Below are 254,593 nucleotides of genomic sequence, written 5' to 3'. Positions count from 1 at the left end.
TTAAATTTGTTAATTTATTTATTTGGTGTGTGTGTGTGTATGTTTAGAGGACAACTTTTTAGAGTCTGTTCTTTCCTTCTACCATGTAGGTTCCAGGGATTGATTTCAGGTTATTAGGCCAGCATAAAGTATCTCTATGGGCTGAGCCAGCTTGCTGTCCCTACTGTACTCTTTTCTTCCTCCTCCTCCTCCTCCTCCTCCTCCTCCTCCTCCTCCTCCTCTTCCTCCTCCTCCTCCTTCTCTTCCTCCCTTCCTCCTCCTCCTCTTCTTCTTCTTCTTCTTCTTCTTCTTCTTCTTCTTCCTCTTTTTCCTCCTCCTCCTCCTCCTCCTCCTCCTCTTCTTCTTCTTCTTCTTCTTCTTCTTCTTCTTCTTCTTCTTCTTCTTCTCTTCCTCCTCCTCCTCTTCTTCTTCTTCTTCCTCCTCCTCCTCCTCCTCCTCCTCCTCTTCTTCTTCTTCTTCTCTTCTTCCTCCTCCTCCTCCTCCTCCTCCTCTTCTTCTTCTCTTCTTCCTCCTCCTCCTCCTCTTCTTCTTCTCTTCTTCCTCCTCCTCCTCCTCTTCTTCTTCTCCTCTTCCTCCTCTTCCTTCTTCTTCTTATTGAAAATAGATTTTTATACAATATATTCTGATTATAGTTCCCCACTCCAACTCTTCCCAGATACTCAACCCACTAAAATATGGAAATTTTCTCTCTCTTATTAGAAAACAAGCATCTAAAAACTAATAAGATAAAGTAAAAACAAACCAGAGTATGAGAAAAACAAACAGGAAAAAAAAAAAAAAGAGCCAAAGAAAAATCTTAAGAAACACATACATTAGAAAAAGATCTTTTTGAGATAGAATCTCACTATGTAGCCCAGGCTGACCCTGAACTTGCTATGTAGCCTAGTCTGTCCTCAAACACATGGTCCCCCTGCCTTAACTTCCCAAGTGGTGGGATTACAGGTGTGTGCCACCCAGGTCTAACTCTACTATAGCCTATTACCACTGATGTGTGCTGACCTGGAGCCTTAACCCACAGTACACAGTATGCATTTCTCAAACACTAATAAAGGTGATTTTGAGCTTGGTGTGGTGTGTCTGTAAACCCAGCACTCAGGAGGCTACGGTTTGAGACCGTCTCAAAAACAAACACAAAACAGCACAAAAGAAAACTAAACCAACAAAAACCACAAAACAAACAAAAACCCAAACAAAAGATTATTTTGGTACGAGTATGAAAATATCTGTTATATTTCCATTAATTCTAGTGCTAAAGACTTTCTCAGTATGATTTCAAAAGATTTGGAACTTTTCAGATTTGCAAGGTATCATTTTTGACCTTGGGAAATAACTATGCAGTGGAGATTCAAGGCACAGGAGGAGGAGCAGTGATCAGGGAAGACCCCAGGAGTAAGGTGACATTTTCCGAATCATATTATCATCAGGACAAGAGACTTTCCTGCCCACTTGTTTTGAGACTCAGTCTTGCTATGTGGCCAGGCCGCTCTGGAACGCCTGGATTAAAGTCGTTTTCCTGCCTCAGTTCTCAAGTGTTTCTCCCTTTTCTCATTTGTAAAGGAAGAACCAATGACTTGAAATCATTAAATTTTTCTTTGAACAGTAATGTATTACCTTTGTTGAAAAGGGTATTTCCATGGAGTCAGGACTCTTCACTAGAATACCAGAAAAGGAGATCAGGCTTAGGGAGGGGGCCCAACTTCAGCTAATCGTTGGTGGCTGGACAGGATCCTGGGGAAGGTGAGGGTTTATACTCACAGGAAGGTGAACGCTTGTGTGGCGGAGATAATGAAAAGGACAGATCAATCAAGCAGAGGAAACTGGGCTTTAAATGAAAAAGTCCTGGGAGTCTAGGCCACTTAAAGTTCCTGGGCAGAGAACAGCATGAAGAAACAGAAGATCCAGCAGGAATTTCCTGCCTGCCCCTGAGCCTGCTGGGTGGGACGCATTGGAGTCTCTGTCTTCCCTTAATTCTGTCCCATTCCTAAGAGCTAAGGACCTGGGGGAGCAGCTCAGTCCATCAGCCTGTTTATAAGCTCCGGTTGGACCTTGCATCCATGTAGGCACTAAGGAAGTCCAATCCACGCCCCGTCTCTGGTTCCCTGTGACATTTTGGGATATCCCACTTCATGAAGCCAGTTAACAGGTGGCAGGGTTTGCGAAGGCAAGCATGCCATGTTATGATGTGTTTGTTCCTGCCCCTGTGGCCCTGTGAGGACACAGGACTGCTCCTGGTCCTCCACCTCCCAATTCTCCACGGCCACAGGTGAAGGGATGTACTTCTGGAACGCATGGGTTGCAGCTGGCATCCTCTCTGTGGCCAAATCTGATTCCTCTAAGACTACCAGAAACTGGTTGTATCTGGCCTTTGGCCGTCTTCCCCAGTTTGCCTTCTGATCTTAATGAGGAAAATGAGGCCTGTTCTGAACCCAGGTCCTGAAGGTGGGGGAAGTAGGGCTTCTCACTGAACGTGGTCAGTCTCTCAAGCCAGGCTTCCTTCACTCAAATATGTCTTCCTGAGTTGTGTGTGTGTGGGAAGGGGTCTGGTCACCACCTAAGGTGCAGTCACTTGGCCCGGGCTCTACAGGAAACAACCACAGTGCAAGCTGGGTCTCAAGCACAGGCAACCAGACTTCCCAAGGCAGCAGTCTTGGTGCGCATGCGCACGGCCGCACTGCTCCGTCGCGCTTCCTAGCGGCCTTCTCTGGATGCTGGCCGTGCTGGCACAGCGCATGCGCAGACGTGGACCGGCCCTTCCTGAGGCTCCACCGAGTCTGGAGTGGGCGGTGACTGGGCACCCGGGCGCAAGATCTTTTCGAGACTCAAAGTCCCTTCAACTCCTTCGTGTCCGAGCTCGAGCTTTGTTTTGTATCCGAGATCTAGTGGGGCGTGAGGCAGTTGCTCGCCAGCCGGCCCCGCAGCTCCCGGACCTACTCGGGAAGCTTCCAGGCGGTCACCCTCACTCTCCAGCCCGAGGACACCTAAGGGCCCGAAGCTGGCCGCGTTACCCAGGGGACAAGGCTGTGTCCCGAAGGCCGGTGTTGCTGAGGCTCAGCCCTTCTTAAGCTGTGGTACTGATGACTTTGAAGCCCTGAGAGGATGTGCAAAGTTCTGATTTAGGACCCACAGAGGCCTTGAACTTGCTCAGAGTTCCGTGCTGTGGAAAGTACATCATACAGAATTTGGTGCTTGCTGTTTTTAGGGGGCTATTTTCTCCTGGGCCAGCCCCCCAGCTAAAACAGGAAGTGAAGATTTTAAGAGATGATCCTAGGACCTTGAAATTTAAGCTGACCTCCTCTGTCATTAGTCTCGAAGCTCTAGCCTTAAGTGATGGTGCATGTCTTTAATCCCAGCACTTGAGAGGCAGGTGGATCTTTGTGAGTTCGGGCCAGCCTGGTCTACAAAGCGGGGTTTCAGGACAGAGAAACCCTATCTCAAAAAAACAAACAAAACCAAAAAAAACCAACGAAGCTCTGCCCTAATCCTGCCAATTTTCCTCCACTTCAGTATGAGGGGATACTACCCCCACCCCCGGCCCCAGTGAGACAGATGAAAATGGATTGGAATTCTTTGGGCTGTTCCCCAAACCATCAATTTTGGGAGCTGAAAGGACGAAAGAGATTCTGTAGTTGTTTCCTCAAGAAGCAAGCGCTGGCTGTGGTAGCCCATCCCTTTAGTTGTAGAATTAAAGAGAAGGCAGAATCAGGCCGAGATTTGTGAGTTTGAGGCCAGCCTAGTATACATAGTGAGTTCCAACACAGCTGGATTACATAGAGACCCTGTTTCAAAATAAGTAGGTAAACAAACCAAAGACAAACCAGTCATGGCCTTTTACCATGTGTGAGGCACCCTCTCCTACAAACGTCCTCATCAGAAAATAAAATTATTAGACTCTGGAACAAGCCCTGTGACAGGGATCTGAATTCAGAGCACTTGTGTCTTCCATCAGGGTTCAGGGTTAGCTCATTCAGCTCTAGAAGGCTGGGATTTCCCCAGCGCAGAGACAAGTGTGGCTTCCCTGTGCAGGTCTGTGGAGAACAAAGCAGACACATTACATGGCAGGGCTTACCAAAGGACTTTTGCTTTTCTTTTTCTTTACTCATGGGACTTGTCTAGGGGCAGCTACAGGACGTCTGCATGAAGTCCTGTGTGTGTTGGCATCTCCCTACTGGGCTTGAATGGGCCATCTTTAGGTTAAAAGAGCAAGTTTGGAAACCTGAAAAAATTATCTTGGATTTGTGTTTGGTTTTTCTAGTGTAAGAGAGCTTTTGGAATTAAAAATGTGTCTGTCTGGAGCCATCTTTACCCACCTTCTGATTCCTGAGATCCTCCACAATCTGGGCCGGGGCCCAGGGTGCTGCCTCTCCTCTCAGCTCCTACTCCCCTGTTCCACCCACAAGCTCAGTTCTGCTAATTGCATTTCTGGTGCTGCTGGAGGGACACTGCGTTCGTTCCTCGGGGATAAGCAACAACCAGTTTGGTGGGTGGCTTTACCAGCACCCCTAGGATGGTGTGTTGTAGAGTCAAGAACTTTAAAATCATTGCGCTCTTTCTCCCAGGCTTCTTCAGAATCTTTATTGACCTCTTCTTTCCTAGAGGGTTCATTAACCTTCCCGCCACCCTGTCTAAGCCCCTCACCAAAGGAAGTCACAGAGTTTGTGTACTACAAGTCTCACACTGTACTAGATGCTTTATATCTATTATCTATTTAATTCCATAGCAGTCCATTATGCAGAAAGTAGGGACTTTGCCTAGAAAACTTACAAATATTATTTATATTTAAAAATTTTTATTTATGTGTGTGCCCTTTGTATATGTCTGGGTGAGTATATGTGCGTATGCATGTGTGGGTGCTCAGAGAGGTCAGAGGAGGGTGTGGGATCCTTCAGCTGTGGAATTACAAGGGGCTGGGAGCTGCCCAACAGGAGCAGTCATTGCTCTTAACTGCTAAGCCATCTATCTTGCCAGCCCCTGCCTATAGAACTTTTTTTTTTTAATTTAAGACTCTTAAATTTTTTAAAAATAATTTTGAGAATTTCATTCATGAGCACACTGTACTTGCATCACCCCCCCCCCCAACTCCTCCTGTTTCCTGCTCTCGGAATTCCTTCCAGGATACCTGACAACTACTACCTCCTCCTCCTTCCTCCTCTCCTTGTCCTGCTCCTCCTCCCTCCTCCTACTCTCCCCACTTTTTCTACACACACACACACACACACACACACACACACACACACACAGAGAGAGAGAGAGAGAGAGAGAGAGAGAGAGAAACATTTGAAAGCCACAGATGTTAAGAACACAGCCAGCATTGACCTCGTTCTACTTCAGGGCTCATCCTGACACTCTTCTCATTCAGAGCAAACCCCGTTGCTAGAGTTTGGTTTCATTTTGTACTTTGGCTGCTCAGAACCTCTTCCTTGTGCCATTGCCTGTGTCCCTAAGTCTTGGACATAGTGTACATGCTGTTGAACCTTATTTGTGGGTTTGCCTAATGTTTGACTCCGTCCGTGGTCATATATATCATATATCCTACTATGCGCTATTCTTGGCAGTCTTCTTTGTTTACAGGCCATTTCATCTATTTATAATGCTGATGTCCAAACAGTTCTCCAAAACTCAGCACAGCTGACACCTTCCCACAGATGTGTCCAAGGGCTCAGCTCTGTGGGCCTTCCCTGCATTTACATTCCCTTCTGTTACAGCAATTTGGATATGCAGCTTTCTTTCTTTGTAGGTTGTGCTAAAGTAGGGAATGTAGTTAGTGGATCTCTCCAGTTCCTAGTGGAAGGATCTTACACTTTGTAAGCACTGAAGAATAAATGCATTCAGCTTTTTATAGTGATAGTGTTAAATTTCAAAACCGGGACAAAGCGCTGAGGTGCTTACTTAACATATCAAAGTGGACCTGGCCATCAGGTTCCCCCAGCATCCCTCAATCCCTATCTGTAACAGGGCATGGCTGGCATACTCCACCCCCTACCCTGAACTCTCCAGCCTGTGGGGCTGGGATGCTCTCCCCTAAGTAATCCAGCCATGTTGGTTGCTTGCCCCTTTTTGTACCTTTGCCTTCCTGGCTAATGTCCCCTGTCTCCCCCTTCCATCCTTCCCGCTTTCCCCACATGGCCCAGCTCAGTCTGGCCATGTTCACTCTGGACTCTCTCAGATATCTCCACCTCTGGCTATGCTTTCCCACATGTCTATAATAAACTGTCTCCTCCACCATACCCAAGAGTTATATCTTTGCCTTGCCTTGCCTTGCCTTGCCTCTCTCTCTCTTTCTAGATCTGAATCTTTTAAAAATATTTATTTATTTACTTATTTGTATGTATATGAGTACTCTGTCTTCATGCACGCCAGAAGAGGGCATCAGATCCCATCACGAATGGTTGTGAGCCATCATGTGGTTGCTGAAATTGAACTCGGGACCTCTGGAACAGTAACCCACCCTCTTCTCCTCCTCATCCTCTTCCTCCTCATCCTCTTCCTCCTCCTCCTCCTCTTCCTCTTCCACCTCCTCTTCTTCCTCCTCCTCCTCTTCTTCCTCTACCTCCTCTTCCTCCTCTTCTTCTTCCTCCTCTTCCTCTTCCTCTTTTTCCTCCTCTTCCTCGTCTTCCTCCTCCTTCCCCTCTTTTTTTTTTTTTTTTTTTTTTTTTTTAATTCAGGAGAATTTACCAAGTGAAGATGTTTCTCCTAATGTGGTAACTTTGTAAAAAACAACATTCAACTGTAAAATGAGTGCCTTGGTATTGACTAGGGTGAAAGAAGGGAAGAAGTCCCTTGTACTTTTATTGAGAGCTTTGGATCTGGAGGGATGATGAGACACCAGTGAGCCAGCCGGGGAGGATAAGCTGCTTGTTCCTCTCCAGGTGGGGCCACCAGCTCCATAGTTGTAGCCTTTCATCCTAAAGTGTACACTAGCTTTTCTGAGGCTATCTCCTTTATGTTTATCCAGATAGCAAAAGCATCACTCAACTGATTGTATCACTGGGTATGAGGTAGGCCTTGCCCGTAACTGCACCTTTCCTTTTCTGGGGACTGAGTCGATTCAGAATATCCAATTCCCAAGACAGACAGATGCTGGGCCCCTTCGGCAGAGAACATGGTGTGGGCTGGGTGAGTCACCTGCTTTGTCATCGCCTACAGCACGGCTCAAAGCCCTTGGGAATCAAAACAGTTCTCTAGAGAGGCAAAGAAGGCTCTCCTTAAAGGTAACAGCTTGGGCTCCTGCAAGACCACAAATGTCCCTGTCCCGGTGGGTCATAGTCCAGGTCAGGGAGGGCCATGTGGTTAGACAGCTACCCTAGAGAGGAATTCCCTTTCTGGACAGCAGAGGACTTAGAGGCTTACTTGGGCTCTGCCAGGAGCTCACTCCTGAAGGAAGTTTCCATGAAGGAAGGACATAAACTCTCTCTCTCTCTTTTTTAATCTTTCTTAAAATCACCTTCAGTCCCATTGCGTTAAGGGAGGAGGGGTTACAGGAAGTAAAAATCTCTCCTCCTCCCAGCCACAATAGTGTCCCCAGTCTCTAAGTATAAGGTATATAATAAATGAAATGCCAAGGCACTTTTTGTAGCACAGGAGAGACTAAGTCTGCCTTCCAAGCGTGGAAATGAGCAAGCGAGATTGAATTTAACTAGAGAGGGCACTTGAGTTAGGCCTTAAGATCAGAACTCTTTGCCTCTGGCGGTGTTAGGTACTACAGTGCCAATGGAGTGTGGAGGAGGTAGGGGTGAACAGAGGTCATAGGTGATGCAGATTTGGGACCTTGTCCTGAGGGCACAGGAAGTACACTGAGCTGCTTTATTAGTATTAGTATTAATTAGTATTATTAGTATTGATACTTTCAGTGCTGGACATTTACATACTATGCAAGGACTCTGCTAACTGAAATACATCACCAGGCCTCTCTCCCTTTTTCAGAAGAAATTGAGACAAGATCTTACTGAATTGTCTATGTTGGCCTTGAATGCTTTCTCCCTTGGCCTCCTGACCTGGGACTGCAGGTACACACCATCCTGCCTAATTTTCATGTTTAAGGAAAAGACGTGGTCATGTCTGTGTTGTAGAAAGAGCCCTATGACAGAAATGTGGGGAATGAATTGGAAGAGTCAACAATGATAGGTAGATAGATAGATAGATAGATAGATAAAATATAATTGAAAAGAAAATTTGAGGACCTTAACTACAGGGCTAGAAGAGTGGAGTACACATAAGATTATCTAAAACCAATATTCTGTGCCCCTGAACTCAGGGCCTCTGGTGGGTTTTTTGTATATGTGCCCCTTCTTAAAGCAGCCTTGACTGACTATCATGACTTCAAGAACAGTCATAGGGGTCTGTGACCTATCTGGATTTTGAACCTATTCCATTTCCCTGTTCTATTTACCAACACTTCAGAGAATCTCATATTATATCTTGAGTGATGGCTCAGTTGCCTGGCATTGCAATCAGGACTCTGGGTCCGTCATGAGATTTCTGCTGTCCTTTTTATTTCCAAAAGGAAGGACAAGACACTGGTCTCACTGTAAGATGCTGACAAGCAAGAACTTGAAAACACTGGGTTAATAGCCAAGTTTGGGATCTCAGTCTTAAGAGAGATCGGAAGGTGAAATTCAAGACAGCTTTATGCGGGGACCAGGCATGTCTGAGCACCTTGGTTTAAATTTAGATCAGTTATATAAAATGTAATCGGAAAAATCAAAGGTCCACAGCTTAACGATAGCTCACTGGTATCTTGGCTGGGGTTACACATGCTGTCCTTCTTTGTTCTATTTGTTCCTGAAGCTGACATCTGATGATGCTTGGGCCAACAGACTTTAGCAGTCAATCAACAAATAGGTCCTTGCTACCTATGATGTCCTACTTAGCCTTAATTGTCAATTTGACACAGCCTAGAGTCATCTGAGAGGAAAGCCTTGATTGGGAAACTGCTTAGATTAGATTGGCCTGTGGGCATGTGTAGGGGATTATCTTGATCATTTGTTGATGTGGAAGGTCAAACCCACTGTGGGTGGTACCGTCTCTCCATAGGTGGTCTAAGGCTACATAAGAAGGCAGGAGCCAGGATGCAGCATTTCTTCAGGAGTTCTCCCTCAAGTTCCTATCCTGACTTCCCTTGTAGATATACCATGACCCGGAAACATAAGATGAAATAAATATTTTTCTCCCTTAAATTGCTTTTGGTTAGAATACTTCATCATAGTAACAGAGAGGAAAATAGAACACATGATTAATTTAATGAGTGATACTATAGTGCATAGCTGGGGTAGGATCTAGACACTCCCTTGGCTATGCTCTCAAAGAAACAGGAGACACTATTATTATTTTATTTGAATTGGGAACATTAACACCATGAAAAACAATTAAAGCACAGAAAAGTAGACAGGTTGGCATGAGTGGGACAGACTACAAATACCGCAGACTCTGAGAAAAAAGAAGAAAGGAGTTCAGTCCTTCCGTCTTCTCAAGTTGCAAGTTGCATCTACTGAAATCGACCTTCGAGGTCTAAGCCAGATCCAACTAGATAGAGCAGCACTCTACCTGGTCTCTATGAGGCTATGGCCCTGCTACGAAAATGTTCACACCCCCGCCCCCTGTGTCATTAGTCTGCATTCCCCAGAAACCAAGATTTTCCATCCATCCTTCGAGATTCAGACCAAACACCTCTGTTGTTTGTTTTCCATGACGATTCTTCTCTTTCCTTCTGGGATGGGTGCTGTCTTTTCTGCTTCTCTCCAGCCCTTTTGCTGATCTGTGAGTTTGTGTTTTCACCATTTCCATTAGATGGTGAGGTGATTGTTAGCAGGGCACATGAGTGATTCTTTCCTCTAACTGAGGAGTCTAGCCGAGTGGATGCTCACTCAGAAACTGTTTGCTTAAGATATTAAACAGATTTTGTTCTCCCTGCCATGTCAGCTATATAAAATTGGTTCTATAAGATTAATACTAAAATCAGAATGGAATGTTACTATTTTCTGAGTCCAGTTCTGGCAGGAGACATAAAGAGTGTTTGGGGACTCAGTTTGGTGGCAGGTCACTTGGCTATAGAATTTAAGGCAATAGGTTTGATTTCTAGTCTCCCAAACAACAGCAAACCCTAAGATACAGAGAGATGAAATTAAAATGATTTAAATTAGGGTTTGTATACACATACAAGATGAGTGTTCTGTCCAGTCTCCTCTTGGTCTTGCCCTCTTAGGACTAAAGGGACAATAAAGAGCCAAACAGCATGGACAGACTAGTTATGACAGATCTGATGACTAAGAGTTTAGATGCCTTAAAGGCAAGTTATGAAGTGACTGTCGTCTTTGGTTTCCTGGTTGGGAGTATTGATGAGGTATTGGTGTACAGGTGATTGGTGCTTGTTTTCTTGGTGGCTAGCCATGAGGGACTTGGATGTCTTGGTGAATTGGTCCTTTAACCTTATTGACGTATATAGTTCATGCTGTGCTTGTTTGGTGTATGATCTTGTTTTGGTAATGGAGTACAATGTCATAATTTGCCTTTTTAGTGTACTTGTATATTATTGTGCTCTTGCTTTTTCGGCTCACTGTGTATTGATGTTGTATGCCTTTAAAGAACTACTACTTTACCTGCTTGAAATAATTGAATCTCTGTTTATACCCAAAGGGCAGATCCAAAATAGTCAGAGAAGAACATGTTTGTTTTTATTTTTTAAACTTACTTTTTTTTGTTTTGTTTTGTTTTGTTTTGTTGAGACAGGATTTCTCTATGTTGCTGGAACTACTGACTGTCCTTTAACTCACCATGTAGATCAGGCTGGCATTGAACGTACAGAGATTCTCTTGCCTGTGCCTCCCAAGTGCTAGGATTAAAGGTATGTACCATGTCTGGCACATTCTTTAAAGTTGATGTTTAATTTTGTGCACATTTGTACAGTCCAAGCATAAGGACCACAGCAGCTTAATTTTTTTTTATCTATCTCTAGGGTACAGCTTGGTGCAGGTGCCCTCAGATGCCAGGGCTGGTGAGTTCTCTCTGGAGCTAGAGTTACAGGTGATTGTGAGGTACCTGATGTGGGTGCTGGGAATTGAACTCAGGTCCTCTGGAAGAGCAGTGTGTGTTCTGAATGACTGAGTCATTATTCCAGCATCTAGATTGTGTGTGTGTGTGTGTGTGTGTGTGTGTGTGTGTGAGGGGTATCCACACATGCATGCATGTACATACTGTAGAATACTTGACAAGGAATGTTTGTGGACCTTAGAGGACAACTTTTGGGAGTCAGGGACTCAGGTCAACAGGCTTGGTGGTAAATGCCTTTATCCGCTGAGCCATCTTGCTGGTCCAAAGAATACGTATTGTTATGGTTTGCTTTGTTGGCCTTCTACTCTGAGCCTCGTTTCCTTACCTGTAACAAGGAGATAATGGTATCTGTCCTACCCACCTGTAGGGCTACTGGGAGGATCAAGTGAGACAGAGAATGCGGCAGCCTACATACTGCCGGAGTCTGTACAAATGCTATAGGTTTAGTTTTGAATCTCTGCTCGAGGGCTTTGCCAAGACTGTTGCACATCTAGACAGTGACATCATGTGCATGTTATTGGAGCCCAGGGTGGGGCACAGAAGACAGACCTAGAGTCATGGGGGCAGGCTAGAATGTAAAAGGAGCTCCACCCATTGCCTGCCTGCAGAAGACCTGAGTCTGTTGTCACTCCTTTCTCTGGCCCCTGAACAGTCAAAGATTTGCCTACCTTCTGTGCTGGAGAATGATCGGATGGTGGGTCAAGTGATGGGTATTCAAGATAAGAATTCTGTTCATCAAAACATAGGCATTCCATCTTGTGAGACCTCCTCGTTACCTCCTTTCTCATTTCCTCTGTGTTTGCAAATTCTACTTGTAAATTAACATGAAAAACTAGGACACGATTCAGAGAAATGCCTGACTTGTGCATAAGGACGGCTGGCCAGCTTCAGAACCTGAGTGTTCTTAGGTTTGTGGATTCCAGGTGGCTGTGAAGCAAGGGTCCGTGTGCCCATAACCAGACAGTTTTTGAACACCTTCGTCGGTTCTGCTGGTCACTGGAGCAGAAAGAAAATGGCTTTGTTAACAAAGACTTGTATTTATTGTGTGTTTGGCTCTATTCTGGGCGTTTTGGAGAACAAGATAAAGGAAGTTATGACTTCTGAGTTAGCAATTTTTAACAGAATGGTTAAGATAGTGCCTGGAGGCTCGGGGGGAATCCCAGTTTTGGGCAGCTTTTGCAGAGGGCCCAGGGCGTGGTAGAGAATCACGGACTTGGAGGACAAGCAGAGGTGGGATGACCCTCAGGAGCTGTAGGGTGGGGACACTGTCTAGTGCGGGTGGAAGTGTGAGGAAACACAGGCGACTGTGGACACTTGCTTTCCTCAAGCTGTCTCCTCTCTGACCCAGTCAGTTTTCTGGCCCAGTTGTTGCATTACAGTTGTTGCCATAAGCTCATCGACTTAAAAGAAGGCATTCACCCCCCCGCCCCCCCCCCCAAGAAGACATTCATTTGTGACGTCGGAGTTCTGGAGGTCCCAGGCGTGGGGCTAGGGATGTAGCTCAGTTAGCCCAGCATGCAAAGACCCCTGGGTTTAATCCTCAGTTCTGAATAAATTGAATGCAGTAGCAGATGCCTGTAATCCAGGATGCCAAGGCAAGAGGGTTATAAATTGAAAGTCATCCTCAGCTAATCAGACAGTTCAAGACTGGCCTGGGCTACACAAACCACCAACACACCATCTCCACCAAGAGCAAAAAGAGAAGCCTTCAGGCACAGCTTACTTTTGCTCGAGTTCCCTGCTTTGGACATCACAAAACCGAATCAGCTTGTGTGCAGTTTGGGTAGTTGTCTGGACGCTCTGGAAAATGGTCTCAGGCCTGCTTCTGAGCTCACTGAAGCTGTGGTGGAGTTCATGTCCTTGCAGTTGAGGACCTGCGCTCCCTGTTTTCCTGGTAACTGTCATCTGGAGTTGTTCTAGGCTCCCAGAGGCCACTCACACACCTTCTCTTTGTGGTCTCCTCCATCAGCAATCTAGCAATCTCACATTAAACCTCTCTCATGTCTTGAGTCTCTCACTTCCTTTTATATATTCTGGAAGAAATGGTCTGCTTTGGAGGGTTCACGTGATTAGATGACCTGTCTGGATGGCCTCCTTTGGGTCAGCTCAAAGTGAACTGATTAGTAACTTGAATTATACCTGCAGATATCCCCTTTGCTGGGCATCTTAGCGTAATCACAGTCTTGGGAAGGGAGTAAGAAATCTTGCAGGCAGGAAATTTGAGTTTCTGCCTGTCACAGATAAATGAGAAAGAAAGGCTCACGGGACTAGCCTTAGGGCTGTACCAAAAGGTAGAAGGGAAGATGGAAGCTACAGATGACAAGCAGTGAATCAGGCAGTTTTGTCAGAAGCATGGTCACCCTCACCATGCATAAAAGCAAAACTAAAAGCATGAATCTTTTACTTGCCTCATTCTTTGTTACAACACTGAAGACAAAGACAAGAAGGTAGCTACTCAATGACAACTCCAAGCAACGCCAGAGCTTCTGCCTTCGATACTGGGAATGAACCATTCTGTAGAGCAAAGCTGAGGAACCATACCTGGGTCTAGAAGAGGTGCAGACAGTAGACGTCATTAGTAGAAGTATTCCCAGTTCAGCTGTTTATAGAACGGACAGCCCATTTCCATGTGGAAAACACTCAGCATCCTTGGGCTACACAAGTCCTGCCTTTTACCTACAGAAAATCTGGTTGTCCCAGTGAGGAGAGGTCAGAGTCATCCCTGCTTCATCCATTAAAGAACATGGGAAGAGCTGAGGACCCATTTAGATCCAAACAGGGCAAGGGAGGAGAGATCTGACTCCAGCCAGTAGCAGCCTCCAGAGTGGGGTATGGAAATCTTTGCACCAAGTGTTATGGGCAGCTCTCAGTGTTCAGGTTGGTTTTGTATCTCTAAAAAGGCTCTGACTTTGAGAAAAATCAGTTCAACTTAAAATTATTCTTGGAAGACAGTTTGATAAAGAAGGCTGAGGAAAAGTTTTTTGTTTGTTTGTTTTTGAGTATATTTGTTTAAAGGGTCCCCAATTGATGGGAAAACAATGCTTCTGTGCTTTTGTCTCTAAGTTTATTTGTTTTTATTTATGCCTATGTCTATGTGCTTGCCCATCTGTGTATGCACTATATGTATGCAGGTGCACTGGGGGGCCAGAGAGGGCATTGGATCCCCTGGAACTGGCATTACAGGTGGTTATGAGCCACCATGTGGGTGTCAAGCATTGAGCCCAGGTCCTTTGCAAGAGCAGCAAGTGCTCTTAACACCTGAGCCATCTCTCCAGCCTCATTTTTTTTTTTTTTTTTTTTTTTTGAGAACTATTGTTCTTCAATAAAAACAGCCCTGGTTATGGAATCTGAAGACTGGGTAAGCATCAATCCCAACATGAGTTTTGTGTCTGTGGGCATTTTTCTTAGACCTTTTTTATTGGTTCTTTGTGAGTTTCATAATCGTGTACCCCAATCATACTCATCTCCCCATCCCCTCATACCCACCCTCCACCCTTGCAACCTCCGTACAAGAGAGAAAAACAAATCTCATTGTGGAAGCTGTAGTATGTCACAGTGTGTCCCATGGTATATCCTCTTGTCCACACCTCTTTGCTGCTCTTCTGACCCCAGGACCAGCTCTCCCACCTACTGTAGGTGGCAAGGGACAAAGGTGGTGGAGGGCATCTCTCTCTCTTGCCCTTCCTGCTGCGCAGCAAACAAGTTGGGGCCAGCTCTCCCATGCTTACACCCTTGGGGCTCGATCACCCAAACTTTCACTGCCAGGGTCAGCTCTATTGTGCTGTCCAGTCAAGGTTTAGGACCTGTTCTTCTGAGAGCTGCAGTAGGTGAGGGGCAGGGACAGCTCTTGGATCTCTCCCTCGATGACACCACCACACAGCAGACAAGAGTCTCACCTGCAACTCCCACACCCAGGGCCAGCTCTACTGTACTGCCCAAGGCAAGGTACAGAGACTGCACTTCCCAGTGCTGCAGCTGGTGAGGGGTAGGGGCAGCTCTCCTCATAACTCCAGGGCCAGGTCTCCTACCTGCTGCACTTGTCGATGGGGGGAGAAGGGAATCTTTCCCTCCTCTATGCCACCTCACAGAAGACGAGTGTCAGGGCCAACTGTCCCATCCTCATACTGCAACCAGAGACAACTCTACAGTGTTTCCTGGGTGATGTGAGGGGCCTGCTCTCCCTGCAGCTGGCTGGGGCGGGGTCAGTGCTCCTGCTCCTGTGCCCCCAGGGCTCCCAAGATGTTGGATAAGTTTTAAAACACCTTTGAGCCTTGGTTCTACTTCTGAATAACTATATAAGTATCAAGATCTACCCCATGTTGTCAGAAGGAGTGTGCGAAGGGTCTGAGAGATAGCACTCACATTCAAATAGCATGTGAATCAGTGTGTACATATTATGTGCTTGGCATTCTTTAAAAAAAAAACACATTAATTCTGTGTGCACATGCACACCCTTGTTAGCCATGGTGTGTGTGTAGGTGGAGGTCAGAGGACAACGTAGGGAGTGGATTCTCTCCTCACACCGTGTGGAATCTGTAGCTGGAATGTGGGTTGTCAATCTTGGCAGCAAGCAGCCTACCTGCCAAGGCAACTCTCTAGTCCTGTGTTTGTTCTTTTTTTGCATTTAAGCGTTCAATAAATTGATCTGGCAGAAGTTATTGATCAAGCCTGTTTGGTGGTAGATATGAGCTACTGAGCAGAAAAAAAATTGCGCCTAAGCATTTATTTTTAGTAAACTCTGTGTGTAATGTTTAGTATACTCTGTGTGTAATGTTTAGTAAACTCTGTGTGTAATGTTTAGTAAACTCTGTGTGTAATTTTTAGCATACTCTGTGTGTAATGTTTAGTACACTCTGTGTGTAATGTTTAGTAAACTCTGTGTGTAATGTTTAGTACACTCTGTGTGTAATGTTTAGTACACTCTGTGTGTAATGTTTAGTACACTCTGTGTGTAATGTTTAGTACACTCTGTGTGTAATGTTTAGTACACTCTGTGTGTAATGTTTAGTACACTCTGTGTGTAATGTTTAGTACACTCTGTGTGTAATGTTTAGTATACTCTGTGTAATGTTTAGTACACTCTGTGTGTAATGTTTAGTATACTCTGTGTGTAATGTTTAGTAAACTCTGTGTAATGTTTAGTACACTCTGTGTGTAATGTTTAGTAAACTCTGTGTAATGTTTAGTACACTCTGTGTGTAATGTTTAGTAAACTCTGTGTAATGTTTAGTACACTCTGTGTGTAATGTTTAGTACACTCTGTGTGTAATGTTTAGTATACTCTGTGTGTAATGTTTAGTACACTCTGTGTGTAATGTTTAGTACACTCTGTGTGTAATGTTTAGTATACTCTGTGTGTAATGTTTAGTAAACTCTGTGTAATGTTTAGTACACTCTGTGTGTAATGTTTAGTATACTCTGTGTGTAATGTTTAGTACACTCTGTGTGTAATGTTTAGTACACTCTGTGTGTAATGTTTAGTACACTCTGTGTAATGTTTAGTACACTCTGTGTGTAATGTTTAGTACACTCTGTGTGTAATGTTTAGTAAACTCTGTGTAATGTTTAGTATACTCTGTGTGTAATGTTTAGTATACTCTGTGTGTAATGTTTAGTACACTCTGTGTAATGTTTAGTACACTCTGTGTGTAATGTTTAGTACACTCTGTGTGTAATGTTTAGTACACTCTGTGTGTAATGTTTAGTAAACTCTGTGTGTAATGTTTAGTACACTCTGTGTGTAATGTTTAGTAAACTCTGTGTAATGTTTAGTACACTCTGTGTGTAATGTTTAGTAAACTCTGTGTGTAATGTTTAGTATACTCTGTGTGTAATGTTTAGTACACTCTGTGTGTAATGTTTAGTACACTCTGTGTGTAATGTTTAATATACTCTGTGTGTAATGTTTAGTAAACTCTGTGTGTAATGTTTAGTACACTCTGTGTGTAATGTTTAGTACACTCTGTGTGTAATGTTTAGTATACTCTGTGTAATGTTTAGTACACTCTGTGTGTAATGTTTAGTAAACTCTGTGTGTAATGTTTAGTATACTCTGTGTGTAATGTTTAGTAAACTCTGTGTAATGTTTAGTACACTCTGTGTGTAATGTTTAGTAAACTCTGTGTAATGTTTAGTACACTCTGTGTGTAATGTTTAGTAAACTCTGTGTAATGTTTAGTACACTCTGTGTGTAATGTTTAGTACACTCTGTGTGTAATGTTTAGTACACTCTGTGTGTAATGTTTAGTACACTCTGTGTGTAATGTTTAGTATACTCTGTGTGTAATGTTTAGTACACTCTGTGTGTAATGTTTAGTACACTCTGTGTGTAATGTTTAGTATACTCTGTGTGTAATGTTTAGTAAACTCTGTGTAATGTTTAGTATACTCTGTGTGTAATGTTTAGTATACTCTGTGTGTAATGTTTAGTACACTCTGTGTAATGTTTAGTACACTCTGTGTGTAATGTTTAGTACACTCTGTGTGTAATGTTTAGTACACTCTGTGTGTAATGTTTAGTATACTCTGTGTGTAATGTTTAGTACACTCTGTGTGTAATGTTTAGTAAACTCTGTGTAATGTTTAGTATACTCTGTGTGTAATGTTTAGTATACTCTGTGTGTAATGTTTAGTACACTCTGTGTGTAATGTTTAGTACACTCTGTGTGTAATGTTTAGTACACTCTGTGTAATGTTTAGTACACTCTGTGTGTAATGTTTAGTACACTCTGTGTGTAATGTTTAGTACACTCTGTGTGTAATGTTTAGTATACTCTGTGTGTAATGTTTAGTATACTCTGTGTGTAATGTTTAGTAAACTCTGTGTAATGTTTAGTATACTCTGTGTGTAATGTTTAGTATACTCTGTGTGTAATGTTTAGTACACTCTGTGTGTAATGTTTAGTACACTCTTGTGTAATGGTTAGTACACTCTGTGTATGTTTAGTACACTCTTGTGTAATGTTTAGTACACTCTGTGTGTAATGTTTAGTACACTCTGTGTGTAATGTTTAGTACACTCTGTGTAATGTTTAGTACACTCTGTGTGTAATGTTTAGTACACTCTGTGTGTAATGTTTAGTACACTCTGTGTGTAATGTTTAGTACACTCTGTGTGTAATGTTTAGTACACTCTGTGTGTAATGTTTAGTATACTCTGTGTGTAATGTTTAGTAAACTCTGTGTGTAATGTTTAGTACACTCTGTGTGTAATGTTTAGTATACTCTGTGTGTAATGTTTAGTACACTCTGTGTGTAATGTTTAGTACACTCTGTGTGTAATGTTTAGTATACTCTGTGTGTAATGTTTAGTACACTCTGTGTAATGTTTAGTACACTCTGTGTGTAATGTTTAGTATAACTCTGTGTAATGTTTAGTACTACTCTGTGTGTAATGTTTAGTATACTCTGTGTAATGTTTAGTACACTCTGTGTGTAATGTTTAGTACTACTCTGTGTGTAATGTTTAGTACTACTCTGTGTGTAATGTTTAGTACACTCTGTGTGTAATGTTTAGTACACTCTGTGTGTAATGTTTAGTAAACTCTGTGTAATGTTTAGTATACTCTGTGTGTAATGTTTTTTAGTATACTCTGTGTGGTAATGTTTGTACACTCTGTGTGTAATGTTTAGTATACTCTGTGTGTAATGTTTATTATACTCTGTGTGTAATGTTTAGTACACTCTGTGTGTAATGTTTAGTACACTCTGTGTGTATGTTTAGTACACTCTGTGTGTAATGTTAGTACACTCTGTGTGTAATGTTTAGTATAATCTGTGTGTAATGTTTAGTATACTCTGTGGTAATGTTTAGTACACCTCTGTGTGTAATGTTTAGTACACTCTGTGTGTAATAGTTTAGTACAACTCTGTGTGTAATGTTTAGTACACTCTGTGTAATGTTTAGTATACTCTGTGTGTAATGTTTAGTATACCTCTGTGTGTAATGTTTAGTACACTCTGTGTGTAATGTTTAGTATACTCCTGTGTAGTAAATTGTAATGTTTGTACACTCTGTGTGTAATGTTTAGATACACTCTGTGTTGTAATGTTAGTAACTCTGTGTGTAATGTTTAGGTTACTACTCTGTGTGTGTAATGTTTAGTACTACTCTGTGTGTCATGTTTAGTACACTCTGTGTCGTAATGTTAGTACACTCTGTGTGTAATGTTTAGTTAACCTCTGTGTGTAATGTTTAGTGATTACTTCTGTGTAATGCTAGTTACACTCTGTGTTGTAATGTTAGTATACTCTGTGTGTAATGTTTAGTATACTCTGTGTGTAATCGTTTTAGTATACTCTGTGTGTAATGGTTTAGTACACTCTGTGTGTAATGTTTATTACACTCTGTGTGTAATGTTAAGTACTACTCTGTGTGTAATTGTTTAGTATACTCTGTGGTAATGTTTAGTACACTCTGTGTGTAATGTTTAGTAACTCTGTGTGTAATGTTTAGTATACTCTGTGTGTAATGTTTAGTATCACTCTGTGTGTAATGTTTAGTAACCTCTGTGTGTAATGTTTAGTACACTCTGTGTGTAATGTTTAGTACACTCTGTGTGTAATGTTGTTAGTATACTCTGTGTGTAATGTTTAGTACTACTCTGTTGTAATGTTTAGTATACCTCTGTGTGTAATGTTTAGTACACTCTGTGTGTAATGTTTAGTATACTCCTGTGTGTAATGTTTAGTACACTCTGTGTGTAATGTTTAGTACATCTCTGTGTGTAATGTTTAGTATACTCTGTGTGTAATGTTTAGTATACTCCTGTGTAATGTTTTAGTACACTCTTGTGTAATGTTTAGTACACTCTGTGTGTAATGTTTAGTACTACTCTGTGTGTAATGTTTAGTAACTCTGTGTGTAATGTTTAGTACACTCTGTGTGTAATGTTTAGTACACTCTGTGTGTAATGTTTAGTACACTCTGTGTGTAATGTTAGTACACTCTGTGTGTAATGTTTAGTACACTCTGTGTGTAATGTTTAGTATACTCTGTGTGTAATGTTTAGTATACTCTGTGTGTAATGTTTAGTACACTCTGTGTGTAATGTTTAGTACTACTCTGTGTGTAATGTTTTAGTACACTCTGTGTGTAATGTTTAGTACCACTCCTGTGTGTAATGTTTTAGTACACTCTGTGTGTATGTTTAGTACAACTCGGGTGTAATGTTTAGTACACGAGCTGTGTGTAATGTTTAGTACTACTCTGTGTGTAAATGTTTAGTATACCATCTGTGTGTAAATGTTTAGTATAACTCTGTGTGTGAATGGTTGTAGTACTATCTCTGTGTGGTAATGGTAGTATACTCTGAGGTACAGGTAGATACACTCTGTGTGTAATTGTTTAGTACACTCTGTGTGTAATGTTTAGTACACTCTGTGTGTAATGTTTAGTACCAATCATGTGTGTACTGTTAGTACACTCTGTTGTGTAATGTTTAGTATACTCCTGTGTGTAATGTTTAGTACACTCTGTGTGTAATGTTTTAGTACACTCTGTGTGTAATGTTTAAGTACACTCTGGTGTAAGTTTTAGTACACTCGTGTGTGTATGTTAGTACACTCTGTGTGTAGATGTTTAGTACACTCTGTGTGTAATGTTTAGTAAACTCTGTGTGTAATGTTTTAGTATACTCCTGTGTGTAGATGTTTAGTACATCTCTGTGTGTAATGTTTAGTAAACTCTGTGTGTAATTTTTAAGTATACTCTTGTAGTAGTACACACTCTGTGTGTATGTTAGTAACTCTGTGTGTAATGTTTAGTACACTCTGTGGTGTAATGTTTTAGTACACTCTGTGTGTAATTTTTAGTATACTCTGTGTGTAAGGTTTAGTACAACTCCTGTGTGTAAATGTTTAGTATCAACTCTGTGTGTGAATGTTTAGTACACTTCTGTTAGTGTAATGTTTAGTACACTCTGTGTGTAATGTTTAGTAACTACTGTGTTGTAATGTTTAGTATACACTGCTGTGTAATGTTTACGTATACTCTGTGTGTAATGTTTTAGTAAACTCTGTGTGTAATGTTTAGTACACTCTGTGTGTAATGTTTATTAGTAACTCTGGGTGTAATGTTTAGTACACTCTGTTGTGTAATGTTTAGTACACTCTGTGTGTAATGTTCAAGTATGACTCTGTGTTGTAATGTTAGTACACCTCTGTGTGTAATGTTTAGTAACTCTGTGTGTAATGTATTAAGTAAAATCTCTGGAGTGTGTAATGTTTAGGTAGCACTCTGTGTGTGTACTGTTTACTGTTCATCACTCCTGTGATGTAATGTTTAATGTATAATCTGTAGTGTACATGTTTAGTACACTCTGTGTGTAATGTTTCGTAACTCTGTGTGTAATGTTTAAGTACAGCCTGTGTGTAATGTTTAGGTACATTCGTGTAGAGTGTAGAATGATTAGTATGCCGTGGTAGGATGTTGTGATACCATCTGTGTGTGTAATGTCTATTATACCTCTGTGTGTAATCGTTCTAAAGTACACTCTGTGTTTTGTGACTGTTTTAGTATAGCATCTGTGTGTGTAAGTCTAGTTTTAGTACACTCTGTGTGTAATGTTTAGTACAACTCATGTGTTTAATGTATTATATACTCCTGTTGTTTAATGTTTAGTATACTCTGTGTGTAAATGTTTAGTAAACTCTGTGTGTAATGTTAGTACCCTTCTGTGTGTAATGTTTTAGTATACCTCTGTGTGTAATGTTTAGTACACTCTGTTGTGTGAATTGTTAGTACACTCTTGTCGCTGTAATGTTTAGTATCACTCTGTGTGTGAATGCTTTAGTACCTACTCTGTGTGTAATGTTAGTACACTCTGTGTGTAATGTTTAGTATACTCTGTGTGTAATGTTTAGTACACTCTGTGTGTAATGTTTAGTACACTCTGTGTGTAATGTTTAGTACACTCTGTGTGTAATGTTTAGTACACTCTGTGTGTAATGTTTAGTATACTCTGTGTAATGTTTAGTATACTCTGTGTGTAATGTTTAGTATACTCTGTGTGTAATGTTTAGTACACTCTGTGTGTAATGTTTAGTACACTCTGTGTGTAATGTTTAGTACACTCTGTGTGTAATGTTTAGTACACTCTGTGTGTAATGTTTAGTATACTCTGTGTGTAATGTTTAGTACACTCTGTGTGTAATGTTTAGTATACTCTGTGTGTAATGTTTAGTATACTCTGTGTGTAATGTTTAGTATACTCTGTGTGTAATGTTTAGTACACTCTGTGTGTAATGTTTAGTACACTCTGTGTGTAATGTTTAGTACACTCTGTGTGTAATGTTTAGTATACTCTGTGTAATGTTTAGTATACTCTGTGTGTAATGTTTAGTATACTCTGTGTGTAATGTTTAGTACACTCTGTGTGTAATGTTTAGTATACTCTGTGTGTAATGTTTAGTACACTCTGTGTGTAATGTTTAGTACACTCTGTGTGTAATGTTTAATATACTCTGTGTGTAATGTTTAGTATACTCTGTGTGTAATGTTTAGTATACTCTGTGTAATGTTTAGTACACTCTGTGTGTAATGTTTAGTACACTCTGTGTGTAATGTTTAGTATACTCTGTGTGTAATGTTTAGTACACTCTGTGTGTAATGTTTAGTACACTCTGTGTGTAATGTTTAGTATACTCTGTGTGTAATGTTTAGTACACTCTGTGTGTAATGTTTAGTACACTCTGTGTGTAATGTTTAGTACACTCTGTGTGTAATGTTTAGTACACTCTGTGTGTAATGTTTAGTATACTCTGTGTGTAATGTTTAGTACACTCTGTGTGTAATGTTTAGTACACTCTGTGTGTAATGTTTAGTAAACTCTGTGTGTAATGTTTAGTACACTCTGTGTGTAATGTTTAGTATACTCTGTGTAATGTTTAGTATACTCTGTGTGTAATGTTTAGTATACTCTGTGTGTAATGTTTAGTACACTCTGTGTGTAATGTTTAGTACACTCTGTGTGTAATGTTTAATATACTCTGTGTGTAATGTTTAGTAAACTCTGTGTGTAATGTTTAGTACACTCTGTGTGTAATGTTTAGTACACTCTGTGTGTAATGTTTAGTATACTCTGTGTGTAATGTTTAGTACACTCTGTGTGTAATGTTTAGTATACTCTGTGTGTAATGTTTAGTACACTCTGTGTGTAATGTTTAGTACACTCTGTGTGTAATGTTTAGTATACTCTGTGTGTAATGTTTAGTATACTCTGTGTAATGTTTAGTATACTCTGTGTGTAATGTTTAGTATACTCTGTGTGTAATGTTTAGTATACTCTGTGTGTAATGTTTAGTACACTCTGTGTGTAATGTTTAGTATACTCTGTGTGTAATGTTTAGTACACTCTGTGTGTAATGTTTAGTATACTCTGTGTGTAATGTTTAGTACACTCTGTGTGTAATGTTTAGTACACTCTGTGTGTAATGTTTAATATACTCTGTGTGTAATGTTTAGTAAACTCTGTGTGTAATGTTTAGTACACTCTGTGTGTAATGTTTAATATACTCTGTGTGTAATGTTTAGTATACTCTGTGTGTAATGTTTAGTATACTCTGTGTAATGTTTAGTACACTCTGTGTGTAATGTTTAGTACACTCTGTGTGTAATGTTTAGTATACTCTGTGTGTAATGTTTAGTACACTCTGTGTGTAATGTTTAGTACACTCTGTGTGTAATGTTTAGTATACTCTGTGTGTAATGTTTAGTACACTCTGTGTGTAATGTTTAGTACACTCTGTGTGTAATGTTTAGTACACTCTGTGTGTAATGTTTAGTACACTCTGTGTGTAATGTTTAGTATACTCTGTGTGTAATGTTTAGTACACTCTGTGTGTAATGTTTAGTACACTCTGTGTGTAATGTTTAGTAAACTCTGTGTGTAATGTTTAGTACACTCTGTGTGTAATGTTTAGTACACTCTGTGTGTAATGTTTAGTACACTCTGTGTGTAATGTTTAATATACTCTGTGTGTAATGTTTAGTAAACTCTGTGTGTAATGTTTAGTACACTCTGTGTGTAATGTTTAGTACACTCTGTGTGTAATTTTTAGTACACTCTGTGTGTAATGTTTAGTACACTCTGTGTGTAATGTTTAGTACACTCTGTGTGTAATGTTTAGTACACTCTGTGTGTAATGTTTAGTACACTCTGTGTGTAATGTTTAGTACACTCTGTGTGTAATGTTTAGTACACTCTGTGTGTAATGTTTAGTACACTCTGTGTGTAATGTTTAGTACACTCTGTGTGTAATGTTTAGTACACTCTGTGTGTAATGTTTAGTACACTCTGTGTGTAATGTTTAGTACACTCTGTGTGTAATGTTTAGTACACTCTGTGTGTAATGTTTAATATACTCTGTGTGTAATGTTTAGTAAACTCTGTGTGTAATGTTTAGTACACTCTGTGTGTAATGTTTAGTACACTCTGTGTGTAATGTTTAGTACACTCTGTGTGTAATGTTTAGTACACTCTGTGTGTAATGTTTAGTACACTCTGTGTGTAATGTTTAGTACACTCTGTGTGTAATGTTTAGTACACTCTGTGTGTAATGTTTAGTATACTCTGTGTGTAATGTTTAGTATACTCTGTGTAATGTTTAGTATACTCTGTGTAATGTTTAGTATACTCTGTGTGTAATGTTTAGTACACTCTGTGTGTAATGTTTAGTATACTCTGTGTGTAATGTTTAGTATACTCTGTGTGTAATGTTTAGTATACTCTGTGTGTAATTTTTTGATAATGTTGCCTAAGTTTATCTGTTTACTATTTTCAATGCCATTACTATTTTTATTTTCAAAAGGAAGAATAGCAGGTTTATTTTTTTCCTTTAGACACAGAGTGTTATGTAGCCCAGGCTGGCCTGAAACTCCCTGCATAGCTGAGGATAGTCTTGAACTCCCAACCCTCTGGGATTACAGGAGTGTGCCAACATGCCTATCTTTTTTTTCTGTTTTAGCGCCGTGTGTCGAGCCGACTGTCTCATGCTAAGCAGGTCCTCTACTACTGAGCTGCATCTTCAGCTCACTGTTAACTTTTCATTTTGACCCAGAATCATACTAAATTGACCAGGCTGACCTTGAATTTATAATCCTCGTATGTCAGGCAAGTGGCAATCTTTGAGTATAGTGATGTTTACAGTACACACTATTGGGACCTAAGTTTGAGAAGAGCTGTTCCTCAGAGTCAGAGGACACTAAAACTACCAAGTAAATGTTCTGGTAGTGGCCTGGGAGATGGCACAGGCAGTAGGGCTCTTGCTTTGCAGGCCGGAGTTCAGTCTCTAAAACCCACTTAAAAATGCTAGACATAGCCGGGTGAGGTGGCGCACACCTTTGATCCCAGCACTCAGGAGGCAGAGGTGGGCAGGTCTCTGTGACTTTGAGGCCAGCCTGGTCTACAGAGTGAGTTCCAGGACAGCCAGAGCTGCACAGAGGAACCCTGTCTCAGAAAACCAACCCCCCCAAAAGAACAATAAAAAAGTAGATGTAGGGTTAGAGAGGTGCCATGGTAATTAAAGCACGTACTGCTCCTGCAGACAGCTCCCGTGTGGCTCCACGCACCAGCATCAGGTGGGCCTACAACCACCTATAACTCCAGCCTCCATTCTCTAATGGCATCTGAGACCCTCTTCTGGCCTTCAAGCATGCACACGGTGTTTACACATACATGTAGGCAAAACACTCAGGTACATAAAACAAAACAAAACTCAACAACAACAAAAAATCAAGGCTTGGTACCTCATAACTTTAATTCCAGCAACTGGGAGGCAGAGACAGGAGGATCTCTGTGAGTTCTAGGCCAGCCTGGTCTACAGAGTGAGTTCCTGGTCAGCCAGGGCTACAAACAAACAAACAAAGAATCAGAAATAATAAAAAAGAATGAGAGAAAGAAGGAAGGAAAGATTAAAGACAGACAGACAAGAAGACAGATTGTTTTCCAAAGGACACATGTTTACACATTGTTCCTGACGATGGTACCTAAAGTTGTCCTCTGACACACACATGTATGCGTTTGTACCTGCATTTGTCCATGTGTGCACACACAGGTTAGAAATAAAAGCATGTTTGGTAAATATCTGGTGTAGAAGCAAGACTCGGATGATTCAGCCCTCAACAGCTTCTCACTTTCCATTCTTCAGAACTGAGCAACTGTGACAAGAAAGATAGACTTTCCAACATATAGTCACCAAGGCAAAGTCCGTGCAGGAGGCTATTGTTCTTCATTAAATCCCTTCACTAAGCCCTAAAAGTCCAGATGAAAACTATTTATAGTGATGCTGGAGATGGAAACTAGGCAAACTCTACAGCACACAAGAGGTTTGGACTGTGGTAAATCACAGTAGTATAAAATGTACTACACTAGACATTGTTAAGTGTATGGTTTCGTGGTATTAAGTTCCTTCACGCTGTTGGAAACCATTGCTGTCCATCTGCCAGACTCTGCTGCACAGCTGAAAGTCTGCTCCCACTAAGAAGCAACTCCTGTCCCCCTCTCCTAGGCCCCAGCTCCACCATTCTTTCCATCTGTGTGAATTTGGCAGCCACAGAGGTACCTCACATAGGCGGAATCATACCATATCTGCCGTCTTGTGAGATGAACGTGATAACCATGACACTACGGAAACTGCATAATACTTATCATTTTGTGAGCTGAAATTTTACTTAATGTCCTCAGGATTAATTACTATTGTGGATTATGTCAGCATGTTTTCCTTTTTGTGGTTAAGTGATATCCGTTTGCACCCTGCCCCAATCTCATTTATCCATCCATCCTTGAGTGTGTATGCTTGACTTGCCTTCACCTTTGACAGTTGAGAAGAATCCCACTCAGTCGTGAACAGCTGTGCAATAAAAGCAGCAACGGTGCGTCCAGCCCCCGCTTTCGATGCCTGTGGGTGTGTAGCCCACAGTGAAATGACAGAAACCACCATACTGCTCTTCACAGCAGTCCTCCGTTCACGTCCCACCAACAGTGAACAAAGAGTCACACCTCTCCACACCCTAGCCTACACTTGTTGTTTTGTGGTTTTATTAGAAGCAGCCATTTCCCAGCATTTTAGGTGGTAGGTATTTCATTGTGGCTTTGATTGGTTTTCCCTGTTGGCTAGGGATCTTCAAGTGCTGCTGGTCCTCCATGTATGGGTCCTGAGATCGTGATTAAAACCCAAGGCTTACATGACGATGGAACATTCTAGTCGTATAAAAATGACCTAAAGGGGAAAATGTTATTTCTTAAATACACAGAGATAGAAAGGTAACCCTTAGAGGTAGCCCAGGGTAGGAGGAGATTAGGAAGTGACTGTTGGTGGGTAGAGGTTTTTTCAGGGGATAACGAAATGTCATAGGATACATTTATGTATAGTTACATAACTGTGACCATACTTGAAGCTAATGTGTTGTACCCTTTCAATGAGTGATTTTTAAATGACTTGCTAGCCAGGCACGGTTCACACACCTTTCATTCCAACAGTCAGGAGAAGAGGCAGGTGGATCTCTGTGAGCTTGAGGCCAGCCTGGTCTACATGACGAGTTCCAGGACAGCCAAAGCTATGTAGTGAGACATGTCTCACAAACTAAAAAAAAATACAATAAAATCACTTGCTATATGTCTCCAGAGAACTTTTTACAGAGGCTATCTTTGGAAGACAAGCTATAACAGCACGTGTTGCTGTTCACTGAGCTGGCTGCACCCAGTTAGAGCGACGGCTGTACAATCTGGGTGAATTCACATTTGTTCCCAGAGTTTCAGTTCCCTCCTTTCCCCACTTCTCCCCATAAATCCTGATCCTTTTCACCCGCTTCTGTCATAGAAAATGTTCAGTTTCCTCTAATCTAGGAAACACCTTTGTCTCATCTAAGTGGCAAACAAGCCTCTCAGTGTGCTAAAATGTGGAAAGGTGGGCCAGAAGAGTAAGCTAGTGTGTAGAGTCTGAGCTTTGCAGAGGGAGAACATCCTAGACAGTGGTGCATCCAGGGGCAGAGTGACCCCGCTGCCTAAGCTGTGCTCCACAGGCTCTCATGAGTTGCCTTTGCGATGAGCACACCTAAGTTGTTCCCAGCCCATTGTCAGCGGCACCTCCTGTGGAAGAGGGATACACTGCTGCTAGCCCAGGGACTCCGTTGTGATAGGAGCCTAGTTATAGGGAGGCTTTGAAGTTCTTTGAGTCAAATAAGTTTGGTGAATGGTGGGACAGCCCTGGACATGACACCATGGGGGAAGATGGGTTCATAGTGAATTTTCATTGGCTAGAAAAAACCACCACTGTCATGAACTCAGGCTTCAGCAATAGACTTGTATGCGTACATGCTCTCTCGAGGCTTTATTCTGCATGTCTCCTACTTAGTGGGCTCCTTGGAAAGCCTGGACCGGTGGCTCCTTGGGAGCTTTCTCCCTGACACAGTAAGAAAGCTGGATAGAGAGTTTCAGGGATTAAGAATATATTTTGGTAGAATTTGGAGTAGAGAGCTGTCAAATTCTTACACTCCAACAATTTCTCTGTAGGTGTTAGATCTTTACCAAAGACGGTATGGACCCTTTACCCACTCTTCCGGGTGAGATGGCTCCAGAGAGAGGAAATAACCAGCCCAAGACTGTACAAACTGAAGTAGCTGAGCCAGATCTCCTGAAGTCTCTTCACGTGCACATACTTAGCAGACTGAGGCCAGCAGCTGTTTCTGCAGCACCCCTGGCTGAAGAGCAGCAAGGTCCCGGACTCTGCTGTGTCTCCATCTCACGTCCAGCTTTCCCCACATGTTGCTCCCTTGGCTTTCCTCGGATCAGTTTTCCCTCCTGGTTGGCAGACTGCCCTCTCTGCTGCAGCCTCCATCTCCGTGCCTGCGCCATCTGGGACTCGGTTTTGATCACTCTGCCTACCCCCCTCCACCATGTTCTGCTGAGTGTGGGCCCACACCAACGCAGACTTGCTAAGCACAGAGAGTTCTCCTTATTCAACTCTGATTGCTTAGGGAAAAGAACTTGCTTCTCAGACTTCGGAGTCCCAGTACTGGAACAGTGGAAAGTTAAAAAATGATTTCTAAAATCTGCCCCCTTGGCATTTACTGGAGCTCCTCCTGTGTCCTCTCTCTTGTCATGCTCGTCCTTGGCCTGGATTTGCACTGCAGGCAAGATCAGTGGTTTGTTATTTGTTGACTTGTTTTGAGACAGGGTCTCACCTATAGTTCTGGTTCCTCAGAGTCACGGCAATCCTCCTGGCTCAGCCTGAGTGTGAGGATTACAGGTTTGAGTCACAAAGTCTGGCTTAGAATCAGCGGTTGAAAGAGGTTTGTTCCTGGTCACCGCCACCCACATCCTGATCTTCTCTAAGGTCAGGAGTCCTAGGAAGCCCTCCAGTGTTGGTGATGCCAGCCCAGACAGACCCGTTAGCACAGAGGACCTGCATTCACCCTTTCAAGCGCAGCTTCTTCTCTCTGCTTCTCCTTGACTCTTGTTCCATCCATCTTCTCGCTCCATCTTCTCTTTACAGCAGATGTACTCATCCGGTGGTCAGGCTGATTATCATCCACTTGCTACCCATGCGTGATGCTTTATCAAAGACATGGCTGTTTTCTGCATGCAGATATGACGTCGGACTGTGGCTCACCGAGACCCTTTGGGACACCAACTCCCTAGGAATGTCGGAAACCAAAAACCAGCTAGAGAAGTTGGCCACCCCAGTATGGAACTCTTGTTTCTGGAGGGAAACCTGTTGCTATTTGTGAGGCCAGGGAAGTGAGAGGCATCCAGGCATAAGTGGGTCAGATCTTCAACCCATGGCACCAGCCTGGGCTTTTTTTTTTTTTTTTTTTTTTTTTAAATCTGTGATGAAGATTTTTATTGTTTCTGTCAGGGAAGGCTTCCTTCCCTTAGGCCTCTCCGTATCTGTGGTGAGCTTTCCTGCAGCAGTTGGAAAGAACTGAAAAGAGACCTAGAGAACAGTCGTGAAACAGTGGTAGATACACAGTCAGGAACTGCCTGTCTCGGCTTGGTCTCTGGTGTGTCCGTATCCAGTTAATCTGTGGTTTCCCGTACATTCTCCTGCTTGGTAAATGTGGTTCCATTTGCTTGGGTTCCCCTTCCTCTGACTGCTTCGTCAAGCTAAGATCTGTACTGGGACTTCTGTCCCATGAGAAGCTGAATCTTGGGTCTCCTCTCTCTTCTCCTCTGCCCCACCTTCATCCAAGCATTCGTGTATGGTGACAGCTGTGTGTCGTATGTCTGTTTCTCACACCAGACTATGGGCTTTCAAAGGACAGAGGTGCTGCAGTGCCCGCTGAAGCTCTACTGTGGTTGCCTTCTGAGTGAATGAAGCAGCATCTATGTGTCCACATTTGCAAAGAGTGTGTGGATTCCAGCTCTTTTTGTTGGAATAAAATTTTCAGAGGGAAAAGCACAAAGAGAGGCTTTATATAAGAGGTCATATGCAAGCTGTGTATTCTGTGTATTCTGGTTTACCAATGTACCAGCTTTCGGTTGTCACCACAATGAACACCCATAGATTTTATGTTTAAGGCACACATTTAGTACCTTGAAGTTCTGAAGGTCAGAGGTTTGCAGTCGCTATCGTGGAGTTAAACCGCAGTGACTCTATGCTGTCTGAAGGAGAGAGTCCTTTGCTATTTAAACATCTGGAAGCTGCTGACATCCCTTGGTTTGCAGATGCTTCTTTACGTGGCTCCAGCTTCCTGCTGCCAGCTTCACTGCTAAAACAGTGCTCTCCTGCATCTCTCTCTTAAGAGCTCTCACGACTTTCCAGGGCCCACACGAATGCATAGTAAGGACAATCTCTTGCTTTCATAATTACAACTGCAGCATCCCCTTTGTCATGTAAGGTGACATGTTCACAGGTTCTGAGGAGTAGAGCCCGACTGTCTTAGAGGAGCCCTTGTCCAGTCTGTCATGGGCACAATGATTCTTAAGTGTCTTCTCATTGGTTTGTGTTAGCTCTTCCTGCTGTGGAAGACAAGTGTTGCCTCCTTCTAAAAATCTTCTGAGTACCTCCCCCAGCTGGATACTCCTCCCCCCACTACAGCTGGATGCTTTCCACCCACCCCACACCCCACCAGCTGGAGTGCTCCTCAGCCTTGGTTCCTGCTGCCGTCCCTGACCCTGAGCACCTCTCTGGTTAGACGGAGCATCCCTCTGGGTATGTGTGTTTCTCTGTCTTTTACTCCAAGGGCCACGGTTCTTTCAGGAAAGTCCCAGCCTGACCTCACCTTATCTTCTCTCTTCCACAAAGCACTCCTTCTCCACACCCTTACTCTCAGGCAGAGGGTCTAGTTTAGTAGGCTTGGGACATTTCTACATTTTAACGACCACTACAGTGCATTGCAGTTCTTTGCAGTCACGCCTACAGGGCTGGCCTGTGAGTGAGCCTCTGAACACCGGCTGCCTTTAGGCAAACCATCTTACCCCAGGTGTCAGTATGGAGTACAGCCCACAGCACACGTGGACGAGGTAGTGTGAAGCTCTGTCTACCGTTTGAGCTTCTGGGGCATGTATGACCTATACGTCTCCTGGGTACAGCAGTTGGTGTCTGCTGACGTGTCAGCTGTTACTTTCTGCTTATGTACTGCTCTTAGTCCCTACCCTGAATCCCATCAGGACCAAGGTCTCCAGTGCAGCACACAATGTTCTTCTGGGTCAAGTCAAATGAACATGCCATTGAACTCGATGATATGACCGTTTGTACCCTACATGCTAATATGTGTCTTTAGGCAAGGAAATGGTGTCTGTTGCTCATCATTTTCTGACCACATCTTCCCTTCCAGTTCTGGAGCACTTTGCTATTCCTCATCCACATTTCCCACCACTCCCCACTGTGGCTTTCCTCTGGCAATTTGCTTTTTAAACGTGTAGTCATCTATCAACGTATTGATTTATATCAAGAACCAGAACTGCCAGGCTGACTAAATTCCATCTCTCACACAGCAGGAAAATCTACCCTGAAGGACAACTTGGCCTGTCAGAGTTGCCTAGGAAGCAAAGGGCACAGATGATCTCCAAGAGTGGATGGAGGTAGCTCAGCTCCGGGGTCCAAAAGGGGATGGCCTTGGTCTAAGCAGACAGGCCACAGTCCTGTAGGACCTCTTCTTCAGCAAGGAGGGCCTCAGGTAGTGTTGTATCCTGCTCAGCCTGGTTCTGGAAAACTGTGTGTGAATGAAGAGACAACAGAGACATACACAGAAAAACTAGGATCAGGTGCGCTGTGCCAGCTTTGATGGAGGCCCCTCACTAAACCCAGAAAATCTATTATGGACAGCACAAGAGGCGGTATAAGCTCCTCTGGCTAGGAAGGCCCTTTCTGTAGTCTCAAGTTGTAGGTATTCTGGAGGAGGAAGCTGTGCTTGCTGGCCTTTGCACACATTGTTAACATTCACAAGCCATCAACACAAGGCTTTGCTGTTTCCATAAGCCTGACCAGAAGAAGGCTTGCCTTCTCTTCGGATCTGAGACGCTGGGATCCTTGACACAGCCCTGGCACACGACTGAGGTCGCATAAACAGTACACATTCACTCAGGACTCCTCCTATCCTCACACATTTGCTTAAGACTTCTTCCTCTGCATCTAAAGATAGCTTGCTGCCTCTGTAGGACAGAGGGAACCGAGGCAGGTGAGCAGAGTTGATCAGGGAGCACACCCTCATAACCCGGGCATCACGGAAATGATCCTGCACGTGGCTCAGTCTCCACCAGTGTACCATCTGTGCTTGCTTGACTTTGATAATCTACAACAACCACGACAAAGGAAGGAGGAGAGGATGCAGCTCTTACAATGTACCCTTCCCTTCCTCCCTTCTTCCTTCTGCCTGTCCTTTCTTCCTTTCTTCTGGGGATTATTTTACATGGCTGGATAAGTTTTGATGAAGGTAGACAGACACCCATGTTGACCAAGAAAGCCCCTCCCTCCCCACATGTATAGCAACTGAAATGATAAATGAACAAAGAAAACATGGTTAAACCATGCAATAGAATATTACTCAACCTTAAAGAGGGATGTGCTAGCACATTGATGTAACTAGAGGACATCCTAGGTGGAGAAAGGCAGTCACAATAGGGTGGTGTATTGTATGGAATTCTAGACACGGCAAACAGACAGAAAGTACATTAGTGGTTTCCCTCTAATTAGAAAAAGTTCTTGAGCAACATGAAGTGAGTGCTAAGGGTACTAACTTTTCTGGAATTAAATAATGGTGATAGTTGGATAACTGAATATTCTGAAAAAACTGCTAGAGAGATGGCTCAACGGTTAAAAGCATATACGTGAGTTTGACTCTCAGCACCCATATGGAAGATCACAACCATCTGTGACTCCAGTTCCAGGGGATAAGACACCTTTTTCTGACTCCTAAGGGGACCAGATATGTGCATGGCATACATACATATATGCAAGCAAAATACTCATATACATAAAGTAAACAAATACAATTGAAAAACTTGCATTGTTAACTTTATTATTATTATCAATTAGATTGTTACCATTATCTTTTTTGTCTTATTTTTTGAGACAGGGTTTCTCTGTGTAATTATGACTGTCCTGGAACTCACTCTGTAGACCACACTATTCTCAAACTCAGCGATCTACCTACCTCTGCCCCCGAAGTGCTGGGATTAAAGACACATACCACCACCGTCCAGCCTCATTGTGCATTGAACTTCATGGTTTGTAAAATATACATCAGTAGGACTGAGACTTAAACAAATATAGAACATTATCATTACACAGAAAGTGCTTTCAAGGCTGCAATTCCTGTCAATCCCTACTCCCTGGAGACCACCCCCCCCCCCCAGTATCAATTGTATCTGTTCTAGGGGGTTAGGTACAGTCCTGTGTGACAGAACAAAGTGAATGTCTTAAGAAACACAGCGCTGTGCGAGCGAGCACATTGCTGTTGGGCCTCATAGGGCCCACGTACACGGGCCAGCTGTGACTATCCTATGTATTGTGGTTCATGCGTGACTGAATACCATTGTAATGTGTCTGACTATAATCAGATCATGAATGATTTACTCACTTTCATAAGACTTAAAAAAAAAACCTGTACTCTGAATAATGTTTTTGACATTTGTTTATAATGTCGCCACAGTAGTTTATGGATTTCCCCTTCTAAGTTTATGATTTACTAGTTTTTAAAAATTATACTTATTGGATGTGTAGTACATCCCATGTGTCGGGACAACTTGCGGGAGTCAGGTCTCTCCTTCCATCATGTCGATACTGGGGATTTAACCCAGGTCCTCAGGTTTGGCAGCAAGTACCTCTACCCACTGAACATCTCCCAGGCTGCGATTTACAACTAAAAAACAATTCTCCTTACAGATGGACACTTATTCTAGTTGTGTGTGTGTGTGTTTGTTTTTAACTGTTTCAACTAGAATTGCTATGATACTCTTATGCAAAGTTTTTCATGAACCTCTGAAGTAAACCTGCTGGGTCATGGGGTTTTATTTCTTAGTTTAGCAATGAAACCGGTAGACCTTTCTTCTGAGCGATTTACCATTTATATCTCCATGAGCAAAGACTGAGAGTTCTGGATGCTCCACATCCTCACCAACTTCGGTATAGCCAGTCTCTTTAACTGTAGTTATGCTGGTGGATGTGTCAAATTTAAATTTGTGGTTTTGGGGTGTGGGCATGGTGGTGCATGCCTTCAATCTGAGCACTTGGGAGGCAGAGTCTATTGTCTATATATGGAGTTCCTGTCCAGCCAATGCTTCATAGTGAGACCCTGTCTCAGACAAACAAACAAGCAAGCAAAACAGCAAAAAGAGGCATGTGTGAGGTTTTGGAGGCAGAGCCTTGCTATACAGCCTTGCTGCCCTGGGACTCACTATTAAGCCGAGGTTGGTCTCCAACTCACTGCAACTCTCTTGTCTCACCTTCCAAAGTGCTAGGATTACAGGTATGCACCGCCACACTCTGCTGAAATTTAGATTTAATACATTCTTTCTGCTGTCTGGATGGTTAAACGTTAATTGTTTATCTGGGAGATGGGCCTCTACACCTGCCTGTGGAGAATATGTTGATTGTGCTAATTAAGGTGGGAAGTCCCTCCCACTGTGGGCGGCACCATTCCCTGGCTGGGATCCTGCACTAGATAAATGGAGGAAGAGAACTCCACGTGCTCACTGGGCTCAGCTTCCTGCCTGTGGATGCAGTGTGACCAATTACTTCAGGATGCCATGACTTTTCTGTCATGATGGGCTGCATCTCGAACTATGAGCTTTCCTCTATTAAGTTGCTTTTGTCAGTTTTTTTTTTTTTTAAACACTTATTTTTTGTCTGTGTGTTTTGGTACATGTATGTGTAGGTCAGTTCCCCTGTTCCATTATGCAGGTTCCAGGGATTAAATTCAGGTCATCAAGCTTGATGTCAAGTGTTTTTACCACTGAGACAGCTCATTGTCCCAACCCACGGGGATTTTTATTTTTTAATCACAGCAGCCAGAAAAAACTAAGCACTATGATTATTTAAAATTATTACTATTATTATTTTAGATAGGGTTTCATAATGCAGCCTTGGAACTTTCTATGTAGACCAGGCTGGCCTTGAACTCACAGAAATCTTCTGCCTCCCAAGTGCCAGGATCAAAGGTGTGTACCATCACACCTGGCAAAGACACTATTTTTCATGTCTAATGTTTTTTGTGCATGCCCACAGTTCCATGAAGATATTGTCCTATGTTTTTGTCTTAGATGTGATATGAATCTAACTTTCTCTTTAGGTTTAGAATGTATTTCAACTTAATTAAAATTTCTTCTTTGTATACCCATGCCATTGGGTCCCAGAAGCTGAACTCAGTTTGTTGTCTGGGAGAACAGGCGGTCTTCTTAACCACTGAGTCATCTGACCAGTCCTGTTTACTAAGACGCTTTATTTTATATTTTTATTTATGTGCACGTGTGTCTGTATGAGGTATGCCACATGTGTACATGTGCCTGCAGAGACTAGAAGAGGGCAATGGCTCCTTTATAGTTGCAGATGTCATGAGCATCCAGATGTGGGTGCTGGCACTTGAACCTGGGTCCTCCTGAAGAGCCCAAAGTGCTCTTAGCCACTGAGCCATCTCTCCAGGTCCCTAGTTGAGTCTCAGTTTGTGGAATGATAGAATGAGTTGAAGTTCATTCTTGCCCCTTAGAGGTACACAGTTTGCTGAAAAGACTCACTTAAAAAATTTTTATTGGTGTCTTTGTTGAGAAATTAAACTTTCACTAATTATGCAGGTCTACATGGGGACTTGGAGATCCTGTCGTATGACTTCTTGCCTTACCCAGCATCTCAAAAGCTGATGCTTGTAGTACATTGTAAATCATTTCGTGTAACTGCTCTGACTTTGTCCCATGTTAGCTACATTTTAACATTCTATGTCTTTTTTTTAAATTCCACTTAAATTTGGTCGGTTTGCTGATTTCTAGAGAAAATAGCCCTGGATCTTGATTTTTTTTTTTTTTTTTTTTTTTTTTTGTTTTTGTTTTTGTTTTTGTTTTTCTTTGTTTTTTCGAGACAGGGTTTCTCTGTGTAGCCCTGGCTGTCCTGGAACTCACTTTGTAGACCAGGCTGGCCTCGAACTCAGAGATCCACCTGCCTCTGCCTCCCAAGTGCTGGGATTAAAGGCGTGCGCCACCACCGCCTGGCTGGATCTTGATTTTGGATTATGCTGAACCTGCAGATAGATTTCAGGACTGACATCCCTAATAATACTGAGTTTTCCAACCTATTAGCAGGTATGTATCTAGACCTTCTTTAATTTCTCTCAACAATGTTTTGTAGTCTTTACACAGAAGACTGCAATACACATCTCTTACTAAATTCATTGCCAAAGTAGCACTTTAATCTTATTAGAAGAGACTAGAATTACCGGGGGGGGGGGGGGGGGGGGGATGAAGCCACAGCAAAACAGACAGCGAGGTGATGTTTGGCTTTGGGGCCTGCTGGGCCTGTGAATGACCCCTTCCTCCATTTGGATGTCAGAGTCAAGCTGATTCTGTGTGGGAATATGTGACAGCAAGAAGTCTGCATCCTCTCATTCCCTGTCCACTGAAGTGAGCACCTTCTCAGTGCTCCTCGCTGATCCTGGCTGTTCTTCACAGGCCAGTCACAGGCTAGAGGGGCTTGTGTGCCTTCCCCAGCTGACTGATCTCGGGTGTGTCTAGCAAATGGCAAGCCTCTGTGACTTAGTGCCAGGACAGCAGCAACTAAATGGCCTCTGTGAGGCCTGGCTCCATTGCTCTGCTGTCACAGACTAAAAAATGTGGTGGAATCACCCACATGGTTGACCAGCAGGCGAAGCAAAGCGGTGGACAGGAAGAGGCAGAGCCAGAGAGGCGGCTGGGGGACTTTAAAATGGTGGAGTTCTAGGGTATGAGTCCTGAAGGCTTCAGGGTCTGCCAGACTTTTTCAAGGTTCCTGTGAAGGTTGGCCAAACTCAGATTCATTTGTTCCTTATTTCCACAAGTGGCCTAGCAGCCTTGCCCACCCCTTTGCATGAGCAAACTTGAGGGAATGGTTTCTTCTTGATTCTGGATGCGCAGAGCTAATGTGTCTGCTGCCTCCCCTAGGGTCTCCTCTGTCTCCAGTTTGGAGTCTGTCTCCCCCCACCCCCATAGGTCAGTAGGTTCCACGAGTATAAACAAAAACCAACCAACCAACCAACCAACCAACCAACCAACCATCCCTGGGTTTCTTCTCTCATTTTGTGACACACAGGCAGAGGAGTTCTAGGAACTTTGGACTGAACCTGTTGGAGCCATTCTAAGACAAACAGAGTGTGTCAAGAGTGTCCTTAAGAACACTTCAGACAGCTGGGGTTCTCAGGAGAGGAGCTGGCGGTGAACTTGCAAGACTGCTCCCAACCTGAGCACATTTGTCCTAGTGCCACATGGGGAACAGCATGAAGCCGCAGGAAAAAGATGTGGCTCAGTGTAAAAAATGTCTCCGGAGCTGTACAACCTCGGAACAGGCCTCCCACCCGCAGAACTCTGCACACAAGGAGTGTACCAGTAAATACCTTCAGAGCTTCCTTCCCCGGGCACAGGAGTTCAAGGTCCGTTTGATCCTGCTCTAACACTTCACCACAGGCCAGTTGATTATGTCTCCCTCTCCCCCCTCCAAAGGAAGACATTTTCCTAAAGTGAAATTTTAAGACTGTCCATATTAATGTAGGGAGCTTTATCTGGCCAAGGGTAAGGGGTTGCCACCCCTAGACTGAATTGGAGCTGGCTTACAAGATCAGCCATCACCAATTGTACCCCATTTCCATCCTCACTGATCACTGAGCTCCCCCAGATTGTTTGAGCTAGGCCTCCTGCCTCTGTGCAGCTCTATCCCTGAGAAAGTACCAAGAAGGGATGGCATCCGGGCTGGAGGAGAGAGTGGGAGCTACGGGCTGTGGGTGCCTACTCAGGCGCTCAAAGGAGGCACCCTTCTCTCAGCAGAAGCTTGGAGCCAACTTTTCTGTTTCTTATGACTCAGCTATAGTTAATTAGCAAAACTGCCTGAGCATTCAATTCGATCCAAAGCTCTGCGCATGCGCAACCTGTCGGTGCGCTGGCATTCGCGGCCCCCCTCTGCCCCTTCCTGGCACTTAAGGTCCCAGAGAGGGCTTGTCCTCTCCACAGGCCTTCTTCACAATTCCCTGTGGTGGAGGGCAGCACACTTTGTGCCTTGTGCTTTTTACCAGGCCCTCTGTGTGCCTCTCTAGGATACTTGCCTGAGGTCCAAGTGGGGAGCAGTGCAGGGGACGAGGGGTGAGGGTGAGTCACTTCCATCATGGGATATGAGGCATCATGGGTAAAGAAAAAAGCCTTGAGGTTGTTGAGCCTGAATCTGTTTGCCAGTCTCAACATGAATTAGCAGTGTGACGCTGGGCAGCTGCTTAGCTCACCGGGGCCTCAGTTTCTGTACGACAAATAGGAGGTCATGACGTCTCTTGTGCTAGATTGCTGAGATTGTTGGGTGAGATACTGGAGGTGGAGGCAAACCGTGTCAGACTGGCAGCATGCCGTCCTGGCTCTGCCCCACCCCCACCCTTTCTGGAAATTCTGACTTTCATTTTGCTCAAGGTCTCTTTGGTGGCTTCCTAAGCGGGAGGTGATGGGTGTGGAAGGTCCCGATTTCTGGGGTGAAAAGTCTTGCTTCCTTTTGGGACTCCCACGGGTCCAGAGACCCAGTATGTGGACACATTCTGCTACCCCAGAGGATAGCCTGGGAAGGGACCACACACACCATCTGTCACTTGTTTGCTTACCCTGATGTGTTTGCAGTTCCTCCCATTAGTCATTGCCGTTTTCTATTGTCTTCTAGAACCCTTAGGTACACCTGGACAAAGAGTCTGTAGCGTCTGACCCTAAAAAGCCCTTTTCAAGGGTGGAGACCAGTACTGGGTAGGCCTGTGCGTTGACTCCCTCGGCTCCAGTACTTCACTGGGCCCTTTGAGAAGGAAATGAGCTGACTGACACGCAGAGCTGACAGCCATTCACCTTTCCCTTCACAGGGTCAGTGGGTACAAGGCCCTGCCTGTAGCATGGCTTCACTGATACTTTATCTCTAATTTGTATTACATCTTATTTATTTGTTTTGTATGCATGTTATGTATGTGTATATGTGGTGTATTTGTGTATGCTGTATATATGCGTATATGATGCATATATGTGTGTTTATATGGTGTATATGCATGGTATATATATATTGTATGTGTCTATGTAATATATATGTATATATATATACATACATATATATATATGTATGTATGTGTCTATGTGTTTGTGGTATATGTGTATACTCATGGGTGCATGTGATATATGCATGTGTATATGTCATATTGTGAACAATATGTATGTATATGTTCACAAGTGCACACGTGAATAAAGTAGAGATCACTGTTGGGGATTTTCCTCAGTTGCTCTCCACCTTATTTTATGAGACAGGATCTCTCTGAACCTGGAGCTCATTGACTGACTAGACTGGGAGCTCCAGAGATCCCCCTGCCTCTGTCTCCCTCCTCTTGGAGCTGCAGGCATGGCCTCCACATCTGGCTTTCCATGGCAGTGCTGGGGATTGAACCCAGGTTGTCATGCTTGCATAGCAAGCTCTTACCCATTGATTCATCTAGAGTCCCCTCAGCGAATGTGTTTGTAGAATAATGTGACCTTCGACATGATGCAACTCCAACAGTGCTGGTTCTCCAGGACATACGCTGTGTTAAACCAGATACAAAGGGAAGTGTGACACAACCCTGCTCAGATGGGCGCTTAGAGCAGTCAGGATCCCAGAGATGGGCTGGGGGCACAGCAGGGCAGGGCAGGAGCTAAGGTTAGTGGTGCAAATGCACTTAATGTTATCAAATTACAGGATTATACACTGCAAACAGGAAGTGTCACAATATGTGCATCTCGTTACAGTTAGAGAGGTATGTGTCTAGGTACTCTAATGAGCACTCTGAATTTTTTAAAATATGAGATTCTATTATTTCTGAAAAGTAATCATGTGAACCAAGATGTGTGATGTGAGGACACTTACGAGCTTACTCATTTTCAGCCAGTGCTCTGTGGCTGCCGGCTCCACCAGACTTGTCAGCTAAGCTTGGGGATGGATGGAGAAGCAGTCACGTGTCAGCTCCCAGATCTAGGTTCAAATCGTAAGAGCAATGACCTGGCTGTGTACCCCGAGCTGCTGACCACAGTTTGTACTCGGGCAGAAGATGGGAAAGTGATGGCTTCCACCTGGTGTTTGGGGCTGCTTCATGGGGAGACCTGAGCCCTTCTGAGGTCTGGACCACTTGACCATGGTCAGATACTTGGTACAGTTCAAGGTGGGGCTTTCTGAACATCGGGGTGATTTCAGTGTCCTTCAACCAGGTTAATGTCTGGATTAAACTAGTGACCATGGCTATAGAGCTGCTTTCTTATAAAACTGAGTAAAAGAGAGATAACAAAGCCAGCTTCTCAGGCTTGTGAGATTAAGTTAGATTTTTTTCTTCTGGTCAAGTGTGTAACTGAGATATACCTATATCTATATGTCTGCCTCTTATCTATAGTGGTAGAACTGTAGGGTCCATGCCTGTGTCTGGTCTCCACACACACAGATAGGTCAGTGAAGGGGAAGCCCACACATTTAAAAACAAGCCTTGATTATTAGTTCTTACATTTTGAAATTACACATAGTTACTGATTTTGTGTGTACATGCGCATCTAGAGGTCAGAAAATAAGTTGGGGGGTGGGTGTCAATTCTCTTACACCATGTAGGTCCCAAGAATTGAACTCAGGTCATCAGCCTTGTTAGCAAGCGCCTTTACCTACTCAACAATTTTACCAGCCCAAGCCTTGATTATTTATAGATTTTGTTTCTCTGCTTTTCAACAAGGGTATTTTGTCTGTGAGAAGCAGTGAGGTCATCTCGGGTGTGTCTGGCGCCCTAGGTCTCTCCAGCCTGGCCTCTCTGTCAGTGTTGCTGGAACTGTGGGTCCAGAAAGGAGGACCTGGATCGGGTATAGAGATGGCCGTGAGGGTGGGGACTTGGGCTGCCGAGGCCTAAGGCTTGGCTTTTTTTTTTTTTGGTCCCTGTGTCAGAGTCCAAGTAAAAAATCCACGTCTTTGAGTGGTCCTATTTGCTGTCTTGCTGAGGAGACATTCATTGCCTCAGTGTAGACGGACCCTCTGCCATCCTGGAGAAGCAGTTTGGGAGGCAACAGGGTCGTCTAGAAGAGGATGCCTTCTTATACCTGCAAGGGCACTGGTGCCTTAGAGGTAATAGAGCCCAAGGACGATCTGCTTGGAAACACACAGCTGGAAGACAAAAAGGGAGGCAACCCGGCCCCAGGCCTCAACAGCCATCCGTGTTTCAGCTTGAGTCATTTTTGTCAGATCTCATGGCCACTGACAGCTCTGTGGGGTCACTGAAGGGCGTGACACAAAGCAACCGAGACACAGTGAGATCAGGAGGTCACCTCAGAAAGTAATGGGGCACCTTTGAATTCAGCCTGTACAATAGCTCAGCCTTGCTGAGTACTTGCTGAAGGCCAGGAGCCACAAGAAGCAGCTCAGGACTAGCCATTTGTATATCTTTAGAGTAAAAGCAGTTGTGTCCTCTCTCAACATCTAGAGTCTGTTTAGCGTGTCCTTCAACGCTGGGCATAGCAGCCAGCTGCAGTATCTACTCACAAGGATGACTTCGATCCTGGGTATCCCCGAACTGAAGGGAACGCAGAACGGAACCAACAGCTCCATTTTCTCTATGCCGGCTAGCTCAAGGTTTAAGTGAGAGTAGAAACATCATTTGTCGCTGCTGCTGCTTTATGAGCCATGCTGGCATAGTCACTGAAGGAAGATGGCTGGCTCATGGCCAGAGAGGCCGTGTGAGCAATGCTTCCAGGATTGTGCTGGTGGAAATTTCCACAGATGTGTCTTCAGGGGAGGAGGTCAATTTATTGGATTCATATGGAACCATGAAAAAGGGCTTTGATTTAATTTGCCAGTTCTCTCTCCCTCTCTCTGATGGAACCCAGGGTCTTTTTACATGTTCGGAACTTTATAAACCTGCTAAAAAGTACCATTTTAAAAATGCAAAATTTAATGATTTTAGTTTTTACTATTTATCATTATTATCATCAATTATTTATTTAGATTCTTAAGTACGGCCTCAGGTAGTCCAGGCTAGCCTCAAACTCATTTTGTAAGCACAGCACCATCTAAATTCCTGACCCCTTTGCTTTTGCCTTATAAGTGCTAGGGTTATAGACAGGTACCACCAGGCCTAGCCTCAGTAAATATTTTATATATTCACAAAATATGCATGATCTGATTCTAGAACATTTATGTTGAAGAACACTTCTTAGCATAAATTCTCCATACCCCCTGGCTCTGGTCATCACAAGTCTACTTTAAAAAAAGAAGTTATTATTGTAAAGTGAGTACGTATGCATGCCTGGGGTAGGGTCAGTGCTTGTGTGGTGAACAAAGGACAATTCTGTGGAGTCCATTCTGATGGAGCGCTAGGTAGTCAGGTATGTGCCACAGGTGCTTTTTACCTTTGGCTAAAGAGCCTCAGGGCAGTGAGATAACCCAGCAGTACAGGTGCTCACCCCGAAGCCTGGAGACTTGAATTCAGTCCCTGGAACCCACATGGAGGAAAGAGAACTGGCTTTTGCAGGTTGTCCTCTGACCTTATCAAGCATGCCATGGCATTCACATGTGCACATGTACACATGCACACACACTAAATACACAAAATGGTAGTGCACACCTTTACACTGGGGAGGCAGAAGCAGGTAGATCTCTGAGTTTGAGGCTAGCTTGGTCTATGGAGCAAGTTTCCAGGACAGCCAGGGCTACACAGAGAAATTTGTCTCAAAAAAAAAAAAAAAAAAAAAAAAATCAACCAAGCAACCAAAGAAAATAGTAAGTGCTTCCTATGGATTTGCAAATAACTAATAATTTTGTTTCTGCCTGGTTCATCTTCTACCTTTTGTTTTTCTTACTGTTATTACGTGACTAGAACACTTCAAATGATATTGAGTAGAAAAAAGCAGGGCAAGCTGTCGCTTTTGACTTGTTCCTGACGTTCAAAGGGCCAGTGTATGTGTGTGTGTGTGTGTGTGTGTGTGTGTGTGTGTGTGTATGTGTGTGTGTGTGTGTGTGTGTTCTGGATTCCCGGGAGTTGGGATTACAAGTGGTTATGAGCCAACTGACATAGGCGTTAGGAACCAAACTCAGGTACCCTGGAAAGGCTGTGAGTGCTCTTAATGACTGAGTTGTATCACCAGCTCTCTTGAAATCTAAAAAAAATAGATTAAGAACCCTCTATTCTTAGTTTCTTGAAACTATTATCAGTAGTTGTCATATTTGGAGGATTTTTCTACATCTGTGGACTCAGATCACAGGTGGTACTAGGTTAATTACACTGGCTGACCTCCTGTCCACTGCCACAGTGCTGTGAATTGAACCCATGTATACACCCAATTCCACGTTACTAAAATCTCTACCATGACGACAGCCTTGTATTTCTGGGACACCCAAGCTGCACATGAGAGGGAATTTAAGTCAAGCACAGAGCTCTGGGAACACAGGCAAGACACAGAGAGGCCCGAGCAGGCAGGATTTGCAGAGCAGAATCTTAGGAGGGCTGTGTGATGCGGGACACTGGAGGTGGCTGCGGAACCCTAAGTCTCTTGGACACAGAACAAAGGTCCATGGGGCCAGTCAAGAAGTAATTGGAGAACTATGAACCTCATTATTCCTGGAGCTCGTTGAGGTTGGGAAACGTTTGACTTTGCTCAGCCGGAGTAGAAAATCCCTTATGAACATGCATAACATCCAGGAGAAACTTCAAAGGTTAACCCCAGTAGCCAGTGAGCAGAGCAAAGGCTGCTGAAGGCCTTAAGAACACCTTTCAAAAAAGTCAACTGTATCTGCAAGCAAACTGCCTCCTGTCAAACAAATTCTAATGTTCTTAAAAATTAACACGATTGATTAGGCACATCTGTGAGGGAGAGACTGGAAGGGGGATAGTGTTTGGGATGTAAATAAATAAATTAATTTAAAAAATTAACATGAGGTCTAACATTCAACAAAGTAGACTTTATAAGAAAATGTTCTGGACAGAAAAACACAGAAGCAAAATGTAATCCGTAATCAGAAACGAAAGCAGCCAACGGACACAGACTCAGAAAGCAGAGGCAGTGCCGTTGAGGGCAAGGACTTTAAAACACATGTTAAATGTAAAAGAAATCACTCACATCTGAGGAGAAAAGTGGAGGATACTTAACAAGTAACCAAGGTGTAGTGGCTCATGCTAATAATTCCAGAATTCAGGAATAAAGGCAGGAGGGCCATTGCAGGTAGGAGGTCAGTGAGCTCCAGGCCAGCCAGGACTACACTATGAGTGACAGCTGGTCCCCAGACAACAACAAAGCAAACCCAAGTGGATAAAAGAGCTCCCACCAGACTCAACAACCCAAGTTCAATCCCTGGAACCCTCATGGTGGAAAGAAGAGTCGACTCCACATGTGCACGGTGACACTGGAGTGCTGTGCACTCACATACAAAAAAAGTAACCGAGTGTAAAAAACAAATGCCTTCTAGAGCTATAAAATTCAATAAGCAAAATAATTCATCAGATAGGATTAATAGATCAGAGACCTCCAGAATAGCTCAGCGTGCTTGAAAACAGTAACGGATAGCTTTACAGAAGAGAAAGTCACATTCTCTCTGACCTGCAGGACATCAAGCAGAACATGCAAATAACCAGATCAGAGTCTGAGAGTGATGGGCAGGTGTGCCGTTACACTCCTGTAATCCCAGCATTCGGGAGGCCAAGGCAGGAGGATGACAAGTTTGAGGTGTGCCTGAGCTTTGAACTCAGACCCTGTCAAAAAAAAAAAAAAAAAAAAAGCTATAAAATAGTTGTCCTCAAAAAAGATATGAAAATGGATGGGGGGGACTAGTTTAAAAGGTGAGGAGGATCAGAAGGAATGGGAGGGTCCAAGAGAGAGTGATGTGATGATCAAGTACACATCCACGTGTGCATGCGTGTGTGAGTGTGTGTATGTGTACGTAAATTTGTGTATGTATATATGTGTGTATGTGTGTGTGTGTGTAAACATGTGTGGAAGAGTGTATGTACATATGTGTATATGTGTGTATGTGTATGTTTATGTATGTGTATATACATGTGTATGTGTGTGTGAAAAATGTCATGATGAAAGCCATTTGTATAATTAATATATGCAAATAAAAATACTCTCACTAAAGTTTTTTTCTTTAGAGCCAGGCATGGTGGCTCACACTTGTAACTCCAGCACCTAGGAAGCAGAGGCAGGAGATTACCATGAGTTTGAGACCAATCTAGGGAATAGAGTGAGACCTTGTATTAAAAACCAACCCCCTGCAGAAAACCTTAAGTTTTCTTAAAATGCCCTTTAGGGCTATAGCTGTGTGACAGAGTGCTTGCCTAGTGTGAGCGTGGTCCTGAGCTTGATCCTCAACACTGCAGATATATACGCATGCATATATGTAACTATGTATATACATACATACACATATATATGTATATATATACACACACATACATACATATATACATATGTTATATATGTATATATTTGTTTTAACACACACACACACAGGTTTCTTTAAAATATAACTGCTGGGTGGTGGTGGCACACACCTTTAATCTCAGCACTCAGGAGGCAGAGGTAGGTGAATCTCTCTGTGAGTTTGAGGCCAGCCTGGTCTACAGAGTGAGTTCCAGGGCAGCCAGGGTTACACAGTTTTTCCTGTAAGGAAACCAAAATAAGTAAATAAATGAAAGATAATGGCCTCAGGTATCGTTTGCTTGTAGCAGGTGGAAAGGTAAAGACAGGACAGCTACAGTATGAAAAAAAGGAAAGGAAACAGATTCTCAAAGAATTAGTGGAAATACTGCATTTAAAAAAAAAAAAACATCACCACGCCTGAGTTTTCTTCTATTTGCTCCGTGCCTTACACTGGTGAGAACAGCCCAGGATAAAGAGAAGTGAGGCTAATTAAAAAAGAAAGAAAGAAATGCAAACCAGGAGCCTGCATTTGTTTGAATCTCTAGAAAGGTGACTTGTGGCCATCGGAGCGCTTTCTGGCCAATGCTCAGGAGTAGAGGTGGTGTGGGTTCTCAGGAGACAGAAAGGCAGAGGTCAGGCCTCTCCTCTCCCTGCTCCTCCTCCACACCTGGAATCCTGGCAGTTATCTTGGATAAAAGGCTGAACTTTGGACCTTGGACCTTTACTTTTCCTTCCTGGGCAAAGAGAATGAGAGAAGACCTAAGGAACTCGGCTCCCTGACCCCGTGGATCACCAGCTCCAAGCTGTGCCTTCTGTATATAGTATGGAGGAAAAGAATCCATCTTGTCAAGCCACTGGTTCTTGGCATATTTCTCTAACTCTGTTCTAAGTAGAATGATTTTTTATTAGAAAGAGTCAGGTAGTCAGTAAACCCATGACAACATGACTTATATAAAGGAAGAGAAAATATTAATGAGCAATGCGACTGTTTAAGGAGGGAAGAAGGGTTGTTCTGATCAGCCGTGCCTTGGTGTGCGAGAACCTAAGCACAGGTGCTTTGACAGAAGAGTCAGCAGACCAGTGGGTCCCTGAGACTTGGTCAGAAGCAGGGGCTTCATAAGTGGTGAGGACAGAGGTAGGCTTAGTCCGAAGCAAGTGTCCCTGGTTTGCCTACAGCTACTATCAAAGACTTCGCATGTATTCTTGGTGCTGACCTGACAGGGTCAAGGTTCATATGACCCCGAGTGCTTCTGTTTATTTGTAGTATTCTGGGAGACTCTGCAGAGAAACAAACCAGGAGTTCAGAGGTGCAATCATGACAGTCAAGATGGCCACAACTGGGTGAAGGTGAACATTGCATAGTATATGTAACAGATATGGTAGGAGTGATTGTGAATATCATGAGGGAATATGGAAACCCTTTTGTTAAAGTCTTTCACATTCAGAAAAAAATGAATACATTTATAGGGGAAATTACTTACAGGAATTGTGACGAGAAAGTGGTCATTTGTATGTGTATGTTCATAGTAACATGTTTACATTATGCAGAAATGGGGATGCTCCAGATGTCTGTCAGTGAAGGCACAGGCAGATAAACAGAGTTCGGAGGGTATATATCCACACCTCAAGATAATACAGCCTTCAAAGGGAGTGAACATTTGCTTTTTTTCTCAGTACTGAGGCGGCAGGATCATGATCACCTGCGTTCAGGAATTTGAGAGTAGCTTGGGTGACAAGAGCGAGGTCCTGCCTCAAAACCCAAACCTAAGCCAACTGCGACACAACACATGCGACTGCACAGTACACTGGACGCAGTATGCTATGTGAATAACCCATTATTGAGGTATTTACTTGTACGAGTTTTCTAGAATGGTCAAATTTATGTATAAAAAGAAGAGCCGGGCAGTGGTGGTGCACGCCTTTAATCCCAGCACTTGGGAGGCAGAGGCAGGCGGATTTCTGAGTTCGAGGCCAGCCTGGTCTACTGAGTGAGTTCCAGGACAGCCAGGGCTACACAGAGAAACCCTGTCTCAAAAAACAAAAACAAAAACAAAAACAAAAACAAGAAAAGAAAAGAAAAGAAAAAAAAAAGAAAAAGCCTTGTAACCACCCTCAGGCTACCCCCAAGAGCTACCCTATCTAAAGAGCCTCAGAAAATCTAAAGAGTCTCGAAAAAACCAAAAAAAAAAAAAAAAAAAAAAAAAGGAGAAGAAGAAGAAGAAGAAGAAGAAGAAGAAGAAGAAGAAGAAGAAGAGGAAGAAGAAGAGAGACTAGGCTGGGAAGATGGGCTCAAAGGATAAAGCTCCATCTCTGAAAGGCTGAGGACCAGAGACGAGATTCCCAAGTGGGCAGGTGGGCATGAGGGTCCTCCTGTAACCCAAGCACTCAGGAGAGAGAGAGAGAGAGAGAGAGAGAGAGAGAGAGAGAGAGAGAGAGAGAGAGAGGAGATTCTCTGAGCAAGCTGACTAGTTATCTAAACTCTGCGGAGTCCAGAGTTGTGAGAGACCCGGCCTCAGTGAACAAGCGGAGAGTAATAGAGGAAGACACTGAACATCAACCAACTTCAGGCTTTCACGTGCGTATGCACAATGTGAGCTCACACACACATATGCAACACACAAACAGGAGAGTTAGAAAGGGCTGGAGAAATGGCTCAGCACTAAGAGCAGGCACTGTTCTTACAGAGAACCCACGTTCAGTTCCCAGCGTTCACATCGGGTGGCTCACACTCACCTGTAGCCCTGCCCCAGGGAGTCCAAACCATTTGGCCTCCACAGACAGTGCACGCCCATGCACATGCCTTACAGACACACAAGTGCTCAAAGAATTACAAGCAATAAAATAATTTTGTAAAAGAGTGAGTACAGGACAGACGTAGCCATGGACTTGGGGACATTCACGTTTCAAGGGGAGAGTCTGTGTTTGAGAGTTGAAGTTTGGAGATGGGTGTTTACTCGGAGGTAGTTGTACAACGCTGTGAACAAGTTCACTGTCATAGTATCTGTACGCTTAATGATTGGGATGGTAAACATTACGTTGTATGCATCTTACCACAGTGACTTGTTTTTCTTTTCAGGGGTTTAAATCGGGAAGATTTTTCAGCATTGGTGGGTCTCCTTACTAATACAAACGAAACACTGGCCATGACATTCTAAAGCATCTAGCCTGGTTCCTTCTGTCCTTGTCCTATCTGGCATTTAAATGGTAGAAGAAGGATGATGCAGAGAGGGGACATGATAGCTCAGGCAGCATAAAGCCAGGGACGGTGGTGTGTATCCATAATCCCAGCATGCAGCCAGAGCAAGAGAATTGTAAGTTAGAAACTAGCTATTCATAGAGAGGAAGCAAGAAGCCCCTAGAATGACCCACTCTACCTTGCCACCAGAGAGGCTGTGCCTATTTTGTCCTGGAGTCAGCAGAGCCTTCTGTTCAGTTGCCCCAAGTGAGCCAGGCTTTCTGACGTGGCCTGCTCTTGGAGTTTCTGTGGGAGTGACGTCCACTTGGCATAGGCTGAGAGCAGGGCTCCGGGACAAAGCTACCTCCCTCTGCCCACTTTGCAGAACCTGTCACTGGATGCTGCCTCTCATGACAGCTGATCTAGAGAATTACCTGAGTCTCAGAAATGCACCAGGAATTCACTTTGGAGCATAGCACATTCCAGATCCCTGCTGCTGGGTGCCGCACCCAGATTCCAGAGGAGAACCTCAGCAGCCCTGGCTCCTCCTGCAGGCCTTCCCCAGCCTCTCAGGTGGATCTGCCCCGTGACTTTGGACCAGGTGCTGTCATGCCGGGATGAGGCTGGCTCGGGCATTTCTGAGTGGCATCCCCTGTTCTGGGCAGGAGGTAGGTTTCCTCTCCATCTTCAGCACACCTCTCTGACTGTCCTGGCTCTATTTTGGTAATAGATACAACCTGGTAAGTCTGTGTGACATCGTTTGTCAAGAACTCTCCAGGCACTTAAACTCCACCATCAATTTCCTAAGGGTTTCCGGTTGACCTCTGAGCCTCCTCTCAACCTGCCTTTCCTGTGGCATTTCCAGATGTTTCCTCTTGTGCCCTGTGCTGTGGCCTCCCTAGCCTGCCCATCCCCCACAGCACAACCTACATTCTTGCCTGGGATGTTTGTCCTTGTGGCTTCTGGCCACCAATCTTGTGGTATTAGAGTTATTCAGAGAAACATAACTGAGTGAGTGGATATACAGCTAGGTCTGTACCTCCCACCCACCTAAATCTGTCTGTCTATCTATCTGTCTGTCTGTCCATCCATCCATCTTCTATCAACCAGTATCTAGAAATCTATTACCTGTCATCATTTCCTTATCATGTATATGTCCATCATCAAATGTCAGTTTATTTTAAGGGATTGGCTGCCATGGTTGTGGGGGTTGAAGTCTCAAGGAGCAGTTGTTGTTACAGTCATTAGTCTGGCAGTAGAATGTCTTCCTCAGAGAGCCACAGTCTTTTTTTCTCTTGAGACTTTCAATTAATTGGATGAGGCCCACCTACATTATGGAAAATTATCTACTTTATTCAAAGGCTACCAATTTAAATGTTAAGCACATCTAAGGAAAAAAAAAAAAAAAAAAAAAAATTCCCAAACAAAAATATCCCCCTAGGAGCATCTAGCCTGGTGTTTGTTTAAGCACCGAGGTTGCAGAGCCTGACCTAGCAGACAGATACATTTAGCCATCACACAGGGCTTCTTCAGGGCTTACCTCCAGTGTGGTGGACGTGTAACAGGTAGGCATTAGTTAAACATTTGCCACACACCAGGTACTGCATTCAGTTCTCTCTTTGGCTTTCTCGATGTAATCTTCACTATAGCACTATGTTGTGGGTTCCATTGTCGTCCTCGGTTTACAGAAAAGAGGGTCAATTAAGGTTAAGACGGGTTAAGCGACTGGTTCAAGATCACACAGGAGCTGAGAGGAACAGGTTGGGGGTCAGGAGCTCCCACTTCAGTGCCTACTGTGTGAGCTGCCTCTCCCAGAGCCCACAAAGAATGTCTTTCCAACATGGATTTATGGACTATTTAACTTACAGGTCTTTGAGGGAGTTTTCCATTGCCTGCCCATGTCATTTTCCTGCTTGTTGGAAACAATAGTAGGTTTGTTACATGTGAGTAAAACCCCAGATTACATGTGGCAGGCATCTTTGACATCTCTCTTCTTTGTCCCAACTTGAATAGCTGGATATTTATGCAAAGCCCCTGTCTCTGGTGAGGCAGTCTGACTACAGGGTCCTGGGTCCCAGCCTCAGCTGATAAGAAGTAGGGAGGAAGCATGGCTCTGGGTTGTGAAGTCAAACGAGGTTAGTTAGCCCCAGGAGGGCACTGTGGCCTGGCCTCAGCAGAGGCCATCAGCCCAGTCCCGCCCTCTCTGGATAACTGAGTTGCTCAGGAATTCGATCTGAGCCCTGTCTTAGCAACGCTGCCCTGAGCTCCAGCCTCTCTGACCCTCACAAACCACGGCTCTCATACTGGTTACTCCAAGAGCCAGCATGCTGGCCTCTGGCCAGCCTTGGCCCCAGGGGATGGAAGCTGCTTTCTCACTGCCTGCCCCACCAAGGTCTGGCCTGAGGTGGCCTGAGGGACAGAGTGACTCTGTGGGCTTAAGTCAGCATTTTCCTTGAAATAAGTGGATAACGTCTCCCACAAAAGATTTGTCCATCTCCCAACTCTGAGTACCTGCGCATATGATCTTATCTAGAAAAGATGTTTGGGCATATAACAAAGCCAAGGGTCTAACAACAAACCAAATCATTGTCTCCCTTTCTCTCCACCCACCCCCAAGTCTGGCCTTAAACCCCAGTTCCTCAGCTTGCTGTGTGTGCTCATGAACCTCACATGTAGCCCAGGCTGTCTTCAAATTTGTTAGGTAGCTGAGGATGGCCTTCAACTTCTGTCCTTCCTGCCCCCACTTCTCAGTGACAGGACCACACAGGTTTTATGTTGTGCCAGAGCCCGAGCCTGGGGCTTTGTGCATCTGAACACACTAGGCAAGTGCACTGACTCAGGCTCATCCTGGAGCACAGGAGTTCTTTTTTATTATTGGTATTCTTGGGGGGAGGGGGGGGAGAGAAGATCTCACTAAGTAGCTCTGGCCAAGCTGGAACTCTCAGCGATCCTCCTGCCTCTGCCTCTTCAGTGCCAACATTAATGGCGTGTGCCATTATACCTGCCCATGGGTATCCTTTAAAAAGTGAGGTGTGGGAAGTGTGTGCAAACAGGTAGATTTGAAAATCAAACTGCTTTAGGTAAGAAATACTGAGAGGGCCTAGAGGTTTGAGGGCCAAGGAAGGCTCCTTTTGTAGAGCCCGTGGAGGGAACCCTTATTAGAGGAAGAGTGTTTTCCCCTGGAATCTGCTAGCACCTTGATCTTAGACTTCTGGCTCCAGACTATGAGTGAATGTGTGTCTTTTGTCATAAGCTGCCCATTGTGTGATTTGATAGTGGTCCTTATGTATCAATGCCCCTCATATTGGGCTGGGGTCTAGAGAAGCAAGACCTGTGCAATGCTGCCTGGCTATCATGCCTTGCCCTGTGAGCCAGTTTGGGATAGCCTGTTCCTTAGCTATACAGCACATGTATTTTCCAGGTAACCAATAAAAACTGGGGGGAATTGAACTGGAAGAGTACATAGGACATGCAGCAGTGGTGGAGATGGTCTGTCTCCAAGAACACTCCGAGTTCAAGTTCTTCTAGGATTTGTTGGCCAAAGCCCAATATCCTTGAAGGCTGGTGGAGGACTGAGGGGAATTACAAATGGACAATGGCAGGCACAGGAGAGGTGAATGTAAATGGTGGTTGTTGCTCTCAGGGCAGAACAGAAGAGAATATGGGTCAAGGAAACGTGACTTGCGAGCCTGGGAACGTCACAGCATGGCTGTGGCCTTAAGAGCTCGGCCTGCACCCACTTCAGGGGCTGGAGTGTCTTGCTCTCCCATCACAAGACTATCATGAGACTCACAGGAAGGAGGTCAGATACAAAATGTTTACAAACAATGCCCATCAGTCCCAGCTGTACACACCCTCGTCACACAGTTAGTAACTGAGTCCCAGAAGGGTCTCTGAGTTCAAGCCCAGCCTAATCTACAGAGTGGGTTCCAGGACAGCCAGAACTACACAGACAAACCCTGTCTTGAAAACAAACAAAAGTTTAAAAAGATGTATCTTTATTAGTTTTAATTATGTTTGTATGTCTGTGTGTGGGATTGTGCACAGGAGCGCTGGCACCCGTGGAGGCCACGGATGTCAGCTCTCCTGGAGCCAGATTCACAGACAGTTGAGCTCTGCCTGATGTGGTGCTGGGAGTCGAACCCAAGTCCTCCAGAGGAGCAGCATGAGCTCCTGACCACTGAGCCATTTCTCCAGGCTCAGCAGCTCACAATTTTGCAGCCATCTGTGTGTCACTGACTTCCTGCAGCAGCTGTATGGAGGGATCCTTGTCCAGGGGCCAGGTCACTTGGATACTAGCCTTTCCTATGGCCCACCCTGCTCTCCCGTCTTAGTCCACTTTCTGGTGAATTGCAGTGTTAGCTCCAGGCTGCTAGAATACGAAAAGGGATCGATTCTTTGCAACGGACACATGAATGAAAGCGTGTCATAGAACAGTTCTGGGGCCATTCCCATGAATCTCAAGAACTTGATATTCCTGTTCTCCCAAATTCCTGGTTACAGAGGTGTAAGGGGGTACAGTTGTATAAGGTGGGGGGGGGGAGCAGGGAGAGGCATAAAGAAGAGAGATCAGAGGATCCGAAAAATTTAAAGTAGTTCTCCATGCATAATGGGGCACAAACTGGGGTGACCGTGCGCTGACCTTTGAGTGTGAGCTAACGTCCCCGCTGCCTGCTTGTTGCACACCTTTCAGGGTGCTCCAGCCACACTATGTGTCTTCAGGCCATGGCTCTGTCCTCCGACTGCTCATCTTTGAGTGCATACCCCATCCCCACCCAGATATACCTTTCCTCTTGACCGTAAGTCTGCCTGTCAGGGATCTTGCTCTGCTCTGCTAAAGATGCTATTCTAAGTCTGTGTCCAGCCATGCGCCTGTTCTTTCTCTCCCTGACGGCTTCCTCTCTTGGGTACTTCTCATGTGCCTGACTGTGGAGGAGTTCTCGCCATCCAGGCATGCAGGTGGTTGCTTCTCTTCTGAATATTCTGGGCCTGTGATTATTCTCTTTCTTAACTGGGAAAGCATAAACAGCAATAACAAATTTTCTAACATAAAGTTACTTTCTTAGGGCTGCCACAGTGCAAAGTATCACTGACAGGGCCGCTCACCCAAAAGAAACTTTTCTTCCCCCCACGATTTTAGATCCAAGAACTCTGAGAGGAGTTCTCAAACGGCCATCCTTTCTCCCTGTATCTTCCCTATATGCCTGCCTGCGACTACATGTCTTTTTATAAAGCCAATCCTTTTGGACTAGGCCTCACTCTAATCACCTCTCATCTTCAGAGACTCTCTTTCCCAGTGCATTCAGTGCTGAGATATTGGGGCTTAGCAGTTCAACAGATGAACTTGGAGGTAATGCGATCCAGTCCATCCTAACACTGTTATAATTGTTAAGTGTATTGCTGAACAGCATCAAGTTTGCTGTAGACACATTGTATGTATAACTGTCACCACCATTCATCTCTGAAACTGGGTCAGGGACAGACACTGGTGCCATGGAGTCCATGGTGGACTGCGGATGACTGCAGTGGAGCCTGTAGTATGGGTGTCACAGGTAGTGAAGTCTTCCTGTCTGTCAAGGACTTTTACAATGTCCCTGTTAGAATTTGACAGTGGTAGTGTCAGTGCCGTGAGGGTTGGAACACCCCAGTCTGGTGGTAACTTCAGTGTCGAGGAGCCTGTTTTCCACCCTTGACTGCAGTCTGGTGTGGTTGTGAGGTAAGGAGGACTCCTGGAACTTCATCACCAGGGAGCACTGCCCTGGACTGTGCTGGCTGCTTGCAGTGGTCTGCTGGCTACGTATTCCTCCACAATGAAGGGATTATCGTATCAGTCTTCATTAAGGGTGCTGCTATCCTCTTCACTTGCCATATTGATTGTTCTGCCATACACCCGTATTCCTGGAGGGCCCCAGCCAGCTAACCCCTAAAGAGGGAGCCTGGCCCCTGGTTACTCAGCTACCATGTGAGGGAAGCCTTGCCTACCCCTGCCACTAAGTGAGCTGCTCCTCGGTTCTTCCCAGATGGCCTACCTCCAAAGGTGGGCTGGCTCCAACATAGCCTTGACACCTTCCAGAAAGTACGTCTTCCTTGTTCTGTGGTAGGGTGAGACATCCCAAGGCATTGTCACAGGAGTCCTCCATTAGACTCTCAGAGTACCACAGCTTCACAAATGTGACAAGCGCTCACCCCAGAGCCTTGCTGTACACTCAGATGAGTATTTAAAGGCAGCTTTGAAGTATCAAAAACAAGATAAAAACTGAACGTGCCTGTTAAGTAGCTTCTTTTGCTTAGCATGATGTCTTCAAGGTCTGCCAGTGTAGTGGGGTCAGAGCATCTCTTCTTTTAAAGGCTGACTCCCACTCTGCCGTACGCAGGGAAGCAGTTGAATCCTTTAAGTTTATTTTTAGTTTACCAGCTCAGCACGCTGCTTTGAATATAGTGTGTAGGGCCAACATCTCTTTAATTACATTTGGTGAACTTACCTGTGTTGGGTTGGCGTGGGTCCTGAAAAAACCCTAGGCATCCGGCACCATTCCAAGGACCAAGACCTTCATCTCTAATGAAAGTATAAAACAAAAATCTGGTAGTTTCTAAAGTGTGGCAGATACCGCTTAAAAGCAGAACTCTTGTTTTTAGTTGAAGAGCTAATGCCCCCAAAGCACCAGGATGCCTAGAAAGTTACCCAGCTCTTCCCAGTTACCTGAGGTGGGCTAAGTGGAGAGCTCTGAAAAGCTTTTTGGTATAAGAAGGAAGTGACTCAACCCTCAATGTTTACTTCCAAGATACCATGGGCTGGACTAGGAAGAGCTTGGGTCAAGTATGCAGTCTCTGTGGCGAGAGGCAGGGACACAGAGGACTTGCTTTTCCTTTGTCTTTGGAGAAAGAAGAATAAATTTTGGACTTGCAGCTATATGAGTCTTTAAGAATCTTTTGCTTCCTTTTCAGTTGCTTTAAGCTCTCTCCACATGGAAAATGGGTACTCTAAGCCAAAAAGGGATGAAAGGTTCAAAGAAAGAAAGATGCTCGGTAACCTTCAGATAGTCTACATCTGGCTCATGGATTGGTTATATGCTTACCACTGGGGCATAGATGTGCTGGGAGCTCTGGGGACACATTCCACACATGATCAAGAAGAACTAGTGCAGGAGGAGCCATGAAACTATTTGGTCTGTACCTCAAGCCATCTGCTCAACCCCTCCCTCGTATACACTGCATTTGAGAAAGACAAAACTCTTTTCCGAGTGATGTAGAATGCTGAAGTAAGACCTGTGAAGTATAATACCTCCATGTGAGTCAGTAGTGCAGATTCCCAGAACTTTACTCCACAGATGTATGTCTCTTTCAGCATCACTGCTAGAGAAGACCCATGTCTGACCATTGCTGTGACCAACTGGAATCTGGATGAAAATCAAGGCCTGGAGACCCGCTGGCTCCTCCAAGGTTAGCTGTCTTATAGTTGTGGTTGGGAGGATACTGATGTTGCCTTAAATGACATGACTGTTCCCATAAGACTATAGAAACAAAGATGGCAGTTAACCCCCAGATACTCTACATTTGGTTCACAGATTGGTTGTGTGTTGTCTTAGTCAGGGTTTGTATTCCTGCACAAAACATCATGACCAAGAAGCAAGTTGGGGAGGAAAGGGTTTATTCAGCTTATACTTCCACATTGCTGTTCATCACCAAAGGAAGTCGGGACAGCAACTCACACAGGGCAGGAACCTGGAGGCAGGAGCTGATGCAGAGGCCATGGAAGGATGTTACTTACTGGATTGTTTCCCCTGGCTTGCTCAGCTTGCTTTCTTATAGAACTTAGGACTACCAGACCAGGGATGACACCACCCACAATGGGTCCTCCTACCCTTGATCACTAACTGAGAAAATGCCTTATAGCTGGATCTCATAGAGGCATTTCCTCAGGGGAGGCTCTTTTCTTTGTGATAACTCCAACTTGAAAAAAAACAAACAAACCCAAACCTCCAGCTTGTGTCAAGTTGATACCCAAAACCAGCCAGTACAATTGACCCCTTGTCAACTTGACCCACAAACACATCACTATTAAGCCTCAACCCTTACTTTCTTACTCATCCCCAAGATCTAAATAACTTTAAAAGTCCCACAGTCTTTACAAATTCTTACATATTAAAATTTCAATTTCTTTAAAATATCCAATCTCTTTTGAAATTCAAAATCTTTTTACAATTCAAAGTCTCTTAACTGTGGGCTCCACTAAAAATACTTTCTTACTTCAAGAAGGAAAAATGTCAGGGCACAGTCACAATCAAAGCAAAATCAAACTCTAACTGTCCAGTGTCTGGGATCCACTCACAATCTTCTGGGCTCCTCCAAGGGCTTGGGTCACTTCTCCAGCTCTGCCCTTTGTAGCACACACCTTGTCTTCTAGGCTCCAGCTGCCTGTACTCCACTGCTGCTGCTGTTCTTGGTGATCATCTCATGGTACCTGCATCTCCAAAACACTATTGTCTTCTGCTGCAACTGAACTGCACTTTCACAAATAGCTTCTCATAGACTCTTTTCATGGTGCTAAGCCTCAACTTCTCTGCATGTCCCCTTCAGCCAGTACATGTGTTTACCACTGGGGCATGGATGTGTTGGGTGCTCTGGGGACACACTCCACACATGATCACGAAGAGCTGGTGCAGGAGGAGCTGTGAAACTATTCAGTTCCCACCTCCAGCCATCTGCTCAACTCCTCCCTGGTGTAAGTTTATGGCCATCAAGAGCCCAAAAGCAATAAGTGGGCACAAAACATTTCAGCTAGTCACAGAAATGGCTTGGAAACATCTTGGAGTCTTACCTAGGCCTCTGTTGCTCACTTCTTACCAGAAAGGCTGCTGTCACTTCATACAGCCTCCTCTACAGAGTGAGAAGATTTATAAGACCTACAATAGTGATCTTGGGGGAAAAAGTGTGTGTGTGTGTGTGTGTGTGCACATGTATGCACATGTGTGCACATGCAGCGGGTGCACTCACATGTACAGCTGGAGGAGGATATTGGGTGTTTTCCTCTGTTACTCTCCATTTTATTTTTGAGACTGAAGACTTACTGTTCTGCCAAGATCGGCCTGCCTCTGTTCTCAGTGTTGAGGTTAAAGGCATGTGTGACTATACCCCGCTTTTATGTGTATCTTGGGGATTCAACTTGGACTGTTACGTTTGCACAGCGGGTGCTCTTACCCACTGAGCCATGTCTCTGTCTGTGGCTTTTGTTGTTGTTGCTTAAATTATTTTGAGGTGAGGTCTTATTATATAGCCTAGGTTAACCTGGGTTCTGTTTGCCTAGCCTAGTGCTGGGATTACAGGCCTGTACCCCCATGTCTGTCAGAGCTGGGTTTCTATCATGCCTGTGTAAGATTTCTGTCCGGAAGCACCAAAACATAACAAATGCACTGGGATAGCAGAGATCCCCAGTGAGAACTGTAATGTCTCTGTGCAGCCTGCGGCCAGCAACTGAGATGGTCTCAGATAAGGATTTAAATGGTTCCAAGAATTGGTTTGCATGCCTGTGTTTGTACATATGTGTGTGTCTACGTGCATGCATGCCGGCAATTCATCATGGCTCTCCTCCTGTCCCTCTCTCCACCTGAATGTTTAAGGCAAGTTGTTGAGGCCCAAGCTCGAGTCCCTGTTAGGGCGCCAAAATAATGTTGGGGTCCACACTAGCCCCACGTTGGGGCGGCCAAAATAAATGTTGCAGCCCAGGCAAAATGTTGAGGCCCGGGCCAACCCACGTTTGGGCGGCCACTGTATCCCGGCCCAAGCTGCTGCTCCGGTCCGAGGGTCGGGGTTCAGCAAGAGCGAGGGTGAGGGCAGACTCAAAGAATGGAGACCAGACAGGGTGTGATTCAATCCCGTTTATTCTTCAGTCTCTCTTCCTCTAAGTGTCTCCTGTCTGATTCTCCCTCTATAGTCTGATTTTCTCTCTCTATAGTCTGAATTCTGATCTGTTCTGTCTCTGCCTTTTATATGTCTTACTTCTAAGCCACGCCTCTAAGTTATACCTTTAATCATGCCCTTAGGTCTTGTCTCTAACTCTGATCTCTATACTTCTAAGTCATACTCTTTAATCTCACACACCTTTAATCTCACGCACCTTTAATCTCAAGGTATCTAAACCAAGATTATCAGAGTGTTCTCAGTTGTTGTAGGCTATTGTAATCCAAGTCTCATGTCAGGGTATATGGCTCAAGATGGCTGCAAAGCTGATAGCCGCTTTCTGCTAAAAGTCGGCCCCCAACAACAAGTCCCCCCAGTAAGCCTGGAGCTCATTAGCTTGGCTGAGCTGACTGGTCAAGTTCCAGTGGTCCTCCTACCTCTGGCTCAATCCCCAGGGCTGGGATTGTAGACATACACACACACACACACACGCACACGCACACGCACACGCACACGCACACGCACACGCACACGCACACGCACACACACACACACATACACACGCCACGGCTCAGCTTTTCATGTGGGTGCTGGGAGTAGAACTCTTCAGGCCTGAATGGCAGGCACTTTTCTCACTGAGCTCTTCTGACTAAAGGTTTAGATGCTGCAGGTTAAGACTGCCATCTGCCCTTTGCAGCTGAGTGGCAGTGGGCTGGAAGAGCTTTTATTCGTGAAAATATGATTAATCCAAGGATGAGAACCTGCAGATATTGACAAGGGAGTGGGACCACCCTAAGGTAGATTGATCTACCTAGTCATTATAACTAGAGCGTCAGACAGGGGAAGAAGCAGAGTGTAGGAATCACCGAAGACAATTCAAGAAGTTTCCTGAGTAAATGAACTGAAAGAAACCAGGAAGTACCTGATACAATGGATGAAAACAGACACCCCCACACGCACCCTGGTAAAACTTTACAACCTCAGGGAGAACTTACAGAGGGCAAAAAGCAAGTTCCAGACCAAGGGTCAGGCGTGAGTCTTGCACCTGATCTCAGAGCACCGATCCTGGGAGCTACAAGATTCTTGACAGCTCAATAGCACAGGCAAAGAATTTTCCTTCTTAGCTCCAATTCTTTGCCTGTAAAATGGGCACAGTGTTGTGTCACCTGAGTTTCAGGGTCCTTCAGCACTTTTCTGAACAGAAGTGGGAAGAACTCCTTACCCACCCACCAGCTGGTCTTGTGATATCCTTGGGAACCCAGAAGCCCTTGGGCTCTTATGATGCTGAAGGTCTGCTCACATCTGCTGTGAAGTGGGGGGTCACCACTCACCCGTCCTCTGGTCTCATTCTCTCTGGTTAGAGGAGGTCACACAGCAGTTCTTTATAGTTCAGGCTGTTGCAATTTGAAGTGGCTTGCATTAGGTTCCTACCCCATTAAAAAACTCTGCAATCTCGGTTACTCAGAACAAGAACAATTTACTCCTTTGTAGATCTAGAGGCCAGGATTCTGAAATCAGAGTGACAGTGGGGCCCTGCTCCAGTGTGTGTGTGTGTGTGTGTGTGTGTGTGTGTGTGTGTGTGTGTGTTTTGTTGAGATAAAGTCTTGTTGATGCGGTCTTGGATTACTTAGAACTCAGGGAAATCCTCCAGCTTCATCCTCCCGCCTGCAATGCACATCTACTGAAGGTTCTTGGGCAGTTCTTCTCAACCCTCCTAATGCTGGGACCCCCTTAATACAGTGCTTCTCAACCCTCCTAATGCTGGGACCCCCTTAATACAGTTCCTCATGTTGTGATGACTCCCCCACCATAAAATTATCTTGTTGCTACTTCATAACTATAATTCTGCTACTGTTATGAATTGCAATGTAAATGATAAGCAACTGCAAGGGGTTGGAGGCCACAGGCTGAGAAGCGCTGTTCTAGAGGCAGATCTCTTGCTTCTCCTACCTCTGATAGCACCTGGCAGTGATTACTCTCTCCCTGTTTCTGTCCTCATATGGCCTTTCCCTCATGTTTCTCTGAATCACCTACTTTTCTTATAGGGGCGTTAGTCATTGGATTTAAGCTGACCTTGACCCAGGATAACTTAACCTTCATTAATTACTTGTGCAAAGACCCTATGTCTCAGCCAGGCTCTTGGTGGTATGTGATAGCAACATTCAGAAGGTATAGATAAGATTGCAAGTTTGAGGACAACCTGGGCTGCACAGCAAGACATCCATGTACACACACACACACACACACACACACACACAAACATCACCACCACCACCCTTTCCTCCCATCCCACACCAACTCTCACTTCCAAGCCTGGTTAACTCCTGAGGTTCCCTGTGGACATGAATTTTTCAGGATACTGTTCAAAACATTCCACAGCTCCTGAAGTTTCTTGTATTCATTTTCCACTTTGTCACTGTCAGCTGTGGAATGGGATAACAATAGCGTAACCAACGGGAGCTGGGCCAGGTGACAAACCTGAGTGATGGGCATCCTGTCTTACTCAGATCCTCCTGCCCTCCTCTAAGCTTGCCTTGCTGAAGCCAAAAACCAGCTCCTCCTTACTTTGAAACACAGCCACCCGAGGAGGCTTGTCTTCCCTGCTCCGGGAGATCACAATACGCCCATCCCAAATTTTAGTTTTGGGTTCAGAGCAAAGCCTCAAGTACAGGTAGAGAAGAGCTGCCCACACATGAACGTTATATAAGGTGTTCCTTGTCCTGCGTATTAAAAACAGCCAAATCTGGGTGTGGTGACACATGCTCGTAATCCCAGCACTTAGGAGGCAGAAGCAAGAATTTAAGAATCAACAATAACAGCCTGAACTACCAGAGACCCTGTCTCAAAAAAAAGCAGAAATAATAATAAGTAAATAAAAATAAAGGAAATCAAGAGTAATTATTTTACATACATCGTATTTCATATATTGCTTAGGCTCTGGTAGTGACTACCAGTGCACTGCGCGCAGTGCACTTTGACTCCAGCCCCTCCCGAACGGGCATGCAAATGAGGTACCACTAGGGTACCACGAACCTGGCCAATCACCCCCTCCCCGGTGGGGTATGCTGAGGTGTATGCATATGAGGCACTGCAAATTGACCAATCGAGCACCTCCATGCGCTTTGCCCCGCCCAGGGCTGAGGGTATATAAACAGCCTGTTCTGGGCATTCGAGGTCTCTCCCAGAAATCTAAAAGAGCGCTTCCAATAAAGGCTGTTGAGAAGGATCCGGTTTGTCAGTTTGTTGCGTCTTTCTTGCTGATCTAGCGGGGCGCGACATATATTCATTCACTGAAGACTTGCCGGGGGACATCTGTAGCTAGTTTGAATACTCCTGGATTATGAGGGAATCTGTAAAAAATTTGGATAGTCTTCAATCAGTCTTCTCTGCTTCTCTGTAACAACTGGCCCCGTCAAAGTGAAGGCAATTACTCAAGACTCACAACCACCACCTAGACCAGGAACTCAATGATGGGAAAGTGTGCTGGCATCTGAGAAGTTTACCCTCACCGGTCATATGCACAACTTGTATTGGCAGCCTTGGCATGACTCAACAGAAGCAAGAGGATTGCATCTTCCAGTTGGTAGTTCTCCTAGATCCTTGTCCTCTTGAACATTGAAATAGTGTGGGCACCGCTAAGGTCTCAGTGAAGTGTTTATAAAAAGATAAAGAGATAGAGTATGTTCTGTGGGTGTGTGGAGAGGTATGGGGGAAGGGGAGGGGAGGGGATATCTCAGCGGGGGCCATGCAGAGGCATCTCTTCCCCCTGAGGGACTAGTCACACACCAGTATAATATAGAATAGAGTTTATTCAGGGCATGGGGAGGGGGGCCAGGAGGGTAGTAGAGGCAGAGAGAGAGAGAGACCATGTGGAGAGAGGGGGGAGGTAAGGGGGGAGGGGCGAGGGGACAAAGAAGCTAGTGGCAAGAAAGCAAGAGATCAAGAGATTAAGAGAGAGAGGAGGGGGCAAGCAGCCCCTTTTATAGTGGGCTAGTCTTACCTGGCTATTGCCAGGTAACTATGGGGAGGAGTATACCTGGCTGTTGCCAGGTAACTGTGGAGGTGGAGTTTAGACAGAATACTAACACTTGGGTCTATCATGATGACTGTGCCCAGAACTGTCAACATGCTACAGCTCTCAAGGCTGTGTGTGTGTGTGTGTGTGTGTGTGTGTGTGTGTGGTGTACCTGCCATGTGTACCTACCTATGTGTGGAGACCAGAGGTCATTGTCAGGTGTCCCTGTTAGTCATTCTCCCCTTTAATTTTTGAGACAAGTTCTCTTATTAACCCTGGAGCTCACCAGTTTGTCAAGACTAGCTGTCCAGAGAGCTCCAGGAATCCTCCTATCTCTGCCTCCCCAGTGCTGGGTTTACAGGTGTGCCTCATCTCTCATCTTTCAAGTGGGTGCTGGGGGTCTGCACCTCATGTGTCTGTGGCAAGCATTTTATTGACCGAGCATCTCCCAGCCCATGTGACTTCTTATGCCTTGACATCAAAGTTCTCAATGAGCAGGGAACCTTACAGATGAGGGAAAGTGAGATCAGAGGCTGGGTGAGGGAAAGATGTTTTGTGTTTGTAGAGTTTGTGCAAACACATCCTAATTCATACTGGGTCAGAATGTGAATCTGAGACGGAGGGAAAGCCTTGTGGATTTGGCAGCACCATATGTTGGGTGTTTGGAGAAAGTCATTACATCTCTCCCATACATCCTAGGTAAGAAGGCCTTTGTGCTTTGTGAAGGTGGAGAAGTCAGACTCTTCTGTGGCTCCCTCTGGCTTTTAGCATTATGATAGCGTGATTAATAGTTCTTGTAGAACTCAATGTTACATCCAGTCTGTCTCTAGGCAGAGTTGATTCTGTTCTCATCCTTCCATGGCATAGTACAGATTGGGATGCACATCGCTGTACCAATAGCTTAGTATACAGTGTTGATACCAGAGTCCCAGGCCACAAGGGTGCACAGAATGATCCACACCCTAGCCTGGAGTCAGGACATCTCTGGCAGCTTGTAGACCTCAGCAGCAGGGAATGCAGCCTCACCGCTTCCAGAAACACAGAGAAGGAAAGACACACGCATGCTCATTACCTACATCTAACAACCTAGCAGGGTGAACTCATTACCCATGTCAAACAACCTTGCAGGGTGAAGTCAGGAATTTGAAAGTTGCCATAAATGGTGGGTGCACTAAAATGGTTTGTGGTAGGCAAGGAGAAGTGCAAGACAGGTGAGCTTTTCCATCTTTTAAGGTGACCAGGAAGTGAGGCAGCAATGTATTAAGGGAGAAAAATGGAAATGGTGAGACCTGTCTCTCAGAGCCTCTCACCACAGTGGATTGAGAGAGGAGACAGGCAGGCCTGTGCTGGGTCACGGTGAGCTTTAAGAATGTCATGGCTTCCAAAGGCTGAGGTCTGGTTTTAAGTTATTATTGCCCTTATTGGGACTTTGGGCACGTTACTCTCCAGTTCCTGTCTTCATGGCTTTAAGTGAGGGCCAATAATATCTTCCTCGAGGGTTGTGGTCAACAACAGGTCATGAGGGAAGGGGTCTGCTGGTCTCTGGCACTGGGGCACTCAGGTCAGTATCAGCTGACCACTATTACTTGTTTGCTTTTGCTGTGTGCTCCAGTTTTCCAAACCCAGATACAGGAGGCACATAGTTGCTGCTCAATAAACATCCATTTTATCTTTATCTTTATCCTGAAATAGTTTTAGAGCTAGAAAAAAGTTATAAAATACTAGGGAGTTCCCCTGCATCCTATGCCCAGCTTCCCCTAAGGTTAATGTCTTGGGTGAGCATGGGACATCAGAATGCCATTAAATAAACTGCATGTCACCAGCTGCCTTCCTACTGTCTTTTCCTGTTCTACTTTGCCCTTTAACGACAATTTGCCCCTTACTTGTGACAATACCTTACACTCTGTGTTTTGTGACCCTGGCGCTGTTGAAGAGCACAGGGAAATTTGGTTGTGTGTAAGCCACCAACCTGACAACTGACAGAATGGAGCCGCAGATCTGTCGGCTGAGTAAAGCAGCACCGCCGCCTCAAAGCCTCAGTGCGCACCAGCGGCTCTGATGGCAATCCAAGATGGCGGCTGCTTAGGCTCTGGTAGTAACTTTGGAATTTGACTCCAGCCCCTCCCAAACGGGGCATGCAAATGAGGTACCACTAGGGTACTACGAACCTGGCCAATCACCCCCTCCCGGGCGGGGTATGCTGAGGTGTATGCATATGAGGCACTGCAAATTGACCAATCGAGCACCTCCATGCACTTTGCCCCGCCCAGGGCTGAGGGTATATAAACAGCCCATTCTGGGCATTCGAGGTCTCGCCCAGAAATCTAAAAGAGCTCTTCCAATAAGAGGATCCGGTTTGTCGCATCTTCCTTGCTGATCTACCGGGGGCGTGACAGTTGTGGAGTATTTCTCACGTGAAGTTCCGTCCTCAGCTGCTTTCTCATAATTAGATGGAGATTTTGCACTCTGAGCTAGAATATATCAGCAATAACACGTTTACTTTAAAAAGTTTCTATCTGTTAACTGTGGTGCAATACACACCACATAAAATTTGTCATTTGTGCAGTTTTACTTATCAGTAAAGCAATTCAAAGGGACTAGAACACTTATAACCTGTACCCACTACAGAATTCTCAGCGTTGTGTTCCTGTTAGCTCCAGATTTTTTCACTGCCCCAAAGGAAACCCAAGGCTTGATAGTGTAGTCAATATCCAGTTCTTCATACAACCGCAGGCATCCATCACCTGTAGTCTCTCTATGGATTTGCTTGTTCTGGGCATTTCACGTTAATACAATCATACAACATGTGGCCTCTTGTGTTTGGTTTCTTCTACCCAGTGTGTTTCAGAGGTTGTAGCAACTGTACTTCATTTTTATAGTCGAATAATAGTCGGTTGTATAGGTAGTCTATATTTTACCTCCCTATTCCCTAATACCACAGTGACTGTGGACTCCTGGGGTGGGCCTGAGAGCTATGGGAAGGAAGGGTCAGTCCCCTGTGGTTGCAGAAAAGCACTGCACGTGTGGCGGCCAGGGTGCGACCAGGGAATATAGGATTGTGTTTATTTGGGCCAGAGTTTACACAGACCAGTGTAGAACTTGTTCATGGGAAGCTGACTTCTTTGAAAGTTTCCCTTGTGAAGAGGGAAAGTTGTTCATGTGAAGGATGAGAGGTCTTCAGAGATGGGAAGATAACTTCCCCAGGGGTTGGAAAAGGTGGTTCTCAGAGGCCGCTTGGCTAGCTATGATCATTTCCATCCCCCAGCAAGTTCAGAGGGCCCTAGCACCACAGGGAAAACGCCTTCATTGCTGGCAGAAGGGGAGGTCACAATTGGGCAGGAGCTTAAAACTTCGATGTATCCAAAAGGTAAACTGCGCTCAGATGCTTCCTGTGCAGACCTGGGGGCCCGGCTGCCGGGCAAGTAATCAGAGGCAGCCAAGGCCTCGGAAGAAGGCGGAGGCCTGGTGCCCACAGCAGGCGGCCCAGGAGCCGAGCGGCCCGGGGCGGAGGGCGGAGCCCAGAGCGCGTCCGCCCGGCCCCGCCCCGCTGCAGCCCCGAGCCCGGCGCGCGCTCCTAGGCGGGGTGACGCGCTGCCGGTGCGCGTGTCCGGGACCCGGCGGTGGCGTGCGCGGGCCGCGCGTGCGCGCTGCGGCGGGGGAGAGGGGCGGCGCGGGCGCGCGTCTGTCAGTGACAGCGGGAGGGGGAGGGGGCCGGAGATGGTGGTGGTGGTGGCTGCTGCGGCTGCTGCTCTTCCGACATGAGGCAGCGGCTGCGGGAGAGCGGGCGGCGGGCGCAGCCGCAGCGGCATCTGTAGCTCGGGCAGGGCCCCTGAGGCGTGGGCGCGGCGTGCGGGCGACCGGCGTGCGGGCCGGCCGGCGTCGCGGGAGTCAGGCTCTGCGGCAGCCCGCACCGCCGTCCGCGGAGGGGCCCGCGCAGTGCCCGGAGCTCGACCCTGGGCGGGGGTGCGGCGCGTTCGGCTGCGGGCAAGAGGCCCTGCTAGACGGGCCGCTCCGACGGGCGGCCCCCGGGCTCCGCAAGCTCGCGGGCGGGGGCGCGGGGCTGGGCAGCCCGCTGGTGCTCAGCGGCGCGGGGACGGGACGCGGCAGGAGCCGCAGGTCGGCCCGCGCGCTTTGACGCACCGGGCGCCGCTGCGGCAGGATGAAGCGTTGCTCGCCTCCGGCTGAGTTGTTTTTGCGAACGCTGCTCCCCGTGCCCGGAGCGCTCAAGGTCTGAACTTCCCTCTGGAGCTGCAGTTGGAGGCGCACGGGGAGAGGCCACCAGCGGGCGACGGCGCCCGAGGGGAGCGCAGCGCAGCGCGCCGGGAACCCAAGTCTCAGTGCGGCCGCGGCACGAGAATCCCGGGAGCACCAGGTACGGCCCGTGCGGTCTTCGCTCGCCTTGGCGCTTCTATTCGCCGTTATGGGCAGTTTTTGTGAACATATGGTGTCTCTCCAAGTGGCTCGCCAGAGCTCGCACTCGCGACAAGCATAGGTCGCGTGGCCCTCCGGGAGTGTGTGTAGTAAGGCCGCCCTAATTCTGCTGGTTTCGCCTGCAGGTACCCCTGACCTGGTCGGGAAAGGTTCCAAGAGCTAGGCAACATGGCTTCCTCACCCCACCAGCAGCTGCTGCATCACCATAGCACCGAGGTGAGCTGCGACTCAAGCGGAGACAGCAACAGCGTGAGGGTCAAGATCAACCCTAAGCAGCTGTCCTCCAACACCCACCCGAAGCACTGCAAGTACAGCATCTCCTCCAGCTGTAGCAGCTCGGGAGACTCAGGGGGCCTTCCCCGGCGGGTGGGCGGCGGGGGTCGCCTGCGCAGACAGAAGAAGCTGCCCCAGCTGTTTGAGAGGGCCTCCAGCCGGTGGTGGGACCCCAAATTCGACTCCGTGAACCTGGAGGAGGCCTGCCTGGAGCGCTGCTTTCCGCAGACCCAGCGCCGCTTCCGGTACGCACTCTTTTATGTGGGCTTCGCCTGCCTTCTCTGGAGCATCTATTTCGCTGTCCACATGAGATCCAAAGTGATTGTCATGGTGGTCCCGGCTCTGTGCTTCCTGGTGGTGTGTGTGGGCTTTTTCCTGTTTACTTTCACCAAGCTGTATGCCCGGCATTATGCGTGGACCTCACTGGCTCTCACCCTGCTGGTGTTCGCCCTGACCCTGGCTGCGCAGTTTCAGGTTTGGACACCTCTGTCAGGACGTGTTGACAGCTCCAATCACACTCTCACGTCCAAGCCGGCGGACACTTGCTTATCTCAAGTGGGGAGCTTCTCCATGTGCATCGAAGTGCTTTTTTTGCTCTACACAGTCATGCATTTACCTCTGTACCTGAGCTTGGTTTTGGGGGTGGTCTATTCTGTCCTTTTTGAGACCTTTGGTTACCATTTCCGAAATGAAGACTGCTTCCCTTCCCCGGACCCTGGGGCCCCGCACTGGGAGCTGCTGAGCAGAGCCTTACTCCATGTGTGCATTCACGCCATCGGGATCCATCTGTTCGTCATGTCTCAGGTGAGGTCCAGGAGCACCTTCCTCAAGGTGGGACAATCCATTATGCACGGCAAAGATCTGGAAGTGGAGAAAGCCCTGAAAGAGAGGATGATTCATTCTGTGATGCCGAGAATCATAGCTGATGACTTAATGAAACAAGGGGACGAGGAGAGCGAGAATTCTGTCAAGAGGCACGCCACCTCCAGTCCCAAGAACAGGAAGAAGAAGTCCTCCATACAGAAAGCGCCTATAGCATTCCGCCCCTTTAAGATGCAGCAGATTGAAGAAGTCAGTATTTTATTTGCAGACATTGTGGGTTTCACCAAGATGAGTGCCAACAAATCTGCTCATGCCTTGGTAGGTCTACTCAATGATCTGTTCGGTCGCTTCGACCGGTTGTGTGAGGAGACCAAGTGTGAGAAGATCAGCACTCTAGGAGACTGTTATTATTGTGTGGCCGGGTGTCCGGAGCCCCGGGCCGACCATGCCTACTGCTGCATTGAAATGGGCTTAGGCATGATAAAAGCCATCGAGCAGTTCTGCCAGGAGAAGAAAGAGATGGTGAACATGCGAGTTGGGGTTCATACGGGGACTGTCTTATGTGGCATCCTGGGCATGAGGAGGTTTAAATTTGATGTGTGGTCCAATGATGTGAACTTGGCTAATCTCATGGAGCAGCTGGGAGTGGCTGGCAAAGTTCACATATCCGAGGCCACTGCTAAATACTTAGACGACAGGTATGAAATGGAAGATGGGAGAGTTATTGAGCGCCTTGGGCAGAGCGTGGTCGCTGACCAGTTGAAAGGTATGTGCTTTTCTTTGTCTTCTCCCTCCCCCATCCTGTTTGCATTCCACTGTATTAACAATAATTGACAAACCTCTTTCCAGCCTAAGTGTCTGGAGGCAGTTGGCTGTTTCGATACACCTGACTGTAGGGAATCAGTGTGCCTTTTTTTTTTTCTCCCCTTGTGAGTCAGATGTTACAGACCTAGTCACATTGCAGACAGGGACACGGAGACAGGGCTGACCTAGATGAGACCTTAGAAGGAGGAGAACTTTGAAAACTCACACCCTGCCTGTTGGCTGCAATGTCTCTGAAATTCTGGTAGAAAGCCCAGTAAGTGAGTGAGTGTGTGTGATATCAGAGACCTTTGAAAGTTGCAACTTTTTAGCACTTAGAGAAATGGTTCTTAAATCCCATGCAGATGTTTCCCTGTCTCTTTTGACAAAAGTGTTAACTTCAAGCCCCTTTTCTTCTTCAGGTCTTGCTTTGCTTATGGTCAAAATTGGGCTGGTTAGCTGACTCTGTTTTGTAGGATCCTGGAGAATTAGACGGATGTGCCTGTCAGTATACAGTGCCTTTGCCTGAATCAGTTAACAATTTCCCTCCCTCTCTCCCTCATTTCCTTCTTCCCTCCCTCCCTCCCTCCCTCTCCTAAGTTTTCATTTCTATCTTTCAGCTTTCTTTCAGTGCTTTGTTACTCTATCTGCCTTGCTTCACACAGCCCAGATTTCAGAACTCAGAACCCCATGAGCTACCAGGTGTTCTGAAGGTGGAGTTCTTATGTCTCCTGTACTCCCTCAGATTTGTTATCTAGCTCTCTGTCCTTAGTCTTAAGGTTGTTACTGTTCTAGGAATTTTTGCTGGGTTACATGGTACTTTAGTTTATTTTCTTATTTTTATATAGGACAAAAGACTTTGAGATCTGGAAGATGGATGTGTAAAATGGGACTGGAGACAAAGAGTCCTTAGTTATCTGCTACAGTTCTCACCCCATTCCTGGGGTTTAAACAGTCCCTGGGTTTTACTATACTTTTTATTGGTGTGCGTGGTTGTTGGTTTTTGGTTTTTGTAGACAGGGTTGGTTTCTCTTTGTAGCCCTGATTGTCCTGGAACATGCTCTATAGACAGGCTGGCTTCAAACTCACAAGATCCTCCTGCCTCTGCCTCCTGGGTGTTGGGATTAAAGGCGTGCACTACTACCTTATAAATCTTCAGGATTGAGGGAACATTAATTTTAGAAGTATATAGAGAATTAACATTGATTTTGAAAAGCTACATTTATGTTTTGTGGTACTCAGATCCTGCATAATTACACAATTTAAAAGCCCCAGGAGGGGGACCTGAGGGAGGAGAGGTGATGGGGGTGGTCAAAGAGTGGCGGAGTTGTACTGGTGTGGGCAGATGCTGCCTGCCTTAGAGTACTGCAGGGAGTCCAGTGGGAGTTTGGGATCTGAGCTCCCTTGTCTTTTGTTCTTTGGCCAGGGTGGGCTTGCTTTCTCCTGAGGTTTTGCTAGTTAAACAATTTATGGACATAGCAGGAGAAAATTCACCAAGGATTCCCTTGGCCTAGAGAGATTCAAATGTGGGCATTGACCAGCTCACAAATGACACTTTGAGTTCCCTTGGAAAGATCTTGCCATGACAAGTGTCTTTCTGGTTATGAGTGTGGCACCTGCTTTGGGGCTTTATGGTATAAGTGGATGTAAGCCCTCCGTGACATTTTGCCATCTTTTGGACTGGTGATTTTGGGGGTTGTGGCACAGTTGTAGGCTGTGGTGCTGGACCACACTGCACTGCAGCGTGTGTAAAGATTGACTGAGTTGGATCACAGGACAGTAGAGGCAGTTTGGTGAGGTGTACATTGTGTGATGTAGCATTTGGACTTTGAAACTAACAGAAGGTGTAGTTTATATTTGGAAATTTTGAAGTCATAGAATTCTTGGAAATACCAGTGTTTGTTAATTTATTGGTGATTTTTTCTTTTAATTTATAGACCCAGGGTCTCAAAGAAATCCCTTCAAGAAAAATACAAACAGAAATCCTAAGGAGGGGGGGGGTGTGATGTTTTTTTTTTTTTTAAAGTTTAATTACAAATAAATGTAATGGTTTTAAATAGTGTAAATTTGGTAAGTTAACTTAAATGTACATAAAAATAAATGTGCATTATATGTGTACAAAACATTTGTAAACAGACAGAGAAAGGAAGAAACGGGGAGGGAAGGAAGAGAAGAAAGACAGAGGGCTCGGGTAAGTTATTGTTGATTTTTCGGTTCAGTAAAAGTTCAGAACTTTTAAGATGGCTCTCCTTGAGCCATCTTCTCAAGACTTATTTTTGTTGTTGTTGTTTTTTAATTTATTTTCTGCTCATTTTGAAAAACACATGAACAGGACTCTAGCAGCAGCATCTGTTGCTCAGCTCCCGACCCCTTTTGAAACTGTTTGCCTTCTTTACCTCTCATCCCCTTGTCCTGTTCTGGATCTGTGGCAGCATGGCAGGGCCACTTCTGCCTAAAGAATCTGAATTTCCATAAGTGCTGATCTCTTATTTCTTCACATCCATATTTTCTCCCTTTGTTTCCTTCTGTCTGTCTGTCTGCCTGTCTGTCTGCCCTGATTATAGCACTCCTGTGTATGTACACCACTGTGAATGGACCCATGACAGTCCCAACCTTGGCAAGCTCCTGGTTGGCAGAGTGGTTGCTTTGTGTGTCTGTATGTTTGGGACATAGAGAGGCATGTGCTTGAGTGATTTCTGAGCTCAAGCTCTACAGACGGGCAGAGGAAGAGTGCTAATTACAGAGTAGACAGCTCGGACCTAGGCATCCATTCATGTTCCTCAGGAGGGTTAGGCTGTTGAACTCAGTTTATCAGGACTGGGAAGGCAATGAATGACCTAAGGAGTTTGGATTTGATTCAAACTCTCAAAGTGGGGAAGGATTCCCTGTTGGTGCCTGGTGATGTTGAACTGAAAACTCAGTTCTAGGTTCTGGGGCTACAGTAGAGTACAAAAGATAAAACGTCCCGTTCTTGTCATATAGACACTGGGTTTGGGATGAACAATTGGCTCTCTAGTCTCATACAGGGGAGTTCATTAGTGGGTTCATTGAGAAGCCCAAGATTTTGGAAATAATCCACAGAGTAACAGCAGTTATGCAACCAAGAAGAAGCAGCTAAATTTGAGCTAAAGGAAGAGTGCCTGTGTTGTAGTACTGAGATAAACCTCAAAGCTAAAGGGATCCTGACCATTCTGTGTGCTGCACCCAAAGACTGGAGACTGTTATCCAGAGGTTTGCTTCTTCCTGTGGTAGATGTGGAGTTCTGGGGGCAGAAAGTGAAATTTAGAACTTGCTTCCAGCTGCCCTCTCCCCCCATGTGGATAGGGTTAAGCTTCGCAGAAGGAATTCCTGGTTGCCATTGCACTGTTAGACAAAGACATTTCCCCAATATTTAGGCTGAGGAGCTCCAGAGAGAGAAACTCAGCTTCCACCACGTATGTGCTTGGGTAGTGTCTCCCATACACATAGAGACACAACCTCTCAGGAAGCAAGTGGCTTAGAGAACATGAAGCAGAAAATGTGGCTTCATAGCTGACAAAGGAGACAACAGCCAGCTGTGGAGTGGCAGCCCTGTGAGTTTCGTCTGTCTGAGACGATGCCTCGCTACATAGCATGTGTATAACCCAGGCTAGGCTTAAGCTTGCAGTCCTCCTGCCTCAGCCTCTCAAGTGCCAGGATTACAAACATGTGCCGCCATGCCTGGCCTTTTCTATGACAACCTTTTCAGGCCCTTTGGGACCAAATTACATGGCTTCAAATAAGTTGCACACAGCTGTTAATTCCCAAGATAAGCTTTTGAGTGAATTAACTTTCAGCAAGGAAATTAAGAATATGGTTTGCTGAATTCCTGATGGAATGCAGAGGAAAGAAGGCAATCTTTTTAGGTAGGATCACTAAGAATGTGGAACACTTAAAAGAAGATTCATAATAATTGTGGTTCTGCTGACTGGCTGGAGTTACCTCTCAAAGCCACACTGACTTTTCTGTGCTTGGGTACAGTGTGTGCAAGCCTGTGGGCCGGTGCTCACGGTTTTGGTGTTTCTGGTGGGATTTTGGTGTGCTTGTCTACCCTGTCATCTTTCATCTGTGTGACTACTCTTTTGGTGATGACAAGAAACTGTTGTCCACAAAGAGTGGGACAAAGCAGCACCACATCCACCAGGCTTGGCATTCGTGTGCAATTTGCATTTGAGACATTTCAGACTTTCCTAAACAGGATCTAGAACACCAGAGGGGTTTTATAAAGAGAAGGAGCTGAGCCTCACAGGGAGGGATGCTTGGTCTGCACAGATGGAGTGATGGGCCATGGAAAGGGGCAGGCTTCCCAAGGGAACACCAGAGAATGCTGAGATGATGTCCTGCTGAACCAGGCTGCACTGTGTCCAACCAGCCACCCCGTGCCTCAGCTTGACTCAGAATTCGTGAAGGGAGCTGTACTGGACATTCCTGCTTTTGGAAATCAGGTGTTTACTGTAACATTCATCAGTGTGCTGGAGTGTCTGGTACCCTCTGTTCTGAGTTGAGAGGAGGACTCAGGTCCTTGGAGTAGGTGAGAATGTCAGTCTTCTCCTTTGTACTGCAGTAGCGATGGGGCAGAGGCAGTGGAGGCCGACTGGGGAAACCAAGTAGATTTGAGAACAGGGTGAGAAAAGCCCAAGCCCTGGGACATTCTGGTTTCTGAGGCTTTCTGCAAGCTAGTTACTCGAAGCATTTGGTCTCAGGGTCCTTTACACTCCTAAATTATTGAGGTCACTCTCGATCCATAGATTTTTCTTTTACCACATTAGAAACCAAAATAGAGAAATTTAAACAGATATTTTAAATTTAATTTCAAAATAACAAACCACCACCACATTAATATAAGAAATATTTTAATAAAAATAAAAACATATAAGAAATAACTATTTTTAAAATAAAAAAAAAGAAATAACTGTTTTTAGACATAAGGAATTGATGAGAACAGGAAATCTGTTTTGCAAGTTTGTTTAATGTCTGTGTTAATTAGAAGTTAATTTGAGAAATTATAGACTCTGTACAGTGGAAACCTGCCATGTTAGCCTTCCTTGAATATCAGCTGTGTTGTTGTAACTGCCTCAGTGTGCTCTGTCCCTGGGTAGTGAAGGACACATAGTGCATCTGTCCTGATGCAGACAAGGCCTTGGGAAGTGAAGGGCTGGTTTATTGAGATCACTGTGGGCCTTTTTCTTTGACCCCAGGCCAACATTAACAAAGAGGAGTTCCTTAAAGCTTTGTGATGACTTGAAGCCCTGGGCCCCGTTCTCAGTTTCTTTCTTATGTCATCACAGGATGTTTCACTGGGTCTTTTAATGAATTTTCTTTTCAGCTGTGACTTTATAGCGGCATGTATTGGTCATTTGGAAAAATCTGAATTTTTCCCAGTTATGAAGACATCCTAAGTGCTGCTGTCAGGACTCTACATGTAAACACTGGCCAGATGCTGACTTGCCAGTATCTGGTATATGCTCTTCAAGTTCCCGCCTCCACTTCAGAGTCTGAACTCTTACCATCCACAGCAAACACTTTTGATTTCCTTGAATCGACAGCCTCATTTTGTTAGTTTTTCAGAAACAGTTTGGCAGCACTCAGACTTGTCTATAGTTTGTCTGTAGGTCAAGTTCAGATGATGTTCCAGGAGAAAGGCCACCAATTTAGCTTGCAGCCCTGGCTGCAGAGCGGCTCTCCTTACAGCGATGGACCTTGGCGTGTGGCATAGTGCTGGAGGCGTGTTTCCCATTTTATCACAGAGAACTGAAAAGATACAAACTCAAGGTTGCGATTTAGTAGTCATTAATTATTACTGCTTCATCAAGGACATGCTTCAGTGAAACTGATTTTCTCTGCATGCCTGGCATGGTTAAGAGTGCCATGATAGTATAGTCTGGTCCTTTGCCTTGCATAGCTCATGGCATTAGTGTTTTTACCCCCGTAGCTACTATAACACCATGACACACCTGGTCTTCAGGACTTTATGAAAATAGTTTTGCCCTTACAAATGCCCTGCTGTGTGATCAAAAAGATCTCAGCTACCATGTTTGTCTCTACCATTATGGTATTATGGGTTTGATCTGCTACACTGCATAAAACTGGGTCCAGTGGTCATGCCTGCATTTGCAAGCATGCAGTACATGGCAGCAGGATCAGTTCAGGGTTGTCCTCAGTTACACAGTGAGTTTGAGGACAGCCTGAATTAGATGAAGCCCTGTCACACACAAAGAAATAGAGATGAAAACAGGCAGTGCTAAGTGTATATTGCCCAAATAGACACATGACAGGCATTTTACAATGTGTTGTGGAAGGAGCTAATGACTTTAGCGCAAAAATTTTGCTTTTCCTTAAAGCTCCTTGGTGAGAACATCAGTGTTGTTTTGCAGCTTTTTAAAGTACCTACTTTCTCGCCATGTAATTTAGTGGGTAGGTGCATGGTTTATGTTTTCTGTTCTGTGTCTCTTCACTGTGGGTCCTGAACAAGCTGCCTGGGCCTCTAAGTGCACAGGGAACAGATCCTCTGATAGAGGTTGTCTCTCAGGAGAGGAGTATCAGATGAGACGCTTCAGGTGACTAGCATAGTGACTTGTTTACATAGTGGCGATGGCCATTCAGTGCCAAGAACCAAGTCTCCCCCTCTGGGGCAAGTTATGTTTTGTCCTCTCAGAGGGCTCTCCTCCTCTGCTGCACTCTGTGTGCTGAACACTGAAACCCAGAATACACCAGGGACTGGGACTGTGTCAGTTTCTTGAATCAAAAAGGGCAAGTGTCCAGACTGCAAGCCCCACAGCTTGCTCTGGTTACACTGTAGTGGCTGAGCTTGGCAACTTCCTCACTGCAAGCCCCCAGGAGCTCACCAATATTGTTTTTGGGCAGCTTCAAGTCCCTCCAGCTTTGAGGTACTTACAATGATGTGGCCCTAGATAATTGAGGAATTGTGGGAAAATCCTCAGCTTTGTGAGCCTGGAGATATGGCTGAAGTTTAAGCAAAAGCTGTTATTCTACTGTAAACTCTTTTATGTATTCACTAAATATTGAAGGAGTTCCTACCCTTGGCGAAGCATGGACAAAGACCTGGAGACAGACTGTGATCCTCTCCTGGAGTATATGACCTGGATGTGTGAGGAGCCACCAGTCAAGTGACCACACAACAAATGTGTACCAGACTTGCCAGTTTTATACTTGTATTTATATTTATTTATATAAGGCCCAGCAAGACAGACTCCTCTTGTCTCTATTTTGAAAGTCCTTTGAAGTGAAATAGGGAGAGATTCAGTAATTTGTAATGTTCAAGCAACCAGAAAGTTACCACGTGGTTAGTCCAGTACTTAAATCCAAAGGACTGGATCAGAAAACAGGAGAACCCACCTCATTGAGTTGTAGCGATTAAATGTTAAGTACATGTCAAGTGCTTAGAAAGGACTTGACACACAGTAACTCATCAGAGCTGAGGTCCAGCAGCTGAAAGGGCTGATTCTTCTTCAGCAGTGCTCAAAGCAACCTTACCTCTTTCTATTCCTTTGTAGTTCACACAGCACCTTTATACATTGTCCCAGCTGCCGTGTACACACACACACACACACACACACACACACACACACACACACACACACCACATATCACCATTGTGCACACATGGAATGTGGAGGCCAGAGGAGAACTTTTGAGAACTGGTTCTTTTCTTTCAGCATGGGACCTTTTGTAGCCAGTGCTCTTACCACTGAGCCACCTTGCCAGCCCTGTTTCAAATTGGTTTTCTTAAGAAAAGATTATTTTGATGATACACGTGTAAGGGGCCTTGCCTGAGGAGGCCAGACGTGTTGGATCCCCAGTGCTGGAGTTGCAGGTGATTAGAAGCCATCTGATGTAGTTGCTGGGATCCAAACTCTCCTCTTCTGAAAAAGCAGTAAGAACTCTTAACCCGTGAGCTATCTCTCTGGCCCCCAGTTACTCTCTTAACAGCTTTCCCAAGGAAACAGCGGGTTTCTTCATGAATACATATAGACTTCTCTTGGATTTTATTGATTTATATTAGTTGATATTGCACTCCATTGCAGATCTCACTTTTTTTTTTTTTTTTTTTTTCCTGAGCTAGGGTTTCTCTATGTAGCCCTGGGCTACAAAGTCCTGGAACTTGCTCTTAGACCAGGCTGGCCTTGAACTCAGAGATCTGCCTGTCTTGCCTCCTGAGTGCTGGGATTAAAGTCATGTGTTACCACATCCAGCTGAAGATCTTTTTCTGAAATATTTTTATTTTTAATTATTTGAATGCTTGTGTGTCTATGTGGGCATATGTGCGTATGAGGTCAGTTGACTGTGGGATCCAGAAGTGTGTCAGTCCTCTAGTACTGGAATTATAGGCAGTTGTGAGTCAACCAACATAGGAACTAGGAACCAAACTTCAGGTCCTTTTGAAGACCAGTAAGCACTCTTAAATGCTGAGCCACCCCTCTACAGAATACCCCATTTTGATACCCTATTTGTATCATCTTAAGCATGTGGGGGCCCCCACAGCTTGCCTGCCATATCTTTTTTCATGCAACCCCAGGGGCTTATGGTAGATTTTCTTCTCAGTAGCATTTTTAAGTAGCCGAGAAATTACAGGTATTGAAATCTCATTAATTCAGTTTTTCTGATATGTTTATACAGACAGACAGCTAAAGTTTACCCTCTCCTGTTTTGAAAAGAAAATTAATAGCATATGCATGTTTACATGAAGGAATAAACCACAGAGGAAAGCCACATCTCCAAGTCCCTGGGAAGCTCTAATTTGCATTCTTGCAATTGGCAATTATGAAGCAACATGGCATTTATTTTTACGGTATCTTCCCACTAAGGTCTGCTGAAGGACATGTGTCTGCAAATATAGATAAATAGCGGTAAAGATCAGTAAAAAGGAAAACCCTACACCAAGATGAAGATGACCTGTTTGTAGCTGAGAAGTATACTCAGTATAGCTATGGAAGGTTCCGGAAGACGGTTCCAGTAGTTCCCTTCCTGGGAGCCTTGTTCTGAGCAGTGCCTCCTGGGAGGGAGTACTGGGCTCTCTCATTTCCCTCAGGCATTCTTATGTTTGACTTAATTGTTTGTGGGTGGTTTCTCTCCACTCTGCGGCAGTGTTTTGAGATAAGGGCTTTTCATAACTTAAGCACTGCTAGCGTACTATAGCTGCTCAGTGGTCACGCAGCAGTGGTCACATAGCCCTCTGTCTTCAGGGTTGCATATCTGTGGGCTCAATCAACCTCAGATAGAAAATATTCCGAAAAGCACATTGTATCTGCATTGAATATATACAGCCTTTTCTTCTGGTCTTATTCCCTGCGCAGTCTATAATAATGCCTATTTACATATCACTTATAGTTGGTATTGTAAGTAATCCAGGGCCCACCAGGAATATATGCATGTATTATGTGCAAATGCTGTGCCTTTTTATATAAAGGACTGGAGAATTTTTGAATGGGCACTAATATCCTTGGAGTTCCTGGAAGCAGGCTCCCTACCTACCATTCCACAAATACTAAGGGACCTCCACTTGGTTTTGAAAGTTTAAGAACCACCTTTTAAATGTCTTAGAGAAGATTTAAAGTAAATATAATTGTTTAAAAAACAAGCTTAATTTTTTCCCTGTGAACATGTGAGTGTGTGTGTGTATGTGAGTGGGAGTGTGTGTGAGTGAATATATGTGAGAGTGCATGAGTGTGTGTGTGTTTGTGGATGTGTGTATCACAGGGCAGCCTTGGGTACTAGTCCTTGTTCCTATCTGGTGGAGGAAATATTACTACAGCTTCTTACATTCTACATTGTGGACAATGTGGAGAGCCTAGCAAGATTCAGAGGACCTGCGTTCAGTTCTCACTACAGAAGAACCCAAACTAAACCAATGCAAACAATAGCCCACCTGCAGCCTCTGGTCAGTGAACTACCTAGCCATTCCTAGCGAAGCCCTGTGGCCCTCTCTGGCCTTCCAGTTTTTCTGTGTAGGTGTTTGGAGTATAGTCTGGCATGGAACAGTATCCATTACTGAGTTAAGTCTTTAACACTGAGAGGGCTTGACAGGAGCTAGAATGGGCAATGGAGGAGAGCCAGTCAGGACACTGGCCCTGAGGATGTGATCTGAGCAGCTGACAGCCTCTGGCCTGGTGTGTTCCTATGTCTGGAAGGCAAGGAGGGCAGCCTGGGCTGTGTGTCAGGAAAAGCACAGGGTTGGGGATGTGGGAACGGTGAGTGAACTGGCTTCCTTTACTCAGGCAATCTGTAAGCTTTAAAATGGACGTTTCAAGAAGTGTATTTATCTTGAGTAATTTTCCATTCGTGATAATCCTTATTTGTCATTTATGTACATAAAGCCCAGCATTATCCAGTCACCTCCCCCCTTGGGGAGCAAAGCTTCATGGTGTTTGTTTCACGTAATTTCCAGGATTTTTATGTAATGTTGTTAAATTCTGTTCAGTTTCTTTTTTTTTTTCTTCCAAAGGAGGAAAAATGCAATACAGAAATCAGCTTTTCAGTCATTTGTTTCCGTGTTTGATTTCTTTGCACAATATTAGCTTACTTTAGAAAAAGCAATCTGGTCTAGAGAGGAAGAAGACCTATAGTCATCTCATATATTTTTTGTATACAGATATTAGAATACACTATATCACAAAAGCTGTGCTGTTTTAAGTAAATGTTGTTGTTTGTGATTGATTCAGTTACCTTTACATTGTTAAGTGTGACTACTTGAAAGTGCAGGTGGCACTGTTATTTTGTGACTCTGTGGTGACTGAGTTCTTATCTCCAGGAGAAGTTTCTAAGGTCATCTCTGTTCCTTTTTGTTGTGTAAGGGAGCTGTTTGATGGCGGGGGGGGGGGGGGGGGGGGGGAAGGGGCTGTGTCTGGAGGGGGAGCGTTGTTACAGAGTTGTCACAGTTGTGAAATGGATTCGCCCTCCATTAGCTTTCCATCTTAAGATGCCCTCCCCGCCCCCAAGCTCAGCACATTTGCAGAACTCTCCCTGCTCCTGCTCAGCCTTGCTGGCTTTCAGATTCCTCTTGTTTATAAAATACAAACTCTGAAGTGTGTGAGCTTCAAGGTCCCCACTGTCCTCTAGGAATAGCTGAGATTCTCGCAGGGTTGGAAAATAGTACTTTTCTCAATATGGAGAAGTGGTTTCCCCTTTGTCCATTTATTTAAACTGTGAACCCTCATTAGACAAATTTAGCATAGGGAAACTCAGATTTACAGAACCACTAAATTACGGGGTGTGTTTGAGATTCTTAACTTCATAGAGGGTTCTTTGCTTCCTCTAAACATAAGTAAGGTTGAATTCTAGAAGTATAAATTTACACATGGGTTTTCAGGATCACATTTGTTATACAAGACAAAAATATCCCACAAGGACCCCCACTTTGCTTTGAAAGTTTGAGAACTGTTTTTGAAATAGCTTGAGGGAACTGAGAAGTGGATACGATTGTTTAAAGGATGTGTTTCTTTTTTATCTTTGTTTGTGTGTGTGTGTGTGTGTGTGTGTGTGTGTGTGTGCATGCATGAGAGTTAGGTAGTGGTAGTGTGTGTGGGTGCCTGTGAAGGTCAAGGGGCAGCTTTGGGTGTTGGTCTTTGTTGCAGACAGGATCTCTTTGATGGCGCTGCTGTTTTACACCAGGCTGGCCGGCCTGGGGCCTTCTGGGAATTTCCCTTCTCTGCCACCCCACCTTGCATTAGGAGCACAGGGGTTACCTATGTGTGCTGGCCGTATCCACCTTTACAGGGTGCTCCTTAGCCTGCACATGAGTACATGAACATTATGTCAGAAAAAGACCCAAAGTTTAGTTGTCAATAAAATGAGCAAATAGTAGACTAATAAAGTCGTTACCAAGTGTGCCATTCATAAAGTGCTTGCTTCCCCTGCCTTTAGCTCCCAGTTTGGCTGCCACTTATAGTATGTCAGAGATTTGGTAATCTTTCTAGGAGTCCCCAGATATACTTGAACTCTGGATATTGTAAAGACTTCTTTTTTCTTTTTCTCTGTACATTTTGCTTCACTTCAATAACTGATATAAAACATTTGATCCATTCTCCCCCCCCCCCAACACACACAGTGGGGAGAATGTACTAGGAGCAAACACAGTCCCCCCCCACCCCCCCAATGGGGAGGATGTACTGGGAGAGAACACAGAACCTTGAGCATGCCTTTGGGCACCACCCTCTGCTTTGTTTATGGTGGCTTGAACCTTGTCTTTCTCTTTGGTGCATTCCTTATCCTTTCTAAGGAATGGCAAGGGCACTCCTGGCAGGGAATGTAACATTCGCTGTGGTTTGCAAGGCTAGTGAAATAAAGTAGCAAGAGGGAAACACTCTATTTGGTTTTGAAATACAGTGTTGTCATTGAGTACCTTTGTCCCATGACCCATGGGCAAACTTGAACTCCACAGAGGCCCAGGTAGTGAGACTGTAGCTGTGCAGAGAGTGCAGCTGCTCAGAGCCTGCCAGCCTGAGTCACGGCAGACTTCCAAAGTGACTGATGGTGTTCCTGTCAGTTTGCAAGGGCTAGAATCTTAGGATTATCATGCGAACAAGATATTTCAGAGGCCTTTCCTTGTCTTTTACACACATTTCCCAGAGAATTTCTCAAGCTGGAATAACTTAGCACAGTGTTCTTTCTGGCTCAGGAGTGAAATTTTTATCGCCAGTGCTTTGAGAGCTGAGGGTTCTAAGATGTCAGCTTGGTTCTTCTGCCGTGGGAGCTCAAGTGGAAATGTTTGCTTTCCCAGCTCTGCCCGTGCTGTTACTTTATTTAGTAGCAGTTGAGTTTCTGATGCTTCCCCGGAGAAGCCCTGCCCTGCAGTAACGTTTCTGTCTCTTCCGTAGCCTTGGCTGAGGTGTGTGGACTGTCAGCAAGTGTTGCTTGGGTGATAAATTTGAACTCTTCTTTGACTTACTTTTTCATATTAGAGGTTTTTTAGATACAATTTTCATGGCATGCAACTTGCTTATATAAAGCATCCAGTAAATGGGTTTCAAACTACATGTACTTATTTATTTGTGTGAGCGTATATGGGTGCATGTATGCAAAGGTCAGAGGATAACCTGTGTGAGTCTTCTCTCTCATGTGGGCCCTGGGGATTGAACTTAGGTTGCCAGCCTTGACAGCACGCAGTTTACCCATTGAGCTATCTGACTTATTTGTTTGAAAAAAAAAAAAAAAAAAAGAGTTGTGTGATCATCACCACAATCAATTTTTGGAGTTCTTATTACTTACTAGCTGTCACTTCCTGTTCTCCCCAAGCTTCCCTCCCTGCCTCTGTTGGTGATGGTGCATTCAAATGGAGTCACTGGCCCTTTGATGTGTGGCATCTTTTGCTAGCTATCATGTGCCCCTGCCCCACATGCTGGAGATCAAAACTAAGAGCCTATATATGAGGCGAGCACTCTGCTGCTCTCCGCACTCTGGTGCCTTCTGAGCTCGGGACCTTGAAGCAGGAACTCAGCACTTTACATCAGTTTTACATCATTTTTCTTTGTCCATCAGTCAGTTGATGGAAAAGCTATTCTTTTTTTTTTTTTTTTTTTTTGAAACACCCAAGCTGATTAAAATAAGTTGAATGATAGGAACTTTTATTATTTAATAATGTACCTGTCTGAGATGTAGCTTTTTTTATATTTTTGCCATTGTTTTGAGGTTTTCTGAAAAAGGTGGTTAAGTGAGGTTTAGTACTGGATTATAATTTGATGTACATGTTTTATATAACCAGTTTAGTTAATTTTTCAAATAGTCAGCCTCTCTTCTAGGCTTATTCCAGGTTGATTAAACATTAAGTTCTTGGGGCCTTTTCCCTTTCTTCCAGCCAGTTCCTTAATAGAGGGTTTTAGGGGGAAGCATGTGGTTGAGTATGAAACCACTCTCATCTGATACTTTGTAGCTGTAAGTACCAATTATAGTAAGTCCCTCTGGATGGCTGAGTTCTCTGAAGAGCTGAAGATTTCATCCAGTAGCCAATCAGAAAAAAAAAAATCCTTTATTTTGGAGACAGGGTCTCACTTTGTAGCTCAGGCTAGCCTTGAGTTCTTGGCAAGCTTCCTGCCTCAACCTCCCATATATTGGGATTTCAGGCACCAGTCACCTTCCACGCCTGCCCAGCAAGCTTTTTCCTGTTTTAACCAATGTAAACATCTGGTTCTACATTTTTGCAGTGTATGAAACAGTTTCATAAAAGTGAAATATGCCAAATAAAATGTAATTTTCTTGATGACTCAGTTATTTTTACTATTTGTTATTCGGCTTTCACTAATATAGAAATTTTCTTTTAAAATAGTTTTTTTTTAAATTTTTGCTTTAAGCAAATGAAGATCGCTCTGTTTTTCCAGTCCTTATATTTTAAAAATTAATCTTTTTGCTCAGCCTCTTGCTGTCAACTCTTACATAACTGTTAGTATGTTTTCTTGTAGCAAGTTTGCTCTGGCTTTTACTTTGTTCCATAAAAACAAAACAGAAAACACTCAAGCAGGTTAATCCTGCTGGGATAGTTTGATTAGGACTTGGGATGTGAGCTATGCTTGCTGGCACTGGCCTATAATCCTAGCACTCTAGATATAGAGGAAGGAGTATCAGGAGTTCAGGATCATCCTTGGCTATGCAGGGAATTCAGGGCCAGTCTGGGCTACTCAAGACCCTGTCCTAAGACAAAATAAGAAACAACAACCGAGGAAAGCAAACAAAAGGACTAAGAATCCCATCTTTAGGCCATTTTTTTTTTCTTGGTATAAGTTCTGAATAAATGAAGTTGTAAGGTTCATGAGTTCAGAGTGAGTATATTCCTACAGATTTTTTTTTTTTTTTTTGCATTTACTTATTTATTCTGGTGGTGATGGTGGTGGTGTTTGTGTGTGTGTGTTTTGAGACAGGCTATATAACTACAGCCTCAGACATACTATCTTGCTAAGGCTGTCCTTAAAATCCCTCTTGATTCTACCTTCCCAGAGCTACGATTACAGACATGTACCACCACGAATATTTTCTTTTCTTTTTTGTTTTTCGGAGACAGGATTTCTCTGTGTAGCTCTTGCTGCCCTGGAACTCACTCTGTAGACCAGCCACCTGCCTCTACCTTCCAAGTGCTGGGATTAAAGGTGTGCACCACCACTGCCTGGCACTTTTGAATATTTTTAAGGGGGAAGAGAAATAAATTTCATTGGAATTTGTATTCTAATCAAGATGACATGTTTGTTCCATGAGACCAAAAAGTAGATTTCTTTTGTGTATGTAAAAATAAAACGTGGTAATTCTAGCCAAGATTCTATAATTGCTAATTAGAGTTAATAATGAACTCCGTAACTAGTTATATTACAAACCTAAAATATGAGTTTATAGAAAGGATGATTTTTATTAAAGTGTACCAGAATTTCACAACAGAATTTTGCAGAATGCACCAGAAACATCTGGAAAACTGTAGAAACTATTACACATAGAACAATTTTATATGTTCTCTGACGCATCACCAAGGAGAACTGGCTACTTTTCTTTTTTTCTGGTTTAAACTGAAGGTATGTGTGGAGTTTTGTCCTGGATATCTTGTCACCTGATGCTCAGTGTACTGACAGTGCTGGCTTGTCACACATGTTGGGAAGCTCTGTGCTTGTGGAGGGGTACTGTGTGCAGCTAGCTTGCCCCGTGCAGGCTGTCAGTGCCTAAATTGTCAGTGTAGTCTGTCATTTAAAAATGGTGTCTAGTTACTTAGGCAATCTGAGTATCTATTTTCTCCTTGGAAAAGAGACTCACTAAGTTTGAAGGGTGTGGATTAGGATTGATGAGATCATATATAGAGTCCTACTAGATGTTCGGAGAACATTGATTTTACCCCACTGTCCTCTCACAAAGCCTGCTTTCATCAGCACTGAAACTCACAATTTGCTGCTGCCCTGTATATGGGGGCTTAGGTTGTGTCTGATCCTCATATCAGACAGGGGTACTGGCCAGAGGGAGCACAGCTGCCCTCACTCTGACTTTAAGGGACGGTCCCTTAATGTCTAGCAGAACTGTGTTCTTCCTGTGGCCTCCCTAAACCATAATCTCAGTGTGCCAGCATCTAGGGCCTCCAGGCCAAGACCCTGGTACAGGGGCACCATGCTGTGACTGCAGCTAAGAGGCACACTCAACAATTGCAGCTGCAGTCAGTCATTTCTTCATCTGTGGACACGTGCCAGACCCCCTTCTCATCACAACAAAAGTCCCTGCCTGGGGGAACTTACCCTGAGGTAAGAGAGACCAGTGATAGACAGATGCAAGGTCAGTTGGACTCTGTGTCCAGTGGTGGTGTGAGGTGGGGCTCAGATGCTGGCATTCTGGAACTGTGTCAGTCTCCAGGAGATATTTAACAGTTGTGAGGCTGTATAAGACTGAAAGCACATTAGTGGGGGTAGTTCATGCCTGTCGTCTTGGAATTCAGCTGAGTGAGGCAGGAGGAGTGTCACATGGTCTAGGCCAGCCTGGCCAAGAATAAAACTGTATCTCAAAAAACAAAACAAGAAGAAGCTGGGCATGGCAGTTCATCCTTATAATCCTAGCTCCTAGGTCTCTACGGCAGGAGGATGACTGGGAATTTAAAGCCAGCCTGAGTTGCAGAGTTAGGCCCCTTCCCAATCAAAACAAAACCCTCTCATACCACTCCACGAATGTGGGGCTCTGTGACAGGCCACCTTTTCAGAGCTCACAATCTGTCACACACACGCCCCCAAGCCTTGCTGTTACTTTTTTGGTTCTCCGTGCTCTGTTAACTTTTTAAAGCATCAAAGTGAAACATGAAACCATCAGTTTGAAGCAGTCTGTACCTTCAGAATGTGCTGCTGTCAATCTGGTGCAGCTCCTGCATGTTTTCATCACCCCAAGCCATGCCACGTCCCCAGGAAGCATTCCCTCCCCAAAGCCAACACCCATCAATCACTCATCTTTGTATCTCTAGGAGTCACATATTCTAGACATTTCATGTAAGAGAAGTCCTGTAACATGTAGCCTCAGTATCTGTTTATGTTGTTTCCCAGTCATCATGGCTGTCAGGATTTTCCATCCATTTATTAGTGCCCGTTTTTTGGTGGTGTCTACCTTTTGGCTCAGCGGTTAGTGCAGCTGTGAGTATTTGTGTACAGAGTTTCAGTACATGTTCTGAGGTCTTGCGTGTTTATGCCTTGGAGTAGAAGTGCCAGGTCACCTGGTTATAGCTTTTGGACAACAGTCTGCCAGTTTCAAATAGGTAACTTTTAAAAGGGCAGTGAAAGTCACATCTACTAGCTAGATGTTTTGGGAAGCATCCCAGAGGTTTAGAGTGAAGCCTCAGTTCTGAGAATCATGTCATCTCTTTGTTCGTTTTGTTGTTACTGTTTTTGAGATAGGGTCTTGCTGCATAGCCCTGGCTGGCCAGGAACTTGCTATATAGTCAACAGTAGCCAAGGACTCAAAGATACCCTCCTGCTTCTGCATCCCGAGTGCTGGGATTAAAGGTGTGCTCAGCCTGTTCATTTAATTTTTGCAACAGGTTCTCCATGTGTGACCCAGACTGGTTTCAAACTTGGGAGCCTTTCCTCAGCCACCTGAGTGCTGAGACTGTAGGTATCCCTGTACTCAGCTTTGAATGATATAATCTTCATAGCATTGCTTTGTTGACTGTAAGTTGAAGTAATATTGAGATTAAGATGCAGTTATAGGCAAGATCCAATATTGAGGGACTTTTAAATTATATACATGACCACTTTGAGAATCTGTGGTGAAGAGTACCTGGGGCAATTTTTAAACATGCTATATAAACACAGAATATTCCCAACAAGTCTAGGAAGTTTCTTGTTCAAATTAACTGGAAGTATCTGGATGTAGTGTGTTAAAATGTGGCTTCCCCTTTGCTTCATGAGCTCCTGTGCCCAGCTGGGCTGCACTGTTCTTGCCAGCTGCCCCGAGAGCTTGGGACACGGATACTTTCCATAGCCGGCCTTGTTCCCACACACTTCCTTAATATAGAATGTTTTCAAAAGAAACACTGGCTACCAGCAAGCTCTGCTCCCAAACATGGCCATGGGTTCATAGTTCATTTTATTTTTTTTTCATGCAGTTAAAACAAGGATAATATGTAAACTTTTCAGTGTAATTGAGTGTCAGTATGGCTTAGGGTGAAAATGGAGCAAATAGAGTTTTGTGTCAGTAGAGGAGAAGCCAAAGTCCCCCTGCTGCTGAATGGGTGATATAGGAGTCAACAAGGCCTTGCAGAGAAGTTGGGGAGGGTGGGAATTCCCACAGGTTATGAGTGTGTGCCTTGACATTGAACTGGGCTGACTCCCTTCCCAGCCAGTGACATTAACTCTCCACTGGTGTGTATTGGCCCACCTGAAAATATAACTTTGTGAGCCAGCTCAGCATGGGTCACAACATGGCCTGGTTATACCCTATATTGGGGATGGACTGCAAGGCTTTTAGCTGGCCCTCAGCCAGAGTCCCAAGGAATGTGTGCTGTTGGTTGGGATATAACTGATGCCTGCAGGTAAAATTGTTCAGGGCGAGTAGGACTTCCCTAAGAGACAAGGGGAGCTGGAATGGGTGTCAGGCAGAGGATGTGCTGGAAGGTGGTTGGCGCTGTCATCCCAGGAAGGAGTCTCTTTGGCTCTGAGTTCAAAGGCAACCTTGGCTACAAAAACTTGATGGTGGGGAGGTGCCAGGAGAATGAGGGAGGAATGGGGAGGAAGGAGGGATAGAGGAAAATGCTCCTGTGTCGGCTATCAGCTGTAGTAAGGATCTTTGGATTTTGTACGTAAGTGAGTGAGTTGTATGGTTTATGGGTTTTATTTAAATATAGCCATTACTAAATACTGGAGTCAAGTTAACAGCTCATTAGACACATTAACGCACCAGGATAGAGCAACTGGAGATTGGTGGTGCACGTTTGTAATCCCAGCACACAGGAGACTGAGGCCTTGAGGCAGGAGTGTCTCTGGGAGCTGGAGGCTAACCTGTTCTATATATTGAGTTCCAGGAAAGCCAGGACTACACAGTTGAGACACTGTCTCTAACCACCATTACCACAAAAGAAATACTGATTTATACAGCTGAGTCTGAGATGGACGGTGCTGTTGTAGTTTTTGGGTGAGACAGTGATCTTGATTTGAGGTCAGGTCACAGTTTAGCAGATTCAGTGTCTTCATTTCTGTGTTCAGACTTGTGTAATTTAGGAGGACTGATCTGGGTTAACCATAAGACCATCTGTAAGCAAAGGCACCAGTGTATCAAGTTACTTTGGGGAATAGTATGTACTTTTCTAGTGTCAAGAATATTCCTACATACTGCCTGGGGCCCTCCTCCATATCAGGGTGTCTGGTAGCAATATGTCTGCTTACAGAGCAGAGAGCTATGTTATTTGGCCTCAAGGAAGTCAGTCAACACACCTTATCTCAGGCAGAGAACTTGTGCCTCTTCCTGAGCCAAGCTCTTCCCTTTGCTCTCCTTAAGAGAGAAGGTGTGCAAGACAAGTCCATGTGCAAAGCAAAATCTCTTTATAAGGTGTGCAAATATGCGTACAGTTGCAGATCAGGTGACATGGTTTTAGATCAGTGGAGTGCAGGTGAAGGGAATCTGCTGATGGGGCATAGGGAGCCACTGCACGGGAGCCACCTTCCTAAGGCAGGGATGTGGGAGGGAGAACCTGTGACTGGGGAGAACAAAGAGAGGGGTTTCTCCAGAGATGTGCCTGCTAACTTATGGTCATATGGCATGGACATACTGTGATCCACATTGGAGAAGACTACTTCAGTGTGCAGTCAGCATGGACATGCTGATGAAGATATTGGTCATGCATCTTAGAAGTACAGAAAATAGTCCCAGAAGGAGCCTGGGTCATCTGAGTCAGTGGATGAGCTCCTGCAGGCAATAGTCAGGAACAAGATGCACAGATACGGAAGGCCATTGCAGGGCAGTCCCGGTGCGGGCCAGTGGTTAGCCACGGACACATTGTGCTGCATTCTTGTTGAACTGACATCTGCGGTGAGTGGGGGGCAGGGCTGGGTCTCCTCTCCTTGTATCACCTTGTTGGAACTGGAATCTTAAGTGACCCCCCCCCCCCCCGCCAATCTCCTGGTCACATTTTGAAACATGACCTTTCACTAAAATCTCACACTGATAGAGAGGAGTCTGGTATTTCTTGGTGTGATGTGTGTTTTAGAGACATTTGTGGACGGGGATATAACCTGTATCCTGTCATTATTCTGTGGGCCCCGACCTCTCCACCAGCCACTGGGCCCTTTGTAGGTATTGATGTGTCTTCAGAATTATCTGGATCCTTTGTCTTCAGATGTGGCCGGAGATGAGGCTGCTGTTTCCTTCTCAGAATTCCTGGGAACCTCGGGGTTAAGTGGGGTCCTTCCTTGTCCTGGAGCACACAGGATGCTGCTGACTGTCTTCAAAGCACTAGACACGGGATTCTTCTTCCCTTCCCCCTCTCCACTGTGCACAGCCCCAAAGCAGAACACCATCTTCCCCTGCCTCCTCTGAGCTTGCAGCTCTCACCTCCCTGTCTTGCACACACCCCTCACCTGCTGTCATGGAGAGCTTGTGGGTGTGATGTGGTGGGAGGCAAAGTCCTCAAGAAGGTTGTGAGCAGAGCTGAATGCCAAGGTGAATGTGCTTTAATGTGGCGAGAGATTTACCCCTTTGGCTGTCACTGCAGAGTGCCTTCCCTTTCACCAGCTTGTCTTTGCAGAAAACGTAACAAGCATAATTCTTCAACTTTGGCCTGGATCACCAAGAAGTGTCACTTGTTCTTGGGAATGAGTACCTCCCACGGGGCCAGCTCTTCCGTGTCAGGGGCCTCTCTCTGGCCTGAGGAGGACACAGGATCGGGCAGCTGGACTGCGGTCCTGTGTGATTGGTGTAGTCTCATCTGTACGTAAAGTGGCCAGTTTCTCAGGTGCTTGTTATTCCTATCTCTAATCTGTGTTCCATGAGAAAAGACACAGACAAGGTGCCTGCAGTTCTAGGAACAACAACATAAATGTTCCTCGAGGGTTGTCCCCAACTTAGTCCCTCCCAGGTCGCACCATGCACATACGTAAGCTTGCTTTTTCTTCTTCTTAAAGCTCCCTCCTATAAATACTCCTCAGTTTAAAAATAATGTTTCCCTACCGTGAGTCAAGGCTCAGCTCTAATTTTAGCTCCTTGTTTTTATGAACTTGGAGATGTTTTCCTTAACCAGAAAACAGAATAAAGAAAGAGAAGAAAGAAGAAGTCACAGATATGCACGTTCCCCTTGCTTCAGTTCCCAGCAGCCCTCATCTCTGTGGGCAGGGTTTTAAAAAATATATCACTATTAAGCATCTGACTGAAAATTAAAATTGTGAATTAAGACAGGTGTTATATGAGGCACAAAAGGAAAGAAAAAGCTTTGGTTGGTCTTTTGTTGTGCCGTGGAAAAGGGTTTGGGAGTTTAAGACTAGTGTGGGAGCGTGCCACACTAGAGGCCTGGGGAGGACTACCCGGGTTCTGAAAGCATGTGCTTAAATCACTTCTGTTGTATCAATTTTGAGTGAAAAAAATTAATGAAAAAGTCAAAGTACATAATTTGACTCCTGTTACCAAAAGTGACCTTTGTGTAGGACTGTAACTTATTCTTATATATAGACAGTAATTATTTGATTAAAAGTGGTACCAACAGGTCAGGAGAGATGGCTCAGCAGGTAAGAGGACACACACATTGCACTAGCATAGGATTAGCTTCTGTTCCCAGCACACCTTAGGTGGCCCACAATTGTAACTCCAGCTCCGGGGATCTGACACTTCTTGCTTCTGCAGGCCACATGTGCACACACACTCACACACAATTAAAAATAAGAAAAGCAAATATTTAACCAACTTCTTATAAATTTCTATTGCTATTTTATATGGTGTATATGTTTGTGTGTGTGTGTGAGAGACAGAGAGAGAGACAGAGAAACAGAGAGAGACAGAGAGACAGAGACAGAGAGAGACAGAAAGAGAGAGTGAGTGTTGTTTTGATGTTGTTTTGAGACTGGGTCTCACTAGGTAGCTTAATTCTGCCTTGGACTTAATATTTTACCCAACATAGCCTTAAGCTTGCAGTGATCTTCCTGCATCAGACTCCTGAGTACTGAGATTGTAGGCATGTGCCACCATGCTGTCTATACAGACCACACATTTTTATTTATAAGGTGTCTATTTCTTGAACTGACAAAATATAGTTCAATAACACATTTCTTTTGTGAGCCTTTGGATCGTCTCAAGTCCCCCCACACCTCCACCTTTTTTGCAGTTGTAGCTCTAAGGAGTTTATAACTTTCAAACTTCTGTATTCAAGCAAATGGCAGGGTAATAGACATTTATTTTTTATTATAAAGAGAAACATGTTTATACTCTTAAGTTTTAGAAAAGTCTTATGGGAGAAAGGTCGTTTTTATTTTTATTATTTAATATAAATAAATATATAAAATTTAATATATTTTATTTTTATTAATTATGTATACTGATGGTTTATTATGACATTTCATGCACACACATTGCATTTGGATCATACTCATCTTGTGGAGGTCTTCAGGTCTCGTGTAGGCAGGCAGAGCTGCTGGGGGTTAGGAGTGCTGAAGCCATAGCCCGCCGGGAAGTCAGCACTCCAAACCTCCCGGGCTCCTTCCTTTGGCTCTTACGCTCACTCAGCCTTTCCCCCAGCCCCCAATGTGCCTTTATTTTTGATGGAGATGGTATAGATGTCCTGTTTATGAGAAAAAAAAAACTTTGAAGGTAATTACCACCAGAAATTTATTATTAATAACAGTATTAATGTTTTAGTATATACTGCTTGGATTTTTTCAAATGCAGCTATCAATAATTATCTTGTGAGAAATGGTATTATTGTAAGCATGCTCTTTCGTAACCTTATTTTTATATAAACAGATCGAAGACTTCTTTTTCCTCTTACTGTTTATATGTATCTCTATTTCCACTCTAAGCGATTGTTTGTTTTATTATAGGGATATTTATCCAGGCAAGTCCACCTTGTTAGAGCTTGTGTTTGCTTCCAGCATTGTGTATGACATCATCATGATGCTATATGTACGTTTCCCAGACACTTCTCAGATCAGGCTCTGGCTTAAGTGGTGTGCCATGCTTATTTGGTAGCATTTGGGTCCATTCTAATGGCACACAGTGGCATGTTACCTACGATCATTGTCATCTCTAATTCGATGGGACAGCTGCAGCATTGTAGGGGCTAATGGCGTAGTGATTAGTCTTATAGGCACTGTCCTTGCCCATGTTCAGTGCTAGTGGAGCCAAAGGTTCCCCTCCTGTGTTTCATGAGTCCTGGATGAACTGGGATATTTGGCTTTCTATTTGTTGGCCTGGGGTAGCTCCTTACATAAATACCTCAAATTTTCATCTTCCAAATAAATTGAAATCTGCCTTTCAATCATTGATATTTTTCATCATATTGAAATGGTTTTCTGTATTAGTCTTACCTATCACTGTTGTCTTTTGTGTTTCTATATTTGGAGACATGATTAAAAGAGTTGTCTTCACTCCAAGATTATATAAAATATGTACTTGTATTTTCTCCTAATGATTATGTCAACTTTTTTTGTTTGTTTTATTTTGTTTTAACCATCTCTTTATGTAATTCTGGCTGTCCTGGAACTCCCTATGTATTGAATTCCCAGGCTGGCCTCAAACTCACAGAGCCCTGCCTGCCTCTGTCTCCTTAGGACTGGGATTAAAGGCATATACCACCATACCAGGCATATATCCTGGCTAATTCTGTTTTTTTTTCTTTTATTTGAATCTTATCTTAATCTAACATTTGTGTTGGTGTGGGGCATGGGTGATCTCACTGGCTGGGCATATACAAGGCCACTTATATATGTACAGTTGATATATACCACTTGTGAGTTTATAGAATTCTGTTTTATATACATCTTTTTTTGTGGGTCTTTATTGTTTGTTACTTTACATCTGTTCTTCCAGATAAGCCTTAGTGTTCTTGTTTCATCATAAATTACCAATTGCATTTTTTATTCAAGTTCTGACAGAGATTAACCTGATAGTGTGAGTTTAGAGCAGTGGCTCTCAACCTTTCTGGGGGTCGAATGACTGACCCTTTCATAGGGGTTGCACGGCAGGTATGTACATTACAGTTCGTATCGGTAGCAAAATTGAAGCTATGAAGTAGCAATGAAAATAACTCTCTGGCTGGGGGTCACCACAGCATGAGGAACTCTAGTAAAGGGTCGCAGGGTTAGGAAGGTTGGAACCACTGCCTTAAAGTGGCCTGGCTCCCTTAGCAGTCTGTTTAAAGAGCTTTTGCATACAGTGTACATCCCCAGACCACTTATACATACTTATTATTTTATTTATTGATTGATTTGTTTGTTTGTTTGTTTTGAACAGGGTTTTTCTGTGTTGCTTTGGTTGTCCTGCAACTCACTCTGTAGACCAGGCTGGCCTTGAACTTGCAGAGATCTGCCTGCCTCTGCCTCCCAGCGCTGGGATTAAAGGCATTTGACACGATGACGATGGTCTGCTTTTACATACTTCTTAAATTTATCCTTAGGTGTCACTATTTTTCATTGCAACTACAAAGAGGACTCTGTCCCAGCAAGACTTCCTAAGCAAGACATGGTTAGAATTTAGGAAATTTGCCATTTGTATCATTTGAATGCAGTGAAATCCACAGTTGGGTGAGTTTTAGTAAAAGCCTGCCGCTGGCTAACCACTGACACATTCCATGCACACAGCAATGCCATACCTAAAGATTTCTTTCCACAGCTCACCCCTCTTTCTCCAGCAGCCTTGGTGACTACTGGCCTGCGGACTGTCATAGGAATGAGATTATTGGGCTGGAGAGATAGCTCAGTGGTCAAGATGGCTGCTGTTTCAGAGGACCCGGGTTCAATTCCCAGCACCCACACGGCGTCTCACAGCATTTAATTCCAATCCCAGGGCATCTGATTTTCTCTTCTGTCCTCTGTACACATGTGATATACAGACATGTGCAGGCAAAACACCTATACATAAAAAATAAATTATATTTTAAAGATAGAATTGGTATTATATAGTGTGTCTTTAGTGGCTGGGCTCTCTCTCTTCCATTACCTGCTCCAGGCATTTGTCCTGTCTTGAGTTGGCTGAGGAATATTCATTTATTTAGGTGGCCCACAGTTTTAATCAGTCTGTTTATCAGTCAGGGAACATTTGGTTGTCTCCAGCTCTTAGATATTATAAATAAAGCTGCTGTGAACATGCCGATGTGTATCTCTTAGGTTAAACAGTGAGTGTACCATATGGCGTGTTTAACTTCTTAAGAAACAGTAAAGCTGATAATGTTATTTTTCTTCAAAATTGGTCACTAATTGAATGCTTATTGGGTCTAATTGTTTTTGACACAGTCTCTTACTGTGTAGTTCTTGATTGCCTGGTGTTCACTGTATTAACCAGGCTGGTTGCAAACTTAGCAGTTGTCCCCGTCTCTGCCTCCAGTGCTGAGATTGCAGGTACTTACAACTATACCTAGCTTAGATTGAAACATCAGTTCTCTGTATTCTTTGTAGGAAAAAAGCATATAAAATTAAAATGACCCTTTAATCTTTATTTTTTAAGACTTATTTTTAAGCCGGGCAGTGGTGGCGCACGCCTTTAATCCCAGCATTTGGGAGTCAGAGGCAGGTGGATTTCTGAGTTCAAGGCCAGCCTGGTCTACAGAGTGAGTTCCAGGACAGCCAGGGCTATACAGAGAAACCCTTGAAAAAAAAAAAGATTTATTTTTATTTTGTGTGTTTGAGCTTTCTCACCTAAATCTATGTAAGAGGAACTAGAGTTACAGACAGCTGGGAACCAACATGTGGGTGCTGAGAACTGAACCTGTGTCCTCTGGAAGAACAGCTAGTGTTCTTCACCTCTGGGCCATCTTCCTAATTGTCACCTCCCTTTAATCTTCAGTCTCATTTCTTTTTGTTGAAATGAAATGTAAAGGCTTATAACACACCTTTTGCCTTAAAAGTATGACATTGGACTCACCTGTATACTTATGCATGTATTTTCTTTTGTAAGACTGGTCATTGGCTTTGAGGAAGTACATTTGATCTCCCCACAGACAAAAACACCACAAGAAATGTTCCCTGTCTGTGACTGTGTTCTCTCTTGCACTCAGAGGTCATGAGAGACTGTACTGGGATAGAGTGAGGCTGAGCTGTTTGATTAAGTAGTGACCTCATTGTCCATGAGTGTGTGTCTCTTCCAAATAAGGCTTAGCTTGCTTGTTTGTTTGTTTGTTTTAAGACAGGTTTCTTTGTGTAGCCCTGGCTGTCCTGGAACTCCCTCTGTAGACCAGGCTGGCCTCAAACTCAGGGATCCCAAGTGCTAGGATTAAAAACACGCCCCACTAAGGCCCAGCTAAGGCTTAGTTTTTTATACCCATCAGTTGGAGTAGCTTGCCGGCTGCATGTTATAGGACAAGGCTGATTCTTCATTCTTGATGTATCTTTGCCCTCTGAAGCATTTCTAGGAAGTGTCTTTAGGGCCTGCAGGGGTGAGTCAGTAGTATGCTGCACAAGCATGAGGCTCTGAGTTCAGATCCTGATCACCCACATAACAGCCAGATATGCTGCATGCCTGCAGCCCTAGTACTTGGCATGGGATGGGCAGAGTCAGACAAAGACCCTGAGTAGCCTTTCTAGCCAGTTGTGTACCCATTTGGGCTTTTCTACGTCTGCCGTAGTACCTGAACAATGACATGGAAGCTTACTTTATTTATAGTGCTCATGGCCTTAGTTTAGGCTTAGTCCCCGACTCACTCTTAACTCAAATTAACCCATGTATACTATTCTGTCTGCCATATGTCTGGTTAGTTACCTTTCCTCAGTTTCATTCATCCAACTTCCTCCGAGTCTCAGTGGCAAATCTTTCCAAGCCTTACTCTTTCCTAGAGCTCTGTTCTCTTCCTGGAAGTCTGGCTTATTCTCTCCTCCCCTGATGTAGGCCAGTCTGCTCTTGATCGACAGGTAATGTTCTACAGAATACACAAGAGATTATCCCTACAAATTGGGAGCTCTAGGTTTTGTTAGAGACCTGTCTCAAAGAATGTAAGGATGATTGTGGAACAACACCCAGCCTTGGCCTCTGGTCTCTCTGTATAAACCTACACACAGACATGCGCACACATAAATTCTACACACATACGTACACTGCACTATACATACAAATAAATGCCTCTAGTTTGTCAGCACATATTTTGCTGGTGAGGTGGATTGATATCTCTTCTCATCCTTTGTACCATTCAAGTTATTCTTTTTGTTCATCCCTTTCACCCTGAGCCTGGCCTTGAACCAGTGATCTTTCCAGTGCCCCAGCCTCCTAGGTGCTGGGGTTGCAGGTGTTTGCCATACATCCAGAGTCATTGCAGGTGTTCTTAACTGCCTAGGTGTCCCCTTCATGCTCATCATTGTAAGAGTCACTTAGACCCTAAAGATACAAGCTCGAGAATGCCTCTTCAGGGAAGACATTGCTTTCTTCTTTATGGCAAGAACTAGATGCTGTACGTGAACAGGGCTAGGAAACCTGAGCTCTTCTCTAGAGCTCTTGCTGGTTGAGGGTTTTTCATTTATTGTTACTGTTTTTTGTTTTAGTTTGGTTTTTGGTTTTGTTTATTGAAGACAGAGTTTCTCTCTATAGCCTTGGCTGCCCTAGAACTCCTTCTGTAGATCAGGCTGGCCTCTGCCTCCCAAGTGCTGGGATTAAAGGCCAGTTGAGGCCTCTTAAGCCTTACTTGCCTGTTGAGTTTTACACGCATAGATTTATAGACTTGCTGAGTTTGGTTTGAATTTTGCTTTTCCTTTTAAAATCACAAACACAGTTTTTATTTGTCACTATTTAAAAAACCTGCTGCATTATTTAAAACATTTTTATTTATGTATATGTGTGTGCATACATCTGTGTGTGTGCCTGTGTGTGTCCGTGTATGTGTTTGTATGCATGTGTGTGTGTATGTGTATGTATGTGTGTGTGTGTGTATGTATGTGTGTGTGTGTGTGTGTGTGTGTGTGTGTGTGTGCGTGCACTGGTGTGTGGATGCCTGCAGAGGTTGATGGGTCTCTTGGAGCTGGAGTTACAGGTTGTTGTGAGCTTCCTCTGGTGCCATTTCTCCAGCCCCTACATCTCCTTGTTAACAGACTCTTGGATAGCATTCATTGGCACATTCAACTTTAGTTCTTGTCTCATCGGCTGTATCCTTTCCAGAGTTACAGTCTTCACCATGCAGCTCAGTTTTGAAGTGGGCATTTTCACTATTCCAACAGACATGATGGATGCAAGTAGACTGGCAAGCCTCTTCTGGGTGTTCCCTGAAACAGTTAGAAACTGTTTCTTTCTAGTCATTTGTCTGTCTTGAGATGTGGTTCCATCATGTTCTTTCTCATCAGGTGGACCGCCATCACTCCTGTCATAAGTCAATGTTAAATTAGGGCTTAAGTGAGAGATTGAAAAGAAGCATTAACACTAGCAGAATATGAAGTCTTTCCCTCTTCCACATCTCCCTTTAGTAATTTAGACATGGTCGTCTCATTCAGTAGCACACACCGGCCTTGGCCTGTCTTCTTGCTTCAGTCTTCCTCATGTTGGCATAACAGGTGAGTATGGCCATGCCCAGCTTTGCTTTCTTTAAACTGTAGAACTGTAACTATGAGTGATATTATTGCAAACTTCTCAGCATTGGTATTGTGATCTTTTAAAATATCTTTAAAATTTTTACAGTTATTTGTTGTGTGTGTGCATGCAATGAGTGCATGTATGTGTACCAGCTGTATGTATGGGGTATGTGCACACAGTGAATGTATGCATATGTACTATGTGTGGGGTGTGTGCACACAGTGAGTGCATACATGTTTTTTTGCCTTGTTTTATTTTTTGAGACAGGGTTTCTCTGTGTAGCCCTGGCTGTCCTGGAACTCACTCTGTAGACCAGGCTAGCCTCTAACTCAGAAATCCGCCTGCCTCTGCCTCCCAAGTGCTGGGATTAAAGGCGTGTGCTACCACTGCCCGCTGTGAGTGCATACATGTGTACCAGCTGTATGTTTGGGGTATGCACAGTGAGTGCATGCATGTGTACTGACTGTATGTGTCAGGGTCAGAGTTGGTTCTCACCTTCTACCATACCGTTTCCTGGATTTTTCTTTTGAAGAAATACTGAACTTTTTCCTCTGTCATTTTCAACCTTTCTCCTTGCAAAGAGTTTGTTGGTTTTTGCTTGTTTGGTTTTTGTTGTTGTTGTTGTTGTTGGTGGTGGTGGTGGTGGTAGTGGTGGTGATGTGTGTCCTTGTTCTGTTCCTGGACACACTTTGATGGTGAGCCCCTGTTCTTGGCTGAAAAGCGAGAAGCACCTTCTTCCATGTCGGGGATACAAAGTTGTCCAGCAATCAGTGAATGTCTGGCAGCTGTCACCCATGTGTGTACATCTTGACTGTTCCCAAGCTTATGCCTTTTTGGAGACCGATGACAGATACCCTATCAAGGTGACCAGAACACCAAAACCATTGCATTTGGCAAAGTGCACCAGCATTTCCAGTGCCAGTAATGGGGCAAGGGATCATGAAGGCCCTTGCCTTGTTGTATAAAGAGCTGACTATTATAGTATATTTGTGACAGTTCAACAACCCCTTTGGAATTAGTACAGAGACAGAAGGATAGACACATCTGGACACAGGCTGACTCCTTACTTTACTGCAGGAGCAGTGTGGTCTCTGACAAGGAGCCCTACCTGCAGTCCTCTATGGGGTTTGCTTAGTTCTTAGAAAACCTGGTCATTTGGAAATTCTGTCATCACAGACTTGGGAGGCAGAGGCAAGAGGATCAGGAGTTTACTAAGTAATGAGTTGGAAGTCAGTCTGGGCTATATGAGGTCCTGTCTCAGAAAACAAAAGTCTACATGGTGTACACGTGTAGATATGCCGAAGAGGAGGAGGCAGGAAGATACAAGTTCAAAGCATGCCTGGGGTACACATAGCTGGGCATAGAGGTACATCCTTTAATCCCAGCACTGGAAGGCAGAGACAGGCAGTGTCTGTGAGCTCAGGGTCAACCTGGTCTACAGAGTGAGTTCCAGGACAGCCAGGTCTACATAGAGAAACTCTGTCTCAAAACAAGCAGACAAATACAGAACAACACAACACAAAATAAAACAAAAAAAAAAATGGAGACAGGAAAGATAGCACAGCAATTGAGAAAGAACCCTTGTTGCTGCTCTTCCAGAGGATTCTCCAAGTTTCGTGTTCAGCATGCACACCAGGCAGCTACAACTGCCTCTAAATCTGGATCCAGAGGATCTGCCCCCCCTTTCTGGAGTCTAAGGGCATCACACATACACATACACATACCCACATAATCTTTTTAAAAAGCTCAATGTTCTTGTTGATTGTGTAACAAGTTCAAGGTCAGCTTAGATACATGAAGCTGTCTAAAAAACAATTGGTTTTTAAATAAAAAAGAGAAACCAAATACAAAAGTAATTTCTAAATATGATAAACACTAAACTTTATAATTGTTTTGGGTTTAAAATGATTAATATGAGTTCAAGGCCAGCCTGGTCTACAGAGTGAGTTCTAGGACAGCCAGGGCTACACAGAGAAACCCTGTCTCAAAAACCAAAAAAAAAAAAAAAAAATGTATTAATATAATATGGACTGCTTGGGTTTTTGTTTTCATTTAAAATTAAGTTAGGCACAGTGAAGTATAATGACCATGCACTGAAATTCAGCCTTTATATATTCTAGCTGCTAGGAGCAGATGTTATTCCTATGTACTTGTTTGTTTGTTTATGTGTGTGTGTGTGATGTATATGTGTGCATGTGCTCGTGTGTGTAAGAGGTACATGTGTATGTGCTCGTGTGTGTGCGAGAGAGTGTATGTATGTGTGTTCATGTGTGTGTGATATATGTGTGTGTGCTCATGTGTGTGAGCTGTGTATGTGTGTATATGCTCCTGTGTGTGTGTGTGTGTGTGAGAGGGATGTATATATATGTGCTCATGTGTGTGTGGGTGATGAGCCTAAGCCAGAGGTTGATGTTGAGTGTCTTCCTCTATTACTCTCCAATTTTTATTTATTTTAGGATAAGGTCTCTGACTGAGCCTGTAGCTCACTGCTTCTGCTAGACTATCTGGCCAGCGAGCCCCCAGACTCTGATTGTTTCTGCCCCTTCCTCTAGCTGTGGGATTGTAAACATACTCAGAATTTATCTAGATGCTGAGGATCTAACACAAGAGGCCATGCGTGCATAGGAAACAATGCCCACTGAGCCACCCCCAGCCCCCTTTGCATATTCAATAATCCTAGTTTTATATTCTTTCCCAACATATTTTAATGATTGCCCAAAGTTTACAATTTATATCTCTCATCTTTCTCAGTCTGATTTTAAATGTTATGCTACACACTGAATTGCATAAGAACCTAGTAGCCAGTTGTGATGTCACTTTCTTGTTGAGTACTCAGGAGGTCCTAGCATGAGAACTGCAGGTTCCGAGACTAACATGGGCTCTGTAGTGAAGTTCTGCCTTATAGAAACAAACTGGCTGAGTTCTTTGGCCACTGTTGTCACAATACTGTATTTTACACATACTATAAACTCTATAGCACACTGTTTTTGTAGTTAACCATTGGTGAGAGCTTCATGTTTCAGTTTTACCTTTCTTCAGTGATGGGAACATTGTATCCTATGGTGCAGTATGGTAGGCGCTAGCTGCTGACCCTGAATGTGGCTAACTGGGACTGAATAGCTGAGTTTTAAATTAGGGTCAGCTACCAAATTAGACAGTGGAGCTTTACAAAGATGAAAGACGTGAGGGTTTTGTGCTCACCTTCTTATGCTCTCTCAGGACTTGGGTGTCTGTCCACCCTCTCCTTCTCCACTCCTCTCCCCTTGTTTCTCAGTTCTTCCTCATTTCTTCATTTTTAAAAGACGAGGTCTCTAAGATAACAAGACCCTCTAAATGAACATGAACAAAGTTTGTATGATCTCACAGAGACTGAGGCAGTATGCCGGGGCCTGCAGAGGATGGGGCTGCACCAGGCACTCTGTGCTACATTGTAGCTCCTGTGAACAAGTGGGTCTCTGATTCTTGTGCCTTCTCTTGGGCTCTTTTCCTTCTGATGGTCTCTGTCTTGTCTACCTTTGATATGATAGGGTTATGGTTTGCTCTGTAGTACTATTTTGTTATATTTTTAGAACGAATGAATCAATGTATGAAAACCTAGCCACTAAGCAGTAGATCTCAACCTTCCTGATGCTGCAGCCCTTGTTTGTTTGTTTGGTTTTTTTCCAGACGGGGTTAGGCTGCAACCCTTTAATACAGTTCTTCATGTTATAGTGACCCCCCCCCATAAATTATTTCATTGCTACTTTGTAGCTATAATTTTGCTACTGTTATGAAGTGTAATGTAAATGTCTGATACGTGATCCCCAAAGGGGTCACAGGTTGAGAACTGCTACACTAGGGTAAAGGTTAACAACTGAACTGTCATTTTTATCTGCTAGGAGAGGGAAAATCAATTTTCCCCAGTGGAATGACACTGGATGTATCACCCAGTCCAGGGCAGGCTCATGTTCAGGAATAGTTGACTAATATATAATGGTCTCCACGGTCTTTTTGTGTGCTTTTATTAGGTTACAGTTTGGTGGGTTTTATTTGCTTTTAGGTGGTGTTTTGTTTTCTTGGTTTTGTTGCATTTTTTGTTTTGTTTTGTTTTGTTTTTTGAGAAAGAACTTAAAGTTGGTAGGCAGGGAAGGGGAAAGGATGTTGAATAATAATAAATAATACAAATATAATGAGTGAACGAATGAATGAAGGAAGGAAGGAAGAAAGGAAGGAAGGAAGAAAGGAAGGAAGGAAGGAAGGAAGGAAGGAAGAAGCAGCCCAGTCTGTCTTTGACTTAACATTTATCAAAGAACAGCTTCTTTTTTCCCCCCTCCTGCGTGCTGGGTTTCCAGGTGTGTGACCACCATGTGTGACACCATGCCTGGCTCCACGTTGTAACTACATGTTCCCTTCCAGGGTCTCACTGAGTAGTCTAGTTGGCCTTGAACTCTCCGTATGCATGCTGTAATTTTCAGTTGTTCATATATATTGCCTACCTATCCCATTCATCGCCCTCTGTGTGGTGACCATGTCTTCCTTAGGAGCTGTGTGCCAACATGTAATAGTCCTAAACTCCTCAATTTCTCATGTGGGATCACCTCAGACATCAGGCTGCTTGGTTGCCCTGTAACCCTATGATTTAATTTGGTTTTGTTTTTATTTGGGTGAGTGGATTTAGTTATATTCTAAAACTTGGTTCAACTCAGAAGATTTATAAGATCATATTTAAAAATTTTATGTGTTCTCCACTAGTAAATAAAGATCACATATAAGAAACAGGTTTTCCATATTCTCATGTATTTGTACATTTCCCAGTTTTTCAGTTATTACTGGCATTTTCAGCTTTTTAATTTGAAGATATACAAATGCAGAAATCATAACAATAAAGATATTTTCCAAAGTAAAAATGGTAGATGATTTGGGAAAAGTGTGAGCTTGTTTAAAGGCACAAACAAGGAGACTTTAAAGTACTCTCACATGCTTTATATTTTACTGCTGTGTAGACTGTTTTTTCATTATAGTAATTTTTGAAAAGATTTTAATCTATCCAGAAAGTTGAATATTTGTAAGCATGTCTGCAAATGAGATTGATGTACATGTACTAACCCACGATTAATTGAAAAGAAACAAAGTAACAATGCCATATGTACAAAATGACTTCATTCGCCAAGCACATTTTTGAGGCATGGATGAGGTATAGATGGATGAGGTATAGATGGTGGATGAGGTATAGATGATGGATGAGGTATAGATGGATGACATATAGATGGATGAGGTATAGATGATGGATGAGGTATAGATGGTGGATGAGGTATAGATGGTGGATGAGGTATAGATGGTGGATGAGGTATAGATGGTGGATGAGGTATAGATGGTGGATGAGGTATAGATGATGGATGAGGTATAGATGATGGATGAGGTATAGATGGATGAGGTATAGATGGTGGATGAGGTATAGATGGTGGATGAGGTATAGATGGTGGATGAGGTATAGATGGTGGATGAGGTATAGATGGTGGATGAGGTATAGATGGATGACGTATAGATGGATGAGGTATAGATGATGGATGAGGTATAGATGATGGATGAGGTATAGATGATGGATGAGGTATAGATGGATGAGGTATAGATGGTGGATGAGGTATAGATGGTGGATGAGGTATAGATGGTGGATGAGGTATAGATGGATGAGGTATAGATGGATGACATATAGATGGATGAGGTATAGATGATGGATGAGGTATAGATGATGGATGAGGTATAGATGATGGATGAGGTATAGATGGATGAGGTATAGATGGTGGATGAGGTATAGATGGTGGATGAGGTATAGATGGTGGATGAGGTATAGATGGTGGATGAGGTATAGATGGTGGATGAGGTATAGATGGTGGATGAGGTATAGATGGATGACGTATAGATGGATGAGGTATAGATGATGGATGAGGTATAGATGATGGATGAGGTATAGATGATGGATGAGGTATAGATGGATGAGGTATAGATGATGGATGAGGTATAGATGGATGAGGTATAGATGATAGATGAGGTATAGATGGTGGATGAAGTATAGATGGATGAGGTATAGATGGTGGATGAGGTATAGATGGTGGATGAGGTATAGATGGTGGATGAGGTATAGATATTAGATGCTAATGTTAATGTGTGGAAGCCACTCATCAGTCTATACCATTGCCCTCTGAGTCGGATTAGGAAGTGTTCTAGTTTAAAAAAAAAAAAAAACACTTTTATTCCTTCAGTTTTCTTTCTCAGTTGATATTTACCACTCTTGTTAGCAGAAAAAGAATAACTGATTACTTTTTTATATCTATTTACTTGTGAACACATAGGTATGTGTCACACCATGCAAGTAGAGGTCAGAGGGCACTTGTAGAGACTCTGTTTCTCTCCTGCTATGTAGGCCGTAGGGATTGAACTCAGTCCCTCAGGCGTGGTGGCAGGTGTCTTTACTCACTGAGCTAGCTGACTGACTCATGACTTTTAAAAATAATTCATCCTAGGAGTTATCCTAATTGGTGATAATGTGTGTGTGTGTGTGTGTGTGTGTGTGAGGAAAGGGGGTGTTAAATCACCTTGACAGTGTGCTGGACACTCGTCAGATGTGAACCCGTTCTGGTGTGAGAGAGGAATGTTCTTTATTTCCTAACATAATTAAATTATTATTTATAATATTAAGACTCTTTACCCCATAGAAAACTCTCCTTAATTAAAACCTTCAAGCTCAAAAGGGAAAGAGGAAACAAAAACAACCAAACAAAAACACCTCCTCTATGTGTTTACCCCTTACCTGTTTGAAAACAAAATCACTTTTTCACCAAAAGTGAAACTGTAGTGTTAGTTTGGCCACAAAACAAGGTTGAGATTTGTATCTGCAGTCTCTGTGAAGGTACACAAATTCAAGCAGCAAATATTAGCATGCATGGCTGACAGTGTAAGGTGTGTCTAGGGAAGGAGTGCCAGCTTACCTACCGGTCACTTCCACCCATTCTCATGATCAGTGAGAGCCTGCTCCTGCTGGCTCTGCTAGTTCTCTGTTAGAGCAAATCCTAAAATAACAGCCTTCCTGGGGTGCATAGGGTTACCCCAAAGCAAGCATCTAGCTTTGAAGAAGACTCAGCTGCTTGTGTAGGATGGCTATGTTGAACCAGCATGATCTTAATTGGATAACTATCCTAATTTGAACCAGAAGTCTTGGGTTTGACCCAGAACCATGTTGGTCTGCAGTGGAGTTATGGTGTGTGTAATGCCGTCAGATGATGTTCATTGTTAGCAGCCAAGGGAAAGGAAGTGACTTGTTTGGCCAACACAAAAATAGCTAGGGTACAAGAGGAAGGATCTAAAGACTGAGTATTTTACTATCTTGTGGTACAATGTTAGCTATAAATACATGAGTGCCGTCAAGTTTTATGAGTTCATTGTTGTTTTTAAACCTGCATTTTTGACAGGGTTTTTATTTCTAAGTTGAGGTAAATTTTTTTATTCTCCTGTCCAACCTCGTTACTCCAATGGCTTCTTAAACCTGTCATTTTAGTTAAGACTTGTCTTCTGTGAGAGCCAGGCATCAGCAGCAGACTAAGTCTGTCTCAGATGGTGACTTATAGTTTAATTGTATAAAAGGTAAGAGAATTGGGTGATGTAAGGGCAGATGCTTTGATGTTGTAAGGAAGGCTTTCTTTATCTTTGTCATCTGAAGGACATGTGACATTCACAGAACAGTGAAGCCTTTCTTTGTATGTAAATGAGAACACTGGAAAACACAGTGTTGTTTGACCTGGTTTTTTTTTAAGTTCAGATGGCTCCTGCCAGTCAGGTTCTTTTAAGACTAAGGGTGGTTTTTTTTTTTTTTTTGTTTTTGTTTTTGTTTTTTGTTTTTTGTTTTTGTAAGAATGATATTTTAAATAGTTATAATCACTTTTTCATGGATATCTCAGAACTCTTACTGGATAACTGGATTAGTTCTAATAAAAAGTAAACTTTTTATTTTAAACTGGTGAGAGGAGAAAGAAAAGCAGTGTACCAAAGAGTAGAGAAGTGTGAAGTGGGAGATGGTGCTGAAAAGGCCAGGAGCATTGTAATAGTCAGAGATCTCTGGGGAAATGTATGTCAGAAGTGGTTAGCTGATAGCTTAGTGGGTAGTGTTTACCTAGCATGGATGAGGCCTTGGTTCCATCCCAGTACCATATACATCAGATGTGGTCGTATATGCCTGCTGTTCCAGTACTTGGGAGGTAGAGACAGGAGAAGCTGAAGTTTAAGGCTATCCTAAGCTATGTAACATGATCAAGCCTGGGACACAGGAGATCTGGCCTCAAACAAACAACACATAAAAAGAACTATTTAATACTTCTTAAAACTTGAGAATTATGTCAGGGGACTGGAAAGATGGTTCAACAGTTAGCAGGACATGCTGCTATTCCACAGGACCTGGGTTTGACTCCCAGTACCCATATTGGGCAGAGCCCAACTATAACCCCAGCCCCAGGGCATCTGAAGCCTCTGTCTTCCTCAGGCACTGAGACTCACGTACATATGCCTCCATGCAGACATACACATCATTTAAAAAATCTTAAGGAAAAAGAAGAATTATAGTATTGTGGTGCACACCTTTAATCCTAGCGCTTGAGAGGTAAAAACAGGTGGATCTCTTTGAGTTCAAGACCAGCCTCATCTACATAGCAAGTGTCAGGTCAGCTAGGGCTATGCAGGGAAACACTGTCTTCAACAACAACAACAAAACCCCCAAAACAACCAACCGAAACCCCACAACAACAAACTAAAAACTACTTAAAGAATTGCATGGTTTCATATGGTAGACCTTCTCTACTGCCCCTCAGACTGTCTGGGAAAATTTATATTCTGTACTTATTCCTAGACTGGTGTCTCCTTTGTTGCTAGAAGTCATCCCTGTACCTTACGGCCCAGCAGCAGGAAGTGGGAGGCATTGCCTACTTGCTTTAAATGTTGGGCCTGGTGGGAGGCTGGATGAGCCCTCAATGACACGAGACTTCTGCCCTTTTATCAGGCTTGACACAACCTACTACCAGGTCACAGTGTTTTCCTGGGGATCTGGACAGGCCATGGATGGATGCTTTACAAAGAATAACTCCATTGGGAAGAAAGTCCCAGTACTTGGCAGGAAGCACAAAGAAGGTTTACTTTCCCTCCCTGCCTGGCTCTCTAGTGTGTACTCAGGAACAGAAAGTGAAAGGAGTGTGCCGAGGTTTGGGACAGGACGGTGGGGAGTGCGTGGATGCAGTGAAGATGGCAGTATTAAGAGATGGTGCTTTAATCTGCAAGCCCCAACATTCTCAACTCAGATCTCTGGCAATTACCATGCAAATGTCATAAAATTACCCATGGCTTCCAGTCTGGCCTGTGGTTCCTTAGAGTCGGCACCTGAAGGGTGGAGTTACTATCACTGGTGCTGGGTGGTTTAGCTGGTGTCAGTGACCCTTTACCTGCCGTGCTATGCATTTAAGTGCCATCTTAAATGTTCTCACGCACTCACTCCTCACGATTGCAGAAGTGGCCTGTGAGCAAAGACCAGCCTGGAGGGAAGGCATGCAGGATGGAAGAACTGGGTCTGTTACAGCAGTCCTTGGCTTAACTGTTCAATTTTTTTCTTCCACTGGTATTTTTAGCAAACAAAACCCTCTTTATTATGGATAAATTCAAGCATATAAAAGTGAAGAGAATGGTATCTGTCAAGTTAGGGTTTATTTCTATAAAGAGCTTTCAGGATGGTGTTGAGTCAGTAGACTTGATTTGAGAAGAAATGCCACCCTAATAGCACCAAGTCTTGCAGGCCACGAACATTTATGTATTTGAATATCAAATGTGGTTTATGATTATTTTGATATTTAAATGTTGATTGAAAGTGTATAGGTTTGCACTTCTTTTATTACATTTATTTCTGAGTAGCTTTTTGTTTTGTTTTGTTTTGTTTGTTTGACACAGGATCTCTATATGAAATCCTGGCTGTCCTAGAAATCTATCAGGTGAGACCAGGCTGGCCTCTAACACATAGAGATCTGCCTGCCTCTGCCTCCCAAGTGCTGGGATTAAAGGTGTGTGCCACCACCACTGCCTGGCTCAAGTAGTTATTAATTTGCATGCTATCATGGGTGGAATTCTTTAATTTTTTTGAGATTTATATGTTTTTATTTTATGTGTATGAGTGTTTTACCTCATGTATGTGTGTGTATTATATGTATGCCTGGTGCCCAGAGATGCCAGAAGATTGAATCCCTTCAAACTGGAGTTATAGACAGTTGGGAGCTGCCATATTGGTGCTGGGAATCAGACCCAGATCCTCTGGAAGCAGTCACTCTATTAACCTCTGAGCTACCTCTTCAGCCTCTGGAATTATTTTTTTATTTCATTTTTAATTCTTTATTGATATTATATAGAATATCAAGTTGATCTTCTCATGCTGATCCTGTATATTATGTTCTAAATTGGCTTATCAGCTTTGGTAGTGTTTTTCAGAGTCATTCGGATGGTTTTTACATAGGGCATCCATCAACCTTGTCATCTTTGAATATGAACAGTTATTTTTCAAAGCGCTTTATTTATCAATATTTGTATAAACATATATACTTATACATGTATACATATATAAACAATAAATAATAAGATGTATTTAAAAGGTATGGAGAGTTGGGAAAAGTGGGAGGAAGGAGAGAAAGGGGAAAATTATGTAAATACAGTGTTCATATATGAAATTCTCAAAAAGGAATCCAGTTTTTTAAAAATGTTCAACAGGGGCTGGAGAGATGGCTCAGTGGTTAAGAACACTGAATGCTCTTCCAGAGGTTCTGAGTTCAATTCCCAGCAACCACATGGTGGCTCACAACCATCTGTAATGGGATCTGATGCCACCTTCTGGTGTGTCTGAAGACAGAGACAGTATACCCATGTGCATGAAATAAATATATAAATAAATCTTTAAAAAAATGTTCAACAGATTAACTAACATTTTACAATATGAAAAAATATGACCTATAATTATGTTAAAGGACATTTTAACTCACTACAAATTTTGAAGTTTAAAATGAGATCAATAAAAGTTATTTTACCCAGCATATTAACAAAAACCACAATAATGTTTTATAATTCAAAGTATTTCTGAGAACAAGAAAATAGATTGTCAGGAGCTAAGTCAGCAGAACCAGGGGTACACTGTGTGTGTATATATTTTTTTTTTATCAAATCATAATTTTTACTTTTTTAATATGGGGGTTATAAACACAAAAATGCAAGATGTGGGGAAGGGGATGACACAGGAGCATAGGTGTTCAGGGGGAGTACAGATATCTTTCAGAACAGGGTATCAGCTGGGTGAAGTTTCAGGGGTCAGGTCACTATGACTCTGCCTATGATTCACTTGTCCTTATCTAATTTGGTACTATCTGCCAAAGGCTGCCTATTTACAAGGTCTATGACTACTCAGGCTGTTATATTTCAACAAAAGCTGCCTGTTTACAATAGTTTATAGCCCTCTGTTTCAGTGTTTTTTCCATAGAGACCCAAGACTTTGTGTTAGCAGGCATATAAGTCAGGCCTATTGCTGATTTTAGGCTTATGGCTGATTTTAGGCCTTCAGTGTATAAGCAGGGCTGCCCCTGACATCTCCTCCCTTCTCCAAGTATAGAAGGGCTATGTCGATTCTAATCTTGCCAAGGCGGGGATAGAGGCCTGACCTCCAGTAATAAAGGGGACCTTGTAATGGCTCCAGTCCTTCTGTGAATATGAACAGTTTTACTTCTTTTCTGATATCTATTTAACTCTCTTTCCAGCCTTCTCGCACTGGCTAGGACCTCCTGTACCAGTGTGTAGAATTGGGAAAGGTTATACTCTTACTTTGTACCTGACCAAAGAACCAGCTGTTGATTGAATTCATTTTCCCACTAATTGTTTAACTTTGATTTTGGCCAGTAAGTTTCTTGTTGTTATGAAAAATCTTCATAGAAAATCTCTTTAGCTCTCAGCAGCCAGTCCCTGGCCTCTGAAAAGGTTTTCCTTCTTTTGAGCAAAACCATTCTTGTTCCTACCAAGGAATTTTGGTGAAGTTCTATTCTTAACTTCTCTCTTGAGCTTCTTCTCATAGACCGTATCCTCTCAGATAGCAGTGTGAACTCTCCACATCTCTTCTGAGTCTGGAGTTACATTCTTATTCGAGGACAGAGCTGTTTCTTATAAACACCTTCATCCACTGATAACACACATAGTCTGTAGTGTTCTTCCCCATGGGGAGCTTCACATGCTCTCCTACCTTGAACGCCTTGCTTTCAGAATCATAACTACAGAATCATTTGGTCCTGTGATGGACAGACAAGCCTCCATACTGCCAGTTGTAGTTCAGCAAAACCTGCATCCAGGTAACAAGTGAAGGCACACAGGCTGACTGGCAGTTTTGATTTTAGCACTTTGAATGTGGCTTGCATTGTTTCTAATGTAAAGTCAGCTATTAACCTTTGGTGGTTCCCCTCACAGGTGGTTCCCCTCTCTTGATGCAGTCAACATCTCTCTGGCTTCCAGCATGTACTAGCTTGTTTTCTATCACTGTGATAAACACATGACCACAAGTGATTTAAGGAGGAACGGCTCTTTTAGCTCACAGGGGACAGTCCTCTGAAGGGAGGCCAGGCTTAAGGACTGAAATTGGCCATGGAGAAATGCTGCTACTGGCTTGCTTCCCATGGCTCGCCTGTTGTGTTTGTTGTTGTGTTTTCCTTATAAAACCCAGAGGTGGCACAGTCCACAGTGAGCTGGGCCTTCTGTCACTTCAGTCATTAGTCAAGAAGACGCCCCGCACCTTTGTCCATAGGTCTGTCTGATGGAGGTGGTTCCTTAATTGGGGTTCCCTCTTCCCCAGTGACTCCAATGTGTGTCAAGTCAACAAAAATGTAGTCAGCGCGTGGAAGTTTAGACAAATGTGTCGTGGCCAATCTCTGTTTATCATGTATCTGCACGTGTGTCATCCTTGGGAACGTCTACTAGACGAGCTGGTCAGTAAGCCCCAGGATTATTCTAATTCCATATGCCGAATGCCCTGAGATCACAAGCAGATGCCACTGTGCCTGGGATTTGTATGTGGCGTCTGGGATCCCCATTCTTATAAGGCTCTCCTGCCTGAGCTCTCCCACAGTCCTGTTCCTTTGGATTTTGAGACAAGTCTCATTCTGTGGCCAGCACTGAACAGGAGAAGAACTTCCTTGTTTGTTTCCCTGGTGCTGGGGATACAGGAGTGCACCACCAGCCCCATAAGTTTTCCTTTTTATTTTTTTAGATAAGGTCTTATCAGACAGTTGAGACTGGCCCTAATTTTATGATCTCCTGCCTCAGACTCCCAAGGGTTGATATTGTTGGAACTCCTTTACATGTTTATTGGTATGTGTAGCAGGATTTCTTTAGCTGCTGCTGCTGCTGCTGCTGCTGCTGCTGCTGCTTCTTCTTCTCCTTCTCCTTCTCCTTCTCCTTCTCCTTCTCCTTCTCCTTCTCCTTCTCCTTCTCCTTCTCCTTCTTCTTCTTCTTCTTCTTCTTCTTCTCTTATTTTGGTTTTTCGAGACAGGGTTTCTCTGTGTAGCCCTGGCTGTCCTTGAACTCACTCTGTAGACCAGGCTGGCCTTGAACTCAGAAATGCGCCTGCCTCTGCTTCCCAAGCGCTGGGATTAAAGGCGTGCGCCACCACTGCCTGGATTACAGTATTTCTTTATCTTCACTTAAAAATTCTTTTTTGGTCTCTTTATTGGTCTCCCTTAAGGGAGTTTGTTGTAATTACACTTGTCCTTAATTCTTTAAATACATTTTTTTTAGGTTTTTAAAAAATGTATTTATGATAGCTTCTTTGAAATCTTTGCTATGTCCAGTGTTGCCCTTCCTCAGAATTTCTAGTGATTTTTTTTGAAAGACAAATTCTCAGTATTTAGCCTGTGCTGGCCTTGAGCTTACAGTGGTCATCTTGCCTTTGCCTTCCTAGTGTTGGGATTGTAGGTGTGTATCAACACACCTGCCTAACGTTTCTTTTTATTGTTGTTTTATGTTTGATTTTTAAAGATAGGAACTTCAGGAAATATGTAGCACCTGTAGACTATAATCATTACCTTTGGCAAAATCTAAGATTTTTTTTTTGTTATTTGGGTTTTGCTTGTTAGTTGTCTAGGTTGACAATAGAGACATTACCTGGGACACTGTGGGTTCTCACACATCACAGAGGATCTGCAAGTGTTCATGCTCACCATTCAGGCCTTTGGAAGTAAACTGCGGCCTTTGCCAGGCATTCCCCCATTTCTTCTGTGCACACACTTAAGCTTTTGCCTTATCAGGGATGAGCAGGTATCTAGGGCTCTCCTGTGCACATGCAGCCTTCCAGTTCCCCAGGGTCAGGTGGGCGTTCACCCCTGCCCACAGAAATCCCCAGTTCTCTCTTGGCTGGTGTGTTGGTCTTGCCACACCGGTATTGCAACCTCATGCTGGCTGAGGTGCTGACCTTCTACAGTTTTCCATGACCACTGTTGTTTGTGACAATGCCCTTGGGCGTGTGCCCTGCTCCAAGTCAAGCCATCCCTCTGGCAGCAGGCAGCAGTTTTCAGAGCCTGCCCTGCCCTGCCCTGCCCTGGTTGGTCCATGACAAGATAGAGCTGAGGTCAGAGAAGGGTGTCCCAGTGCCTGCGTCCACCGGCTGTATAGTCCCAACACAAAGCTTCAGAACAAATACTTCTGGATGTGTTGTTTGTCTTTGATAGATACCCAGCCCTGAAATGGTTATTTTTGATAAACTCATCCAGTTTTATAATTACTTTTTGAGGAGAAGTTTTGCCAAGTTTTTATTCTGTTACCTAAGAAGTTCTGCCCTACTCAAAGCCTCTTAGCTTTTTGGGGTTATTTTCCCAACTTTCTGAGTATTATAAGTTCATGGTGAAAGCTCCACATTGTAAACTTGTTTAAAATAGAAATGCAGATCATTAATTCCCTCCCATGGAAATAGCCTCTTCACTAAGTGTGGCTCCAGAACTCTGCCCAGTGTTTCTTTGGCTGTATTCTTGAAATCAGAGAAATACTCAACTAGAGACTTCTTTTAGCTTTCCCCACTCAAGCAGAGACATCTAATTAGCAACAATTACTTCGTGATAATAATATTGGCGTAAGCTTTGTACTCTGCCTGTTCTGTGATCTGAAGTTAAAAGTGATCCAGTTGGGGTTATTGATCATCTTCGTTTTTTGTTTGTGTAAAATCATTAGACCAGGGCCTGTGTGTGATACTTGGAGCAAGTATTCTATCATTGTGTTCATAAGAAAATAATTTTCATCCTGGCATGGTGGCACCTACCTGTAATCCCAACACTTGATAGGTAGAAGCATGAAGATGGGAAATTCAAGGTCATCCCAGCTACACAGTAACTTTGAGTCTTTCCTGGGTTATGTCACTTGCCAGAGATACCAAGTGACACCAGAAGGGGCCTTCTTCTCTTGGGGTTTTATGGCTCATTCAGGCACCTTTGATGGGGTAGTCCTCATAATACAGGAGAGATTCCTTCATTCTGTTTCATGAATTGCTCCACAAAGCAACCCAAGGCCACCTTTTCTTATGGAGTGTGTTCACCAGAACTGGCTTTCCAGATGGTCTTTTCTGTGCTGGAGAATTAGCCTTATACAGAGACCATGGCAGCCTCAGACCCCTGGCCCATTTGAGTTCAGCTTTTCTGCCTTATGCTCTTGCCTTCCTTTGAGTCCCTGATCTGGTTCTTTCTGACCCTGTAGGGCTTTGAGATTTGGGGATGTATTAATTTCATCTACTGCAGTCATTTGTTAGTGTTAATAATGTACTGATGTAAGAAAGATAACAACAATCTCAAGAGTTGTTGAGTGACGTGTAGAACTGTTACTTGTTATAAAAAGTCACTTGAGTAGGGATATACTTTTCCATTAGCAGGAGACTTTTGGCATCTGCTATCTCTAGCAAGAAGGTTTGTCAAGTGAACAAAGGAATCTTGAATGGCTAGTGACATACTTTGAATGAAAATTACTTCAGACATGAAAGGTACCAGGTATCTGTTTACTTATATTTTCACATGCTGCAAATTTGTGAACAAAACTGGAATCCTCACAGAACTGGTAGTGTGTATTTGTAACCCCAGGACTTAGGAAGATGAAACAGGAGGATTGCTGAGAGTTCAAACTTAGCCTTGACTACATGTTGAGTGTAGGGTAGCCAGGGCTACATAACAAGGTCCTATCTCAGGAAATCTAGAAAAACAAAAACTGGAATCTTTATGGGGCCTGGGGAAGGCTGCCGTCAAAGTCTGGAGCCCAGTACCAGTCAGTCATCAGAATTTATATGTTTCCTGAAGACATTGTTTCTGCTAATTCCACAGGTATGTGCCCAATAAATTGTGCTGGGTACTATTTTCAGCTCTGCAGATATGCCAGTCAACAACAGAGACGTAAGCCCTGCTTTTGTGGGACACATAGAGAAAGCAAGTCTAAAAGTCAGCCCCTCTGGGAAGAGTATGTGGTATATGGCATATCACTCGCTTGGCCACATGCTGGGAAAGTAGTGTATCCTGGAAAGTAGTATATACTTTGAGCAGAAAAAAGCATGGCCTTATTGAGGGGCGAGGGCAGTTAAACCCTTCTGGTAGTGTTGATGGCCATGCTGAGTGGCCAGGGAAGTCCTCACTCCTCTGAGCATTCCCTATTGTGCAGACTTTTGCAAGTTTATGAGGCTCTGTTTATTACCAGGAAAGAGTCATTTGTGAGCTTGCTGAAGCAGAGAACTTTTGAAGTTGGCATTGGCAGGATATTGTGCAACTGGGCTTACTGGCTGCACCCCAGCCTCCACATCTGATGTGAACCACAGCTTTGCAAGCCTTCCCTGTGCCATCCAAAAATATTTTGTGACCTTGCTGGTTGGCAGTTTTTAAAATGTTATTTTAAATCTCCAAAAAAGGGAAACATGAAAGTTCAGGCTGTCCATCCGTGTGTGTCTAGATACACACATACAGCTGCGAGATACAATCCACTATTGTAGTGACATGAGCCCCGCTGTTATAAATAGATGGAGCTCGCATGCGGAACACTCCAGATGAAGGGCAAGTGCACAGGGGATGAATGCCAACTGCTGTTCTTGTCGAAAGTCCTTCTCAAAGATCAATATTATTTTTTGTTTCACTGGCTGAATCTAAAAAACAACTGTGAAAAGGGGCTGCCTAACTTAACTGTTTGCACTGCTCTGGCCCAGATGCACTTTCTCTCTTTACTTTATTCAGCAGAGGAGGCCCTGTACTTGTTCAGTGATGGTTGCCTGATTGCTCACATCTTTGCATTTAAGATTTCGTATGGTCTGCTTTAAACAGTACATTTATGGATAATCTGTTTACATATGTGGTATGATTCGTGGCTGGAAATGTGTGCCTGTTAAGTATGTCCATTTCATACTGTAGCCCTGTTCTAAGAAACTTGTATTATAGTTTATGTGTGACATATCAAAATGTCTTAACAGGGTCCTCTTCATATGGATGGTCCTTAGTAATTTACAAAGCAGTCTGTCTCCTAGGAAAGAAAAGTATAGTGTGGCGCTCCAAGCCTGGAACAAAGTCTCTTTGTTCTTGGATCAGTTGGACAGCAGTGCAGTGTCAAAGAGAAACTGTGATTATATAGTCTTGACTGATGCAGTTGGCTGAAGTTAGAGCATCTTAAAGTGGCTAATCTTCATAGTTAATATGTTAAGGGAGAATTTGGTATAGCAGAAGAAAATGTGTTAAATATTCTTTACCTTGGTATCAGCATCCTCTGGCTGCTATAACAAAACCCCTGAAACTGAGGCCTAAAACAACAGAAGAGGGGCGTGAAGATGGGCAGGGTTGATTCTGGAGTCCTGAAGATAGTCCATCCCACCCTTTCTGGTTCTAGTGAGGTTGTTCCATCCTCGGCTTGGAACTGCATCTCTCCAGGCTCTGCCTCTTCATACACAGCCTCTGCTCTGTGTCTCTTTGCCGTTTGCTGTATCTTTCAGGGATGCTTTCTTGGGATTTAGGCCCTACTCTATTCTAGAAGGATCTTTGTCTGTCCTTAAAACACTCTTGCAAAGACATTATTTCCAGATGAAGTCACAGTAGGGGTGTTGGAGGCTTGAATTTTGTTGGGATCCAACTGACACATAAGCTTGTATTGGGTACTTGTTTGCTGAACACCTCATTAGAGTATTTATGAAGTACTGACCACGCATTTGAGGTGGGGTGGAGATCCCAAAGCAGTTACATAGCCCTTTCTTTGACAGGCTTACAATGTCCCATGACCCATTTTTTTTTTTTTTTTTTTTTAGATGCCACTTAGTATTTAAGGTAACAGAGTAGTAAGCACCAGCAGACATTTCTACTGGGGTGTCTGGTCAGAGCTGTTATGGGGTGCTGCCATGTTACATGTGGCTGGTGTCTGAGGGGCCTGGCCACTGGAGGACTGGCTAGTGGCATGGTAAGCATGTCTCTTCCTTGACCCCGCAGCTCCTGCTTTTTATTTCTTACCAACTAGTTGTGTTTATTGTGACAGATCAGCCACACTTTGGAAGTAAACAGCATTCCCTTTGAGAATTAAAACTTCCATTTTCATTTGCCTGCCAGGAGTCATTTTAGTTGAGGGCTGACAAAAATCTCTGGAGTCATTGTCCTTGATAGAAAGGAGCCAGGCAGTGGTCCTTGGCATGACCTCGAGGTCATACTTTCTGACCTGTGTTTTATTTTTTTCTTTGAACCAAAGAGGATTATGCTAGACTAGTGACTGCTTTCTTTCTTTTTTTTTTTTTCTTTTTTCTTTTCTTTTTTTTTTTTTTTGTTATAGTGACTGCTTTCTGAACAGTCTGTAACATACTGAGCCATGGAGAGCTCAGAGCACTGAACTCCAGTGCTCATAGTTTCCAGCTGTCCAGAAAAGTTTCAGAAGACCCAAAAAATTCCCGACTGTATCTTCACCACTCACTATGAGGTAGACACATACACACACATATGCCATAAACACACACCTTCTTTTTCTTTTCCCCAATCGTTTGGGAACCAAGTTTCATCCAGCACCCCTTAATATACCTGAGTATTTCCTGAAAGCAAGTGCCCTTTCCACATGTCCAACAACCATCCACCTTCCCAAGTCAAGAAGGTAACTTTGCCATCATGCAGTACCTAAGCCACAGGCCCCTGCATGCTGTGCCAGCTGCTGTTTTGAGCAGTGTCCATCAGAGCTGATCCATGCTACCAGTTGTCACAGCTCTTTAACTCCTTCCTTCAGTCTTTGACAGCTTCTTCCTTCATCTTTGTCCTTTCATGACCTAGACATTTTAAAAGATAACTGGCTGGTTATTTTGTGTGACGGCCATTAGTTTAGGCTTGCTCATGACTAGATTTAGGACGTGTCTTTGGAGGAAGAATACTGCAGAGAGGTTGTGCGATCCCAGCCCTTCTGATGCTACACACAGTTTTGATTCGTCCCATTTCTAGATCTGCCAGGTTTCATTACTTGAGGCAGAATTGACAAGATTTTTCCATTATAAAATTAATCGGTTATCATTTGCAATTTAGTTAAAAAGTAGTACTTTATAAGGGAGACATTTATAACTGTTAGAATTGTGTTTCTCATTAGACTTTCAGCCATCATTGCGTGTTTCCTTGGATGCATTAATTAGTACGGTGGTCCCCAAACGGTGACGTTCTAATTGCACTATCTCATCTTTATTTGTTGTCGTTCCACTATAAGAGAGTGAGTGTGCCTGCCTCCCTTCCTCCCTGCTCCTCACTCCCTCTGCCTGCTCCTCCACCTGCTCCTCTGCCTGCTCCTCCGCCTGTTCCTCCCTCCCTCTGCCTCTCCTCCACCTGCTCCTCCGCCTGCTCCTCCCTCCCTCCACCTGCTCCTCCGCCTGCTCCTCCACCTGCTCCTCCACCTGCTCCTCTGCTTGCTCCTCCGCCTGCTCCTCCCTCCCTCCACCTGCTCCTCTGCCTGCTCCTCCCTCCCTCCACCTGCTCCTCCGCCTGCTCCTCCACCTGCTCCTCTGCCTGTTCCTCCACCTGCTCCTCCGCCTGTTCCTCCCTCCCTCTGCCTGCTCCTCTGCCTGCTCCTCCACCTGTTCCTCCCTCCCTCCACCTGCTCCTCTGCCTGCTTCTCCGCCTGCTCCTCCGCCTCTTCCTTTGCCTGCTCCTCCACCCCTTTGTACTCCTTGGGTTTATGTAATTCTTTACTATCCACATTTGCTTTCAACCTCAGATTGTCCTAGTGGGAGCTTGGTCATGCTGGCTTCCACGTTCTTTTAGTGTGTTCCTGTCACCCTTGAATACTCCTTTACCTTTTGACAAAATACTTTCCAAGCTCTTCATCAATGTCCCCTTGCTCTAGCACTGGAATTGGCCTTTTCCACAATAAGCCTTGGTTTCCTGTAGCTGAGAATCGTAAGCACCATTGTCCATTGCTGTTGACTGTCAGATCTCAGTGGACGTACGAAGTGACACATAAGCATGGCTTTTATATATACATATCTGTTCGTGCATTGGGTAGGCAGGCATTAGAGTTCTATATCTACCCATTTAACTAGCTATAAAAAAAAAACAAGATGTAATCTTCATCACGTGAATAGATCATTTCAACTTTATCCCATTCCTTGGCTGCTTCTTACTGGTTTTACTATTTTTATTTGTTTCGTTTTTTGCCTTGTATATAAGTATGTAACCAGTCTTCTGACCTCTGTCTGGGCCATCTAGCTCTGAACCTTGTCACCAGTATCAGGAGAGTGGCAGCCTCAAAGCCTCAATAAGACCATAGCAAATGAGTTCAGGTCGGCCTGTGCTGGCAAACATACAGTGTGTTAGTTACTCTTCTCATTGCTGTGATAAAATACCTGACAAAAAGCCACTTAAGGAAGACTTCATTGGCTTACAGTTCAAGGGTATGGGCCATTGCAGCTGGAAAGACAGGAACTTGGGACAGCAGGTCACATTGTATCCGTGGTCCAGAAGCAGAGCAGGTGACCAATGCCAGTGGTTGGCTCTTTGTCTTCTTTTTATTTAGTTTAAAACACCAACCCAGAGAATGGTGCCACTCATCTATTAAAGTGATATAAAAAGTCTCTTACAGACATACCCACAGATTTGTTTCTATCAAGACTTTAAATCCTGTTGATAATCAAGATTAATAACTATTTTAAAACCTTATACTTTTCTCTTAAAAGGTAACCCTGCTAATCTAGGGGTAGGTCTTTGTTGTAACAGCCTAACAGAACTGCTGTTCAGCGAAAGGGGAAGAAAAGGTCCTCCTCATCAACACTTTTCAGTCGAAGGGGAGGATTTGACCCTGGAGAGTAGCTGACTCTTGATAAAGGTACCACAGGTGTGGACATGCTAGGTCAGGAGTGTGGATGTCTGTGGCAGTTTTTGAATCAGAGTGGCTCCATGCTTTGCTCTGTGGCTGGAAGAATTATCCATTTTCAAGTCAGCTCTGGGACAGGGCTAGGCTTAGGTCTGAGCTGGTCAGGCACATGCAGGAGAATTAGTTTTGCCCTGGTTAGAGGTCAGGGGTGTCTGTGTGTATGGTTGTCTGTGGCCAACTGTCCTGGTTACAGCATTTTCTTGTTGATCTGTGTGGTCCCAGGTTAGGATCTACATCCCTCTGCAAGGCAAGCTCATTGTCTGCAGCTACTTACAGACTCACAGACAGGCAGGTGGCTGAGTGAAGGTTTCCCAGTTTCCCAGTGAGCTAGAAATCCCCTTGGCTGAGTTTCCTAGCTCAGTACCATGAGTCAGTTGCTTGGTAATGACCTTTGTTGCTCCAAACATCTGCTTCTCCATGTTTAGAACTTTTCTGCTCAGGAATTACTGTTTCCTCATCGAAATCAGGAATGATCCTTGGAGACATTATTGAGTTTTCTCCAGTGAGGGATTGGAGACCCTGCCAGGTGGTTCTTGGAGACCCTCAGGCTTGGTCAGAGAACCAGGCAGCCTTCTAGAGTGGGCTCAGCCGGAACATGTAGCTGTTGCATTGTGTAAGCCAACATCTCCTGCTCAGTCCCTGTGTGCAAGACATCACAACGAGTTCTGGGAAGGCAGAGGGAATACCTGTGCACTTCCTACCCTCTGGCAAGGAAGGGTCAGCTTCTCTTGGGAAAGCAGGAGTTGGCGGTGGTTCACCGTTTGGCCTCACTTGTAAGCCTGGATGAGCGCCCATCCGTTTGCCCAGTTCTTGCACTGATGCTCCTTCCCCTGATCCATACCCTTCAGCAAGAAGACCGCATTAGGCTCACGTAAGCTTGAGTGGCTCAATTTTCAAACTTTGTTTTGACATTGTCCTGCCATTTGTTGAACAAAGAAGAGTCACACAAACCACAGAAGAGGAAGCCATGACAAAGGAGTAAATTGTTGTGTTTCACAGTCAGTGTATGGAACTAATTTAGGATGATTTTTTTCCACTGTCAAAGAATTAAATGAAATTTGAACAATGCAGTCAATTTCTCTTAACTGGGACTTCATCTTAATGTTATTAATGTTTTCTAATTTTAAAATGGCAGCACAAATACAGCTTTAAAACTGTACTTATAATTAATTAGATTTCTTTGGCATTTCCCTGACAGCTCCTGATTATTGGGCATTTCTGCTTCTCTCCCGTTTCCCTCCTGTATTCATTTCTGTGTGCCTCCCCTAAAGGCAGAGCCCAGAAACCAATGAGGAACTCTTTCTTGCACCTTTCCCTAACTCAGACCTGTTTAGTCCAGGGAGGGCTCAGTGTAGAACTGGGTTCTATGCATGGCATGTTTCCCAGAGGACCAGGGTGGGCTCTGAGGAAAGGCCAAGTGCACACTTGAGAACAGTAAGCTTGAGAGGTCTTACTGGTCATCAAATCCAAGGTCTTTCTTCTTAACCATGTTCTTGGAATTCAGTCTGAGATTCCCAGGTAGTAGAGTCCAGCCTAGGTAATAAAGATAGACTTCAAGTGTAGCCTAGGAGCAGTGTCTGGTCTTGAACCCTGGCTCTGCTGCAGCATACTGCCTCTACTGGGCCTCCTGGCGCCCAGGCCAGTGGAGCCCCATGGGCAAGGTTCTCCCAGCATTCTCAGACCTCCATCAGCTCCTCTCAGCCATTCCTGTCACTCTATCTGCCCCTCAACAAGAAGGCAATGGTTCTTTTTCATTTTTACGTTTTAACATAATGACTTTGCTCATCACTGAAAGAGAAATGCTATCTTGAGAAGTAAAGCATGTGAAAACTTGAGATTATGAGTATAAGGAGGTCCATGGCTTAATTCTAGGTCTGGGGAGGCCGAGGCAGAAGGATCAGTGCAATTCTGAGCTCAGTCTTAATGCATGTAGTTTAGGATTCAGGGCCCCACCAGTAATTCAGGCAAAATGAGAATTAAAGTCCCAGTCAATGTGAACAGCGGAGTAGCAATCGTCTGAGTAATCTCTCTCTCTCTTTCTCTCTCCCCCCCCCAAGTTTTTCTCCAACCTTAGCAACATTTTTTAAATTACTCTGCTCAATTAGCATAGAGACAACAATTTCCCCCCAAAGCCAGACATATTTTCCTTTATCTCATGCGATGTGAGTCTAAGCCTCTCCAATTTTATGTGATTTCTGCAAGGGAATCTAACAGTTGTTATAATACCTCTAGGTCCTGACCAATGTGTCCACTCAGTCTGGAAAGCATCAGAAGCGGCACATTTGGTCAAACCGTTGGTCTATGCTCACCAAGTAGTCTCAGGGGCTCAGTAATTTAGCTGTCATCTAGATGAACCAACACAAAAGGCAGAGTGGCTGGCATCAGGATAAGGGGAAGTGTCTAGGTTAAAGGTTTTGGGATATTAGACAGAATTTAGCCCATTGTAAGGTGTAAGGCCTCTAATGTTAATCTGAGCTGCCCCCAGTCACAGGGAGATTTGTCAGTCAGTGGGCTGACAGTCTGGCTCGTTCTTATCTCTGTGTAGTGAGGGAGATGGAAGTCTAAGCATAACCAGCAATCCTGGCCAGTTTCCGGCTGGGAATGATTAACTCGATCCCCAATGTCCCTTCCTGTGGCATAGAGTCTGATTCCCCAGGTTTTTCCTGTTTCCTAAATGCCAGAATCTTTTTAAAGGAAATTTTCAGGAAGCCTCAGTTTTACAGCCCCAATTTATGCAATGGAAACTCCCTTGTTTCTGACAGCCTTGGGGTAGGAGCAGCCACAGGGAATGCACAGAGTTGTACATTCTGTATTTCTATCTGAGAAGATCAATTCCCGTGCCTTTTCTTTTCCACAATACAAGGGGACACTCGGAGTGGACGTCAGAGAGCAAACGTAAAGGCAGAATATGAGTTGCTGATTTGTAGCTACACTAGACCTGGTTTCTTTCATCTTTCATCTAGTGACAGCCATGACTAATACTTTCCCTGTATCTGTCTTCCTCAGTTTCCAGTCCAGACCCAAGGGTAGTAGGGGCCAGACCTTGACCCTGTGTTTATAGCTATAGTATAAGACACATGTTGCAGGAGAAGATAGTGGGGCAGGGAGTAGAATGGCCCAGGGCCTCAATGAAATCTTTGTTTTCCATAGGCTAGAGACTGTCCGTTTGGCTACATCCTAGCTACCACTTTCTTGACCCTGGTGTGGTGGATCCATAGTGTGATGCCATTTACCTTCACAGCCATAGGAGTGGGAGTCCTGCCAACTGCTGGTCTCTGACCCTGGGAAGCAATGAGACAGGTCTTTCAAAGATAATTTCTTAGGGGGTAAATCCCTCCCTCTGTGGGATATAGCAGACAAGGAGGGAGGCCTAGCTACCTTTGCTGAACTCTAAGGAGTGTTTTGTTACAGTTTCTTTTAATGTCCTGTCTTTTTTTTTTTTTGTCAGAACTCTGAGGTCTGTATGCACAATAAAGTTGTGCATATAGTTTTTACTCTATACCTAAAACTTTAGCAATTAATTGAAAGATTTGGGCTGTGAAAGTCAGGCCATTGTTGGACCCCATTACTGTGGGGAGGCCAAATCAGGGGACCAGTTCCTGGAGGAGCTTTTTAGCTACTATTTGCGCAGTTTCAGTCTGTCTAGGGTACACTTTTACCTACCCAGAAAAGTATCCACAAAAAGGAGAAAGTACTTGTATCCTCCCCTGGCAGGCCAGATGTCAGTGCAGTCGGTCTTCCCAGAGTTCACCAAGGTGTGTTGGCCTGTCTTTCGGACTCCTTCCTGGGTAAGGGCTCTTCTCTGTTTTGGATTTACTGGAGCAAAAGTAAACTCAGCTATCATCTAGCTGAGACATCCTGCACTAGGCTGTCCAGTCTAGGTATAACATACATGGTCTGAGCAGCTTAGAAATTTTGTGGACCCCAGATTTCTGGTAAAGGTTGGTTACTGGAATCTTGCCAGTTGTTTCTGGGAGAATGTTTTTTTCCTCCGGTGTCTTCTATCAACCTGTGGGTTTGAGGTGTCCATTTCTTCTCCACCATGGATTCTTGGCACAGGATTGGGATATGCCATCAGAATGTCAGTAGGCCCCACTGGTCTTAAGGGCTGTATGTTGGGCAGTCAAGTTAGCAGTTGAGAAATGGAGGACAGCAATTTGTAGGGGAAGCCAAATAGCCACTAGGAGGGCCAAGGGCTTCTCTTTGTTTTTAATGTCCTGTCCCCCAGTGGTGAAAATCCTTCTTCCTCTATCAATCATACCGTGATCATGCACGGTAGTAAAAGCATAGTGATTGTGTATATTGTGTATGGACTTCCTTTTCCCCATCCAAGAGCCTGGATCTGCTTGACTGCTTCTGCTCATCTCAGTTAACGTACTGCAGCTCTCACATACCTGGATTCATCTTTCAGTTCATGACAGTCATGGGTGAGCATTTGCAGGTTGGCATCAGGAAAGAGGATAGCAGTATTGGTGGCAGTGGGTTTCTCAAAAATGACTCAAGGACGGGCCAGGAGTAGGGCCTGAAACTGGCTCACACAGTCATTGGATAGCTAGCGTTCTGGTGTTCCTTGGAGGAGAACTTCAACAGAGTCATGGGTGTTGTGAGTGTAAGATCTTAACCCAGCCTTAACTTGGTTTTTTTTTTTTTTTTTTTTTTTTTTTCTTCCCATTAGACTAGCAGTAGCCACCACAGCTCTTAGATAGGTGGGCCATTCTGTGACTACAGGGTCCAGCCATTTGACAGCTTTGTCACAGGGCATTTCCATGACCACAAAGTTTGAGTTAAATGATTGGGATGTAAAGTGAATAAAAAAGTAATAAATTATTAGGAAAAAAATTCCTTTCGTAACATGTTTCATTTCATGGACAAACAGATGAAAGGTTTTGAGACATCTGGAAGTGTTAGGGCCGGAGCCAAGGTCAGAGTTGTTTTTAAAGTCTCAAATGCCTCTTGTTCTTAGCACCCCCACCCACCCCATGTCCCATGCTGGTGTATAGAAACCTTGCTATTTCCACAGACTCTGGCATCCAGAGGCAGCAATACCTAGCTGCACCTAGGTACTCTCAGACCTGTTTCTTAGTCTTTGGAGTTGGGATCTGAAGGAGGATGGCAGCAATCCTACTCTGAGACAGGCTCCTTTTTGCCTCCCCTCAGCTGGTAGCCAAGATAGGGAGCCTCTGATATATGAAGTTGGGCTTTCTTAGCTGACACTCTGTAGTATAAGCTCTGCAACTCTTGCAACAGGCCCTCGGTGGCCCTTTTATAGTCTGTTTTCCTGGGAACCTCTGACAGGGCTGTTAGTGTCTCATCACACTGGAGAATTTTTAAATCCTTGAGGCAACCTGGTCCAGGTAACGCTTCCACTTTAACCTCTCAATGATGTGTTGAGTCACCTCTGCCCGTGGGAGGCTGAAGATGCATCTTCCAAGGCCCTAGTCAGTGAGCACCTGTTTCTCCAGATTTCTGCACAGGCAGGAGATATTTCAGGTGCCTAGAAGGACACAAGGATGCCTGTCTTTTCAAGCCAAGCAGTCTGGACTGCAATTTCCCCTTTTGTTTCCAGGATTATTGAGTTAACATTTTATCTGAGAGATAGTCTACCTGTATCTTTTGGTTGGGGACAGAACTTTCAGCTAGGAGATATTCTTCTGACAGAGGCTAAGATACCACAGTTTGGCTGGGTGTCTGTAAGTCTCATTATCAGAGAAGGTGATGGTGGCTTTCAGTTCACGCAAAAGCTCTTTTCTGTTTAAATACTTTTTGAGCTATCTCCAGCAACTGGGACCTTCACTTATACCTTTAACTTTTATAACTTTTTTTCTAATATCTGAGGCTGACTGGGTGACAGAAAATCTTTTTTTAGCAGCTGGCTTTAATCCTTTTAAAAAGGACCTAGCAAAATTTTGTTTAAAGTCTCCTTGATCAGTGAAGGGGAAATCTCTTCTGTCCAGGCTACATTGTCTGGTGGTGACCCACCTGCCCAGCCCAAGGATGTCTTTCTTTTCTCTCTCTCTCTCTCTCTCTCTCTCTCTCTCTCTCTCTCTCTCTCTCTCTGTTTTCCAGTTTTCAGTGGTGGCAGCACAAACCTTTGATCCCAGCACTCAGAAGTCAGAGGCAGGCTGATCTCTGAGTTTGAGACCAGCCTGGTCTACAGAGTGAGTTCTAGGACAACCAAGGATACACAGAGAAACCCTATCTTGGAAAATAAGCAAAATCCAAAACCAACCAACCAACCAAACAGACAACAAAAGACATAAAAAGGGGGATTCCCCCCCCCCCCGCTTTCCTGGGGCTGCTTAGAGTAGACACAGAGCAGAAGGGTGCTCACCTGGGGGAGCTAGTTCCCTCTCCCTATCTCCCTATGTGCCTTCTGCTTAGATGGCAGCAGGTTCTGGATGACAGTCACAGCTCCTCCCCACCTCCACACAGGGACCAACCCTGACCATGAACAGAAGTCAAGCAACATAGGAAAATGCTCGTGCCTCCCCAGTGAGACAGATAGGCGGGAGGGGCTTTTTTGTTTTCTTTGGGGGGGGGGTCTTTGAGCTACTTGACAGAGACAAAAGGATTCTACTCCCCAACAGGAGGAGGCACAGGTATTAAGCCAGGGGGTTCTCACACCAGAGCAAGCTACTGCTCAATACAGGGTAACAGAATTGATACAGATGTGAAGGATCCAGTGAGGTCTTTCATGGACAGCAACTGTGTCTGACCTCTCCTATGCATCCAAACAGAAGGTACCAGATTTACCTCCAGAGGTGACAGACTAGGTGACTTTCTAATGTGCTTCCTCCTGGGGTGGAGAGATCGTACTCCTTTGAAGCAATAGGTATTGACTGATCAAAGGGAGGCCTGGAGACCTGGAACATCTAAGGTTGTGCACTTTCTAGTAATCCTCTGACCACCGCACTCTTCCTCTATCTAAGAGGCTCTGAAACTCCTGGTGTCTTGAGGTCTGATCTCTGGGATTCTGATGGGACCTCCAGAAATGTTGTGGTATATTCCCCAGAGAAGACTGCTCGGACATGGGTTTAAGCCAATAGAAAGTCTTTATTAGCTGGCCAGCAGCTACGCTGGGTGTTAGGGATCCCAGTATAGCCCTAAGCCTTTCTCAGGGTGAGTTTTTAAGCACAAAAACCATGTTCTGGGTTGACACACTTCAGTTAACAAGAACAGTTAGCCAGAAGCAGAACTACAGAAGCCAAAAAGCAAGGTTAGTAAGGACATTTTGAGACTTCCCCAGAGCTGGGACTTTGATGGATTAAGTCTTTGTTTTCATTTTGTCAGGTGGTGCTGTCTATGAGCTAGCTGAGTGTTACAGCCTGACTGAATGGCATTTCCATCATGGAGTCAGTTGGGCTATGGTCTAGGGGCCTGTTACAATTACTAGGTTTAGTTTAAATGCTTATAAATTATCTTCAATGACTTTTTTGTGAAATAAGCACATTTATTATTGCTTTGGAAATCTCTGCTAATGCATTCATTTAGAAGTTGTCCTTTCTCCATATTGAGTGCAAATGTTGGCTTCTTCAATTACATCATTAAATAGCTTACAACAGACAGACAAGCAGCATTGTCTGGTACTCTTTTTCCTATTGATTAAACTAATACAAGAATTGTAGCTGCTTTCTCAGCTCAGAGCTGTGTGGAGTGTTACTGATATAAATAGGGCATACAAGTAGGGGAGCACTGTGACCTGCGTCCAGTGCCACGTCCAGTGCCACGTGTCCACCCTGACTTCTGTGACCTTGGGCAGCATCTTAAAACTTAGGCTTCTAGTCATTCATACAACTCACGAACTTATAAGACGTTTCAAAACTGGTTATCTAAAAATCTTGATTTCTTAGATGGATCAGGAAACGTAGAAGGTGCTAGGCATGGCAGTGTATACCTGTAATCCCAGCACTTGGGAGGTTGAGGCAAGACTTCTAGGCCACCCTGGGACACACAGTAAGAAGATGTCTCAAAAACAAAACCAAAAAACCTCAGGAGGCAGAGACAGGACCAAGAGTTCAAGTCCATTCTCAGCTGCACTAGATCTGTCTCAATTTCCTTTTCCCACCAAAAATAAATAAATAAATAAATAGGTAAAGTTGTATTGTCTGTAATTAAAGTGGAGGTCAAACTGCTCATTGTTCCCCAGGATCTGTTTTTTTTTTTAGTCACCCACTCTAATTTTGATCTTCTCCTTACAGAGTTTCAGAGTCTAAATACAGTGCTAGGCTCCTTCCTCCATTCAGGACTGCACCCAAAAGATTCACTGTGATGGTTTTTTTTTTTTTTTTTTAATTTGTAAACTAGGAAGATTACATTAATTCATGAGTTTGTGTTAATAAATATTTATTGTATGCTTGCTCCATGAGCAACACACTATCAGCAGAGTCATCTGTCAAAGAGTTTACAGGAAGAGAGGGAGCCAGGGACCAATCACTGTCACCAGGGGAAACATGTTTGTCTGGGGAAAGAGTTATTGTTCTGAGGACAGTAAAAGTGAATGGAGAGTCCATCTGTCTGTCCTGGGTGTGGGTGAGGCCTGAGAACTCAGTGGGATGAGACTCAGGCTCTGTGGGCTCCAGTCTGCAGCACTTCCTAACATGTGTAGGCTGAGACCGTCCTTTTGGGTGCTCCTCCTCAGAAAGAGCAGCTGCAGTATGGGGGCTCACGAATACACAGAATGCAAACAGATGTATATTCAAGTCATTGTAAACCCGGTCTTTCCTCAAGAGTAGAGGCAGTAAGCACGTTCACAATAAAGTGTTGCTTCTCTAGTAACTGGGTTTTTAAATAATTTGATTTCACAGGTTTATAACCGAGATGTCTAGCCTCTAATATATAAATCTTTTTTTTTCAGGAATCTCTTCTAGTTGTCCTTTGCCATGTGTTATGAAACATCTTGAACAAAATGGCTTGATCAAGTCATAGAAATTTTTTATTTTATAACTCATAGTATTTTTTATAATCAATCTGAATCTTTATAGTTTAGATGAGTCTAGTTAAGCTGTTTCATTTTAAATTTTTAAACATTTATTTTATGTGTATGAATGTTTTGTCTATATGTATGTACGTGTACTGTGTGTGTGTGTGTGTGTGTGTGTGTGTGTGTATCTGGTGCCTGATGAGGTCAGAAGGTTTCAGATCCCCTAGACCAGGAGTTAGGAATGATCGTGAACCACCGTGTAGATTCTGAGACCTGGACCTGGGTCCTCTGAAAGAGCAACAAGTGCTTTTAACAGTTGGGCCATCTCTCCGGTAACAAGCTATTTCAATTTTTTTTTTAATGGAAAAAAATGGTGATCCATGGAACTTCATCGCCCTGCCCAAGGCCACACAGATACTCAGTGACCTTGTAACCAATGCAATCCTTGCAGTACAAAGCAAAGGGCAGACTATCCTAACGAGTAAACCATGTTTCTAATAAAGCTCTGATCAGAAGAGTCATGCATATTTTTCTATTTTTTGATAGAAAATAAAAAAAATGTGTGTGTGTGGTGTGATGTGGGATATGGGAGTATATGAGAATGCATGTTCGCGTGCGTGCGTGCGTGTGTGTGTGTGTGTGTGTGTGTGTGTGTGTGTGTGTAAGTAAGTAAGTCAGAGCACAACCTTCCTTATTTCTCTACCCTGTTTGAAACGGTCTTTTTGCCAAACTAGCTATCATGGGAGTTTCCAATGACTCTTTTCTTGACACCTCCCATTTCTTAGCAGGGCACTCAGAGATTACAGACTATTGAGCTGCTGTCTCCAGCTCGTGTTTGTTTGGTTTTCGTTGTTGTTTGTTTGTTTGTTTGTTTGTTTGAAGACAGAGTTTCTCTGTGTATCCCTGGCTGTCCTGGAACTCGAGCTGTAGACCAAAGATCCACCTGCCCCTGCCTCCCGAGTGCTGTGAACAAAGGCTCTGCCTGCAGGTTTTTTTGATGTGGGTTCTGAGGATCCAAACTCAGGTCACCAGCAGGGATGCTCTACAGTGTGGACAGCATGCCAGCAGCTTGATACACAAGCCTCCCCAGGACGTGTGGTTTGTGTTGGAAGGGGACTAGAGTTTCCTATGAGTTACTCACAGAAATGGGATGTGGAAGACACAGGGTGCTGTGTCTGTCTGCTGAGCAGAGATTCTGAGGAATGGGCTTGTCTTTGCTAAAGACTAGGGGGCAGAGCCCTTGGAGCCAGTAAGGTCAGGAGCTGGGAGGTTGGAGATTTAGAGATGTAATCAGGGAAGGAAGGAAGGAAGGAAGGAAGGAAGGAAGGAAGGAAGGAAGGCAGGCAGGCAGACAGAAAAAGAGAAAAAACCCAAAACACCAGGAAAAGTAAAATTGTCCCTAAGGGAGAGGAGATGAAGGTCTCCTGAGACAGCACAACTGCCAAACGTTTCCCCCTCTCTGCATATAGTTGGAGTGACCTGCAAACAAGTTTGGGGGAAGAATATGTCCGCTTACATTTTGTATAATAAATGATGGGGTTTCGAGCATGCACAGTCACTCAACCTGTCAATTGTACTCACATTTTCAACTTAGCAATAACTAGTATAGAGTAGTATTCATACAGTAGTGTATGTTATCTATTAAGTAGTTAGAAAGACGCAGCTGCCTGTTCTGCAGAAGTAGAGTGCACTGCAGCATTTGTCTTTGGATGCCTGGGGGGTAAGTGGAGAATTTCCACTGCTTTCCCAGATGGTAAGTCAGAGCAGTAGCACATTCTCAGGATGGTACACATCTCCATTTAGTTCACAGTAAATACACAAGAGGCCTTGCACAGAAGATGGGTGGATCTCAGAGAATGACATGGGTTGTTGTAGATGTAACTAATTAGAGAGAGACTCCTGGTGCAGAAGCATTTCACTCCACCCATACGGTACCTTGGGGTGTGATCAGCTTTCCAGCCAAGTGTCACTTGGATCACACATGGGAGCTGAGGTGTGTGACTCACATAGAAGGAAAGTGAATAGAAGAGGGTACAGGACTTTATTTTGGAGAGAGGGTTAATATATTTGTACTAAAAGAAGGGCACTGCATTGTTCTAGGTGGGACCAGGTTACTACTGACTGTATTTCAAAGTTAAGAGCAGTTGTAAAGGGTCTGGAGAGATGGCTAGCAGTAAAGAACATTGGTTGTTCTTCAAGAAGACCCAGGTTCAATTCCTAGTACCCACAAGGCAGCCCTCAGCCCTCTGTAACTGCAGTCCCAGGAGATCTATTGCCCTCTTCTAACCTCTTCAGGTATTGGAATACATGCAGCACACAGACGTGCCGGTAGGCAAAACACGCATACGCATAAAAAGAAATTTAAAAAATAAAATAAAAAAAGATGTAGATGCCAAGTTCACAGAGGTAGACTGTACTGAAGTCAGTGTGTCATTTTGGCTAAATTGGAAGTCCATGTGTGTCCTAGAACACAAAAGACAGTTGGCATGGGCTCCAGATGGGAGCAGCCACCATATACTCTCCCCCATCACAGAGCCAGTGCTGGAAGCAGGAGGGACTGTGTCTGCTATACATAGCACTGATGTGCCAGCTCACCTTGCTGGCACAGGGAAGCTGTTACACCTGAAGATCCTCTGGTGCCAGGAGACTTTGACTCTTCAATTTATCTATATCTGTGACCAAGTGATCATGACATTTGTTGTTGTTTTTGTTGTTGTTGTTGTTATTGTTTTTAGACAAAGTTTCTCTGTGTAGTCTTGGCTGTCCTGGAACTCACTCTGTAGACCAGGCTGGCCTCAAAGTCAGATGTGCACCCGCCTCTGCCTCCCATGTGTTGGGATCAAGAGCGTGCGTCACCACTTCGTGGTCTCATGTGCTTGTGTATATCAGCTGCATGAAACATGTTATAAACCTTTACTCATTTAATGTCTGTCAGGTCTATAAGACAGGTGATGTTATTATAACTGCTAGACTAACAAGCTGAGACATGGAGAAGGGAAGAAGCTGCCCCCAGCTGCAAAGGCTCTGTAGGGCTGCAATCCTAACCCAGGCAGTCTGGTTCTGGAATCTGGGGACTGAATGTAACAGTGACGTCAGCCTATCAAGGGCCTTCAGTGAGAGTGTCCATGGTTCACCTACCTTACCTGAGAAGCGGACCTGCCTTCAACTTAGAATTTGGCATAGTTAGCTTGGTAATAAACCAGGTAACCAACTCAAAATTAGAGAGCTTGCAGTTAGGCATGCTTGCTGCAATTCCTGAACACTCAAGCTTGGTTCCCATCACCCACAACCAGGTGACTAACAACTATGACCCACAAACAGGCAGCTAACAACTGTCTGTAGCTCCTACTCCAGGGGGATCCCTGCCTCTGGCCTCCTCAGATCCTGTGCTCATGTGCACGTGCTGACACCCACATACACATAATTAAAACTAATAAAAGTAAACCCGACAGGGACTGTGAGCATGATACAGATACCGTATCATAATGGTGCAGTCTGTTCACAGGCAAGAGACTGCCAGACTCTACCAGGCCGTCTGCAGAGAGCACCCATCCACTCTGTCTTCTCCCTACCAAAGGTAGCCATGTCCTTACCTCTTCTAGTACCCATGTCCCCTTGCTCTGCTTTCTGGTTTTCTTACTCAAGTGTGTACCTGCAGACACATGTGCCTTTGCCTGTCTGCTGTGCCTGCTCTTCGCTTTGCTCCTGGTTTTGCTTTTTTCCCACCAGCATTTTTATTTTGACAGATTTCAGGCCTGCAGAAGTTGAGAGGTAAGTATAACAGACACGATATATCATCTTACTTAGATTTACTAATTGTTAACATCTGCCACATGTAGATACTCCATAAATGTTTGTGCATATATATTGCCTGAATATGTGTATATGCATGCACATGTGTGTGCGTGTATGGATCTTGCTGTATTGCCCTAGCTGCCTTTCCAACTCCTAAGTGCATGAGATCCTTCTCCCTGAGCCCCTTGAGGAGCTGGGGGTGCTTACACACCACTGTGTGTGGCTCTGTATACTTCTTTTGGAGCCTTTTAACCATTACAGGATAAAACGTAGGCATCATGGCCCTGTACTCCCAATTTCTTTATCAAGTATCTTGTGAGAGCAAGGATATTCTCCTGCATAGACAAAACAAAGAATCATAAGAAACTTAGCATAGTCAGGCATGGTGGGTGTCATGTACCCAGGAGGTGAGCCAGCGTGTGCTACATAACAAAACTTTAACAGAAACAACAGCCAAGCAGTGCTTGCATGATGGCAAGGCAGGTAAAAGTACTTGTTCTGTAAACCTGATGTCCCAACTTCTTTCCTCAGAAGCCACAGTGAAAGAAGAGAACCAATTCCCAAAGTTGTTTTCTGATTGCCACATATGCACCAAGGCATGTCCACCCCACAGTCAACACACACACACACACACACACACATACACACACTCACACAAGCAAAATTTAAAAACCAAAGGTCTGAGGATGTAGTTGGTTGTAGAGCACTTACCATGTGTGTGGTCCTGTGTTCAAAGGGAATTTAATGTTGGCAGAGTTCTTTCAAAGTGTTTATAATCTCATGTCTCCATTGTCCAGTGGCATCCTTTAAGAGCCTTTATCGTCTTCCTCGGGAGCTCGTCAAGGCTCGTCTCTCACATTTAGTTATCATACCTGTTTAGTCCCTTTCTGTCTGTGCCTTAGCATTTGAGTGTTTATTTTTACTTTTAGCTCTGTGTGTTCATTTGTGTGTGTGAATGCAAGTGTGTACATGCTATAGCATGCATGTGAAGGCCAGAGGACAACCCTGGACATTAGTCATTGACTTCTTCCAGCTTTTGCTCATGGCCACTTATGCCAGGCCTGCTAGCCTGAAGCTTCTTGGATCCTCCTGTCTCCACCTCCCACCTTACAGTAAGAGTTCAGATACATAGTCCTATACTCCTGTGCCCAGCTCTGGTTATATCTAGGGGATTGGAACTCAAGTCCTGATTCTTAGGTGGCAAGTGCACCTTTGTTTTTAAGCACTTAAGTGTGATATCCATGCATAAAAAAATGCTTGAGATCTATCACAAAATAAACTGCAGATCCACAAGCATCATCCAGATAAAATACAGCATGCCACTTTTTCTTCTTACGACTACCTATGTCCTCCTAATGGGAACCCGTGTCCTGACTTCTGGCCCCATGAACTGCTTTGGCCTTTGTTTGAGTTTTATATGAATGGAATATAAATGAAGTCTGTATGTTTTTGTGGTTCCTTCAGCTGTGCAGTACTCTCTTGGTGAGATCACTCCCCCTGTTTAAGTGTGTCATTTCTTTTTCACACTGTAGTATATTCTCTGACTACCACATAATCAGCCTACCCTAGCCTGTGTGGATGTTTGGGTTTTGCCCATCAATGGCTTTTACAGAGTTCCTGTGCAGGTTTCCTTATAGCATTCTGGCACATACTGTCTCACGTTTCTGTTAGACAAGTGAATGGTCAGACAGGGACTGTTGGACCACAAACATGAGTGTCTCCCACTCCAGCAGACAGTCTCAGAGTGGAATACCAATTGCTTTACTGTTGGCATGTCCACCCACAGGGTTTTCAAGCCTCCACAGCTCCACCTGCTTCTAGATCTAACTGTAGCTACTTTGGTGGATGGTGTCACTGCATCTGGTAGGTTGTATCCTATCTGAGTGCCTTTTCACAGTCCATTGGTCATGGTGCCTGGCTTTGCTCCATGTGATTGTTCAGTGTATTTCGCATTTCTGCACAGTGCATGGCTTTGTGTTCTCATTGATTTGGGGGAGTTCTTTGCATTTAGATTGTGTTCTATGTGAACTACAATTCTCTCATTCTGGACTTTACTTTTTACCATGGAATTGCTGTTTTATGGGTCATTTGGTCAATGACAATTGGTGTAAATTTTAACCTAGTGAAATGTTTATTAGTCTTTTCCTTGATGGGTCTGTATTTTCTGTGCCATATTTTCCTATGTATCTCTGAGGCCATAAAAGCCTTTTCTTATGCTTCTCAAATGTTCTGTTGTTTAGTTTTTCAAATTATGTTTGTAATCCATGTGGTACTGGTGTGTGTGTGTGTGTGTGTGTGTGTGTGTGTGTAAGTGTACATGTGCACTGTGGGTCAAGGGGCAAGTTTGCATTAGAACAAATAAAGAAATCTACTTACCTGTGCACTTTTTTTTTAAAGTGTCATCTGCACACTATGAAGTCCCACTGTTACAGGTGTACAGTTCACCTATTTGGAGACAATTTAGAGAGGTGTTTAAAAACATTCGCATTGCTCACTAGGCTCTTCTGCTCACCATCAGGTAGTGCCTGTCCCCAGTCTACTTTCTGTCTCACATTCGTCTTTTCTAGGCATTTCTTGTAACCAGGGTGATGCAGTGCATGGCTTTCTGCATCTGGCTTCTTTTGCTTTAGCCTTTGGAATGTGGAGTTCATCTGTGCTGTGGCATGGATGAAGTATTCAGTTCCTTCCTACTGAGTCAATTCATAGTGTGGCTGTACCACAGTTTATCCGTTCACCAGCTGCTGCACATTTGGACAGCTTCCACATCTTGGCTCAACAAATAGAGCTCCTCTGAACACCACACAGGGCTGGGTTCGCATGGATACTTTAGCTCCTCTTAAGTAGTGACTTGCACGGCTGTGGACATATAATTTTATTCTGCTAATTATCTCTTGTAGAATGGCTTTGTTTTATCTTGGAATCTATAGATGTGTTAAAAACCCAAGTTCAGTCAGGATACTGAGCAGTCCCATCACTCGACAGTAATGCTGTCCTTGTGGTGACCTTTTATAGGCAAGTTCTGGGCTGCTCCCTTTAGGAACACATCATTGAGACGGAGTCATATTGTGTGTGGCCTTTCCGACTGGCCTCCTTCCCTGTGAGATTCATCCTAATTGTTGTATCTGTCTGTAACACTCCTTGTACTGCTGAACAGGCTTCCATTGTGTGGATAGATAGCCATAGTGTTTATCCTGCCACCCACTGAAGGGCTAGTGGATTTGTTTCCAGGTCTGGGCAGCTGGGAATAGAGTTGCTGTAAATATTGGCATACAATGTTTTGTGTTAATACAAGGTTTAATTTCTTGAGGGCAAATATCCAGGGTTGAAGTCATTGTATTTCAGGGCTGAGGTCACTGGGTTTCAGGGCTGCAGGTTCCCCATGGTGATTATTCCATTTTCAATTGCCCCCCCCCCCTTTCTATGACAGCTCCTGTTACTCCAGAGGCTCAGAAGGACTTAATGTCTCATTTATTAAAATTATACTACTAGGTCTATAGTGAAGCTCACACAGTTTTCATCTGCACTTTTGAAATGATTAGCGTAGGGCATCTCAGGTACATATCGAAGCTGTTAGCAACCACTGCTGTCCACTCTGACCCCAACGCTGTCCTCAGAGCTGCCCTTCCCTTGAGTACCACTGTGAAAGTTTTACTGTGAGTCAGATGTTACATTGTTTGTCTTTGTGTCTGTACCCACAGTCCTAATCACTGAAGCTTTGTGAGGGGGCACTGGAAACCTATAAAAGTCTCCTCCACTGTTCTCCAGGATGTTTACGTAGATGGAACCATACCCCGTGTGACCTTTCAGGTCTGTTTTCAAGGTTCCCTGTGTTGTAACAAGCGTCATGCTTCATTCCTTCCTCTGGCTGAATGATATTTCACATGTGGATATGCCCCTGGTTGGTGGCCTGCTGGATCATTTCTGCTTGTTATGAACCATGATGCTGTGGACATTAGCTTACATGTCTTTCTGTGGGTGAGGGCTGTAGTTTCTCTCTCACTCCTCCTCAGAGTAGAAGTCCTAGGTCACACTGCAGTTCTCTGTTTATCATCTTGAGGAACCACCGAACTGCTGTTCATGGGAGCTGCATCGTTTCATGGTCTCAGCAGCAGAGTGTGAGATGTCCGTTTTGTCCTCATCGTCAAACGCTTACAATTGTCTTTCGTTTTGTTTGTCCTCCTCTCAGGGGTGGAAACATTTATTGATTCATTCATTACTTTTAATTTTCTGAAAAATGTATTTACTCTATATAATATAAAATATTTTATTTATACTTTAGAGGGATTTGCCTACATGTATGTATAGACACTATATGTGTACCTGATGCCCTCAGAGGTCATAAGAAGGCATCAGATCTCCCAGAACTGGACTTAAAGATAGTTGTGAACCACCATGTAGGTGTTGGGAACCCAACCTGGGTCCTCTGTAAAAGCAACAGATGTTCTTAACTGCTGAACTATTTCTTTAGCCCCCTATTCATTTTTGTGAGGAGGACATGTGGAAGTCAGAGGACAACGTGTGAGGGTCAGTCTTCTCCTTCTACCACCCTGGGGTTTGAACTCAGGTCCTTAGACATGAGCAACTCACACACTGAGGTGTCTTACCAGCTCATCATTGTCGTTTGTTTTGATGTTTGTTTGTAAGATGTAATTACAACATTTTCCCTCCCTTCTCACTAAGCATGTCAGTATGTACATATATATTCTTAAATTTAATCTGTATAATGTTACTTGTGTGTATGTTTTCAGGGCTGACCATTTGGTACTAGATAACCAATCAGTGCGCTCTTCCCTGAGGAAGACTTTTTCTCCTGCTCCTAGTGTTCCTTGGTTGCCTGTGGGTCTTTGTGTAGGGCTGGGGCCCTGTGGGCTTTTCCTCACCTACTTTGGAATGCTTATCGATATCATTTTTGTTCAGCTTTTATTTTGGCATTCATGTTAGTGAGATTTTATGGGTTTAGCTTCTGCCGTTCCTAGGTCACACAGCAGACTGTGCTCCGCTGGCTCTTACAATCTTTCTGCCCCCTCTCACAACAACCCCTGTGCGGGAATGTTTTGTAGACGCATTTATTCATTGGGCCTATGCTCCACAACTCTCTGGTTTTCTGTAGAGGTTGTCACCTGCCTTAATAAGAGTTTATCTGGGGTATGTGGGCAAATGCTTAGATTGTTTTTAGGGATTGTGCTGATTTAATGAAGCAGTAGTTGTAGGTTGTCCTATAATGTCCATGACTTCATTAGCCCCGAGTGCTTGGCTGGATTTCTCATACTGGGCTCATTGTAGTTTTGGTTTGTATATTCTTTTTTGTTGTTGTTGTTTTCGAGACAGGGTTTCTTGGTGTAGTCCTGGCTGTCCTGGAACTCACTCTGTAGACCAGGTTGGCCTCGAACTCAGAAATACGCCTGCCTCTGCCTCCCAAGTGCTGGGATTAAAGGCATGTGCCACCACTGCCCGGCTGGTTTGTATATTCTTGATGACTAATGCTGTTGAGCAGCTTTTCATATTTGCATGCTTTTTGGACAAATGTGCATCTTCTTTGAGGAATTCTATTCAGGTCCTTTGCTTTCTAAAAAGTGGAGTTATTAGAACTGTTATTGTAGGAATTAATTGCACACTGTCACTCTACGCCCTGACCTCTGTCTTACCCCCGGCATAGCCTGTGACCAATTTTTTGAGGTATCCATTTGTCTGTTACACAGTTGCATCCGCTCACCACATGGCTGCATTTCTCATGCCTTTCTGTTTCTTTGCTGGAAGTTTGGAAGAAGCTGGTTCCCAGTGTCACCTGCTGGCAGCATGTTCATCTGGAAGACTCCAGGAATCTTTCTCTTGAGAGCCTTTATTCTAGTGGGCACCTTGGAATATCTTCTGTCAATCATTCGGAAATGCAAACTGAAATCTCCGTGACATAGTTCTTGTTTAGTTAGAACCAGTCAATGCTTTAACCATACTTCAGTAGGAATGTCTTGTCACACTCTACCAAGATAAACACACCCTCTTCCTAAGGCCCACGAGAGGCTCACTGACTTTTTTCCCCCTTCTTTCCTTTTCATGGTGTTTATGTAATCCTGCTGCTGCCGATCAGTCTTCATCTGAAAGTCAGGTTCTCTCATTGCTCTTAGACGGCTCCTTATATCTGTGTTCCCCTCTTCCCTGAGCCTTCTCACCACATAACCCCCCCCCCCAAGCTGCCGTGTGTGGCCCTCCATTCTGCTGCCATATTTCATGGCCACACTGACTCTGCACACCTCCCTTCAATAGGTTAGCCTGCCCTACCAGTCTGTGCCCTTTCCTGCCTTGCAGTCTCTCCTCAGCAAGCTCCCCCCACCCCCAACGGACTTCTTGGTTGTCCAGAGTCCTTTTTCCGATGGCGTCATTCTTTCTAGAAGCATTTGACCTAGTGTTCCCATCCTGATTTTCTCTACCCTCTTGGCCACCTTCGAACACCCTGTTTCTGCTTATTTATACCTGTCTCACTTGGTGCTCCCCAGACCCACTGCCAGACCTGCCTCCCTCACCATTGCTGAATTTCACACTTCCTCAGGCCTGTTTCTGCCCCCCTCTGTGACAGAAGGATGGGCACCTGTGATTTTGGTGGCCTAGCCACATTAGCACCTTTCTTTGGGTAGAACCTGTTATTGATAGGTTCTAAGAGTGTATTATTTATTGAAATAATAAATGATAAGTTAATATTTCATTTTAAAATGGTCTGCATTTTTAAATGGTCTCTCTATATGTGTGTATTTACATATACACATGCACAGACATATATTCTCATACATGTTTTTACACATACATATACACAGCATAGAACAGTGAGTCTCTCTCTCTCTCTCTCTCTCTCTCTCTCTCTCTCTGTCTGTCTCTCTCTCTCTCTGTCTCTCTCTTTCTCTCTCATTTTGTTTCTATAGGACAAGGTCTTCTTATTAAAATGCTGGGGGGCCCGGAACTTGCCAAGAAGCTGTGACTAGCTTTGAATTCCAGATCCTCCTCCCTCCACCTCCTAAGTGCTAGAACTTCCATGTATGCACCGCTGTTCCCAGATTTCAGCTACTTTTAAGGTCACTTCCCCTGCTGAACACTCACTCTATCCAAGGGAAGCTGATTAAAGGCTATGTAGAGGAGGTATTTTGGAAATAGCTAGAAATGGTTTTGATGGTCTTAGTGATTAAATATTATGTTGTCTATAAATTGGATTTTATTTCCATTTTGGAAGAAGGGCATTCCAGTTGAAGTGTGTGGTAAAGACAATAAATGTTTAATGAAAAGGAGTCACTGGGTCTGGTAGAGTTGAGGACCTGTGGCTTGGCTTTGCTTCCAGAATGTGTTACTATGGCTGTTCAAGGGAATTTAAAATATTCCAAAGAACCTCACAGAGATCTTATGATGTTCCCCCAAAAGGGGAGAACCTTATGCTGGCTCTTCTTTGTGGAGGTCCCATCATGCAAGGCCTTGTAGAAACAGACCAGATGTAATATAGGAACTTCTGATCTGCAACTAGGGGAACCTGATATTGTCACCCACATTTCTGTTGAGTAGGTATGGTCTTAATTACTTTTCTCTTGCAGTGAAGATACACCATGACCAAGGTGACTTAGAAAAGAATTTATTGAGTTCTGACAGCTTTAGAGTGTGTTTATGAGTGTCATGATGGAGAACACGCAGTAGGAAACAGTAGCTGAGAGCTCACATCTTGAGATATAACCAGAGGGCATAAAGGGAAGGAGGGCAGGAAGAAGTGAGAGAGAGACAGAGACCCGCCTTCTCTAGTAAGGCCACACCACTTTGCCAAATAGTTCTACCACCTGGGCACCAAACATTCAAATATATGAGCCTACTGGGGCCATTCCAGCCTGGTAGAGTACAGAGGCAGTTGAGCAGGAGACAAGTCTTCTGAAACCAGTTGTGACTCAGTCATGCACTGTGGGATTACACTGTGCTCATAGTCCTGGTGGCTGTTGCTGGACAGTCACACAGTAGGAGGGAGGAACCGTAAGGGTAACCTTGGAGACATTGAAGTTCAGGAGGAATTGAGGTGGCCCAAGTTGGATTCTGTCTGCTTTCTAAATTTGCCTCGAGTAAGGCCTCAGCAGGGACAGTGGAGGAAAACCTTCCCTGGAACACGCTCTCCCGGCTCAGTCATGTTAGCATTGTGACCATGTGCCTAGTTAAACATTCAGGCCCCCAACATTGTGCAGTGATGTGTTGAAATACATGTGCCACTTGTAATGGGCATGAAAGATCAGTGAGCTCAGGTGTTTGTATCTTGATCTATTTTTAGAAATCAAATAGTATTCTGCTTAGTCAACAAAATGATGGACTGGGTATTATGTCTATCTTGCACCTTACTGACATAAATTAGTATAGTTATGCTCTAACTGTATTTTGGGAGGAAAGTTTTAACAGGAAGGGTGATATGTAGGAGGAGCCAAGGTGGGAGGAGTACCGAGAGGAGAAGTAAGGAGAGGAGGAGGAGAAGGAGAGGAGGAGCTAGGTGATGAGAGAGAAAGAGAGAGAGGGGCCAGACATGGAGGCAGATGTTCACATGTCTCCGCCAGTCAAAGATAGTTGATATATCTAAGTTGGGTATTAGGTTACACTTCTGATTGATATTGAACATTACCAAATTTATAAAGCCATTGGTTAACATTAAAAAAAAATTGTATAAAAGCAAAAAGAAGGGGGCATGGGATAGGGGTTTCTAGGGAGGGGAAATGGGGAAGGGGATGGCATCTGAAATGTAAATAAAATATCCAATAAACAAACAAACAAACAAAAGAAAAGAAAAAACACAAAACAAAACAAAAAAGACATCAAATAGTAAAATTTAGTGTATGTAACAAAGAGGAAAATATGGTGTATTTCACAAGTATTCACACCAAAAACACCTTTGAGGATATCGTGTCAAGCTGAAGCTATATAGATACAGATTCTGAATTGCGTTAAAAATCTTTGAAATCTATTTGTTTTATGCAAATGACTCTTTTGCCTGCATGTGTGTCTGTATACCACGTGTGTGCCTGGTACTCATGAAGGTCAGAAAAGGGTGTCAGATCCCCTGGAACTGGAGTCATAGTCGGTTGTGAGCCATCATGTAGGAACTGGAAATTATATTTGGCTCCTGTGGAGGAGCGTTCAGTGCGCTTAATCTCTGAGCCATCTCTCCAGCCCCTGGATTACATTTTAAAACCAAATTTTCATCTCATTTATGTTTTTCTGAAGCTATCCCAGTGTTTCCTGTACTTCCATTCCTGTTTCTTAGGTTATCTGCCACTCTGCATGAATCTGCTGTGTCTGTTTCTGAAGTGGCTGTATAGGGAAACTTCTGCCTTGTAGTACTGGTCCTTGAATGCTATCCATGACAAGAATTTATATTTTTAATGGTTTCATATCTAGTTACACTTCTTATTTACCCATCCTTTGTTTTAATTTTTAACCACCTGGAGGCTGTTGAGTTCATTAAATCCTGGCAGTAAGAGCGAGAGTGGAGCCTTCCTGTTCCTTATGGTAGCTGACAGCCCTATACAGCTACTTAAAATTTAAATTGCATTAAACAACACAACAACAAATCCAGATTCTCTATCATACTTGCCTTGTTTGATGCCGCCTTGGTATGCAGTTAGAGCTAGACAACGCAGGAGTTGGCCCCATCCAGCCCACTGGCCTCCCACACATCGTCTGTTCCTTGCATCGAGCTCAGGGCCTTTAAGAACAGTCCGCTTCACTTGTGGGACCCTGTAGAAGTTCCTCCTCTGGATCCGGAACTTAGCCCAGCTCCATGCTGCCGAAGTGTTGGGACCTTTTATCAGCAATACTTTGGCACCTGTTCCCACCTGGCAGAGACTTAACCTCTGACCTTTGTCAGGTCTTGTGGGTGTTTCTGTGGCTGTTTCTCATTTCTCATTGATAGCAGATGCAGGCACATTAGCCTCAACTGACAGCAAGCAGTTACAAGCAGTTTTCCCTGCCTGAATCTTCTTCTAGGTCTTATATTGTGCTGGCCTGAAACTATGTATCCCAGGCAAGTCTCACAGGGGTGTTTTGTATATTTTAATCCTATTATCATATATTGTGTTTAATATGAGTCTCATAAGTCCCCCTGCCTCAACTCCCACATGCTAGGATTACAGGTGTGCACCATCACACTTGGCATCAGGAGTTCAGAGTTGATGTCTGCTAGTGCTACAAGGTTTGGTTTTTGTTTTTTGTTTTTTGTTTTTTTGTTTTTTTTTTTTTCCCTCCAAGTTATAGAACATTTATTCAATGGGAAACCTCACAATATTGAAAATTGGTGAATCTCATATATCAATATGATCAAATCTCAAAGAGAACACTCCACAAAGACAGCAGCTTCTAGAAAGAGTACTCGTAAGGTGATGTCATCCATATGAATTAGTAGTAGTGTGTGCATGTGTGTGTGTGTGTGTGCACGTGTGTATGTGTGCGTGTGTGTATGTGTATGTGTGAGTGCAGCTATTTAGAGGTCAGAGGACAACTTTCAAGAGTAATTTCTCTCCCCATTCTGTGATTCCTGAGATGGACTCTGGTCTCCTCCCCACCTGCTTCCTTGAGTTTTAAAAGGTACATTAGTGCAGCTTGTTGTTTAAGGGTGTGTACTTAGTAAGAGCCTGGGGAACAGGTGCTTGAATGGTGTGATGGTTTCTCCATCTTAGGTCAGTTGGATCACAACTCTTCAGTATATTTTTTCTGACACATTTTCTTTGTCTAAAATATTCTGAAACAAATTCAGATTTTCATCTTCCTCCTCCTTCTCCTCTCCTTCTCCAGGTTCTCTTTGTGCTGGCTTGGAGCTCTGTAGCCCAGGCAGACTCCTCCCTTCCCCTCCCTCTCTTCTGAGACAGTCTGTGAGGCTGGTCTGGTCTCAAACTCCACTCCACAGCCAAGGGTGGCCTTCAGCTTCCCATCTGTAAGGCTGGGGTGCTGGGATCGCAGACATAAGCCACCACATGGAGCTCATGTTCTTTTAAAACATACTCCAGACCAAAATATGTAATAATACAGAAAAATGAACATTTCCTGTCATCCTAGGGTCCTGTTACGTGTTGGTATACACTGTGGTTTGCTTTAACAAAGCCAAGCATAGTTAAGTACAGTCTGCTTTCCTGTGGGACTAACTTCACTGAGTACTGTGTCATCTCAGGGGTGAGCACCTCTCTTCTTCTGGAACCTTCCTTCTTAGACTTCTATCTGTTTCTTCCTCTCACTGCAGCTGTTTCCCCAGGGTCTTTGGTAGCCATGTGGTCAGGGAGCCTCTGAGGGTTCCTCCAGCCCCTTCTCTCGAGTAAGGTCTATCCCCGTTGGTGTTTTCTGTTAGCTGTGTCTGTGTCAGGTGCCCTCTGCCTGTCCTGTAGAAAGGTACTCACCCACTTGCTTTTAATTTCAGCTTGTGCATGAGTCTGCAGCATATCTGTGATTTTCTGAAGGTGTTCATGACAGTCCTACTGTGCCATAGGAAAGCGAGTCTCCCACACCCTGACTTTCCCTCGAACCAGAGGATCAGCTTCATATGTGCACAAGCAGTGTCTTGGAGGTTTAAGTCTTGGATACCCAACAGTCTATCCCATGGACAGTTTTGATTCTCTTGAAAAGAGAAAATGAGAGACTGCTGCTCCTGCACAGATGAAATCGGAGATCTTGGAGGTGCTTACAAGGAACAGGGTTTGGAATAAGGCCAGTAGCTATGATCCCTGCTACTTGGTAGGCTCGGCAGGAGGATTGCCACTCCGAGGCTTCAACTACAGAGTGAGTTCAAAGGCAGCCTTTGCAACTCAGTAAGACATTGTCACAAACAGTATGAGGGACAGAGATAGCTCAGATAGCTCAGCTATAGTCAGGGTCAGTCTAATCCACAGAACTCAAACAACAAACAAACAAAGGGTTGGGGACTTGACTCTGCCATGCATCCCATAAACAAGGAAATGTAGTCTGAAAAACTGCTTCAGACACTGGAGCAGCCCTGACACAGAATGTTCATTGAAAGAAAGAGTAACAGGCTGGAAAGCTGGCTCAGTGCTTAAGAGCACTGGTTGTGGCTGCTCTTCCAGAGGACCTGGGCTCAATTCCCAGCACCTACAAAGTGGTTCATTACTATCTATAACTCCAGTCCCAGGGGATTCAGCACCCTCCTCTGGGCTGTGTAGGTACCAGATACCCACATGGTACACAGATATACTTGCATACAAAATATCCAAGCGCGCGTGCGCGCGCGCGCACACACACACACACACACACACACACAGAAAGAGAAAGAGACAGACAGACAGACAGACAGACAGACACACACACACACACACACACACACACACACACCCTGATGATTTTTAAAGTGGGAAATTTGCACCAGACCTGTCCCTTTAACTACAGTGTGATTTAGAAGAAAGCAAGAAACTCAAATAGACATTTCTACAAAGTAACCAGTGCTGAAGCCTTGTGTGGCTACTGAAAGGGTTAATCAAGTTCTTAAGCATCCTATTATCCCTTTATATAACCTGAAGCTAGAGAATAGATTGGCACCTGTGGTCTATGGATCTGTGCCCCATTCTTCCCAGCTGAAGATGCTCCTCAGAGGTGTGGATGCAGGAGCCACAGCCCACGAGTCAGCAGAAATGCGCTTTGCCCACCCATGCCTGAGTGAGGAAGAGCCAGCGTCAGAACTCCTGCCTTTGTGGCCACATGTTGGGAGCACTGTGAGACTGTGGTGCCCACATGCTGTGGAGGAGCTGTGTTAGCAGCCTAACACCCCAGCTGGGTGTTGGTCCAACCTTTCTGGCTACACTACAAATGTGAGAGTTACAAATCTGGTGATTCTTAACACTATCTTGTGAAGGTCAAGTTTTGTTTTGTGAATCTCTCACAGACTTTTGAATTCTTGCCATGTAGAATTTTCAGTTCTTCAAGGTTATTTAGCACGATTTCTTATTTATATGTTTTTCTTCCCTGGCTCCACCACATTATCTGTTTCTAAGTCCCTTTTAAGAAACAGGTTTTTCCCCCTTTATTCGACACCCATGCTTTGCTTTGAATGCTCAAAGCATGCATTCTTCTTCCTGGCTTTATTTCTTCTTGAAATGTTAGAGCTTCCTCATCTTGTTGGGGTTCACTTAGTTTTATTTCTTTTTGTTTTTAAAACATCTTTGATTTGTTGAAGAGTAATTCTCTAAAGTCTACGATCCCATGATTTCTAGTGTATTGAAGAGTTGTGTAACCATTACAACCGTACTTGACAGGTCCGTCCACCGTGCCACAGAGGAAGCCTCTATCAGTTGGCAGTTCATAGCTGCTTCTGGTCTTTTAAGCCCGGCTGTCTCCTGGTCCTCCACAGTAGTCAGCCTGGGCCTCCATTTCCCCTTTGTGCTTATTTAACTCATTGTTAAAATGCCCTCAGCCAACACCAGGCTGCTTTCTGTCTCTTCCAGTTTCCTCACTGTGGGGGACATTTCACTGAAATGGAACCATTTGTGAGTGACCTTTTGAAACTGGCTTTTGTTTCCACTGAGGAACCTGTGATTTTTTTTTTCTTTTTTCAAGATATTTTTCTGTTTGGTTTTGCACATTATTTACCTGTTACATATCCTCAGATTTACTTATTTATTTGCAGTGTCAGTCTAGAGAACAGCCTTGAGCAGGGTAAACAAGCGTCACACCACCGAGCCTCACCTGCTTCTTCAGTTTTAATTTCTTTTCTTTCTGGAATCAATTTTCTGTGTGTCTGTTTCATACTTAAACCCCTGGGAACAGAAACAGACTCAGACACCTTTGCTGCTGCACAGGGAAACTTGCCTCCTCTGAGACACCATAGTTGTCTGTTTCTCCCAGCTCCTGGCATTGCCCCTAAGCAAGATCGACTAGCAGCATTGTCTGGCCCTTTAAGCCCTGTGTTCCATAGTAGTTACCCTGGGCCTCCACTTCTCTTCTGTTACCCACTCATTTTAAAAGCATGAATGACTCCTGAGCATCTTGCCAGCAGAAGCCTGGGACCCATGGATCCCCTCATGGGGATTGTGTTAAACTTTCACTTCCTGTCCTCCCCTTCACACCAGCTGCCACTCTCCTTGTTTCCTTAGTTTTCCTGAGTTAGTCCTCAGCTGCCATGTAATGCCCACAGCAGTCCTATGCAGTGATATCACTACCATGTTGCAGAATTTTCATTTTAAGGATGAGGAAACTAAGGCCAGTAGTTTCGTTTGACTCGGTTTCCATAGCTACAGCAGCTTCTTTCTGTGTTTTAGTCCTCAGCCCAGGTCCTGATGCTCACCAAGGACTCGGTGTGGATTGGGTTTGCAGGGTGAGTGAATGGGTATGTGAAGGCGTGAGCACATGGACCCTGCAGGCTGCTGGGAGTGAGCACATGAACCCTGCAGGCTGTTGGGAGTGAGCACATGAACCCTGCAGGCTGCTGGGAGTGTGCACATGAACCCTGCAGGCTGCTGGGAGTGTGCACAGTGTGCTCTTCCAGAGTCGCTGGCCCTGCAGCTTGGGTGAAGACCAACCATAGCTGAAGGTTGATTTTATTATTTGGATTGAATTTTTTTTTTACAGATAAAAATCTCACCAGTATACACATACTACTTGATGAAACCTGTGATTATCATCAAGTACTGAGCCAACAAGTCAGTTTCTACAGCCATTTGTCTTACCTAGGAATAAAAGAATTTGATCTATATAGAATTTTTTATTGTTAAAAGATGAAAATATTTTAACCAAGCTTTTGCTCTTAAGCAGAAACATTAAAAGTTTTTTTTTATAGATATTGGTGTTTTGATAGGTTGAGAGTGCTTTTAATTTTTATTTTCCTTATTGACCAATTGAACTTTAGTTTAAAAATAATTTTTATTTTCTTGACCATTTCAAATACACAGGACCAAGGGAAGAGACGTTAGGATGTTTATGAGCCAGCCCAGGCTCATTGCCTCTCCCGTGTTTGTTGTTTGAAATCATTAGTGAGGTCAGCTTCTAGGCATTCGTTGTGTTGTACTTTAACCCCCAAGTCACATCTTAAGCACGCTTTCCTGGCTTTTTAAAATTTTTTCTCTTTCTGGAGCAGTGACCCTCAAGTCCTTAGATTCCTGGTGACTGAGGAGTTCTCACTCCCAAGCAAGCACCCACTGAAAAGGACACGATAGAAGACTCTATACACCCTTCTCTAAACTGAACTTTGTCATTTATTCATACGCCCGGTCACTAAAACTGACCATCAGTGTGTACAAAACAGAACTTTTGTCCTCAAAGAACCGATGATACACAGTCATCCCCTAGTATCATCAGGGAATTGGTTTAAGGATTCCCCGTGGACACCAAAATATGAGAATGTTCATGTCCCTTATGTAAAATGTCATATTTTTATATAATTTATATAAATTGTTCTGTATACTTTAGATTATCTCTAGATTACTCATAATACCCAGTATAGTGTAAATGCTATGTAAATGTTTGATACAAAAAATTATATAAGCAGTAGACAAGGAAAATGTCTGTGTATGTCCAATTCAGACACATCTTGTTTTGTTTTGCATGTATGTATATGTGATATGCATGTGTATACATACGTGCTTATATGTGTGTATGTGTTCTCATGCATGAGTACATCTGTGCACATGCATGGGAAGGCCTGAAGTTGATTCGAGATGTCTCCTTCCATAGCTTCCCACTCTATTTATTGAGGCAATTGAACCCAGAACCATCAATCATCTAGACTAGTTAGCTGACTTGTTCTGGGGATCCCATCTCTGCTTCCCAAGTGCCAGAATTAAAGGTAGCTGCCACAGCTACCTTACTTTACATAGATTTTGAGCATATGAACTCCAGTCCTAATGAAGCATTTTAACCACCGAGCCATCTCTCCAGGTCCCCAGATACAATTTTCTGAATAAATATTTTTGAGCCACAGTTGAATTCATAGATGAAGAATCCACAGGTGAGAAGGGCAGACTAAAGAATACTTGAGGGATGGAGAGGTGCTCAGTGGGCAAGAAAGCTAGCTGTTACACTGTGGGAGTCAGAGTTCAGATCCCTAGCGTCCACATAATAAGCTAAGTGTGGCTGTAACCCCAGTGCTGCAGGGGCAGAGCCCGAGTGGGGTGGGTGGAGGTAGGATTGCCAGTGCTTGCCTTAGATCTAGTGTCAATGATAGACCTGGTCTTGAGAGAATAGATGGAGAGAGATAGAACAGGATTCCCAGTGTCCTCTTCTGGCCACACATACACACACACACACACACACACACACACACACACACACACACACGGAAAGCTGGGTCTAGAATCCTAGCTACTTAGGAGGCCAAGGCAAGAGGATCAAATAGTCAGGGCTAGCCTGAGCTAACAAGTGAGATTGAATCCAGCCTAAGCAACTTAGTAAGACCCCAATTTTAAAACCAGAGAGAGAGAGAGAGAGAGAGAGAGAGAGAGAGAGAGAGAGAGAGAGAGCGCGAACTTCTAAAGCCATCTCTCCCCAAGGATCTGTAGGCAGTTAATGTTTCCTGGGAGAGGGAGAGAAGTTTCCTTTGTTTGTGTGTAGGCACCGGGAAGTTGTCAGACGTCTATAAATAACTCCTCGCTCGTGGTCTTGTAAGCAACCCTCATTAAACTCATTGGGCTACCAAAAACTCATACAATAAAGTAAAAGATACAAGGAGCCAGCAAGAATGAGAACTTAGCAAGAGAGGGTGATGGTGATACATATGTATCACAATATATTGTACATATGTATGTATTAAAGCGTCCTAACAGAACCTGCCTACCGTGGACTGGGTCCAGGGTACTGTCTCCAGTGTGGAAGGAAGGGAGGAAAATATCCAAGGAGGTGAGCTGTGAGAGCCCTGTACATGAATTCTTTCACTAGGCGGGAACACAGTAGGAAGCACCTCTCCTCTCTGCAGCCCTGTAAAATGAAGCTGGGAAAAGACAGGACTGCTGCTGAGGTAAAAAAATTACCAAGAAAGCTCTCAGGAAATACCAGTAATTATCCTCCTGTGTATGCAAGTCTAACAAGATAAAGGCTTTGTCTGCCTGATTTTGGCCTTTTAACCCAGATGAGTTCTAGTCCTGTCAGAGGGCAGGGTCTGCGAGGGTGGTTACCCAGAGATCTTAACACTCAGGCAAGGCGAGCCCAGGGCCTCTTTTGCACAGCGGTGCACCTTCCGGGATGCTCAGCCTACCTTTATGTTTTCATGCTGGCGTCCCTTTAGTGTGGGCAGCAAGACTTACTTTAACTGTAACTCTCCATGTTAAACCATAAGTAAAAGGGTACTTACCTAGTACGTTTCCTTGTTAGAAGCCTGTGCAGGTCTGACATTTGCGCAGGAGCAGTGCTGTATCTCCAAGTTGGCCATTCTGAGCTCAAGAGAGGTCCAAGTTAAGAGCAAGTTGGAGCAGTTCTACATCTGCTTTCCTGTGTAGAAGGAGCATGAGAAGGGCCCCTGATGATGGGCAAATCAAGCACATTGATTATAACAGCTGCCCTCATCAGGCACACTGTGCACTGAACAGTGCTATAAAGGCCATCTACGCAGACTCTTGAAGTATCACCCCAGTCTCATGGGATGATCCTCTTCTCAGTCTCACAGACCAGCAAACAAGATTAAGTACCTCATACAGGTAAGAGGTAATGGAGACCAAGCCTCCTGCTGAGGGCTGCTCTTCAAAGAACACACCCTTATCCTGTATTGGCCTCCTGACAAAGAAATATCACCTATTGCTGGGCAGTGGTGGCGCACGCCTTTGATCCCAGCACTTGGGAGGCAGAGGCAGGTGGATTTCTGAGTTCGAGGCCAGCCTGGTCTACAGAGTGAGTTCCAGGACAGCCAGGGCTACACAGAGAAATCCTGTCTCGAAAAACAAAACAAAACAAAACAAACAAACAAGAAAGAAATATCGCCTGTCACTACCAACCTCTTAGCCCGTGTCTGCCTTTTCCACTGGCCCTTTACTCTTTTACCCTACTTCCCAGTGCCATCCATGACACAGACTCTGGTGACATCACAGACGAGTGCACTGAAGGATAGCTGCTCCCCTGGCTACACACACACACACACACACACACACACACACACACACACAGACAGAGAGAGACAGAGATAGAGAAGAGAGAGAGAGAGAGAGAGAGAGAGAGAGAGAGAGAGAGAGAGAGAGAGCGCCTTGCCAAAGGTTCTTTTATTGGAGGGATCCCCTCAGACTATTCTGGAAATAACACTGTCTGGGGATGAGTGCCTGCTGACCTCACTTGGAGGTCATGCTATTGGAGGAAGCTTTCTGTCCTAGTCCGATGGTTCTGTCATAACAGAATACCACAGTCTGGGTAATTTATAGAAGTTATGTCTCAGAGCTCAGAAGGCTTGTCTCAGATCAAGACATTAGTTCTGATTTGGTTGTCTGGTGAGGGCTGTATCCTTCTGAGGAACTATCATCACAGAGCTGAAGAGAAAGCTGTTCCAGTACTACATTAAGTCTTTATAAAAACCTCAGTCCCACCCACAAGCGATCAACTCCTTGTGAGCGAGCTGCCACTGGTAGCCCTGCCTCTTAATCCTGTCAGTAGCAGCCTTTCCGTTTTAAAGAACTTTGCATGCTGATGACATAACCACTGTCACACCTGTTCACCCATCATCTGGGGGCACCCTCTTCAAGTGACAGATTCCACACAGGTCCCAACCGTAGCTCATGTGCTATGTGCCCTCCTGTCTCTCTACATTCTTCGTAGTATACATAACGTGCTTGGTGAGTGCACATTGGCATGGTATTCCAGACACCAAGCAACAGCCAACCCCAGGGAGACATGACAGCAGAGACAGGCTGCTGCCACAGGGTGCTTCTGAGGGTGTGCTCAACCTGGGACCAGGAGGCCATGCTCAGGCTTAGGCTCTTAAGGTGCACTTGCTCAGCCTCTCTAGTTTAGGTACCATTTCCTCCAGGAAAGGCTGCGTTTTTCTCTTGCAGTGCAGTTGGACAGTTTCCTGGACGAAGGGCCTTGCCTGATGTTGCGATCACCCTCTTGTTGGGATGGCTCCTTATAATTAATGGTCAGGGATGGGTATTTACAAGTCAGAACCAAACCAAGCATACTGTGGAGCTGGCCTCCAGTCTGTTCTGCTTTCTTCACAAAGCAGACATGAGATGCCTTCGTGGAAGAACTGTTAACATTGATTTTAGTTCCCAGAGGTAAGCCATGCAGCCAGCCATGAGCAAACATTATAGAAGTTAACAGTGCAACTTGGAGGCAATGCTCTCTGAGGCTGCATCTGACTGGGAAGAGCCAGCTGCGCTTCAGCCAACCACAGTTTCCGTCTATGCTGATTCTTATTTTTATCCGTCATAGGTTTGAAGACATACCTGATATCGGGTCAGAGAGCCAAGGAGTCCCACTGCAGCTGTGCAGAGGCCCTGCTTTCTGGCTTTGAGGTCATTGACGACTCACGGGCGTCCTCAGGCCCTAGGGGACAGGGGACAGCATCACCAGGGAGTGTCAGTGACTTGGCGCAGACTGTCAAAACCTTTGATAACCTTAAGGTTAGTTTTTATTTCTTTCTCTCTCTCTCTCTCTCTCTCTCTCTCTCTCTCTCTCTCTCTCTCTCTTTCTCTCTCTCTCTCTCTCCTACAACTTTGTAGTAATCCTACAGCAGAAAACATGAACTAATTACCCTATGGCAGATGACTCAGGATGCCTTTCAATTTAGTTTTTTTTTTTTTTTTGATTTAAGAATTTAGTATAAAGTTAGTTACATTGCACATTTTTAATATCCTTGAATTTAGCATTTACACGCCTCCATTTTTCTCTCTGTTTTGCTTAAAAATATTTCTCAGTTTGGTTACATTTTTTCTTTAGCCTGTGGTGTCTTTGAGAGCCTCTCAAAGACAATGATAACGTCCGTGAAGGTAATTTTCTTTATATCATGCTTGGAGAGCTAGAATCTATTTTATTTTGGAGACCACCTTAAATACTCTTCTGTTTTTTGAAATCCACAATTTTATGATTATCTTTTTGTTTTGTTTTGTTTTGTTTCATTGGTTTTTGGTTTTTCGAGATGGGATTTCTTTGTGTAGCCCTCAATATCCTAGAACTAGTTCTGTAGACCAGGCTGGCCCCACACTGACAGAGTCACCATTAGAGGTGTGCACCACCAACCACCTTGCAACTTTGTGATAATCTTAAATTGTGTTGGTATGGGTGAATCTTGCAATATAGTTCTATTAAAAAAAAAAAAAAAAAGAACATTGGTGAAAATATTCTGGTATTTTGTTACTGCAACAGAGATCTCCTATGATAGTCAGAAGTGCCTACGTCTGGATTGGCATGTCATAAGAAAGTACTGAGGGATTAACACGCTCAACCTTGGGCATGAAAAATTGTTCTCATTGTGTGCTGTTTTTCCCATATCCATTGGATTTAGTTTTTCTGTGGGTGCCTTTTGTTTGTTTTTACTTTTATTTTATTCATACTCTATGTCTCTGATTCTCTCTCTCTCTCTCTCTCTCTCTCTCTCTCTCTGTGTGTGTGTGTGTGTGTGTGTGTGTGTGTGTGTGTGTGTTTGTTTGTTTGTTGAGGCCAGACGTCAACTTCTGGTGCCTGTCCACCACTTTAAAAACAGAGCCTCTCACTAGGACCTGGGACTCACTAATTAGACCCTGCTGACAGGCCAGTGTCCTGTCTGCCCCTCAGCACCAGGAGTTTTAAGTGCATGTCACCAGCCCCAGCTCTCTATGGGGAACTTTTGTGTTCACAGCAAGCATCTTACAGTGCTTTCCCTGCCCCTTCTGTTTATTTTCACATTTAAATATTTGTTGTTTCCATTTTTAAAAAGAGAGCAAGACACTTCTAATAATTCTCTGGTGTTTGGAGCTTTCAGATAACAAGATGTTTGGTGGAATGTGGTACCAGCTGGTATCTAGTATGGCTTACTGGATTCATTAGATTTGGAAGCTAGTTGTGTGTTCATAAGCTTATGCATTTTTATAGGCTGGGTGGCTTATAATTCTAGCATTCAGGAGGCTAAAGCAGGAGGATTACTATGCATTCGAGAACAGTCTAAACTAGAGGGCAAGACCCTGTCTCCAAAACAACAAAAATAACAAGCTTTACAGTGTGGCAGTCTGCTGGCGTATCCATGTTATTTTATATTTGAAGACTTCTGAACTTTAGTGCCAATCATCTGATTAGTTCTGGTCATGCCATGTCCAGACTTAGTGAAAGCTCACTTATCATTTTACTTATGTGCTTCATTAATTTAAAGAACTTTCTTTATAGTTCTAACAGTTCAGACCCAATAATCCTGGATATTGGGCTGTGGTGGATATTGCCAGACAGTCAACACCATCTCTGACCTCTGCCTACTAATACTACATATCCCCCTTCCCAGTTCTGCTCCATGTCACCCAGGCTACTACTGTGGGTGACAGCTTAGGATAGTAGTGTGGGACTCCTGTATGCAGGGCAGTCAGGATATCTGACTTTCCCTCAAATGCCTGCCTTAGAGATGGGGACAGATTCTCTATGGCATCCGCAGGAGGGCAGTCAGGTTACAGACCAGCTTAAAACAGACAAGGAAGAATTAAAACAAAGCAAACCAAACAAAAACAAAAATGTAGCTTTCCAAAAGTGTTCTTTGTGTGTGGGTAAAGTTTCCCCAGGCCTCGAATTGAGCCTTATCTAGTAAGGAAGTAGAGCTCAAAAATCAAAAGCAATGACTTGTGTCTGTCTGCCTGTTGATCGTGTGTGACTGAGGTCCCCTGGACACACCAGCAACACTAGCGTCAGGGATTCTAGGCTAAAATGCCTTAAGACAGATTTCTCTTCTCTTGAAAAACCGTTTTCTTCTAGTTGTAAGTCTGTTTTGATCAGAAGGGCAAACACCACTTAGCATATTCTATTGCCATGCTCACATTTCCAAACCTGAGTTTCCTGGGAATGGAATCCAGGGTCTGTTGACTGAATGGCCAAGACGTTTGTGATGGGGGAAAGAAGGTCTGTGTGCCCCTTTCAGGATGGAAGGATGAGTTAGCTTATGAGATGTAATGTCTGGGTTCTAGATGGATAGTTTGGCCACATGGTAAGGATTCTTCAGACTAGATCCCAGAACACTGGGGTCAATCAATCCCACATTTGGGGTATGCAGCACATGAAGAGCTAAAAGGCAGGCCATAAGGTGTAGTTGATACTGCCAGGAGCCCTTCTTACAATCCCATCTCTCCAGTATCAGAAGAGAGCAGGCATCCAGGCCTGAGAACTCAGTGGCATTGCATAACCGCACTGATTCTACGTGGAGTGGTAGAGCACTGAGTCTGCGTCCAAGACAGTGAAGATGGCACTCAACCCTATAAGATCCACGCTTGAGTAGGACATTTATAAAATGCCAGTTGTCTGCTCTGTGTTCTTTGTGTCAGTCTCTCCAGTACACCTGTCAGTGCCTTGAACTCATGACATTGGTTTATTGCCTTAGTAATACTGCCTGCCCTAACGTGAGCTTCTCCATGGCACTTGGCTCGTATGCAGAGTCTGTTCACTTCCCTTCCGCAGGCTGCTTTTCCTGTGTTGGGGACTGCTTCATCAAACAGAGTAATTCCTAGCAGATTCGTGACCTGGCACCCTGAAGAGACCTAGCATAGAGTGGTATCTCTCAAAATATGTTCCCTTTTGCAACAGAGTCTCAGGCTGGACACCAGTTGGCATACAAAAGAGACTCTAGTCTGGTTGACTTGTAAAACTCTGAGTCAACAATCCAGACAGGGTTTCTCTAACCACAGGGCTACCACAGCAGCCACTGCTGCCTGTTCTAAGAACTGAGAAATCTGAGAGGAATCTTGCTATCTAACCCAGACCAACCTCAAACTCACAGTTCTCCTGCCTCAGTCTCCCAAGTGCTGAGAGTATAGGCGTGGGACAATGTGTTTGACCCTGTTTCCCACAATTATAAGTCAGGAGATATTTTTGAAGACATTCTGAAACCTATAAGAGGCTCAACAGGTCAAGGTGCATGTCACCAACCTGACAACATAAGTTCAGTCCTCAGGACCCTCAAGGTGGAAGGAGAAAGCCACACCCATGCCCTAGCATACATACAGCATAAAGACAAATATGTAATAAAATGTGTATATTAATTAAGTGGAACGGCATGCATAGTGTCACTTAATGAATGTTACTGGGTATGCAGTGCTATGTGTGAGGCACATTTCCCAAAATACTGAATACTTTTCTTATTTTGTTTTCCTGGCGGAATATTTCCACAATATAGTAACAATATTTTTTCCTCGTGGCCTACTTAAACCAATCTAGACATTTAAAAGTTCTGTAGGTCTGAGGAATTAAATGAAAAGTTTAGTAATTAGTGTTCTTTGATTCTTCGCAAGGTGACTTTGAGATCTTGTGTCTGAGTTTTAACAGTTGTGTATTTGTGGCTTTGCCTCCAGTGTTCCTGAACAGTCTTGCTTCCTGTTCTCACAGGTCTGTGGAGCCTTTCTTTTCTGTTATCATTGCTGTTTTGTTTTCCTGTAAGGATTCGTTTCTATTCACCTGTGATATGATATGATATGATATGATATGATTTTCTTAGCAGAAACCATGTTTTGAAAGTGTTCCTGCCCATACCTAAGTAACAAAGCCCTGGCCACCAGTGGCATAGTGATTTCTTCCCACTGTGGAGTGTCCAGTGTGTGTGGTTAGGCTCATATTTCCTTCATGGCTTTTCTACTGTGTGACTATATTCGAGCCCCTTTTCTTCTCTGCCTCAGCTTCCTCCTGTGTAAGATGGAACTTGCTGTGCCTGTGTTGTGGGTGTGTCTGAGGAGGAAACATTGAGACACAAAGAGCTCAGAGGGGATTTCAGTGATTGATGTGTGCTGTCATGCTTACCCCAGCCAGCCATGTCTACTGTGAGCCTCGTGGTAGAGGATGCTTCTTCTAGTACCAAGACATAGCTAACTAGTCAGTAATCAGCAAACGAAACAGGCAAATCCAGGACTGATGTTTTCATCCCCCAAAGAGGCTTTGCTGTGGCAGTTATGGAAAGGGACAGGTGTTGACTTCAAAATGATTTATCTTGCAATGGGAAACAGCCTTGAGTAAAAACAAACAGAAAAGCCCAGCAACCCCGCTTTATAACTCTACACCATGTATTCTGACCAGAATTAGAGTGCATGCACCAAAATATGGTAGAAACACATGAAAATGGGTTCATATTAGAGGAATGGTTTTGGTTTTTCCTTCAAAGCCCATGTCCACCAAGGGGGGAAAGGGAATGGTGAAGTGTGCTCTTGGTGAGTTTCCAAAGACTCTCGGGTTACCCAGGCAACAGCCAGAAAACTTGTCCTGTAGGGATGCGGTTTAGGGGATGGTTGCACTTCTTTAGTGTGACTGTGCCAGTAGAGCTATTCAGAGGAGCCAAGATGGAAGTCACAGCAGCTTGGGTCATTTCAGGTGATCAGAGCTCAGCAGATCAAGGTGTCAGGGTATTTCCTTGTGACAGGAAAGGCAGCCAGAGTAAAGTCCCTTGGTGGTCAGGGGCCAGGAGCTCTTGAGTCAAACCCCAGTGTCCACAAACCATTCTGTCTTAAGAAGGCTTATGTCTTTCCTTTCAGTTCGTGTACGCATGCGTGTGTGTCTGTGTAAGTGGTGTATGCAGGTGCATACACATGTATATGAATGCTTTTGTGTGTGCTTGTATGACAGCCAGCAGAGGACATTGGTTGTCCTGCTCTGTCACTTTTTGCTGCATTCCCTTGAGACACTGAGGCTATCTGTCCAGGTGTCCGTAGTGATCTAGACCTAAGTCCTCATGCTTGCACAGAGTCTCCATGTGGTCAAGAGGAATCCCTGCATGTCATGCCTACATGACAAGACTGCAAACCTGCCTCTATGTCATTAGCAGAAACACTTCTAACTCATAGCTGTAGTCATTTTGACAGTGATACTGTAACATGCTCCACAGTTAGCTGCGCCCCCAAGGTGTATGGGGAAGGGTCTTGTCTGGGTTGGAGGTGGGAGGTTCTTGGCAATGGTGGAGATGCCAGTAGCTGCAGGGGGAGAGATGGACATTCTTGGTAAATGGGGAAGGTCAGCTCAACAAAAACTTCAGATTGAAGTTACCACAGAAATAGTCAAAGGAAACTTGCCGTTGGGCGAAGTTCGCACCAGTGTATAGTAAATGCCGCATGCTACACAGGGACCCAGACTGGGGTGTGGGGACAGAAGAGTATCTCTCTCAGGGAAGGTAGATTTTTCTGAAAATTTTGAAATTTCATTCTAAACTTCTAGTCTACAAAGTCTCCCCAAAAGAAAGTAGCTGAGAAAGAGACTAGCAAAGATCTCCATTTTAGAGTTCAGTGAAATGGTTTGCTGCATGCAGGTCTAGGTTCCCCTGGTGTAGCCCAGCTAAGAAGGCCTGAGACAGCAGCTGCCCAGCACCACCATGCTCTCAATTGTCCAGCCTTTTGCCCATGGCAGACATCACTAATCAATCAGTTCCTTCTGAACTAGCGCACAAAACAAAATCACTTTGAAGCTGTGTGTGGCGGCACATGTAATCCCAGAGCTCAGGGTATAGAAGCAGGATGGTTGCAACTGAACTAGACCATGTGATGAGTTTGAGGACACCCAGGGCTACAGAGTATAGCCATATATTGAAACATATTTCTTTTTCTTTAATTATGTTTGTGTGTCTGTGTGCGTGCAGGCTCATGCATGAGCACGTGCACACACACTTGTATGGGGTTGCCCATGAAGGCCAGAATAAGGTGTCAGATCCTCTGGACCTGGAGTTGCAGTTGTTGTGAGCCTCCTGACGTTAGTTCTGGGGTCTGAACTCCAGTTGTCATGATTGAGTAGCCAGTGCTCTTAATCACTGAGCCATCTCTGCAGCCCTGAGACTATGTCTTAAAAATAAATAACTGCTTTTGAAATATTCTGACATACTTTTGACATGTTTTGCCCTTACAGTAAGACCTTTAGGTAGACACAACTCCATTTTATAAAGGAGGCTTAGAGCCAGAGCCACTATGTCAGGCTGGTGGCAGTGTGGCTTTTCTCCAGTCTCCACGTTCAAAAGTGGCCAGAGACGTAATATCTTTGTGCTGTTTCGCCCTCCTGTTTCAACTGTCCCCACTAAGCTGTGTCCTTCCCTAGTCAGCTACTCAGTGAAATGTTCAGTCTGCCCTCTGGAGGAGCAAGCTAGGCACTGCACCAGTACCGAAGCAGGGACTCGAGGCCACCTGAACAGCTCCAGTTAGAACTAGGTATCTCTTGGGGCCTTTTACTTCATTCCTCCACTGGAGGCTCAGAGCATCACTTTGTGATTGATATTGGGTGATATGTGTGTATGTGTGTGTGCACGCATGCATGCTTGTGTGTTCATGTGTGTAGGTCAGAGGTCAATGACGGGTATCTCCTTCAATTATTCTCCATCTCAATGAGACACAATCAGTCTCTCACTGAACCAGGAGCTCCCTGGTTCATCTAGATTAGGTGGCCAGCAAGCCTATGGATCCTCCTGTCTCTATTTCGCCAGTGCTGGGATTACAGGTGCTCATGGCCATACTTGGCTTTAAAACATCAACAAAACAACCAGCCAACCAACAATGATACCTGTGGGTTCAGGGGATCGACTAGAGTCCTCATGCTTGTGTATGGAATATTTCACCGATTCATAACCCTGGCCATTAGTAAATGTTTGAACTTTAACTCAGTCAATACCACAAGATGTTTTAAAATTATTTCACTATAGCTGGAGTAGTGGTATGTGGACACAATCCCAACAGTCGGCAGATAGAAAGAGGGGAATCAAGGTGGTTCTTTGATACATAGTTCAAGGCTAACCTGAGATATATGAAATGTGATCTCAAAAAAAGTCATTGTGTTAATTTACCAGTGGAGCAGTTCTGTCTTGTTGACATCAGTTTGATAGTGTAAGCACAACATTAGCGAGATGCTCCCTGGGGAAAAAAGTGCTTGCCACACAGCCTGAATTTGATCCCCAGAACCCACTTAAAAATAGAAGGAGAAAACTAACTCCAGGAAGCTGTCCTCTGACTTCTATGTGCTCCCCAGCCCAACACGCACATACATGAGCGCGCGCGCGCACGCGCGCGCACACACACACACACACACACACACGTGCATGCGCGCTTACATGCACACACAAAATTGAAACGTAAAAAATAATACTTATCTGGCAGGGGAGATACCATGATCACGAAGATGGTTTTCCCAGGGTGAGGATTATCCATTGCACTCCGGATGTGCTGACCCCTGCGATTTCCCCAAATGTGGGAAACTCGACTGCATAATTTGGTAGTGGGGGACTGCATTTGCGCTCTCCCCTTAATAAAAAGAAAGAAAGAAAGAAAGAAAGAAAGAAAGAAAGAAAGAAAGAAAGAAACTAACTTAAAAATAAAGGGTATACACAGACCTTACCTGGGAGCTAGTATTTGCTCAGATGTGCTAGTTAATAAATAATAGCTACTTTGGCATGTGCACATCCATCTTTGAAATGAATATGGGTATTCAGCCTGCATTATGTCAGATTCCCAAACTATAGAACTCTTGAGAATCTTCATGCTTTCATTTCATGCAGTGGTGACCCGTGACCTCAGTTTAGATGTGAACTTGGGTCATACTCTTGCCTTTAGGCTATTTTTAATTTCTCAACAATGCCTTGTCTTCCATGATTAATCCTAGTTTTTAATAGTTCTCACTGAGAAGAAATCATCTTCACTGGCAACCAGCCATTGCCACGCCATCCCTATGCTGCTGTGTCACAGTGACAATAGCAATGACTGTCTGGGATATGGTGACTCCCAGGAACCCTTAGGTGTGCACATACTCACTCCATTTAATCCTTAAAGCACCTCTCCAAGAAAAGTTTTCACTTTCATCTTGCACGTGAGGGTCCTGAGGTAAAGTCATTTTAGTCAGGGGGTTCGTGAGTAATTGAGCTGAGCCTTAAAGCTCCCTGAGAGGGGAAGTGACAGCTTTCCTCTTTCTGCACCTGTCTGTACTGAGTATTACCTTTGTCTTCCTAGGTCAGCTAATTCCTACAAGCTTGGACATATTTCTAGTTTTCAACCCAGCTGCCCAGCAAAGAGAGCTCAGAAGCCTTAGCTATTGTGCACTTAGCCGACTCGTTTGTCACTGTGAGATGTGATCCATATAACACAGAACCAGTCTGTAATCATCTGAGTAATCAGTGTATTTGCAAGGTATAAAACTGTCATCGTGTTACTTCAGAACATTTTCATGACCCCTTTAAAGAAAAGAAAAAGTCCTTCTTCCTCTAGTTAACCGATGTCACAAAAATCCATCAACCAGAGGACACTCACGGTAGGAAGTTGTCACTGTACTGGAGAGATGGCTCATACAGCTCCTGCAGAAGAGCTGGGTTTAATCCCTAGCACTCAAATTGGGCAGATGACAACTGGCTTCCTCAGGCACTACTCCCATGTGCACATACCCCCACACAAGCACACAGAAGTATAATTAAAAATAAGTGTAATTTTGAAAAAAACAGTTATTACTGTTCTGGAACCCAATACATTTGATATCCAGTGAGGATATGATCCTGATTCATAGATACATGGCCCTTTCTCACAGATTGGGATTGGCCAGGGAATTGATTGGTTCCCCTTTCTTTTCTTTTCTTTTCTTTTCTTTTTTTTTTTTTTTTTTTTTTTTTTTTTTTATCGAGACAGGGTTTCTCTGTGTAGCCCTGGCTGTCCTGGAACTCACTCTGTAGACCAGGCTGGCCTCGAACTCTCAGAAATCCTCCTGCCTCTGCCTCCCAAGTGCTGGGATTAAAGGCGTGCGCCACCACTGCCTGGGGATTGGTTCCCTTTTATAAGGGCAATGATCCCGCTCAGAAGAGCAGGGCCTCATTGCTTGATTACCTGCTGAAGGCCCTACCTCCTGTCACCTTCACTGTAGGAATCATGCTGAGAGGGGGCCACACCAGTCTGCAGCACAGACAGTAGTTGTTAGCAGTCCCTGTTTCCCTCCCAGCAGCCATCACTGGTCTTTCTCTAGAACTACCTTTACTAGGCATTTCACATCTTCTCAGATAGACTACATAGCTTTTGTGTCTGATTTTTATTGTTGTTTGATTTTTGGCAGTGAATATCCCTGGCTGACTGGCCTAAAACTCATTATGTAATTGTATAGATTGGGCTGGCTTTGAGTTTGTGATAATCCTCCTGTCTCTGCCTCTCGAGTTCTGGGATTACAGATGTTTACCACCATGCCTGGCCTTTTCAGAAAGCATGATGGAGAGCATCCAGGTAAACAGAGTCCTATAGCACACGTTGGAAGCTGCAGAAGCAGCCCAGGGCCAGACTCAACTGAACAGCAGTGAATGAAGAACTCATGGCCACTCAGGAAACTGATAATAAAGGCCCTGAACAAGACATATATAACACCCTTTGCAAAATGCAGGGAACATCATGGAAGATGGGGCAGAAGGAGATAACAGCTTAAAGAGAGGGAGAAGGGCAGAAAATGCTATTTTTTTCTAGGTAGGACACAGCTATTGCAACTCACTGCAGCTTGACTACTGGCATCAGACATGCGCAGTATTGGCTCTGTCAGGCATCAATAATGGATGGGGTGGGGCGTGTGGCAGTCAGTAATGGATGGGGGTTGGGCTCATGGGACCCGTCTCTGCTAAACTTATTGGCTCCCGACAGGTTCTGGAAGAGGCTGAGTCATTGTCTTCAATGTCGTCTACACTCATAATCCCTCTGTGTTGTAGTCGGTGGTAATTCCAAACCGATGCTCACACAGATGGTTCTAGATAAATTCAGCGGGTCACAAAACAAAGCAAAAAGACAGGAGTGTGGGAATGATATTTGTAGGAAGGTAGAGGTTCGACAGGAGTGGAGAGAGAAAGGAGAGTAAGGTTGGGAATAATTAGAATATACTATATACACACATGAAATTGTTAAAAGAACAATTTAATTTAAATAAAAAAGCATAGTGTGTCCAGGTTTTGTTTGTGTCATGGCTGAATGATCATGGTTGGTCGACCCATCAGCCAGTGGGATTTGCATTTCTTTTTGGCTGTGTGCTACTCTGAGTTCATGTAAGGTTTTTGTTTCCCGTTTCATCTTACCAGTTTGTGCTTGGGTCTCCCTGAACCTGTGTGGTTCAGTAAGCCTTCCACGTGGTTCCATCATTTCTGAGGCAGGCAGGCCGTATCAACCCTGAGTGGTTTGGATCATGTGTCATGGAGGTATTTCCCAAGCATATTCTATGGCCTTTGTTTTCCCTCAGACTTGCCCTTCTTGTGGAATCACATTTGCGCCCAAATCTGAAGCTGGTGCAGAAGGAGGAGCTGTACAAAATGGCTGTCAAGACGAGCCTAAGGCCAGCACCAAGGTAACAAGCTCATGGCTGTTGTTCCTGTCAGTACCTCTCCTGGCGCATCCACCTAAGGTGACATTCCTGTCTCGTCAACTTCTTAGATCTGAAAATAACTCCTCTTAGGTAATAGCATTCCACACCTCCTAGGCTTTGGGGTTGAATGACCAATAAATAAGAAGACAGAGGGACTGGGAGTCAGCTCAGCAGTGGGGGCAGAGCATGTGGCGTGCATGCATATGGCCCTGGGTTTGATCCTCAGCACTTAGGAACAAAACAACAAACTGGACGGCTGGTTAGAGCCCACTAATAGAAAGTAGAACTGGATGAAATTTTTCAGGGGCAGCAAGTTCGTTCAAAAGGCTTGGGTCAGAGGGCTGTGGGCTGGGCTTTGTATATGGTAGAGTACAGAGGCACAAAGAGGACCAAAGGCCTCCTCCAGGTAAGGGATGCACCCAAGAGAGAGGCTCCTGAGGCAGAGCTGACCACCTGGGGGCTGCCAGGCTTTGAGACCAGGGCAGGACTGGAGTGGAAAATAGAGTAGAGCCTGAACAGAGAGCTCCTGGAGGAGTGGCAAACTGCTTCCTTGGGAGCCCCTGTCTGTCCTTCTGTACCTCCCAGTATCTGCAGGGGACTCAGATGGGTGACTTTCCTAGCCACAGGCACTTTCATCCAGGAGCCTGGGTTTTCCTTCCCTGGAACTGTCCTGGAGCCTCCTCTACCTTCCCCATAGCTGTCTTCTGTCTTCAGCTCATCTTCACTTCATGGCTGTTCTACAACCTCTTTCTTCTGGCTGCCGAACACCCAGACATGCCCTGTCCCAAAGCAGAGCCTCTGGGAAAGCAGGGCTAGGGGAGAAGTGGAATGTGGGGTAGAAGCCCCAGCATGCTGGAGGATGGGTGTGAAGCAGGGGTGTGTTCCTGGCGACCACTTCACCCCCTGTGCTCCTTCCTCTGTCTTGAGGCAGGCTTCTGGAGGATCCAACTCCAAAACCCAGAACGGACTCCTGAGCCCTCCTGCAGAGGAGAAGCTCACCAACAGCCAGACCTCCCTCTGTGAGATCCTACAGGAGAAGGGACGGTGGGCGGGCGTGAGCTTGGACCAGTCAGCCCTCCTCCCGCTCAGGTTCAAGAACATCCGTGAGAAAACTGATGCCCACTTTGTTGATGTCATCAAAGAAGACAGGTAAGGCCCCACATCCCGCAGTGGTGGCAGAGTCTGCAGGTTCCCTGAGCTACCTCATCTGTGTGTCTGCTGTCTGCTGTCTGCTGTCATTGTATTGCTTTATTTTTGTTCTGAGGTAATGTGAAACTTGAAATCCACTATATATTCTGCCCGATATACCTGCTTTTAGCATTTTATTTATTTTCTTTATCATTATTTCTCTTTTGTGTTTGTGTCCCTGCATGCGAGTATAATATACATTGGAAGTCAGAGGACAACTTTTAAAAGCTGATTTGAGGATCAAGCACAGACTGTCAGGCTTGGTGACAAATGCCTTTACCTGCCGAGCCATCTTGCCCGCCCCATTTTTTAAAAACTTGGTTGCCATACGAAGAAATGAGTTTTGTGATATTTTCATCAGTATACTCCACTCTTTACTCTCCCCCAACTCAGGGTCTCACTGTATAGTCCTGGAGGGCCTGGAACTTTCTTTGTAGATCAGTGTGGCCTTGAACTTGAAACCACTGTACTCCAGCAGACATGTGTGCTGCCACACCCAGTATATATTTATTTTAACATTTCTTCCCCTGATGCCCTTCTCCAACTGCCCTTTTTCCTTTCTCCCTTCCTTTTCTCTTTTTGTGTTTTTTGAACCATTTGAACAAAGTATGTTGGACACAGTATGATCATTACTCCCTTCATATGTCAACTCCTAAAAATAATTATGTTGTACAAACATGAAGTCCGAGGTGTTTACAGATATTCTTTTTACCTTCAGTCGGTGTTTCAGATTGTCAAGTAACCCATCAAGTCGCTGGCAGCGCTCTCTCCCTCAGCCCAGAACCTCATCCAGGCTCTGGTTTATAGAAAGACTTGGATGTTGGATTTTGTATATCCCCCGTCAGACTCCGGTCCTGCCTCTCTGGCCAGGCCTAATGGGAATGATGTCTGTCATAGCCAGAGGATACAACACCCACTGGTCCTTAGTAAGCAGTAGCATCTGCACTGGCGAGCCTTTACCAGTTTCTCCAAACAATTATTATTTTCTCACTGTGACTAATAGACAGCCGGTGGGAAGATCCACTCCTTGTCAGACTTCCTCGGGGTTAACCTCTGTTGACGAGCCTTGTCTGAAACCATCTTGGCTGTGGTGGTCCAGGTGGTGAATTGTGTCTGTGGTGTGTTGCCATGGGTGTGTAGCACCCACTGTAAAGAGGTTCCCTCCCCATTTCTGCTTTACCCACCATCATTAACCTGAGCTCACCTAGCGCACTTCTGTTCTGTCTGTCTTTGTTTTACTACACTCAAATGCTTGACTCTGGCAGGTGACCCCCTTAAGACTGGCGAGTGGTCCTTTTGACTGACATGGTCTTTAACACAACAGGATGTCCCGAGCTCACTTCTCTTCCCTGCTCTAGCTTAGGATTGAGCTCTCTAAGGTACCCTGGCTCCTTTTCATAATGAGTGTTTGTGGGATATGTTATTAACACCTAATTTAATGCCACTGTCCAAGCACATGCTCTGTGTGGTTTCAGTCCTTTAAACTGAGACATGTTTTATGTTCTCATACACTGTGCTGGTGAAGATATCTGCACTTGCAAGGTGCTGCACAGTCAGCTGTTTTCATTTGTGCAGACTGCTCTGATGTGTAAGCATAAGTTAGGTCCAGGTGGTTGGCAGGATTATTCTGATAATCCATGTGTTCAGTAGTTTTCTGTTGTTCTAGCTAGATGCCCAGACCACAGTTCAGTTGCAGGTCCAGGAATTACAAGCACATAGCTGTTCTGGTTTTCATTCTCCAAGTCACAATCTGTAATTGAGAGAAATCAGGAACAGAAGCTGTGGAAGGACACTGCTCACTGGCTTGCTCCCAGGCTCATATTTAGCTGTGTTGCTTATACATTCTAGGACCACCTGCCCAAGGATAGCCCTGCACACAGTGGCCTGGGCCCTCTCCATCCATCAACAGTAAAGACCACAGGCTAGTCTGATCTGGTAAATTCCCCCCAGGTGAGACTCCCTCAGATAATGCTGGGTTGTATCAGGTTGCTGCTAACTAGGACTGCATCCTTAGGCCTTATCTGTGGGCTTCAAGTGACTGTTAAATCACTTCATTTTAAATGAACTCTTGCAATGTATACCTGTGGCTCTCCTCTTGTAATTCGTGCCCTTGCTGTTGTGTGTGTTCAACTACATGAATTATAAGTCCCTGTCTTCTTACTCCAGACTCTCTGGAGTCTCGAGGGGACCCACAGCGACTGCATTTCTTTTATGTGGAATTGTGTTTTACCAAATTCTTTGTAAGCCTAGCAGTGTTGGATTGTGTTGACATTGTGTGTGACACTTAAAGAATCTGAATGTCAAGAATCTGAATGTCATTATATCTCTTTGAAGAATGCTAAGTGTTTGTCTCAGCAAGCAGTTCACTTATCTGATTCAAATCAAAAGGTCTCTTTTAGCTTTAACTGGGCTGCTTGGGGGTCTACCAGTCACATGCAATTAAGATGCAATTTCAAGAGTCATGCTTACATGTGAGAACAGTTTATATGCAGAACCTGGACTTCTTCCTCTTTCCTGCCTCTTGCTTTTCTGAGATTTATAACTTCATTCTTTACCTGTAGTCACCCTGTATTTTCTGTATTTGGGGGTTAACTTAAAATTTTTAATATTTATTATTTTATCTGTATGAATATGTTTCCTGCACATGTATGTTGTGTACCACATGTGTGTAGCTAAGAAGAGGACATCAGATTCTCTGGAACAGGAGTAGTGGATGATTGTAAGCCACCATGTGGGTGCTGGTAACTGAACCTAGGTCCTCTAGAAGAACACAACCTAAGCTATCTCTCCAATCCCTAATACCTAGGGGTTTTTTATACCATTCTAAGTCTGGTTTTTAGAGCCAGACATAGTGATACAGATTCAAGATCCCCTTCTCCCTACCCTTTTCTTTCCTCTCCTCCTTTCTCCTTCCCTACCTTGACCCCAGTCTTATTTATAGCCCACATGTCTTTAAGCCCATGACCTCCCTGCCTTGGCCTTCCAAATGCTAGGGTTGCAGGGAGATTTTTGTTTCTGTTTATTTTTTAATCAGAGGGTCAGCCATGGTGTTAACTAATGTTTGTCTTCAGAGAAGACAAAACAAAGGTAAAAGGTGTGAAGCTTACCTGTCTTTCTTCCCTTCTTCCAAGGATGCCTCCTCTCCTTCCAACTGTCTTGACCACTCTGCCTTGTGCCTCCCAGCAGTTGCTTTAAATCTTCTGTGAGATCCAGAAGCAGAAATTCCCAATATTAACTGTGAAAGAGCCATTCAGCTTCAACAGGATTGATCCTGCCACTGGACTGCTGTGTTACAGACACCAGACTCCTCCAGCATCTGCCTTGTCATTTTCTCTCTGTCTTTGGAAAGGAAGCCAGCATGAGGGAACATTTTTTTTTCCCTCCTTTGAGTCTAAGAACATCATAAGTTATTACACATGTGTCACAGAAAAGAATCCATTCTGCAGCAAGAAAAGGAGGAATGAACCATGTGACAGGCACATTTGAGGCTCCTTCCCTGTTTTACGTGACTTCAGGCTAAAGGCTACTATATGTGTGTGTGTGTGTGTGTGTGTGTGTGTGAGAGAGAGAGAGAGAGAGAGAGAGAGACAGAGAGAGAGAGAGAGAGAGAGAGAGAGAGAGAATTACACCCATATGTGTATTTGCCTTCTGAATACCACCATTCCCTTAAATTTATAGTAACAAGGATATTACAATTTGCTGACAGTCCATAGAAGAATACAACAGTCGTGTAAGTCAGATTTGATTTCTCAGCTGTTAAAATCGTTGAGCATAGTCATTTTCCAGTCTCACCTGCACTCTGAATATTAGACAGCAACCCCACAGTTACCCCATCTGCAAACACTATCTCCCAGTTACAGCTTGTTACATTTGAGGGATAATTACTGTCAGTATTCTGGATGACAGGAAGCCTTTGGAACTGCCTTCATTCAAAGTCTCCAAATCTCTGTAAGTCCTCTCAGCACCATGATCTGCTGGCTTGCTGAAAAGATCACCTCACAGGATAGAAGAGCTGCCATCACTGTCTTCCGATCCTGGATGTGCAGACCATGTAATCAGACGCACGGTCTAATGAGTGTGGTGATCATGCACAGGGGTCACTCCGGAGTGAAGGGAAGCAGCAGACGATTGTGTCTAGACACAAAGGACCTTGCTAGAGGCATGTCTGTGGAGGAAGAACCTGCCACATAGTGACTTCCAGAGGTAGCTTCACTGGTATGTACTCTGAGAGGCATCTGAGCCTGTTTTTGCTGGTTGTGTCTTCCAGCCTAATGAAAGATTATTTCTTCAAGCCGCCCATCAATCAGTTCAGCCTGAACTTCCTGGACCAGGAGCTGGAGCGATCCTACAGAAGCAGCTACCAGGAGGAGGTATGTTCTCCCTGCCGCCTCACAGCACAAGCCCTGGTCTCATGGGACACTGTGCCATCGTGATTTACTGAGTAAAAGGAAAATGAAGGCCAATGTTGATTTCCCACAACCAGGAAGCCCTGTGTTGGAACTGGATATGAATCTGTCTTTGCCAGGGAGAAAATCCAAGGCTTCTATGCTCCATTATCTTAAAGCCAGGGCACGCCCCTGCCAGATTGACTCCTCCATAGCTGGTGCTTCTGGTCTTCTAACTGCTCTCCTAGCCCTGGAAGGATGCCAGTTCACACCTGTTCTGGGCTTTTGAGTGACACTTCTCTCCCAATATCAGGAGTTCTGTATGTCTATTCATAATGTGGGGTTCACATTCCCCCCATCATACTGCCATCTTAACTCCCTTGAGTTAAGGGAGTTAGCTTTCCTCTCAGCTTATACATCATTTCCCCCCTAGAAACCTTTCCTGACACCAACAGGCTTTTACTCCCCTAAGTCTTCTTTATCTTTCGTGTGTACCCCATAGTGGAATCTCATGTGGTTTCTGAACCTAGCACTCATCTCTCTGTTTCTGTGCTATCCATATCCCATCATAGCCCACCCCACAGTCATATTTATCAGAGGTGCTTGAAAGGAGTGGATGGAAGAACCTGGAGCCTGGCTGGCACTCTAGGTAGCAGATCCCAGCTTTCTCTCCCTCGGCCCCCACCTGACCTGAGTGTTCCAGAGCCCACAGTGCACCCTCACCCGACCCTGGACCGAGAGAGCTTCCGCTCAGACTTCACTTGCTCACTGGCAGAGCTTTATGTCTGCTCTGTCTAGGCCAGTACCCAGAGAGACCATGTGTACAAGCTATGGCTGTTTGCTTTGTGTGGTTATAACTGCTGCACTGTTCGTCTCCCACCAGACAGTAAATACCATTCCAACCATCAATCCTACTGGTACTTGCCTAACGCAAGAAATATTCAACTTTAGCGCTCTAGATCAGGAGTTGGGGAACTTGGGAAACCTGGGCATTCAGGTGAGAATGAAATCCCCCCCAAAACCCAACCCCACTGGCTGCCCTGAGTCCTCTCTGCCTAAGCCCTGACTACTCCCTAGAATGTTTCTTAGCTCCCCAGAGAAAGAGCAGTAATGTGTCTGTGCAGAGGAGGGCATTGTGGCAGCCTCACCTCCAAGATCTTAGGTCTTTTTAGGGGACCTCCAGTTAGGACCAGGCCCACAGTCATCCTCAGAGCCTCTGAATTCCATGTATGAGTAGGAAGACTCGTCTCTACCCCTAGCTCATCTTGCTCAAGTGATTTCAGGCTTGCCATTGGGGCTAACCAGCCCTCTCATTCCCCAAGGCCAAGGCCTGACTTTTCCTGTTTTCCCCCAGATCCATTGAAGGCTCAGGAACTAGAACCAGTTTGGCCTGAAAGGAAGTTGTCCTAAACTGAGGGCAGGTCACAGCCTTTCCCTCTCACACACCTCCAGCCACCTTCGTCCCTGAGTCTTGAAGCTTCCATCAGCAGTGTGCCATGTCCCTCTTTCACCATGGCCCGGGCTTGGCGTTCTGTATCTTCCCCCTGAGACAGGCCTGCGGTGCCCTTGGGAGTCAGTTCATCTGGCTGCAGCCCACTCTGGCTTTACATCCTGTGTTCTTTAGGATAGCCACTTTGGGCCTCCATCGACATGCAGGAACTGTGTCACCTCTTCCTCTATCGGCTGTGGAGAGCTCTGACTGAGATGGCGCCTCTCTGGAAGGCCTACAGGTGGTCATGTTTTGGACACATCACCTGATAGCAGTTTCCTTCTCCCAAATTCCCTGGCAACATGCATGTGCCTCGTCAGTAAACATCACACAGTGCCCTATTTCTTGTGCCTGTTATTCTATAATCAGGCTACCCTTTCCTTCAAGCTTCGTATCATGTCCACCCCGTACCTAGCCAGCCCAGAGCATACCCACACAGGCTTTCACCCTTAAAAAAATACATAGAGTTTATTTGTTTTTGATTTCACGTGTGCTTTGCCTTCATGTATGTGCACCACAAGTGTGCCTGGTGCCCATAGAGAACAGAAGTGGGTATTAGATCCTTGGGGACTGAAGTTATGGATTATTTTGAACCACCATGCATGTGCTGGAAGTCACACCCAGGTCCTCTGGAAGAACAACAAATACTCTTATCCCTGAGCCTTCCCTCCAGACTGGGAAGGCTCTCCTGATAAAGGTTATATACTCTCATTTCACACACAGCGGCTTTCCTCAGCTACTGCCACTTAAGTATCCACCTGTCTTCTGGTGACACGCTCTCATCCATCCGTTCCCTGGAAGCCCCCATCGCCTGTTGCCTTCCCACTGCCTTCCCAGATGTGTTCTCCTGGACTATGTAAATGTGTATGAGAGGCTACTGACTTACAATCTGTTGCTTTGTGACCCTAGGCAAGTTTCTTAACTTTAAATGCGGCCGTAGTGAGGAGATGATCCGTGTGGCCCATACCAGCTTCTGCCTGGTCTGGACTTGTCCCTCCACACTGTATTCCCTAGCCATCTGAGGACAGGTCAGTGCCTCCTGTCCTCTCCTGTCCCAAACAGGTCATAAAGAATTCTCCCGTGAAGACTTTCGCCAGTGCCACCTTCAGCTCCCTTCTGGATGTGTTTCTGTCAACCACGGTGTTCCTGATTCTCTCCATCACCTGCTTCCTAAAGTATGGAGCCACCGCCACCCCTCCCCCACCGGCTGCCCTGGCCGTCTTTGGTGCAGACCTGCTGTTGGAGGTGCTTTCCCTCATAGTGTCCATCAGGTATGCCCCAGTCGGAGAAGTGGCTCTCCAGTGTTAGCCTCTAGGGCCCTCTTCTGGCCCCATGGTTAATGACAAGACAGATTAATCAGCACAGGGGTCTTCATTTCCTTCTACCCCATTTCAGGGTGCTGCCCTTCACTCCACACAGGCGGCACACTAGAGGGGCAGCCGCCCTGCAGCCCAGCTGATGCCATATCTAAATTAGAGATTAAAAGGAGAAGTGAGAAATTCAGAAAGAAAGGGAAGAAGAGGTACAGAGGGAGTACATGACAGACAGCAGCAGAGAGCAAGCCTCTGCTCACCTAAGGGCCAGGCTAGCCCAATTGAGGAAATTGTGTCAATTTGAGTTTGGAATAGGCAGTACTTATATAAGACACCAAATGTGCAAGCAACAAGAAAAACAGATAAACTGCACTTTATAGATGTGTTTGCATGTTGTGTTACATGTTACATGTTGTGTTACATAGAATATTATTGAAGCCTGGCATGGTGGCACACACCTGTAATCCCAGCACTGGGGAGATGCAGGCGGAAAGATCAAAAGTTCAAAGCCACAGTTGGCTGCTTAGCAAGCTCAAGGTCACCTGGGCTACACAAGACCCTGTCTGAAAACAAACTAGCCTAACATGGAAAGAGAGAGAGCCTAGAGTGGGGAGGAGTCTTGGTCACATCTGTGACAAGGATCTAATTAAATCTATCGTGTATTCGGTTGGTATAAAGACAACCCAGCCCATTTAATTTCTTTTTTGTTGTTGTTGTTTTTTTGTTTTTCGAGACAGGGTTTCTCTGTGTAGCCCTGGCTGTTCTGGAACTCACTTTGTAGACCAGGCTGGCCTCGAACTCAGAAATCCACCTGCCTCTGCCTCCCAAGTGCTAGGATTAAGGGTGTGTGCCACCACTGCCTCTTCCCCTCTTTCTTTAGATAACAAACAGGTCAAAAAGGAAAGGTTAAAAAGAAAGAAAAAAAAGCAGAAGACATATAAAAGCATTGAGTTTATTTTGTGTTGACCATATGCTGCTGGCTGTGGGGCTTGCCTGTAGGTGCGGCTTATGTACCTAGTGAGACTCCATTGGAGAAAAGAGTTCCTTTGCAAGCAGTTGTCAACTGCAGATAGCTTCTTGGTTAGATAAGACCTCTTGTCCACTTCCCCTCTCAGCTTTGGGACCCCATCTGGCTTGGACCTGTGCAGGCCCTGTGCACACTGCCACAGTCTCTGTGAGTTCGCGTGTGCATCAGTCCTGTTGGATCTGGAAGACACTGTTCTGGAGGAATCACCAACCCCCCCCCCCCCCCCCGATCTTACAGTCTTCCCACCCCATCTTCTACACAGCTCCGTGACCGCTGAGGGAGGGTTTCATAAAGACATCCATCCCATTGAGGACCAAGTGCTTTGAGGTCTCTGACTCTCTTCACATTGTCCGGTTTAGGTCTCTGTGTTCCCATGTGTTTCAGGAAGGAGCCTCTCTGACGATGACTGCACAAGGCAGTGATGTATGGGATAGCAAAATAAATATTTTAAGTAGACAAAAGACCAGCCGGAGGCTCTGGGAAGACCATAGCTCTCTCCTTTAGGTGTAGGTGTTCAGAACTTCATTTTTATGCACACCTATCCCAATACATGCCTGCCTCCTGGCTACTGTGACTGTGGGTCCTTGTACCATGCCCAGCCTAGTTCAGTCCACTGATTATTGTCCCCAGGAGATAAGACAGAAATGGCAAGAAGTGAGTTTCTGCTACTTCCACTCAACACCCCAGTGCAGAAAACCAAACAAACACAACAGCAACAGCATCAACATAACAGCTTAGATCCGGCCCCGAGACGTCCATATTTTATCTTTCCTCCCTTTGGGGTGGGCTGTGTGGGATACCTCCTTCTCTCCTTTCTCGCCCACAGTCCTTCAGTTCCCCCCCACACACACACACACAGTGAAGACTGCCCTCTTACCCTAGCTGAAATGATGTGTCTGTGCCTTCCCTTAAATTCTCTTTCAGAATCAAGCCCTGCCCACAGCAAACAGCCCTCCTGTTCCAGGCCCACTTACCTGCGTCAGTTTCCTCTCCCTGAGACAGTCTTACCAGAATCTACTTCTGTAGAACCCAAGGCAAGAAACGCCTTGGCCTCTGAATGTTCTTTTTCCTTGTGTGTGTGTGGTTGGGCAGTGCTGGGGATTGAACCTATGTTCTCTCATGTGCTAGGCAAATACCATACTACCAGATAGACACATCTACTTCAGTTCTCTTTTGAGACAGAGTCTCACTAGTAGCCTACTCTGGCCTTGAACGCACTCTGTAGCCCAGGCTGACCTTGAATTCAGTCTGTAGCCCATGCAGGCCTTGAACTCACTCTGTAGCTCAGGCTGGCCTTGAACTCACTCTGTAGCCCAGGCTGACCTTGAATTCAGTCTGTAGCCCATGCAAGCCTTGAACTCACTCTATAGCCCAGGCTGGCTTTGAACTTCTGATTTTCCTGCCTCCGCCTCTTGATAACTGTTGTTTCAGTCCTGCGCCCACTATATCTGGCTTGGTATTTTTATTTATAAATGAGCATGTAACTGAGCATTGTCATGGTACCTGTTATCTCAAACATTTGGAGAGTAAAGGCTGAAAGGCCAGAAGGTAAGGTTCTCCTTAGCAACAAAAAAACTTTGAGGCCAGTCTCAGCTATGTGAGACAAAACCTCAGAAATGAAAATTGAAAACAAAATGAGTTTTATTGTGATAGTTCACATGCAACGAAACAAACTCACTCAATTAGGTAAATAACTCAGTGGTTGTGGATGAGGCTCAGTGGTGCAGTGAGGGTCCTGAGACTGTAAAAAATACATACATACATACATACATACATACAGGTATCAGAGTTGTAAAAATATTATCACAATATAACTTAAGACATTTCTGTCACTCCAAAGAACCCATATGCTTGCGTGTACTCCCCCTCTCCTGTGCCTGTGTGTACTTTCCACACCTGTGCTCTGTGCTCTGTGTGTACTCTCCACACCTGTGCCTGTGTGTACTCTCCACACCTGTGCCTGTGTGTACTCTCCACACCTGTGCTCTGTGCCTGTGTGTGTACTCTCCACACCTGTGCTCTGTGCTTGTGTGTACTCTCCACACCTGTGCCTGTGTGTACTCTCCACACCTATGCTCTGTGCTTGTGTGTACTCTCCACACCTGTGATTGTGTGTGCTTACCCAGACCCTTCAGGTTTCTGTCTAAAGCCTGGAGTTCCTGGTCTCCATAACTTGTTACTAGGACTCTTTAAATCACTGTTTGCTGTTCCATTATATCTAGTTTGGAAGAATCTAGTCCCACCTGAGCTTAGCTGCAGAGGGTTGTTCCTACCTGTACACTCTAGGAGTCTGGTCAGGCAGGCAGCCATTGTACTCCTACCTGGACATGGCAGCATCACAGTGGCCAAGGCTAGGAAAGGCTGGATCCCAGATCAGAAGACCTCCACTGTAGATTACATGGGTGCCCGGGGAGAAGCCAGTGCTTCAGCTTCCCAGCTTAGAGCCCCTTCTTCTACTCCAGTCCCAGAAAGATCTCGGAGCCCAGCTAGTCTTGCTTTTAAACTATGATCTTGAGGAGTGTGCTGAAGTCTTCCAGGCATCCCATCTCCTAGGACTCAACTCTTTTTGTGTCCCTTTCTAGGGGCCCTGAGTCCTGCCTGTGAAAATATCCATGGTTTTTCCTCAGTGATGTTCCAAGGCCTGTGTTTTCATTTAGATTTGAAGAAGCCAGACTAACCCAAGGATCCTAAAAGTGTACTTGAGTCTCTGTAGGCAGTGGCCAGAGGATTGAGGATTGCTGGTCATGGCTGAATGTATAGGGTTTAAGGCCAAAGGTCAAGTTCTGGGCATGTTTGAGAAGCCCATGTTAGTGATCCCCAAGCAGCTCCTGACTAGATGTGAAGACAGTGAGCCTGTCCATACTCCCCAGAAAAGGCCTAAGAGAAGTTCTCTCCACTCCAAGGTCCCAGTGTCCTCTCCTCTAGTGTCCTACCCTGCCCTGCCCCGGGGTCCCCTAGAGGCACTTGACCTTTCCCAGTCACAGTGCTCAGTCCCTCCTCTTCATCGGAGGATTTATCGAATCATGTCACTTTCCTGAAGTATAGCCTAGGTCTACAGTGGTGAGAGGAGTCGTAGGCTCTGCCGCTGGAATAGGAAGGCAGCTCCCAGGAAATAAAGAAGCTCCCTGCTGCAGGGCGGTGGTGGCACACGCCTTTAATCCCAGCTCCTGGGAGGCAGCAACCGACAGATCTCTGAGTTTGAGGCCAGCCTGGTTTACAGAGTGAGTTTCAGGACAGCCAGGGCTACACAGAGAAACCTTGCCTCAAAAACCAAACCAAACAAACAAACAACAACAAACCTGTCTGCTGTATTTGTTATAGCCATGGTCCAGGCTACGAATGAGACAGCTGGACACTCCGGGATGGGGTTGGTGGCAGTGAGCTGTCTTCAGTATGTGACTTAATATGTTGGAAGGATGAATGGCTCTTAATGTCCCAACCAAACAGAATCTGTTCAGCTGCAGCAGAGTTAACGCCTCCAAATCTGTTTATGTTATGATTATGGAGCTCAATGAGCCCCAGGCTGAGGTGTTATTAGCAAGCTTTTCACCTCTGTGTTTCTAAGGAGGAGGTAGTAGATGTTGTGGGTCCCACTGGAAAAAGGGAGAATGTCACTGTGTGACCCTGGCATCTCTATCCCTGGCTACTAACAGCAGCCCTCCCCGTTGTGACCACCGAAAGACTCAGTAGAACACTTCTAGATAGGCCCCATTGAGGACTTCCTGACTTATGGGAGACTTTACTTGGGGGTTGTTACTATTTTTTCAAGCCCCACAGACCTTGTCTTTGACAAGTGCATTTTGTCCATATGGAGAAGGCAACCTTACAGTTGGATGTGAAGCTCTGAGTACGACCAGTTGCCCCCAGGCAGGCAGCAAAAACAGCACCACGGGACAGATGAAGGTGTGGCATGCTAACCGTCTGCTCCTGCTCCTCTCCCTCTGTGTCCCAGAATGGTGTTTTTCCTAGAGGACGTCATGACATGCACAAAGCGGTTGCTGGAATGGATCGCTGGCTGGCTCCCTCGCCACTGCATTGGGGCTATCTTGGTGTCACTTCCTGCCCTGGCTGTCTATTCACACATCACCTCTGAGTTTGAGACCAACATACATGTAAGTCTCCGCAGGCCCTCTTCTCACCATTCCTTCCTGGCTCCCTAACCTCTTCACTCACTTTAAGTCTGCTTACTTGGGGTAGGGCTAAAATTCAAGTTTTTAAAGAGGTACTCTCTATTACTGTTTCCAGGCATCCTCTTAAAACAGGAAGCATGTGATAGCTGGGCATGGTGGTGCACTCTCGCACACACACACATGCACACACACACATACATATGGTGGCACATACATACACACACATGGTAGTTCATACATACACATGATGGCACATCGATGGTGGCACATACATACACACAGCACTTAGAAGGTTGTGGCGGGAACATTAGGAGTTCAAGGTCATCCTCAACTACATAGAATTTGAAGCTAGTCTAGACTATACAAACAGATACACACAGATATACACAGACAGGGACACACACACCCCACAACAAAAATTGCAATGTAGAGCTGCCAATGGCTATATAAAGGGTGGCCACAAGGCTTTTCAACTCCGCTCAGGATCTGTTAACTTCCAAATCAATCACAGACACTCTTGCATTGGTTCCTATGGTTCAAACATTCAACTTTTTGGCTTCACGGTGATGAGTTGTGTGCCCTTGTGACAGTTCTGACCTCACAGTCATCTCTCTCAGCCACTTTTCTGAGATCACATGGAAGTTGCTGATTTTCACTTTCAGAGCTCAGTAAATAATAGCAGAGAGGGAATGGACTTGGTAATGGATGGCTTGGCCCAACTGTGGGATCATGTAGGTGTTCTGAGCATGGCTAAACTAGACCAAGCTATCGTGTTGGGAAGACTAAGGGTATTAAATTCGTTTTTATTTATGATAATTTTCATTTGTTACATTGTTCTTTTTAATGTGGGGGTGGGGGTCCTAGGAATCAGACCCAAGATCTTGCTTACACTCAGTCATATCCCCAGTCTTTTAGCTTGTAAAGGGCTTACAGAGGTGGAGTCCTGCAACAGTTTAAACATTTGTGCTTTGCCACACGCTTTACACAGAAGCACCTGCCCCATGTGTCCATATGACACAAGGCAATGGGCCAGTCTGCTAAAGTCTTCGCCTGGCACCTGGAGTAGCTGCTGCTCTGGGAAGGAGCTTTGGAGTTAACTCCACAAAGGAGTGTGGGAAACATTTGCTTCTTACCCTTTAGGCTGAGATCTAGAGCCGTGTGCATGAGTGTACCAGAACTACCTGGGAGCATCTGATGTCCTAGCATCAAATCACTTCTCAGTGGCTCACAGCAGGACTGAAGGAAGCATTTGGAAGGTGGCCACTCCCACTGTGGTAGGGCCCCAGTAAGCAGCCTCCCTTTCCTGTCTATCAAAGTGACATGTGTTGTTTTATATGTCTGGAGGAATATTCTTCTAGCAGTGTGGACTTGCACCTAAAGTGTGGTACCATTGGACAGATATGTTACCTGTTTTTAAAACCAGTAGGTTATCCAAAGGAAGACTTATTGCACATTTTACAGTTACTTCTTGTCACTGTGACCAAATGAGAAACAGTGTAAGGGATGGAGAATTAGCTTTGGCTCAGGACCTAAGGGACTAGTCTGTCATAGCAGAGAAGGCATAGTTCCACAGTGGTGGGTTTGTCAGGCTGAGACTCCTCATCTCCTTACAACTTGGTTAAACAGGAAACAGAGATGGGATAGTACATAAGCCAGGCTATAAACTTCAAGGCCCCTCTCTTCAGAGATCCACTTCCTGCTGTTAGGGTCTACTTTCCAAAGATTCCGCAACCTCTCAGAACAGCACCCCTGGCTGGGGACCAGGTATGCAAACACATGATCCTGTGGGGGACATTTTACATTCAAGCCATGGCAAGTGGTACCAGAGATGCCTGATAATGAACAGAAGTGCGGGTGAGTGGTCCTCTTAGTCTGTGGCATGCAGATAGGACAGAAGCAACATGGCAGAGGTGGCACAGGCTATCCTAACAGTGTCTTCTCTTGCAGTTCACCATGTTCACTGGCTCTGCAGTGCTGGTGGCCGTTGTACACTACTGTAACTTCTGCCAGCTCAGCTCCTGGATGAGGTCCTCCCTCGCAACCATTGTGGGGGCTGGGCCACTGCTTCTGCTCTACGTCTCCCTGTGCCAGAACAGGTGTGTGACTGTACTCTGACCTCATATGGCCCTCACCTACCATCTCTTAGGGCTCGGCAACAGTTCTGTGTTAGTTCTGCATGGTGTATTTCCTTCATGACTTGAAATAGCTTCCAGCACTCATGGTGTTCAAAAAGTACCAGCTGGGGATGTAACTCAGTGGTAAAGTGCCTGCTGGCATGCAAAGGCCCTTACTTCAGTCCCCAGGAGTACCAAAAACAAACACACACAAAAAAACCAAACATACAACCAGAAAAATAATGAAGTGCCCTAAGTGATAGAGGAAAGAAAAAGAAAGTAATTTTTAACACCATACAACAGGCTGTGTGTATACCATGTATATATTGAAACATAAATGAACATTGAATTTAGACTTAGTTTCTATCCCTAAAAGATCATCAGTTGTGTGCAAATATTCAGAATTCCATTAGACTTTTGATCCCATGCACTTGGATTTAGGAACACATTCTATATATATTTGAATATAGATGTCCTTAGGTACCTGCCTCCGTGAGACACATGACTTTTATAGGATATTTGAACTTTGTTTTGTGAATAAGTTGTAATCTAAGAAAGGAAGACCTGAATTATTTCACGTGAGAGAGTCAGGATGAGGAAAGATGAGAGGGAAAGCCAGGGTGGTGCAGACTTGTAACCCTAGTACCCAGGAAGCTGAGGTAGGCGACTGCTAACATAACAAAACATAACCACTAAGCTACATAACAAAACTCTGCTGGTACATGCCTGTAATCTCACCAGATGGTAAGCAGAGGCAGGATAATCAGGGGTCTCAGGTATTCCCTGACTGTGTAGAATGCCTGAGGCTTTCTGGGCTGAGTAGAAAGTATGGTGTGGACAGAGAGATTTGAGTCACATGATGAACCTCTAGAGACAGGGCCAGTTCTCAATCTAGCTATACAATGACAGAGACATTTAAACCCAGTAAGAGCCAGGTATGGCTCACACCTGGAATCCCAGTGCTGCTGAAAGGGAAGTGGATGTAGAAAGACAGCAAGTTTGAGGGTAGCCTGGGCTACCAAGGAAGTGAGACCCATCTGGTGCCATCAGGCAAGCAGTCAGCACAGTGAAATGCCCTATCTTGGTTTGTTATATATGTCTCAAGTTTCCTGTTACATGCCAGCAACTGGTTTTGAGGCTTTTAGTCTTTGTCAACTAAACACGTAGTTAAAATAGAATAGAAACTTAGATAACAGAATGTATACAGTACTTTGTTTAAATAGTTCATGATCTCTTAAACCAATTAAGCTTCTATTTGTGTAACAAACATCTAAATATCAGGCCTTTCCTGTAACTTCTTAGACAGGTGCTTCCCAGGTGCAGTGGAGAGCCACCTGTTCAAAAGGGCAGGGAGCAGGAGAGCAGGGTGTTACATAGTTACAACAGGGTGTTAGATAGTTACAGCAGGGTGTTGCATAGTTACAGCAGGGTGTTGCATAGTTACAGCAGGGTGTTGCATAGTTACAGCAGGGTGTTGCATAGTTACAGCAGGTTGTTACATAGTTACAGGGATAGTTCTTTATTGTACTTTGTAGGACATTTAACATTCCTGCCCCTAACTTATCATAAGCAGGGCCTTCCACATTTCCCAGGCGCCCCCACCCCCCCACTGCTTTACTAAATGCCATTATCAGCAGTATCAGGAGTCTGTAGGAGTCACAGTGTGTTGGTGATTAGTGAGCAGCATGGTGACTGTTCTCAGTTTCCTGCCTATATTAATAGCAATGTGAAACATTGCTTTGTTCTCTACAAAGCAAGATCAAAAGGGAATCTGAGTTAGAGCTGCCAGTTCAGTATCTGAGAAGAAGCCATGACAAAAAATTGCTTCAGTGAAATGCATGACCTTCTCCTGCCATTGTGGAGCATCTGGGCTCAGGGTCATCACGATGCTTTATACAGAGTATGGAATTCATCAGCAGCCTTTAACTTTGGATGCCTCATGAACACTTTATGGTGACATTTAGTCACAGCTTTAGCTGTTCCTCTTAGATCTAGAACAGCGAAGTAGGGGCCTCCCATCTGCCTCCCTGCTACAATCCAAACAGCTGATTTTGGCGGGAACTAATAGATGAATCTTACCTTGAGCCAAGACCCCTTCCACGCGGGGGCTTCTCTGAGCCTATGGCCCAGTCCCAGTTGTTGCTGGAACTAGTAGTGCAGTGCTTGCCGGGTAGTAAACAAAAGCCTGAATTCACCTTTTACAGAGGAGAAGGACTCACTTTTCTGTTGCTGGAGTAAGATGCCCAGGCAACTTAGAGAAGAAAGTGTTCAGTTAGGCTCATGGTTTCAAAGGATCACGACCAAATGTTTACCTCATGTTACTCAAAAGGGAAGTTACATGAATTCTTCTTGGGTTGCTTTTAATAATGCCCTTTTTGTTTTCTGTAATATTTTTTGTATTTTCTTTTCAGTTCCATTGTGATGCCCCCCTTGGACTCAGCACACAATTTCAGGTAAGCTTTCAACCTGTGGCCTTATTTCCCCAAAACATACATGTGCGTGCATGCGTGCATGCGTGTGTGTGTGTGTGTGTGTGTGTGTGTGTGTGTGTGTGTGTACAGGTTGAGAAAGCTTCTTACTGGGAAGGAGAGTGGTCATTAGACATATATTAGAGTTAGTTTAGTGTTATGCAACAGGAAATCTCACAAATCAAAGATAATATTTTATCATCTAAAATATTTTGATCTGGAGCAACCAAGATGTCTTAGCTGTTAAAGGTGCTGGCTGTGAGAGTCTAGCAACCTGAACTTGATTCCCAGAACCCATGTAAGAGTAGTCGGAAAGAGCCCAGTTCACAGTTGCCTTCTGACGGCCACACATTCCCCTCAGCATGTACCCTTACACTCATCATGCACAGGCAGACAGTAATAATGAATAAATAATTGAATTATATAAGATGCTGCTATCTGGCAAGAAATTTGAGATAATAAGTATTTGAATCTTTAAGTTAAATATTTAACATTTGCTTTATTATAAACATAAAAGTAAATTCAAAATAAATTGAAGGGTAAGAGATAAAAAAATATGTGTGCCGTGTACATGCAGGTCTGCAGCCACACATGCTCCTGTACTAATACACACACACACACACACCACAAAATAAAAAATAATTAAACCATAAAATCTGGAAAAATATTAATTTTCATGCCTCTTAAGACAGATAATTTTCTAGTTTTATCAATAGTAAATAGATCCATAAGGAAAAGACTGAATGTCAAATTGGAAGGGACAGAAAAGCCTTCATAGAACATAAGCCCACACAGATGAAGTTCACAAAATCTATTACATACATATTATAACCACAGTCCCCCTGCTCCTGGGAATTGAACAGGACACTGTCCATGCTATGCAAGTGTCCCCACTGACCCTTCAGAAAGTAGGAACTCAGTGTCAGCCATGTCAATCAAGCCTGTAAGACTAGTGCTCTGCAGCCTGAGGCAAGAGGATTGCTGTGAGTTTGAGGTCAGCCTGGGCCTATATGTGGCACTGTCTATACAGTCTTGATAAATCCAGAATGTTATAGGCACCAAGCCTGCTGGTTTGGGCTGAAAGTTGGCCCTTGCTTTCTCTTTGTCTATCTGCTATTTCAAATTCCTCTTTTGCATGACAGTAGATCTTAGTGTGCTTTGCTTTAGCTCCCATCCGTATAGTTCTGATGCCCCTGCATTAGGTTACTTTTACTCATCTCAAATACCTCCTTTGGACTGGGTGTGAAGGCACAGGCCTGTAATCCCAGCCGTGAGAGCAGAGTCACAAATCTGAGGCCTGCATGCGTCTGTGCAGAGCGAGCTCAAGACCGGCCTGCACAGCTGTCTTGGAGATGCCGTTTCAAAATGGGAATGGAAACTGAAAGAGCCTGGAACGTCTCAGTGGTAAAGCCCTTACCTAGCACAAGGCCCCAGGCTCACTCACCAACGCACAAACACACCAACAATCCTCTTCTTGGAAACTGACCTTTGCCTGGCTGCTCTTGTCTATCTGTCTTAGAATAAGAATTGCTGGGTGTGGTAGCGTATCCCACTTGGGGAGTGAGGGCAAGAGGATCAAAGGTTCAAGTTCATCATCAGCTACATAGTGAATTAATTCCCAGACGGCCTGAGCAACATAAGACCCTGTCTTTTTTTTTTTTTTTTAATATTTTTTAGACTTATTTATTTATTTAATTTTTATGTATGTGAGTACACTGTTGTTCTCCTCAGACACACCAGAAGAGGGCATCAGATCCCATTACAGATGGTTGTGAGCCACCATGTGGTTGCTGGGAATTGAATCAGGACCTCTGCAAGTGCAGTCAGTGCTCTTAACCACTGAGCCATCTCTTCAGCCCAAGACCCTGTCTTAATAAAACAAAATACAGGACAAAGTGCCTTAGTGGGTAAAGTACTTGCTGCTTCCAGGAGAACAGAACTGATTCCACAGACTTATCCTCTGACCTGAACACATTCCTGGGTGTCTGCTTTCACCAATCACACATACACATAATGATAAAGTTGTTTCAGTTTCCGGTTTGGTTTGGGTTTGTAAGGTATAAGCCAATGAGAATGCATAGTACATGCTTGCTACCAAACCTGTTGACCTCAGCTCAGTCCCTCAGGAAACCTACTAAAAAGGGCTGTTCCTCAATGTCACAGTGGGAAAAGCAACTTTGCCCCCAATTCAGCAAGCCATGCTCACAGGAGATACAGTTGGTTTCTCCCCGGCCCAGACCCTCTGTACACTCTGCCAGGCAGAGAGCCTGGTGGTCATAGGAGCTCAGGCCTTTAATCCTAGCACTTGTAGGGGGAGAGGCAGGCATATCTCTGAATTGGAGGCCACCCTGATATATAGAATGAGTTTCAAGACAGCCAGGACTACACAGAGAAACCCTGTCTCAGAAAAAGAAAAAAAAAAAAAAAAAAAAGACAGAGAAGAACCTCATGCCGGACTAAAATATGTTTTATTCAGTTAAACAAAATGCTCGCTTTGCCTAGCATTTGAGATTGATAGGTATTATCATTTGATCCAATGCTATAAGTAAGTAAACACGGGATATCCTACAATAGAGAACTCTGTCTTGTTTCCCAACCACTGGGCTAGGAAACCTGTGTCAGGTCTCAGGTCCAGCCTAGCTGGACTTCAGCGTTCAGCATATTGCAGGGAGAAGACACCAGAAATAGCAAAGGGAGGCATTTGGCCCAGTGAGTTGTAATGGCCCTAGAGGACCTCAGTGAAGACGGGTCACTCTAAGCTTCTAATAGCAGGCCACATACAAAACTCAGAGGGAAAGCAGGTGTTCACCAGAACTGGTCAAGTCGCCTTAATACCATGGGCTGCTGCTATCCAGGGATGATGGAACCCCCTCCATCCCAGTTCTCTGTAGCTAGCCCAGGCCTCTCTGACAATAACCTCCCCTTCAGAGCTGACACAACTACCCTGAACCTGACGGGAGAAGGGACTTGGCCGTGCTCCAGCTCGTCTTCATGGTTTACACATGAAGAAACCAAGGCCTGGCAGATGATATAGTTTACCCAACGCCTCTAGAGTCTCCAGTTGGCCTCCCAGAGTAGCCTAGGGACCATTCCAATGTCAGGGCTTTTGTGATGGTGTTTTGGGAGTGTCTCAGTGGCTTCAAGTTCATTTTTTCTTCTCTCTCCCTCTCTCTGAAAAAAAAAAATATATCATGTAGCCTAGGCTGGCCTTGAACTTGCTGTGTATCCAAGGATAACTTTAAACTCTCACTACTCTAGTCTCTCCCTCCAAAGGCTAGGATGAGAGATGTGTGCCACAAGGCCTTGCTACATTCATTGTTTTAAAATACCCTTATGTCAAAGGTAACAATAAGACTTTAATTAAATACTGTATCTAAGGAATTAAGGTTTCTGTGTCCTAGATCTCACCTGAGAACACATTAGGTTTTTTTGTTTTTGTTTGGTTGTTTTTTTGTTGTTTTTTTTTTTTTTTTTTTTTTTTAGAAAGGGTTTCTCTTTATAGCCCTGGCTGTCCTGGAACTCACTCTGTAGACCAGGCTGTCCTTGAACTCAGAAATCCACCTGCCTCTGCCTCCCAAGTGCTGGGCTTAAAGGTGTGCGCCACCACTGCCTGGCCACATTAGCTTTATGTCCATTTATCTTTACATAGTGAACAATTCCATCACTACATAAAATCTAACAACCTACCTTGGGCATTTAGAAATGCATTAACGTATAAAACTTATAGGAACTGAACAGTCAAAATCTATCAGAATATTCTGTTCTTGGGCACAGTAATGATACTGTGATCACTAGGGGACATGTCTGTATCTTGGGAGAGACATACTAAAATAGTTAGACTAACAACTTACTTTCAAAGTGTTTAGGAAAAAGTATTTGGGGTTTTTTTTTTGTTTTGTTTTAGATTTATTTATTATGTATACAGTATATTCTGCCTGCATGTATGCCTGCAGGCCAGAAAAGGACACCAGATCTCATTATAGATTGTTGTGAGCCACCATGTGGTTGCTGGGACTTGAACTCAGGACCTCTGGAAGAGCAGTCAGTGCTCTTAACTACTGAGCCATCTCTCTAGCTCAGGAATAAGTATTTGCATGTGTCAATGTGTCTTTGTATGGTATATGTGTGCCTCTATATATGTATTGGGAGGAAAAGCAGAGAGGCAACATTTAGCAGTTGTAAAATCCAGATGAAGAGGATCCAGGTTTTATGAAATTTAAAGTTTTCATGAAATTAAGATTTTCTAAAAGAAATAGTTGAGAAAGAAAAGGTTTTTTTTGTTTTTTTTTTGTTGTTGTTGTTGTGGTGGTGGTGGTGGTTTTTTTAAATCAATGAGTTTTTCTAAAAAGCAGTTACAGCTGGGCCTAGTGGCCCAGGCTCGTCATCCTAGCTTGTTGGTACAGAGGCAGGAGGATAAATTCCAGGCCCACCTCCAGCTACATAGCAAGTTCAAGGCCATCCTTGCCTGCATAAGACAAGAAACCAAATCAAATATTAATAAAGCAAAAGTACCCGTGAAGTCTGCAAAACAGCCAGGCTGTTCTGGCTGCATGTGTTGATGGTAACACTCAGCCATGCTCAGCTGAGTGCTCATCCTCGGAGCGGGTTTGGAGTGCTCCGTTAATACCACTCCCAGCAACTCTGTCATTTCTCCTTTCTCTGCTCCACAGTGTGGAGAGGAACCCATGCAACAGCTCAGTGCTCCCCGACAGCAGGAGTCTGGCCAGCCTCATAGGCAAGGAGTTCATCCTCACCTTCTTCCTCCTGCTCCTCTTGGTCTGGTTCTTGAACCGGGAGTTTGAGGTCAGCTACCGGCTGCACTACCATGGGGATGTGGAGGCAGACCTACACCGCACCAAGATCCAGAGCATGAGAGACCAGGCTGACTGGCTGCTTCGGAACATCATCCCCTACCACGTGGCCGAGCAGCTCAAGGTCTCTCAGACCTACTCCAAGAACCACGACAGCGGAGGGGTGATTTTTGCCAGCATCGTCAACTTCAGCGAGTTCTACGAGGAGAACTATGAGGGCGGTAAGGAGTGCTACCGAGTCCTCAATGAGCTGATCGGTGACTTCGACGAGCTCTTGAGCAAGCCAGACTATAATAGCATCGAGAAGATCAAGACCATCGGGGCCACATACATGGCAGCATCAGGGCTGAACACTGCCCAGTGTCAGGAAGGCGGCCACCCACAGGAGCATCTGCGTATCCTCTTCGAGTTCGCCAAGGAGATGATGTGCGTGGTGGATGACTTCAACAACAATATGTTATGGTTCAACTTCAAGCTCAGGGTCGGCTTTAACCACGGACCCCTCACGGCAGGTGTCATCGGCACCACCAAGCTGCTGTATGACATCTGGGGGGACACCGTCAACATCGCCAGCAGGATGGACACCACTGGTGTTGAGTGCCGTATCCAGGTGAGCGAAGAGAGCTACCGTGTGCTGAGCAAGATGGGTTATGACTTTGACTACCGAGGGACTGTGAATGTCAAGGGGAAAGGGCAGATGAAGACCTACCTTTACCCAAAGTGCACGGACAACGGAGTGGTCCCTCAGCACCAGCTCTCCATCTCCCCAGACATCCGTGTCCAGGTGGACGGCAGCATTGGGCGGTCTCCCACAGATGAGATTGCCAACTTGGTGCCTTCTGTTCAGTATTCAGACAAGGCTTCCCTGGGATCTGATGACAGCGCGCAGACCAAGGAAACTCACCTGTCCTCTAAGAGGCCCTGGAGGGAGCCGGGCAAAGCAGAGGAGAGGTTTCGATTTGGCAAAGCCATAGAAAAGGATGACTCTGAAGACCCGGGAGCAGAAGAGACCAACGAACTCACCAAGCTCAACGTCTCAAAGAGTGTGTGAGGCAGCGGAGAGCTGCCGAGGTGCTCTGCTCGTCCAAACACAGTACTGTCTGTATCGATAGGCTGTTGTGCTCTCTAGCACCTCAGCCTCTGTCCCCAGATGTGGTGTCACGCGGTCATCTCCGCCCTAGTCTCTGTGTGGAGCACAGTTATTCAGGGTTCATGTCCATCCATTACGGTTTTCCTTTACTCCCTTTCAGGAAGCCTTTTCCTCGAAGCCTGCCCCCAACCTGGGGGATCCATCCAGCAGTGTGGAGGGATACAAGTGCCTTCAGGGTGTGGCCTTGCGTCTGGGGCTGAGGCCACTGGTGGAATTATGGCCCTGGGGATTATTTGACTTCTTTAAGAAAAAAAAAAAAAAGGAAAAAAAAAAAAAAAGCTGTGGTTAAAATACCATTTTTATTGCCTTTTCTCACAAGTTTTTTTTTTCTCATACAGTGTTCTCCAATTTATTTTTTCTATATATGTAATAGTATTTTTCAGTCACCTGGCCTTTCTAAGCACATACACGCACACACACTTGCATTTATGACTCTGACATAAAGTGCCAGTAACTCACCTGGGGGAGGGGCTATAAGAGGGAGCAGGGCTGGAGGCTCATCAGGCCCCCTCCTGGCATCTCTCGGGTACCTGGGCCCACATTCCTGTGGCCCACAAATGGGCTTCTCCGCCCCCAACACTGGGCAGTTTCAGGGGCTCATCTGCACGCAGGCCAAGATTTCATATGCTCACCAGGCACTAAGCTTACAAACCAGGCCTCAGGAATCTCAAAGCCGTGTTTTCATCCCGACCCCCCACAGAGGGGTCTTCCAGCCAAGAGTGAAGATGTTTGTCTCAGAAGCTGGCCCATTTGAGGGAGATGTTTAACCATCTGAGGATGCATTTATTTATTTATTTATTTATCAAAACGTGTATTATGGGGAGGGGCCACTGGGTAGTTTTGGTGGAGGGAAGCAGTCAGGGAGTGGGCAGGGCAGTTTGCAAAGGACACAGCCAACCAATGGCAAGATGTCCCTCTATGTTTCATGTCTCATCCACTGTGGCCCACAGTGCCACCCAGGGTGCTGCTCCCCCTTGTGGGGATCCAGAATAAAACTGGCTTGGCGCCAAGCAGGATTCTGCAAACCTTTTGTCCCTTCCTCCCACTGTGCAGGCTGACTTGTGGTGGTGGGATTTGATTCTGTTGGCCAATTCAGACTTGTGAAAGAGATTTCTTACGGTGCACCGAGGGACAGAGCCATCTGTTTGCCAAAGGAGACGCAGACAGCCCGTCACAGAGACGACAATTCGAGTTCCTGGCTGCTAACCTTACTTGTAATTGTGTTCTTCCATGTTGAGTCTCAAGTTGACGATGGATGGAGCCCAGCTACAGCTGCCCCGCCGCCATCATTTTTCCAGGTCACGCTGGTGTGCAGCTCATGAGACAACTGAGGAATAGCTCTGTGTCGGTTGGAGGTCTTCATGCCAGGCCCTGTGGTGTGTTCTCTCACTGGTAAACATCACCGTATAATTTTCACATCTGAATGAAGCCTGGTTTTCACTCCTCCCCAAAGATGGAGAGAACCTGCTTATGCTAGCAAGGTGGCATCTTAGTTCTAGTCAGCCACTTCCCAGGAGACACCTGGGATGGCCACCAGAGCAGCAAAGCCATGCCAGGACCCAGAGTATTCTTAGTGACTGGAAGATTTCCCTTCCAGTTGGCTCCCTGTTGGTCTTCCAACTCGAAGAACAGATAAGTTGTGTCAATACCTCTTGTTTCTAAGGAATGTATTGCTGTACAATGCCACAGATTTTCTTTTCTTAAAAACACTACCTGATTCTTTCCTTGTGCTAGGGAGTTAGGGCATGCTGGTGTCAGTTTTAGGGTGTGCTCATCTGAGTGAGCACCAGTCTGTCCACCACCTCCAGGCTGCATCACTTTGAGGAGCTAGCTAGTGGTTGGGGTTTTTGCAATCTTGGTTCAAGATGTGCTCTGCACATCTGTTCATCTCTTCCCACATCTTCCCTCTCAAACTCTTTCTTTCTCTGCTACAAAGGTATCTGTGATTCTTTCCCAGCCCACTCCCCAACCCTATACCTGTTAACCAGCTGGAGAGAATCGTTAACCTTGAGCGGGTGGTCCGGTCCTGCATTGTACAACTAGAGCCCTGGCTGAAGGACAGCTCACACAGAGTGCAGTGGTCTTAAGAAACACCCTGAGCCTTCCTGAAGAACCAGTGCAGACATTCTTCTTTCAGGGTGCAAGGCCCCTGCCCCTAAGCATACCTCAACACAGAACCACAGGATCTCTGCAGCACACCTGCCATGCAGTTTGGTCTGTTGGCATTGAGCAATCAGCTGTTGCTGGAGACAGTTGGGCTTCTAGGCAGTGGACTCGAGTGTCCGTCAGGTGGCAATACTTCTTAGGAACCCAGGGCAGGAAGCAATACTCCAGAATTGAATGTGTGTAAATAGTTGCTTTGCATTGCAATTGCCCTTTCCTTCTTGGCCCCAGCTCTGATCAGTTTTATACATCTGTATGATCAAGCACACATAATTTTATCCCACACAAATGAACATAGAGTATCAGTTCTAAACCCTCAAACTGCTTGATGAGCCCCACAGATGTACCACACCTGCGCATGGCTCCCTCTGCCCTAACTTTACTCCCGGGACTGCACCTGCACATTTGCACATGACACGGCGAGCCAAAGGCAGTGTGCGACCATCTCCTGGGCTGTAGTCACTTGTAGTTTTCCAAAGATATAAGTCTGCATTTGAATTTCTTGATTTTCAAGGTAAGCATTTTTTTTTTTGATTGGTTGTTTTAAAAATCGCACCATGCCTAGAACCTGAAATTATATTAGCAAGAACCAACTGTTTGTATTTCCATGTTTTTCTTTGCTCTGCTCTTTTTAAATTGTTAATTCTGAGAATTTCAAAATGCATCCACTGGAAAAAAAAAAAAGAGGATATTAAAATGTTCTACAACTTAACTTTGGTGCATGGTATTTCCTCATTGAGAAACTTGGTAGTGCTTCACCTCAGGGCTGGGCCTCCTCTCACCCAGTGTGTGTCAGGCGGGTCAAGTGTTGATGAGCCATGTCCAGACAAAAAGGACCTCTCGTGGACTGTAGACCCTGGGAAGGGAGATGAGTACATGGCCTCTATCCACTTGTCCGTCAGCCTGTAGAAATCTGTCGTCTCCGCCCACTGAGGGCAAAAGCACATCCATTGACCAGGGTACTTTCCTGCCAAACAGTGCTTGTTGGCTACCTTAGGAGCCCTTCCCTAGCTGGGGAGCAAGGACCCACACTGTGCTGAAGGTCTGAAGGAACGTGGTCTTAGGCTACAAAGGGCACTCAGGGACTTAGACAACTTCGCAGACAAGAAAGGCAGTCTCTAATCTTTGTAGTACAACTTATCATTTGTGGTCTGTCTTTCATCTGAGATCTTTTCTGCACATGGTTGCTTTTCGTGCTGTCGGGCTCAGTCGTTATGGCCACCTGGAAGAGATCCCAAGGCCCTGGAAAAAGAGGCAAACTGGAGGAGCCAGCAAGTGAAGGGGTGATTTTAAAAGTTCATATTCACATATTATCTACATAAAATCACTCCCCCATATGTGTCTGTATGGTTTCTTTGTAAGAAAAAAGTTAGTATTTGAGTAATTAAGCCTTTGGAATTCTCTTCTTCCTGCTGGGTCTGCAAGTCTACGGAAACCAGAGTTAAGCAATGCAAACATCTGCTGTTGAAACCTCACTTATAAGAAGTAGTAGATTCTTTACTCCTTTTTACTCCAGGAGCATCAATAATTTGATGAAAGTTGTGGCCTCATTGGGGGAAAAAAATGCACATAAAAAGCCTACTCTCTTAGGGCTAAACAGGTGGCTTAGCCAGTAAGTTTATCTTTAAGCTTGAGGACCAGAATTCTGATCCTCAGAAATGCTGAATGGATGTGGTGGCCCTCCTATAATCCTAGAACAACAGAGGCAGAAACAGATTCTCCAAAGCAAGCTACCCCAAACAGTGAGCTCTCAGGTCAAGTGAGAGGCCTTGAAGGCACCCAAAACCAACCTCAGGCCTATGAGAGCATGTGAACACACACACAGTATTCCATACAAATGCAAAAAAGAATACACTCTTTGATATTGCATAAGATTTCAAATTCAGCACTCGAGAGGCAAAGGCAGGCAGATCTCTGAGTTTGAGGCCAGCTTGATCTACAGAGCAAGTTCTAGGACAGCTGGGGGTTATACAGAGAAACCCTGTATCAAAAAACAAAAAACTGCCGGGCAGTGGTGGCGCACACCTTTAAGCCCAGCACTTGGAAGGCAGAGGCAGGCGTATTTCTGAGTTTGAGGCCAGCCTGGTCTACAGAGTGAGTTCCAGGACAGCCAGGACTACACAGAGAAACCCTGTCTCAAAAAACCAAAACCAAACAAACAAACAAACCCTAAAAAACCAAAGATTTCAACTTTTGGATTCTAGTAACTACCCCTCAGCCACAATAGCTAGAGGGACACTGGGATTTTGTTCTGACTATAGATGAGGTCTCCACCATCTGTTTAAAGACTCCTGTTTGGAAACGTGGACATGCTTCTCAATTACATAAACATTTTTATCAAAATTATAATTTACAATTTTATGTGTGTAATGTAAATATATTTGAGGACCCTCAACTTTTCATCCTATAAATATCAATTTAGTCAAATTACTTGAAACAGAGGATTTATTTATTAAAAGCCTACTATGTGCCACATAATACCCCAAAGCTTCCTTGACTTAGATCATTTGATTTTTCCCTCTGGTACTTACCGACATCTGAGAAGCAGCTATGAGTTGGAACTGCTTTTCAGGATGACTCTTCCGGGTACCAGCAATGTCCGTTTTCTGATTGTCATCACTAAACAGTGCTCCTTAGTGTCATCTATGGCTTTTAGTGGGTCTGCCACTTGAAAGAGGAACCCACTTTTAAAATAATTCTCACAGTGACTAGCAGGCACTACTTCAGGTTGGCTTTGCTGGAATGTCAGGAGTGACATACCACCCACTTAAGACCTTGACTCCACCTAGAAAACAGAGTTGTCCCCGATCTGCTAAGCCTACCTCAGCTCTGAAAGAAAGAGGCACTTCTTCAAATCTGCTCTTAAGTATCTTCCTCAGATTAAGGGGGTAAGGGGTGGGGTGAATCCAGGCTGACCTGGACCTTGCTATGTAGACCAGCTTAGCTGAACTTGTGGTGATCCTCCTGCCTCAGTCTTATTTACCATCACACAAGGCCTTTAACTCATTTTCCTCACCACAAAGCCTTTCCAAGTTGAGCGGGCTGGGAAGGAGGGAGGGTCTGGTTTGACTGCTGTTTTGAAAGTTGCCACCATCAGGAAATGTGTACTATGCTCTCTAGGCTGTTAGGCCTCAGACTTAGGACAAAGGCTAACCAATCAAAGCAGACTCTGGCCGCAGTCTTCCCAGCTGGCATGCCCTATGATGTCAGCCATTTTGGCTACCATTCCCCTTTTACCTCTTGGTTCCTGCTCTGCCATCTCTCTCCCTCTCCCATATGGCTCCATTCAGCCTGCCGGCCATGAACACTCTAGACTCCTCCAGATGCCCCTGCCTATGCCCCCTCATACCAACAATAAACCTCCTCCTCCTCCAAACCAAGGAGAGTCATGCCCTCATTTTCTTTATTTCATTCACAGACATTGGTCCCCAGAACCAACTTAAGCTGCTACCTGCACCCCATCCCCTTAGGGCCACTCGTTAGTTGTCCCCACTGCTTTCCAGCCCTTCTTCCTGTCTCTTCAGATTGTCCTACAAGAGGTTTCGGTTATAGCCCACTCTTGCTCTCTCTTTGAATCTTTGTCTCCAGGACACTATTTCCTGCATGAAGCCTCAGGACACGTTCCATTCTCTTAACCACCCACCTCTGCATTCATGCTTCTTCTCCTCTGCTGTCCTCCGTCCTCCTGTTGGGGCTGGGAGCACCCATTAACCTTGGGTAACAGGTTGGGGAGACACTGCTCTGGCATTATGCAGTATCCATTTAAAGAAAATTACTTAAATCAGGCTGTAGTGGCACAGACCAATAATCTCAGCATTCAGGAGGCTGAGACAGGAGGATTGCCATGATCATGAGGCCAGCCTTGGCTTCAATGGGTGTCATGTTTTCCAGGGTCAGCAAGACACTGTCCAGAAAACAAAAAGAGCTGCAGGTAAGAGCACTTGCCACCAACCCTGGGGACCAGAGCCAAAGCCCCAGGTGCCACATGGAGGAGAAAATCAACTTCCACAAATTGTCCCCTGACCTTCACGTTTGTGCTCTGACACACACATGCACACATGTATACACATGGATTAAATAAATAAATGAAAAAAGATAGTTATATAAATTTTCAGAGAATTAAAGGAAAATAAGAAAATTAGATATAATTACTTTCTAAAAAAAAAAAATTAGATTAAAAGCAGTCCTCTAGATAACTTTCCCCTAAAATGCTTTGAATGAGACCGTGAATTTCAGTGGGGCGGTAGTGGCTCATACCTTTGATCCCAGCACTCAGGAGACAGAGGCAGGTGGATCTCTGAGTTTGAGGCCAGTCTGGTCTATAAAGCTAGTTCCAGGACACTCAGGGCTACACAGGGAAACCCTGTCTTGAAAAACAAACAAACAAAGACAGTGAATTTTTTCCATGGATCTTATGGACAATGATGCAGACTCTCCAGGAATTTGTTGCCTTTCTCCTGGCTGATTCAAGGGGCCACTTCCACCCTTTTCAGCTCATTTCTAAATTCTCTCTTCTTATCCAACTGTCCATTTGCCAGCAGAATCGCACAGGCTTAGACGTGTGAGCTGTAACAGGAAGCGTGGCACAGCTGGGGGCTGCCATACATTTGGCCTCTACTTGGCAACAGTTACTGGAACTCCAAGAAAGCAGCCTGTGTTCCTAACCGGTGTCTTTCCTCTCAGTACTGCAAACATTGGGGTTCCCTGTTGGCATCCATCACAACACCTTGAGTGTGACCTCAGCTCAAGCTTCCCAGAGTCACACCAATACCAGATGCACACTAGGCATCTGCTTCCTCTGTAGCCCTGCCCACCATGTGACTATCAACCCTGGCAACCCTTAGGCTTCTTGGTGAACCTCATAGGTCTACCACATTTCTTGGTCTACCACATTCTCTAGGTCTAGTCTTTTTTTTTTTTTTTTTTTTTTTTTTTTTTTTTGGTTTTTTTTTTTTTTTTTTTTTGGTTTTTTTTTTTTTTTGGTTTTTCGAGACAGGGTTTCTCTGTGTAGCCTTGGCTGTCCTGGAACTCACTCTGTAGGCCAAGCTGGCCTCGAACTCAGAAATCCGCCTGCCTCTGCCTCCCAAGTGCTGGGATCAAAGGCGTGCGCCACCACGCCCGGCCCAGGTCTAGTCTTCATTTATGACCCAGCTGGAAACAGTGCAAGCTTACTCCTCAAAGGTTCCCTTGACACCGAAAGCCTTCCAGAAAGTCACCTGCAGTCCTTTCTCAGTTTAGCCAGAAGAAGTTGCCGCTATGACCTACTGGGAGCTTTGAGCCTACGCAGGAAAAATGGCACCTGCACTCCTAGGCCAGCCCAGGCAAGCCCTTGAGTCAACTTGGAACTTAAGCAGAGAATTCCTCACTGCCACCAAGGTGAGCCACAAATGTCCTTGCAGTGGGAGAGAGCAGTGACAGAGAGCCAGAAGAGGGAAGTTTGGATGTGGATGCAGAACAGGTCACTTGGATCCAGGGAAAACACAACAGGGCAGGCATCCTGCAGAAGCTGGGAGTCCTGCACACTTCAGCTTGGAGCATGTCAGAAACCATCATCCAGGCACACCAGGCATGACTCCATGTGAACCTTCTCTAGTCACAGGGTTAAACCAAACCACTAATGGTATTGCAGATGAGCACAAACAGAAAATTAAAGCCTTAACGTATCTTCTTTGAGATCTCTGTATTAGGCTAGAGAGATAGCTCAGTGCTTAAGAACACACGTTACTCTTGCCAAGGACCTGTGTTCAGTTCCCAGCACCCACATCAATCAGTTTACAAGGGTCTATGACCCCAGCTCCAAGGGGTCTGACACCCTTAGTCTCTGCAGGCACCTCTCACAGTGGACACATACAGATAAATAAGACTTTTAATAATAAATAATAACCTGTGTCTGTCTTGTAGGTCCTCTTGGGTTTTAGCCTGAGATGATGCAGCCCCCTCTTCCACCTGTAGTCCTCATGGCACCTAACTCAGGGAGCATGGGTCACTGTGGTGTAGACGTCACCTGGCATGGTCCTGACACATTTTGCCTAGCATGACACTGTCAGCGTGGGGAAAGTCTTCTTATCTTCTTATGCTGATGGAAGGGTAAGGTGATTATGTGTTGCAAAATGCCTTTTTTTTTTTTTTTTTTTTTTTTTTTGCTTGTTTGTCTTGTTTTGTTTTTGAGACAGAGTTTCTCTGTAACAGTTCTGGTTATCCTGAGACATGCTTCACTCTGTAGACCAAGCTGGTCTTGAATTCATAAAGATCTGACTGCCACCGTCAAGAGTACTGGGACTAAAGGCATGTACCACCACTACCCAACATAAAATGCATATTTTGTACATGCTGACTGGGACTTCCCACCTATGGGCATTGCACATTCTTGTCATTAAATAAATGACAGAAAATTATAAATAAATATTTCATTCCAGCAACTTGAGTAGCTTTAAAAAAAAATCACTTCCTGGAAATGGATAACTTTTCCTCTTCGACCTGCTAAGCTTCTCCTCTGTATTCTCCCATCCTGTCTTGTCTAGAGGATAAACATCGCTGTGTGAAGGAAACTGTCTCACTTCAGTGAGTGGGCAACATTGCTCTTCAGGCGCGCCACTGTCATTTTAAAGAGAAGAGAAGGCAAGGCTGATTAGATGGCTGGAGGGTTAAGTGCTCGCTGTGCATCTGGGCTCACATCCCAGCACCCACAGAAAAAAAAGCTTGGGGTAGCAGTACACACTTGATTTCCCATGTTAGGAAGGAAAACCAGAGGATCCTGGTGGCTCCCGGGCCAGTGTAGCTCTAGGTTCAGTAAGAAACCATGTCTGAAAAGTAAAGACAGAGAGTGAGTGAGGAAAACACTCAGTGTTGACTTCTGACCTCCTCCATGTACATGTGTGTACATGTTCACACACACACACACACACACACACACACACACACACACACTGCACTATATACTGTTAATCTCAGACAGAAGTAATCTGTGAAACCCTGAGCTGGCCATGTACCTACAACAATGCACAGTATCTGTCTTTAACTCATTACTGAAGCCCTGAAAAACTATCAAAATGGTTTTCAAAAGTTTATTTTGAAAAAGCATATTCAAAAGTTTTTCTGTATCAGAGAAAATCTTGTACCTCAGATCCAGAAAATCTTGGAAAATAACTCAAATACGCTATGATTAAATTCAAATTTCATTGTTGGTTTATTTGGGGCTCGTGATTTCAGACAGAAAAAATGTGTGTAGTGAAAAACACTGGCCAGACAATCTGCTTGTAAGACTCTTGAAATGTCTTCTTAACGTAACACCAACTCAGTCCATGTATACTCAGTACAAGTACTGTGGGACACAGGCTGGTTACTGCATTTGAATTCACCAAGTTGAAGGGCCTGCAGGACTCGAGGAAGCCTTTGGACTCAGGGGACTGGCACTTGGCCCTGATGTCGCCATTTCTAGTAGGGGCATATGGCAGACTTGATCCTGCCCGTTTTCATGAGGCCGCCCTCACCTGATTGTCCAGAATCTGTAGCTGGTTCCCAGTTTTCAGAGTCAACATTCTCACTGCTGGAGTGAGTTTCAGAGGCCCCTTTCTCCCAGCAGGAAGCTGAATAAACATGCAACTGAGGAGAGGCAGGAGCCTGGAAGGAAGACACAGCCTGTGTGGGTTCAGTGACAAGCACCTCACACTGCTCCACTGTATTGGCCTTGCTGGAGCTTGTTCAGCACCATACACAGAAGGAGTTAGCTGGGGCTTATTTGTCTAGGATTACTTTGAGCAGGGATAGAGGAGAGCCCTGCTGAAACATTCCTGTAATCACAGTGCTCAGGAGGCCAAAGCAGGAGGGTTGCTGTAAGTTCAAGGTCAGCCTGAGCTCTAAACCATCCAAGGGAATAATAATAATAATAATAATAATAATAATAATAATAATAATAATAATAAACCTGGGGGCTGGAGAAATGGCTCAGTGGTTAAGAGCACTGACTGCACTTCCAGAGGTCCTGAGTTCAAATCCCAGCAACCACATGGTGGCTCACAACCATCTGTAATGGGATCCGATGCCCTCTTCTGCTGTGTCCGAAGACAGCTACAGTGTACTTACATACATAAAATAAATAAATCTTAAAAAACAAAACAAAACAAAAAAAAAAAAAAAACTGCTGAGCAGTGGTGGCACACACCTTTAATCCCAGCACTTGGGAGGCAGAGGCAGGTGGATTTCTGAGTTCGAGGCCAGCCTGGTCTACAGAGTGAGTTACAGGACAACCAGGGCTACACAGAGAAACCCAGTTTCAAAAAACAAAACAAAACAAAACAAAAAAACTACTTCAGTAACAGAAGAGAAAGAGATGTCCCAGCAGTTCAAAAAAAGTACTTCCCTTCAAGTTCAGTTCCCAAGACCCATGCAAAGTACCTCACAAATGCTTGTAACTGTAGCTCTAGAGAGATTCAACGCCTCTGGCCTGCAATGGGACCGGCACTAACATGTACCTACTTATACACAAGTACATATAATCAAAAATAAATCTTTTCTGAAAAAGAAAAGAGTTGGGGCTGGAGAGATGGCTCAGTGGTTAAGAGCACTGACTGCTCTTCCAGAGGTCCTGAGTTCAAATCCCAGCAACCATATGGTGACTCAACCATCTGCAATGAGAACTGATGCCCTCTTCTGGTGTGTCTGAAGACAGCTACAGTGTACTTATATGCATAAATTAAATAGATAAAATTTTTAAAAAGTGTGATCTTGCAGTGATGGCCTTTAATCCCAGCACTCAGGAGGCAGAAGCAGGTGGATCTCTGAGTTCAAGGCCAGCCTGGCTACATAGTTAGTTCCAGGACAGCTAGGGCTACACAGAGAAACCTTGTTTCAAAAAAAGCATAAATAAATAAATAAATAAATAAATAAATAAATAAGAAAAGAGTAAATCTGGTCTCAGGAGGATCTGGCTCGGTGGGGAAGACTGTGTGCTTATCCATAAAGGAAAATTCTATGTGCCCCCTTCCATCTTCTCTCACCTCATTCTGAGCTATTCTTAGACTTACTATATAGCCGAGGATGACTGTCCACCTCTGCCCTCTGGATGGGACTGTATCCATGAGCCGATGCCTGATCTATGAAGTGCTGGAGGGCAAACGCTAGCCTTCGTGCATTCTAGACACTCTACCAACAAGGTCACAGCCCCGTACCCACACCAGCTCCTGTGTCCTGCCACAGGAGACGTCACAACCTGGTGACCCCTCCCTGTGTGGCTGGAGACTAGCAGCACCCTGTCTCTTCTTGTCTGGAGATATGTCAGTTGTGGCAGCCAGAAGATCAGCGTCATAATGCCCTTTTTGAGAAGAAGAGGCCTTATTTAATAAATTCTCATAAGCTGGAAGGGATCTGGGAGCAAACATCAAAATTCAGGGACACACACACACACACACACACACACAAGTTTTAGTTTAAATGTACTGAATCATTTTTGCTAGGAAGCTTTTTTCCCTGATCAAATTTGCTGCTTTTACACTATTGTGAGCCATTTGTTTTAATTTCATGGTTTTCAAAAGTTTACAGTTTTACAAAACTTGATGTTGAGGAAGTTCAGTATAATGTTCATTGTCTGGTGAATTTGACATTCATTTGTCTTGCGTATGTTTGCAATAGCGGCTTTTGATGGCCCTTGACTCGTATCAGACATACTCCAACTTATTAACCACACATATAAACACTCATGCATTGAGACCCAACTGGCTCGTAAAATATGGCTGTCTTCTGATGTGGATTCAATTTTGCACAAAGGGGGCCTGGTGTCTCTACAGGAAAGCACACACACACTGGGGTGTTCTGGAGCGCTGATTTAAAAAGGGGTTCGTTCCAACTCAGCAACTCTCCCTTTGCTCCTTTCCACTCACCACCCTTATGTCTGCAATAAACCTGACAAAAACTTCCAGAAGGAAAATAAGAACACTTGCATTTGGAGGAAACGCTGGCGAGCAGCCAGAGACTGAAAGGACGCTGGCTAATTTTGCTCTTGTTTCTCTGCCAATAACTCCTTGGCCTCTGCACACCCTGCACAGGCCAGCCCCAAAGATGATTCTGATCCTGTCGAAAACTCTTGGCACGTGAGCCGATGAATCATGGCAGTTTGAACTTCCTCTACTCTGGATGGACCAAGTGCTTCTCTTTACAGACTCAGTCAGTCCTGGTGATGGGACAATGAAGATATCCTGAGGGTGACAAAGCTGCTCAGCTTGCTTGTCACACAGAGGGTGGGACTTCAGCTGCTGTCCCTCATTTAGAGATAGAGGTGACCCTTCGTTTTACTAGAGAGAGGGAGGAGGGAGGGAAGGAGGGAGAGAGGGAAGGAGGGAGGGAGAGAAGGAATGAGGGAGGAAGAGAAAGAGGGAGGGAGAAAAAAGAGGGGAAGAGGAAATGAAAGAAGGGAGGCACGGGGCCTGTGGTACAAACCTGAGGAGGCTGAGGCGAAAGAACCTTCAAGTTTGAAAATAGACTGGGCCACAGAATGAGATCCTGTCCAAAAGAAGAAGAAGAAGAGAAAGAGGAAGAGGAAGAAGCAAGAAAGAGAGAATGGAGAAAGGAAAGCCAGAAGGCAGTGTCTTGACTACTGTGTACATGGAGTTGATTTTCAAATACATCCTCTAGACTGCATCCTCCTGCCTCAGGCACCTTCCCAGCTCACTCTGCAGACCCAAAGCTTTACACCCATCTTGAGCAGGCTGCTTTGGGGGATTATTTATTTTCTGAGTTTGTGTTGCTTGGGATAGAACCCAGGGCCTCCTGGATGCTAAGTGAGATCTCCAGCAACGAAATGGTACACCCACAGCCCAACAGCCAACACCCAGGCAGAGGCTCAGCTAATCCTGAGGCGAGCTGGGGTCTGACTCATTTCATCCACAATCTGCAAGGCGACTCAGAACGTGCTAGGTACAGGTGGAACCTTTTGGATTTTTTAAGTGAGGAACAAAGGGCCTAACTATCCCTGTGCCAAAGTGATTTAAGAAATAGAGTTGAGGGCCCTTTTCCTAAGAATACTTTTATGGGGTTGGGAAAGAGGTTGGGATGGGTTGAGTATCAGCACATGACCCCGGAGAGAAGACAGACACTCCTGCACAGTGATTGTGGGTGATGCTGTCTCTGGGCTGATGGTCCTGGATTCTACAAGAAAGCAAGTTGAGCAAGCCACTGGAGAGGGTGGGCGGCCATCTCACAGCTGTGTGGGGAGCTGTCTGCAATGCAGACAACATGGGGAGCAGGTGACCTCATGGTCCTTGTCTCTGGCAAATGTGGCCGTACCTCTGACAGGTGTCGGGAGACCAGAGACAGCAAAGAGAGTTTGTGTGTCACCTTCTGGCCAGAACCCACAGTGAGTTCAAGACAACAAATGAAAAGGCGGAAACAGGCAGAGATGAAAGCTGTAACCAGCACCTGGGCAGCAACAACAGGAGGGACTCAAGTCTGAGCTGCACGGGGATTTTACAATCAGCCCGATGGTGCCACAAGCCTTTAGTCCTAGCACTCTGGAGTCAGAGACAGGAGGATCTCTGTGAGTCTGAAGCCAGCCTGGTCTAAAGAGCGACTCCCAGGACAGTCAAGACTACACAGAGAAAACCTATTTGGTGGGGTGGGGAAGATTTACCTGATTTACAGAGCAAAACCCAGTCCAGAAAACCCCCAGTAAAGGCTCTGGTAATATACATGGGCAGCCAAGGCCAGTGGACAGTCAGACCAAGAGTTCTCCCCTGCCTGTGCCCCAGAGTAGGGAACAGAACTGGGCCCTCTGCTGCCTCCACAGGAGAATTCCACATCCCGTGTCTCAGGAAGAGCTCCTGCAGGGCTGCCTCTGGAAGCAGATATTCCCAACTGTTGTGGTTTCTTGGAAGTAAGCCAGGCGTGAGCCTGTGGCTTGAATTCCTCACTACTCAGTGTACGTGGCTGGCTCACGTACTAAAGCTCAATGCTGAGCAAAAGGATTCAGTGGCTTTTTTGGTGACGCCTGGGCAGAGCTGCATGTTCTCGTTCCTCTGCCCCAGCACTAATAAAAGCTGAAACCTGCAGATCATAAAACGTCTCTTTAAAAAATATTATGTTACTTTATTTGTATATTTGTGAATGCATGTGCTTGTACAAATGCAGGGGTGTGTGCGTGTTTGAGTGCATGCCACAACCCGGGGGTAGAGGTCAGAGGACACCTTGTAGGAATCTTCTCTTCCCCCACGTAGTGAATCCCAGGGACTGAACTTAGACATGAGTCTTGGGTGGCAAGTGCCTTTGCCCTCTAAGTCATCCCCCAAACCCAAAATGGCTCTTTTAAAAGTGAACAGTGTAGGTTAGATATGGTGGTGTGTGTCTGTAATCCCAGCATTGGGAGGTAGAAGCAGGAAGATGAGGGGTTCAAGACCAGCCTCAGATACATGGTGAGTTGTAGGGCAGCCTGGGATATGTACTGTTCTCAAAAACATAAAACAAAAAAACCATGGGTTGGGGATATAGCTCAGTTGGTAGAGATTTTACTAAGCCCTGGGTTCAAACCCCAGCTCTCCCTTTAAAAGGGACTGAGAACTAGGGAGAGGTTGAGTGGGAGAAGTGCTTGTGTAGGTATAAAGACCTGAACCCAAAACTCCAGTGACCCGAGTCTGTCAATCCAGGGCTTGTGTTGAGGTGAAAGGCCAGTGAGTACAGGGAAGACAACTGAAGACCCTGTCTCAAAACATGGCGCAAGGGGAGGAGCAACACCCAAGGTGTCCTCTGACCTCTGTATACATGCTTGAGCATACAGGCACATACATGCACACATGCACACACACATGCATACACGCACACATGCACGCGCACACACACACACACTTCTAGTACCTCAGTATGTGATTTTAGGAAATAAAGTCTTTAAATGGGCAGTCAAGGTTATATGAGGCCATTGGGATAGGGAAGGCCCTGGTCCAATATAAATGATGTCCTTCTAAGAAAAGATCAGGACACACACTTAGAAAGAGGGACACCTTTGTGAAGATAGGGAGAAGGTACTTCCTAGTCAGGGAGACAAAAACAGAGACAAGATCAAGCCTGTCATGGACTTGTCTCCAAGCCTCTAGGATTGTGACAGAATCAATTGGTGCGGTCGAAGCCACACAGTCTGTGCTAGTTACTCTGGCATCCCAGGACTTTACCCCTCAGGTCTTCCTCTCAAAAATCAGGAACACAGGCCAACTAGGGACTCAGCTCAACAGAACACTTTACATTCCATGTCCAAGGCTCTGCATTCCACTCCTAGCAACACAAAAGGTGTATAGAGCAAAGGGATGCTGAAAAATTAAGCTAGACCTGGTGATCCACAAGGAATACCAGGACTGGGAGTATGGAAGCTTGAAGGTCAGGAGTTCAAGGTCACCCTTGACGTATTCCTTTTCAGGACACTTAAGACAGGGCTGCTTAAGAACACACAAACAAAATATCTGTAATGTCCCCCTCCATGATTCTGTGAAACCCGCTGGTCTTATTTATAAGCCGTCCTCTCCTTGAAGTTAGGCGGTGAATCTCCTAAGGCAATGGGTCATTTCCATTTATTTGTTGGATTTCCTTATTTCCAGATCATAACTCAGAAGTTGGCATATAAATGTTACCAGAATAACTTTTTGAAATAAAATGGGAAATGAGAAAAAGGAATTGTTGGTAACCCAGGGAAGATCATTTTCATAAACCAAACTCTAGTTTCTCAAGAGAAAATAATTCAGTGTTCAGCTCTTGAGAGAACTTTTTACATCAAAGTATGTTTGTCTGCTCTTTTTGTGTGTGTCGGAGGGTGTGAGTTCTGTAGTGATTTGTAATGTAGTCTTTGTTTAAAATTTGTAATTAAAAACAAAATAAGTCCTTCAGGATTGTGGAGATGGCTCGGTGGGTAGGTACTTTCCAGCCAGACCTGAAGACTTGTAGTTTAGCTCCAGAACCCACGGGAAAACACAGCAGGTCTGAAATCCCAGCACCAGGAGATGGCAGTAGAAAGGTCCCTGGGACTTGCTGGCTAGCTGAACTGGAGAGCTCTAGGTTCAAGTGAGAGACCTTGCTTCAGTATCTAAGGTATTGCTCAGGGAAGACACCTCACGCCAACCTCTGGTCTCCCAACACATATACACATGCACCCGTACATATGTGTACTCACGTAAGTGAGCACGAATACGCATGCGCGCCACGAACACAGAAATATAAAGCACAGTATATGAACATAATTCTCAACAGAATGTGTTTCTTCTTGATTCTGGATGCTACCATGCTTTGACTTTTTGTTTTGTTTTTTGTTTTTTGGGTTTTTTTAGATCCTGGATGTGAGACTCCTCTCCTGCCACGCTATAGGAAATACATTCCTTTCGGTCTGTTTTGATGGATTTCTTGTATGTAGAAACAATGTAATTTTCTTTTTTTCTTCCCTTTTCGTTGCTTTTGTTTTTCGGAGACAGGATCGCTTGTCAGCGATGAAAATTTTCTTGCCAATCAACAGTCTGCCGAAGCACAGCGTGATGCAGTAAGTTCTTGAAGACTCTTCCAGGTTGTCTAACAGTGATGCTCAGCTGGCCTGGGAGGAAAGGTAACCTGGACCAGTTGTAGGTGCCACCTGGCTAGAGCCCACCCGCCATCCTATGAAAGACAAGACTGATCCCCACCATCAGAGAGGCGATGCTCTGCACCAGAGCGCGCCCTCGTGACCTCAAGCTCCAGGACCTCATGCTCTGGGCCCTCTCCCTAAATCCATGCTCCCTCACGACCCAACTCGGAGACCCGGGTGCCATTATCCTTTCCCCCAGGATCTCAGGCGGGGACCTCTGCCGGGTGGCTGGAGCGGGCTCGGTGCTCTCGGGCGCCGCCTAGCGCTAGCCAAGTCGGCTGCCTGCTACTCTCGGAGGGACGGGCGGCCCCCACGCCCAGGCGCTGGCGGCCGACCCGGCTTGGGGTGGGGCAGCCTTGGGTGCCACTGCCAGTGCTGGCAGCCATCGAGACTGCTCCTGCCTTAGGATCCCGGCGTCTCTTTTGGGGGTCCCAGAGGCGTGAAGTGTGCAGTGAAGGGCACTGGTGGGACGGGGTTGAGGCCCAGGTCTCGTTTCAGTCCTTCCACATCCGCTTGTCCCTGCAACCGGAGGCGCCCTGCCGCCGCGCTGGGCCAGCTTCGAAACCATCCCTGGAAGCTGTCCAGACGCCTGCAGTCTGTTAACCTTGGCAGATCGCTAGGACCTCCGGGAATTTTTAAGAAGACAAGTATCTGGATCCCAGGCTGATTGACTTGGTAGTGTATTTTTCACGCTCACCCAGTGAGCCCTAAGGCCCTCGGTGTGAAAAGCACCTATTAACTGTGAGCTGCAGGTCCCTTTTGCACCAAGCCCACTTAACGGCGTGTGCGCACACCCCCTCGTGTCTTCCTTCCAAAGTGTTGGCTCTGCACTAACCTAGAAGCACAGGTCCTGGGTCTAGCCTGGGAGTTTTGCCCTCACCCAGGAGGAGGAATGGGGTCTCTTTGTTTTGCACTAGACTCCTGCAAGACACTGTCCTCGGCCAGGTTAAGGCAGACTCAAGACTAGAATCTGGATTCTTGAACTTCCTGTCCAGATGGAGTTGCCAGGACTAGCAAATAAAAGTGCAGAGTATTCAGTTAAAAACGACTCTCAGACCAACCATGAAGAATCTTTTAGTTTATCTGAACTATTGTGCAGGGAAGCCTGTAAACGCGGCGCTGGGGGGCGTGGGAAGAGAGGAGTTCCGTGAGGCCGGCTTGAGTTACTGGAGCTACCCTATCTCAAAAAAGCAAAAAGAAAAGAAAGAAAATCAAAAAAGGAAAAGGAAACTCAAATATGTGGACTGACTGTTATAGATCTGGAATTAACAGGGTGTCCTGTATTTTATCAGACACGAGTATGCCCAGAGGACACTCCCACCCCTGCCGCAGGGGACCCTAGCTGCCTATCTACGGCTTATGTGCTCAGGCTAGGCACTGAGAGCCACCAGCTAGCCTATCACGGGGTACTGATGCCCAGTTTGAGACTTCCCCACCAGCTCCAGATCTTGCTTCATGCTCTCACTTAAAGCTACAGGGTCTTCTTGGAAACTTCCTGGTAGATACAGAGCCAAGCAAGGCTGCAAAGTCTACAGCAGTGCCAAATACCTAGGAAGTGGAATGGCCGTTGGCAACAGTAAAACCCAAATTTACAGTTTTCCCCAAACCTGGTCCTCTAGTCTGGACTGCCAAGCCAGTCTCGATGGTGAGTTCCAGGTTCAGTGAGAAAGCCACTCTCAAAAACAAAAACAAACAAACAAAAACCCACAGGATGATAGTGTGGAGAGACAGCTCAGTGGTTAAGGGCAATGCGGCTCAGTGGTTAAGGGCAGTGTCTGCTCTTCCGGAGGCCCTGGGCTCCCAGAGGTCTGACGTCTGCTTCTGATATCCGAGGTCACTGCGTGCAAAGCACCCACACACATAAAATTAAAATAAACTTTCTTAAAAGGTGAAACATGACGGACCAAGGCATGGGACACTAACCTCTGGCTTCTGTTAGAACACACAACTCGCACTTGCACACTCTCAGGGGACACATTGTGTGGAGTCTTAAAATCCAACAAATACCTGAAGTGTTCCTGACAACAGCCCTGGAATCCGTGGCTACCTCTTTAACCTCAGGGCCCAGCAAAAAGTAACAATGAAAGCCGGGACAAAGCCAGTGAAATGTCACCTTGTGTGAGCAGTTTCTGTTCTCCTTTACTCTCTTTCTGTGGAGATTGTGACGGTAGTATTCATTAAGTTTATTATTTAATTTCATCATTTTAACATATATATTAATATATATAAAAATTTTATATGTCTGAGTGTTTTGCCTAGATATATGTTTGTGCACTCTATGAATGCCTGGTGCCCAGAGACCAGAAGAGGGTGTTAGATCCTTTGGAACTGAACTTACAAATGGCTGCAAGCTGGGAAACAAACCCAGGTCCTTTGCAAGAACAGCCAGTGCTCTTAGCCAATGAGCCCCACCCCACCTTTTTTTTTTTTTTTTTTTTTTGACTCAAGGTCATTATCTATCTCAAACTGCCCTCAGATTCTCAGTTATCCTCTGGCCTCCCATCACCCAAGTGATGGCATTACAGGCATGGCCTACCATGCCTTTTTTAATGAAGGTTTTTGTTTTGTTTTGTTTGTTTGTTTTGTTTTGTTTTGTTTTTGAGACAGGGTTTCTTTATATAGCCTTCACTGTCCTGGAACTCTGTAGACCAGGCTGGCCTCGAACTCACAGAGAACCTCCTGCCTCTGCTTCCTGAGTGCTTGGATTAAAGGCGTGCACCACCACTGCCAGGTTGCTGACTGAATTTTAAGAATGGTCTTATGTAGCCCAAGGTGCTCTCAGGCTCAGTCCACAGCCAAAGATGCTCCTGACCCTCCCTTTCTGCCTCTACCACCTTGAGTGCTCAGATTATCAGTGAATGTTACCATGCCCAGACAGGAGCTTCAAATATCCATGCTAAAACAGATTAAGGTGCCTGGGATCAGCATAAAGTACACCAGCCACACTGAGTTGTCATTATCAAGGGTACTGCCAGCCTAGACAGGAAAGCTGTCATCTTAAGGCAGTATGGGTGATTCAAACTGACACAAACCCTCCTCACAGTCAAGCCTAGGCTCAGTGGAGATGACAAGAAAAGGAAGGCAGTGGTAGCATCACAGGGCGAGCATAGGGAGCAGTGCCTGGCCAGACCTGCAGCTCCAGGGAGTGGGGACCACAGAGAGCCCAAGGGCTGTGGCAGAGAAATCTCTCCTGTTCTGAGACTGCAAGCCCAATGTGTGCACATTGTCGCTTCACTGCAAAACACAAGTTAGCAGCTGGACGACAGCTCGGTTGGTAATTGCTTGTCATGCACACACATGACCTGTGCCTCTAGGTAACGTTAGTGCAGAGCCAAGATTTTGGAAGGAGGATCAATAGCAACCACAATTTTAAGGGGGGGGGGTCAGGGGTATCACCTTAGTGGAAGGATGAATATCAGGCTAGCCTGGGCTACAGTTGAAGACCCTCTCTCCAAAAGCAAAACAAAGAGGACAAAACAAGAAGCCAGAGCCTTAAAGAGCCACACAGACTGACTCTAGCTATCCAGGACTCTGGAACAGATACCAGGAAGGTGTTCAGAGGTTTCAAATGCCTGTCATCAGCTATGTGTTGAGTTCAAAGCCAGCCTAGGCTACATAAGACCACATCTCAAAGAAAACACGGGCTACGTCACCTACTGTGCACAGGGGTAGTGCCAGCCTAGGTAGGAGACTTTACACTGGATGTGATGACACATGCCATGATCCTGGCACTCAGAGAGGTGTACAGGCAGGAAGCTTTCCAGTCTGAGACTAATCTGCGCCATATAGTGAGTTCAAGGCCATCTTGAGCCCTGAAGTACCTTACGCAAGGTCTTGGGTCTTGCAGCTAGGAGATAACAAATTGATAATGAACCTGATCTTTGCATCTGTTTTGCAAAACTGCCTCACACTGTTCAGTCACGTCAGGATCCCTCCCACTCCGCCCACTCTGGGCGACCTCTGAACTGTTTTTCTGACTCTATTCTGTCTGTTCCAGAGTCCTGGATAACTAGAGTCAGGTCAGTCTGTGTGGCTCTTTAAGGCTCTGGCTTCTTGTTTTGTCCTCTTCGTTTTGCTTTTGGAGGGTCTTCAACTGTAGCCCAGGCTAGCCTGATATGCATTCTCGCACTTAGATCTCCCTAGAGACGTGTGGTCTGGCTTTGCTCAATGTAAGGTCAGTAAACTCTCTCCAAGGCATTCCGTGGATCAGCTAGTCTCTTCCTTTTGGTGACAGAAAGGGATTGTCTTGATCTCTCTGCCCATCGTGGAGCCTCTGGGTTGTTTCCAGTTTGAACAACCATGCTGCTGCTATGGTCATTTGTGTACAAGTCATTCTGTGACAGATTGTCACTCCCCATGGTCTTAGTACATTACACCCTCACAAGTAGACTGAACCATCTTGCCAACACCAAAACATCACCAACATTTGATACTATTCTTCTGGGGGGGTGCTGTTTGTTTTGCTTTAATTTCTTTTTTTTTTTTTTTTTTTCTGAGACGACAGCATGGTCTGTGTAGATCAGGCTGGCCTCAAACTCACAAAGCTCAGAGAGCCGTCCGACTCCAGATCACTGGCATTAGAGCAGTGCGCCACTACATGCTCCCTTGCTTTAATTTCTATTCTATTCTATTCTATTCTATTCTATTCTATTCTATTCTATTCTATTCTATTCTATTCTATTCTACCAGTGTAGAGAAGTACTCATTGTAAAATTGTTTTGTTAACATTAGTTTTGGGGAACCAGAGTCTCACTATAAAGCCAGACTAGCCTGGAACTCTTAGAAATCCTCCAGCCTTGGCCTCCTAAGTATTAGACTACAAACACGTGGCACCATACCTAGTTTCCTTTATATTTGTGTGTGTGCGCGTGTGTGTGTGTGTGTGTGTGCATGTCTGTGAGTGTGTGTGCATGTATGTGTGTTATGCAGGTGCACAGATCTGTGTATATGTGTGCAAAGGCTAGAGAAGAGTGTTGGGTGCCCTGTTCTACCACTGAGCCTTATTCCTTTGAGACAGAGTCTTGCATTGATCCTGGAAATAGAGCTAGGCTAGCAGCCAGCAAGTCTCAGAAAGCCCCCACCGTGCGGGGGTTACATGTAGAATTGAGGCCACATAAAGTTATCTCTTTTTAAGAGCTGGGATTTGAACTCAGGTTCTTGTACTTGTGCAGGAGACACTCTTCCCTACTGAATGATTTCTGTAGGCCTCCTTTACATTTTCTAAATGCTATCCTATACAGGCTAGAAAATTCAAAATTTTTTGCCAGGAGGTGCTGGGGAGATGGCGATGGCTCAGGGGTGAAGAATGCTTCCTCTCTTGAGGGAACCTGACCTTGAACCCAGCACTTATGTGGGCAGCTCACAACCACTTCTAACAGCAGCTCCAGGAGAACCAGTGCCCTCCTTTGGACTCTGCAGGTACTTCTACGCATGTCCACACACCTCTGAATAATTAAACATAAAGCATCTTGAAAGCAACTATTGATTGATTGTTTTAAATGGGAGGATTGTGGAATCCTTGACCAAGCCAAGATCTTCCCCGGCATCATGGCCTCATTCCCAGTTGTTCTGTGATAATAGTCTTATCCCATAGGATAAGACTAAATACTAGATTCTGCCCCACCCCCACCCCATTCCCTGTCTGCCCCCTCTCTCCTTCCTATCTCTCTTCGTATACTGGGGATTGAACCTAGTCCATACTAACCAACCACTCACCACCAAGCCACATCCGTCCCCAGCAGCTTGGGACTTTTGGCATATAAGTTAGATAGGTAAAGTTGGGAGCAGGCTCACTATCCTATTGCAAGGATTCCATGTTACATCATCCAGAAGCAGCCATCTTCTAGGCAGGGGACCATTATACACGGGCTTGGAGAGACTACAGCGAGTTGGATAAGAATGCACGTTTTCTAAGACCCAAATGTTTATGGTTTTTCTTCAGGGATCCAGTCACAGTCTTGGACTCAGAACACTAAAAACAAAACAAACAAAAAACAGCCCTGCAAAATATTCCAGGAGAGGCTGGGATGGAGGACAGTGATGGAGATTTGCTTTGTTTTCATCTTTTGTCCTGGTGGAAGTGGGACTTGGCGGTGCCTCTGGTGACCCTCTGCCATGTCCTTCTGAATAAATAATAGCAAACTTGTTGCCTTCAGTGATCTCCTTGGGCGCTCTCCAGGCCGCTCTCTTTCTCTATGCCCTCTGTAACAGCACAGTTATGCAACTGCTTAAGCAGCTGGGTGTGGTGGCACAGGCTTGTAAAGCCAGCAGAAGGAAAGTTGAGGCAGGAGGATCTTGAGTTCCGGGCCAGCCTCGGCTACAGATTGGACAAAGAAAAAAAAATAGAGAGTAAGTGTAAAAAAAATGACAGACGCTAGAGAGATGGCGCAGTGGTTAAGGACATTTGCTACTTTTACTAAGGACCCTGGATTGGTTCCCACCACCCTCACAGTGCCTCAAAACTGCTTCTAACTGCAGTTCTGGGGACCCAGTGCCCTCTCCCTGCTTCCTGAGGCACTGCATGCACACGGTGCACAGACATACCTGCGAGCGGAACATGCAAACGAAAATAAACAGTTATTTTTAAAAAGGAATAAAAACCAAGCGTTTTTTTTTTTTTATGTGTGGTCCCCGTTTTGTCTCTCCAACGAGGCATCTATGACACTCACATTGTGATATACGAGGAACAGTCTATGTCATTTTTATAAAAGTTGTAGCCGGGTGGTGGTGGAGCCTTTACTCCCAGCACTCAGGAGGCAGAGGTGGGTGAATCTCTGTGAGTTCGAGGCCAGCTTGGTCTACAGAGAGAGTTCCAAGGCTACATAGAAAACCATGTCTCAAAAACCCAAAAACAAACGTTGTAAAAGACGACCCATCTACAGAAGGGTGTACAAGATAGTTTATCATAACACAGATTACCCCAAGTCCAGATGGGATCAGTCAGTCCCATCTCCCTGGAACCTACCCTGTGCCCTTTCTCATTAAGATCTTCTTGCATCGCACCCTGATTTGCATTTGATTTCTTTCTTGCTTAGACTTATAATTTTATGTACATTCCTAAATCCTGAGTCCTGTCTGGGAGCATGTGCTGCAGGCTTCTGTCTGAGGACACGCTTGTCATTGCACGCTGTCTGTTCAACCTCTGAACACCCACAACCTGTTTATCCCTTCTACTGGTGATGGACTTTTGAATTGTTTTCATTTTGTTGTAAAATATTTGTCTTATTTATTTATTTATTTATTTATTTATTTATTTATTTATATATTTTTTAACTTACCAGGATTCTCACCAGGCTTACCTTCAGTCTATAGATTAGCCCCAAACTGATTGTTGAGTCCCTGTATGTGTGATACAGGACATGGATACATTATTTAACTAATTTTTTTTTTTGAGTCAGACCCACCCAGCCTGGCACTCACTATGCAGCTCAAGCTCATAGCAATCCTCCTGCTTTAGTACTGATATTGCAAGCATGTGTTACCATGTCCAGATTATTTTTATTTTTATTAATATGTATTATTGTACATATTCTAATGGGTATTATTATATTTTCTTATTACATATATTCCTTATTATGCTTCCTCATTTATTTTTAACTTTTTTTCCTGACGAATTCTTATAGGGGCAAGACTAGCGCTGAACTCTTCCTGATCCTTGGCCTCCATCTCCTCAGTGCTGGGGCTATAGGTTATAGGTACTCACACAGGAAGCTCTTTTTAAATCTTTTGTAGTAATATAGATTTCATGTATTTATTTTTTTATTTGGTATGTGTGTATATATGTACATGTGACAGTGTGAGTGTGGAGGTCAGAGGTCAGAGAGACCCTTGTGACTGTTGGCTCTCTCTGTCCACCATTTGGGTCCCCGGGCTCAGACTCAGGTCATCAACCTTAGTGGCAGGTGCTTTTCCCACTGATACACATCACTGACCCCATAATATAGTTTCAGTTTCTCAAACAGAGATCTAGAGGTTATTGAAAAATCTTCATTATTTTTATTTTATTCCTTAACATGGATATTTCCTTCTTTCCTTTTTTTTTTTTTTTTTTTTTGAATTTGTGAGTGAGGGTGCCCTAGGGAGGAGAGAAAAGGGCATAAAGTCCTTGGCTGGAGTTAAGGCAGGTGTGTGCCATCCAACCTGGGAATGGAACTCAGGTGATCTGGAAGAGCAGGAAGCACCCTTGACTGCTGAGAAGTCTCTCCAGCCTGTCCTCCTGCCTCAGACCCCTATGTAGCCAAGGGTGACTCTGGAGTTCTGATTCCCCTGCCTCTGCCTTCCCAGTACAGGAATGAGAAGAGTACTGAGCTTCCTTCCAGCGGGGCCTCTGACTGGTTTTTCTGTTTACTCCTGGGATGTGTGGATTGACTCTATGCTCAGAAACTGTCCTAAAATTGTTTTCTTTTAACATTTATCAGTAGAATCTTCTAAACTGCCTTTTTCCTGTTAGCCAAGAAAAATGGCTTCTTAGTCTTTTCTTCCTTCAGTCATTTGTGTCTTTTTATCTCTGTTTTGTGTTCGTGTGTATGAGACAGGGTAGTCAAGGGTAGCCTCTAACTCACTAATGTAACCCAGGCTGGCCTCAAACAGGCCCATCCTCCGATTTCACATTCCCAAGTGCTGGGCTTATAGGCACAAGACAGTTGAGTCTTTTCCCAAGTGCTGGGCTTATAGGCACAAGACAGTTAAGTCTTTTCCTTGCCTTTTACACATTCTCACCAAGGCAAAAGGCAAGTCACGGCAGCAGTGGGGGGTGGGGGAGCAGTGGGTACTGGAGGTCAGTGGAAGACAGGGAGTGCACAGAACCTTCCCTGTCTCAGTTTCTTCCTCCGACCACTGTTGACACCTGCTTGGTACATCAGGGACCTCTGCTGACAGTGTTCCCAAGTCCTGCAGGAGAAGCTCACTTCATGGTCTCAGTGGTCACAACAGCAGAGAGCCGATGTTAAAACTCCCGCTAGGAAGCTGCGGGGTGTGTCAACAGCGTACACCAACACGGAGGGTTTTTATTTCCTCTATAGCCTTTTTCTCAAAAGCAACCCACCACCTCTACTAACTGTTCTTCATGTATAAATCTGTTCTATTAAAAACATGGGGTTCCAAGTCCTAACAGACACACCCACAATACAACCCTCATATGTACCTACCGCTCAGGTCTCTATGGAAATGGTTGTGTAAAGATTGCAATAGCCTGAGGACCGGGGATTCGGCTGTGAGACCATGTCCCCTAGGAATGTCAGATGTTACACCATAGTCTCACCAACATGGCTGCCTAAACATGAGCTGAACAAGGACAACAGCAATAAACAAACATGCCATAGTGGGTGTTTATTACGCCAAGAGGAAAAGCCCATAAGGACTCAAGCCTCGCAAAGAACACGGGCAACTAAGGGATGCTGAGAGCAGGAGAGTGTCTTCCTCAGGGGTGAAGGCACCAACTGGATATCCAGTCCCTAATGGTCAGCCCTGAAAACATTCATACTAGTAACATGACATAGTTTGGGCATGATATATTTATGTATTTATGAATATATATTATGAATATATGTGTATTTAATATATATATATATATATATATATATATATATATATATATATCAACGATAAAAAAAAAAGAAGCCATGAAATTGAAAGATAGCAAGTAGGGGCATATGAGTGAGAACTGTGAGCTTGGGGGAGAGAAGGAGGAGGAATAACATAATTACATTATAATCTCAAAAATAAGTATTTATTTATTTATTTATTTATTTATTTACAAGTAGGGACTCTCTGTGTAGCCCTGGCTGTCCTGAAACTCACTATGTAGACCAGGCTGGCCTCGAACTTAGAGAGCCACCTGTGCCTGCCGCCTGAGTGCTGGGATTAAAGGCACATACCACTGTGTCTTGCAGAAATAGTTTTTAAAATTCAGGTTTTGCTTGCTTGTTTGTTTTTGTTTTAGCTGGGCATAGTGGCACGTATGAGATCAAGGCAGGCAGACTGCCAAAAGTTTGAAGCCAGGGCTGGAGAAACGGTCCACCACCCACGACAGATAGTTCAAAAACACCTATAACTCCAGCTCCAAGGGATCCGTTGAGTTCTTCTGGCCTCCAAAGGCACAAGCATGCATGTACACATACACACTGACACACATTCACATTTTTTTAAAAATTGGAGGCCAGCCTGAACTATATAGGCCAGCCTGCACTACAGAGTGATGAGACTGTTTCAAAAGACGACAAAAAAAGGTTTTCTTAAAAGTGTCACAACTGAGGAGGCAGAGGCCAGTGGGTCTCCGTGAATTTGAGACGGCATCATCTACAGTGAATTCCAACCCAGCCAGGGCTACACAGTGCGTCCCTGTCCAAAGCAGAGACAACAGCTGGAGAGAGGCTAAGAGTGCACACAGTTCCCAGCAAGGGCTGTGGTCTGGCTGCAGTCAGGTGGCTTGGACCCACCTGTGACTGGCTCCAGGGAACCCAGCAGTTCTGACCTCAGAGGACAGACATTCCTCCATGTGCACACAACTAAAACAAACAGTTAAATAAATAAATAAATAAATAAGGGAGCTAAGAAGAGTGCCATGTTTAAAAACAAACCTCATGTTAGCATGATTATGAAACGGTACCGAGTGGGGTGAAAGCATGTAAGGAAGTCCTTCTGCAGGGGCGAGAGGTGGCTTTTACCAAGGCCCTCAGCCCCTAAGGTTACTTAATGTCCCTTCCACTGACTCAGTCTTCAACTATGTAATTTTCTTGTTTTTTTTTTTTAATTCTCTCCTTCCCTTCTTTTTAAGATATATTTATATGTTTTATGTATATGAGTACACTGTAGATGTCTTCAGACACACCAGAAGAGGACAATCGACCCCATTACAGATGGTTGTGAGCCGCCACGTGGTTGCTGGGAATTGAACTCAGGAACTCAGAGAGCAGTCAGTGCTCCTAACCGCTGAGCCATCTCTCCAGCCCAACTATGTAATTTTCTGTTAAACCCTTCCATTGGATTTTTAATTTTTCTATAATAGTTGTCCGAGTTCTTTGAGAAGCTCCTACATGCGCACGGTAATGTTTGATCATATTCATCCCTCCCATGCTCACTGCCCACCCCTGACTTTTCATTCTGATTAAGCAATTTTTTAAGTTTTAAAGTTTTTATTTGATTTGTTTGTTTGTTTGTTTTTAGATTCCTCTAGCCAAGGCTAGCCTTGAGCACTTACTCTTTCTGCATCCGCCTCCCAAGTACTGGGGTACCACGGCTGGGGTACCACGGCAGATTTATTTGGCTCTGAAACCCAAAACAAACAGTTTTTCATAGATTTTAAGAATAAACTTTTAGCCGGGCAGTGGTGACGTACGATTTTAATCCCAGCACTTGGGAGGCAGAGGCAGGTGGATTTCTGAGTTCGAGACCAGCATGGTCTACAAAGTTGAGTTCCAGGACAGCCAGGGCTACACAGAGAAACCCTGTCTCAAAAAACCAACAACAACAACAAAAAAACAAAAAACAAAAAACAAAACAAAACAAAACAAAAAACAAACAAAACAACAACAAAAAAAGAATAAACTTTTAACTGGCTATGGTTCCTGTAATTCCAGCACTCAGGGAGTGAAGACAGGAGGATCAGTAGTTCCAGGCCAGCCTTGGCTACATCGTGAGTTTAAGGCCAGCCTGGACTATATGAAACCCAGACTCAAAAACCAAAGACTGGCCTAAGAAGATGGTTCTGTGAGTAAAGTGTTCGATACACAAGCAAGAAGACCTGATGGTGATGATGGTGATGATGGTGATGGTGATGATGGTGTTGGTGATGATGGTGATGATGGTGATGGTGATGGTGATGATGGTGTTGGTGATGATGGTGATGGTGATGATAGAGATGATGGGGATGATGGGGATGGTGGCAGCAACTGGGAAAATGGCTTAGTAGTTAAAAGCCCTTACTGCTCTTGCAAGGAACCCAGGTTTGGTTCCCAGTAAACACTTGGTGGCTCACAACCACCTTTAACTCCAATTCCAGGTGACCTGATGGCCTCTTCTAGCCTCCGAGGATGCTGCATGTGCTACATGAGAAGAAGAAGGGAAGGACAGAGAAAGAGAGGGAGAAAAAATATACAAAGGTAACTTGTACTTCACGGATAAACGTTTAGATGTCATCTCTGTCCTGGGCAGAGTAATCAGAGTTATTTTAATACATCTGACTTTTAACATCCAGAAGCCACCTGTTGTCGGTCATGCCTACTGGTTCTTATTCTTCCTGTCAAACCGTCTTGTGTGCCTGATTCTCTCTGCAGTGCACAATCTATGGTGAAAAATTAGTTTTAGGAAAATGAGGATCCTGGGAAGGTGCTCTTTTCCCGAGAGGATTTCTCTTGCTTTTTCCAGGTGCCTGCTGACATCAGCCATCTGGGACCTCCTCTGTCAACATCTGGGCTACCCAAGGGCTTACAGCCGGACTCTGGTTTTCCACAGCTGTGTTATTTCCAGGGTACCTTTCCTCCTGAGGTGTTGCCCTTTGAAATCAGAGCCAGGGCAAGCAGTCTGTGATTGACTGTTTGGCAGGCCTGGGATTCTAGCTTTCCACATAGCTCTGTGGAGTTGTAAACTGTGAGTGTCAGCCTTCTCTTTAGACCAGCAAACAATCCCCAGACAGAAGCCGCTCCACCCCACTGTGGGCAGCAGACACCTCTGTCCTGCTTTCTCAGGGGTTAATTTCATCCAGGCTTTTTAGCTGTTTTTGTTGGGCAGGTTACTACAAATTACATATGTAGTGACAATTTTGCCATTTTGGTTTCTTTGAAAAAATAGAAATATTATAAGAATATGCTTTTGTTTCAATCTCAGGTGTGGGATGTGGGGCTACTTCAGACTGTCCACAGCAGGTGACTATGATTTGCCTCGTGCTCTGGTGGGGACGTGCTTTTGCCAGCTGCAGAGAGTTTCTGTGGTTATGTGATGTTTGGAGTTCTGGGGGCTTTTAACAGGGTAGATAAATGCTAGGGCCCCTAGAGATTGGTGGCTGTTGTTGGGTGCTGTTGGTCACAGTTTGTTAAGTAGTCCTGCACAAAGAAGAAACAAGAAGAAAAAGTTAGAGATTCTGAAGGTCAAACTTGCCCCAAGAGACTCAAAGCCCCTAGTTAGCAGGAAATAATCTAGTAAGGTTGCCCCCTTCCCTTTCCATCCTTTTTTTCCTCGTCTATTTAGTGTTAGGGAGTTGAAAGGGTAGAAAAATGGTAGAAAAGGTGGAAGAAAAAAGAATCCACAGAGTAGTAGTCAAGCACGCATAGGCCTATGTCATTCTATCTCTAGTATAAGCGGCCACTGTAACCAAATGCCTATAATACCAATATTCAGAGACGGAGGCAGAAAGATGAGGAGTTCAAGTCTAGCAGAGTTTACTTAGTAAGACCCTGTTGCAGAACAAAGCAAACACCCCAAAACCGATAGACATCACCACCTTCCATTTGTATGAGTGTTTGTGTGGCTTGGTTTGATTTAGTTTGGATTTTGGTTCTATTTGTTTGGTTTGTCTTGGGGCATGTATTATATGCTCACTGTGTATAAATTACTAGTTTAAAAACATAAAATATTCAAGATAAATAAACAAGAGTTCTCTACCTAGAGGCAGCTTGAAGTTCCCTGGATATTTAGCTTGCCCAAAGACAGAGATACAGTTTCGGGTAGTAAGACTGCATGGCAGTGGGATATGAGGAAGACGCCTCAGTGACGCGTTTGCTGTGCAGTCACAAGGGCCCGAGTTCAGATCCCCAGCACCCAGATAAATGCTAACACATGTGGGTACATAGCACATGTGTGTACATCCATAGCACTGGGGAGGTCGAGCCAGTCCGATCTGGCAGATCGGTGACCCTCGGGTTCAGTTGAAAAAGTAAGGTAGAAGGTGAAAACAGAAGACACTGGACATGAGCATGTACACACACACACACACACACACACACACACACACACACACACAAACACACATGCTCCTTCCTGCTGGATGGGCCCCAAAGTGAGCTGGACAGTTTTTTGCAGTTTACACTTGATCTTAGCCAAAAGGCTGAGAAACAGTTTTGCAGTTTATTAGTTTTAAGTTCAAAGTAAAATCCAGAAGGAAGAGGTCAGAGGTGCCTGAATCTAGTGAGTTCCAGGCCAGTGTCTCCAAAGGGATTAAAAACAAGAAAATAAAAAGAAGGGAAAAGTAAGAAAGACAGAGAGAGACAGAGAGGAAGGGGAAGAGAGAGAGAGAGAGAGAGAGAGAGAGAGAGAGAGAGAGAGAGAGAAATAGGAGTAATGACAAAAAGTCAGAAAGTGGCTGTGGTGCACTCCTTTAATCCCAGCACGAGGGAGGCAGAGGCAGGTGGATCTCTGTGAGTTTCAGGCCAGAGTGGTATAATGAGCAAGTTCCAGGATGGCCTGGGCTACACAGGGAAACCCTGCCTCAAAACAAAACAAACAAAAAGCAGAATGCTTCTAGGCTGGAGTTGAGCTTGAAGCACAAGCCTGCCATCTCAGCTACTCAGGATGCTGAGTCAAGTTGCAGGTTCAAGGCAAACCACGGTGGAGAGTGTATTCAAGCCCAACACACTGGGTACTTAGCAAGAAGTACTCTTTCTCCAAAAGAAAAGAAAAAAGGTAAAAACTGGGTTGTGCCCCAGCCACAGACCTCTGCCCTAGCATGGACAAGGAAGGCCCTGGGCTCAATCCTCAGCACTGCAAAGCCCAGACAAACAAGCAAGGTAAATGTTACAAAATACAGTTGCTTATATGCTCCCTCTTACTCCATACACACAGCCTTCCAGACTGTCCCCAGAGTGGCACGTCCGTCCCTGTTGGTGAATCTGAGTCTGTTGTCTCCATCAGGTTCCCTCTTGGTGCTGTGGATTCTGTGACTCTAAACAAATGAATAATGACACTTGTCTACCATGATGGTATGTTGAACAGTTTCACCGGCCTAAGAGTCTCTGTGCTTCACCCACTATCTCTCCCTTCCCCTGGCTCTGGTCAGCCCTTGATTTTTTTTTTTTTTAATTTTATGTGTATTAGTGTGAGGGTATCAGATCCCCTGGAACTGGAGTTACAGACAGTTGTGAGCTGCCATGTGGGTGCTGGGAACTGAACCTGCCTTCCTCTGGAAGAACAGCCTGTGTTTTTAACCACTGAGCCATCTCTCCAGCCCCATGCCTTTGATCTTTTTAACATTTCTAAACTGCTACAGCCCTTATCTTTTCTAGAAAGTCATATCAGAGTGATGTCAGTTAATATAGACTCATGTGGAGTTTTGTTAAGACAGACTCACATGCTGAGGCAAGACCACGGAAGGACACATGATATTTGGAGGGCGTATAAATAGGACCCAACAAACAGTGACAGTGGGCTTGCACAGCTAGCTTTGCAACACTGTTGGTCTTTGTCTTCAATGATCTTCACTTCATTGAGAGAGGCATGACAAAGAACTTCTGGGGTTCCTGCTGGTCACTCCTGCTGACTCATGCTAACTCAAAGGAGGCCTGACTGTTTATGCTGGGTCGTGCCACAACTGCTGATTCCTGTTTGCTGTCCTGACACTACTGAACTGGACTGCTAGTACATATTCTGACAATGCAGATTGGATTTGCTACAAAGAACCATTTCTAAACAGGTCCACTTCCCCTGTATCCTAATAGCCTTTCTTTTCCACTGCCTCTGGTGGGTGGTGGGCTAGAAAAGAGGTTAAAGCATGTAAGGAAAACGGGTTTTGAAAAGCCCCCTATTTCTTCCATCTGTTTCATGCTCCCTTTATTATCCTCACTCATCAGGATTGAAATGAACCCACGGAGCTCACACTCCCGGAATGACTCTCCCAGCCTTCATCTCCAAACCTGGACTGCAGAAGCTTCCAGGTTATGTCCAGTCTGTTGCCAAGGGCTGCATGTACTCCAGAATACCTAAGTTTCTTTGTAGGAAGACTTAGGGGAAAGTTGGTTGGATGGTGTTTTGCTGGAGCAAACATATGAAAGAACGTTTCGTTAAAGTTGACACATGTGAGAGGACAGGTGATGAAGGATTCTTTGCTAATGACAGGCATGTATTGGTCTGCCAGCTTCTCCTGGGATTCCTCTGGGTCCCTCCTGCTGACTCAAGCTGAGGCTGAACGTAGCTGTCTGTGTTAGGCATTGCCACCACTGCTGTTTCATGTTTGCTATTCTGACTCTACCAAACTGGACTACTGATTTATCCATGAAGTGTTTGAGAGTGGATTGAGCTGCCATGGCTAACCTGTGAACTGAACTGCCTGTTTCCAGATAGCACAGACAGGAGTTGCTCCAAAGAACCTTTCCAAACAGGTCCACTTCCCCTTGTGTCCTTTCTTTCCCACTACCTCTGGTGGGTGATGGGTTAAAAGGGAGGTTAAAACATTTAAGGACCATCATTAAAAGTAGGCTTTGAAAAAAATTAAAGTTACAAGGGGGTCCCCCAAAGAGATAGCTGCCTCTAGCACTTTCAGAAGAAAACTCAGATAACATCCATAAAGCTTGTTGGCCCCCAAATGTTCACAGAGTTCCTGTGGAGTCCCAGCACCCTCCTAGATCCTGTAGCAAGCATGTAGAGCTCTACTCCTAAGCATGGTATGGGCTTCAAACAATAAGCAGGCCCATGGGATATTTTAGCTGGTAATAAAAATAATCAAACGCTATGGCAGAGAGGAACCAGTGTGAGGTTCTGAAAAGAGAGATTGACATGTTTAAGGGACATGGAGAAGAATTTGAAAGTTGTGGGGGAGAGCATAGTGCATGGTCTTACAGCTGTGGTAACTCACTGGGATTTCTACTCTACAAAAGGGACTCCATTTGTATATATCACCGCTGACCATGGCTTCCTACATCCATTGAATATTCTGAGGAAGAAGTGGTATGAAGTGTGGAAGACAAGCTTGAGCAGGGAGGTTGTACACAGTGTTATCATGGGATACAGGCTAATTTCTTTGACCTTTTGTTTAAAAGAGAGAGCAGGCCTCCCCATGTGCCAGGATGCTTGGTGGGCAAAGCTAGGAGATGCACTGAGAGAAAGGAAGTAAAACTATCTGGAGGACTGGCCCCTGGGTAAGCACAACCCAAACCTTGCTGAGATGTGAGCAGAAAGGGGCCGATAAACTGAGTTCTTTGTGCAGGTTAACCCAGTAAGCATGGGCAAGCACCCTTAGACGGCTGCATGACCTGCTGCTTCATAACAATTTATCCCCCAAGATATATTCATATAGACAATGAACTTTTGCTGGGGGGGGGGGGGTGGCGCACACCTTGAATCCAAGCACTTAGGAAGCAGAGGCAGGCAGATCTATGTGAGTTCCAGGCCAGCCATGACCACACCAAGAAACTCTGCCTTAAAAAACAAAATGAACTTTTATTATTTTATGGTTTCTGTGGATCAGGAATCCAGAAGTTGAGCTGGCTAGTCCTGGCCCAAGGTGTCTCCAAAGCTGTCATTAGAGGCAGTTGCTCTCTGAAGGGTGATTGGGGCCAGAGGAACCAAGATGGCCTCTCATGTGGCTGCTGGCTGGAGTCTTCAGTTCTTCACCAGCAGGCTCCTTTTCATGATGCAGTAGCTGGTGGGAGTCAAGAGGGAGTCAGCAGGGAGCCACGACACCCTTGTTGCAATATAATGTCTCTGAGTGCACATGTCACTCTGGTTTTGCTCTATCAGTTAGGAGATAGTCACTGATTCTAGCCCACACTAAAGGGGAGAGGAATTAGGTCCCACCTCTTCAGAGGAGGAATATCAAAGAGTTTGGGGCTATGTTTTAAACTCCAGCAGGTAGCATCGTTCACATCTAGGCTGAGTCTTTAATTACCTTGCTGTTACCACACTACCAGGATTAGAACCCAAACTTCCAAAACCAAAGTCCCTCCTCTGAGGCCACGCTGCCTCTGGGAGGGAGGCCATTACAGCCTAGTCAGCACAGGCCTTGTCATGGCCTCTGAGATGTCCCCACATACCACGACCACCTGGGTTCAAAGTGCCCTCCACTTCTTCAGCAGGCCCTGGCTTTCCTGTCTGGTTATGGCAATGCTGTCACAGCCGAAACACTGCTTGGGCCTTGTTTTATAGGGTAAGCCAACACCATTAGCTTTTATTTATAGCATGTCTGCCACCCCCACTTTCTTCTAGCTCTCTGGAAATACCAAATGAGTCTCCTGGGTGCTAGGTCATTTGGAAAAGCCAGTGATGCTGGGTTTGACTCCCATCTCTGGCTCCTTTCTTGCTTAGGCATTATTCTTTGGCCTCTAGAGTTATAGGGTAGCCAAATCCATCAGCTCAACATATGTCTCCAAAATGTCTACATCTATTCCTAGCCTGGCCTGGGCTTTCCCACTGGAAAACAGAGAATACCTGAGAAGTTTGTGCTCAGAACATTGAGGAAATCTAAGGTAAAAACTGAGGCTCCGTACTACTAATTATACTGTCTGGGTGTAAGACCTTGAGGGGGCCAGTCCATCTCAGAGTATTTGGCCATATAGGCCAGGGAATGGAGTCCACAGACCTCTCCTGCCCTGCTCTCCCTGCTGTCAGCCCATTGCCAGGAAGTGTGTGTGGCATCTTCAAAGACAGCATGGGCTGTTGGTATGTGATAGAACTTGTTTGGTCACTCCCAGCCATGCAATTAAGGGCAGATTCCCCACGCTGTGGGGAATCCACCTTCCCAGATGGGATGAATGTTCTGGCGGCCATTTCAGCTAGGCTTCAGCTGTGCTGTCTTTGGGACGCTTCTCAGTGATCCACTGGGAAACAGGAATCATAAGACGGGCATCACTTCATAGGGCTATTGAGGGGCTTGAGAAGAACTGGGGAGAAGCATTTGACTGGGTCCTCCACATAGAGGCTCAGAGGATGACCCCATTTCACTCATTCATTACCAGGGTGCTGGCCATAGAACTGTTTCCATGGGGTGTGGCTATTCTGCTTCAGCACAGGGACACGGCTGTCCCATCCTCACAAATTCTGACCTCCATTTGTCTTCAGTCCCTGTTCTACAAGTCAGATACTAGTGGAAGGCTGGGACCAGGGCTCTTGGTAGGAGCACGTGTCCACCAGCTTTCCATCAGAAAAGATACTGAGATAATCAGCTGATGCAGAGAAAAGGTTCCTTTGTGTTCATGGTTTTGGAGAGTTCAACCCTGATCAGTTGTCCCTGTTGCTTTCAGGTCTCAAGTGAGACAACAAGCAGCGGAGTCACAGCACAGTCAGGGGACAGAAAGGGTAGAAGGATCCAGGGTCCCACTGTTCTCTCTAAGGAAACACCTCCAATAACCCAAGCACTCCCCAACAGGCCCCACCTCTTAAAGGTTCCACCATCTCCCATTAGGACCAACCTGGGGTGAAGCCTCCAACCCATGGGCCTGCGAAGGAGAGTTAAGATTCAAACTATCACAAGGCATAAACAGAATCTCCATGGATAAGAGCAAGCAGCCTCAGACAGCAGACTTAACCAAAGCCATTTGTGTCTCTCCAGAATGATTTCTGTGTTCCACGGAGTGTCTTGTAATTTATGTAGGCAGAGCTATTGGTGTCCCTGGGACCACGTGTCTGTCCTGGGCACACCTGGACTGTTTGAGAGCATTGAGAATAATAAAGTTTTTCAAAAGTACTCATCAAAGCTCACAGTCAGGCACAGTGGCTGAAGGGGAGAGAAATAGAAGAGACCACTGGGGGGCTGGAGAGATGGCTCAGTGGTTAAGAGCATTGACTGCTCTTCCAGAGGTCCTGAGTTCAATTCCCAGCAACCACATGGTGGCTCACAACCATCTGAAATGGGATCCAATGCCCTCTTCTAGTGTGTCAGAAGACAGTAACAGTGTACTTATACATAAAATAAATAAATCTAAGAGAGAGAGAGAGAGAGAGAGAGAGAGAGAGAGAGCGAGCACTGGGGAATAGGCAAGTATGAGGCCGGACCAGTCATGGACCCCGTCTCTACACTCTGTGGAGGAATGTAATATGAAATGTGTTTAACTCTGACAGTATGTGTGCAACACTCCAAGCAAGAAGCACATAAGTGCTATCCTTTCTCCCCTCATTACAATGAACAAGTCGCCCACTTGCCTGAGGAAACCAAGGCTTAGTATACATTTCCTGAAGTTACAAACTAGCATTTCTGACCCATCTGCTGTTTGGCACTAGCGCTTAATTTTTTAATCTCAACAGGGCTGTTGAGATGGCTCAGGTAAAGGTGCTTGCCGCCAGTCTTGACAACCTGAGAACACACTTGGTGGAGGGAGAGAACCAACTCCCTCAAGTTGTCCTCTGACTATCACACATGCTGTCCTACATGTTACCTCCCTAAACATACAAATAAATAAAAATGAAAGATAAAAAATAGAAGCTGGCCGGGCAGTGGTGGTGCACGCCTTTAATCCCAGCACTTGGGAGGCAGAGACAGGTGGATTTCTGAGTTCGAGGCCAGCCTGGTCTACAGAGTGAGTTCCAGGACAGCCAGGACTACACAGAGAAACCCTGTCTCGAAAAACAAAAACAACAACAACAACAACAACAACAAAATAGAAGCGGGTAATGGAGGTTCACACCTTTAATCTCAGAACCCAATTGGCAGAGAGGAAGAACTCTGAATTCCAGGACAGCATGGTCTACATAGACCCTGTCCTAAACAAAACAAAACAATACATAGAGCTTAAGATAGTCAAACCGCCCCTGCATCAATGCATGTGTGCACGAAAGTGCTGCAAACTAAGTGCTTCCAAGAGTCATGAGTCTGTGGACCAAACATGACTTCACCCCTTATTAGGCAGGACTCATAGTTTTAGCTGGGGCTGGCCCTAGACAAGCCATTAAACATTCTTGGTTCTCAAAGTAAATAAAATCATACACATGCAGAGAGCAGATGGACGGTCACAGTCACTTCATAGCTACCATCCTCCATAGGGCACCCTGCTACCACCAGTGATACCTGTAACACACTCCAGGGTAAAGTCCTGTCCTCCTCCCATGTCGTCTTTATGTGCCAGCAAACAGACAGTGCCTCACAAAGGAGAGGCACTCACCCATGGAAGTCCTACTATGCTCCTGGCACCGAGCTAACTACTCCCTGGGATCCTGGTGATTGCGGCTTTGTCGGCATGGCCACGCTTCTTGGATGGTCACTATATCTTAAGGGGGAATTTAGGTTCTGAGACCCAGCTTTCCCAGAGTTATCCTGTTCATGATGCCTCAGTTTGCTGCCTTCTGTGTGACAAGATGTTTCGTGGGGGACACAGCATACCTACCTACTCGCCCCAGATAGGAATCCCATGACAGACCAAAGTGTGGATACCACCAAGTTCAACAAGCCGAGCCAGGGAGTTTTATTGGGGTTACTTACAGGAGTGTGGGTGAGGACTTACTTACAAGAGCAGAAATGACTCAAAGACAGCTGTATCACCAAAGCCCACCCACTCAGCATGGGTGACAGCTCACAAAGCTGGGACTTGGAGCACGGAGCACTCTGCACATCGGGTTGGAGAATGTCCTTTCCAGGTACCTCAGTTGGTCTACACCTTTTCCAGGCAGTAGGTCTGGTGTCAGTCTTTGCAGCTTTTCTTGGTTACTCTGCCAGGGAGGGGCCTAGAGAATCTTGTCAGTTTCAGGAGCTTCCTGGAACTGTTTTGAGTTATTTGCCTTCCTTTTGTAATGTTTCAGTCTCGGAAAAAAAAAAAAAAAACTGTTATACAGCCTTTTCTCAGGGATCACCCTGACTTTATTAGGGCCTCATGGCAGCAACCTGAAAGTAAATGAAGGTAGGTATCACTAAAGGACTCAATGCCCTCCGTGTGTGTGTGTGTGTGTGTGTGTGTGTGTGTGTGTGTGTGTCTGTCTGTGTGTCTGTGTGTCTGTCTGTGTGTCTGTGTGTGTGTCTATGTGTGTGTCTGTATGTGTGTCTGTGTCTGTGTGTGTGTCTGTGTGTGTATCTGTATGTGTGTCTGTGTCTGTGTGTCTGTGTGTCTGTGTGTGTGTGTATATGTGTGTGTATATGTGTGTGTGTCTGTGTGTGTGTGTCTGTGTGTGTCTGTGTAAGTGTCTGTGTGTGTCTGTGTGTGTGACTGTGTGTGTGTCTGTGTGTGTCTGTATGTGTGACTGTGTGTGTCTGTGTGTCTGTGTGTGTGTGTCTGTGTGTCTCTGTGTGTGTGTCTGTGTGTCTGTGTATGTGTATATGTGTGTGTGTCTGTGTGTGTCTGTATGTGTGTCTGTGTGTGTCTGTGTGTGTGTCTGTGTGTGTCTCTCTGTGTGTATGTGTGTGTGTGTCTGTGTGTATGTGTCTGTGTGTGTGTCTGTGTGAGTGTCTGTGTCTGTGAGTGTCTGTGTGTGTGTCTGTGTGTGTGTCTGTATGTGTGTCTGTGTCTGTGTGAGTGTCTGTGTGTGTGTGTCTGTGTGTGTGACTGTGTGTGTGTGTCTGTGTGTGTGTCTGTGTCTGTATGAGTGTCTGTGTGTGTGTCTGTGTGTCTGTGTCTGTGTGATTGTCTATCTGTGTCTGTGAAAGATGGGGTTAAGGGACTAGGGGACAGAGAGGAGAGACCCAAACAGAGACAGAGAAAACTGTACAAATCACATCCTCTCTCCAAAGGACAGTAATTTCTAGGACCCACCAACTGATAGACCTAGGTGCCTCACTAAAACCTCACTCCAGACAACACAGGTCCTGCTGTCATTGCCTTTGGAGACCCCAGCATTTGAACAACAGAAACAGCTTTAGCTTGCCCGTACTTTCCAGGATCAGGACAGTGTTTCCAGATTCTCTCACCTTGCCTGAAGTTTGTTTGTTTGTTTTTGCTTTTTCTATCACTATGTTGGGGTCCCTAAAGAAGAGAGAAATAGACAGAATACAAATAGTGGGCCAAGTGAGGTTCATTTTAAGATTTCAAAGTATGGAGTAAAAGCCTGGCATGGTGGCATGTGGCCTCCAATCCCAGCACTTGGGAGATAGAGGCAGGAGGATCAGGAATACAAGGTCATCCTCAGCTCTATCAAAGGTTGAGACCCTGTCTCAAAACTAAATAAGAACATCTGATCCCAGAGATGCAACTCAGTGGTGGATTTGTTCTTAGCCAAGGCTCTGATCTCCAGCACTCAGAAGCGAAAGGCTCTCCAGCTGCAAGGGCTGAAGATACAGTTAGTGGAGAAAGTACTTCCCTAGAGCTTGACATTTAACACCAACACCAACACACACACACACACACACACACACACACACACACTTGTGCTCAAGTAGTATTATTACCATGGGTGTGGTCATTTGCTTTTTGTTTGTTTGAGTCAAGCCAACCTGGAGCTCACTATGTAGCCCAGGCTGGCCTTAAACTCATAGCAATCTTTCTGCCTCAGCCTCCTGCCTGAGTTCTGGGGTTGCAGCTATAGGAGCTGGAGCTGCCACACCTGGTTGGTGTTTTCAATTTTAGCCTTGACAGCTTTGCGAGTACAAAATAGTTGTTTTTTTATCCTCTGTGGGGAAGTTTCTTAAGCCATCAGACTCCTTTCTCCTCTGTGGCCTTGTTAATATCTCTAGTGACGTGTAGATTCTTCTGGTGGCTACATATCAGGGGGTGTTGGCAGGGGCTGTGATCTGAGCTGCCCTCTGCACAGTCTGTGGTGTTTTCTGTACTATCCTTGCAAGAGGGCAGTTCCTGTTGGTGGCAGACGGGGCTCTTCCCGTTTTCAACCCTTCTGAAGGACCCTGCAGGCCCAGAAACAACTGTAACCCAGGACCTGTGCCCGCCTCCCTGGAAGCTCACGCTTAGCTATTAGTGTCTTTATAGAGAGAAAAGTCAGGGGGTGCTAGGAGATGGCTCCGTACAAGCAGAAGGGTCTGAGTTTGAATTCCCAGAACTCATGTAGAGGTGCACCTGGAACCCCAGAATTCTGACAGGGAGATGGAGAGCAGAGACCAGAGGAGCCTGTGAGCTGCTGGCCAGCAGCCTGACGGATGCAGTAGCAAACAAGGTAGAAGATGGGGACCGGTACTGGAAGCCGTCCGCTGACCCTGCATCTACAGATGGCATGTGCACAACCTCATTCATACATATAAACATGCATACACACATTTACATCCATCACATGTACTCATGGGAGGAAAGAAAGAGAGAAAAGGAGCAAGAGGGAGGCGGGAGGGAGGGAAGGAGGAAGGAGGGAGAGAAAGGAGGAGGGAGAGAGGGGAAGGAGGAGGGAGAGAGGGGAAGGAGGAGGGAGAGAGGGGAAGGAGGAAGGAGGGAGGGGAAGGAGGAGGGAGAGAGGGGAAGGAGGAGGGAGAGAGGGGAAGGAGGAGGGAGAGAGGGGAAGGAGGAGGGAGAGAGGGGAAGGAGGAGGGAGAGAGGAGAAGGAGGAGGGAGAGAGGGGAAGGAGGAGGGAGAGAGGGGAAGGAGGAGGGAGAGAGGGGAAGGAGGAGGGAGAGAGGGGAAGGAGGAGGGAGAGAGGGGAAGGAGGAGGGAGAGAGGGGAAGGAGGAGGGAGGGAGGGAAAGGAGGAGGGAGGAAGGGGAGGGAGGAGGGAGAGAGGGGAAGGAGGAGGGAGAGAGGGGAAGGAGGAGGGAGGGAGGGGAAGGAGGAGGGAGGGAGGTAAAGGAGGAGGGAGGGAGGGGAGGGAGGAGGGAGAGAGGGGAAGGAGGAGGGAGAGAGGGGAAGGAGGAGGGAGAGAGGGGAAGGAGGAGGGAGAGAGGGGGAAGAGGGAGAGAGGGGAAGGAGGAGGGAGAGAGGGGAAGGAGGAGGGAGAGAGGGGAAGGAGGAGGGAGGGAGGGAAAGGAGGAGGGAGGGAGGGGAGGGAGGAGGGAGAGAGGTGAAGGAGGAGGGAGAGAGGGGAAGGAGGAGGGAGAGAGGGGAAGGAGGAGGGAGGGAGGGAAAGGAGGAGGGAGAGAGGGGAAGGAGGAGGGAGAGAGGGGAAGGAGGAGGGAGAGAGGGGAAGGAGGAGGGAGAGAGGGGAAGGAGGAGGGAGAGAGGGGAAGGAGGAGGGAGGGAGGGAAAGGAGGAGGGAGGGAGGGGAGGGAGGAGGGAGAGAGGGGAAGGAGGAGGGAGAGAGGGGAAGGAGGAGGGAGAGAGGGGAAGGAGGAGGGAGAGAGGGGAAGGAGGAGGGAGGGAGGGAAAGGAGGAGGGAGAGAGGGGAAGGAGGAGGGAGGGAGGGAAAGGAGGAGGGAGGGAGGGGAGGGAGGAGGGAGAGAGGGGAAGGAGGAGGGAGAGAGGGGAAGGAGGAGGGAGAGAGGGGAAGGAGGAGGGAGAGAGGGGAAGGAGGAGGGAGGGGAGGGAGGAGGGAGAGAGGGGAAGAAGGAGGGAGAGAGGGGGAGGAGGGAGAGAGGGGAAGGAGGAGGGAGAGAGGGGAAGGAGGAGGGAGAGAGGGGAAGGAGGAGGGAGGGAGGGAAAGGAGGAGGGAGGGAGGGGAGGGAGGAGGGAGAGAGGGGAAGGAGGAGGGAGAGAGGGGAAGGAGGAGGGAGGGAGGGGAAGGAGGAGGGAGGGAGGGGAAGGAGGAGGGAGGGAGGGAAGGAAGGAGAGAAGGTATCTGGACTGCTACAGATGGAGTTGTACTCCCAAAGATTGCCTCCTCTGGACCTCATCATGTTACCTTAGGCAGAATAAGAGCCTCTGTGGATGTAAATTGGGATAAGGCTCTGGAGAATTATCCTTGAGTGAGGTGAGTCCTCATCACAGGAGAGAAGCCAAAACAGACACCGAAAGGGGGCCACGCAGTGACCAAGGAGGGGCAGGTGGCTGCAGCCACAGGCTAAGAAGAGAAGGCCAGAGACCCCTGGAACTGAAGTATCAGAGGAGACTCTCCTCAGAGAGAGGAGTCTGCCTGTGCATGGGGCTTATCCCTGGCTTTGGACTTTGACCTCGAGAACTGTGAGGAGAAATATCTTTACTATGAAGTTCTAGGTGGTGCTTGGCTATGGCAGCCACAGAAGACTCACAGGAGCTCTGTAGTGGGAGGAGCTCTGTAGTGGGAGGAGCTCTGTAGTGGGAGGAGCTCTGTAGTGGGAGGTGCTCTGTAGTGGGAGGAGCTTTGTAGTGGGAGGTGCTCTGTAGTGGGAGGTGCTCTGTAGTGGGAGGTGCTCTGTAGTGGGAGGTGCTCTGTAGTGGGAGGTGCTCTGTAGTGGGAGGTGCTCTGTAGTGGGAGGAGCTCTGTAGTGGGAGGTGCTCTGTAGTGGGAGATGCTCTGTAGTGGGAGGTGCTCTGTAGTGGGAGGAGCACTGTAGCGGGAGGTGCTCTGTAGTGGGAGGAGCTCTGTAGTGGGAGGTGCTCTGTAGTGGGAGGTGCTCTGTAGTGGGAGGTGCTCTGTAGTGGGAGGAGCTCTGTAGTGGGAGGTGCTCTGTAGTGGGAGGTGCTCTGTAGTGGGAGGTGCTCTGTAGTGGGAGGTGCTCCACGGGGAGATGCATGTGCTGTTTACTAGGAGATAGGTATTTACGGGACAGGCTCAGGAGACAGGATTGCAATGCCACCTCACCAAGCCTCATTGGCCTGGTCAAGGTGGCCCTTCCCACCTGGGCTCCAATGACACCTGACCTCCTATGCCATATCTTTTGCCTTGGTGACAGACCCAGGAAGGAGACACGGGGTCAGATAAATGCCATTCCTCACAGCATTCCCAACTGTTGGGGCAGGGTGGCAACAGTCCTGAAGGAGGAAGACAGTGAAGGGTGGGAAGGATCACATCCCAGCCTAGCCGTCATCTGATTCAGACAGCCCCTTCAAGGCTTGAGTGTCACCAGACAGTTGCAGAGGTGTGCGTGCGTGTGTGTGTGTGTGTGTGTGTGTGTGTGTGTGTGTGTGTGTAGGGGCTCAGCACAATTTCCTGCCCCTCCCATCCCTCCTCCCCTGCAGTTGACTATCCCTGGTCAACAAAGCAACAACATGGCTAATTACAGGTGCTTGACACAGATGCCTCACTGAGTTACCCAGTGAGCACCCTCCATTCACCCCATATAGGTTAGGTAGGCCTTGTTGCAAACAGTCTCCTCCCTCCATTGTATGAGAAAGTGTTCTGAGCATCAAACAAGAGAAGGAAGCGTATCCCCTTTGCTTCTTCCTCAGGACTCCTTGGGACTTAGGGAGACCCATCCATCAGTGGCTACATAGAGCTCAACCCCACCCTGGCATCTTTGCTCAACCCTCTGCTGACCCAGCCCACAATGAGTCATTCCTAAGTGCCCAAGCGATGCCCAGGGGACTCCTCCAATTTATCCTTAGAACCAACAGTGCTCTGTGTTAGACTCTGATCCTCACCTGATCACTGGTGGCCCACTCATTGATTTTTTTTCCTTGTGATTTTTTTTAACTACCTTTTTATTGTAACAAAAAATATACATAGCATAAAAGTCATGCTCCTAGCCATTTTAAGTGTTGTGTTTGTGTGTGCCTTCAAAATGTTGGGCTAACTCCGCCAGCCAGCATCTGCCAATATATCTCTTTTCTCCTTTCTTTTTTTTTAAAGATAGATTTATTTAATGTATATTAGTATACTGCAGCTGTCTTCAGACACACCAGAAGAAGACATCGGATCCCATTACAAATGGTTATGAGCCACCATGTGGTTGCTGGGACTTGAACTCAGGACCTCTGGAAGAGCAGTCAGTGCTCTTAATTGCTGAGCCATCTCTCCAGCCCTCTTTTCTCCTTTCTAAACTGAATCTCTGTCCTGTTAAACAGTAACTTTTCACTCTCCCTTCCTCCCAGGCTTACCCCCTTCTATCTCTGTTTGTTTGTTTGTTTTTGTTTTTCCAGACGCGCTTCTCTGCGTATCCCTGGCTGTCCTGGAACTCTCTCTGTAGACCAGGCAGTCGTTGAACTCACAGAGATCCTCCTGCCTCCGCCTCTGCCTCCGCCTCCGCCTCCGCCTCCCCAGTGCTGGGATTAAAGGCATGTGCCGCCACACTCAGCTTTCTCTGACAGTTTTAATCTTAGTGTGTGTCTGTGTTGAGGGTAAATGTGCACCACAGTATGTACGTAGAGATTAGACTACATAGTCCACCTTGCTTGAGATAAGGTCTCCTTGCCGTTTACCACTGCACACATCCCATAGCTGCTCTGAAAGCTTTCAGAGGTTCTCTGTGCTCCCTCCCATCTAACCAGAGGAACACTGGGATCACATATAACTGCTACCTTGCTGGCCTCTACATGGACTCTGGAGATTCTCACTCAAGTCCTGGGGCTTGTATGCTAAACACAAGCACTTTACCCACTGAACCCCTCTCCTCAGCCCATACTTTTTTTTTTTTTTTTTTTTTTTAAGGCAAGTCTCATGTATCCCAGGCAGGCTGCAAACTTACTATGCAGCCTAGAAGCTAGTTCTCCTGCATCCACCTCCATATGCTAGGATTATAAGCATGTAACCACCAGTCCACTCTGTGTGTGTGTGTGTGTGTGTGTGTGTGTGTGTGTGTGTGTTTACCTTTGACCATTATTTATTTTTACAAAATGGGAAGGGAAAAAAAAAAAAAAACCAAGGACTGAAAGCCATGCTTGCTGCTGCATGCCCAGCATCCCAGCACTTGAGGGATGGAGAGGGGAGAATCAGAAGTGCTCTTCAAGGTGCTCTTCTGCTGCGTATTAAACTGAAAAGTCACCTGGCTACAAGAGACACTGTCCCGACTTTAATTTTTAAAAACCATTTAATTAAGGCACAACTGGGTGACTGTGTCTATTTTAGTTGGGTTTTCCTCACTGAGGGCTGAGTGACTCGGACCCAGTACCCATTAGTTCATGGTTGACCTCAGCACTGGCCTCTGCAAGATCTTCCTTGCACGTGGCAAAGATGTAGCTGTGTGTAGCCAGGGGGCAGACCTGAAGTGTTTCCCACCTGTAAGGTTATGGTTTCATTTCCTAAAGGCAGAAACTTGGCTGTGGGCTGTGTAGCCTAGGCCCAGAACTGAAGGGCAACCAAGGAGACCGAGGCAGTCTCCAGCAGGTCAGAGGTCAAGCCTGAAAGCTTGTTCCTCAGGAGCAGAGGTTTCCAGGCTACTTTGACATCCACAGGTGACTTGGGTAGGTAGCTGGCTTCAGTTACTAGACCTTGTGAATTTGGCAGAATGCAGGAAGATGAGGAGTAAGCTTAACCCTCTGAACTATGTAGCTTGACACCCCAAAAGTGGAGAACACAAAGCACCACACATTCATTTTCTAAATTGTCTTCTGTGCCTGTATTAAAGGTGTCCTAAACTGGGCAGTGGTGGCGCATGCCTTTAATCCCAGCACTTGGGAGGCAGAGGCAGGCGGATTTCTGAGTTCGAGGCCAGCCTGGTCTACAGAGTGAGTTCCAGAACAGCCAGGGCTACACAGAGAAACCCTGTCTCGAAAAACAAAAACAAACAAACAAATAAACAAACAAAAAGATGTCCTAGTTAGCCTCAGCTGTCAACTTGACACACCCCAGTTACCTGAGGAGGGAATATCAATTGAGGGATTGCCCAGATCAGACTGGCCTGTGGCCATGTCTGTGAGAGATTGCTTTAATTGATGTTTGAGGTGGAACGGCCCCTCCCCCTGTGGACAGTACCTTTTCTGGGCACATGATCCTGGACTGTAAAGAAAATCTCTTGAGCCACAGAGGAAGGCAGTGTCCCTCCGAAGCTTTCATTTCAGTTCCTGCCCTGACTTCTTTTAGGGATAGACTGAGGCCTGGATGTGTGAGCCAAATAAACCCTTTCCTCCTTCCCAAGCTGGTTCGGGTCAGTATTTTTTCTCAGCACCAGAAAGAAAACTGGAAAAGAAGGGGGCTGTAAAGGACATTAAAAACCTTTCAGGAGATGTAATCTCAAGGCCAAACTCGTCTGATTTCATCAGGGACAGTCAATCCTCAGAGCATCCTGGTGGCAGCGTCAGTCCTCCCAGCTGGGATCTAAGACAGCACACAAGGGCTGGTGCAGAAGGGTAGAGAGAAGCGAAGTTGCATTGTGTTCTTTAAAATCCTGAAGACAACTACTCACAGCTTCAGGGTCAGTTTCATGAATAGTAAGGCCCCAAGCAAAATGAAAGTGAAGGTGTGTTGGTTAGCTCTCACTTGAGATTTAAAATCAACTACGAGCCAGGTGTGGAGGCAGAGGCAGGCAGATCTCTGTGAGTTCAAGGCCAGCCTGCTCTACAGAGTGAGTTCTAGGACAGTCAGAGCTACCCAGAGAAGCCCATTTTGAAAACCAAAAACAGCAACAACAAAAAACACCAGTGTATTAGTCAGGGTTCTCTAGAGTCACAGAACTTATGGAATGTCTCTCTATATTGAGGGAATTCATTGTGATGACTTACAGTCTGTAGTCCAACTCCCCAACAATGGGCAGCTGTGAATGGGAAGCCCAAGAGTCTAATAGTTGCTCAGTCCCATGAGACTAGTTGTTCCAACTTGTCTTCTGTAGAAGTGGGTTCTAACACATGTGCTGGCTAGTAAGTGCAAGCAAGAGAAGAAGAGAGAATTTTCCTTCTTCCAGTGTCCTTGTTTAGGTCTCCTTGCAGAAGGTACAGCCCAGATTAAAGATGTGTACCACCTCGCCTGGATCTGGGACTTGATTTGTCCCAGGCTGGCCTTGAATTCAGAGATCTCCTTGCCTTAATCTCCTGGGATCAAAAGTGTATACCACCTTGCCTGGGCCTAAGCTTTTTATGGCCACTATGCCTCAAGATCTCCATGGTAAGATCCAGGTCAGAAACTTGTGTCTTCCAGCCTCAAGATCTGGACGACAGGTGAACCCTTCAATTCTGGATTGTAGTTCCTTCCAGATGTAGTCAAGCTGACAATCAGGGATAGCCATTACAAACAAAAACAATAATCATTAATTAAAATCAAGTAGGAGACATGCCTCGGGTGTGTCTGTGAAGGCTTTTTCCACAGAACATGAACTATCAGGTTCATCAAATGGCCAGAGTCCCAAACTGCATAAAGACGCTGAACACCTGCACTCATCTCTGCTTCTTGACTGCAGACACGATGTGGTCAGCTGACTGCTGCCCCTGTTGCCAGAGCCTGCCACCATGCCTTACTTGGATTAGGAACTGAACCGTGAGCCGTAATCCATGAGCCATTCCTTCCTTAAGTTGCTTTTCTCAGGTGTTTTGTTGGAATAACAAGAAAAGTAAGGACAGCAGAGCGCTTTGTTAGGTGAGCCGGGTGAAGGCCCTCCCTCTAGACACTCAATGGCCCTGCTTAGTTCTTCCCTCTATGGTCTCTCTTTCTGCATTTCGTGGTACTTTTTATTTGTCATGAAGAGTCATTCTAAGGGGGCTGAAGACATGGTTCAGCAGTTAAGAGCATTGGGTGCCCTTCCAGGGGACTTGGGTTCAGATCCCAGCAACCACATGGCAGCTCACAACTACCTGTAGCTCCAGTTCCAGGGGATTTGACACCCTTGAACAGACATACTTGGAAGCAAAACACCAATGCACATGAAATAAATAAATAAATCATTTTACTAAAAATTTAAAAAGAGTCATTCTAAGTAAAGGGAAAAAAATGGCGAGTATGTGACTCTCTTGTCACCCACAAAGCACTCACCTAGAATGGAAGAGGCCCTGGGTTCCAATCCCACACTTGCAGGGACAAAAACCATGAGCAGAAGAGAGTGGTTATGCCTGTAATCCCAACACTCAGGAGGGATCAATTTAAGATGACCTTTGACTACATAATGAGTTTGAGGTCAGCATGGCCTACGTGAGACCCTGTCTCAAAAACAAAACAAAATTTAACTGTAGATGATTGATATAAATGTTAACTACTCACGCATGGCACACGTGTACATGGAATGTCCCATGCATTTTACCAGAACAACAGAAGCACTGCCTTAAACGCCCAAGTCTGGTTTTACTTCACTCTTTTGTTCATTTGAGTTGTGGACTGACGACAATGACAACGAGGAGCCCAGGGCCTTGTGCAAGCATTCCAATGCTAGCTGCATAAAGACTTTATTTTTAAAAACATGGAGTCTTAGACCATAATCCAAACTGTAGCCCAGGCTGGCCCCAAACTCATGGCAGTACCTCAGCCCTCCTCCAGAGCACCTAGCTTGTAGGCATCTGCCACTGTGCATGCCCAGATGTATTTTTATATCAATCTTTGGGGGGTTTCTCTTGCTGGCACTATGTAGACACTGGTCCCTTCTTTGAGATAGGAGGCTTCAATGGCTTCTTTTGATTTCTAGAAAGTTGCTAAAAATCAAGAGTGGGGGAGACGTGCTCCCCCTCCGCATTTGTTCTCAAGTTGATTTCATCTCGAAGGGCAGTCCCCGGGTCCTCTAGCTTTTCCAGTCAACCCTGGGGACTGCTGTGCACTGGTCACCTTTGGTGTCCTCCGTCCTTTTTGTGGCTGTACAAAAGGAACTCTAGAGTCTCTCACCCTCCAGTGAGCTTCTCTAAGACAGGGCAGAACCCCTAGCTCAGGGAGACAGACTTCCCTCTACTGTGCCTGAGCTTACTGATCAGTTAGCTGAGATTTCTCCAGCCGGACTGACCTAATCATGGGTACTCTTCCCACACAGAGCTGTACTCTGGACCTAGTAGAAGTCGGGGTGTCTCAGGGTGTCTGGAGTCTCAGGTGGCAGCTGTGTTTGGAGTGCTCTTCATCAGAGGGGTGGAGCCTTGGGCCAAGGCCTGGGGGCTGCCCCCACACCCACCACTGCTCTTTAGCAAAGGCAAGAAATAGCCTGAGGTGTGCTGGGCATCAGTGAGGCAGCCTCCAAAGAGTCCAAGTAGAAGACCCTGAGATAGCTCGGCAGGTGAAGGCACTTGTGTAGTCTGACACCTGAATTTGATCTCTTGCTCCCATGGGATGGAAAAAGAGAATCAGCTCTTCAGAGATGTTCTTCCACATTTCCTCCCCGCACCCTCTCCATATTCCCTCAACTCCCCTCCCCATGTCCTAAATAAATGAATAAATAAATAAAGGAAAGAAAGACAAAAAGGGCCAGCGAAACATAATCTGTGTGTGTGTGTGTGTGTGTGTGTGTGTGTGTGTGTGTGTGTACACCTTTGTGAGTTTATATGTAAAATGTGCACACAGGTGCCCAAGACCAGAAGAGGGCATCGGAGCCTCTGAAACTGGAGCTGCAAACAATTAAGAGCTAGCTGACATGGGTGTCCTCTACAGAGCAGTATGTGTCCTTAATCACTGTGCCCTTTCTCTAGCCCCTCCCCCATTAAAAAATAAAAGATTCCAAGTAGGGGATGCAGCCACGGAACCTACTGACTTCTAATTTGTGGCAGAAGGAGATCGCCATGCTGGAACTTGCTATGAAAACCAAGAGACCTGCTTGCCTCCTTCCCTACTGCTGGGGTTTAAGGCATGTGCCACCAAGCCCAGCTTGCTTTTTCGTTTTCTTCCTCCCTTCCTCCCACCCTCCACTCCTTCCTTTTTTTTGAGATAAGATCTCATGTGTGCCAGACTGCCCCGAAACTCAAGACCAAGCTGAGAATGGCCTTGGACTCCTGATTTTCCTTCCCAAGTGCTGGGATCACAGGTCTGTGACACCAAGCTTGACTAAGGACAGTGTTTTAAACTGAGTTTGGGGCGTGTGTTATGCAGCAACAAAAACAAATGCAGCTGTGTGTGATACATGCTTGTACTCCCTGCACTCAGGAGGCTGGAGGACAATTACCACAGTTTAAAAGCAGTCTGAGCTTGGCCAGGCAGTGGCGATGCATGCCTTTACTCTCAGCAGTCAGGAGACAAAGGGTCTGAGTTCAAGGCCAGCCTGGTCTACAGAGAGAGTTCCAGGACAGCCAAGAGTACAGAGAAACCCTTTCCCAACAAAACAAAACAAACAAAACAAAACAAAAGAAACCAGCCTAGGCTGCATATGCAGCATGATCCGTTTTTGTTGTTGTTGTTGGTGGTGGTTTTTTTAATAATTAATTAATTTATTTTTATAGCTAGCCTATCCCTGCTTCTAATAAAATTCCACTGCTTCCCCCATGGCCAGTTATCTCATGCTCTAAATGTCATGAACAGAAACCAGTCTTACTGCTATGTCTTCCCCAGTGTGGTAGAGACTGTTCCTTCTGAACTGTGAGCCAAAGTTAACTGATCACTTTTTTTTTTTTTTTTTTTTTTTTTTTTTAGAAAAAAAAAAAAGTCAACTACATTCTTTGGAGGTAGGGACAAGGCTTCCGTTCCTTCTTGGCTTCCCTATTGTCCCAGGTCCTGTGTTCAATGCAGCCTCTAAAGCACTCTGGGCAGACCACATTTACAAGTCTGATGTGACAGTTCTCCATCCACTCCGTGTTAGGCAGGGTTCTAAAGGATCAGAACTGACAGACTATATTACTTTTAAAGGGGGAGGAAGTTTACTAGAAGGCCTTACAACTAATTGGGATGTCCAACAGTGGCTGTCTTTACACTGGAGAGGCTGAGATGAGGTGACTACCCTGGAGAGGCTGAGACAAGGTGACTCCCCAGTCCATGAAGCTGGATTCTTCAACAGGTGTTGAAGGCTTGAAAGATCCCTGGAGGGCCATTGGTTTTCAGTCCATGTTGGACCTGGAGAAGCTAGACTCTGATGCCAGTGAAGGATGTAGCAGTAGCAGAGACAGATGAACAAGAGGCAACGTTGGGCAGACAGACAGCCCTGTATCGTCCTGGACCTCTTTAGATCAGGATTCTGCCCACTCTTGGGGAGCTTTTTTACCTTAATCTTTCCTGGAAATCCCACTATAGACCTGCTCAGGGTTTGCCTCTAGCTTCTTCCACATCCTTCAGGTTGTAAGTCAACACTAACTATGAGACCCTTTCGGCTCCAAGTGAGGCCTTTGCATACAGAATTCTAGGTTATCAAGCATCCCAATCTGGATTCGAAAACATGGCTTTCTGCTTTCAGCCTCCAGCCCTGCCATTGTCTCTTGTCACTCTGATACTGGTTCCTTATATGAAGCCATTCTGTGTCTATCTCCCTCTCTCCCCCTCGTTCCCTTTCCTGGAAGTTTTTAGAATCTTCTCTTTGTCCCAGTGTTCTAAAAATTCACAGTGATGAAATAGACTCCTGGGTGTGGATCTCTTTCATTCAACAAAATGGAAGGGTCCCCTGAGACAGGAGCAAAGACATCTACTGGGTAGGGCATACCTCTTTAGGGAGACCCCCTAGTCATCCTTCAGCCAGGCCCCTTCCCAAAGGACAAGGACTGCAGGACAACTCCAAACAGGCCATGACAGTGAGCAATGTATATACAGCGAGCCTGAGCTCCATGCCACATCAACTCTGGTTTCTAGGACCTGTGCTGGCGTCTTCTCTAGGTCTGTCCTCTAGAGAGTGACAAATAATCCCCTACTGTTTTTTTTTTTTTTTCTCTATCATATAGGGTTTTAAGGACTGGATGTTTATAGAACTCATGACCAGAGCTAGTTGTGTAGAGTTGGGGTATCCAGATGCATGCACATGTCCCCCACCCAGCCCCATAATGTGGCCAACCAGGAGCTGGAGGAGAGAAGACTGGATACAGAGCTCTCAACCTACCCCTCGTGTAGAACAGAACTGCACCAGAACTGCAAGGAACATTCATGCTCTCTGTGTGTCTGTCTCTGTCTCTGTCTCTGTCTCTGTCTCTCTCTCTCTCTCTCTCTCTCTCTGTGTGTGTGTGTGTGTGTGTGTGTGTGTGTAGACATGAAGTTTGCACTGGTGTCTTGATTCACTCTCCACCTTAATTTTATTTATTTATTTATTTATTTAAACATTTTCTCCCACTTGATCTTACGGGTATGAGTGTATGTATGTTTGTACACCAAGGGCGTGCCTGGCACCTCTGGGAGCCCAAAGAGAGGATCAGATCCCCTGGAACTGGAGTTAGAGTTGTGAGCCTCCACTTGGGTGCTGGGAATACAATCCTGGGTCCTCTGGAAGAGCAGTCAATATTCCTAGCCACTGAGTCATCTCTCCAGCCCTTCAGTGATTTACGCTTGAGACGATGTCTCACTATGTAGCCCTTAGATGGCCCATAACTAGATATATAGACCAGGCCAGCCTTGAATTCATAGAGACCCACCTGCTTCTGCCTCCTGAGTGCTGGAATTAAAGATGTATGGCCTCACCTTATTTTGCCACACTATTCTGACATAGGAGTTTCAGCTGAACCTGGAGTTAATGGTTTGCCAAGATGAGCTGGCCAGCCAGCTCCAGTCCTTCCATTATGTTTTCTCAGTGATAAGCTTACAGATAGGTGCCACCCAGCCTGGTCTTTTCATGGGTACTGGAAATTTGAACTCAGGCCCCTGTGCTTGTACATCAAACAGTTTATTGCCAGCTGGCTATCCCCTCAGTCCAGAGCCTGAACGTCCTCTGGAGTCTGGACCTCAAGGGAGTTACGAAGGCTCACTTGTCAAGGTAAGAGGATGGCATGTATTTATTGATAATGGTTAGATTCATTTGTGAAATTCAAATTTTAGGCATATTTACCATACACATAGCCTGGCCTGGGTTCCTCTAAATGGTGGGGGTGGACTTGGGACTGATCGAGTGTCCTCACACCTGAAATGTATCGTGTGTTTATCTTTTGGGGTCTCACTCACAAAAGCCTGGGATTTACTATGTAAACCAGGCTGGTTTCCAACTCTCATCAATCCTCCTGCCTCTGTCTCCCAAGTATCAGGATGGTTGCAGACCTGGCTCACCATGCCGGGCCTGTATAACTCTTTGTTACTCTTTGTTACTAGTCAGTGATTTTGACATATTCTCAGAGTTTCATAACTATCAACAATAATCAGTTTTTTTTAAAAGAGGGTCTCATATAGCCTAGGCTAGTCTCACATTTTCTATGTAGTCAACGCTGTCCTTGAACCCTGGTATCCCTGACTGCTTTAAGAGTGCTATTTTTGGGGGCTAGAGAGATGGCTCATCGGTTAAGAGCACTGAGTTGAAATCCCAGCAACCACATGGTGGCTCACAACTATCTGTAATGAGATTGGATGCCCTCTTCTGGTGTGTCTGAAGACAGCTACAGTGTACTCATAAATTAAATAAATAGATCAATAAATAAATCTTTAAAAAACAAAACGAAAAAGAGTGCTATGTTTGTTTGTTTGAGACAGGGTTTCTCTGTGTAGCCCTGGCTGTCCTAGAACTCGCTCTGTAGACCAGGCTGGTCTCAAACTCAGAGATCTGCCTGCCTGCCTGCCTTTGCCTCCTGAGGACTGAGACTGAAGACATGCGCCACCACCGCCTGGCATGTGTGCTGTTTTTACAGTTGTGTGTCAAGCTGGCTGGCATCAAGGTGTTAAGGTTCACCCACGTTGTAGCATGTCAGTGCTTCATTCCTTTTTTGTTGCTGAGTAATATTTCATTGTGTGGATGATACACATTTTATCCATTAATTAATTAGTTAATGGACACTTGAGATATTTAGACTTTTGGGACATGGTGGCTAATGTAGCTAAACATATTCATGTACAAGGTTGTGGGAGCATATATTTTTATCTTCTTTGTTATAAGCCTAGGAATGGAATTTGTGGGTTACATGGAAATTCAATACTTAACTTTTCTTTTCTAAGACGGGGTCTCCTGTTGTGCCCACCTTGAACTTGATGTGTTACTGGAATGACCTTGATCTCCTAATCCTCCAACCCTACACTCCCAGGTGCTGGAGTCACAGGCATGGGCCACCACACTCAGTGCTAAACCTTTTTAAGAAACTTCAAACTGTGTTCCACAGAGACCGTACCATTTTCCTTTCTGCCAATGAAGCACGAAAGTTCCAGTTTCTCTTGGCCCTTGTCAACCTTTGTTCCACTGTTTGAGTGTGGTCATCCTGAGGGTCGGGAAGTGTCAGCTCTCTGTGGTTTTGATTTGCATTTCTAGGACAACTGGTATTCTTGTATTTTCATAGCCTACTCGATCAGTTTTGTATCTTGTCTGAGGAAACCTCTATCTGGAACCGTCTCTTTCTGATCTAGGTCGGCAGCCATCCGGTTGCGAGACCACAGGTAGCACACACAGCCAGCTTCTTACCTTAGGGATCAAGTGCCCTTATCTACTGAGATGTCTCCTCAGCCCTACCTTTTCTATTAGTTAGATTGTACAGGCCTGTGCATTGATGGAGTTATTAACAACGAATCAAGAAGCTGGGCAGTGGTGGCGCACGCCTTTAATCCCAGCACTTGGGAGGCAGAGGCAGGCGGATTTCTGAGTGCGAGGCCAGCCTGGTCTACAGAGTGAGTTCCAGGACAGCCAGGGCTACACAGAGAAACCTTGTCACACAAAACAAAACAACAAAAACCAAAAAAAAAAAAAAAAAAAAAAAAAAAAAATCAAAAATTAATAAATATAAGATATATAAACCAATAAAGACAATACAAACAAAATTTTGGTTTTGTTTTATAACAAGAAAAAGAAGATAGAAAAACCCCTCTTGTAAGACTGAGAAATGGTCCAAAATAGAAAAAATAAAAAATACAATTACAAACAATACACCAGCAGATAAAACAGAGGTACTAAAGATACCAAACAAATGCTTCTGTAAGAGTACTTTAATGTAATTTTATTTATTATGTGTATCTGAGCACATGAGCAGAGGTCAGAGGACAACTTGATGGAGTTGCTCATTCCTTCTGTATGTGGCTGCATGGAGCTGACGTCACCAGGCTTGCATGACAAGCACCTTAACTGCTGAGTTAGTCTGCAGATCCTGGAACCCAGCAATGCTTTTAAAAAGAGATTGCTGGACACCGGGCATGGGGCTTGCTTGCTAAGTGTGTGCAAGGTCCTGGCACTTGCACACTCATCCCAGCACTGCCACAAACAAAACAAACACAGCCACTTTGAAAAGTGGCTTGCCGGGCAGTGGTGGCTCAGGCCTTTAATCCCAGCACTTGGGAGGCAGAGGCAGGTGGATTTCTGAGTTCGAGGCCAGCCTGGTCTACAGAGTGAGTTCCAGGACAGCCAGGGCTACACAGAGAAAAAAAACCAAATAAATAAATTAATTAATTAATTAATTAAAAAAAATACAGAGCCAAATGTGGGGCATGTGTCTTCAAGGTGAGCAGTACTGGATATTCAGGAGAACATTACATCTTATCATATACAAACTATTCCAGAAAAAAAAAAAAAATCTCCAGGGAGAGCAACTGCTGTTAGTTGGTGAGACCAGGCAATTTAAACAGAGGAAATTACAGGCCAGGCTCCTCCACGAGAACGGAGGTAGAAGTCCTAAATAAATATTAACAAACCAGACCCAGCAGTATATTAAAACGATAACAACAGAAAAACAAACTCACAATCAAATTACAAGTCATATAAGGCTTTATCCCACGAATAAGATGCAGGTTGTGATGAGAAGTCTCCCAGGGAGCCTCACAGCATTGGTAAACCTTAGAGAAAGTGCAGGGACCCTCTCAAGCTCAGGAGAGCTACAGAAAACTCCGCATTCTTTTTGATAGTTGTTATTGTTTTCGTTTCTTGAGACAGAGTCTTGTTTGGTCCAGGCTGGCTTTGAACTTCCTTGTATACCTGAGGGGTAAGCTCGAGCAGCTGCTCTTGCTGCTACCAGCTCCTGAGTATTGGGATGATAGGCTTACACCACCACACCTGACTCTTCCACACGTTTGTTTTGTTTTACTTTTTCCAAATAAGGCTTCTCTGTGTAGCCCTGGCTGTCCTGGATCTCACTCTGTAGATCAGGCTGACCTCAAACTCAGATCCACCTGCTTCTGCCTCCCGTGGGCTGGGATTAAAGGCATGCACCACCACCTGGCTTCAACATTCTTCTTTTGTTTCAGCTTGTTAAATTACATCCAGTGTGTGTGTGTGTGTGTGTGTGTGTGTGTGTGTGTGTGTGTGTAAATCCTTCTGTAGCAAACACTGGTTTTGAGCTTTCGAGTCTCCTGCCCATACCTCCCAATGACCACAGGAATTACAATTATGAGACACTCTGCCTGGTACAGTCTCTTTCCTCTCTCTCCCTCTCCCCACTCTCTCTCCTCCCCCTCCCTCTCCTCCTACCTCCTTCTCTTCCTCCCTCTCTCCCTCCTTCATCCCATCTTCCTGCTTTTATGTGCTACTAGGAATTAGACCAAAGGCTCCAGGAACTCTAACACTAAGCTAGACTCCCAATCCACTTTGACATTTTGAGACATCTCCTTAAGTTACCCAGGCTGGTCTTGAACTCATTCTATAGCTTGGGGTGGGGGGGTGGGTGGGAGGTGGGGCTGGGATCTTGAACTCAAGATCCTCTTGCCTTAGCTTCCTGAGTAGTTGATTACAGGCCTGGCTTCTGGCTTCTGGCTTCTGTCTTCTTAACCACTCTCTGTTTTCTCAGTCACTGTTTCCTACCTGTTGCTTACTGGAGAATGTATTTCTACAAGACATGGATTAGCTGTCACCCTGCAGTCTCCCTACAGAGGATAAAGACTCTTAACTGTTCTCTTCACTGAGGTATTGTAAGTTCCCAGAACAGTTCTGGGCTCAGAGAAGCCTTACCAAAAATATTTTTAAATGTAATATATGTGTGACTATTTTAGTGAATGAATGGTTGTAAAAATCAGGGGGCCATTGGAGAGTCTGGGGCAGAGGAGTGTCATGGCCTGACTTATATTTCTGAACCTTCAGTGTTAGAACTGGGGTGACAGACTGTAGCTGGGCACAGTAGGAACAGGAGACAAATAGGGGGGGACTCCAATAATCTGGGTAAAATATGGCAGTAACTTGAACCAGAGAAAGTGACGGAGAAGGGTTAGACTTTGGATATATTTTTGAAATAGGACCTTGGGATTTTTTTTAAAAAATTATTTTATTTTATTTTATTTTATTTTATTTTATTTTATTTTCAATGAGCTGCCAGGGTGATAGAAATAAGAGAACAAAGAATGTTGGCCAGGGAAGATGCCTCGGTGGAAGAGCTCTTGCCGTGTGAACCTGATTTCGAATCTGAGTTCAGGTCCCCAGAATTCCCAGAAGGCCAGACACAGAATCAAACTTGTCTGTAATCCCTGCACTCCTATGATAGGATAGGAAACAGAGACAGGGAACCCCCTAAAAGCTTTGTAGCAGTGAGTAACAAGAGATCCTGTCTCAAACAAGGTGTCAGCTGAAGACAAACCCCAGAGGGTTGTCTTTTGACTTCTATATATGTACTATGGTGCATACATATACAGAACACACACATACACATAAGACATGCACACATGTGCATAGCATATCCACAAAAGACACACATCACACATATACACATACATGCATACATGTAACACAGAAGTAAGGTCTGGGATGGAGAATGATGGTCCACATTGATATTTAAATTGTCCTATGAAAGCTAGTGATGTAATCCTAGCCCTTGAGAGAGAGAGGTAGAGAAGACCACAAGTTCAAGGCCAGTCTGGTATATACAGCAAGTTCCAGGGCAGTCAAGGTTACATACCAAGACTCTGCCTCAGCCGGGTGGTGGCAGAGACAGGCAGATGTCTGAGTTCGAGGCCAGCCTGGTCTACAGAATGAGTTCCAGGACTACACAAAGAAACCCTGTCTCGAAAAACAAAACAAAACAAAACAGAAAAAAAAAAAAAAGACTTTGCCTCAGAAGAGCCAAAATTAAGCAAGGTGGTGGTGGTGAATGCCTTTAATCCCATCTCTTAGGAGGCAGAAGTAGGCTGATCTCTGAGTCTGAAGACAGCCTGGTCTACAGAGTGAGTTCCAGGACATCCAGGACTACACAGAGAAACCCTGTCTCAAAAAACCAAACCAAACCAACCAAACAAACAAAAAAGCCCAAATTAATCAAAGCCCAAATTAACTGAAGCCAGATAGTATCACAAAGGAGCCAGGCTTGCTGCCACACACCTGTAACCCCTGTGTTTGGGAGGTGGATGCAGAACAGGCAGAAGTTCAGGGTTGTCCTCATTGACATAGTAAATTAAAAGCCAGCCTTAGCTCCATGAAACTGAGACAGTTTGAATAGTGGTTCCCATAGGCTCATATATGTGACTGCTCAGACGTAGGGAGTAGCACTATCTGAAAGGATTAGGTGGTGTGGCTTTGTTGGAGTAGGTGTGGCCTTGGAGGAAGTGTGTCACTGGAGTGGGGTTTGAGGTTTCAAAAGCCCAAGGCAGATCCAGTGGCTCATTTCCTGCTGCCTGCATATCCAGATGTGGAACTGCTACTCTGTGTGCATCCCAACGTGATCCCTGCCATGATAATGGTCTAAACTTCTGAAACTGCAAGCCAGACCCACTAGATGCTTTCCTTTATAATAGTTGCCTTGATCTCTTCACAGCAATAGCAACTGGCTAAGACAAAGATTCCGTTTAAGAAATGAGAGAGGGGAATCTGTACAGGAAGGAAAGGACTAAGCCCTGTAGCATCCCAGCATCCTGAGCTCAGAATGAACCGGGAACATCACCAAAGGAGCCTGAGCAGGAGGGATGAGAAAAAGCAAGATCTACAAGAAAGAAGCAGTCACTGGGGCTGGAGAGATGGCTCAGTGGTTAAGAGCACCGACTGCTCTCCCAGAGGTCCTGAGTTCAATTCCCAGCACCACATGGTGGCTCACAACCATCTGTAATGGGAGCCGATGCCCTCTTCTGGTGTGTCTGGGGATAGTGACAGTGTCCTAACATATATGAAATAAATAAATCAATCTTAAAAAAAAGAAGAAGAAGAAGAAGAAGAAGAAGAAGCAATCAGTGTGTGGGAGGCTGGCTACTCCTGGGTATGGAAGAAAGAAAAAGATGAGAGAAGGAGAAGGCTCTGTTGGGAAAGCACTTGCAGCCCAAGCAGGAAGACCTGAATTCAGGTCTTGTTCTAAGTTCAAGGCATTTGTAAATCCAACTCTGGAGGGGCAGAGCCAAGAGGATATCTGGATGCTTCCTGGCCAGCCAGTCTAGCTGAATAAGTGAACTGAATCACTGCAGTGAGAGACCCTGCCTCTAAAGGAAGATGAAGAATGACTTAGGAGATATTGACATTGACCCCTGGCCTCCCTAGGCATGCACACATGGGTGCAATGCACCTGTGCCTCCAAGTGCACCATGTATAAAATGAGAAACAATAGACGGTTAACTATCGCAATCTGTGGACACTGATGTCCTCACCAAGCACAATTTTTAGTGGAACACAGAGTGGAATTCTGTCTGGAAAAATCTGGATAGATCCTGAAAGATCCCAGTGGCCTTACCAAAACAAGACAGGAATAGATTTTTTTGACCCTGCAGTAGATGAGACGTGGGGTTTGCACTGGGGAAGGAGAGGGTCAGGAGAGAGAAGACTCATGGAGCTTGAAGGGTGACAGATTCAGTGACTGAGAGCCAGCTTGTTCTGGGTGGAACAGGATGTTTCTCTCAACAAGAGGACTGAGTGCTCAGGCCTGGAAGAAGAGCCACACAGAGCAATGCCTTAGAAGTCTTAGAACTATACCCCAAAGCAGGTGCCAGAAAACCTTTCCTATAAAGGCAGATACTAAACATTTTAAGGTTTGTGGGTAATTTGCTCTCTGCTGAAATTTCTCAGCTCTGCTGTAGTATGAAAACAGCCATAGACATCCATAATAAATTTGTGTGTCCGCACTTTAATACAACTTAAACAAATACAACTTTTTACTGCTGTGAACAGATGCCATGACCAAGGCAACTCTTATAAAGGACAGCATTTAATTGGGACTGGCTTTCAGGCTCAGAGGTTCAGTGCATTACCATCAAGGTGAGAGCATGGCAGCATCCAGGGAGGCATGGTACTGACAGAGCTGAGAGTTCTACATCTTCATCTGAGGACAGCTAGGAGAAGACTGGCTCCCATGTGGCTAGGATGAGGATTTTAAGGCCCACGCCCACAGTGACGCACTTCCTCCAACAAGCCCACACCTCCTAATAGTGCCACTCCCTGTGCCAAGCATACCCAGCTATGGATAGATTTGTGGCTTTCCAATCCTTGCCCCAGAATAAGTTATATTTTATTTTGTATTTTGAAACATTTTCTCAGTATGGAGATACAGTTTGCCATGGCAGGCATGGAAGGCAGAACAGCAGGAGCATGAGGTAGCTGGTCTCACTGCATCTCCAGTCAGGAAGCAGAGAGCAGGGAATGCTGGCACTCAGCTACCTTGCTCCTTTTCCCACTTGTTCAGCACAAGATCCCAGCCCATGAGACGCTGCCACTCATGTTCAGGGTAGGTCTTCCCTCCTCTGGAAATTTCTTCATAGACATACCAATAGGTGTGTGTCTTACTGAGACCAAATCAAGTCAGGTTGACAATGATGATTAACCTTTACAAGTATGTCCCTCATCATGTGCACAGTGGAACACATGTGCATTGAAAATAATGTTTTTAAAGATTATCTATTTGAGTGTCAGGGGACAATTTTCAGGAATTGGTTCTCTCCTTCCACCATGTGGTTCCCTGGGATCTAACTCGGATCATCAGTGTTGGCGGTGGGTGCCTTTACCACCGAGCGATCTCACTTGCCTCAAACATATCACTTTTAACCTTGGCCCCTATATGCTCACAGGCATCTTATAGTGCAAAATACATTCATTCCAACTTCAAAACTCCCAACAGAGGGCTGGAGAGATGGTTAAGAACACTAGTTGTAGGCTGGAGAGCTGGCTCGGTGGTTAAGATCGTTGGCTGTTCTTTAGGACCCAGATTCAATCCCCAGCACCCACATGGTAGCTCATAACTGTCTGTAACCTTTAAAAACATTATTTAAAAACATCTCCAGTGCCAGGAGATCTGACATTAATGCACATGAAATAAAATTAATTATTAAAAAAAAAAAAAAAGAACACTGGTTGCTCTTGTAAGAAGACCAAGGTTCAGTTCCAGTACCACATGGTGGCTCACAACTGACTATAACTCTTGTTACAGGATATTTAATACCCTCTCCTGGGCCTCCATGCATGTGGTACAAATACATACATGCAGCCAAAACAGTCATACATTTAAAAATATAAAAAACTTTTTAAAATCTTTTAAAAGTTCTCTCCCCATAGTCTTGTTTCTGCTCCATTTTCTACTTTTCTGTCTCTTATTTTAACTTTACTCTTTAAGAGAGTCTATTTATTTATTTGGGTTTTTGTTTGTTTGTTTTGTTTGTTTGTTTGTTTGATTGTGTGAGACAGGGTTTCTCTGTGTAGCCCTGGCTGTCCTGGAACTCACTCTGTAGACCAGGCTGGCCTCGAACTCAGAAATCCACCTGCCCCTGCCTCCCAAGTGCTGGGATTAAAGGTATGCGCCACTACGGCCCGGTTTATTTATTTATTTATTTATTTCTGGACAGGGTTTCTTTGTGTAGTTCTGGCTGTCCTGGAACTCACGGCTAAGAGGTTTGTTTTATTTGTAATTATGAGTGTGTATGTGGTGTGTGCTCTTGGAGGCTAGAAGAGGATGTTGGGTTACCTGGACCTTGAGTTATGGGCTGTTATGAACCATCTGATGTGGGTACTGGGAACCAAACTCAGGTCCTCTGGAAGAGCTGCAAGCACTCTTAAACTCCGACTCATCTCTCTAAACCCACTCATCCTTTTAAACAGATGGAGACTCCTATAGATCCGTCTGTCCTTGAAGTTGCTATGTAGCTGAGAATGTCTTGGAAATTCTGTCCCACTGCCTTTATCTCCCAGCCAGGGTGGTGGAAGTATGGTGCTCTTCCCAGCTTTCTGTGATGCTATCAACTGAACCCAGGGCTAGCTGCACGCTAGGCAAGTACTCTGGCCATGAGTTGCATCCCTCCTAGCCCAACCCTGGTTATTGTTATTATTATTATTATTATTATTATTATTATTATTATTATTGTGATTCATTTATTTTTATTTTATATGAACTGGTGTTTTGCCTGCATGTATCCACTGGAACTAAACTTATAGATGGTTGTGAGTTGCCATGTGGGTGATGGGAATTGAACTCAGGGCCTCTGTTAACTGCTAAGCTATCTTTGTAGTGCCAACCTCTGTTTTCTCTGGTTGTCTTTCTTTTTTTCTTCTCACTGTGTCACCAAAGATGACCTTGAAACTCCCAATCTTTGGGCTTTTACCTCTGAATGCTTTTGCAAAAATTCCTTGCCAGGAGGAGACATAACATCTTCTCCTTCTCCCAAGGTCCCAATGACAGAGGCACAGTTTCACCAGAGATCATTCTGGAGGAAGCAATGAGTTTATTGGGATTCCTTACAGAGGGTAAGTGAGGGGTTACTTGCAGGGCTGTGAGGGCCCCTCCCACAGTAGCCAGTTAAATGGAGTCTCCTTCCCTAGTCTTCCTCTACCTTTTACTTCAGCTCCTCCCCAAGGCCACGTGAATTTAAGGGAGAATAGCACAGAACAGGCATGGTAGGGAGGGTGGGTCCTCAGATTCAGGTCTCCTAAGCCTCCCCACCCTCCTCAAGAGTGTGCAACAGTCAACAAGCCCACTGGGTGTGGCTCTCTTACAGGAGTGTACAGCTGAACCCACCCAGGATGGCAGTTGCTGTCCTGGAGGATAGTTACAACACAGGTGTATGCCACCATGCCTGGAAATCTCAACAATTTCATCATTCAAGAGTCCAAAGTCACTTCTGAGAGTCAAGCCAGACTTGTAACTGTGAGCCTCTACAAAATCAAAAGCAAAGTTACCTGCTTCACTCTCCAATGATGTGAAAGAAACATTCTTATTCCAAAAGAGAAAAATAAGGGCATAGCAAGGAAAGATCAGGTCAAAGCAGAAGGGAAACCCAGGAGGACAAACTTCAAACTCTGTAGCACCACCTCTAGCATCTGGAGCTCTTGTTAACATCATCTGGCTCCAATGGCTTGGACATCTGCCCCCTCTGATTTACTACTGGTAGACTGTCTCTGGCTCCACTTTGTATCTGAAACTTTTCTTAATGGACAAACTGTGGTCCTGGCAGCTCCAACACCCTGGGATCTCCATTGCAAATTAGGCTCCATGTTCACAGTGGCTTCTCAGGGCCTCCTCTAGAGATTCTGACACTGCTATGCCTTGCCTAGCTTTTTTGGAAACCTATTGGGAACTTTCTTCTTCCCACAACTCGTGCATTTACCATGCCTGAAATACCACATGGACAATGCTGAAAAGTTCGGCTGCCAGCTTGAGATATTGTCTGGCCCCATTCTGCCACAGTGCTTAGTGGCTGTGTACTCCTTGGTATTCCTTAGTGGCTGACCCTGGGAAAGAGATACTTATCTGTGTGCTTGTTTACAAGCTGGGAACATGCTCAGTAACATTCTTAGTTTAGTTTCCTTGGATGGGTGGACTCTGGACCTCAAGGAACCTTCCTAATCATCTCAGAGCAGACTATGAACGTTCTCCCAGATTGTTCTGATCTCTTTAATAATTGCGTCCATTTTCTTTACACCCATTTGTCTGCATTCAGACTTGCTCGCAAGGCCTTTTCCTTCTCACTGTAGAACTCAGAGCAGTGAGCGGCATCCATGCAATGGTCTGGATTTAACGCCGTCTTGAAGTTTCTTCTGCAGTTCCTGGGGTCATCCACACATGCCATCCTAGCTTTTGAGAGGTGAGGGAGTAGAGACAGCATGATCAGATCAGGGTCATCTTCAACAGCTCTATGAATTCAGCTGTATCTCCAGCCTGAGGGTTTGTGTTTTTAGATGGCACAAGCAGGAAAACAGGTAGAAATAGGGGCGCAGTGTGGATTCAGAAGCAATTGCACTGTGGGAAACTTGTGAAAATTGTGTTTTGATGGGTTTAGTTTTCTCATTAACATAATTAGCAAACCGTGGACTGAAAGTAAGAAGGGGGAAGGAGATGCTGGAGGCTTCAGCAGAGACTGAGTGACCATGCACCTTGAGGATTGTCCAGCAGTCTGAGTGACCCACTGAAGATGTGTGACCATTGGTGATACTGACACCAGTCAACTCTCCGACTCCCACTGAGACAGGGTCCTGCTATTTAGCTGAAGACAATCTGGAAATCACTGTATAGCCAAGGCTCACAGGAATCCTCCTGCCTCACCTTCCCAACTGTTGAAATTACAGGAGTGTACCGCCATACTTGACAAATGCTTATGTCATTTTTCTCTGTGATTAGGTGAAAAGTAGCCAGATTTAGCTCCAGTGTGGTTCTGCCAAGCTAGTACAATCATGTGAGTGAGAGAGGAGTTGAGACTCTGAGCAGACTGGTGTTTGTCATAGCAGACAATGAGATTTAAACTTAAGAAGTGAAAAGACTACACAAATGGGTCAGAATTAGGGAACTGAAGATTCTTAGACAAAGTATTGTTGAGGTCAGGATGCTGTGGACAACAAATGGAGGAAGTCAAAGATGGATTCCATGTCTCCACTCTGGGCTTCCTGTTCTCCTACTGTGAGCTTATTTTTTCTACTATACTATATTTTATTGCTCAGTCTATGATTCTGAACAATAAAGACTGTTTAAAAACAAGAGCCAGATGTGGTAGCACACACTTAGAATCCTATCAATTAGAAGGCAGAAGCAGGAGGATCATGAGCCTGAAGCCAGACTAGGTTACAAAGTGAGATTGTGTGTGTGTGTGTGTGTGTGTGTGTGTGTGTGTGTGTGAGAGAGAGAGAGAGAGAGAGAGAGAGAGAGAGAGACAGAGAGAGAGACAGAGAGAGACAGAGACAGAGGGGGGAGAGGGAGAGAGAACATACCTCAGAGAGAGGGAGAGAGAGAGAGAGAGAGAGAGAGAGAGAGAGAGAGAGAGAGAGAGCACAACTCAGTAGACATTCAAGAGACTCTATAGAAAATGATCAGTGAGATTAGAACTAACAGCGAGTTTCTTGGCTCAGCCAGAGGCGTCTAGATGCCAACAGGAGGAAAATCATGAAGCATTTTTGCAAGAGAAAAGAAAAATTTAAAAATGCTTAGTGATGTTTGTGAGTTAAAAAGACTTAGGTTTTAATGTTTAAAAATCTTTTATTCAACCAGTGAGATGGGTTAGCTAGTTGAGATACTTATCACCAAGCCTGACTATCTGAGTTCAATCCCTAGAACCAACATGGACGCATGGAAGGAGATAGAACCAACTGTTACAAATGTCCTCTGACCTACAAACACACACACACACACACCCTCAGGCACTCACAGATAAATGTAATAAAAAAGAAAAACCTTGAGTTATGGACATTTCAAAATATGCAGAGGTGCTCAGAACTGTGTGATGAATCCACCTATGGCTGCCACAAGCTTCAGTGACTACCGGCTCCAACTGTTTTTGTATTTGTGTGTATACATATTCAAGTGTGTGGGTTGGTATAGATGTGTGTGGAAGTCAGAGGTTGACATTAAATCCTCTTTGAATGAAGAAAAGAAATAAAAAGGAAAGAGAAGGGCATGACTGCTCCTGGGTGTGATGGAGGAGGAAGTTTATTACAGATATGTTTGAGAGCATAGCCAGAGGCAGAGACATCCAAGAAAGTCCAGAGTGGTCATGACCCTGAACCATGTGGGGAGAAGGGGAGGGGAAGCAAAGAGGGGGACAGAGTACAGCAGCTAGCAGGCCAAAGGTACCAAAGGATAGTATAAAAAAGGGTAGGTAACCCAAATGGCTGGATTATACAGGGAAGAACCAGGGAAGGGCAGCCCAGCCCCTGGGCTGGAGCATTCAGGGTAGAAGGTATGGGCTGGCACTCATACCCAGTATCAGGTAGACACTGAAGGATGCTGGGAGAACCTGGAGGCCAGGTTGGTTTTGCTATGTTAAATAGGCACCTCAGCTGCTTGTCCTGGGCATGAAACTTGACACTCTTCACTTTAGTAAGGTAGAGTCTCTTGCTAAGCCTGATGCTCACATATTTGGCTACTCTAGTCAATTTGATCCAGAGATCCCCTGTCTCAGCCTCCTGACACGGTGCCACACCCGCGTGCGTCCGGGGGCGGCAAATGCAAGCCTCAAACTTGTGTGGCAAGTGCTTTATCCACTGAGCCCACTTCCTAGCCAATCTTATTTCGTCTATACCTCATCACATAATTACTACATTTTATATTCTATACATTATCAGATTATAATATCTATAGATCAACTGATTTCTGAGGTCCAGTTAGTGCTAGCATTGTTCAGCTGTATGTCTTTTGCTTTGTTTTGTTTTGAGATAGGGTCTTACTCTGTAGTTCACTCTGGCCTGAGAATCACTTAAGTAGCCCGAGCTGGCCTCTGATTTGCTATACAGCTCTAAACTTCTGCTTCTCCTGCCTCCCTGGGGGGGGGGGGGGGGCTGGAATTATAGATATGTCTCATCACACCCAAGTGATCTGGAAGTTTGTCCTCAGCTATCATTGTCCCCTCCCCATTACCCATGGCTCTCAGGGCATACCCACTCATGGGATTTTGTGCTCTTTCTTTCTTTTTTCTTTTATTGGATACTTTCTTTATTTACATTTCAAATGTTATCCCCTTTCCAGGTCTGCCCTCCAGAACCCCTATCCCCTCCCCCTTCCCCTGCCTCTCCACCACCGACTCACCCACTTACTCCTGCCTTCCCTGGCATTCCCCTACACTGGGCCATCGAACCCCCTCAGGCCCAAGGGCCGCTCCTCCCACTTACGTCCAACAGGACCATCCTCTGCCACCTATCCGGCCAGAGCCATGGGTCCCTCCATGTGTACTCTTTGGTTGGTGGTCCAATCCCAGGGAGTTCTGAGGAGTCTGGCTGGTTGACACTGTTGTTCCTCCCATGGGGCTGCAAATCCCTTCAGCTCTTTCAGTCCCTTCTCCAACTCCTCCATCGTGACCCGCATTCAGTCCAATGGTTGGCTGTGAGCATCCACCTCTGTATTTGTCAGGCTCTGGCAGAGCCTCTCAGGAAACAGCCATATCAGGGTCCTGTCAGGCTATTGGTTTTGTTTTCCCTTCTCTCTCTTGTCTTTTTCTTCTTCCTCTTCCTCTTCCTCCTCTTCTTTTTTCTCCTCCTCTTCTTCCTTCCTCCTCTTCCTCTTCCTTCCTCCTCCCCCCTCCTCCTCCTCCCCCCCTCTTCTTCCTCCTCTTCTTCCTCCTCCTCCTCCTCCTTCTTCTTCTTCTTCTTCTTCTTCTTCTTCTTCTTCTTCTTCTTCTTCTTCTTCTCTCTCTCTCTCTCTCTCTCTCTCTCTCTCTCTCTCTCTCTCTTTCTCGTTTTTTTGATCCAGGGTTTCTCTGTGTAGCTCTGGCTGTCCTGGAACTTGCTCTGTATGGTGACTTTGAACTCATAGAGATCCTCTTGCCTCTGTCACCACCGCCCATTGACTTCTTTCCTATTTTATCAAGTGTCAACATATCGGTTCTTTCTATGATCTAGTACTGTTAATACTGTTTAGATA

At 45.0% G+C, this 254,593-nt stretch overlaps 1 protein-coding gene, 1 long non-coding RNA gene and 1 other non-coding gene across 7 annotated transcripts; all 3 read left to right on the top strand.

Annotated features, from left to right (window-relative positions):
• Positions 1-66,831: 66,831 nt before the first annotated feature.
• On the top strand, positions 66,832-189,594 carry Adcy9 (adenylate cyclase 9). Of its 2 annotated transcripts, none has more exons than XM_076937302.1 (11): positions 66,832-67,538; positions 67,723-69,458; positions 151,593-151,783; positions 162,522-162,683; positions 163,576-163,793; positions 168,100-168,202; positions 170,769-170,977; positions 175,999-176,158; positions 178,124-178,272; positions 180,702-180,743; positions 185,429-189,594. In XM_076937302.1, the coding sequence occupies exons 2-11, from the start codon at positions 67,766-67,768 to the stop codon at positions 186,618-186,620; spliced, it is 4,119 nt and encodes a 1,372-aa protein (XP_076793417.1). In that variant the 5' UTR covers positions 66,832-67,538; positions 67,723-67,765; the 3' UTR covers positions 186,621-189,594. The 2 variants fall into 2 exon arrangements, with proteins under 2 accessions (XP_076793417.1, XP_034361736.1); XM_034505845.2 differs by having other exon boundaries at positions 66,833-67,538; positions 162,522-162,626.
• On the top strand, positions 159,422-159,583 carry LOC117712180 (U1 spliceosomal RNA). The gene has a single exon (XR_004607247.1). It is a non-coding gene; the product is annotated as a U1 spliceosomal RNA (small nuclear RNA).
• A 17,826-nt stretch (positions 189,595-207,420) lies between the features above and the next one.
• Positions 207,421-209,606, top strand: LOC143442874 (uncharacterized). 4 transcript variants are annotated; one of them, XR_013111455.1, is made up of 3 exons: positions 207,421-207,479; positions 208,728-208,878; positions 209,402-209,606. It is a non-coding gene; the product is annotated as an uncharacterized LOC143442874 (long non-coding RNA). The 4 variants fall into 4 exon arrangements; XR_013111454.1 differs by having other exon boundaries at positions 207,436-207,479; positions 208,701-208,878; XR_013111456.1 differs by lacking the exon at positions 207,421-207,479 and adding an exon at positions 207,502-207,634.
• Positions 209,607-254,593: the final 44,987 nt, after the last annotated feature.

Source organism: Arvicanthis niloticus, chromosome 6, assembly GCF_011762505.2.
Source record: "Arvicanthis niloticus isolate mArvNil1 chromosome 6, mArvNil1.pat.X, whole genome shotgun sequence".
Taxonomy (NCBI): Eukaryota; Metazoa; Chordata; class Mammalia; order Rodentia; family Muridae; genus Arvicanthis; species Arvicanthis niloticus.
This window is presented reverse-complemented; position numbering and strand designations above follow the sequence as displayed.

Excerpts from the sequence above, each read along its gene's own strand:
- Adcy9 (XM_076937302.1), top strand. The coding sequence starts at position 67,766 with ATGGCTTCCTCACCCCACCAGCAGCTGCTGCATCACCATAGCACCGAG. Across the intron at positions 162,684-163,575 it reads TCCTGGCGCATCCACCTAAG|GCTTCTGGAGGATCCAACTC; the intron begins GTGACATTCCTG and ends GTCTTGAGGCAG. Across the intron at positions 170,978-175,998 it reads TCCCTCATAGTGTCCATCAG|AATGGTGTTTTTCCTAGAGG; the intron begins GTATGCCCCAGT and ends TCTGTGTCCCAG.